We start from the raw sequence: 288,358 nt of genomic DNA on the forward strand, positions 1-288,358 counted from the left end.
TGCACCCAAAATTTGATATGATTTTGCACATACGGAATCTTCACTGCCTGTATATAAGCGATGAGCCAAAACAGTTTTGGAATAGTCTGATGGAACCTCTCTGAAAGATCTCTCCAGGGCTGTAGTACTCAGTCTATAGTTCCCAGTAAGACTTCTGAATAAAACTAACTTTAATTCTTTATAAGCTTTTTTTTTCTCTAGTGGACAGTCATAAAACTCAAAAAGATCATTATCAGAAAAACAGAGTCTCTTTATTGATGAACCCTGTTCCAGGAAAGTAATTGGTATACTGATGGGGAAGAACTTGCTCTGCTGCCCGGTGGTACTGCCCTTAAACCATGGCAGATGAGGGGAAATATGTGCCCTTCTAGAGGTCTCACTCTTAGCCACTGGCAACCCTAGTTTCACCCACTTGGTTGCTTCCTTCCTTATTGAACCTTGCACATGTCTTGGTTATATTTTTGTCACATTATTTTATTGTTTTTCCCACTAACCTATATTTTTTTCAAGGTCTGAGACCCTCTGATTTTTCCTGGAATCCCCAGGAGTTAGTAAAATGTGTGCAGCAGCCATTGCATCTTCTAGCAAGTAAGAGGATAGGCTTTTGTTTCTGATAAATCTTTATACTCCAAATCTTAGCTGAGTGTTCTTAACTTTAAGCTCTCTAAGCCTCAGATTCCTTATTTATTACATAGATATAATAATAGTGTTTCCCTTATAGATTTTTTTTAAGAATAAATGTGATAATACCTGTAAAATGCTTTGCGGCACTTGTTACACTGCATTTCACTAATATTATCAATTATTATTTTTAAATTATTTGTTAATACATTTAATGTTATCAACTATTACTTTTTAATCTTTATTTTTAATACACTTAAAAATAATGTTATCTTGTTATTTTAAATAATTTAATAAATTATTTTTAATGTTATCAATTATTTCTAAATGAGTATTTTTTAATAAAGCCTTTTTGGAACACCTCTGGAAAATCGCTGTAGTATACACTTAAAACTCTTCAAAGTTTATCGATATGAAGGGAACTTGTAAAATCTCCATATTCAGATTGTGATGTATTCTTTAGGTTTATCTTTTAAGGTAATAATATTACTGAAAGTCACAATTATAAAACTGGAATTGTAAGGACTTGTAGCTTTGATTATTCCCAGTTGTTGCCATGCAAATCTTTTTGGACAGAAAAGTTTCTACCAAAGACTCTTTCCAGTATCAACATATGAAGAAGAAGAAAGAAACTGGATGTTACCCATCTCACAGTCTTTCTGATGGACAAAAGGTGAGGACGTTCAGTGAGTATTTATCAAGGAGAGGTAATAGATTATCCATAGAGTACTACTCTGAATATAGTTTGTAAAAGCTTTAAAATTTGTAAGTTTTATAAGCTACCAGGTAATTTTTCATTGCTATTACTTTTCTTCCTGGAGATGTAAAGATTTTATCAAAAATATGCACCGAAAGAAAAAAAGAAATCTACACTGAGCTTACAGGTTAAGGGAAGAACGGGTGTAAAATGTGTTAGTGGCTTCCACTTAGAAGCCATTATAGAATACTGTCCCTACTCCTATGCCAACCCTTTCAAATCCTCAATTTAAGACAAACTGATTTGCAAATGATGTTTATATTACAGTAGGAAATGTTTTAATCTATATAAATGGACACACATAAATGCTGTCACTTCTATAGGAGGAGAGAAAAACCCAGGAAAAGCTCACATTTCCTAGTTATTGAGGTCGGTCACACTTTGCTATATCTAGACGATGCTATAACATCCCAGAATTGTACACTGAAATCAATCAAAGAAAATAGAACCATAGTTCCGCACTCCTCTGAGGTCCCTCTGTGTTCCTTCTTCATTGAAGAATGAAGATTCTGGGCACAGTGTTTTCCTGAAATAAAATCACAATATGAAACTACAGATATAAGTTGAATCAAAAGTGAAATCTATTTTCCATTTACGAACTTTTGACAAAATACTTTGTGATGGCCCTACAGAAAATGACATGGAATGTGTATAACTTCAAGTGTCCGAGACCTTGTTTTAAAGCAGCTGGTGCCCCCACTCTCGGGCCAAGTTGTTACTTATGAGGAGTGTCCATGGTGAGTATAGTAAATAAGGACCTGTACACTTCAAAACTGCTGAGTACATTTCAGATATTCTCACCACAAAAACAAGTATTTGAGATGATGAATATGTTCACTAGCTTGATTTAACCACTCCATATTGTATTCATAAATTGTAACATCACTTTTTACCCCATAAATATGTACAACTATAATTTGTGAATTACAATGAATAAAAATTTTAAAGTGAGACTTTAGATGGTAATTTTAGCTTAAAAAAAAAAGTACCTCCGAAACAGACTTTCCCATAAATGCAATGAAGATATTACATAAAAATCCTAACTACGGATAAAAGCAGACTCGGGGGCTCCTTCATTCACAGAACTGACATTCAGCCAGTCTTCACTGATTTGTTTTCATAGGGCCACTTCTTTTGTGTAGCATGTGTTTAGATTGGTTGGTTGACCCTTACAAGATTGCTAAATATTTTAAATACATGCTTTACTTACAGTCAGGTAGCACAATGGGATATTTATTATAGTTGCAAAACTTAAAACTGGTTAAATAAAATGGTCAAAACTTCAACCTTTGTTTTGTTAACTCAGGTGATTTTCCTCTAAGTAGTGAGTCTATGGTAGTTACATTGGCAACTTGGTTAAAAGTTTCTATAGGGATGAGTACTGGGTTCATCACTCAATTTAGACTTCTAAATTAGTTGTGACATTTGATTATTTCAACTTTTCATTTTTGCAGCTCACTGTGAAGCACTGTGTGATCTTCACTTGAAATATTCAGTCTAGGCGATCTACAGTTAAAGACTTCAAATAATTTTATGGGATGTGAAACACTTTCTAGGATTTCTGTTCAATTGTCTTCTCTAGCAAGAAGCCCAAAACTGTTCTATCAACTACACTGCTAGCTGGGTTCCTTCCAAATAACATAATTATGTTTGATTACAATGAAGTATTTATGTGAATAAATACTGGATAAATCACTTGTTCTTTGGTAAGTGCTATGATGGATACAAATAAATACTTTAGATCCTAACATAAATTATTATTCAAATTAGGCTACATTATTGTATTAAAAATAATGGCACATTTATACAAGAATTGTGTTAATTGTACTTTTATGAAAATAAAAACACACAGAGCATTCAGGTAAGTTTCACTAAGTGTCAGCTTAGAGAATGCTGAGCTGTTCAGTTTTATCCTAACAGGTTTTGGACTAGATAATGCCTGTGGGGTAATGCAATGAGAAAAAATTTTAAAAACAAACTCTGCAATTCTACAAATTAAGAAAGCGTTTTGTAAATATGTTAGTAGAAAAAAATAGTGGAACAAAAAAGCATCATCATTGTAGTGAAAATAATGTAATTAACATAGAACTATCCATCCTTTACTGGCTTACCTGAATAAATTTGACTTTTAATATTATTATTAAGTTTGGTTTTTGGAGGAGGAAAAAGCATTTTTTTCTTTCCTACGAAAGTAAATATCCTCTTTCGCCATCTGGTGGCTAAACACAACATCTTCTGTGTAGGTGAAAAACAGGAGATTTAATAGCCAACTGTGTTTATGCTTTGATTCATCTTACTGAAAAGATATGCATATTTCTTTAACCTATGTAAATATAACTGAGGCAATTTTGTTTTAATGGCTCACAGTCTAGCTACAATATTTCATGTAGGATTTTAAAAAATTAACCAAAGCAATTCTTTTAAGAGATCATTTTCTGAATTATTCATTTTGAAAGTTAAAAATACATGTGATGGTAACAATTTGTTTACCTGAATGCTTTTTGGTATAAAAAATTAAGATCTTAATGAAAACAAAGTCCAAATATAGTCTTAAATGATAAGCATAACTGCTACAATTTCTGAAGTTTCAGTTTTAGCTTTTCCTGTTTTAACCATAGTTATAACCATATGTTGACAAGTCACCATTACCAAAAAGCAGCGTGGGTAATTTAACAGTATATGGTTTAAGTTGTCCCTATAAATTTTAAATAGAATTTCCAATTATTAGTACATTTAACATATATAAATTACTTCATTTCATTAAAAAATTAAAAATGACAATTACTTCATGTTTAATTTCTTTATTTTCTCCAGAATATCTTAATATTGAAACCCAAGTTGTTACTTTGAGAAAGGGAAAGACAGAGAAACATGAAGAGACAAACATTTCATTTCATTTAACTTATGGTATTGTGAGCAGTCACTTTTGTAGGCAACACTTGTTTTCTTTGTAGAAAAGAAATAAAAAACAAACAGCACCATTAAAGAATGCATGATCCCTGAATTCTAAACAAAACACTGTCTAAAAATTTTTGTAAATGCTTGTTGCACTCAGTCACATTTAGTCAGGTATCAAAGCAAGCGTAACAGTATTAAATTGTTGCAGTCTTACTGAATCAACTGCTCCCCCTTCTGAGGATTTTACACACCTTTTCTGAGTTTTTCCTGTGGGAATAATATATTCTTTGGTAGAGGACTGAAGGAGGATTTTACTTTTCTGTATGCTGATATAAAATGTCTATGTAGGTTCAGGGCCTTCGCCCCCAATCTGTTTGTCATGCATGTTATGTTTGGGTTGATTTCACATTTTGCTGTTACACTGTAGGAGTAATACCGCCTTTAAAAAAGGCATTAAATGGCTAATGTCAAACAGATGTAAACGTTCAGAATACTGACCAAAAAAAAAAAAAAAAAAATAGTACAAACGAACACACATTAAAAAAAAAAGAAACTACTGAAAATATGTATCATATCAGGTTTCCATGAAGCAGGGGAGGGAGGGGAATACAGCAGTACAAGAAAATTATGGCAACCAAGTAAAGCACTTTCTTTGAAACATTCAAGAACAGTACAAATACAACAAAGTTTTTCTACAGTCTAAATTATTCTGCAACTATCAAATATAGTACAAAGCGAAATAGTATGTGCTATAAAAAAGCAGCTCCTTTAAATTATAGTAAAAATGCTTTTTGTTCGCTTTACAGTGACAAAGCATGAAGACTGAAGACGACAGGAATTTTATATTTAGTAACATTTTGGCTACATAGGCCCCTGACAGTCTGATTGAGAGTTCCTGTTCTAGGACTCTTCACAATTGTTCTCTGGGAACGCAGATGGACAGTGACTCTGGGCTCTGCATGCTCAGGGGGTCATTCCCACTAGGCAGCTACCGCTGTGCTGGGCCTCACCACCATACAGACGATGCTACCCTAAGCTTGGCTTCAGCTTCTAAAACCTGGGACTTCATCATACCACGGAGGAACTGGAAAACCAGAGGCCACGGTAGGTAACTTCCACTTTTGAAATTGTGCGGGGGTTTGTAAAGGAAATGGGGCTACAGCAACGGGTATTCCTACTCTCGAGTGCATTATAAAGCACCATATGCACCAGCTTGTTTTTGTGTGTTTATTTTGAACCAAGTTAAGAATATCCAAGGTCCAGCAGTCAACTAAACTTTCTATATAGCTCATCCCAGAAACACATACCACCCCGAAGTCTTTATAGCAACCAGGCTCAACCTCATAGGTTTGTTTTCAAGTTTTTTTTTTTCTTCAAACTAGACCTTCGCAGTGAAATATTATATAACTATGGTGCTCAGTTCACCAAAATTTCTGCTATTCTCACTTTGGGGAAGAAAAACATATTTTCATTTTGAAAATGAATTTGCATCACAATGCTCTTATTAACATGCCCATTAACTAACCTAAATGTCTTTATACACCTCAGGCATATGCATATCTTATAGGAGGAGGATTAGGGAATAGCAGTTTTCTTCCTTCCCCTGCTCCAAAAGTGCTACTTAGGGAAATACATCCTTTGTGATTAAAAAAAAAAAAAATTGTATGGTACATGTGCAAGTTCTATTCCATGTGCAAGAATAAAACTCTGTCCAGTAATCAGGATAATGCACACGATAACATTTGCACACTACACCACAATAACCATGTAGTAAATAACATACTCCATTTGCACATAGCAGACACATGTAGAAATCAGAAAACTAAGAACCTACTCAGTCAATTCAAATATACTGGATTTTGTGTGTATATATATTAAATGGAAACCTATAAAATATCTGACCCACATTTTACATCTAAATTTCTCTTTTTCCTTTCCCTTATATTTTAGCTTAAAGATATTAATTTTTCAGTAATATAAACCATATGAGAACACTAGGAATTTGAACTGGAGCAAAAAAAAAAAAAAAGGGCGCAGAAAAATTATGCTAATCGGACGTGGATGATAGAATCCATGCACTATCAATAATTGATTCTCCAAGCCTGTTATGTGAAAAATCAAAACATACAGAAGGACACTTTTCCTTATTCCCAATAAGCAACTTGCAGGCAGTATTCAACAATGAAGGAACTGATAATGAGCTCAGTATCTCATCAGCCTCAATTGTACCTCACATACTGAGTGCAAACGTTCTGTAGACTGGAGTTTCTTCCAACACCATGTCAGTTACTGATGTGATGGGTTTCAATTTGCTGGTGTAGACAGTATCTGACACTGGTATAGCAGTGACTGAATTTGGAAGGAGTTGGCATGCAAGTGTCTGTATTATAGGGGTGCCCCGCTGTGAGACTAAGAGCATGATCTTCGAAATCAGGGTATCAGAGCCAGGCAGACAAAGACACCACTGATAAGGATGCCACCCCAACACAACCTGGCATGCAGTGAAGAGAAAACTAAGGATCCGCTGGAACTTACGCTGCTTTCCTCGGGAAAGGCTGGTTAAGTGCATTGCTAACTTTTTCAGTCATTAGTTTTGCCAATTTTACTGTGAGAAACAGAAATGACAGTACTGAAGCACCAACATCATGGCTACAGCAGCAGGCCTTTCTTTGCTTTCTTTCTAAGATAAAGTACCTCTCACTATCAGCAATTTGTTATTCGAAATGATGTCTGTATCACCTAAAGAATTGGCAACATCACAATATGGAGAAAAAAACATATCATATAGTTGGTTATTATAAAAAAATCACAAGTGCTCTTGTTTTCAGGAATGTAATTTCTGCTCATTCCAGTCAACTTTTAAGACGTGTTTTACGGGAATGTCAAAAAGTTTACAGTGATTAGGATGATCCCATGTGAAAATACTGGTCATTCTTACCCTGGATACAGATGATTCCCCACCCCCCCATGTTTGCTTTTTAAATTCTACAGCCACAATCAATCAATGGGTTAATGGCACTCCACATTTTGTGCTCTGTAATCTGAAGTGAAATGGGCATGGTTGGTTTTTGTTTTCTTTCATCTTCCCTCAATGTGCGTGTGCTTTTGAACTTGCTTTTGAAAACAGAGCCTCCTGAACTACGGCTGTCCTCTGGTATGAGGGTGGCCAAAGCATATGGAATGTAGCTCAAATACTTAACACGCAGACTTATACTGGATGCACACTGAAGATAACTGTTAAGATGCAGTATCCCTTTTTCAAAAGCAGTTCCCCCAAATATGAAGAATGTATTGAATATACCTGAGGGAAAAAACAAAACGTGCCATACCTAGAACAGTTTTTTTTCAAAATAAGGGTTATTTCAAAGTTGAATTATATAGGTTGTAAATAATGAGAAAAGCGATTGTTCTGAAAAATGTTGACACTTTAGCCTCGGGTAGTCCCTTTTATCATCAATGACACTTTTACAAAGATACGGCCAACCTCTGCAAGGTCTGAAGCCAGAATGCATGGGTGTCATCAATAAAGGGCTACAATGATTTCCATCCCCCACTTTTAATATCTAGTAATTCATTAGAGTGAATAGGATATTTACATTATCAACACATTTATGTGTGCATATACAGCATCTTATTTCCTTGCTTTGAAGTTTAGGGTCTTTTTTTTTTTTTTTTTTTTTCAAACCTGCTCTTAAGTTTAGGGTCTTTTTTTTTTTTTTTTCAAACCTGCTCTTAAAAGCCACACATGAAGCTCTAAAATCCTCTGGGCTTATGGCTATTGGCTGGCCAATTGCTGTCATATGATCAGGTGTCAAAGGGCTAGAACCAGATTGCTGGGCATGAGTCCCATGCAATTTCAGATGCAGGACACATTTCACTACCATATGTGTACAAATTCCAAGGAAGATCCAGATATTCTGCCATAGTCTCTGAGAAAGTAAAACAGGAGGAAAGATAATACTCAGGACAGTGGATTTCATTAATGGCATACCTCCTTTAATACATCTTTTGTGATAGGAGTAAATACAAGGAATCACACATTTAAATCAGATTCCCCTTTCTAAATAGGATTTAATCACTGTGGTAAAGCTAGGTCCAGAAAAGTCAACTGTAAAATTCCTTTCTGTAATGGCTCATCTATAGAAAAATGCATAACCACTTTAAATCATTCCTCTCATTCTCCTTACACATCTGCACTTCTGGTTATTAAGTAACGAAAAATATCCTTTTCCTATCTACACCTCGGTTAAAAGAAAAACAAAAATGGGGCATTGACTTGTATACACATGGACAGAAAGAAACTTTCCAAAGCTAGGAATGGCAACTGAACACATAAAAGACATGCCAGTGAGCCATTCAGTTGGGATGCATCCTCCCCTTTATGAGAAATGCAAGAAAATAATGCCATAGAGAAAAGGTACCTGCTCCAAAGCAAAATAAATTAGCATGATAGAAACCACTGCATTATTCGATTTGTTGTTGCTGATGCTATTTGGCTTTTCCGTGTGGAAAAGGGATACTGCATCTTTCACTCAGCTCTTATCGTACAACCAGGCATGCTACACAGAGTTTTGAAGGACCTATGCAGTCGTCATGGCAGAAGGCCCCACAGCCTTTGCACACAATCATGGCTTTCAGCCGGCAAGAGCATTTCAGTTCCAATTCATCTGCATTGCTGCTGTCGGCAAAGTTCTGAACGGGCATCTGAGCGTTCTGACCAGACAAGCCCGTGGCAGGATTGGAGCCACTTCCCAAAATCCCAATGGACTTTTCAATTGCAGATGCTGCCCTTTTGAAACTCGTGCTACCAAAGTGTATCGTTGGATAATTTCCACAGAGCTGCTGTTGTTGCTGCACCTGCATTTTCTGAGCAGCTAATTGGGTAAAAGGCTTTTGTGGCTCAGAAAGCAAATAGGAAGAGAAATCTGCATTTTTTAGCGCAAATGCTTTTAACTGTTCTTTCATTTCATTCTGGTCATAGGAAACTTGTTTCATGCCCAGTTCACAGCTGCTGCTTAAACCTTCCTCAAAAGAAAGAGGTTCCGATTTTATATTGCTACATATGCCCGTGGACTGTGGCCAACTAAGTCTCTTAGTGGTTTCCATGGTAACTGGAGGTTGTTTTTGATCGGATGGGACTTCTGCATTAGGGAGAGGTGGAGGTAGTGGAGGTGGTGGGGGGGGAGGCGGGGGCAAAGCCAAGGGGGGAGGGGGAGGGGGAGGGGGAGGCGGCGGCGGCGGCGGATGTACTAGTGCTTTGTTTGGCATTGCGTGTGCAGTGCCTCCCACCTCATCACCTTCTTTCATGGGCATATTGGGCGATAACATGTTGGCTAACCTTAGCTGGTGAGGGGCTGAGGAAAGACTAACCTCTCCCAATCCCTTCTGTTCAAGATGCCTGTTGAAGGCAAATGCATTACACCCAACTGGGGTCTTGGAAGAGGCCTGTAATAGAGCTGCAGTAGGAATGGGGCCCCTGGCAGCCATAGGCATTTGGTAAAACTGCTGTCTGTGTGAGGTACCAGCGTCAGGGTGGAAGCCGCCATTCTTGTCAACATGAAATAGGTTCTGCTGGAAGCTACACGAGGGGAGCAGCCGCTTTTGCTGTTTGACCTCAGGGCTGTGAACAATTCTGTTCTGCATGGAGTGCTTGTTTAGCCATTCTTGCTTAAATGGCTGGCTGTGTCCTAGCTGACTCATGCCGGAATTGATGACACAAGGCACCCCTTTAACATCTGGCTCCACCAACAATTTTCCTGGTTCACATTTAACTTGAGTGTGTTCTCCTACAGTCCTAGCTACTCTCTTTTTGGGGTGGTTTTCTCGCTTTTTCATTTGGAGTGGTGCCAGAGTCCCCGCCAAGTAGCCCTTACCATCTGGATTTGGAGAGCTGGGCGGAATTTCAACGTTTCTCTCTGGTGCTGTTTTACCCACTGAGGTAGTTTGAAGAGGCAATGGAAGCCTGTTGATTTCGAGCTTGGCTCCCAGTCTGGGCTGTGGCAACACTTTTTCCAAAGGCAGGTTGCCCTGTAGTAACTGTGTCACCAGTGGATTGTTAGCCTCCACAGAGGACAGACGACAGCTTGAGCTCCCTGCACCAGGGACTCTTTTCAGGGTGTCGGTAGCCAAGGAAATAGCCTCTTCCATGGGACTCGAGGTGGAAGCTTTTGCGTTCTGTGTTTGTTGTACACTAGAGGCTCCCTCTGCAGCCGGGGGAGGCAGCTCGGGGGCGGGGAAGTCTTCAGTGTCCATTCTAAAGCCCTTGTCTGCTTCGTGAAGTTCAGATTTCACAGGAAGAGCAACATTTGTTATGAGATTCCTGGGATGAAGTTCTGACACGTTCAAGTAGCTGGCATGTTCAGTTTTGATAGCCTTTGGACAGCTTTGCTCTAGATATTCTTTCTGTTTACTTGAACCCGAGTGAGTAACCAGAGGCTGTCCTGTGCTCCTCATCCCATCATCATTCCAGCAAATCTGGTTACTTGGGTTATACTGATTGCTACAGGTTGTGTCTGCTTCACTTTTGAAAGGAGCTGGGCCACGTGCCTGCTCAGCAAAGTTATGACTGGGAGCAGTCGGCTCATTTAATTTATCTGGAACAAGGGGTAATTCTCGGAGACTTGTGCAGGTGGCCTGCAATGTTTTACTGTCTTGTTTTGCTGCCGAAGCAGCAATGAAAGTGGAACTGTGATCTACACCTTCATTGGCAACTGGCTCAGGCCTGCTAATCACAGACACCTGAGGACACGCCATGGGCTGTACGGATGCCTCTGTCCTCAATGGCCTGCCCTGCAGGTCCAAGCTGGCTTCTGAGCTTTCAACGGAGACAGTCAGAGACAAACTGGAGGTCAGCGTGGTGCTGTGGTCAACGATGACTTTACACGGAATTGATCGGTTTATGGCTGCTGGTGCAAAGCCCCCTGGTGGTTGCTGAGGTTTTCCAGAATTATCTGCCCTGTTTCGAGGCCCTGAATTTTTGTCCAAGCTTTCAGCACTTAATTTGGGAGGACTATCATAAGAGTTTATTGTCAGCATGTTTCCAGTAAACATTGCAACGGTCGGGTGTGCAACCGGAGAGTCTGTGACCGCTACGGAATCACTGCAGCTGAAGGCTGCTCTCACAGTGGTACCCATGGATACAGTGGCCTGTTCTTCACTCCCAGGTATGGCTATCTTCTCAGAAGGAAATCTGTTGTTAATTCCCGTTGGGGGAATCAAGACAGAGCTAGTGGAGAGGTGGTTTGGCAAATTGTTTCCGATGGATGGAGTTGGCACAGAGGTGTACTGAGTGGAGACTAAGTTACTAGCACTGCTGCTTGATATTAGTAACTGCTTATCATCCATGGAGCTTGATATGCTGGAGCCCTCTGTAGTGGCTGAAATGGGAGTGCTTTCAATACATTTTGGTATAATGGCTACGCATGGAGTGTCAGTTCCCTGGATGGTTTTTAACATGCTTATATTACAAGTAGAAATTGTAGTGTTTGCACTGTCAACAGACATTAGGACAGAGGATTTATCAACAGAACTCACAAAGGGATGTTCTTTAATTGCTCCCGATATAGCAGTGCTGCAAACAGATACAGGGACAGAATTTTTATTAAAAAGCATGGGCACACTGCTATTTTCAGAAGAGGTAGATGCAACAATTTTCTCAGATAAATGTGACACAGGTATGTTTTCATCAGAACTATGCACAGATAAGTCAGTGGCAGTTTCTGGAAGTTTACTTGGGTTAAGAGACTGCTGTAGTACAGTGGTGGTCTCCCGGAGGTGGGCAGACTTGTTGCTAGGAGATCTACAGTTTGGATTGACAATAATGACACCAGTCGAACCTTCCATTTTTGTTTCAGGGGTAGAAGAGACTTCTAAGTTTGGAGGCCCTTCCTTTGAGCTGAGTGGAGGCAATCGGGTCTCTTTAGAGGTCTGGAAGAGATGGGCTCGAGCTTGATGCTTTGCAAAGAGCTTAGCCTTTGTCTGCTCTTTGATGTGTGCCAGAGTTCTCGCCTTTCCACCCTCTCCTGGACTTCCCATGGCTCCAGAGACAATGCTCGCTGCAGCAGCCACAGCAGCAGCTGCAGCAGCCTCTCGCTGGGCCCGAGCTTGTTGGGCCCGGGCCTTGATATCTGCGAGGGTCCTGGCTCCTGTGTTCCTCCCGCCACTGACAGATGTGCTAGTGGATGCTCGAGACTCAGGTTTGGAGACTGGTTGGCTCTTGATTATAAAAGGTGGCCCAATTTTGGAAAGCTGAATCTAAAAGGAGGAGAGAAAAAAAAATATAATGTGCTTCATACATGATCACAGAGGAGGCACGTAGAATGTGATAATGCAAGGGAAAAGACTAGCTGCATTCTCTCATAATATGCCATGAACTACACCTAAATCCCTGGATGCACCTTTAGGGCATAAAGAAACAAGAAACCTAGTATGAATAGAAAAAATTAAGTTTTTAATCTGTTTTTTAATCTACAAAAACATCCATTATAACTTCATTTGGTATGGAAATGAAGCATCTTCTTAATGCATCATACAAATGGATACAAAATTCATGCTTCTAGAAGTGAGGTAGGCTAAAAAGACTTCGAGATATTTAATTTTAAAATATCTTTTTTAGTGGCATAAAAAAGTGGAACTTCAACTCTATTTGAGTTTGTCTGTCTTAATTTGACCCAAAGCAAAAAGCCCTGACCGAGATGTTGACAACTAGAATTCTCATTTTGACTTTACACAAAGGAACTTTGTGATCCTAGGCTAATCACTGTGTACCTCACTTTCTCCAATAACCTCTCTGAGCCAAGAACGCTATGATTTTTATGCACTCCCATGCTACCTTGCATGCTGCTTTATACATATATGATAAGAGCACAAGAGAAGTTTGTAAACTCAGTTGTAAAATGAGACTAGTTATTTCTGGTCTATTTCCTTCAAAGAGCTGTTTTAAAGATGGAATGAGACTACATTTGTCAGAGTGTTCTGTTTTCCAAAGGGACTGTATTATCATTACATTTGCATAAAGGCAAGGGAAACTCTGATTTTCTGTCTCTAAAGGATTTATGCATTGGACAGTTTCTTTTGATATTGGTAATCCATAATCTGCTCAATTTTGTAAACGTCCCAACCCATACTGTTTACCAATTCTTGGTAATTAAGAGACTCACAGAGTCATCACCAAATGCATGAGGCACAAGGTCTAACAGCCAGCATTCCATAGCAAGGCTGTGTCGCTCTAGTCACTAAAAGCATTCTTAGTCATGGCTGTGTAGAGCTGGAAGGACTCTAGTTGACGTCCCTCATTTCACAGTTGAGGAAACTGAGGCTGTGCAGGTAAAGTAGTTTGCCTTGGGATCAGATAACTAGTGAGTGACTAGAGCCTTTGGACTTTCCATTCGGTGTTGTTTCCATGTATTCTGTTTCCTTTTTCTCCAGATTATACATATCAATTTAGAATTATACTTTGGAACTTTGATAGATGAAATTGTCTTCCTGAGCTATCTTGTTTCTCATTTTCAAACTGCTTGTGAAGTCCCTCTTCTATTCCAAAGGCCAAAAAAAGAAAAAATAGTTTTGAGGAGAAGATTCAATTTGCTCTTTTAGTATTTCTCCTATGTAAAAAATTAAACATATTTTAAATAAACTTAAATATCCTTAAGCAAGAGCTCTTAAGACCAAACATCAAATATTCTTGTAGTATTTACCTTTTTTCAAATCAGTGCTTAATTTATTAATTAATGTGCTCAATAATATGGCAAGATAGTAACATCTTGCAAGATTCTGACATATCACAACCAGGATACTGACATTGATACAATTAAGATACAGAACATTTCCATGACTACAAATTTCCCTCATGTTGTTATCTATCTATCTTTACATAAAGTCCATATGACTTTGAAAATAAGCTTTTGACAGACTGGCATGTTTAAAAATATCTCCTATGAAAAGTTTATATTATTATTTCTATTGCTTCAGAAATTAAAATGCATAATAAGTTTTTAATTGAACTTAATGCTCATCTTTTACACCTCTAGAATCTTGCTTACTAGAGACCGCTTTATTAAAAAGAGTAAGTACAACCATAATTTTAAAGTCAGCCTGTGGAGAACCTGAGTCATATATAAAATGAAAATTTTGTGGATTTTATATCTACATATACAGCATAATATTTTTAATTTAAAAAGCTTGAGATGTTTATAATTCTAGACCAATGCTATGATGGAATAATCCACTTTACTGTACAACAGTATAAATGCACTTAGATAAAAGCATCAAGTCAGTATAAATGACAGAGGGCAGAAACTTAGAAAAAATTACACTGGGTTTATGGTGTAAGTTCCCTAAAGAACTTTTATAGAAAACTAAATTATCTTTCACATTTTCCCAGGTTTACATAGGTCTCTGTCCTACACCTTGAAATCCCCTTAAACCCAGGTGTCCCAGTGGCCTGGAGACATTTCCAGGCCCTATTCTCTCTCAATTCTTTTTCCTTTAATGCTGGGTCTAAACATATGCATGTATCTAAACTGCTTTTATGAATTCAATACACAGTCATAAAGAGGATCATTTACTATTAGAGGATTAGATTATAAATTGCTGCATAAAACCTAGAAGGAAGAAACTCTAATTATTCTTGAAAAATTAGGCTTCTAAATAGGAAAAGCCTATCTATGGAATTGCCTTTTGTTTATTTAATACCATACCTTGAGAGGGGGAACCCTTGGTTCCTCTCTTGGAGGCTGTTCTTTCTCAGGTGGGCTGCTAGATGATATGTTCCGGGTTGACTGATCATCTTCTATCCTAGCTCTCTTTTCCTTACAGATTCCAAAGCTGTGTTGCTCTGCAGTTTTCCTCTTTGATATCTCTGAATCTCTACTTTCATTTCTTATCCCATCAGGTGACTTGGAGGGCTCTGATGACTTGGAAGTATGTAAGGTTTCTAACCGACTCTGTGTACTCCCTTGCTTATGTGTTTTATTTCTAGAGCCTTCTGAAAATGAAGCCTTATCCACTGATGAGATATATTGCTTGTCCTGTAATTTAGCAGATGGAAGCTCATTTCCCTTATTATCTGTCCCTTCAGAAAAGACAGATAATTCCAATGGTGAAGGTAACACTTTTTTTTCTGTTCTTTGCAGGACGCTATGATTTTTAACTTTTATCATTTCAGTAGAAGCAAGTTCTGGAATCAAAGCAGGATAGGGCTTCTCAGTGTCAACATGTGATTTACAAGTTTGCTGACTCAGGGTCTTATTGTGCAAATCTTCAGATGGAAATGCTTCAGGAGCAATGGAAGAAGAACTCATCATGATGGGTTCGGGAGTATTAGATAGACTCTTCTGCTGGGAGGTAAGGTTGTCTCCCAGAGGTTTGGCAGTGGCGGAAGACTCATCTTTCTGTGGGGAGAGCGGCTCTTCAGATACAGAAGGTGACTTTCTTTGCTGATGTGCCATTCTCTCATTTATGGAAGAGTTGGAAATTGGAGATGTTTCTGAAGGAAGTGGCAAACTGGATACAAAAGTGGTCTCAGAGGTAAGAAGCATGGAAGACACTGAAGAAGTTTCTGATGTTAAAGGTAAGTCAGACATTGGTGAGGTTTCTGATGTTAAAGGTAAGTTGGATACTGGTGATGCTTCCGATGTTAATGGTAAGCTGGACATAAGAGATGCTTCTGATATTTCAGGTGAAGTGGATATTGGAGATATTTCTGACATCAAAGATGCATGAAAGTTTTCATCAGTGGAATTTCTCTGGTTGTATTTGTCTGTATTTTCAGTGCTAGATACCTCAGAACAAAATGTTGTCTCAAGGGAGGCTGGAGTACATGATTCTTCTGATGTGGACTGTGTTTCCCCTCCTGGAGAAGGCAGGCTGGTACAGGCTCCCTCTGGGCTCTCAGAAGTAAAGGACGTTTCAGAGATGCAGGCGTTTTCTGAAAGCTGTTCTTCAGGGTCACTCTGTAGCTCCATATCTATAGCAATTCCTTCATTTGGAAACTGGCCTTCTAGAGAAGATGACCCTGTTTTTATTTTGGGGGTACTGGTCTCTACTGCAGTTTCTGACTCCTTATGTTCTGTGTCACTGACATGAGTCACAGATGAAGTGGAAGGAACAAGAGAGTCACAGACTTCTAACTGATCGATAACAACTGTCATTTCTTCCTGGGGTGATTCTGACTTCTCTTCTATCTTAATTTCAATATGAGGCAAAGTTTCTAAAACATCATTCATCATAACACAGGATTCCAAGTTATCTTCAGGAGGTGCTATTTGGGGTTCTTCATGAGAATTGGTCAGACTTTCAGCCTCCTTAGAAAATTCAGGTATTGTCTTATGATTTTCATCCTGGCATTCACAGATACTAGTCTCTACCTCTTCTGCAATTTCCTCCTGAATTATAGATTCTTCGGGGATCAAGATATCCTCTGACTCTGATTCTGCCATTATATCTTTAGCTGGAATTTCTACCATAGGGCAAAGAGTAGCACAGAAACCAGGCTCTGGAGAAGCTGGGCTTTTCATGCTTTTTGGCTGTTGTTCTGCCAAGGGTGTCTGTGCAGAAACTGGAAGGCCAGAAGTCCCACATGAAGAACTACTTTGAGCTCCAGCATTGTTTGGTCCAGTAGTGAGCTTCACAGATTCCTCTCTTGACATGCCCAGCCTGTACAGAAATTAGAGATAAATTATTGCTCAACCACAAAACATAAAAGGTACAACTGGGATCTCTCATGAATGTAGCATTCAATAGAAGTAAATGCATCAAATTACATTTATAATCATTAACATGTTTAATTTATGTAAACCAGTTTATAATGATGATGTTTCTTTGCTGCTTTTATAATCCCAACTAATACTCTGCTTTTGGTTAAGAACAGTCTAGATTTTTATTTTGTAAAGCAAGGAGATATGAGCCTTACCAAGTGTTAGTAAAGCAATATGAAAATTACATACAACAAAGTATTAGAAAATATTTATAATCACTAACATGCTTAATTTATGTAAACCAGTTTATAATGATGATGCTTCTTTGCTGCTTTTATAATCTCAACTAAAACTCTACTGCTGGTTAAGAACAGTCTAGATTTTTATTTTGTAAAGTAAGGAGATACGAGCCTTACCAAGTGTTAATAAAGGAATAAGAAAATTACACACAACAAAGTATTAGAAAATATGAGCAGAAAAGCAAAATAACATATAAAATATATATTTTTTAATTCCGCAAGTAGAAAGATGCTCTTATAATAGAAAATTATATAGTTTTCGGAGGATACAAGAGAATCAAGAAATTAAGATCAACGGAAGATGAATGAAATTCATCAAATTCTGAAATTGAAATGAGTTCCAAAGATTGGTTTTCTTAAACTAATCTATCTAAGAAGTATTACTCAATCACCTTATTTTGGCATCTAACTATCTAACCTAAGACAACATGCAAATTTCATTAAAGAATAACAACATATTTGGGGTTATCAAAGTTATTCCACCAGCTTACATTTCTGTGAAGCAAGACTTTTAAATTCTTTTATGCAGATCTCTTACTGTAAAGATATTCCATACATGATAGGTATAGAAAATCAAGAAATAATTGAGCATGATGTTCAGGTCTTAAGGCAAATCTAATCAGAGTTACAATCAAGGGTACTGTAAATCACTGTTTTCTATCAGATAATTTACATTGTCAGCATCAGATGGTAGAGAAATATGCTGCTCTAAATGAAGTTAAATTAGGGTACAGGCAATGAGAAAGATAAGCAGGAGAGAGAACATTTCCAGAGGAAAAAGCACATTTAAGTGAAGAAATATAGTCATGGTAACATTGATGCAAACAATACCTCAGTGAAAACCACTTTAACCTTTGCTTTTTAAAAATCCTCAATGTGAAAGGGAAATAACGCCGAATACGGTTTTTGGGTATTTGGCCATTGCCTTCTTTATTTAAATTCAGAAATCTCTGAAAAGGCAGAAAATACTGCCTTCATAAATATTCTCTTTCCTTTCAATGTTCTCTAAGATGAATTCAAACTAAGCTACAATCTATAACTATACTATACTGAGAGTATCAGAAAAACAACATTACAGATAAATTTAAAGCAGAATAATCTGCAAGAAATAAGGTTCCTTGGGACTAGCTCAAGCAGAGGTACCATTGATACTAGAATAAGTATGTAACATTCAGAAATCTATCCACTGGCAGCCAAATTTCTGCTAGTTGGTTAATAATATTATTAAATGTACATATAGGTAAGTGTATATGTACAACAGCACTGTATAAAATATGCCCATGTCAACATTTTCTTATTTTCATGGAAAAATAGATTTAAGATTGCATAAGGCATAGGAGGAAGATGTTCACAGTTCCCCATACTACGCAAAGGAAAACCCTGGCCTCCAGAAATCTACACACAAGTTCACAAGCCAAGCCCTGTAATAGTTAGCATTTATACAAGTGATGTAAACCAAATATAGAATAATATTATATTACAAAGAGATTAGGCAAGTGAGAATCATAATAAATATCTAAAAAAATTGGAAACTAAATCAGACAGATCTTAACTGGACATTAGTATGAACGTTTAGACACATTTTTGAAAAAGCTTAGAGCAATGAAAAGGCACGTGGTGTCAGTCAACTAAAAACTGTCTGGTGGTAGGGGAATAAAGGTAACCTGGGAGCAACAAAATGAGAAGGGCAGTCAATGAAATATTTAAAATATATCTGCCATGCAATATGTAATGAAAGATAAAAAAGATCAAGAGACAAGTCCAGTGATGTGAGAGGACAAAAGCTACTGATAAACCACCGCAAAAAAAGGGCTAAGTAGAAGCATGTTTTGTATTCAGAGCTTGGTGATGGCAATGAGGGGGTCATGTTTATTAATAATATCATAGCTGTCACCTTCTAGGGAAGGGGCCCTAGATCTGATATCCAAGGGAATCCGGAAAGCCCCTAAATTTCATGCAAAAATTGTGCATGTGTGTGAATTTTTCTGAGAAGGATTTGCAGGATTAAGACCCCAAGCAAGTTACTTAACCTCACTGTTATAAACCTGGGAAAATTATTTAGCTTCACTTTCCCTCAGCTTCCTAATTAAAAAAAAAATTATGAATAATGGTATCCATCTTATGGAATTATTGGGAGGATTAAATGAAATATTTGCAAAGCTCTTAGAAACATATCAGAGCCAGTGTATACTCAATGATTATTTGTTGCATGAAAGAAAGCTCTCTGTAATTTAGGACCCTTGAACTGAGGCTCTCTGGGGCAGAGCTTAGGTAGTCCTACAAACAATTGCATCCCTGGCATCCAGGAGAGTGTCTGGCACAGAGGAGATGTTAGATAAATACATTAAATTAATAAAAGAATGGGTCTATCACTAAAAAATTAAGAACCAATGCTTTGGAGGTACTATCTCAGTTATGCTTCTGCCGTTACCAAAAAGAGAGCTCCCAGCATTTTCTTTCACAGGCAAATGGAGAGGGAAGAAGGCTCCTAAGTGGTCTTTAATCTTATTCTCCAGGGTTCTTAATCCTGCTGGGGATCAGCTTGACCTGGAAAGCTTCTAAAACACAGACTCCTGGGCTCAACTCCTAGATTTTGATGCAAGCAGGCTTGAGTGATATTGTTGGTGACTTCATGTGAAGACATATAACTAGCTTGTCACATTTTTAATGTTTGAGAAAAGACATTAATTATCTCTATTTGGCTTTGCTTAAAAATATATATATATATACCCTGGCACAGCAATTGAAAACAGGCCTTCCTACTCAAGGGGACTGCCATTTAGGACAATTCATGGAGGCTAGCATATTCTGAGCACCCTACTCCAAGCGGTCTGTTTGTTAAGTATCTGATTTCTTTACATAAAGAGCTCTCACATGAGACTCCTTCTGGCATGTCTTTCTTTTCCCCATTTACAAGTGTAATTTTGTGAAATGAGATCACATGACATAGGTCGTGTTACCTGCAACCACCTATGTCCTTTACACAAAATAAAAACTTTCAAGTATTGATTTGTATGTGGGAGCTGGAGCATAAGTTCCTCTAAGGGGGATCTGAAGTGACTGTCAATAGTAAGTTCTTAAACCCCTCCTTTTTTAGGGATCTCATTGTCTGAGACACTAATATTGCCCAAGCAGAATGTGCCTCTGTTAAACATGAGGCAAAGGTGAAACTGCTTTCAGGGTTAGTTCATTTGCTACCATGCTATGATGTAAACGCTCATGTTACTTAAAAAAAGAAGCACACATACACATAATAAATTAAGGACAGATTACATTTGAAGAGGAAGATAAAGCAAAAGATAACATCTCAGGGTCTCCCCAAAACAAGGACTAAACAAAGATTAAAATGCATTAGACACAGTCAATAATTTTAGAAAAGTGTGAGAATTAAATACATGCCTAAAATTATTTATCTATAAAGCATTAATTCATGAACATACTTGAAAACAGGAGAATTTTACTCATATCTATTAAGAAATTCAAAAGTGACTACTTTAAGATTTTATGTGCTATTTTCAGCCCAAAATAAAATTTCACGAACAAGTTATAAACCCTTGAAAATGCATTTTTTAAAAATTTAGGTGCTGATATCCCACTATAATTTCATCTGCAATTTCTTACACTGAGGGACTATTGCCTTTTATCACAGGTTTATTAAGTTTTACAGCATATGAGTGTGCTATGTGATGCAGAGAATTACATTTTCATTTCCTTCTCAGAGAAATGAGAAAAAATACTCTAGTACTTACTTTTCTCCATAAAACCTCTCAAAGAATTTTTCTTTCCAAGGTTCTGTTTTCTTTTCCTTCTCAATTTCTTGCCTTATCCGCAACTGCATTTCTGGGGTAAACTCTCCTAAAAAGAAAATGCTAATGTATTGAATAAATGTGGTCACATCTTTTGCCAATTAATAAAGAAAACATGTAATTCATCTGAGTAAACTTTTATGGATCTTGAAAAGTACAAGGACAAATAATGATAACATTTCTACATATTCTCTTTTCATGAACATCACTCAAGATGTTCATAAAAATGCTAAAGCTAAATGCTTTAGAAGAACGCTAAAGCATTTAGCAAATGTATTACCTGCTAGGGGCTACAAATAAAAGAGTGTATATTCAGTGTCCTTAAGGAAATCAGTCTGCTGGAAATAGACTATAATACAATGTATAAAGCCCTGGATAGGTCATAATAATAAATGTGGTGAAATATAGAAAGTAAAGCGCTTAATGCTGCCTAGGTCGATTAAGGAGGACCACATATAGGAGCTGACTCTTGAGTTAGATTTTGAAGGTTGCTCAGGCTTTTATAAAGTAATTAAGTCACAAGGCACAGAGATACAAATCCATATATTTATGATCTTTTGAGTGGCCAATTGTGAGTAAAACATAGGAAGAAATAAAATGGGAAATAAAAGCTGAGGCCAATTACCCAACAGATGTTCTAAAGAAAGTTCTTCATTTTTCTATGAGAGACAGAGGGAGGTTCCGGTGGCATTCAGTGTGGAGGGAATATGGCCAAATAAGCTGCGTAGAAAAACAGGTCTGACAACAGAGTGAAGAAATTGGAGGACTGCAGCTATAGGACTACTGAATACCACACAGGAAAGGTGGAGATTACAGCTGGGCCAGTAGCAACAGGAATGTTGAAGAGGGAGGAGCCAAGTACAAGTAACAGTTCATGACCAGATAGGTGTGGAGAAAAGGAAGAGGGTCAAAGTCATCAGTAAGGTTTTAAACTGAGCAACTATGAGGACAGTTGTGACATTACAGAAATAGAGGAAACAGAAGAAGGAGTAGAGAGGGAAGAGAAGCTCGTGAATTTAATATTGGGCATCTTGGTTTAAAGTGCCTGTTATTAGCTAGTGAGATCTGCTAAGCATTTGAAAATAAAACACTGGGGAATGAGTGGGGGGATTAGGCAAGGGGGTGGAAGCCAGATTTGAAAATTCTTGGCACGCTGGCAATAGCTAAAACCAAGGTGGTGAATGACGCAGCTTAGGGAATACTATGATTAGAAAAGAAAATGCTGGAGGCATCAGATAGACGAATAGGAGATCCTGATGAAAGCTGAGCAAGGGCTGGCAGAAACGTAGCCCCAGAAAAATAATTTAAAATCTGTTTTTAAAATCTAAAGTAGATGGTTTCAAGTCAGATGGAGTGAAAAAACAAATGAGATATTGATGAAGGAACTTGAAATGTAAGGACTGAGAACAGGAAATTGGAATTTGCCATTAGTAATTTTTTTTTTTTTTTTTTTTTTTTTTTTTTTTGAGACACGGTGTCACTCTGTTGCCTTGGCTAGAGTGCAGTAGCATGATCAGTAGGTCAATCACTGCAGCCTTCACCTCCTGAGCCCAGGTGATCCATCCACTTTAGACTCCCTAGTTGCTGAAGACTGTAGGTATGTACCACCATGCCTGGCTGATTTTTGTATTTTTTGTAGAGATGGAGTTTCACCATGTTGCTTAGGCTGCTGGTCACTCCTGAGCTCAAGCGATCTGCCTGCCTAGGCCTCCCAGGGTCCTGCGATAACAGGCGTGAGCCACCACGCCTGGCTAGTATTCTTCTCTAGGAGGAATATTTCAGTTGTGTAGAGTGGGCCCACCCCTGACTATAAAGTTTGAGTGTGTAAAGAGGAAAAATACAGTAGCATTGGGCATTTTGTAGTCTTTCAAGAAACTTGGTGATTAAAGGAAGGATAAGGTGAAGCAGTAACTTCCGGGGAAGAGAGCATTAAAAGAAGTTTCTTTAGGTGCCAGGATGCTTAAGAGAATGCATAATGGATCAAACAATGTCATTAAAATTACCATCCCCAAGAAAATGTTGCTGCATCAAAAATTTTATGATGTCCAAGATAAAATAATGCTTTCTTCAAAAATATCTGACCTCAATAATATCAAGCATAACAAAATAATTAGTGAACTCATTTGGAAAGGGATATGAGTTATTTTACTAAATTAAAGTGTACTGTGGCGGGGAAAAGACTGAGAAATCAGAGAAAGGTACAAAGCTCAGTACCGTATGTGTACTCCAATATGTCACATAATAATAGAAAATACAAATTTACCTTCTGCCAGTCGCTGTTTCCACCCTTGTGCTGCATATGCAAAGAATTCATTATTTAGAGCTGAAGTACTGAGGCGTAAAATTCCATCACTTCCCATCTAGGAAAATAAGTCGACAAAAAGAAGGTTCCATCAGGAATAACTCAAAGCAAAAGTATGCAGGAAAGAAGCAAAAACTGAGTGGTGTTGGGCAGTGTATGTGTGAGGAGGAGGAAGGGGGAAGGAGACAGAGAAAGGAGAAGGGAGAGAGAGCAGGAGCTCCAGTGAGAGCATGTGCAGGGTTGGAGGAGGAGAGGAAAGGGACCCAACAAAAGATTGGTCTCCTGGGATGAATACTAGGAGATTAGATATATGCATTCTGCTTGCTGATGTGTAAGAGACAGAAATAATTAGTGTTGTCCTTGGCTGGCTTCTTATGTAGTTGGTAAGTAAATTTAAAACACATAACAAGTTAAACAATGTCAAGCATTAGGTGAGTGAGAATTAAGTTCAAAATGTAAAAGCTCGGAGAATCTATGTATGTGGACATGAGAGTGTAGGAAGAACCTGATGCAGCCTCATGAGAGTCTAAGAGGATCTGGACAGAATGGTTAGAGATAAAAGCATAAGGTATACTGTCAACGAGCATGAGCATTACTGTAGAAGCAGAACATAATGAACTATCAGTAACTGGGGCATTTATGAAGGTGTGAAGATGCTTTCACCTGGTACTAAAAGGCCTGGCAAACTGTAACCCCAACTAGATCTTCAAAGATTTCCTGTTACTTCCACATATAGAATTCATATATCCTAAGCACTAATTATAATTACCTGAAAACACATTTGGAGATTTCTTATCCTCATTTTTTGGTTTGTTTTTGATCTTCTCTACACTCCATTTTCACCTATTGAAATACTATCATTCTTTTAAAATTTAACTCAAATAATGCCTTCATGAATGTTTCAGTTCAATCATCATTCAGGAGCAAAGGAGAATATTGAACATAAAAAGTAAGTATATTATCTTAAGCTGGATAATGTCTAATCAAAGCCAGCAAAGAGAGGCACTGAGAACAAATGCAAGATATGCTTATTGTTGACGCTGTGACATCTATAGGGAGGCCACAGATTCGAGATCATGAGGGTCTTCATTTAAGATGGCACTGGTAACCACACTAAAATATTCAATACATTTGAAAATTTTCAGGCAAGATTTCATTTAGTAATTGATTTATTGTTTACTCATGCTCAATTATTTCATCCTATTCAACAGATACTTGTTAAGCCACTCATATGAACCTATGTGCAGGGCACTTGTATGGGTGCTGGAAATTCACTGGCAATAAAGAAAAATCCCCTGTATTTATATTCTGAATATATTCTACATAGAACAGATACTTTTGGTCCTTGTACGCCCTTTTCACCCACCTGAGTTCAGCATGACTGATGTACAGTTACATCACCATGCCAATGTCCCACCTCATAGGTTTACCAAAACCCTGATATATGAATGAATGTCTCAGCTTCCCCATCCTTTGACTGGATAACTCTAGGACACTATCCTCTGCAGTGTGGTTTATGCACTCAACCAAATGGATGCTGTTTGGTGCTATGTTCCCAATGGTTAGATTACATGGATCTGGGAACTAAGGGGCAGAATGAAAGAACCTTTGCACTACCATTCCCAAACAACCACTTGCAGACTGCATGCATTCTGTCCCCATAGCTCTAGTCTCTGAGGGATTAGAAGTCCAGATTCCCAACGGTGAATCACTTCAATTAGAGCAGGGTTTCTCAAGATTGGCACTATTGTCATTTGGGGCCAGATAATTCTTTTTAGTGGGGGCATGTCCTGTGTAATGTCGGATGTTTGGCACCATCCCTGAACTCTACCCAGTAGATCCCAGGAGCAACTCCCTATCGATGTGACAACAAAAAACATCTCCAAACATGGCCAAATGTCCTTTGGGGGCAAAATCATCCCTAGTTGAGAACAACTGCACTAGTGGACAATGTTAGGGCCCCATTGTAGCCAAAGCTTTGTCTGGTTACTTTGTATTACTCATTCTGTTGGACCAGTAGGCAAACAAAGGAGACAGATAGGATAATCAATCAGCCCTAACCATCATGAGGAAATAAGACTGCTGCAATAGGGAAGGCATGGACAGAAGGGTGTTAGGAACGCTGGGGATTCCCTGGGACATCTCTTGGTGTTATTCGTGCCTGGTGATTGACATCCTGACAGGGCAATCAGGGATGGTGGTCTGGGCCACTTCTAGTAGAAGTGCCAACTAAGAGTGAAAATCAGAAATGAGTAACGAAGGAGGGAGATGATGAGCTACAACCACATCCTCAAAACCAGCTTGAGACTGGCACAGCCTATAGCTGATCCACTAAGCCTCTGGTCATAAGTCTTGTTATTTTCATTTTTTTTCTTCTTTCCAATATATTAGTATTATGACCAGTTACTTTTTAAAGAGTTAAAGACTATAAATCATGCTGCTATAAAGACACATGCACACGTATGTTTATTGCGGCACTATTCACAATAGCAAAGAGTTGGAACCAACCCAAATGTCCAACAACGATAGACTGGATTAAGAAAATGTGGCACATATACACCATGGAATACTACGCAGCCATAAAAAATGATGAGTTCATGTCCTTTGTAGGGACATGGATTAAACTGGAAAACATCATTCTCAGTAAACTATCGCAAGGACAAGAAACCAAACACTGCATGTTCTCACTCATAGGTGGGAATTGAACAATGAGAACTCATGGACACAGGAAGGGGAACATCACACTCCGGGGACTGTTGTGGGGTTGTGGGGGGGGGAGGGACAGCATTAGGAGATATACCTAATGCTAAATGACGAGTTAATGGGTGCAGGAAATCAACATGGCACATGGATACATATGTAACAAACCTGCACATTGTGCACATGTACCCTAAAACCTAAAGTATAATTAAAAAAAAATAAAAAAATAATAAATGCTTGGATAGAAAAAAAAGAGTTAAAGACGGAGCTTAACGTGAAGCACAAGATCTGAGTAGTACAAGAGGAAGGCTACACCAAACATTTCTGATACTCCACTTTATATCATCTTGGCTACATGAGTACAGAGCAAACAGTAAACAGTTCAATTCACTTAGGTCCAACATAAGTCTATAACACTCTAAGACTTTCTCTGAAGCAAAAAGAGCTTCAAGTTCCCCTGCAGGTACCCCTGGAGATGCAGAGTTTGTCCCTGGGCGCAACTCCCAATTCATGAGAGACAACAGACTGTAGAAAAATGTTTCACTCTCCTGCTGTCCTCCTGTGAAACAGTTCTGTGGCTCATTCTACACATTTTCTCCAATAAATAAGCGACAGTTGTCCAAAGGGCTTCTCTCCTCCCTGTCTCACCCTATTTAACCCTTGGCTTTGGCTTTAAAATTACCTGTCCTCCAGTTCTTCTTCCAGGCCCTGTTTCGGGAGGAAAGAGCTGAGGAGGTTCCTAAGTAAGACACCAAACCTAAAGAGCTTGGGCTTCATGCTCTACATGGGAGCAGCCCAGGAAATGTACCATAGGCCCCAGGTTAATGGCCTCCAGGTCCAAGTTTCCCCCCCAGTTTACTCATGCATATTTATTACCTTGTTCAATATAAGCCATGATGGTGGAAAGTTGTGAAGCACCACTCTAGGTAGTGGGAAACGTATCAAATTTTTGAAGCCAAGGAAAATATCTAAAAGGTATGTGTTTAAAAAGATGACTTTGGTAGCTGTGTAACAGAAGAGAGAAGGAAAAATGAAACTGAGACATTGCTAGAAAGAGTATCGGAGTATTTCAGTAAAAGGCTATAAAAGAAAGACAAATCTGAGATATATTTATGACTGGGTGAAGGTCTTCAGGAATAAGAAGGTAAAGTCATTGGGAGAACATTTCAGGAGACATTAAAGTTGCTCAGGATGATTCTGGGAGATGGGGTGGATTAAATGATGGCTAACCTTGAGTACAAGTCTTCAAGAATGTTATTAAGTTTTAGTAAAGACAATAAGGATGAGGACAAGACAGTCATATAAATGATATGCCTCTATGAAGTCTGAAATTTTTCTACAAATATTAACTTTGAATAGATGTCCTTGTGATTCCAGCACCTTGAGAAAATGGCAACTCAATTTAGAAAGATTAAAAGGGAAAAGGTATTCATATTGTACAGATAGATTTCAATTAGGACTAATAGGTGGAAGGCAAGTTCTCTGAAGAGGTAGAGAGAGATACTCATTGTGGAGCACATGTATAGAAGGCACAGTGGATTAGAATTATTCTACATTTGAGGACTTAGATTTTGCCTTATAAACTTTTATAGTCAGTGTAACACTTAGCATCTTGCAGATAGTAAATAAAAGTTTATTGTACTGCCCTTGCTTTGAGTAGTGGAGGATTTAAAATTTAACTCCAGTAGCTGATATACAGAAGTTTAGTTTCATATATTCTACCAAGCCAGGGGCATGATTAGTTAGTAATTATAATTGCAGCATAATTTTAAGACACAAATAAATACCAGATCCAGATTAGCTCTGACAGATTCTCGAGATCTCAGCACATGGAAATGCAAGGCAGTGTGACATAAACACATTCAAGAATATGAAAGCCAGCCCTGGAGGAAAATATTTTTATTTTAAACAGAAAAATAATTTTAACTGCCAGATCCCCAGGCTGTAACAGACAGTACAATTAAATACTAGTGCTGAATTTGATTTAGGAAATAAATGCCAATAAAATATTTTAAATACACTATTAATTTTATGGGTTTTAAGAAATATTGTCCAAAAGATATATTTGAATGAACTGGAACAATAAACATTTCTGAAAGATTTATTTATTCCTAAGTTACAATGTGTTTTCCTGATTAGCCAAAATAGAAATGTTCATTCCCAAAATCACCTGTCTCATAATGAAGTATCTAACTATTGATAACTTATAGTTCATATTTCATTAGGAGGAGAAAATCTCTGATAATAATCTTTGTTCCAAAGGAAAATAGACACTAATAAAGAAAACTTACTCACATAGAGATACTTTTATAAAGGTTTATACTCTTTCTTGGTAAGTATATCATTTGTCTTTGGTATGGATACTATTAACATACATTTTAAGGAATGGGTGCCAACTGGAATTCAAAGGGTTAAATAAACTTTCCTCCTTGCATATTATACAATGTTTGAAGAAGAATGAATGTTAATTCAGTGCAAGAACATATTTACATTTAATAATAATCCTTTAAAGTTCTATTTTCTAAACCACTTTTTTCTTATTTTGTGTTTTTTACAAGTGATTCTAACTGCATGGTATGAGAGTTGCTGAGAACAGTGAGTGATGGAGTTAGAAAGTGGCTAAATAATAACGGTACACCAAGAAATACTAAGCAATCTGGATTTCATTCTACAGACAACGAGGAGTCATTCAAAGTAAAGCCAAAACATGAAGAAAATATTCACATTAAGTATGTGCAGGGAAGATGATTGCGGCTCTAGATAGGGTATCAGGATGAGCCGTTCTAATAGAATTAATAAGAGACATTTGAGCAGAAAGAAATGCAAAAGCAAGCCACACAGCTAGATGGGGAAGAGTTAGCCAAGAGAAGGGAATATAAATGCGAAGGCCCTCAGGTGGGGCTTGCAAGGAGCCCCTTGGAGCTAGAGAGCAGAAAGTGGAAGGAAGAGGAGCAGAGGGGACAGGATCACACTGGGCCTCGTCACCCACTATACAGACTGCCTTCTCTCTTGGCGCTGGAAAGCCTTTGGAGGGTGTTGGTCCAAAGAACGATAAGATCTGACATTTCCAAAGGGTAGCTCTGACTGCTGTGTTTAGAAAAATATTTAGAGTACTGCTGTCTAATAGCAATATAAAGGTGAGTCACATATGTGATTTCAATTTTTCTACTAATCACGTTGGAAAAAATAAACGTAATTAATTTCAATAATGCATTTTCTTAATCCAAACTATCGAAAATATTATTTCAACATATATTCAATATAAAATACTGTTAGAGATATTTTACATTCTCTTTGAATACGAATTCTTCAATATCCAGTGGATCTTTTTAATAGCACATCTCACTTCATATTCTAGTGAGCCATATTTCTAGTGTTCAAAAGCCTCAAGTGGCTAGTGGCTATTGTACTAGACAGCATAGCTTTAGCAAATAAAGATCTACCAAGAACACTAGTATATAGGGTTTTCAATAATCCAGGAAAAAAATGATAGTAGCTTGGACTGGGGTAATAGCACTGGAGGCAGCGTTAAACGGTTAGGTTCTGATTACATCCCGAAGGTTGAGCCAGCATAATTTGATGATAGATTAAATGTGTGATATGAAAGAGGGCAGGCAAGGTTGATATCAAGAATTTTTTGACTTAGGCATGAAATGTAGAAAACTGCTAATTAGTTTTTAAAAGACAAGACTATAGGCAAAGGAGGTGTGTTTTAGCACTACATCAGGTTGAGATGCTGATTATAATTCCCAGTAGATGTTACTCCTACTACAGTGTAGAGGGTGCCCTGGACAAAGGCAAGACTAAGACAGGGATTTCTGTTAACTAGCATCAAGAGCAAGTGGAACCAATGATGAAAAGTCTTAAGATTGTTCAGGTAGTGGAAACAGAGAGGAAGGAGAATATTCAGGATAAGTATACAAACCAGAATTGATGGCACTGAGTGATCACTGGGGCTGAGAAAGATGAGACAAGGATGTGGAAGATGATTCCCAGGAATAAGGCTTGCTAACTGGGTAGATGCTGGCACCAAACATCAGGACAGGAAAAGGCACAAGGGGGAAACAGTATTTAGAAATAAGAAATGAAGGCTTTGGATATGTTGATGTAAGGATATCTTGATGGCATCCAAATAAAGATGTCTAGTCAGTAACTGAGAATAGGGCAAGATGCTCAATGGTAAATATTGTTTTCAAATAGGATTGAGTAGCAAATAAAGTGTAGTTGGAAACATGGGTATAGATGAGAACATTCGAAGAATATTTACCAAAAGAGAAGGTGGCTTAAAGCAGAGTCCTGAGGAATACTAATGTAACAGGAATGAGGAGGTAAAGTAGATCCTGTTAGGAAGACTAAGCAAAAGTAGAAAGAGGTAGGAAGAAAATCGGAACAAGTGGCATCATATTGATAGGTGTAAGGGAAGAGTGTGTTTGCAGAAGGTGATCTGTATTGTAGATGTGCTAATATCTATCAAGCCTTTTAGCATTACTAAGGTAAACAGTGTGTGCAGTACAGTACATTAGCTGTTGTGTCCAATACAAAAATCAATAGGATCTGTAGAGCAAAGACAACCCAGACAGTGAGACACTAATCAGGAGTCTAATACAATATAAAAGAGTAATGAGCATATGAACTATCATATGCTGTTATCATTGAGCCACTTATACCCTGCATGATCAAGCACCCAGTGCTCTTGTAGTCTATATTCCAGTACGAATAAAAGCCAGAGTATTGACTCTCTTTAAAAGGTAAATTTTAATTTTTTCCTCACCACTAAGTATAATTTAGATGGCCCAGAAGACTCTATAGACATGCTCAAGATTTATCCACAAGGGAAAATATTATTCTTTATAATAACATAAAGATAGGCATAAAAATGAAAGAAGGCTGTTAAGAGGGATGGATTCCCTAAAGGAGATAGATCAACAATATGCCAAAGACAATTTTGCAAATAACTTTTCGAAGCTATTTCCAAAATTGCAGTAAGACAATATTACCAAAATTGTGTTTTGCAAAATAGGTATTTTAATAGGTAAATCCATCTAAAAGAAATGCATTCTTCTATACAATAAATAAAGCCTGACTGTACTAAATATGGTTAAGTAGTTTCATTTACTGTATTATCTAATATGCTAAAATTTACTTTAAATCCTGAAGAATAAATTATACGGTATTTCCCAAACTTTTAAACTTTATAATCCTCTCACAGAACAACCATCAGGATCTCACAGAACAACTATTCCCCAGAATATAGTTTGGGAACTGATGCATTAAGAGTTGTAAAAGTATCACTGACAGAAACAGCCAAATGTGATAAACATGAGACAATGAATTTCCCCATGCTAGAGACTATATCCCTCTTTAACAAATGAATATAAGTTTCTAAGATCTGAAAATGGGACAATTTTGAGAATATTGTGAGAACCAAGTATTCAGAATAAATAGTGAAAAAATATTAAAGATGATGTAATAAACTTTAACCTACAAGCTTGAACAACCTCAAGTTCAAAGCCACTGAAGGAAACAATTCTTTGCAACTACTGTCAAAAAAATCCTAATATATGTAATAATTTTTTAAATATTGTGATTATAATGCTGTAATCAAGACTGTATCTAGTCATATGAGGACTAAATAAAAAATGTCATACAGGCATACCACAAAGACATTGCAAATTCAGTTCCAAACTACGGCAATAAAGTGAATGTTGCAAAAAAGTAAGTCACGTAAATGGTTTTTTTTTTTTTTTTTTTTTTTTTTGAGACGGAGTCTCACTCTGTCACCCAGGCTGGAGTGCAGTGGCACAATCTCGGCTCACTGCAAGCTCTGCCTCCCGGGTTCACGCCATTCTCCTGCCTCAGCCTCTCCGAGTAGCTGGGACTACAGGCACCCGCCACCACGCCCGGTTAATTTTTTGTATTTTTAGTAGAGACGGGGTTTCACCGTGGTCTCGATCTCCTGACCTCGTGATCTGCCCGCCTTGGCCTCCCAAAGTGCTGGGATTACAAGCGTGAGCCACCGCGCCCAGCCACATAAATGTTTTGGTTTCCCAGTACATATAAAAGCTACCACTATACTGTAGTCTATTAACTGTATAATAGCATTATGCTAAAAATCAATTTATATACCTTAATTAAAAATACATTATTACTTAAAATGCTAACAATAATCTGAGCTTTCAGCGAGTCATAATCTTTTTGCTGACGGAGGATCTTACATGGATGTTGATGGCTGCTGACTGATCAGGGTGGTTGGTGGCTGCTGAAGGCTGGAATGGCTATGGTTAATTGCTTAAAATAAGCTGACAATAAAATTTGCTGCAGTAGTTGACTCTTCCTTTCCCAAAAAACTTATCTGTAGTATGTAGTGCTGTTTGATAGCATTTTGCCCATAGCAGAAGGTCTTTCAAAATTGGAGTCAATCCTCTTAAACCCTGCTGCTGCTTTATCAACTAAGTTTATGGAATATTCGAAGTCCTTTGTTTTTACTTCAACGATGTTCACAGCATCTTAACCCAGAGTCAATTTCATCTCAAGAAACCACTTTCTTTGCACATAAGAAGCAACTCCAGCCGGGCGCGGTGGCTCACGCTTGTAATCCCAGCACTTTGGGAGGCCGAGGTGGGCGGATCACGAGGTCAGGAGATCGAGACCACGGTGAAACCCCGACTCTACTAAAAATACAAAAAATTAGCCGGGCGTGGTGGCGGGCGCCTGTAGTCCCAGCTACTCGGAGAGGCTGAGGCAGGAGAATGGCGTGAACCGGGGAGGCGGAGCTTGCAGTGAGTTGAGATTGCGCCACTGCACTCCAGCCTGGGTGACAGAGCGAGACTCCGTCTCAAAAAAAAAAAAAAAAAAAAAGAAGCAACTCCTCACTTGTGAAAGTTTTATCATCTCAACAACTCAGTCACATCTTCAGGCTCTACTTCTAATTCTAGTTCTCTTGCTATTTGCACCACATCTGCAGTGACTTCCTCCACTAAAGTCTTGAACTCCTCAATGTCATCTATGAATATCAGAATCAACTTTTTTCAAAGTCCTGTTAATGTTGCTATTTTGACCTCCTCCCGTGAATCACAAATGTTCTTAATGGCATCCAGAATGGTGAATTCTTTCCAAAAGGCTTTCAATTCACCTTGCTCAGAACCATCAGAGGAATCACTACCTATGGCAGCCACAGCCTTAGAAAATGCATTTCTTAAATAATAAGACTTGAAAGTCGAAATTACTCCTTGATCCATATGCTGCAGAATAGGTATTGCATTAGTAATATGAAAACAACATTAATCTCTTTTTACATCTGTCAGCTTCTTCAATGACCCATTGCATTGTCAATGAGCAGTAATATTTTGAAAAGAATATTTTTTCTGAGCAGTAAGTCTCAACAGAGGACTTAAAATATTCAGTAAGCATGTTGTAAACAGATGTTCTGTCACTCAGGCTTTATTGTTCCATTTACAGAGCAAAGGCAGAATAGATTTAGCATAATTCTTAAGGGCTGTAGGATTTTTGGAATGGCAAATGAGCACTGGTTTCCACTTAAAGCCACCAGCTGCATTAGCACCTAACAGAAGGGTAAGCCTATCCTTTCAAGCCAGGCAATGACTTCTCCTCTCTAGCTATAAAAGTCTGATGGCATCTTTTTCCAATTTCATCTACAGTGAAAACCTGTTGTTTAACATAGCCACCTTCATCAATAATCTTAGCTAGGTCTTCTGAATAACTTGCTGCGGCTTCTACATCAGCCATTGCTGTTTCACCTTGCACTTTTAGGTTATAGAGATGGCTTCTTTCCTTAAACCTCATGAGCTAATCTCTCTGTTAGCTTCCAAGTTCCCTTCTAGCACATCTTCACCTCTCCAAGCTTTCAGAGAATGAAAAAGAGTTAGGGGCTTGCTCTATAGTAGGCTCTGGCTTAAAGAAATATTGTGGCTGATTTGATCTTCTATCCAGACCACTAAAACTTCCTCCATATCAACAATAAAGGTGTTTCACTTTCTCATCATTTGTGTGTTCAGTGGAGTAGCACTTTTAATTCCCCTCAAGAACTTTTCCTTTCCATTCACAACTCGGCTAATTATTTGGTGCAAGAGGCCTAGCTTTTGGTCTATCTCAGCTTTCTACATGCCTTCCTCACTAAATGTAATCATTTCTAGTTTTTGATTGAAAAGTGAGACATATGCAACTTTTCCTTTCACTTTAACTCTTAGAGGCCATTGTAGGGTTATTAATTGGCCTAATTTTAATACTGCTCTGTCTTAGGAAATAGGGAGGCCTGAAGAAAGGGAGAGAAATAGGACACAGCTGGTCAGTGAACAGTCAGAACACATTTATGGATTAAGTTCACTGTCTTATGAGGGCACAGTTTGTGGTACCCCAAAACAAATACAATAGTAAAAAAGATCATTGGTCATATATCACCATATATATAATAATACATTATCATATTTTAACAATGAAATATATAATTATAATAAAAATGCTTGAAATATTATGAGAATTACCAAAATGTGACACAGACACACAAAATGAACACATGCTGTTGGAAAAATGGAATGGTGCCCATAGACTTGCTCAGTGCAGGGTTGCCTCCAACTTTCAATTTATTAAAAAACAGTATTTGTGAAGTGCAATAAAGCAAAGTAAATTAAAACAAGGTAAGCCTGTATAGCTTTCATCCTTCCTCCAAATAAGTTTTAAAAGTATGCATGGAATCAAGCAAAAGTGAACACAAAGTAAATTTTAGAGAGAAAATGTTATCGAACAAAGCAGCACTTAGATGGAAATGTGGAAGGCTTTTTGTCACTATTGTTATGATGGAGTTTTAAAGTAGATGTCATAATAAAAGCCTCTCTTCTTCTGAGCTGTCTTTTTCTACTTACTGCTTTTGTGATATGTGTATATATGTACATCTCTATATCCATCTAAACATATATATACACATGTACTTTAATATACACATACATGGAACATGCATACACATTTATGCAATTATCTATATACACACATACATATATATATATGTGTGTACGTATAATTTTTTTCTTTTTCCTTTGCAAATATAATTTTTAGCCAATCCAACCACTTGGCGAAAATAATGGTCTCCTTTTAAATGGAACCTTTTGCTGTTATCAAGAGAACGAGAACTATCCTCCCGATCCCACCACATGACCTGTCTAAATTTCCAAATCAGCAGAGGAGATAATCAATCAGATGTTGGGGAGGCTATTCCTTAGAATAAGACTGCTGGAAAGCAATTTCTTAGGCTCCAATTAATGAAAGAAAACAATTCTATTGTTCTAAGAGAAAAAGGTTTCCTTATCATTGCTTCTAAGGATTTCAGAATATATAATCAGGAAAGCCGTATTTCAGGGATGTACGCAATGTTAAAAGCAAATGAAACAAGGAGAATATTAATATTGATTATTGAAAGGTTTCAGGTATTCAGTTTCAACTATTGTGCTTACATGGGATTTCCCTTAAGTTTTCATTCAATATTAGTTAAAACAAAAATCATTTTCCAATGATATTATTCTACAGTTTAAAATTCTGACACCTTTTCTAAGAATCAATCCGTTTTCAAATTCCAAAAACAGGAATTGCTCTGAAGAGATGTAGCCTGTGGCAGAATCAGTAAAAACAACTGAAATAAAGACATCTAAAGGCAAAAATAAAGCCTTTGACAGATCACACTTTCACCAGCTTCTCCACAATTAGAGAAGGGTTTGATGTTCACAGTATATCTACTTCATGACAAACTTGTGGAGGACCTTTGGCCACATCTTGGGGCATTCTGCTGGGCCTCGATGAGAAGTGATGTTTTCAAAATTGGAACAAGTTGTAGCAAATATGAGAATGTGTATGTTTTAAAAGACAACCTTTTATAATTGTATTTTCTTTAATGTTCCCTCTGTGTGTAGCAGAGGGGGAAAAACTTCCAATGTACCCAACCAGGAATACTAATGTTTTATTTAGTGAAACTCAAGCTCATGTTCTTGTATAGATAAAATAAGGTTATGTTATAATGTAGTGGGAATCAATGAATCACTGTTTCCATTTGTAATACACTGAACAGCTGTGTTTAAGTGACTATCTATTAGTCATTCCTTTCTTTAACAAACATTTCACAGCATCTACTATGTGCCAGGAACTGTGAAACAGATAGACAGCTTCTGCTGCTCCAAGATCCTTGCACCTACACTGGTAAAGGGTAAAATGTCTTTTTTAATAGCGTGCGGCGTGCCTAGAGAAGAAAGGATGCTAGGAGAGCCCCCAAGTCTGGGTATCTAACGTATCTTTAATTCCCCCTTGTAGCCTGGTAATATCTATGCCCAAAGGTAACTGTCTTATCCTCTCCTCCCCTTTAACAATGGCCCTGATCTACTACTTCTTCCATAAAAACGATAACTAACAACAATAATAATAGACTGAGTGCCTTCAACAACCCTGAAGATGGGTGCCTTAGTCTGTCTGGTCTGCAATAACAAAGTACCATAGACTGGGCAGCTTATAAACAACAAAAGTTTATTCCTCACTCCTCCGGAGGCCAGAAAATCCAAGACTAAGGTACTAGCAGATTCAGTGTCTGGGGAGGGCCTGTTTCTTGGTTCACAGATGATGTCTTCTTGCTGTTGTCTCCATGGTGGAAGGGACTAGCTGGATTTCTGGGGTTTCTTATAAGAGAACTAATCCCATTCATGAAGACTCTGTCCTCATGATCTAATCATCTTCCAAAGCTCCACCTTCTAATAACATCACTATGGGAGTTAGGATTTCAACATATAAATTATGAGGAAACACAAACCTTCAGACCCTAGCAGTAGGTAAGCAGCAAAGTAGGATTTGACTCCCTAAAATGATACCTTTTTCCATTATACCGCATGACTTTCTTTAGTTAACATGCAGGCATTCATTCTTCCACTGAAAAAGTTTATGTGCTAGATGCTGGAAATACAACAATGAACAAAGAAAGGCATGGTCCCCGTTTGATCAAGTTGTAACTATAAATTGTGTTAAGGCCTCTGAAGAAAACAGAAGTACAAGAAGGGAAAATTCTGGGTGCATGCGTGTGGAGATAGGACTCTCCAAGGCATTTATTTCTAAGCAGAGATGTATGTGAAGGAAGGGCAGGAAAGAGCCCTAGAGTAAGGGCAGAAGGAAAAGCAACCACGGCTCTGAAAAGGGAGCTAAGGAACTTTGTTATGAAGGGAAATGATGCAAGAGCATGGTAGCTGAAGGACTGTGTGGCATCAAGATTGTTGCTGTTGTTTTCTCCTGTTTATTTTTTGGATGGATATTCTTAGCTAATAAGAATCCACTCTCCATGGTTCAGTTTCATTTCTAAACTATGAATAACAAACTACTTAACTTCCTAGAGTTTTTTTGTGAGGATTAAATGAATAAACGTACAATATGTTGAATAGTGCTGCTTACACAAAGTTCTCAATAAGCTGAGATATAGTATTTATTATTTGGTAGGAGACATACTCTAGGAGCCCCTGATGAGTCACACACTTGTAGAATTCTCTTTCATTGTTTATGGAAAGGACCTATAACTTGCTTATAGCCAATAGAAAATGGAGGAGGTAATGGGCTATTACTCCCTTGATTTTTTAATATTATATAAAATGTCATCTTAGCCAAAAGGGGCAGAAATATTCTCCTGCTGGCCTTGAAGCAGCAAAAAAAAAAAAAAAAAAAAAAAAGATTGTAAACTGCCTAAGGGGATAACCTTTAAGAGCTGGGGTCTTCAGCCTCACCACTGTAAGAAAATGAATTCTGCCAGCAACTTGCATGAGCTAGGAAGAGGACCCCATGCTGCAGTTAAGAATAGAGATGTCAGTGCGCTGATTTCACCATGTTAAGACCCAGAGCAGAAGAATCAGCAAAGCTGTGCCCAGACTCCTGACCATGAAAACTAACCTAGCTCACTCCCAACCCATGGAGATAATAACCGTATGCTACTTTAAGCTGATAGATTTGTGGTAATTTGTTACACAGCACAGAAAACTAATACAGGGAAGGTGAGAACAACTCACTTGGTTGGTGCTCCTTTATCAGTTAAGAGACAAAATTATATGTGTACATGAGCTGGGTGTGTTTGAGTGTGTGGGATATGGGTCTATGGGATACGTAATAAGGGACTTCCCACAGTACCAAATGCCAAAGACGACGGACTAGAAAGAGCAGACTATAATCTACATGAAGGCAGGGATTTGCATAGCATGACAGAGCAGGAACTTAATTAATGCTGAAGGAACTCGTTTTGCCATGATTTAGTTGTATCACTATTTGATGCCTCTACTTAACTCTACCCAGTTTTGTGATACTTTTGTTAGGGTGTATAAACAACAGATTTTATAAGGAACATATAGGTAGTAGAAGCTACTTTTAATCTTTGATGTAAAGTAACAAAGAGAGAAAGAAGACAACAGATTTTAGCTTTTGCCTAGGGGTTATCAATACTACAGTTATGTTACTGTTACACAACCTTCCAAAGTGCAGACAATTTATGGCTTCTTATTAAATGAATTAGCTGTGCACAAACCAGAAAATGGGAGGTAAATTCCTTTCATTTAATTTGGTATTATTTTAATTTCTGTATATCCTGGTTCCTCTATCATCCTCTAAGGCCAAAAAAATTAAACCAAAACAAAACAAAACAAAAACAACAAACCAATGCCCAGCCTCTCCCAACCCACAAAGCATCCTTCTGATGTATTCAAGACATTCCATGGTAGTCTCCTTAAGTAACCCAGCAAGTCACAATGGAAAGACAGCTTGATTTAAAGTTAGAAAATTGGTCTACTAAGCCCAGCTCTGTATCTTCACAGCTGTCTGAAGATGCTCCAATTTCTTAACAGCTTTGAATGGCAGTTTGTCTCATTATTCAAATGAGGAAGTAAGCATACTTGCAATGCTGTTATATGAATAGAAATAATAAATGCAAATAACCTAATACACTACCTAACATATGAGTAAACATTTAAAAAATTAATATATAATACGACTAAGTGCTTAGCTTGTGATCCTTTAAATCATAGCATTCTCAAATATGCCCTTAAAATGGAACACAGATATCATGATATTTAAGGAGCAACAATCAGAAGTGACTCTCTACTTTGAAACTAGGTATCACAACTGGAGAGTTGAATGCTTTGTTGCTCTAGTGCTGGCTGGTCACTCGACCTCTACTGTCACTATTATTCTACTGAGAAATCGGCTCTTTAGCCTTGAGCAAAATCAGTCCTATTACTCAGGCTATAGCTGATTGACCTAGAGATCAGAGTTGGAGCCAAAGCTGTACCAGAGACATATTACATGACTTAATTAATTAATCACCTCCTTGATGTATAGGGAACGAGAATCTGGGATACTAGAAGAGACACTGTGAGATGAACAGATATCCTACAAATATATAACAAAAGAACAGAGGTAAATATAAACGTATGTTTAACATCACCTCCCCACTCACTTTTTTTTTTTTTTTTTTTTTAACCAGCAAATCTCCACTTCTTGCAATCTGAGCAAGGCCAAAGTAACACAACCAGAAAGTATTACACTGAGTAATCTATTATACATTTTCCACCTTGAAAACAGTACACAGTTCATTGAAGAAAGAAATTCCATTTGCAAAGAAAGCCTAAGACCATGAAAAAAGTTGGACTGCAAAGTAATTACAAGCCAACAGTTCACTTTATAGAACACTATAAGGGTAGGGTTTCATAAAGACTGCAAACCAACCTTTAAATTTTCCTAACAAAATGCCAAACATGCCACCTAAATTACACCAATCCCAAACACCTAGACAAAAATCCTAAAACATACAACTCTCCTATTTCATTAGTAATAGAGAAAGCCTGTCATCTGACTTTCGAAACACCTATGCCACAATTAGCAACATGTCAAACCTTCATGCTTTTACTTCCTTGTTTCTCAAAACAGATTCTATTATAGCAACTGATGAGAAGTTCCTAAGGAAATAAAGGATTTTAAGATCAACTAACTTTGGGAAACACTATTTACACAAAGTTTAAATGTTTTCTTCACTGCAGAGCTCTGGGACTTTTACTATGCAAATGAATATAGCATTTCCCAAACTCATGAAAGCTGAGAACACTGCTGTCTATATTCCATGGGTCTGCTTTTCTACAGATTGTGTTCACTGTAAGAAATGTTGCTGTACAGTATCTATAGGTCAGAGCACTGGAGAATTATAAACCTAGAATCTACTTTTGCACTCTATCTCTGAATTGACACATCTGGCTAAACTTCAGTTTAATGAACTCTCAACTTACCGTTAAAGGCCAGCATAAGAATTGGCCTTTATGAACAAGGTCTTTGCCCTTTTAACAAAATTGCCATTGAGACTTTATTCAAATGCTGCTTGGCATGACTGACACTCAACCCAATGATTCCTTTTACTAAAAAATGAGGTCTATGTGACTTACTGTGTTTGTCTTTTGCCTTTGCTGTCTGGAATCTCTGAAATAAGTGTGTGTTCACATCCAGGGCCCTCACTCAAGAGCATTTCTGACATAATGGCTACATTCTATCCCCCTTCTCTTTATTACCTACCACTCGTCTCTTTACCTATGTCTCAAAAATTTTATTTTTTATATGTACCCCCTCAATTTTTAAATGTAAAGAGATCATAAGTAATAAAAGCAAATTTTAATACCCTCAGGTTTTCTGTAGATATTTGATTTAGAACATTATCCTTCCCAAAACTAAAGATAAAAATTAGAAACATTATTGTTAGTAACAAAAATATTAGTCACACAAATATGATGTTTTAGAGAGTAATCACATTGAGTTTTTCAATAATTACAAATCAGCATTGGGCCTACTTTCTACAGCAAAATCACCCTTCCTTCCAGTTACTGTGGCTTGATGGATAACAGAAGGCTAAGCTGGATGTGTATAATGTGTAAGTGACATTTTAAAAGGATAATGTGAAAAGCAAAGTGACAATACGGGGCAGAATGTGTAGCCTACTACTTTTTAATATGCTAACATATATAGTAGATCTGTATATGACAGATTGGCTTTAGAGTGTAAAGAATGAATCTGCTGAATTTTTAGACAACTTGCTAGTTTGAAAGCAGGTAAATGAACAAAATTCTCGAAGGAACAGCGAATTTGGGAAGTTTCAATAAGGTCAAGTAAACTCAAGATAAATTAACACACCCACACATGCACAACCTAGTCATAATATTCAGCCCCAGAGTGTGGACACAATGACACTTTGAGAAGCAAGAATAAGGTAAAATATAAAGGAAAACACAGAGGCCTCAGGTGACCTTCATGTCCATTGTCCTGAGTCAGTTACTGAAGGGGGTGTACTGAGGGAGGAGTGGGGCCTTCTACCAGCTAGAAGAACTCTACACCTTTGTTCACTCTCACTGTGATTTGAAGCTTTGCAATCAGCTATCCTTAGTTAGGTAACTTTACCAATTACAAATTGAATTAAACCAGTCCACATGAAAAAGTGGACAAGGGGTATGAAAAGGTTCCTACCCCAAAATGGATTCAAGATAACACTAATAAGCCAATTTAAGCAAAAAGAAATAGAGGAGAGCAGGCACAGGTCCTTCCCCTAGTACGAATTCATGTGTGTCACATGGAGAGAAAGACTGGGGGAGGAGAATGGGGGAAGAGTTGGGGGCCTGGTGGAACATGTACCCCACAGGTCTAGAGAATGCCATCAACTCAAGAAAGGAGTGGTAGTCTAAAGCTGAGCTGGGGAAAACTTGGAAAGAATGAAAAGGGAGCTTGCTTCTTATGGGAAATACGAGAGCAATAAGAAATACCCATGGCCTGTTTTAGAGTTAGAATGAACCATGTGTTTTGGGGCAAGTTACTGTTAATGTGAAAGTGATTAAAATAGAGGATCTCTTCATGTTCCTTCAAGATCTAAAGTTCTATGGCATAGGTAGAGCATAGGAAAAAATGACAATAACTAGGTTCAAAGAAGCAGCAGTTAATGGAAAGAGGGTGAAATGGGGTTAGGAAGGACCTAAGTGCTGCTGGATGAGTGGTGATTCCATGATTCCAGGACCTGCCTATATTGAATTCAATTTCAGCCCTTGGCAATGTGCTGTGCTGAAATGTAACAGAGAGACATTGTTGAGATGCAAAGCAACACAAAGTATGAACACACAGTTTAAATGTTTTCTTCAATGCAGAAAAAGCAAAAGACAGTGATGACTTCCAGGAGAAAAACTTTATAAAAATAAGAAATACCACTTGAAATGTGTCTGGGGGGGGGGGGGCAGTTTCCACAATGAAGGTGGATTGCTGGCCTTTTGTGGGCAAAAAGGGAAGATACAGAGGCCTTGTCATGTACACACACTCACCCACCAGCAGGAATTGCCAGCATCTCTTATGCCATACAAATGACCCCAGGGACACACATGCAAGTCAAACACCCACTATGATGACTTGAGACCAGCACGTAACACTGAAGTTTTGCATGGGTTTTAACACATACAGAATTTTCTTTCTAGGAATGTACCTAACCTGAATTTTGGGAGAACATTGCACTTTGCTGTGTTAGAACTTTTCTAACTGTTGTTCATGGAAAATTATGTTATGGAAGTTACCACTTATTGTATTTCCATCAATATTCTACCATATGTGTATCGGTCTCTAACTGCAGCTCTTGCAATCATGGTCAGGTGATGTATACATGCAGTTATCCAGATGGCCTACTCCCCGTTATGTCAACATAGATGCTCAAGCCTGACTGCTGACATCCTAGAACACATAAGATTTGAATATTAAACATTTCCTTTTACATAATATATGACATATATTTGGTGAAGACAATGAATGAAAGCTCAGGCCGGGCATGGTGGCTCACGCCTGTAATCCCAACACTTTGGGAGGCTGAGTGGGGGTGGACCACTTGAGGTCAGGAGTTCAAGAGGAGCCTGGCCAACATGGTCCATCTCCATTAAGAATACAAAAAATTAGCCAGGCATGGTGGCGGGTGCCTGTAATCTCAGCTACTCAGGAGGCTGAGGCAGGAGAATCACTTGAACCCGGGGGGATGCAGGTTGCAGTGAGCCAAGATTGTGCCACTGCACTCCAGCCTGGGAGACAGTAAGACTCTGTCTCAAAAAAAAGAAACAAACAAACAATAAAAACAGAAACCCTTGATGTGGTAGATTGCTAACTGCCTCTCTGTATTCTCCCCCTCATTCTTGTATAGTAAAAAACCCTGATTTTGTATAGCAACAAACCCTGATTTTGAGCCGCACTAGAGATGATCTTTCCAGACTCCCTTGAGGTTACTGGTGGCTGTGTCCAACATCTCAACAAAGGAATGTGAGCACATGTGATGTATGCAACTTGTGCACTCCTAGTGTATCCCCAGTCATTTAGCTAGAACGTGGATGAGGCAGCTTCAACCACTGGGAAGGAGTGCAATAGCCTGGCAGCAGATGGGACAAAAAGAAGAAACAGAAGTACTGCACAACTTGAAGGAGCCAAACTGCCAAAATCCCGTGGATGCACTGCCTACTTGCAGACTGTTATTTGAGAGAAAAACCACTATCATGTCTAAGTCACTATTTTCTGGGACTCTTTCTTACAGCAACATAGCTTCTACCTTGACTAACACACCCTGAAAACCAACTAACAAATGCACACATACACACAAACATATAGACATACATACATGCAAAATATTGCAGAAAGTTTGAGGAGTATCCTGGATCCTTGAAGTCTTTCTTGGTATTCTGAGCTAAATATTTTATAGTAATGGGGGTAGCTAAAAAGTATCTTAGGAAAACTAGCTTCAAAATCATCAGAGGAGATTTTGTTTCAGAACAACCACAAGAACACTCATCAGCCAGTATTGTAAACTACAGGTGAAATAAGAGAGCAGTTTGAAATATGAAACAAATTAAATGACTGGCTCCTTCCCCAATAATCTAAATTCTTTCATATCTCATCTTTATTTTCAGGCCTGCAAGCAAGCAATCTCAATGAATGTCAAAATCTATTTAAGTGTGTCAATGTTAATGCCAGGAGCAACAATCACTTAGACTCTAAAAGTACAGTACAATTCTTTTTTAAATGACAGAAAGCATTAAAATACCATCACTCATATTCTCTGTCAGCAATGAAAGCTGAAATTTTAAAACAAATATATTCTACAATAAATAAATAAATATATCAGGTGGAAAACAAACAGCCAAAATCATACTTTATGATTAACTACTATAAACAAATATAAAAGAATTTTTGCAAAATAATAGTAACTGGAGGATCAAAAACAGTTCTCAAATTTTTGCCAATATATTATCTAGTTTCCCTTTAATCCTGTATCTCATCTTAAACAAATAACACCTAAAATATAACCTATTGTCTGTAAACCAGAAATTGGAGGAGTACATGGAACTATTTTCATATAGCATGAACATTTAAGAAATAAAGGTTGCATATTTTATGACATTATCACCATTTTTTCCAGCAACTGCAGGAATGTCTAAAATTTTAATCTTTTTGACACAGTTTTTTATTGCTGAGTGATATATAAGTGATCAGACCAAAAATGTAAGAGTGTGAGCCCTGAGATCAATTAGCAGGGAGGCAACTGCTATGACAATACAGCCCTGGCTCTGCAAGGGATCCCCATAGTCTCTCCCAGACACAGAGTGATCTAATCACACCATATGGTCTCACCCACAGGACTCATAGGATCTATGCACAAACAACCAACCATCTAATTTATTCAAATGATAAAGGGAAGGAATGGCTTTTAAAATTCCAAGCTGTTTAAAAATCAGTTACCAGTGACACAATTCATTATCATAACTGAAAAATGTTTCCATTTAGTTAAATAATAACCATACACTGACAAGTTAACAATTAGTCATTTGGGAATTCAGATTTTCCATAATATGATTCTTACCTCATAAAAAGGAATAAAATGCAGTTAATATAAATGTTGTAAAAATCTGGACAAGAGGAGTCCAAACAAATTTTGGAAGAAGATCACATATATTTTGAAAGCAAGTTTAAGGCATATTGCACAAAATCAAATATAAAATTAAATGAGAAGAATATTCATCAAATTTGCATACAAACGCATAAAAAAGAGAAAGCAAATGTGAATTCCATGGGCGTTAAAAATAAAAAATTGTCTGTTTCCCCAAAAGGAAGAGAGAAATTATGACAATAAAACAAATACAAACATCTGTTTACAAAGGAAGATGTAATTTGGTTATTTAGAAATCAATGCAAGAATAACCATGATCTCTACATTCATTCTAAAATGACAAAATTGGACTCTGGGGCTAAAATATAGGAAACTAAATAGAAAATCAAAATGAAATAATTTATCTGGCAAAATAAAAAAATGAGAACATTTTAAAATCAACCTTAGAGAACAGAATATAATTATATTCGTAAGGCAACAGCATTTTGTATGCAAATTTATTTTATCATAACATTTTTCAGGCATTTTATAAAATAAAGGCTTTGTTTTCCCCCCAAACAAAAACCTACAAAAATTCAGTAAAGAAATAAAATTAGAAGTTTAATATGATCAAGTGAAATGAAAGTGCATATATTTTAACTATATGTTTAAAGATGATAGTTGATGTACACTTCTTTCTTGTTTGAAAGAAGTAAAAGAGCAAGTGAAAACTGTTAACCTTCACCAATAGACCTACATCTAAATAAGCAGGAAATTCTAAATTAGATCATTAAGGACAAAAATTCAAGAAAATACTGATATTGGCTGGAATTGATCCTATTTAAAAGAGTGCCTAGAAAGATAATATGTCTTTAATAAGATAAAAAGAAATGGTCTAATTTTTATGTCTTTGAGCATATTCAGAAGCACACATTCAGAAGAACATGTTCAGAAAACATTCCTTTACGTGAACTATGACCCACTGAAAGAGAAAACTCAAATGGAAAAACGAAGTTAATTATGGACAATTCTTTCTAGCCCACACATTCTGCTGTCATAGTTTCTTAAACTAAAATGATTGCCAATAAGTTTCCTAGCTAGCCTCAGTGAAGTGCCAAACAAACAAGGTACAAGTAGGGGAAAAATAACACATTGATCAATGACCACCAGTCAGTTTTGTTTTGTTTTTTTGAGACGGAGTTTTGCTCTTGTTGCCTAGGCTGGAGTGCAGTGGTGCAATCTCGGCTCACTGCAACCTCCACCTCCTGGGTTCAAGCAATTCTCCTGCCTCAGCCTCCTGAGTAGCTGGGATTACAGGCATGCACCACCACGCCCGACTAATTTTTGCATTTTTAGTAGAGTCAGGGTTTCTCCATGTTGGTCAGGCTGGTCTCAAACTCCTAACCTCAGGTGATCCACCCGCCTCAGCCTCCCAAAGTGCTGGGATTACAGGTGTGAGCCACCACGCCCGGCCCATCAGTCAGATTTTAAGTCAGACTTACTGTACATCCTGACAAGGAGTTAGGGGTCATGGTGGGAGTGGAAGTGATTAGGAAGCAGTGGTCAGAGTGGGGAGAAACCTAACTCCAGTTGCATGTGTGACAGAACAGACTGTTCACTGCAGAGCCAAACAAGTTAGGATGGAAGAATAGTCATTTTCTTTAATTTTTGCACATGTGACATATTTTCCTTGAAGTGTAACATATATAGAAAGTGAATGAATCATAAGCACGGCTCGAATCACTTTTACAAAATGCATACTTTTTTTGTTATCAGCAACCAGATTAAGAAGCAGAACATCAACGGCACTCGGAAGTGCTCCCTCCCAGGTACTAATCCCTAAGAGTAATCTAACACCACAGATTAGTTTTGTTTTTTTTGACCTTCATAAAAATGGAATTACACAGTACATGCACTTTTGTATTGGGCGGTTATGCTCAACACTGTATTTGTGAGATTCATCCATGGTGTTGCATGTAGATGTCGTTTGTTCATTCTCATTGTAAATTCAAACACTGGAATACTATACAGCAATTTATTGATCCACTATGCTGTTGATAGGTATTTTGGTAGTTTCCAGGTTTTGGCCATTGTGAACACTATAGCTATAATTTTTCTGCTCATGTTTTTTTTTTTTTGGTTTTTTTTTGGTAAACATATCAATGATTTCTATTAGGTATAAACCTAGGGAAGAGTTTAAATGCTAGGTCAACTTTAATAAATACTGTCAAACCATTTTTCAAAGAAGCAGTTCACTCCCACCAATAGAGTTCTATTTGCTTCACTTCCTCACCAACATTTGTTATTGTCAATATTTGCTTTTTATATTTATGTATGTTTGTTTTTCATCCTCCTGGTCAAGCAGCTGTATTACACTGTGGTTTCACTTATGTTTAGTTGATGACTAATGAAACTGGGCAAATTTTCATGTTTATCGGCCATTTAGATATTATATCAAGAGCTACCTCATGTATGTTTTCCTAATTGATAGAAATTATTAGCATTAATGAGTGACTGTAGCAAAATTGTTCAATCATAATATCACGGATTGATTAAAGTCAATGTCATTGCTGAATGTTAGCACCAAATATAAAATTAAATTTTGGAAAATTATATATAACCACATGAAAAATACCTTGGAATAAATAAATTCAAACGAAAGATGTGTGACATCTCTACGTAAGTGGTTCTTCAATCTCTTAGCCTTGGGGAATTTGTCCTCCTGGAACCATTTGGCAATTTCTAGAGAATACTTTTGATTGTTAGGGACTGGAGGCAGGGGATGCTAGTTATGTCTAGTAGGTAGAGGCCAGGTATGCTGGTAAATATCCTATAAGGACAGGCAGCCATCCCTAAGTCCATCCCCCACCACAGAGGATTATCCAGTACAAAATCAGAAGATGGGAGAGGGTGTTATATAGTACTTATGGACTGGAAGACTCAATATTGTATACATGTCAGAGTGTACAAAGAAATTCTCTGGAGTGAAAGATATGTTCATTATTTTGATTTTGATAATGGTTCCATGAGTGTGTTTATATGTCAAAGTTTATCAACGTGTACACATTCAATATGCATGCTATTTTACATCAATAGAGCTGTTAATTTTTTCATTCCCAGAAACAATTTATGAAAACTGAGACAATAGAAAAGTTCTACAACTATTAAAGAAATTGAGTCTGTAATTAAAAGTTTTCCCAAAAAGATTTCTAGTTTGGCTAACTTTACAAGTATAGTTTTCCAAACATGTTGAAAAGATATAATATAAATCTTACACAAACTTTGGCATCATATAGAATATTTACTAGCTAATTTTAAGAAAGCATCATTACTCGTATTACCAAAAACCATCAAGGACATTTTAAAAAACGAATATTACAGGCCAATCTCCACTTGATCAAAACTGTAAAAATTTACAACAAAATATTAGCAAACTGCATTTACATGTGCATGCATGGGCATGTGTATATAAGTTCATTCTAGAAATAAAAGGATCATTTAATATCTAAAACAATTGTTCATTTATCACATTAATATAATAAAGAAGAAATCATCTTAATAGATACAGAAAGTACTGTTTGTGATTAAAACTGAGAAAACTAGGAATGGAAGGAAATTTCCTTAATATAACAAAAAGCATCTATAAAATATATCTGCTTTAAGCATCCTGCATAAAGATGAAATAATAAAATCTTTAAACCGAAGTTTAAAAACAAGATATAGATGCCACCTATCACCACTTCTCTTCAACACTACACCAAAGATATTATCCAGTGAAATAAGGCAAGAAAGGTACAAGCATTTAAAAATAATACATAAAACTGTAATTATTATAAACAACATAACTCTGTGTATTGACTGACAGGATAAAAAACCATACACTATTAAAATTAATAAGTAAATTAGCACATTCACTGGAAAAAATCAATATATAAAAATTGATTTGTATATCAACAAAAATAGCAACAATTTATAATACTAGCAAAAATCAGCAAAGACACAGGAACAAATTGATCAAATGATGTACTACCTTTCCTAAGGGAACTATGAAATATTGAGAGAAATTAAGGAAGACCTAAATAAATGGAAAGACAAGTTATGGTCAGGGATTGGAAGATTCAATTTGGCAAAAGTTTCAATTCTTCCCTAAGTTGTTCTATATATTAGATGCAATACATAACCAAAATTCCTGTGCTTTCAGGAACATTGATATTATTATTCTAAAATTTCTATGAAAATACAAAGGGCTTCTAATCAAAGAAAAAGAACAAAGATAGTGAGCTACCTCTACAAGATATCAAGCTACCAATAATCAAGATAACATGGTTTTGGTGTAAGGATAGACAAAAAGACCAATGCAAAGGAACAGTATCTATAAATAGATGCTCACATATAAGGTCAATTGTTATGACAAATGTAACATTACACTGTGGGGGTGGGGGGGAAGGATGGCCTTTTAAATAAGATATGTTTGGTCAACTGGATATGCGTCTAAAACAAATTAATCTATATCTCATGTCATACTCAGGTGGTTTGTAAATCTAAATCTAAATGTAGCATAAGTACATCTCTTCACATGATGCAAATAGACAATATATTAAGACAAATAAGCAAATTGGAGTATATTAAAATTAAGAACTTCTCTTCATCAAATGACAACACTAAGAGAATCAAAAGACAAACCACAATGTAAGAAGATATCAACAATATATTTGACAAAGGACTTATACTCTGAATTTATAAGAACTGACACAAATCAACAAGAAAAAGATGACCCAATAAAAAAAAATACACTAAAGACTGGAACTGGTAATATACAAATGGAGATATCCAAGTATCCAAAAATGTGTCAAGTGTTGCTTAACCTCATTAGTCATCAGATATATGCAAACTAAAACCACTATGAACAATTGTAAAGTTTGATAATATCCAGTCCTGGTAAGGATGCTGAATACCATGAATGTTCACATATCACTGGTGGCAATATGAACTGGTATAATTATTTTGAAAGTATTTAAGATAGTTTAATACTATCTTCAAAAGCTGAATCTATGCATACTCTATGACCCAACAATTAGACTTGCAGGCATATATCTCAAAAAATTTTGTATTTAGGTGGACCAAAATCATAGCTACTAAAATGTCCATAGAAGCAAAATCATAGATACCAAAATGTCCATGTTATCTTGATTATTGGTAGCTTGGTATCTTGTTGAGGTAGCTCTTTGATCTTTTTCCTTGGTTATTAGAAGCCCTTTGTATTTTCACAGAAATTTTAGAATAATAATATCAATGTTCCTAAAAGTACAGCTACAGCTACTAAAAGTACTCCAAAACGAAAAAAAAAAAAAAAAAAAAAAAACAAATGTCCATCAAGAGAATAAGGAATTATGACGTCACTCAATGGAAATACTACACAGCAATGAGAACTGTTGCTACACACAACAAAATTAGCGAAATGCAACAGAGTACATACTGAACGATTCCAGTATATAAAGTTCAAAAACAGACAAAACTAGTTGATGGTAAAAAAAAGTCAGGATAGTAGGTTCTTTTGTGTGGGTATTAACTAAAAGGGCAACAGGAGTTTCCAAAATGCTACAGTATGTTCTCTCTTTTTAAAAAATCTGGATGCCAGTTATAAGGATATGCTCCCTTTTTAGAAAAAAATCATTAAGCTGTACAGCTATCAGGTGAGCACTTATCTGTGTGCATGCTGCATTCCAATAAAACTTTCACACAAAAATAAATGAATGATTATTTTTTCCTTCCACAATTTCTTCACTTTTATGAATAACTGATCTGTAGAACAACAAAGATAAATACAGTAGTTGCGGAACATTTGGCATTCATAATATCAGAAACGGACAGGGAAAATTTGGAGCTTGTTGAATATAATGTGGGTCTTATATTTTTCTGCAATTACCTGTAGTTTGGCATATATTAAAAAATAAAATATATATATATATATATACTTGATTTTGCTGCTGAAAATGGCTCATTTGATATAAATTAGAAGTTTGTAGCAGTTAACTGATCATGCTTTAAAATTTAATAAATTGTCACACACATTTGATATAAGGAAAATATTTTCAGTTAAATTAAAAAAAAAAAATCACATTTTCCAAACACTTGTTTGGGAAATGGGTCTATATAAAGTTGGTGGGATGGTATCCCAATACTTATTCTTCCCCAGTGAAATAAATATGTAGTAGATATTAAAAACATAATAAATGGTAGCTTCATTGTTATCTTATGTTATCTTCTGTATTATAAATTTTATGCATGCATATTTTAAGATAAATATTCATCTCTTAAGAATCAACTGTATATTGAAGTATTAAAATATATTAATATGATAAATATACCTAAGCTACTAAACATGTCAAATAATATCTGAATATTAATAATAGCTTATTTAATCTTGTTTAACCAATTTTTCTTGGCTTTTTTCCTTTCCTGTCAATAGAATTTCTGAATGGATAAAACATTAAAAGAAAAATTTAACTAAGAACACAGATGACAGAAAGTAACACTCTGGAAACTATCCTAAAAGGAGATTAAAGAAACTGGGTAAACTGAACCACTTAAAACATTTCCTCAACCCTCCATCAAAACAGCCTTTCCACACTCACCATTTATTTAATGACACTTCTAATGTATAAAATACAATATTTAAACAATCAGGATTTTGGTACTAAAATATTAATGAATAAAAACGAATCTGTAAAGGCTTAATACAACATTACTCTAGGTGAGAAAATCATATTCTAAATAACATCTTTGACTTCACACATTATCAACGGCAATGCTTGTGTTTTAAAATACTGTACCATTTTCTAAGTTTGCATATCTGACTGCTTCTAGATTATAAAATGTTGAGCACAGGCATTATATCTACTCATTAATGTTAATCCCCAATGGCTGTCAAAGAAATGGGACACTTATGAGTAGCAAAATGCAATTTATATTATTGTGACCACTGAAAACCTACCATAATAAATAATGATAAAATAAAGGTAAAAATCAAAAGAAATGGTCGTCTTCGAGGAAACAGTACTTTCAACAATTACTCATTAAAATAGGTATTTATAATGGAAACTGTCAACCTCCCTGTGTTAATGACAATCTATACTTTAATATAATTCTTTCTTCAGAGGCATCTGTAATATCAAAAATCTTGACAAACTGCAACTTTTCTTGAACGTGAAATGTAACTTAATAGGAAAGAATATAAAGGAGTTTTTGTGAGGTGTTTTTAGTCATAGAAATAAGATGTTAATATGAATTTCATTAAAAAATAGTTATTGAGTACCTACTACATTATAGCACATATTGAAATATGCATACACTACTAATATGTCACTTTTTGGAAAAGAGCAGTTTATTTAACAAATGCCTTTGGCATACTTGGAAATCTGGCAGAGGAAAACAAATTGAAACCAAAATTTATTACCATATAAAAAAGTTACACAAAAAATCTAAAGGTAGTAGAGTTATTCTTCCAGAATGGTGGTGTGGGGAGCTCTGTCGAACTGTTCCTCGGAGAATCAATCATAATGGTAAAATATATTTTTAAAATTACCCAGTTAGAGTATCTGGAACTTGCCCTAAGGGCATATAATAAATGAAGAAACAGTTATTCAAAAATTCTGCTAAATCTTGGAAACTACTGCAAGAATCTGTGTCACTTAAGTTCTGACCCATCCATTCCGTCCAATAGATTCATGTGAGGGAAGCTCCTCTCCAGGCAATTTTGGCCAAAAAGTGAGGAGAGGGATGGGGGTGGAGGTTGGGGGGGAGTGATTTATCCTCCCTCAATTCCCAGTCAGTTGACACAGTAATTCAATGGGAGAGGCAGAGGCAGGTCCGCAGCATTTCTCATCCCTTCCAACTTCGAGTTCCAAAGGCTAAATACCTGGCAAGTACAACCAAGAGATCAAGGGCTCCTTTCTTTTGGGCAGTGGGCCACTCTAGGGTGGTGGCTCCACCCCATGAGTGACAGGCCAAGAATACTAGGGCCTTTGCCCCAGCTCATTCATAGGGTGGATGTTTTATTCCAGGAGAGGTAAGCTGAGCACCCCCACCCAATGCTCTGGTACTTAAGCAAAAAGATTACTTCTGTCCCCATCCGAAGCAGTTACTCTAGATTTTGTCCAGGCAGAGAGGAAGACCATAAGGACAGATTTCTACGGTCTCCCTAAAGCAACTATTTAATATAGAGTACAGGTATAGGGAAGTTTGTGCCTAAGAGTGATCTTGAAACCAATGGAGATTTTGGTCATGAGCAATTAAGAGGAGACTGGTAGCTTTATGAATGTAACAAGCTAAAAAGTAAATCAACTCACGTAACAGAGAGAACCAGGGAAAGAGATAACCAAGAAGAGCTCCCTTGGGACCTGAATCACCTCAAAAACTGGCCTAAAAAATACTCTGCAAAGGAACTGAAATTTAATTTTATCAGGCTATGGAGCAATTTATGCCCAGCGCATTGTTGAAAACAATAAAGCAATCAGGCAGCAATTAATGGACCTAAGGTCTGGGTGTGATATCAAAGCAGATTATAAAATCTTGAGCAGTGATTATTAGCTCCCTAATAATTTTATCCCCATTGCTTATCAAGGAAATAGTATAATTAGAAACAGGTTCACAATGGCAAATGTAATTTTACTATGAATGGCAAATGTAATTTTGCTGTGACCATTGAAAAACCTAATATAATTTATGAATGGCAAATGTAATTTTACTGTGACCACTGAAAACCTAATATAAATTAATTTATGAATGGCAAATGTAATTTTACTGTGACCACTGAAAACCAATATAAATTAATTATCCCATTCCCCAAACCAAATATAAACAGACTCCTAAAAATTATGGTATATGATAAAATAAAGGTACAATTAAAAGAAATACTCTCCGTCTCTGAGGAAAATACACTTTAAGTAATTACTCCATTTCACTTAGCCATTCATAATAATTTAACAGAGAGATCAGGGAAAAGGGGAGTTCCATGGTGACTGTGCTCATGGCCAAGGCTGTGCCCCTTCATGCTGCAGAGAAAGTAGCTTCACTAAAATAATACAGTCAAATCTCTAACCAAGTTAGTAAAAAGACAACAGTAAAAACAATTCCTGAAGGAAAGAGTAGTAGTATATATGGATGCTATGAGATATAACCTGCAATATCCACTTGCAAAAAAAAAAAAAAAAGCATAAGAGAGAGAGAGATACGGATATGCAAAGAAACTGGAAAGAACTACTCAGTCTAGAAAAGAATCAGACAAGAAAATCTTCTATGAAATGCTTGATGTTGGATTTAACAGAAAAAGTTTTTGAAGGAGGCATTTTAAATATCTTTAAATATCTAAGTAAACCATATTTACATAAATTAAGGAAGGTATAATGACAGTGTCTCACCAAATACGGAACATCAATAAAGAGAGAGTGACAATGAAAAAAAGTGAGATGGAAATTCTGGGTTGAAAGGTAAAATAACGAAAATGAAAATTTCATTAAGAGGGGCACAACAGTAAATTTGAACTAGCAGATGAAGGTATCAGCAAACTTGAAGATACAGTGATAGAGATTACGCACTCTAAAGAAGACAGGAAATAATTTAAATGAGGAACAGACATCATAGATGTGTGGCGTACAAGTACTACTATGGGTAGTAGAAGTGATAAGAGAGAGGGAAAGGAGAAGAAAATTATCAAAAAATAATGTTTAACTTTCTAAATTTGATGAAAAACCACCTACAAATTGAAGAAGTTCAACAAACGTTAAGTAGGATAAATGCAAAGTGATTCATACCCAGACACATTGTGGTAAAAATGCTGAAAGCCAAAGAGAAAATTCTGAAAACAGCAAGAGAAAAAGGACTTGTCATGTACAAGAGAACTAGAATAATATTAACAGCTGGCTTCTCATCAACCCAAAAATCAGTGAAGAAAAAAACTCATATACAATAACATTAAAAGAACAAAATAGTGAGGAATAAATTTAATAAAAATGTAACACTTATACGCTGAAAACTAAAAAGCATTGTTGAAAGAAGTTAAAGATCTAAATAAGTGGAAATTCATCCTCTGTGGACAGATCTGAGGACTTGGTATTGTTAAGCAATGACAACACTCCCAAAAGTGATTTATAGATTGAAGGCAATTCCTATCAAAATTCCATCTGGCTTCTTCATAGAAATTGGCACACTTACGTTAAAATTCTTATGGAAATACAGTGACCCAGAATAGACAAAACCATCTTGAAAAAGAAAAGCCAAATTGCAGAACTCACACTTCTAAAAATCTAAAGGGAAAAAAAAATTTAAATATAAAAAGATTAGAATACTTCGGAGGACATTCATTTATTATTAATGTAGGGAATATATTCTTTAACTAGACTGAAAAACCCAAATCGTAAAGAAAAAGCTCACAATTTTTTTATATAGCTGCTAATAACTTTAAAAATAGACAAAAGACAACAGATCTTTTGGAAAATCCTCAGTAAAATGCCCCAAACTGCTTTATTACTGTAAGTTTTAACCCCTATCGTGCTCTTCTCTCTGACCTCACTAGCATGTTAACTTCCTCCTACCATGACCATTCTTGAACTTGTGACCCGCTGTATCTACTCATCCCTTTACTTTTACCCAGTCCATTGTTCTTTCTTCATTCCCCTAGTTTTCAAGTTCAGCTTTTCTGGTCTATCACGTCAACAAGATTCTTGCCCTTCCTGTCTTTTGGATATACCCATATGGCTGAAGCTCAATCTATAGTGGATGGTTCCATTCTACAGCCAACACTTTTGGAAAAATTTAAGCAGAGAGGTTTGTTAATAAAGCCTTCAAATTCAGGGCCCTTATCGCTCTCTAAGGTAGCCTGATGTGCTGCTTTCAGTGAACTCGCTTTCTCAGTTTTCAGTTGCTATTTCAAACTTCATTCTCTTTTCAGTTGCTATTTCAAACTTTATTCTTTTCTGCTCAAGCTTCTTACCTTGCTCCCTACCCTCATCCTACCTATCACTACCAGTACATGAGCCTGACATCTACTTTCCTGGGGGGAAAAAAAAAAGAACCTGTGGTGATCGGGCAGGAATGCCCTAGATTTTCCACTAGGAAACTTCAAATACATTGTATTTACCCACTTTCTTCCTCTCTTCCAGTTTCTCTGGAAGCAGCCCTCCGTCTCCTTTCTATGAAACAGTATCTCCACCAGTGCCTCAATAACCACCTATTCCACCCCTGCCTTCAGGGATCATTACAGTAAGCCACCGATTTCTATTTTTATCTTGATTATTTAATTGCCCCCTCTCAAAGGGAACTCTATCACTTTGATCTCTAAACATATTAAATCCTCTGCCACATGAAAAAATAAACCAAACAAAACCCCATCTCTCTCCTTAACATGCTGTTCCAGTTACCCCTATGCCTGCTCCACTTTCAGGCAAATTTACTAAAAGACAAGTCTGCATTCTCAACTTCTTTCTTCTCTAACTTACATCTTATTTAACTCCAATCTGGATTTCTCCTGAACAAATAAATGAAATGGTTCTCAAAAAGTATGCTAATTATAAAGGAGATAAAATTATCATTCTTATAAGTGATATATTTATCTGAAAAAATAATATAAACAAAAAATAATTTATAATTATCAAAAATTGAGTAAAACGGTCTAAGAAAAAAATAGCTTTCACATACACAAAACACAACTATATTATGAAATAAAATACCCCATGTATTATAGCAATTTTAAAAAGAACAGTGGCCTCAAAATACTCAGCAAGAAATTCGAAGATCTAATATTCCATTTTGTTGTTCCATTTCACACATTCCATTTTCATATTCTTTGTAGGGGAACGTGAAAGAGTTCTATGCAAATATTCTCCTTCCAGTCTCTTCTGAAACCACTCCAAACTAGTTTTTCACCCCAAGAATGCTACCAAAATTGTGTCTGTCAAGATCACCAGTGAACCACATAGGTGAAATTGATGGTAAACTCTCAATCATCACCTTACTCAATACATGAGTAATACTCAATAATCTCTATCACTCCATCTTCAAATTTGCCTATTCTTTCATTTGCCAGTTCAAATTTATTACTGTGCCCCTCTAATGAAATTTTCATTTTATTCTACTCTTCAACCAATAATTTCAATTTGATTCTTTCTCATTGTCACTATTTCTTTATAGATGATGTGTATTTGGTGTGACACTGTCATTATACATTCCTTAATTAATGTAAGCATGGTTTCTTTTAGATATCTGAAGATACTTACAATGCCTGCTTTGAAGCCTTTTTCTGTTCAATCTAACATCAGAGCATTTCATAGAAGATTTTCTTGTCTGTTTTCTAGACTCTTGAGTCATTCTTTCCTATTTCTTGGCCTATATATGTATCTCTCCCTCTCTGTGCCTCTCTTTTGAAAAGTGGATATCTTAGACTATATTTTGTAGCATTTCTATATACTGTTACCTTCCCCTGCCTTCTTCAAGTCTTAGTTTTATTGTTGTCTTTTTATTAACTTGGTTAGAGATTTGGCTGTATTATTTTAGTGAAGCAACTTTCCCTATAGCACTAAGGGGCACAGCCTTGGCCATGAGCACAGTCACCCTGGAACTCCCCTTTTCCCTGATCTCTCTGTTAAACTATTATGAATAGCAAAGTGAAATGTAGTAATTAATTAACACATATTTTCCCCAGAGACAGTGTTCCTATCCCCTCCTAAAAAATAAATCATGGCCTCCTTCCTAAATATTCACTTTCTAAATATCATTGGAAGTGTATTCAATGATACAATTCTGGTTTTATGCTACCCCACTTCACTGAAGATTACTTTTCTGTCTCCTCTGTAAGCTCATTCTCTTTTATTCAGCCATTAAAATTTGGAAATCTCAGACTTTCATCTTAAGCCCTCTTCTAAATCTATTCTATAGCCCTTTGTGTTTATATTCATGGTTTTAATTAACAGGCATACATCAGTGGTTCCCAATTCCTTTTAACTCCACCTTAGAAGTTTAACTTCCAGACGTGTATAGCCAATTACTTATTCACTACTTCCACATAGATTTCTCAAATGCACCTCAGATCCAACATGTCCAAAATGGAAAACATGCTGTCTTCTCCATTTGTGCTGCTAAAACAAAACACTCAAGACTGAGTAATTTATAGAGAACAGAAATGTATTTTCTCACAGTTCTAGGGCCTGTGAGATCCAAGATCAAGGTACCAGTAGAGTTGATCTCTGGTAAAGGATATCCTATGCTTCCAAAATGGCACCACGTTGCTGTGTCCTCACTTGGCGTAAGAGAAAGAAAGTCCAGGCAGGTCTCTGAAATCTCTTTTATGAGGGTTTAATCCCATTCACAAGGGCAAAGTCCTCATGACTTAATCACTTCTCAAAAGGCCCCACACCTCTTAATAACATCAGCTTGTAGTTCAAGTTCCAACATTTAAATCCTGGAGGGATACCTACATTCAAACCATAGTACAAATTCTTCCAGCTTTACCTATCTCAGTTAATGGCACCACTATCCATCTAGTGGGCTAGCAATACACTGAAGCTGAGTCAGGGAAAACAATGTAGTTATAGTTCACAGGAAGAGAATAGGAGAAGATAGAGTACCACAGAAATAAAATTCTGGAGTTCTTCAGCTGAATGTTTTTTAAAATTATTATGATGTTTTTGAGAGACAGAGTCTCATTATGTTGCCCAGGCTGCCCTCAAACTATGGGGCTCAAGTCCTCCTTTCCCCTTGGCCTCCCAAAGTGCTAGGATTACAGGCATGAGTCACTGTGCTGGGCCATCAGCTGAATGTTGATCAGCTGTGTGAGAAAATGACCAGAGGTTGGGCAATAACCACCTGAAATGTATAGAGGTAACAGTGTCCTGTGCTCATACAGGGCCAGGAACAGTGCATGTTCTCACTAGTCAGATTGGAAAATCATATGCCTTAGTGGTTAGGAAGACTTCTCTATAAACTGAGCACAAATCTGGTTCACTACTTCTAATGTTGTTTCTCTTGCTAGACTATAAGCTCAATGAAGGCAGGACTCATGACAATCTCATGCAACATAGTATTTCCAATGTCTAGAACCTTGCATAGCCCACCAAAAAATTTCAATTGATATTTGTAAAATAAGTACATTCTTTTGAATCAACTCAACTTTATTAACAGATACTGTTCAGATCATTTTCATCCTATTTCAGTAACACATAAAGGGTCTTGTTTTCTGAATTGTCACATGGGGTCTCTTTATTTAAACTGCCAAATCTTTCCTATGTCTAGTTATTGATTTCTGTCCTTTCCTTCTAAGAGGGTGAGGTCAGTAGGTGTTAGATCAGTCATAGATATTGAGATGGTTTCCATCAGAAACTCTGTTGGACCCTGTACAAATATTTCATCTGCAAATAAACAATCAGGAAAAAGTATATGTTTATGTTTACTCTAGCTGATGTTTGTCCAAGTTGAGGTTTGGCACTTGTGAGGAGCAGAGATTGATTCTTTAACAAATAACATTTTACCCATATGTTTGGTGATACATCATTGAGGCTGAGCCTTCCTTTGGCTAGCAGGTCAGTTAGGCTTTGGATAGAACACAGGACAACTCCATAGCAAGCACAGCCTGGAAACATTTTCTGCAATCGGATCTTGCTGTTATAGAGACTAAATCCTGATGAACACTCCCAGAAAGCAAGAATGACACTGAGATGTGCTCCTCCTGACTGCTCCACCCTTGCCTCCAGCCCCCATCACTCAGAGCTAGTTCTGGACAGGACAAATCAGCAGTCCCTTCCAGTCACATCCCACAGAGTTTCCTCCTGAGGCAGTCACTCCCACCCATTATCCCTCTGGTTAATTTAATCTCACTTTCATTATCTCCTGCAGAAACTCCTCACAATTTTTGGCATCTGGATGGCATTCTTCCCCTAGGTTCCGTGACTGATAAAGAAATATATTAATGGGGAAAAGCCAATGTTACTTTAATAAGGAATTAGAAGTGGTGAGGGGAATTAAATATGCGTATTTATACTAACACTTTAATCCAGAAGTTCAAACGTCATTACGCTGTTGATTTCCTTAGAATTGATTCTTTTATTCCTTTACAATGAACTTTAACAAATTTTACAACTGGAATCAAAGTATTTTCTTGGGCAACTATATTTTTTAATAGGGTTTAATAACTACTAGGAGTTGTAAAAATGACTTTATAAGTGAAATCAGTTTTCTTCTCTCTAACTTTGACCCTAATTTAGGGGAGACTCACTGTATGACACCTGTTCATAATGGTCAGTGGTGACCTTGGCCTTAGAATGCTCCTTACTAAAAGAACAGGCGCTGATGTGTAATCTACCACACGCATGATTCTCCCCCTCAAACTGTCTCTTTTTCATATTTAGGACAAAGCTAATGTTAAGTCATTTATCATTCCTGCATAAACTGGCAGCTAAGAATTACACATACATATATTATTAAGTAAATTATGTAAGTGAACAAAAAGAGAATTATGTAAATATTAGGGGGCAATATTAAGTATTTAGTAATCCAATATGCTAGTGGTAGTGGATTATACATGGACAAAGATACCCTTCCAGGCTATGAAGCTGCCACTTAGTAGCCTGTACAAAAGAGAAAGAAAGTGGCTTAATGCACAGAATAGCATGTTATTCAGGTTAAGTGATTTTGTGTTTCTCTATTAACTGCCTTATGCATGGACTAGAATCAGCTCTGTACGTTGGATTGCCTATTAGGTGTAATTACTTGAAAATCTGTAATTTAATTGAGTCTTTAGTTATTTTACATACACTGAAGCAGATACCGATGAACAGGATTTGATGTTAAATATCAGTTAGCTAAGAAATGAATAATATATAGGTAAATTACTTTCCTCCATAAAGAATTTCCATCTTATTAAATAAATTATATATACCTCCATACCCACCATAAAGCCCAAATGGTGAGAATGAAAATATCCAAGCATGATTGACCAGAATATCTCTGGCTATGTATGATTTACTATCACCAGTAAGTGACTTAGGCAAGAAGAAATAATGGATCTTCTAAGTACTTTAAGATATGCTTTCAGACTCAGCGAAAAAGCCAAAGTGTCAGTTCCATTAAAATAATTACATTTCAAACACACACTTACTTTTACCTAAAGGCTTAAGATACTAGTATTTTTCATATATTTAATACTTTTGAATTTTATAATCTTTTAAGTAAATTGACATTTCATTATATACACTATTTGTAGAATAAAATAACAGTATAATTTTTAAATCAATATATACAGTACATAGAGCAATCTCTAAGAGGAGCCTGAGTTATCGAAAATGTATGAGCTATTTCCACGGAGGGAAAAGATGGAAAGCCCTTTCGCATTTGCATTTATAAAGGCTGCGTGACTTCTTTAAATATATACACTGATGCCAACAGAGCCATCAGAAATCAATAAATCACATTCTCCTGTGCTGTAAAATGTCTGACAGACACATCCATTTTCCTAGTCCAAAATTCTCTGCAAAAGGGACTGTGTAAACGTTCCATTTTAGTTTAATGACATTCTCCACAGTTAAAATTATGTGCATTATTGCCAGTGAGTGCAGAACTGAAGGAACACAAAGCCAGATAGGATTTTAAAGAGCCTACACAGTACCTACTCTTCAGTGACTATTTAACAGACCACAGACAACACAGATATAAATGCAAAAAAATTGAGAGTTTAGTAAAAATTGACTAAAATGCTGCAATTACCATTTGGACAAACAAAATATTAGGCATAACTTATTTAGAAGCAGTTGGGGGATGGTCTTATAAATATTTGCAGAGATACCCCTTATGTTTATTGTTAGCCCTGATAGCACCAAATAGAAGGAGTCAGAGAAGAACATCAAGTAAAAATGATATTGATGACAGAAATGACAACAACCTACTCATCAGTGAGGTTCAATTTGAAAGTGTAATAAGAACTTTAATAGGACTCCACTTTAGTTGACATTTATTCCACCAGCTGCCATATATTTTTAAAAGGTCACAAAATTGTTTTATGTAGACACATTTTATAAAGTACAAATTCTTAAAGAAAGGAGAGATCCGCTATGTATAATCAACGAGGTTCTAAAAATTCTCCAAGCACATCTTGCAGAGAGCTATGCGCAAAGGCATGTCTGGCTACAAACCCAAGCAGTGAATTTATTAAGCCAATATTCCCATATGGGGGACTGAGGGAAGAACTAGTTATAATTCTACCTATCTGCTACCACTGACCAATCCTGCTCTGACTTCTTGGTTTCTCTGTATTTCATCTCTGAACCAAAATGCTGTGGTCAAGAAGATGACTTTGATCCATGGGTTTGCCTAAACCTGATCATATCCAAAGTGTGTTACTTTAGGACCCCATAACACTTCATTTATCAACATACTTTCCTTCCTTCCAACCTATATTTTCCTTTCCGCTCAATCAGCCCAGCTCCTCCAACCTTACTTTCTTTCCTGTGCTGCCTGAACCTCATAATCAACCACATCTAATCAGTCAACATGAACCTTACAAATCTCCTAAAATCCGTCAACTCCTTCAAATTTGAGCCTTTGTAAATCTCTGACTTTTGAAAATCTAAGTTCTGGCACATGTGTTACCAAGATAAATGCATAAATATTTAGCATTGCTGGGGTGAAAAACACATAAATAGACCAACTGTGTCCACTGCCATCTCTTCTCAAATGTGCCCTCAATGATTCTCAGCAACCACTTTTTTCTGCAGGATGAATCTCTGAAAATCCACCAAGCCACTTTTCACGACCTTTTTACTCTCCTGAAATCCCTGATCCTCTAGTCTCTTAGCAGACACTTACATACACTACCATCCAGGGGAAAACTCTCACTTTCTACTGCATTTTTCATATTTACTTATTTTTTACTCTTTCTTTCCTGCTTCCCTATGATCTCAGAAATCAATACTTTTTTTCTTTGTTTTTCTAAATAAGCTTTGTCTCCAATTTAAGTCAATTCTTTCTTATGTATTCTAAAACTTTTGTCAGTAAATCAAATCCTCTCTCTTCCATCTTAAATTTCTCCAATTAACTGCCTCAATTTTAAGCCAAAAGGATGTTTAAGTCTACCCTAGCATTAAAAACTTACCAATCTTTTGCTATTCTCAAATGCACAGTAAACATAATGCCAAAAACATGTATTCAGCACCTCCTTCTCCCCTAAATCCAACTACCAGGTTCGGATGACTACTTCCAAAATGTTCAATATGGACTGAATTGTGCCTCCACAAAATTCACATATTGAAGCCTTAACCCCAACATGATTTTCTTCGGAGATAAGGCTCTTAAAGAGGTAATTAAGGTTAAATGAGGTCATAATAGCAAGGCCCTAAACCAACAGGCCAAGGAGAGAGGCCTCAGGAGAATCCCACCATGCTGGCACCTTTATCTTAAACTTCAAGCCTCAAGAACTGTGAGAAAATAAACTTCTGTTGTAAGCCACCCGGGCTGCAGAATTTTGCAATGGCAGCGTGAGTAGACTAATACAAAGTTCTTTTCCATTCTCTAGTATCTGTGGCTGAGGCTTTTACGTTCATTAGACAAGTTAAATTACCTTGCTAAGTCATTTCCCAGTCTATGTTCACTCAATCACTCATTTGGGAAACGTTTACTGAGCACCTACTATGTGCTAGGCAAAATGAGGAGGAGAAACAAAGGACTGTCCTGAGGCCATTATTCCAATGAGGAAAACAAATACATGAATAAATCAATCAGAGACTATAGTGAGTGTCAGGGAGGAAACAAACAGAAAAATAAGACAAGAAACAACTAAAAAAGGTGCTTTAGATGGGAGGGGAGGCAAGAAAAGCTTTTGTGAGGAGGTAACTTTGAGCCCTGATGGATGAGAGGGAGCTGGTCTTCCCCAAAAAAGCATCCCTGTCAGGAAAGCATCCCTGCAGAGCTAGTAGGAAGCACAGAAGCTGAGACACAGAAAAGGCTTGGGTTTGAGGAACAGAAAGGAGGGTATGGCTAACCCCCAGCAAGGTGGAGAGTCTGGGACTACTCCTCCTCTGTTCTATGCTTCAGTCCCTCATCACAGCTCTTTTTTTAAAACATAATTAGAAGTATGTCATGCTCCAATGCAAAATCCTGGTATGCTCTACATAGCTTACTGACATTTGAAGCCTTTTAAAAAAATGCTTGTTCTAAGCTACCTTTGCAGCCTCGATTTACTCACATTATATCCCAGCCATTTCAAATTATGTGTTGACAGACAAAATGTACTTTTCTGCCTTTGCATCTTGGGGACAAGGAACATCATGTGGAGAAAAAGCATGAGCTTGGAGCTGGACAAACCTGTGTTTCCATTCTCACTCCCATGGTTTTACTTAGAAAAAGTTGGGTTAGACCTTTTTCCTCCCTGACCCTCAGCTTCTACATATAGAAAGTGGGGTTGATAATATTGTTTAGAGCATTATGGTAAGAATTGCTGATAATATATGTAGAAGACCTAGCATTATACATAATCATTATTACTGGCACATATTGTTTCCTCTATTGGAATGCCCTCCACATTTCTTTACCTGATAACCTTCCTGTATCTTTCCAGACCCAGCCCAAACGACATCTCCTCTTTCAAGCCTTCTCTAAATCTTACAGACAATGTAATTATCTCCTCTATGTTCCCATAGCATGACACATATACTACAGTCAGAGCACTGTTCTGTAATTATAGGCTTTTACATCTCTCTCTCCCCTCTAGAACAATTCTGTCTTTCAGGATAGGAACTGTAACTTATTAGCAGTTACGTCATCAGAGCTAGCAGCGTCTGGTGAATTGTAGGCATTAAATATGCTTTGGTTGAATAAATGAATGAAATATACATCCCATTCCTACCCCAAACCAGTATAATTTTCTTACACTTCTATTACTCAACTTCCTCACAAGTTCTGCCAGTCGGGAGTCCCAGCAGGCACAAACAGATCCTTCAAGTTAGGATCATTTGAGGAGAGTAAAGTGATGACTTAAAAAGGTATGGCCTAAGTGCTGCAACACCACAGACAATAGTGCAGTAAACTAGAACTAATAACGGGAGTTAGTGTGTGACCTGAAGTGTGAGAGGAGGCAGAGCTTATCAGACCACGGGCAGAGAGGGGACTGTATGGAGAGGACATCCTGATAGGAGCCGGCCAATGAATGAAGCCTGTGCTGTCACCGCAGGGAGGATATGATGCTCAATCTCACTTTTCTTTCTCCATTCAATCCATTGCTGTGAGTCCCCAACAGCTGAACCTAATCAGAATCCAGACAGCCTTTTCTTCCCTCTTCTGAACATTTAGGTATGAGGCTTAAAGCACTGTAAGTGTGTAGAGAGGCGGAGAGGGGTACAGCCATGATCATGACAGTCCAGGAGGGAATCACAGAGCCAAGTGGGGTGAGGTAGCATGGAGAGGTGGCCTGGAGAGGAGTTTTAGAGTCCAACCATGGTGAGGAGGACACCTGCACTGAGGAGTAGCCTGATGTGCAGTGTTAGAAGTCTAACAGGAAGAGGAAAATGCAAGGTGGGTGACCTGTCATCAAGAGTCACAGCCTGTGTGCAATGAGGAGACCATCCACATGGGGGAGGTATGGTGGCCAAGATGGAAGACTGGCTACCTACAAGGCAATAATCAAATATCTAGATATATTAAGAGTAAGAGGAGCTGGTTTCTCACTGTCAGAGAAGAGACATCTATGGAAAGAGAGAAAACTAGAATGGACCATGGGGTAGTAGATTAGCATTGGGGTTAGTAGATTAGGACTGCAGGTGAACTCATGGCTTACAAGATAGAGATATCTAGAAATAAATGTAGATCTAAATTGTGTTATGTTTATACATTATGTAAATAGGTTCACGCACTTTCTTCTACATGATGTTCCTTGTCTCCAAGACAGGGAAGTTAAGGAAGCATTCACACACACATACACAGGTGCATGTACATGGGTATTCATACATATACATAAGTGTAGTTTTCTGAGATCTCTCTTAGATCTAGGAACAGCAACATCCTAATAAAAAGGGGCACACCTTTCATGACATCTTGATTTCATGACATCCTCCACTAATGGGAACCATGGCTTCTTGAAGAAAGGGTTCATTCCTGGACTGGGGCAGAGAAAGTATACTATAAGATCAGAACACTTTAACGTGCTTCAAAATAAGGAAGTGATCAAAGAATGACTGAGGTTGAGCATGGTGGCTCACCCCTGTAATTCCAGTGCTTTGGGAGGTGAAGTTGGCGGGTGGGGACCACAGGAGGACAGGAGTTCAAGACCACCCTGGGCAACACAGTGAGACTCTATCTCTTAAAAAAAATAAATTATAAGGGAGACATGTCAGAGGGCACAGCAGCCAGCTTTAATGGGCTCTTGTGGACCAAATGTGGGACAATTTAAGCATAATAGCCTAGTGAAAAGAAGGAAATAATGAAGGCATACATATAGATGCACACACCCATGTGTGTCTGTGTGTGTTTGTACATGAATTAATACATTGAAAATTTGAAGAGGAACAGGATATTTACACAGTTTAAAAGAACTTCCTCACAAAATACTACTTAATTACAAAAGGGAAAGGAGCAAGTTTACACCAGAAAAGCTTGGCAAATACACTTTAATACAATGATCAAGTGAACAGCATCAGTATTGAGCCAAATCAAAGTTGTGTGCCACCTAACAGGATGCAAGAAGAATGCAACATCATTTATCATATTTCTCCCAAAGGTACATAATCTGAATCTGAGTAGAAGACATTATGCAAACTCAAATTGGTTTATAACATTCAAAAGCGTCAAGGTCATGAACATCATGGAAAGACTAAAGAACTGATCCAAATGAAGGAGACTACAGAGATATGACAACTGAATGCAGTGACAGATTTAGTACTGGATGCTGTTGCTAAACGTGACATTACTGGGACAACTGGCTAAATTTGGATAGAATCTAAGAATTACATGATAATCATCACTGTTAATTTCCTGATTTTCACTGGTTACACTGTGCTTATGTAAGACAACACGTCCTTGTTTATAGAAAATACACCTTTCGGCTGAGCGCGGTGGCTAATGCCTGTAATCCCAGCACTTTGGAAGGCCAAGGCAGGTGGATCACCTGAGGTCAGGAGTTCAAAACCAGTCTGGCCAACAATGGTGAAACCCCATCTCTACTAAAAATATAAAAAATTAGCCAGGTGTGGTGGCAGGCAGCCATAGTCTAGCTACTCGGGAGGCTGAGGCAGGAGGATCGCTTGAACCCGGGAGGCGGATGTTGCAGTGAGCGGAGATCACACCACTGCACTCCAGCCTGGGTGAAAGGGTAAGACTCCGTCAGACAAAGAAGATAAAAAGAAAATACACCTTCCAAGTCATCATATATTGGGGGAGAAAGTGACACTGGATCATCTGGCTGCAAACTTATTCTCAAATATGCCTTCTCATTTTCTAAAAGTTTATGATTATTTCAATACTTTTTTCAAAAGATGATGGAAGGCACAGGCCCTCCTGATGCAGTAGTCCACATGCAGGCTAGACTTCTGGAGGAAAGCAGCACAAAGAAGACTGAAGTGTGGGTGTGAAGGGATAAATGAAAGATATCTTACTTAGTCTCCAGTGACTTCCTATTGTACATTTGACACTATTGCCTATATATGATCCGCACATTGATGATCTCACATGGATCTGTTATTTTCTATCTATTTTCTGGCTCTTTCCCATCCTTTTTTTTATCCACACTCTCCACAAATGCATGTACTTCTCTGTGATGACTATGCTATCTCCCAATCTCATCAAATCCCATAGCAGACACAATAATCTATGTATATGTTATCGTTAACTCCATCTTCTACTGTCTTAAAACCTGCATATATAATGACTTTCTGGACATTTCAAATAGTGGAAGAATTTCAATCCAATATGTTAAAAATAAAACTTAATTTCGACTCCTCTTCAACCGGTGCTGTTAATTGCCTACCAAGCATCTACCCCAACCTGTGTATCCCCTGGTAAAACTTCTAAAAAACAGATTTCTACAGTATCTCTGACCTCTACACCACGAGTGCACCATTTTACTTCGGGAGATGATGAACACACTCTCTAAGCTCCAAGGACAGGCATATTGGGTTTAGGCCAATTTGTATATTCCATTCCCTTGGCTACAGTCATTGTTTAAGAAATGCTCATGTGATCTAATCAGTACCATTAGTGTGAATCTTAGGTCTTTTGCTTGAACCATTAGTGTGAATCTTAGGTCTTTTGCTTGAAATACTAGTATTCTCCCCATGCACTGAGGCAAGTGCTCACATCTTGATTCGGGTAGCCATCCTACACAAAGGGTTTCAGGTTTAGAAAATATCAACAAGGCAGAAGATTTTATGAATTATTTACTTAAATAATTAAATGGGCCTTCAATAATAACTGAGACCTAGGACCAAGAACAAGAAGCCCACTCAAACTTCTATCTTCTAATCAACTGAGCCAATAAATGTCCTTTCATGACTTAAAAATCTTTGAGTTGGACTTTCTTTTGCTTGCAGTATAATGTGTGAAGAATAAACAAGTATAAAACTAGATGCAGCAATGTGATAAAACAACTAGGGGTAAATTAAAAATATAATCTAAGATAAACAGAACTCTAAAAAACAGAATGAGAAGTACAAATATAGGAAAACAAAACACCCAGAAAGACTGCCTTAACAGCTGGCATTGTCAAGATAAATGCGAAACTCAGCTCCGATATTTTGAAGATGTAATACTGGAATGAACCCGTTTCATTTGGGTCCAGAGTAGGAGGCCCTTTTAGGACTACTTCATGCTAGAAAGCAGCAGAAACTTGGGGTAGTCAAAGGAGGAAAACAAGAAAGATTCAGATTTTGTAAAATATGTGAAGACATAATTGAAATTTTAGGTATTTCACATAATTGCAGGATCTTCCACTGGCTCAAATAAATCTATGTAATCAAATTCACATTTCCATGCCACCGCCACTCATTATGGCCACAAAATAGTGGTGTTCATCTTCATTTGGACATTTGCAATAAGCTAGAATAAAACAGCAGCAGTTTTGCTAGTTTGTTGCACCAAGTCACCTGTCCCTTTCTGCTAGAAAAGAGGGTTGAGCCCACCTTGAGCAGAAAGAGAGCATACTAGCTCTAAATTTCTTGCTATAAAATGTTGACAGGCCCACAGAGCTACTCTTTCTTATATTACTCCAGAAAAGAATCTCTAGTTGCCTTCTAGACCTTTAACAATACCATTTCATAGCTGTCACTTATTCCTATTCATCCTTGGTAGAAAATATGTCTGGAATTCATTCCTTCCATTTCCAACTCCACTACCAAGGTCAAACATTTATCTCATATCTCAACCACTGCAACTGTCTCCTAACCATCCTCTCTATGTCTTATCTTTCTGCTATCCAATCCGTCATTCACAGAGATACCTGCTCCCAAAAAAGAAAATAAGGACTGCATTTTATTTATCCTTTGGATTCTCTTCCCTTCTCCTATGCCCAGGCACGAAAACATGTGTTTAAACTATTTCTTGCATGTCATTTCCCATCCGACAAGTTTTTGATGGTACCTACTGGTTTCAGAAAAAGTTCAAAGAGTTTAGCCTATAATCAGGCCATCAAGATTGTAGACCATATTCCCCTTCAGCAGAATAGCCCACCATTTTCTCCTTTAGGTGGCTCCAGTCACACAGAGACACTAAATCTTCTGGAACATATAAGCAATATGTTTTTGTAAATGGCATGCCTTTCCTTTGTAAAATTCACTTTTCTTTGGCTCTACTTAAGAAACACCTACCAGTCCTTTAAGGTTCAACTTAAGCATCTTCTCTACTAGAAAAATCTTCTCCAATACTGCATTCAGATTAAACTTCTTCATCTTCAACATCTTCAAATGACTATCTTTATACTTCTATTATGACATTTATGTGATTCTAACTGGTTTTATACTAAACTTGGTAAAACACTTATCCATTTATTAAACTTCTTTGCTAGTAGTGAGCACAGAGTATTACACTTCCGTATGAAGTTGTTTTTCTCCCTTCTGTTATTCTTCCACAAGATTCATTCTTGTATCCTCCACAAGATCCATTCTTGCATATAGCACAGAATACATGCTCAGTAAATATTTTTTGAATAAAAAAAGTTTCTCAATGGACTGTTATTCAAGGATGAGCACTGTGCCTTATTCAGTTATATTTCTCACAGTGACTAGAAAAAAACTGAGTAACACAAACTACTAGAGGTTGAAGAAAATATTGGGCTTAGATTCTGGCCATCAATATTTGACTAAAACTAGGACAATCTGTTATTTCTTCATTACAAAAATATTTATTGAGTACATTGTTGATATGTTTTGGGGGTTTTGTCCCCTCCAAACCTCATGTTGAAATGTGACCTCCAGTACTGGGGGTGGGCCTAGTGGGAGGTGTTTGGCTCATGGGGGCAGATCTCTCATGAATGTCTTGGTGCTGCTCTCATAGCAGTAAGTGAGTTCTCCCTCTGTGAGTTCAAGACAGATCTGGTTGTTTACAAGAGTCTGGCACTTCCTTCCTCTCTCTCTCTTGCTCCCTCCCCTGCCATGTGACATGACTTCACCTTCTACCAAGAGTATAAGCTTCCTGAGGCCCTCATCAGAAGCAAATGCCAACAGTACGCTTTGTGTATAGCCTGAAAAACCATGAGCCAAATAAATTTCTTTTCTTTATAAGTTACCCAGCCTCAGGCACTTCTTTATAGCAATGCAAATGGACTAATGCAGTTGTAAATGTCAAACCTTATTTCTGAAGCTGGAGACAGATTTGTAAACAAGATAAACTACACCTGTGTTGAAGTGGAAGAAATTGTTGTATAAGCTAATAAATCAGATCTTTCCCCTAAAAGTTTCTAACACCTAAATTCTAAGTCACACAAGCTTGTAACTGAAGAATCATCAGTGGCTCCTCCCTATACCTGCTTCAAGTGTTATTTGACAAAATGTAAAATTGTGACTACTGGAGAACGAGGTGGTGAAGGAGAATGAGGATAAGGATGATGACGGCTGCATTTTTCTTCTCCTCTTTAATTTCAATTCAATCCTCTAAAATCAAACCCTCATTATGCCTTTAGGGAAAAACTAAAATTCCTTTCTAACTATTCTTTCTACTTTCATGTTTCCCATGCCTATCATTCTCTTTCAGTACTGTCAGAATAATTTCCTTAAAAAGTAATGGTCTTATTACATGATAGCTCCATTCAAAATCCCTCAATGGCTTTGTATTACAGACACAGGGAGAACACCATTCAGACTCCTCAGCTTCACATTCAAGGAATCTTCCAGTCAACTTCCAGTCTGTCCTTCCACAATCATTTGCACCATTCTTCCTACAATCCAGACTTCCACCACATTAGCTTTTGATTTTGTACCGCCGGACTCTCACTTGGCACTTTTCCATTCATTTTATTCAAATTCTACCTCTATATCTCAAGGCCCAATTCAAGAATTTTAAATTTGACTCTGATATTTCCCTTCTGCACATAAAAGTACAACATACTTTGTACTTTTCCCCTCAAGCTTACCTGTTTCTAAATCATATTTTGGTTATTTACATATACAGTTTATGTATCCAACTACAGTGCATTTAATCACTCATTCAATAAGCATTCACTGTCTTGCTATTACTCCAAAGCACCCAGAACATATCATATTCAGGGTAAATATTAAGTAAATGTTATTGAAAGAGAAAAAACTCCTATTGAAATGAAAATGCACCCAAAATCAAAATCATCTCCTTCTAAATATGAACAATAATCACCACCAAAGAGATACATATAAATAGTAGCCAAATGTTGCTTATCATATTTAAATATGTATGAAAGAAGATGGGTAAGTCAATAGAAAACAAATCAAATAAAAAGCTAAGAAAACTTATTCAAAGTAATATGGAAATATTGAATGAATTTTGTCCACTTCAATTCATGGATGTACCTATCATCTCAAGACACAAATTCATAAATATACACGCATTAAGTCCATCAATTGAAAATGATGCACAGTTTCAGAATATACTGAAATAAGAATCATAAGGGAATGTTTCCTAGACAGCACTTAATAAATTTTGTGAAATTTAATAAAAGTTTATGTGATGAAATTTTTTTCCTTTTCTTTCCTAAGCAAACAGCCTTAAAAGATGATTGATGCCTGCCATTATGGGTCTATATTTGTATTTCCTTATTTTAGAAGCTTTTCAAAAATATAAAAATACACTTAAAGCATTTCCAGATATATTTTAAAAATGGTAAAAGGTGATTATTTATAGGCAATCATAGTTATACTGATAGACTCTCAGAGAGCAATTGCAAACATAAATTTTAAATGCCTTTTGGAAATAGTTGAGGATGAAAACATTTACATAATTTCTTAGAAACCCTGGCTTTTTATTGCTGCATTTCAATATTCCCTCTGGGCAAAGGAGCAGCTACTCTAAAGATTTATTTGATAATGGAATGCTTGATTTCTTTGTTTTCCCTTTCCAATGTAAGTTTATAGTTTTCACTCTAACACAATGTAACGTATTTTAAAATTTGAATTGGCTCACTATTAAGAATAAAAATGGTTCTGTTTTAGTGGATTAAATAAGCTAATGACAGCAATAAATAGATACACATAAATTACAGAAATACACTATATCCGGATATAAGTCATCTTTGATAATAGACCTTCCACTTCATCATAATGTAACTAGTGGCTGGTATCAAATGTCTAAAACTTCTACTTACCTGCCTATCCACTTCTGGGAGCAAAAGCAGGAGGTATTGTTGAAAATGCTGAGGTAAGGAAGCAAATGTATGTTTATTTATTAATGCCCTCAAGTTAGTGTTGACAAGAATAGATCCTGGGGTTTCTATGTCAATGTCCTCAGCTTTGGTCCATTTCAAGTGCCCTGTGATGAACAAGCAAGAGGTATGAATTTACTACAGGTAGAGGGAAATGTGTATGTACGTACATACAAACACAGCCACATATATCTAGTGAACATGTATATTCAATTATATGTTTACTTCTACCCCTTTTACAAATGGTATTTCAGAAAAGAAATTCCCAAAGCTTCTTCCATTATGTGTCTGTCTGTCTTCAGTTATCTTTAGTTTTCATAATGTATACTTCACTCAATATCTTCTCTATTTTTAGCTCAAAGTAGCACCAGGTTCCAATAAAAAAGTTTTAATTGTGAGCTTCCAATTAATCAGAATTTTCAAAAACTCCGAATGCCTGAACAATAACAACTACAATTTATGTAAGTTCTATAAGACCTAGGGTTAATGATAACAGAAACAACAATACTGTTAATTTTAATAAAAATACTGATAGCAAAAATAGCTGTGTGTTCCTCATGTGTCAGGCAGTGAACTAAGCACTGGATTATTTCAGAAGATTCCTATTCAGGGCATTTCTGAGGGTGATAATTTAAAAAGCATTGTTTTAAAAAAACATTAGGTTGGGCACAGTGGCTCATGCTTGTAATCCCATCACTTTCAGAGGCTGAGGCAGAAGGACTGCTTGACCTGAGGAGTTTAAGGCCCATTTGGGCAACATGGTGAGACCACATCTCCACAAAAAAAAATTTTTTTTTAATTAGGTAGGTGTGGTGGTATGCACTTGTGTTCCCAGCTGCCCCAGAGTCTGAGGTGGGAGGATCGCTTAAGCCCCGGAGGTAGGGGTACAGAGAGCCATGACTGTGCCACTACACTCAGCCTCAGCGACGGAGTGAAACTCTGTCTCAAAAAATACAAAATACAAATAAATTAGCCACTAGGTCTGAAATGCAAATATGCTCTGCAGGATAATTCCACAACTCAAGGCACACTGACCACCAACAGAAGGCTGTATGTAGAGTTCACATCTCAAAATCATGAGACCCAAGAAAATAACATACCATAAGGGACAGTCAACTGATGCATCAAACACAGACAGAAGAATTACCATTCTGTTACTTGAGCTATGATAACCATTTGAATGTGATTTTATATAAAGAGTATGTTTTAAATCAGAGGTCAGAAAATTATGGCTCATGATTTATATCTGGTCCAATGCCTATTTTAGCAAATAAAGTTTTACTAGAACACCATCATGTCCAATTGTTTATATGTTGTGTATGTCTGCTTTTGCACTACAGTGTGGAGCTGAAGAGTTGTTACAGATGTCATCTGGCCTGTAAAGCCTATAGTATTTACTCGCTGACCCTTGATAGAAACAGTCTGCCAATCCTTGTTTTAAATAACTAAAGACAAAAGAGTGATTTTTTTAATTATGAAAAAATAGGATACTATGATAAAAGAACAGTCAAATTTTAAAGAGAACCAGATAATACTTCTAGAAATACAAATTAAGAAATTTAAAATTTTTTCAGTGGACATAGCAGGGAAAAAATTATTGAGTAAGATACAAACTTAAGGAAAATATATAGAGGGCAGTGTAAAAATGATGAGTCAAAATGTGATAGGGAATAAATACAAAGAATGTAATAAGAAGTCAAAATGCATATTTATAGAAGTTTCTGAATTAAAAAAAAAAAAGATTGCAGAGAGGCAATATTTGAATAGCTAATGACTGAAATATTTTTCAGAACTTAAATAATGATTAAAGTTCTTAAATAAAGCTACATACCAAATCTCAAGAAAGACACCCATTCCTCCATCTAGTGTGTTGAAATCTCCAAACATCAATAATAAAAGGAGTATCTTAAAAACATTTTTAACAAAAAATCGATCTCCAAGAAATTACAATGAGATGGATAGAAATATTATCAATAAATCAATAAAGACAGTGACATCTCTTCAAAAGGGCAAGAGAAACTGTGTCATTAGAAGAATGTTTTTGGTATCCTAAATTGAAACTCTATCCCTTAGAGAATCTTGCTGAAATAACCACTAGTGTATGTTCTTAACTAATAAAGCCATTATATCAAAGAAGAAATGCAATGGTTGCAGAAGCAATGATAAGCAAAGTGACTAATGATAGACATGAGTAAATCCAAACAAACATTCATTGTAAAAAATAATACTAATGACCTACGGAGGAATCAAAGTGGAAATAAAATAATTCACAATAACTGTATGCAACATGGTAAGATGTAATTGAAATGAGAGCACTATAAAACTCTGGTATGCTTTGGGAACAGGAGAGATATGAACTAGTTCTTTATTTCGTTAAAATTCTGTAAGTAGCTATTGGAAGAAAAAAAAGAATTATAATTTCCAAATAAATGGATAGATGGAAAAATGGAAGGCAGAAAAGGAGGAAAAAAATTAAAATAAAATTAAGCACAAAACAATCACAATAAAGGTAACTGGATTTTCATATTAGATTTTAAAAGTAACAACATCCATTTACTTGCTGCTTAGAAGAAATACACGTAAAATAAAAATCATATGGAAAGAATAAAAATTTAGAAAATGAACAATAAACTAAAAACTACTAATCAGAAATTCAAAACAACAAAAAAGCCGTACTGCAATATTAACATCAGACCAGATAAACAAAGGTAAAAAAAATATATTATTAGGGATGAGAAAGATCATTCCTTAAGTGTATAAGGAATAATTTACTGGGAATATATAATGACCTTGAACCTACATTCATTTAAATAGCACAGCCTCAAAATGTCAAATTTAGGTAATAAAAAAGAAATCGACATCACATAATGTTACCAGAAAGTCTTAACATATATTACCAAAACCTGATAGATTGGATCAAAATAATTGTCTTAAGGCTACAGAGGACTTTTACAACTCAATAATCAATCTTGAACCAACAACTTTAACACAGGGCATTGTACTGAACCATTAGAGAAAGCATGTTTTTCCCCCAGTGTTCAAAAGCAGCAAGAAAACAAAACACAACACAACTGTCCAGTGAGTCTCAACAGATACTGAAGAATAATAATACAGCCTCATCTTTCTGCCCCAAATTAAATACAGTACCATATTAGAAAGGTATCAATTATCTAATACCGTACATATCCATTATATGTTTAGATGTTCAAAAGCACACTTGCATGTGCTTTACATGCTACAGAAAAAAAATTGTAATGGAAATTATAAAGTATTTGAATATTTAATGATACCAAAATTTTTAAAGTGCCACTCAATTGGTTTTAAAGGGAAACTGCATATATTAGAGGGTAGAAAAAAATTGAAAATTAAAGGCTTACGTGTAAAAATAATGAAATTAATAAATGAACTAAAGAATAATAAGAAGGAAAGATGAAAAGAAAAAAGCAGACATTCATTAAACAGAAAAGAATAATGAAAACCATCAACAATAAAAAAGTATTTTTTATTAAGCTATCTCTGTCCTGAGATGGTATAAGCAAATGTGAAGAGGAATGAAAGGTAAGGACACAATACTTGACAGAGTACATATCTAAAGGCAGATGTAATTATAATTAAAAGTAGATTTAAAAAAGCATAATATTATGACTTTTTGCAATGTCATTGAAGACAAATATTTTAAGCTTTATACATTTCCAAATTTAACCCGAAAAGAGAAAGAGAAATGTGTAAAAACTTTTTAAAAAATGAATCAGTACGCAATGCCCTCTTTCCCACATACACACAAAGCACAAATTACAAATGGCTCTAAAGATAAATTTTATGTGCAGTGGGAGACTTACTTTCTTGACCTAGTCTCTGGAACTCCCTATTTCATTATACACATATTTCAGAAAAATAGAAAAAACTTCTTCAATTGACTTCATAAAAATAATACAATCTTTATTACAAAAGAAAGAGAAGCAAGACAATATGAGACTGTATTAGCCAATCTCACTTATAAATACATAAAATTTTACAAGTTGTTTCTATTTAAAAAATCTAATATTTGTTGAGTTGAGACGTTGGGTATGTAGGTGTCTGTTCTACTAGCATCTGTATTTTTTCATATGTTTGAAATATTTCACAATAAAAAACTTAGACCAGAATTAGGAAGAAGCTTCTTTTCTCAGAAGTAGAGGCAAAGGCCAAACTAGAGGCAAAAATGTTAAAAATATATATATAGAGAGAAAAAAATTTGCTTAATTCTTATTATATGGCATAAATATTCTCATCTAACAGAGTTGAGGTCATTTATTGAGAGTAATTCTGATTGAAGGAAATGTTAGAAAACTGAGAAAAATGTAAAATGTTTTATTTTCTACTTCTGAAACCTGTTATGAGCAATGTGAGAAATAGGAACTTATACTGCTATTATTTAGCATGGTTCAAAATGTTTAAGAATATCATAGAATAAAGATGCTTCAGAGAGGCACACAGTCTTTTATGACAAAGTCAAAAGAAGATCTATTTCAAAGATGTCCACCTAAGCAAAAATATGTTTTATGATTTTGGAACAAAGACAGAAAGATGAACTAAATTTGTTGCCACAGAGGATGTTTAATTCCATTTTAACTATCCTTACACGTGTACTCTTAATTGGCTTAAGAACAATCCAATTATATATGATTGTCTTATCTCATTAAAGTTGGTACCTCATATCTCCCTACAGTACCCAGAGAAGGCAAAAAGATGTAGTCATTTTAGTTTTTAATTCCCAGACACTTAGGCTAGAGGGTCTGCGGTAGGGCAAAGGGGAAAAGAACCAACAATTGCTATGTTGCCACAGTCTATGCTATACAAGAAGACATCTGACTGATCTCATGATAAAATCATAGGGAATATGTTCCACTAGGGTCAGGGGAATTCTCTATTATCCTGGCCACAGGGAGTTCGAAGACCACCAACTTATGAAAGTTGCAGGCTCCAGAACACTTGTTGATCACTGGGTAGTCTGCTGGCTTCAGGGCTCACATTTCCCAGAAGGGAACCCATACAAGGATTATGCATGAAGTGTGCACACACAGAGACACAGACACACTCACATAGAGAAGCACACACAAAAGGCAGACCAGGCAGACAAGAAGCACTGCTCAAACAAACACAGAGTTCAAAAACAAAGAGTTTCTCATGATCTCAAGAAACTAATGAGGAATGATTCTGAAAAACAGCTCTGCTAGGTTTGGTGGCTCACTCCTGTAATCTCAGCTACTCAAAAATCTGAGGTGGGGACTGTTTGAGGCCAGGAGATCCAGACGAGCCTGGAAAACAGCAAGATCCTGTACCCAAAATAAATAAATAAATAAATAAATAAATAAATAAATAAATAATAAAATTAACATCAGCATAATGGCGCATGCCTGTAGTCCCAGTTACTTGGGAAGATGAGGCAGAAGGATTTCTTGAGCTCACGCGTTTGAGGCTGCAGTGAGCTATGATGGCGTCACTGCACTTCAGCTTGCACATCAGAGCAAGACTATGTCTCTAAAATGAAATTAAATTAAATGGCGCTCAGAGAAGAAAAACTGGCTTTCAAAGAATAACGTCTAATGGGAAAAATGTCTATCAGAGGGCTAAACCTAATCAATATACAACATGAATCAATGTAGTCTTCATAAATGAAGAAATTGTGTAAAAAGTCTACATGGAGCACTGAGCCCATTAAAATATAGTACCAGGGTTAATGAACTATAGGAATTATGGTTAAACAATAGAACATAAATGTTATCAACTTCAACATTCAAAAAATATTGTAACAAAAACATGCAGGGAGGAAGGTCTGTAGTGTAATTATTTCCCTATCTTTTTATAATATATTGTCCAAAGTTGAAATGAGTAGTTAAAAAGGTAATCACTCATATTTCAGTTTCTCATATTTGTAATAACTCTGGAGAAAACTTTTAGATATAAATATATCTTGTGGCAATATTTCACAATTTTGTTTTTTTAGTTTTACTTTTTTATTATTTAATCTAAAATTAATTAAATTTTGTACTTTTAATTAAAATGGTATAATACAGGTTTTCTAATATCTCTGGCTATAGATACACAGAAAGAAATGTCAAATAATGTTTATAATGCACTGGAGATGATTATTTTGTATGAAAAGATGTGGGGTTATTATTCAAACTTTATTTTTATATTTATGCTTTGATTTATTTAAAGAGTATGTACCATTTTACAAAACCAACAAAGATATAATTCTTCACTCCAAAAACATTAAATCAAATAAAATACATTGGAATGAATCCCAGAAGTTAAGCCCACCAAGGACATTTACTAAAACCCCCTCGGAGACATCCATTAGAAGCTTAGATTAGTTTAGCAAGCACTTTTTAAACTCTTACTATGTGACTGGGTAGGAAGAAGTATAATTAAAACTAGTTTAGGTCAATGACCTTGAATTCAAGGAACTTACATTTTAGTTAGAGAAAATTGTAAGATATCAAGATGTAGAAAACAAGTGGTAAGAGTATATTACTAAAGAATTTTTAAAGCATTCACAAATCTATGTTCTAAGTGCCATGAAGACAGTGAGATGACAATGTATTAGGGTTGTCTCAGAAAACTTCATGAGGGAGGGTTTTAAGTGGTTTATCCTTTGCTAAGACAAGGAGAGAGGGTATTATTAAAACAACTGATTAGGCAAGAAAAACATATGCTTCAAACCGCATTTGCAGCAGGCACCTACCCTTCATCCCAGCAGACAAAGTTTCTACTGCCTGGTTATTTGGTAGTCTAACATTTACTGTTATAGTAATTTTCAAGGTCTATAATAAAGGAGTCCTTGTAGACATTGTTAGCATTTGTTTTATGCATATCGGAACAGTGTTTTCTATTGTACTTGATTAAGAAATAGGAAAGGGACCACCAAAGTTTTGTTTTGTTTCATCATAACCTCATCAGACAAATACATACCATTTTAGAAGCACTGTATTTTTCAACTGCACTCACCCCGTGACCAAGTCCATTCAATCAGTGGGCTACTCAGAGAAATATCATCATAGTTTTCATACATAACCCTGGCCATGGGCAAACAAACAGAACAAAACAAAAGACCTACATCAACAGTCGTAGCTTCCCAAGCTGGGTGGTATATTTCTCAGGAGAACTTCGAGATTACCATCAGATTTAGAATGACTGAAGAATTTTTTTTTTTTTTTTTTTTTTTTTTTTTGAGATGGAGTCTCGCTGGTTGCCCAGGCTGGAGTGCAGTGGCACCATCTCAGCTCACTGCAAGCTCCACCCCGGGTTCACGCCATTCTCCTGCCTCACCCTCCCGAGTAGCTGGGACTACAGGCGCCCGCCACAATACCCGGCTAATTTTTTGTATTTTTAGTAGAGACGGGGTTTCACTGTGTTAGCCAGGATGGTCTCTATCTCCTGACCTCATGGTCCGCCCACCTTGGCCTCCCAAAGTGCTGGGATTACAGGCGTGAGCCGCCACACCCAGCCGACTGAGGAATTTTTTTCTTTTATTTTCAACTTAAGATTTAAAATTGAGATTGAGGAATTTTGAAGGTTCTTCTTATTATTGCTGTTTTATTGTGTGCTTTAACCCTCTCTAGGGAAGCTGAACATGAAAGGGTCTGAGGGTGTCCATGGTGCCTCCTGTACTGAAGAGTGTTGAGAGAACATACTGGGGTCCATTGTCTCTTGGGCTACACTCCTTAGATGCTAAGGCCCAAGTGAAACTCAGGCCTTGCACAAGGTGAATATCTTGCAATCTGATAAAGCAACTAATTGCTAGAAATCAAGAGGAAGCACTTAGGGGACAATCAGAAGAACTTTCTATCCTTTTAGGAAAATATCACAATGAGAAAAAAGTTGTAGACTAACACCCTGAACTCTGGTTTTCACTGGATTTTGTTTCAGAATTATTAACTTAAATTAGAACAGACTTGGCTGGGCATGGTGGCTCAAGCCTGTAATCCCAGCACTTTGGGAGGCTGAGGCGGGTGGATCACAAGGTCAGGAGATCGAGACCATCCTGGCTAACACGGTGAAACCCTGTCTCTACTAAAAATACAAAAAAATTAGCCAGGCATGGTGGCGGGCGCCTGTAGTCCCAGCTACTCGGGAGGCTGAGGCAGGAGAATGGCATGAACCTGGGAGGCGGAGCTTGCAGTGAGCCAAGATGGCGCCACTGCATTCCAGCCTGGGCGACAGAGCAAGACTCCATCTCAAAAACAAAAACAAACAAAAAAAAAAACAGACTTACAGCATTTGTTTTAATTCAGCATGGTTTCAACAGGTTAGGACTTACACATACCTACCACTACCCAGAGAAGGCAAGGAAAGTAAAAAACCTCATTTCCAAGACCATATGAATTAGATGTCTAACTCAGGTGGAAAAAAGAGAATAGGGAATACAGGCTGTCTCTATCTGGCTGGCTAAAGGATATGAGGTGGGATCACTCCTTTGCATTGATTCTGCTACACGCTGGTACGCAAAGAATGACCTTCTCTACAAACACAGGATCATTTTTATTCAAGAAGATAGGAGGAGCTTCACTATGCTGGACCCCCTAGGATGTGTCATTCATTCATCCAAACTTCTAGGCCATTCAGTTAATTAGAATCAGTCATTCATTCCAAACTCATTGAGAACCTACTAAACAGAAGGGCTATGATGATTGTAGTAAGGACTACAGATGTAGACAGAAAGGCCACTGTTCCAAGGAGTTAACAACTTAATGGCAAAGAGCAGAATGTATGTAAATATGACTTACAGAGTATTAAATATCAGTCTGATTCTAACAGGGCATTAAAAACATCATTGTCTAAAAAAGACATGGGTGGCTGGGCATGGTGGCTCACGCCTGTAATCCCAGCACTTTGGGAGGCTGAGGCAGGGGGATCATGAGGTCAGGAGATCGAGACCATCCTGGCTAACATGGTGAAACCCCGTTTCTACTAAAAATACAAAAAATTAGCCGGGTGTGGTGGTGGGTGCCTGTAGTCCCAGCTACTCAGGGGGTTGAGGCAGGAGAATGGGGTAAACCCGAGAGGCAGAGCTTGCAGTGGGCCAAGATCGCACCACTGCACTCCAGTCTGGAGTGACAGAGCGAGACTCTGTCTCAAAAAAAAAGACATTGGTTACTTTCTGGAGATGGTTACATTTAAGGCCCGTCCTTTCATTCCATGTTTTTTCATTTTCTACTGCTGGGCATATATTGGAAACTTTGAAAGTACTACTGACTTCATTTGCACAAAGTAAGCCATTCCATTCAGCTGCTTGATAGGTTAGTCAGCCAGTCACAGATCCTACCCAGTAAACACTTGCAGTTTATTTTTGACAGAATTGTACTTCAACTGGCTTATTTTAAATCTCATCTTCTTCCTCCTTGTGTTTGATACAGGATGGAGTGAGAAATCTTACAATTGCTAGCTCTCCTTCCATGTGTAGTTAGACCTGCACTTTAACACCTATGGTAGTCTCACCATGTCATTTCTCGGATTTCCCTCACTGGTACCTACAGGTCTAAAACATAGGCTAGATGATCTGACATTCAGATTCTATACAAAATGAATGGCTTAGACTTTGGAGTTAGATATGCCTTGGCTTGTATCACTTAGCTGTGTCATTTTCATGTAACCTCCTTCACCCTTCAGGATCTCAGCTCCTTCAGCTGTAAAACAGATGTCATTCTACTGTACAAAATTGAAGTAAAATTAAAAGACATAACTCATGTCAAAATACCTAGACCATTCCATTATATATGGCCAGTGAATGTGACTTCACTTCTCCATTCCTCCATTAAAGTAGTTTCATTATCTCCATTACTTTGTAGTCTAGAACAAAGCAGGTTTGAAAGATCAGGGGGTGCTCTTTCATTATCTTTTAATTTGCTAACAAGTCAGCCGAAATACTTCAGCAACATGGTATTTAACACATAAGGTATTTAGTGGCATGCAGGATTTCCTAAGAGCAGGCTTGTATATCGGTCTTTATATCTTTCAGTTGACTTTCAGTATTAAAACAAATTCTGATTCTCTAATTCATTGAGCATGGACTTCAAGGTACAAAAATCAGAATACAAGAGATCCTGGGCCAGGCATGGTGGCCCACTGCAATCCCAGCACTTTGGGAGGCAAAGGCAGGCGGATCACCTGAGGTCAGGAGTTTGAAACCAGCCTGGCCAACATGGTAAAACTCTGTCTCTACTAAAAATACAAAAATTAGCTGGCCATGGTGGCAGTGCCTCAGCTACTCAGGAGGCTGAGGCAGGAGAATCACTTGAACCCGGGGGCAGAGGTTGCAGTGAGCTGAGATGGCACCACTGTACTCCAGCCTGGGCAACAAGAGCGAAACCCTGTCTCAAAAAAAAAAAAAAAAAAAAAAAATGACTGAAGATCCCAGCGCCTGAGAGGATACTGATAATGGTATACCTTAGTAACTTTCGCTCCTGAAGTTACTAAGGAAATAAATGGGGATGCCCCTGTGCCTTAAATTTTCTTACACTCATTACATGGCACTAACTTTACAGAGGTTGGTAGCTGTTTTTAACTAAAGGTCACAGATGTTTAAATCCCTTAGTGTATGATAATGTGGTACTGTTTTGGATTTTTAGTATATTCTTTATCTATCATTCTCCCACTATAGTTTTCTATTTCAGAAGCTACTTATATTAAAATACTTACAACACCCAGAGTATCAGGAAAGAATACGTCCATGTATAGGTAAGTATGGTTATACACAAACATACATTTTGGGCTACAGAATAACTAAAATTATTTAGCCTTGAAAATAATGCAAAACAAAGAAGTATGCTATATTTAAAGACTTTAAATAAAGAAGAGATTCTGCTTCCCTAAAGGTCTCTTATTTAAATATAAATAAATCCTATTTAAAATCTTTTTATTAGAAGTACATCCCAAGATTTAGCAAAATGTCTGTCATATAGTAGCAACTGACAAAACTTTACCAAAAATAAATCAGATAAAATCTTGAATTTTATAAACAAATACACTCTGTAAATAAGAATTATCTCAAGTTGCCAAGAAAGTAAGTGGCAGAACAGGTAATAAAGTTTACGTCAATAAATTTGCACTTTCTGCCAAACATTTTACAAAATATTATAATGATCCAGGTTATTATCATGATCCTATTCACAGGAAAAACAACTCAGAGAAATGAAGCCATCAAGGATCTAGGTGCAGCAACAAGCCAGTGGCAGTTGAGAATTCTAATGTTCAAACCAGGATATGTTTATTTTTGTCTTTCTAATTCTCATGCTCTTTTCTCCCTGAATGCTGTTGGGGGTTCCTAACGAAAAGTTATCAGGAAAGAAGTATGTCGAAGAAAACCTGGTGCTGATTTGAAAGACCCGTGGCCTGTGTCTCCAACATTTCTCAGCAATTTTACGTTATTTTTTCAGACAGGCACTACTAAATATTTTAAGAAGCATAGACAAAAAGCAAGGAAGAGCAATTTTACTGCAGCAGACCCCACTGACAATGTACTCTCCAGTTCAGTGAACCCTTTAAAAAGATTGCATTTTTTTCTTCCAATACAGCATATTCCAATAAAGTGAAACCTAGTTGCACAGACAAAACACTGCACATTAGATAGTATCATGATCCGGCAGATAATTATTTTACATGTATCATTTTAAGTCTCTTATCTTTACCCTCTGCTTCATCCAATATTATCATTCACAAATTTAGTAATAGGCTTAAGACCATTCAGTTGTAACTACGTTTCCTTATTTAGCATCCTTTTTGGTTTTGATAAATGGAGGGAAATTTTAATTTCCTTGTTTAATCATTAAAAAAATGTTCTGAGAATTTTAGATAATTTATTTGAAAAAATACAAATTTCTAAAATGTGAAATGGCATAGTCTATTAAACACTCACCTAAACCAGACTTTTTTAATCGTTTTAAGTGCTGACTTGTTTGTTTTCCAGTGGGAGATTTTTGCCCATGTTTCATTTCTTTATCTGAACTGTCTGCTTCACCATTTTTAGATTCGGATCCTAAAAAAGGAAATAGTTATTATGTCATTATCTTCTCTAGCTGTCCTTGAAAAGAAAAATCTAAAATTGTTTGAGGAACTGTAGATATAATCTCCTTTTCTAAGAGTTAATACACTACCTTTGGCCACAATCTGATTCCCCTACTGGATATAAAAAGAGAAGCCCAATAAATCAATCAAACAGAACAAAAAGCAAGAACAGATGGCCTAATAGTGGAGTCAAAACTACGTTCACTGATCTGATGGCTTTTAAAAGAAATAGAGTCAGGTCTTTTGTAAAATACACGAATAAGCTTGAACAATACTATGCCATTCTGAGACAATACAAGACAGAGACAGAAAGATGAAAAAGAAAGGAATCTTGAAGAGAGGGAGAGATTATACCTTTATAAATAACTTTATGTTGAAGTATGAACAGAAAATACAAACATTAATCTACAATAAATAGAATAGTACATAGCCGATAAAGTGACAGAAGGTAAATTAGAAGAAAATGTCAGGGCTGCACTGGGGTGAGAAGAATGCTGCCAGAGCACAAAAACTAATAAAAGGATTTCTGATTTTGCAGCATAGGACAGAAAAACAAATTCACACTCACAGAGAACTGCTTTTGATGGTATTATACATCAGCATGTGGTCCATCCTTAAAGTTCAACATTCAAACGAAAGCCAAAGCAACAACAACAACAAAATTCACCTACACATTTTCTTACACCTACTGTCATTAGCAAATGAAGACATTTGCTGATGACGGGCAAGCAAGCTGGTACCCCTTTCTTTTCTAAACTGGAAATAGTCTATATTTTTGAATCACTGAGTCAAAGGTATAAAGAAATTAAACCAAACCTCAAGTGGAAGTATTATGCAGTTTCAGAAAAAAATCATGACATCTCTTTCAGTGAGGAAGTCTCCTCCAGGAAGAAACTGGCCAAGCATACGATATTTCAGCTCTTTACCTGAAGGCGAATCCGACTGCTCATCAGACACCTTTAATGGTGTCAAAACAACACGAGGAACAGTCTTGTTTACCATCATTGAGACTCCATTTCTTCTTTTCTGCTGCTGCCTCAAAGCCTACAAAACATAATAAAAAGATATAACATAAAAATACAGCCAAAATAATTTCTCATAATTGAATTAAATGACTCATTTGTCCATCATTAGATAGAACCTCTTAAGAGACTTAAATTCCACAGAGCCCCTAATTTCTCAGGATTCTTAATAGTTACCTTCATGTCATTTTCCCTCAAAAGCATAAAATCAGGCTTTGGCAAAGGGTATAAGCCCGAGACCATTTTCGGTATAATTCTAACAACAAAGCAGCACTTAATGGTTTCTTCTACCTTAGCACTGTGGCTTGAGAGTCCATGGAATTTGAAACTATGACTCCCAAGTCAAATGAATGTAAAATAAATGTTTTGAAACCAGAATAAAAATATATGTGTCTGCACTTCTCTCGCAGGTGCGTCCTCTCCAGCGCACCGCTCAGTCAATCAAGTTAACACTGAGTGTCATCAGTATGTACAGCATGTAAGGACTACAGTATTGATGCATTCACTCAGCCGTGGGGAGCACTGCACAAAATCACTGAACATGGCAGGAATCATTTATTTCTGTGAAGGGAATCAGTCCTAATCTTGGAAACCTTGCAGCACTTGGCTTCTGTCTGCTTGACTTTGGGCATTAACCTTCAGAACACGAACATGACAGGTTCTAGCAAATCCAAGAAAAAATGAATATAAGAATAAATCTCTCCAAATGCGAGCACTTTGTGTTTCATAAATGAATCGACCACGGTGATGATAATGTAACAAAAGACATTTAAAAGTTTTCAAATACAGCTTATCTAGTTGATCACTTTATACAGAAAATTACCTGTAATAAAAAGGGTCTTAAGCACATGAAACTGAAGAGCCATTAAATTCATAGCCACGGGAATGCTAAAACTCCTCAAAAGGTTAAAAGGCTGGCTTCACACTGTCTCAATCCTTTTTATTCCTAGTTTCTGTGTAATTTCTACCAATTTTACAACATCCCAGTTACTTGATTAATGTTCTTTGACTGAGAGTTGTCAGAATCTCCTGAAAGACTGCCTCGACTGTATTTCCCCTTGCTGTCAAAAAACGATGTCCTTTTATTTGCAAAGGGTATTAGCTGATGTCCAACTTGTCAACCATAAGATTTAGCAATCAAATAATTGCAGAAGTGAAAATTAAATACCATTTAAATGAGAGAAAGCATTTAAATTATGCAGACAACTTATTCAGATAAGATTTAAAGCCTGATGAGAAAGTAAAGGCTTGGGAAATCCATTACAAATGATATGGTTGCTAATGATAACATGACATATTTTCTTTGATTCTTACATTTATTAAGTTTTCATAAAGTACACAGGTACTATATATGGGAGAGGGGCAAAATATACAAAGATTAATAAGATGCCATCCTTCTCACCTTTAGCCTGCTGTTAATAATATATTTAATGAGGACATATGTATTATAAAATATTTAAGACATTTACTCTTTCTTCAAGGTGTATACATAATTGCACTTAAATTTTGCACATAATTGAATCAATCTGTCTAGCATTGTATAAGGATTCAAAGTACTTTATAGAAATTAACCTATCAATCCAATAATAAAACAGAACACAGCAACATAGCATAGCAATTTAAATTACAATTAAGTCCATCTTTGCCCATTATGTAAGACTTCACAAAACAATTAAGCCTGCACAAAGAATGATCAATTTTTAGGAGTCTTTATATCATATATTTAAACTACTTCTCATGGAAAAAAAAATAGACATTTTAAAAATAGTTTGTGTGTGTGTGTGTGTGCGTGTGTGGTGTGTGTGTGTGTGGTTAGTGAGTTTATTTTAGAAAATATTTAGGGAAAAAAAGATGAACTAACTAGAAGCTGGAATCACAAAGTCAACGCTGGCATGTCTTTTTAGAGCATTTGTGGTAAATAATAATTAAAGCAACGAAAATTTTGACCTCAATTTCTAGAGCTGAGAGGACTCTGCTATAGAAAAATTACTAATCAGACAGAAGAAAACCATAATAAAAATAATATAAGAATAAAAACCCATAGCAATTTTTAATTTTAAAAACACAAGGTATAGTCAAGGCAAGGATAAAGGAAGGTGACCAGTATTGAGCCTGTTTGTATGATGTTTTTTGAATATATGTCTCCTGATCAGACAACCTGACTATTTCTTAGTACAATATTTTTAAAAGCACTGACACACACTATGTGTCTGTAGGCAAACAAAACTAAATGCCTACTATATAAAAAGATTTTCTTTTTCCTATTATTTTTTTTTTTTTTTGAGATGGAGTCTCGCTCTGATGCCCAGGCTGGAGTGCAGTGGTGCAATCTCGGCTCACTGCAAGCTCCACCTCCTGAGTTCAAGCAATCCTCCCACCTCATCCTCCTAAATAGCTAGGATAGCAGGTGTGCACTACCACCCCTGGCTAGTAATTTTGTTTTTAGTAGAGACAGGGTTTCACTATGTTGGCCAGACAAGTCTTGAACTCCTGACCTCAAGTGATCTCCCTGCCTCAGCCTCCCAAAGTACTTGGATTACAGAAGACTTTTATAGAATTTCAGAATTTTCTGAAAAATTGGCAGTGCGATGCAGTGGTTAAGGAGTTGTAGAGAAAGATTTAACTAACTAGCTGCTGGGTAAACGACTTGGGTCAATGTCCTACAAAACAGAGGCAGTAGTGCCGGCAAGATGCTTTAAACAGAAAATCTGCACAACAGTGGTTAGCAGAGTTTACCTTACATAGTAAATACTCAACAATTGTCATTTTTTGTTATTTATATAACTTATCCTTTCTGCAACCAATGCATTTTTGAGACCTTATTCAGTTGTATGATAGCATAAGTGCTGCTGATTTATAATGGTGAATAGGATAGTAGTTTTAATTATTCCACATTTTAGTGAAGGATTGACAAGGAAATACATGAAATAACATAAGTGTTTCACTCACACACAAGTGCTAAGAAAATTATGCCAGAAAGACGAAGTAGAGTAACTTGGGCGGGGAGAACCAATTTAGAGTGGGATGTCAGATATGGCCTCTCTGGAGGCAACAAAGGAAGTAAGACATAAATGACAAGAAGAAACTGGTTGTGTGAAAATTGTGGAGTCTCCAATAAGTAAAAAAATAGTATCACATCCACTAGCAGGGATAACTTTTGATTATTCGAGAAATTAAAAAACAAAAAAAAATGGAGTAGATGGAAAAAAGGAGTAGGGAGTTTACAGAGAAAGCAAAGAACTCCAAAATGGTTGCCAAGGCTTTATAAATTAGATCGGAGGACTTATATTCAGGATGAAAAACATGAGGTCAAATATAAAGCTTCCTTTCTACCCTCCCCAGACCATGCCTATGTCTCAAATCAGAAATTTCACTGGGAAAGGGTTTCCTGATTTTGTTATTCCTCTGTTTCCTCTTTCTTTTCTTCTGAGATCCCCAGGATTAGGATTGAGAATAGGAGTGAGAAGACTAGAGGAAAGTTATCTTAACCAGTGTTGTCATAGCCATGGCATCATAACCTTCTGGGAGGCAGAAGGCCAACTGCTAGATTTTTATGGCCTGCATTAGTGGATACATAGGAGGCTTTTGCTGGGAGGCCTCTGAAACTACATTCAACACTGACATAAACCACGCTCTCTCTAGCTGACCTCCGCACTTCCCCTCAGTGCAGGCTCTATATACAGGGCTCCTCTCACCTAAGTAGGCAGCTTTCCTAGGCAAGATCTTTATGAATTCCCCATGCTTGACTAGCTGTTCAGCACCTGCTCAGGCCACAAGCACAGTCAGCATCCTTGTCCCACTGTACGACGTGTAGCCTAGCCATTATGGCCAGCCCTCTGATTTAACAAATCTCATAATCCTTCCAAATACAAGGTTTGGAACACACACCCCCCAAATCTTGAGTTATTTTTTATACATCTGTTGGGGATTGTTCGATCGACCATCTGGCCTCCTCTTAGTCCTTTGCGGCTATGTCTAACACCTCTCTTCCAAACAGGGTTACTGGTATCATACTGTCTGCAGCTTTGAGCTTTGCTGAAATTCTAAGAAAACAAGAAAATTCCTATTTTACATTATGGTACATATATAATAGAAATTACCTGCAAATTAACTTGTGATTATCTATATTTGGGTATCTCACAGCCTGGATATTATAAATTCATGGAATAGATTAAGAAAATAGGATTAAGAAGATCACTTTAGATAGTCAGGGATGCTGTGTCCTGTACAGGGGTACCCTAAAAGAGGGGATGTTATATTTTGTTGTGACAACTTGGAAGGGGCAGCTTTTTCTATTACACATCAGAGTCTTAATTAGCTAGTGGTGGCCCTGTTGATTTATCTGTAATGTGATTTATTTTGACAGATATTACATAATCAGACTATTTTAGTCTAGATTCATTTTAGGGGGGGATATAAATGAGACACCTCCAACTGTCTCAAGCCTTAGCTGTACTGTGGAATGCTAATGGACTATCTTGTAGAACAATTTTAAATTCTGTCATTTCAAATCCAGAAAGAAGCAATATCAGAATAAAAATAAACCAGCAGATGGTGAGTGTAAATGCAGTCTACTATGAAGGAATGTACCTTCAAGCCGGTCACATGTATAATGTTCCACTGTCCAAACCACACAGGGTACAATTTCAATGTCGATGGTGTTATGAGAAGGAGTATAATTGGATTTCAAGTTTAATGCTTCCAGGTATTATTCAATATGAAAGAAATTTACACGCTTAACCCTGGAAATAAATGTACTTTTTAAAGGAAACACACACAACATAGCTAACTCAGTCCAGGAAAAGTAAAGATCATATCACACTCACATCAATTCAATTCTGGCTCTAAGTGCAAGGAAAGAAATCAAAAGATGCTGACTGTGCATGCTTTTCTCCAGTGACATATTGCAATACTTTCTTGCAAAAAGAGAAAAAAAAAAACCTTTAAATAAACATTTGATTTTTCAGACAGAAAGCCTGTTAGATAGTTCTAAAAATATGGATTGGTTCATTCCTATCCTAATGGAAAAATAAAATAAAACTTCAAATCAGAGGCTTTTGTGTTAACTTGGAATTTTAAGCAAGTAATGCCTGCTTTATTTTAACAACGAAAAAACACAAGCAATGTAGCCTAAGAATGCATCGAATGCAGTAACTCTTCACTGACAATCTGAAAATATCACATGCTGTGAATGCTAAAAGTCAAATAATTAGAAATACACATAGAAAACAGCAGGCTGTTTCAGGCACCAACAACTTGCACTGCCGCTAGTGTGATAAATGTCAATGCCCATGTTCAGAAACTACTATCATGCAATATAACCTTTGGAATTTCACAGTATTGGTCAAACATATAAAGCTAAAGCAAAATACCAAGAATAGATCTGCTTTGCAATATCAAAAAGAAAATGCATCTGCAACTTTATGAATAAACTCTACCACACTAAATAAACAATGAAGGAAGTCAAATAAACCAACACAAACAACATAGAAAGGTTATGTTCACTACCATGTCACTTGTTGTAACAGAACTCATCCTCCTTTAACCTTTAATTATCTTGTGCCTGTTTAAAGTTTCCAAAATTTAATCTTTCTGAATTATATTTTAAAATTTAAAATCTAATCTTTTTACACTTTTTAGGATCACAACTAAAATACCCAGGCAGAAAGAAGACAGGGAACAAGGTAATAATCGGCAATCTGCTGCTCTCCAGAGGCTTCTGAATATGCTTATGCAGAAAAAAAAAGACAACTACTGAAATAACAATATGTTATTCATGCAATTATGCCCAACGTATGATGTTAACTAACGTTTTGAGGATTAGAAAGTAAAAGGGACTTAAATGTTTGGGAGCAATAAAAATATTCCATGTCAATAGTCAAGGGACATTATAGCTTCCAGATTGTCCAGCTTACAATTACACTGCAATCAACAGTGCTATGACATCAAAGAGCCCTGTAAACATGTAGCCCTCTCTGTAGCAACATGCTTTAGACAGGGGTAAAAAGTGTGGGCCTTCAGACTTGAGAAATTATGCCTGGCATATTTTGTAAGACAGTTTGTTTTAAATTATTTTTTTTTACTCCACTTATGATTATAAAGCTATTTGGTTTTAGGAATTTTTTAAATCTACTTCTTTCTAAGAGTCTACACTGGTTATGTACAGACTACTAAAGTCCTACTGAATCACAACATATTTCTAATAAAATAATAATGACATATATTTGAGTGCGTGTTATCAATATGGGCTGGTACTGAACATAAGCAGCCTGTGTTCAGAAATGCTATTTTTAATAACTATGCTGTATTGCTTTCCATATGCTATATAACAACTCAAGTATGTAGATTTTCTTGGATAGTATCAAAAATTCGTCTATACTATTACATAGCATGTGCTGAAAGGCAGTATTTGTGAAGAGGGCAGAATCTGAAATTACGGTTCTGGATTCAAACGTCATCTCTAAGATTTACTTGCTGGGTGATCTTGGGCAAGTTACCTGACTTGGGTCTTAGTTTTTTCCTTTGAAAAATGGGGATATAAGTACATACTTCAAAGCATTTGCATGAGAATTAAATAATATATGCCACGTAAAATGGAGAGTACAGTGTCTAGAAACCATAACATTAATTATCAGCTAATGTAATTATTTTTAAGATCATTCTGCTGGCCCTAGGTTCATATGATTATGATTGTCCATGTATACATACACATGAAACATATATTCACAAACACAGATCACATGTATATGGAAAAAAATATATATGTATATAATACACTTACAGAAAATTCTACATGGTCATAGCCATTCAGCTATCCAAAAGAAAAGAGCCGTAGATTTGCTGAGGTTGCTACAGTTTAAAATGCTGCACGTTCAGTCAATTTTTGCAATGCTGTCTTAAGAAATTCAGCAATTATATGGAATCTGGGCAAAATTCGGCAAGAATAGCTTTTCTTCTAAATATATTTCCAATCTGAATTTGATTATTAATCAAATATTAGCATATTTGCTACATATTGAGCCATATTCTCTTGGTTACTAATTTGCTATAGGTTATAAAATAGAAGTTTTAAGAAATGAATTAATAACTCTTTCAGGACATTAAGAAGCTTTCAGGACAGGATTCTTAAAACAAAGCTAAGACTCTAGGCAAGCAGTGGCAGTTCTCATGAATATATGCTCCACAAAAAACACAAAAACAAAAAAATCACTTAAAATTGTGTAATGTTCTGGTAATTGTAAAAAATGTTCAAATAATACAAAACCAAAATGATGAAAGTACAAATTAATGATATAGAACAATACAGAGAGTTGTACCTTTGTATTTCCATTCATATACCGGAAGATTTCATGGTGTGCACATTTTCCAAGTCACTGAACCTCAGAAGTATGACTTTCATTTATGATCCCATTTATGTTTCTTAAATGCCACAGCCACAAGTGTCCATTTTTGCATCTTTTGTTCTATTCTGGTTAGTATTTTATTACCTGCATCTTATTTGCTGCCTGAATGAGTAGTCCAGGCTTTGCTACCTACATCCATTTTTTATTTCATCAATTAAAAAGGGATCTCAACACCAATTTCAGTTTTGTTCTCTGGCATCTAAAACATTTCAAATGCAGTAAGTGGCAAGCTTTCCAAAGGGTACTTGACCTATGCAGGGTGAAATACTGTTACTACCTTCAATATAATAACCAATGAATGGCAATGCTGCAATGTCAATAATATGAAATAGGAAGGTAACATAATTCAGCACAAACATGTTAAGTTTCTTTCCTATGTTTTCTTGTCTGAGGTACAGGAGAAGATAGGTAGAGATGTTCTAAGTCTACAAGTTTGGATGTGCATATTAAGAAGCTTTAGTGGTTGGTGGAACTTAAAAAAAACTCTATTTTAGAAAACATAATTTTTCTTTTCCTTGTGATAAATATATCACTAGAATGATACCTCTAATCCTGGATCTGGTAAAGGTTAGCAATGGGTGGCTGAAGGGCCAGTTGTTATAGAAGGATCAAAATAGATGATTGTATAATAGGAAAGCACTTAAACAAGGAGAAACTATGAATTCAGGATTAAATACATGAGCCTTCCATCTACTGACACTCTTTGTGTTATCATCATATGATGGCTCCATCTAACCATAACATCTCCTCCTTTTCTTCTCTGCACAGTTTAGCATTTGCCAGTATGACAGAAGTCACTATTATTTCTATGAGCCACTCACTCTACCATGTGCTTTCATCCTATTACCTCAGCTAATTCTCAGATCAATCCCAGGAGCAAGATACTATTATTTCCCACATTTTCTAGATAATGAATTTATGATTCAGAGAAGAGAAGTGGCTTGCCTAGAGACAGCAAGTGAGTAGCAAGAATTCAAACCAGGGCATGTCTGTGCCCAGAGCCCAACCTTGCGACTATCCCCTCCCTGCACCAGCTCAGTGCAAGGCCACAAAGGCCCATACTGCCTCTGTGATGGCAGAATAATACGGCAACTTTAACTGCCATTCAGCACCAAACAACACTCATAAATGAATATTCCAGATATAAGTAAGCAACGCTCACTATTTTTCTTATTTGTAACTTAATATATCTCAGTAACAAGAAATAAATTATCATTTATTTTTATACTATCAGATAAGCACAAAAAACATAGAGATGTTATTTTTTTAAATAGGCAATGCATTTATGAACCCAACAGATTTACTACTATAAATCACACAGACACACAAAATGTTAACACAAATTTTTATATATTTTCAGTGGGTGCATATTCCTTCTTCTATTTTACATCAAAGTTCTCAGTCAAGCCTCTCCTAGTTTTTTTATCATAGGTTAAAATTATTGAACCGAATATCATGGATGGGGTTGAATTCAGGAAAATTCTGCTTTCTGATTGCTAGGTTCTTATTTACTTGATCAGCAAAACACACATTACCTTAAGTATGTAGAACTGAAGGACAAAGAATAAATGGCAGCTATCTTACCTGTTTAAGAGCCTTTTTGGTGTGCTGCTGGAAGGAAGACACTAACTTGCTTTGCACTGCTGTGTTAGTAAGGCTTGAATCTCGAGTGGAAGATGCTTCATCAGTTACCTGCTTCGAACAAACTAGAAACAGAGAGAGATAATGATATTACTAATTTGAATTCCTTTTTTTATATCCACTGTAATTACACACTTGGAGCTTTTCTCCAATTGAAAATGGATACCTAAAATAAAGCAAAATAGCGCAGTAAAAAGAAGAGTGTCTACATATGAAGAAAAGGAATCATTTAATAACTGTGTGGCCGCAATTCCATTTAACCTTTTTAAGCCTTCCTGTCCTAACCCGCAAATTGATGATAATTTCTATGTCATTGAGCTATTTTATGGACACAAAAAATAGACAATATCTGCCTCAGGAGTTGGGAGTCAGTAGGTACTATTTGAATTTGAATATGGAGATTGTGCAATGCATAGTATTCTGAAAAAAAAAAATCTAAATTAATGCAATTGTTTTAAATCTACCCAGCCTCACAGGTATTATGATTCTTCTACTTAACAGCCTTACTACTATACAATATGTGACCTATGGGACATGTTTATTTTCTCCTATGGGCTGAATCATAAAGCATGGATAAGGAAAAAAGAAATCTGAGATGCTTGTTATCAATTCAAGATAATTATTTTGAGGAAAATGGTGCTCTCACAGATTACAATACAACTGCCCATTTTTATCAGAGTCAGGCTTGCATGTTGTCTATTCTATAGAAGACATTTTCTTCCAAAAGACCGCTTTTTAGGAGAATCAACGTCTCACTGACTTGGGTGACCAAGTAGAGCCCACAGGCAGTGTCTGCTCTCTGAAACCTATGTTTGAGCCAGAACTCTACCTTTAGTTCTCCTCAAACGGAGAGACTTCTGAGTCCTCATTTGACTCCTCCTCAAACTGAGAGACTTTAACACTGAAATGGTTTGAGTAGGAGCACAGATGCAGGCCCTTTTCTGTATACACTGGGGGAGAAGGAGTTTGGAAAATTAAAACGAGGAAGTACTATGATTAGCGACAGAATGGAGGCATATGTCAAAGGCAGGAGGCAAGAGGAAGTCAGAAGAAAATAACTTGAGAACATATTGTAAAAAAGCTCAAAACATGACTTTTTAAGGGCACCAGGGTTAATGCTAATTCAAGAAAACTTTCCAAGTCATGGTAACTTGAGAGAGTTCTGACCTGAGTTTTAAAAGAAGGTGAAGAAGTAAAAATTATTGTAGTAACAAAGGAAGCACAGGCATATGCACCTTGAGAACACTCAAGTGGCTTTTGATAGACTCAAGCACACCTTGCCTAGAAATAATCACGCAGCCCGTGAGAGACAATTTTGGGGAAAAAAAATCAAATTTTTTGTTAATACAGAAAGTAATCAGAAAGACAAATGAACAAATTTAGGAAAATAAAATAACAGTTATTAATGCCAGATACTTCTGACATGTGATCTGATTTAATCCTTGCAGCTTTCTTGTAACACAATAAAGTATATATTTCTACAATGGAGGAAGAAAACTAGGACTCAAAAAGGTGAAATAACTTGCCCATGGTCATAGGGCCAATGAAACTGCAGAGACGGGATTCAAGGCCAGCCTAGTCTAGCTCCAGAACCCATGATTTTTCCACTTAGAATATTTGGTTTCAAAAGTCAAGATCTGATACAGAAAATACCATATCTAAAGAAGCATAATTCAGCTGCATGATACTGAAACTAGAAGTTAATAAAGGCAGGGGGAAACAAGTCACTCAGCCCCCGACAAGGAAAAATTTAGAATGGTAAGTGGTGGGTCTAGGAAATACTATGGTTGAAGTAGCAAAAAGATTTGCGGATGAATATAGTGACAAAAGTCATTGAATTAAAGATCATATGACTTTTTTTACTTAATATGATTGTTTTTCTTAAGACAGTCTAAATGTTCTAGTTAAGAAACAGTTTATTACATTGATCACATAAACTATGGTTCCTAGGCTTCTCTCCTTTAAATAATCACTAGAATAATTTTAACACCTTGCCAAAGCTTATTTATCAAGAAATATTAGAAATAATCAGTTTATAGTCTAAACATAAATTTATGGTATTTACTGATAATACAGATAGCCTTTTCAATGTTCTGAAGTCTCTAAGAAATGTGACCAACTGAGGAGGTGACAGAGAGATGGCAGATAAAATATATCATCCCAAATGAACAGATCTCATGTATGCCCAGCCAAAAGTAAAGTGTGAATTAGCAAATATGTTTTACTACTTTCACATTCTTATAATGGCATTTACACCTAGAAAACTGGAAACTTACAGGTTAGTTCGTTTAAAGGAGAACTAAATGCAGTCCATAGATATTAAGGAACTTAGGGAAAATATGAGAATGTTTCTGCATACTGGCCGTCTAAATGTACTTCCAATTTGTTTAGAAAATGCTATTATTCCTATGTCTTTCAAAGGTAAACTTCACTTCAGCAGGATTAAATAATAACAAATTCTGTACATAAGTACATGTAACTGAGGCCTCGCATCCCTCCTATTTTCTGAATAAGAAAATAAGCAGTATGCAATCATCTGTCCTTCCTAAGAGTAACTGTTACATAGCTCACCAGTTGCTCTATTTCTGACCTAGGAAACCATCAGACATTGGGATACCTATTTCATTATCAGCATATACACTGTACATTTTGGGTTAAATTTATTATGGCACTATGTTGATAGTGACTGACATCTATTTATATATGTTGTCAAAAGAACATATATATGTTTCTTTCCAAAAGAAAGATTCTATTCAATTTAGAGCCCAGAACTTCAGAGGGAGGGCAGGACAACAGTTGAAACTGCACTAAGGAATACCATGCAGTTTGTTCTAAAAACGATTCATTTTCCTTAACCCAACTTTATTTGCTTTATCTTACACTCCATTCTAGACTCAAGGAAAACATCACGAATACCTGTCCTAGGTAGTCAATTTTCTCCCTAATCCCTCCTTCTGGAAGTTGTTCCTGCCTTTATTTCTCCGGATCAAACCATATTTCCCTAATTTACTTCCCTAATTATTTACTGATACAATAACTATAGAACCTTAAAGAAAAGCAAAATGTAACAGAAAAAAAATTGTGATTGTTCCTTTGGGTTAAATAACTTATTTTTAAGAAAAAAAATCAGGAAAGAAAAAATGGGTAGGACATATTTGCAAATCACCCATAGTCTTCAATCAGTGTGCTCATAAACATTTTTAAATTACTGATAAATATGGACCTTTTTTCATGGGTATTTGACTTGCTTTATTCATTCTTTTTCCATGCGTATGACGTGAGAATAGCTGAATCTAAAAACACTAATTCACTGAGTACTGTTGGCTTATGCATGTTCATGCAGATTCATATTCTGACAAAATGCAAGGTTTTCACTTTTACTTATTCTTGCAGCTTTCTTAATAATAGATATGATAAATAAATAATGAAGGACTCATTTTAAACAGTTGCCTGAATATTTATCTAAGAGATGGACTTTGGCCTCTGAAATACAAGCCAAAGGAAAATTAATGTTAAAGAAAGGATCAGGGAAAATCCCTTGCCTGTAAAATTATAACAGGAGCCAGGAAACTGAAGAATTAGGACAGATGTTTTATCCAATAAATATCAAACACTGACATGCAGCTTAGAAAGTGATATCTTCTTGGCATTCGGAACAGAACAGGAGCTATCTTTTCTAACTATGTACTCGCATGATCACAAAACTGATGCCAGGACCTTATATCTTGAAATCCCACAATACAACCTGTCTTTTTCAAACTGAAGATGAGGAAACAAAATGAGACTAGTTCTCCCTAGAACTTTTATCATTCCACATTTTTAAAAGGTATAAAAATACTATTTCTGTCTACATTTTGCTTGCCTGCCAAAAATAGGCAAGCCAAAAGCATAGTTAAAAGCTAATCTGCTGATTTTAAATTTGCCTCTCAATACCTCTACTCTCACTCCCCAAACCCTCCCTCAAAATACTCTATTTAGAAGATCTGGGAGCAAAAGGAGGTGGGAGATTATAGGTAACTGTGAGACAGCCTTGAAGGCTAGAGAACTGGTGACTGCTCCAGCAAAACTGCGGACTTCAGTGTCTCCAAGTTGTCTGTGTCTCCTTTTAGTTTACCATTCAACTTGAAAATACTATTGAACTAGAAAATGTAAACTAGAGTTCCTATTTTTAAAGCTGCATGCTAGGGAGGGGATATGGTTGGTATTCCCTCCTAATGTAATTACTAATCCATTGACAGGTGTACAAGAGGACATCCACAATTGTAACTGTGACTTACAACCCAGGATATACAGAAAGGAGCAATCAGAATGCAAACTTGATTTGTCTCTCTTGTCTCACATCCTGCCTGCCTCCCAATTCTCAGCCTCTATAATCCAGCCAATCTGGAGACTCTTCAGTGTCTTCTGAACGCATCTACTTGCTGTGTTTGTTGTACTTGGCCTGATTGTCCCTCCTCCAAATATCCTTTCCCAGCACTCTGCCTGGCAAACTCATCTTGGCAGTCCAAATTCTGAACAGCTTCCCCCAAAGCTTCTCTGACTGTCCCAGCTTCTGAGGTACACTTGCTCCTCCCCTAGCCATGCTTTCTTGGAATTTAGTGTACAAATTCATGACAGTCCCTGCAATTCTGGTGCTGTCATCTGCCTCAGCAGCCACAGGCTTAGAAACTCAGGGACTTACATGCGAAGATGGGCACAGATCAGTCGATCTATTAATGTCCATTGAATTTTTTAAAAATCAAATTTTAAAATAACAAATTCGAAAATTTTGTTTAAAGTATTTTTGAAGTTAACTTTCAACTATGATTTTTAATAAGAATTCATGAAAGTGGAGGTCAGCAAAGCTATTTTTTATGACAAAGTATGTATAAAATGAATTGTTGTAAACTTGAAAATAGAAGCCTTCTTAAATTATTTTCTCAAATTATTCTAAAGTCAATTCGGGATAATATGAAAGCCAAATGACAGAATTTCCTTTGCAAGACAGTAGGAAGTTGCACGACCTGCCACTAATTATAGATAGATTTCTCTTTGCCATCTTTACTCATTGTCTTATTTAACGAGTAAAGTCACAGTTTTGTGCTTTTGCATGGGGAAATAAAAATAAAATTTAAAATTCAAAATTAGAAATCACAATGCTTACATAAAATGGCAGAAGATGTGTGGGTGCAGAACCACAACACAGACCAGATCTGTACATTATATAGTCGCTGCAACACCGATATTGTGCTATTAATTGCTCTCTGTCCCACTGAGCCACCCAATAAGTAACAAGCTATCTGAGGAAACTGGTGCTCAAAGACCTAATAAAGACAAGGAGGGGAGCAGCCTTTTACCAATTTCATTTCTGTAAGTTCTCTTTCCAAACACTCCCTTTCATTCGTCTGAATAATCAGACTAGATGTTCTCAAATCACAACAGTTTTCTGTATGAATGATCTTGACATACATTATAGGTTGGTATTCCCTCCTAATGTAATTTTAAAAAGTTATATGAATAAAAAATTTAACTCAAAGGATACATAGTGTATTAGGAATAACACTGTGGTACACTTTTAGAAGTCAATAAAATCTGAATAGAGGGCTGGGTCTTAGAGGAAGTTTATTGGTTTATTGATTAATCATTCATTCAGTTGCACAACTTTTATTGAGTACTTTCCCTCATGCCAATCACTGTATGAGATGCTGGGGGAAAAACAGTGAAAAAGATTGAATACCTGAGTTGGAGGCCATAAGAATTTTTAAAAAATGTTTTCAAAGAACAATGGTCTAGATATAGACCATTAATTCTACCTGAGGAAAACTACCGATGAAAACTTAACAATAATAAATTTGTTTTGAAAGATCAACAAGCAGACAATTCGGAAGTATCCACGAATGGCAAATAATCACAAAAGTTTATGTTTGGGTTATAATTTGTTTTAGGTACAGTATTTACATTTGAAATTGTGTATATCAGATATTTTGGATATATACAGCAGAAAATACATGCTACAAATTGTTAAAAAGACTTGAACAGGGAAAACCATCTGACCCCAGTTAAATCATTCCTGAACTCCATTTTTAAAATCCTTTTTGCATTCAGCCTAAGCAGAACTGCCTTTTCTAAAAACATTTGTTCCAAGATAGGTATAGGTATTTGGGTTTAAGCAAATTTCCTTGTTACATTAAAAGAAAATCCAAAGGATATGAGTTGCCAAGAAAAGTCAGTAATTAAATAGATTAATAGATTGCTAGTAATACTAGCAATAAAATAATGGAAACAGCAAATTTTTCCTAAGACCCTTTCAAAAGACATGGAGTCTAAAAATTATAAGCACTGATTCTCTTGATAACATTTAAAACAATATCTTCTATAATGAAACATACCTAATATAACTGGAATGATTACTATATTTTATAACCTGCTTCATTAGCCCAATGAAGCCTCTTCTTATTCAGAAGAGATTTTCAGAAAAAAAAGGAAAATAAACCAAAACGAATGTTGAATCAGATAATAATTATACCAACCATATATCAGTGAGAAAATGCTGCTGCAAAACGTCATCATGCCAGAGACCTTAGTGATTTGGGTGGCTGATATCATATGATGCAAATGTCATTCACCTGCCACAGTAATGGATATGCCACCACCTCATTACAATGGCTACAAATGGTTCACAAACATTTTGGTTAGAACACTGAAGCTCCAAAGGTAACTAGGAAGACCACTGTATACACTAAAGACGTAGCTATAAAAATCTCTCCTACAGTTTATCAGCCAGGCCGATTTAGTTATACTATTATCTCTGGATATTCATAAAAATATCTCCTTAAACACAGAAGAGAGAAACCTCAAACCAAAAATAAATATATTTAGTAGGAAAAGCATATATTGTAATTACCAGTCTTTAGCCACCTAACCTCCTCCTACCATAGAACCAACAAGGATTTCGCTCACAGGGTAATGGAGAGTAATAATACTATATGCTGTTTGTGTGGGAAAAATAACATCAGAGGCTATTTATTTTATACTGGTACAACCCCTGTGATCTTCCACACTGCATCAGGTTTCTGAAACATCTGCACAGAAATAAAGCAATCAGCCTAGAAAATGAGAAACAGAAAAAAGTGGACAGGAAGGAGATCAGCACAAGGTTGGCACGGGTCAAGGTTAAGTGTTTCATTCATGGGCATCACTACTAATTACTTCATACTTTACCATATAAACTATAAACTCCAATGTACGATAAAGGGGAATCAGGTTAGCTATCCAGATGGCAGTTTGAGAAATGGTTATACAATATAACTGTAAAGAAAAGTGAGAACGAATTATCTGGCATCAATGAAAGAGTACTTTTTTTAAAGAACATGAGTGTTTTGTTCATATCTACAGTTATAGATTATATAAATCAAACAGAAAATTGGCTAGTTAAGATGTGTAATTGAGGGAATACCTTCAATTCTGTTTTTGAGAAGTAGTTTGTTGTTTTATGAGATCATATTCTGTTCTCGATCTTTATATTATGAAATATTTATCTCACAATTCAAGAAGAAAGATGAAAGTATGCTTAAATGGGTCACTTTATCCCATTTAAAAAGAAAACTTTTTCCTACATGACTCTGGACTGTTAAAATTGACCAAAATCCATTTAGACAAGAATGAAGTTCACAGTTCAAGAGGAAATATGTAAGAAAAAGAGGTCTCTAAAAGATAAAAGAAATGAAAAGTGTCTGTAAGTAATGTTTGAAAGAGTTGGGATAAGTCGTTTGGAGAAGTTAAGATGAAGGGGTTGACCATCTGTTGTTTATCATCAGAGCACAGAAAAAAAAAAGGAGGAAATTAGCTTAATTAAAAGCACAAAAGATTTCAACATAAAGAAAAAAATCTACTCTATAAAAGTTATCAAGAACACGGGGAGAACTATAAGGGGGGGACTGTGCGATTTCTATCCCCCTGATCATATACTATTAGAATATTGTCTACTTCAATTGACTGGTTTAAGAAAAACACTGGCAGGAGAGAGGAACCAGGGCTTCATGATCTTTTGAAATTCCTCACGCTTCTCGTGAACTGTATAATCTGGGGGCTGGGATAAAAGAAAGGAGAAGGAGAAAGAGTGGGCAGTGGAAGTTCTATATCCTGCCAATGGTCATTTCTGACTGTGAAGAGTATTCGCTTTCCTCTGTGTTTTCTTCAATGTGTAACTAAAACAACATAATTTTCACATACTTAAGTTTTTCTAGGCCACCAATGTAGAGCAGGTGTCTCCATGAGCAAACAAAGTTCTTGCCTAAAATGCAGAGCTGTTGGATGAAAGACAAATTAGCTTAACCTCCCAAAATTAGGGGACCTGGTTCAGGCATAGAAGGAATATCCTTCCTGTCACCAGCAAGATTCTTAGGAATGGCTGCCGGGTAGTTGGTCACGCTGTGTTGTCTTTCTCCACAATCATGTAGAAGCCTGTTGACACTCTCCTACCCCCACCCTCCTGAACACAAAGATGCAGACACACAACATCCAATGTAAAACTACACTGGAGCATTCACAGGCAAGTTACTGTAAAACCTCCAGCAAAACAAGACCAGGAATACCAACCGACACTGGGTAGGTGGGCAACATCTTCCAAAGTTACTCAAAACACTCCCATCACAACTCCACGGTCACCCTCATTTTCCTTTTTTGTAGCCTTGTATAAAATTGCCTCATGAGCTGTCAGTGTAACTACTCCCCAGGGTGTCCGGACCTTTTAAATGTATGCCCCAATTTCTCCATGAAGCTTCTCATCTGCATGTAACTGATGTCTCAATTGAGATTATATTCACACACTTCAGGCCTCCTTAACACACTTTTCACTTTTGATAAAAGACCTCTCAAACTGTAGCCTCTGAGCCAATGAAAACAAAGAGTGAGCTGAGTAATGTTTCATTAAGTTAACACAACTCTGCCAAGAATCACACAATCAGAAACCCACTTATAAAAGTGGCCATAAAGAATAATGAAAAAGGACTCCACAAAATTCTTCAAATGTTGGAATCATTATTTGCCCTGGGATCTAAGGTGTAAAACATAAGATTCATGTTCTTTTTTTTTTTTTTTCGCCCCAACAGAAACTTTTAAAATACGAATTCCCTTGCTAGAGTGCTGCTTCCTCCCTGAAAGCCATTAGGGTTAATAGCAAGCAGAACCTTTTTTGATCTCTGTGGATGAAATGTGTACAATCTCTAGTTTCCTCATTTAAAAAGAAATATATAGGATGGTTGCTGTTGATTTTAAGCACGAACTATATTAGGGCCACAAAAAGAGATACTTAATTTTTCTCGTTAATAACAATTTATAGATAGAGGATGAAGAGAGCGAAGACTGTCTACTGATGGTATCATCTCATATAAAATATGTATGAGTTCTGCAGACCAGCAGCGCATTGTGAGTCAACTTAATATGTGTTAGGAAACTCATGATATATCAATGTATTATGCTCAGAAAACAACTCAGACACAAACATACCCATACATCTCTGACTAAAATAGACCATAAAATTTATAATATTTTATTTGGGTGGCACAGATTTATACTTACATAGGCATAAATCGTCATGGGTTGTCAACACAGATATATCAAGTAATTCACCTAAATCATTCTTTGATCTCTAAAGCTTAGCTTGTAAAATGTAAACAGCTTACATTCTCAAGTCTAATTATTATTAACTTGAGAAACTCTTCAGAAGTCAAACACATAACCATAGTCCTGTGTCTTGTAAATTCCACAATTAAAAATATACCACTTTTCCTACACTGTAAAAATTTTCAACAAAACTTTATAACAAAGTACCTTGGCAACACATCTCCCATTTTAAAAGAATGTTTCCCTGCCCAGTTGATCCCAAGAAGAGGACTAAAGTATTATAATCATTACCTTAACTCTGCCTAAGGACTCAAGTGTTAATGACTGGAATCGGACTGCTAAGATTTCTTATCTGTTTTTACAAAATACTTTCTTCTGAAATACTTCTCTGCTTATCCCCTAAATGGTACAGCAAATGTCAATAAATAGTTGTCAATCTGATATAACACTATGGTAGCAGCGGCTTATTCTTTCAACGCATCAAGGGTATGTTACAAATTGATGGTTAATATTCTTCTCAATACTCCCCAGTCTTTCATCCCAAAGGATGAATATAAGAAAGATGGATGAATAAAATAGCAAAACAGATGGTGTACTCATCCCCCACTCCCTCTCTCCTTCCTTTCCAACTTTTCTCTCCCACACCCCTCTCTCTTGCTCCCTCACACACACACATCCACTCATATACCCAACCTTCTCTCTCTGATCACATTTTCAAAGTATATTTGTACAGCTGTAGGAAGTGTGGAAAGTATATCCATTCTAACTTTTGGTTCAAATATATATTAGAAACAGAGTAAGCAAGGAAATCACCTAAAGCAGTTCAGTTTCCTGAAATCTATTACTGAATTGTAAGAAATCATGTGGTATCCCACTATTTTATTGGGATAAGCCAAGGGTTCCTCTTTGTCAAAGTCTTAAGTTTAGGATCATAATGGATGTGAACTAGCATTGGAAAGGCAAACGGTACCAATGATGACTGGCTACTAAGTGTTCCCTGTGGTTCCAGGCAAGGTATCAGAGTAATGACAGTCTGGCCTTTGGTGTCACACCTGGGCTTGCAATTTGGATGGGACATTTAACCTAAGTTTGTTCCCTCAGAGGTAAAAATAAAACAAAATAACAAAGTACTCAATACATTTTCAATATCTAGGTTTGAAAATGTGTCCTGAGGCTAGATTAATAAGCTATACATAGAGGTACAGGGTACTTACATGGAGATGCAATTGTGGTTTGCAATAAGATGCAAAAGTGAGCAAGTCAAGGAATACTCAGGGAAATAAGCTATTTACTATTCTTTCAGTGATTTCCTAAAGTAATTTCCCGAATGCAACTTCAAAGGAGAGGTCAGGAAATCTAATTTTTGTCACATTAGCTGGATATGTTTGGGTATGTGTTATTTGGTGAAGTGCCTATTCATATTTTACATTAGGGAAGTTTGCTTATCCCTGCTTTGGTTTCACTATTGGCCGAGTGCTCTCATGCTATCTGTCACCCTTTCTCAGCTACTAAACTCCCAAGATTTCCTCTGGAATTTAGGATGTCATTATCAAAATCTCCCGCAGCCTCCATATTTTCTCTGAAAACTCCCTTTATGTCTTAATATACAAAATCTGGCTGTCTTCCCAGTCAGGACACTGGTTCCTCTGGAATGCTCTCAGGTGGTAGCCTTTTTCTTTTCTATACCTCTTGTACCACTGGGCCTGGAAATGGAATAAGTGACCTATATTCCCCTCACTCTTCCCTCCAAACCATTCTCCCTCCCTGGTTCCTATGATGCCTCCAGCATTGTATCTCATGTCATCGGACTATATTACTAACTATTCAACCTACTGTACTTATCTGCCAACTCTTGGTTACTCTCCTTCATTTTTTGAATATATTAGCTGCTAATATGACATCTTGTCAATGTTAGTTCTACTATAATTGTCTGTTTCAATATCCATGCTGATGATTCTTTAATATCTTATGCAAGGGCCACCACCAGCCTTTAAAACATCTTTGTGCAAAAAAGAAAAGGAAATCTTTTTTCCAGGTGGACCCAGTCCCATTCCACAGCACTAGGTTGGGCAAATGGAGGGGTGCTGAATTTCAGCCACTGATGCCACCTCATCCAGGCAACTCTTGAGTGTACACATGGCCTAAGCACTCTTGATAGCCTGAAACCTAGCCCCCTTCTTTCTTATCAGCTCTGAAAATACATCCCCAATAGTATCCTAAATTCAATCCATGCATTCCACTCTCACATCACTTATACTTCCAACTCATTTCCTTCAGAACACCAAATCAAACAACATTTTCACACCAATGAGACTTCCTTCTTCACACAATCCTTCACTCACCTCTACATCACAGCTTAAATTCTGTGGACATTTGCCTTCATTACTCCACTTCATATACCCTTAACTCCTTTCTTCCTCTCTTGCTTCATCATTTACATTTGGCAAAACCCCAGCTTCAGTCACTATACACATCTTCTGTGCTTGTAGAGTGGTCCTGCACATGACTGGAGAAAAATGGACAACCATGTAGGTTGGTCTCCCAGTAAATTCAGGATGACTAACCTTAAGAATGTCCTTAATGCTGTCAGACTCTCTCAGACAAATATTTTATATCTTCTCCGTAAGTCTACAAAACTACCTCCCCTATTCTCACCCTTAACTGATGGACTACTTTTCTATTTTGCTGAGAAAAATAACACACACACAAGCAAACTTCTATGAGCCCCTTCCACAAGTACTTGCCTACCTTCACTTCTACTGAAACACCCTCGCTTTTCCTACTGCCTCCTTTAGAGCACTTGTCTACATCTCTTGCTAAGACCAATCTCTCCATTTGCGGAATAGGTCCCATTCTCCCTCATCTAACCAAAGCATGACAACAGAACACCCCTGCCACATTACCAATTTTCCTCAACGGAAATGTTCCCATTAGTGAATAATTTGCTAATAATTGTTTCCCATTTTTTTAAACTGTCTCTTGATTCTTTCCTTTCCAGCCATTTTCCCATTCCATTCCTTCCCCTGACCTCAAAATTCCTTGAAAGAATTGTCTACACTTGTGGTCTCTAATTCCTCTCCTCCCATTCTCTTGAACCCACCTTATTCAGGCTATGGTCTTACCATTCCACAAAAATTACCATTGCCAAATTCATCAATACACTCATAAAGGTAAATCCAGTGGTAATTTCCTAATCTTCATCATGAATTCACATTATCAAAAGCATTGACACATTTGAGTCGCTTCACCCTCAAAAACACTTTCTTCATCTGGTTTCCAGGACAGAAAATCTTACCATGTCCATTTACCTTCAGTCTCACTGTTTTCTACACTCTCTCTAAGCTCTTAAAATTCAAGTGCTCCTGAGCTCAGTCTTTGGGTCTTTTTTCTTTTCTATTTACCTTCAGTTCCTTGGAAATGTCATCCAGTTTCCTGTCTTTAACTACCATCTATAAACTGGCCACTTCCAAATCAGTATCTCCAACAAGGATCTTTCCCATAATTTTCAGAGAGATAAAATCAGTTATTTAACACATCCTCCTAGATCTTGAAAAAGAATCTCATGTCCAGAACTGAGCTCCTGATCAACAACGCCCCTCCCCTTAACTGGTTCCCTTGAAGATTCTTCCATCTAAACTAAGGACGATGCTATTGTTCAACTTGCTCACACACTCAAACTCTGGAGTTACCCCCGACTCCTTTCTCTGTCTCACACTCACATTTATCTGCCAGCAGCTTCTGTTGGATCTACCAGAATCCAATCACTTTGCATCCCATCCACTGCTAGTACTTTCCTTCAAATCAACAACACCTCTCCTCTAGATTATGACGATAGCTTTCTAATGGGTCTCCCTGCTTTTTTCCTTGTTCTCCTATCTTTTTTGTAGTTAGTGATCCTGCTAAAGCCTACATGTGACCATTGCCTTTCTAGCTCCAAACTCTACAATGGCTTAATATCTCACTCAAAACAAAAGCCAGCATCAAGGCACTATATAACCTGGCCCCCATAACTTCCCTGGCTTTGTTTCTTACCATACTCTCCCTTGTTCACTTTGGCTTCACAGCCACACCAGCCTCTTCCTATCTCTGGAATATTCCAGGAACTCTCCTGTCTCAATGCCTTTGTAACTGCTGTTCCCTCTACCTGGAGTTCTCTGCCCTGAATGCCTGTTCTCTCATGCTCCTCAGGTCTTTCCTAAATGTAACCCTCTCCCCTACTCCCTCACTCCCTTATTTATTTTGCCCCATATCACTTGTCACCACTGAATAACCTATACATTTTAGATATTTATTTGCTGATTTTCTGTCTCTCAAAGAAAATAAGCTTCATGAGAGATTTGCTTTTGTTTTTCACTGCTGTAACTGCAATGTGAAGAATAGTACTTGGCACATGAAGGAAGCTCAGTATATATGTTGGGAGAGCACATGAGCACTCACCCAGGCAAGAGCGCCACACTAGGAGCAACTGCAGTTAAGATTCTCCTTCACCCTCCTAAAAGGGAAAAGTATGCCCCACCCACCTCCCCTTTTAGAAAGCCAGAAATTACTGTGATTCTCTGCCTTTTCCCCTCTCTAATCACAAAGACCAGCCAGGGTTCACACCATTACCACAACAATTGGGGGGATGCTCAAAAAGCCTGGGAATAGGGACAACAAGTCATATGAAAAGTAAAACATCCATAAAGCAGTCTGCAGCCATTCTTGTAATTTCCTTAGGACAATAAACTGTGTTTTTCCTATATTAAATTCACAACCTTTGCTACAGATCAGAGAGGAACGGAAGCAGTATCAGTCTTACAGGGTCTATCAGCACACAAGTTTAAAGAGAGCATTCAGTGAGCATGCAGAGGACAAACAAAGGGACTCCATGGCCATTAATAAAATGAATGACTTTGGGTTATTACTGAAATACAATATTTCTGCAAGCATCCTTTAAGGTTTGTTTGTTTAAAGGTAATTTACTGATTCCTATGAGTCTACTGACAGAGACTTTAATTACACAGTTTTCTCTCAAATCATGATCTGGGTCCCTTTGTGGAACCAGTGGGTAGAGTAGAAGAGAGCACTGCAGCTATTGTGGGACAAAGATTTGCCAAAATTGCAGCGCAGAATTACATACACCAAAAGAATCACAATATAATTGTCTTGAAGAAGACAAAAATAAGTTCACGTATAAAATTCAGAGGATAAAATTCAGAGGTGAAAAATGCACCCCCCCCACCCCCCTTAAAATTCTGGAAGGGTCACTGACTTCTCAAAAGTGTCTAACAAGAAAATATCTTATTTGGCCCTCTTTTCTCTGTGAGGAATGATAACACTGAGCTTCATTTGCAAAAGACAAACCAAGGAACAAAGCTGTTATAAAACTACTTGTGATTACAGGAAAAATCAGCAAAATCAGAAATAAAACATTAGCATTCTCAATCCTCCCACAGGAATGAAACCACTAGATGCCCCCAGTAACCCTCTCACTTTGCAGGAGAAATATATTGATACTTAAAGAAGTATTTAAGAAAATTATTCAGGGAAATATGTACTGTTAAAAAACAACAAAAGCAAAGAACTATATATTTCTTTTAGATTTCATCATTTTTGAATCAAAACACCTTGATAATAAATCTCGGGTAAAAATTTAGAAGAAAACTGTATTGATAATGGTGGGAAATTCAATTAATGAATCACTGGCATTCTATATAACTTTTAAGAGAACAAGGGATTATATTTTGGAATTCATCACACTTACCTCCATTTTCTTCTCCATGGGCATTTGCCTCGGCCATATCTGTACCATCCAATTCAGATTCACAGACTAAATCCAACGTGCCATCTGCTGGGCATGACGACTCCTCTTTCTATATTATTTTGAAAAGTGATGATTTATGGAGAAGATGTATTAGCAACTAAAAACATTCAAAATACTTGCAGAATCCTACAGTATGATCACTTATTTGTGACTTAACATTTCAATAATGATTTACTTTTTAATGTAAAATCATTCTTCAGTTAAAAAAAAAAACTGGGTAAGGCCCATTGCTAGTGTTGATTTTTTTTGGATAAACTTCTAAAATCTATACCCAAAAAAAGTTTCCTTTTGACATATGTTGTTTCCATTTTTTTTCAATTCTACATTTTTCCTCATGTAAAGAAATGGCTTACCAACTCAGAATTTTAATCAGTTACTTAAATACCCAACTTGCTACAAAAAGCAATGGAAAAATTACAAGTCTTTCTGATTAACCTGTGTTATTTTCTGAAACACACACAGTAGACCACAGCCTGATGCTTAGTAGCTAAAGAAGAATCTTTGCTTTGTTGTCTAACTTTTGACATTAAAAAAAAAAACTTATATGTAGTTAATGAACTTTAAATATAATCCATGACTTATTAAAGCAGAGACTTCTTTTTAATTTCTAAGAAATAACAAAATGAATTTACTTATTCCAAGTTACACAACCATTTGTAGATTATAAGCTTTTGTCTTCTGGAATTTTGCATTTCAGGTGGCATTTCCCCTAGATAAAAATGGGAATGCCTTTAAAATAATTATACTAAAATAATTCAGACTCAGTTATCTGAAGCTTTTATTTCTCTCTTCTTCTCATACAAGTGTGCATTAGTAAAACTTCCTTGAGATCACCATTTGTTTTAAAATTGAATACTAGATTTAATTCAATGTTTTCAAGCAGAATGAATAAATGTCTTATTTTTATAAAAGACAAGGGCATACAGGTGTGAAGCCTGTATATCAACTGATGGTCATTAAGTCGAAGAGTTTATGGTAACTCTGATCATCTTAAACTCCTGGCCAATGACCCATGACACTCCTCCCCATAAATTTTAAGGAATCAAGAATTTTAAGGAAGCTACAACTATTCTCCATTACCATATGTCATGGAGTGAAACCACAGATATGCTTTCCTTAAAGAAAAATGTCATTGTTTATTCTTAATATGAAATCATTTTTAAGACATCTGTAAACATTTAAAAGGCATAGGAGTCGTTCTTCTACTCTTCAAATCTAATTTTGTTTACCTTCACGTCTGAAAAAATGCATGATAATAGTAATAACAATATGCAGAACAATGCAACTTACTTTGAGAGCATAGAGGCCTGACTTGCCAGGGATTTTGAAGAATGTTCCATCCCCTATTCGAGTGTTAGTGTGAAGCATTGCATTCAGACAGGCTAATGGAGAGGTTCCACTAGAAAATAAAAGTGTGCAAAAATGAAGCAGTCTGAGGTACAGCTTCTATTGCAAAACTGTTCTCTGAGTCTCACTCGCTCTCTCTCAAAAAAAAAAAAAAAAAAAAAAAAAAAGACCTCTTTGCAATCCTTTTAAAAATACCCTCTCAACCCTGAAAACATCTACATTACAATAAAGGGCCAGTCCAGTTTCACCAAAGTTAATCAGATGCATCTGTCTTATAAGGCTTCAGGCAAAAGTCTCTTGAATTGAAATTATGCTTTTATTCATAGAGTAACCAACACTGTATTTTACAGAAACCAAAGCCCAAATACTTATGTGGTATTATTTTACAAATAACACCATGAAGCCTTAGCTTTTAAATATTACAGACAACTTGATGGTTGCACTTGAATGATCAAAAAAAAAAAAAAAAACCACCAAGTTCAAGAGCAGCTCCATCCCATAGGTTTAAACGCAACAAAAGAATAATAAACCAGGGAAGAACTGATTTGAAATTATAAGTATTTAAGTTACTCACAGGACTGCACTTCTCGCATGGCAAAATAAGAATGTACATATGTGTTTCTATCTCTGATACAGCCTCTACAATGACATCCTTTTCTCAGTTAGATATGTCAAAGACATATGTGTTGGGAAATTCTGTCCAGCTAACAGAATTCTGTAGTAAACATGCAAGTGATTGGAATGTAAGATCACTTTTTAAAGAAATCAAACAGCATTAAACTAACATTTAAAATATCAAAGTACATATGTATAAACATTATTAGAATGAGTTCATATACTTGAATGATGTTTATAAAATATAAAGTACGTATATATTTCCTGGAGTAGATTTTAGAACAAATTTTGTGTTTTGATTGCAAACTAATATTTAGAAGCTAAAATTCAGAGCTACAATTATTGCCTTTTAAAATTATACATCCATATACATTTTACTTCCTAATATGCCAAAATATCAATATCTGGTCAAACCAATTTTAGTTAAAAGCCCTACCCCCACTACACTCACATGCTTCTTAGGAATTATGGGTATTTAATTCACATTCTGAGACAATACAGCCTTTAGGATATGAAGCTTTCAAACTTCGAATTCATAAGTTCAGAATTCTAACTTTAAATTTTGAGGATAAAGACATAATTTGTGCTCCTAATTAAAAGTTTTCTAAAGATCAAGACTATCAAATCTCTTACTTATAATGAAAACTCACCAGTAAAATGGAAAAGTCAAATATGCTGAATTGCCAGAACACACTTAATAGCAAGGCAGCATATATATACAACATAGTCATAAGGATTTATAAGTATTATCATCCTACAAAGACAATTATTTTAGGAAGCAGCTTCTCTGTGCCAACATATAAATATGACTCCATTGAATTTGACAGGAAACAAGAATCTTAATATAAATTTGGTCACAGAACAATGCAGTTGTAACATTAAAGTACACATGGAAATAATGTTGTGTTTAGGTAATATCTTTCCACATGAAGCTCCTACAAGTTTGCAGACCTCATTTCATTATTTTCTCTCACAAAAGATTTTTCCCGTATTTAGAGTGGGCCCAGGCATATCTATAAAGTAAAATATATTCATCTCCCCAGAAATGTCTTTCCATGAATAAATTCCAAATAAATTATGCAATACATGTTATACTGAACATTGCAAATACATATTTTTACATTATAGTCTTCAGACAAAAGCATAGAAAATTTGAAGCTAAGAATGATTATGCCAGATTTTTGGAGTTTTAATTTAGTAGAACTGTCAGAAATACAGACTTTCCGTAGGGACTTGGCAAGAAGATGTTAACACGACAAGTAAAATAGAATCCAATACATAAAAATGACACAATGTAGAATTTTAAAAATATAACTTAATAAAATTGTTCACCTAATATGAAACCTCACAATGCTGTTTCTTCTCTTTATTCCTAAGGCCCTAATGCACATGATTCCAAGAACTCAGATTCAGCACGTTAAATAATAATACAGATTTAAAGGCAACGACTAAGTACTAAACAAATGTAACATTACTATAATTTACATTTCCTTTCTAAGGTATAGCAAGCTAAAGATAATTGTAGAAGATAAATTGGCTATTAAATAGCAATTTAATGCTGTGCTTGCTGCAAACATGTGATAAGCACCCAGTTTTCTACAGATAATAAGCTCTATTAAGCATGAATATATTATTAAATTGTACTGTTTAGTAACTCAATAAACACAAGATTTACTATGGAAAAATTTTAAAATATGTAATTCACAATCACAACATCTCCAAAGTCTCAATAACGATTGCAATTTCTATAAATCTTTCCCAAAAGAAACTTGTTTTATTTCAAAACTATACAACATTTGCATTAGAAAATAATTTGCAACCAAATGCAAATTTTACAACTAAAATCACTCACTGATTAGTCACTTAGTTTTAAGCACACAAGTTTCATTCATTTATGGAGGAAAAACTAGTTATTCTGGTCCATTTTTTTAAAAAAACAATGAAAAATAGGCATCAAAAGAGCTAAATGCTTATTAAAAGGTAACTGATTCATCCAATGCAAAATATACACAAGAAATTGTATTTCAAAAACATTTCACACCATTTCCTTATTGCTGTTATCCTCATCAATTTCATAAACTACAGAAAATTTAGACTACATTTTCTGCAGAAATATCTTAATTGCTATTGAATAGAAATAAATAGAAGTCTTATGTAATTTTATTATTTTTATATTCAGAAAAAAATAGAATTGGCATGTATACTATATATTGTATATACATATATATGTTAAACATAATAATTAACTGTGAATAAAAAATGAGGCAGATGTACATGCTTTAAAAGTCTGTACTCTTAGATAGAATTGATTGCCTTCTATGTAATGGTTCTTATTTTTAATTTATTCAATAAAATTTTCTTCACAGTTAATGCAAAAGCTCATCACCTCAGTCGGAATTTAGAAGTTTGAAATCCTGTAACTATATGTGTGTGTATATGAAATAATAAAACATCCAAGTTTTAATTTAAAAGTCTCTGAAATTTCAAATTTACTTACTTTCTAACAAGATGAATTGGAAAAACCACGATATCCCGATTTATAGATGGAAAACAAAAAGAAAGGAAGAAAACAAAGTTAGTTTTCCAACTTAAAACACGATTCTTCATCTTACCATTTCAACAAATAGGACAATGCACAGGAAACCCACCAAAGCCAAATTTGGCTGCCTATGGGGAGGCTGGGAAGAAAAAACTGGGGCACTGGGCTAAAAGGTGGCTTTGATATTTTTTTCCCTAATACTTCTATGATGTTTTCATTTTGTTCACAAAGCTCATGTATTTCTATATAATAGATATAACTAGAAATAAATAAGCAGGACAATATTTGTCCCCAATTCTTTTCTTTCTCCAATCCCCTACAGTTGGGCCCTTTCCTATACACCTGCCAGGGTAGATATATAGCTTATTCTACTTGTTTGTTTTTCCCCCTGGACTGTAAGGCTGTGGACCCTTCTGGTTTGTTTTCATTTCCCACAACCCCTGAAGCAGAACAGGGGTGGAATCTGGAGGCAAGGGAGCAGGCATAATTTAAACTGTCTAGACATCAAAGAACCCCTAGAGATGCTTTACAGAGCCCCAGTGCTGTGTGAAATACAGAAAAACTATTGCTTTACATTATCAAATTGCTGATGGAACACACACAATTTTACCAATAGTGAATACTTAGTGAAAGGAATGAAAGGCCTATCTATTAAATACTTTTAAAAGTATCCCCAGACAGAATACCTGGGGAATGCAATTGGAAGAATATTTGCAGGCATGACAAAGAAAATATAATTGTGAGCCACTATTCCTTTATATATAACATAATGATTTATAATATTTAAGTTATACAAATATTAAACTATTTTATTATATTAATGTTATGTCTTAATAAAAATTTCAGATGTAATCTATTTCCTGCTAACATTTCTTTTAGCCTCATTTTCTAAATATGGGAATGTAAAAAAATTAATTCTATACAACAAAAGCATAAAAACTCAACAAATTCAAGCAGTTATTAAACATCATAATTAGTTACTGTGCTAAGTGCTATTAATATAAACAATTATATGCTCATTCTTTCAAAAAATAATTGCTTCTTTCAAGCATTTCAAATGTTAGCTTTGAGAAAATATAAAGAATATATTTTAAGAGTAAGTTAGGTGGGTCTTGGGTGCAGGTAATATTTTAATTCTTGATACAGTATCTGTGTTCACTTTGTGAAAATTGTTTAGAATTTGTGGACTAAACTCTGTATATACTTCACAAAAATGATTTTTAGATGTTAAAAAATTAATAATGCAACCTTAGATTTATTTATTTAATGGGCATGTCCCTACTAGTGGAGAAGAATGAGGATGGCTCCTAAACACACATAGTAACCCAGTGTACATCAGTTGACAACTCAGTAACCTAGATGATTACAAACTACCCTAGAAAAACCAAGGCCAAATGAACTTATTACTCTTGGGAAATATTACTGTCATAAGAAACTCTCTAAAATGACTGAAAATAAGATCTTAAAATTTAGAGTCCTTTATATATGTTATCTGAATGATATATATATATGTATGTAATATATGTGTATAGTTATATAAGTTATCTGAATAATTCCAATAAAAAATGATCTATATTAAGCCTCAAATTTGATAGTGAAGAAACAGTGTCCCAGACTTCATGGTCTCTCTACAATCACTAGTGAAAGGTTTTATTGTGTACTAACATAAGAGGAATAAGAAAGATTTAGAAAATATAAACATAAATGGAAATAATCCATCAAATAAGAGACGGGTCACATTTCAAAGGAAGATATTTTGTGATTTTCTATGTGAGGATATGTGGTTTTTGATATGCAATGCGTCTCTAAAGTAATGTTAAAATGCAGTATTGGTACTCTTTTTATCAGGAGCGATTAAGACAAAAGACAGTTATCAAATAATATATGTTGTACACTTTAATTCTTAAATTTAGAGAAAGAACTTCGAACTCCAGACCTCGATGTGTATCTCTGTTTGTACAACAAGTAGAGACAGACATTTGAATTTAGAACTCTTAAAAAGATATCATTAGATAGACTATAGCGATTCGTACAGCCACACTCACTAAATGGACCTATTGTTTTAGGAATCAAAAATTCCAAAACATTAATACAGGGACAAAAGTTTGCTTAGTATTATTTTAAAACAGGATCTACAGGGAAATTAAGGAATAGCCCTATATAAGTATAAACCAAAATATATGATCTGTATCATAATTTTCGAAGACCCTCAACTAAAATAGGAGGTGAGGTGGTTATCTTTAATTATAGACATCTAGTAAAGAACATGCCACATATACACCTAGACACTGATAATTGTTCCTCTACAACTACACATGTCATGACATGCTATATTACCATCCCTATGCTGGGGAAGGTGGTGGCGAACAACGAGGAAGACTGTCGGCTCTGGAGCCAGTCAGCCTGAGTTCAACAAGGTCGGGACCATTTAGGAGCTGTGTCATGTTGGACTTCACTTCTCTAGGTCACAGGTCCCTCGACTCTAAAATGTGGATAATAAAACTCACTATGTCCTAGAGAACTAATCCGAAGACTAAATGCGTTAAAACATATAAAGCACTTAGAACTGTGTCTGGTACGTGGTAAGTGTTCAAAAATTGTGACTTATTTTATTAATACTGCTACTACTAACCATAGTAAGCAACATCTAAATGTAAAAAGAATGATAAATGGAAAGAAATTAATATTTCACAGCTTGCTTAAAGAATTGGCTCAGGTAGTATTTTAATTTTTAAAAAGATTTTAATTTCTAATTTCATTTTCATCTCAGTATCAAAAATAAGTGAAGACCTGGGCATGTGCACACAGCTCGTCCACAGTCTCTCACATGTGGATAGTATTAAAAATAACTGATAACATAGTAAGGGGACAGGGAGAAGAATGATAGCAACACATCTATTACTATAGCTACCATTTATTGAGCATCTATAATGTGCCTGGGCTTTCATGACTATTATCTATATGCCTCATGGCCACTCCAAAATGTAAGCATGATTCCCAGTTTTACAGACATGACTGAGATTCAGAGATGAGGAATCTTACTGAAGTCAGATAACAACTAAGTGATACAGCTGAAATCTAAATTCTAATCTGATTCCAAAGCCTGTGCTCTTTCCACTATCTCACATTCTCTCTCCATAGAACTGCCTCCTCTATTTAATCTAACTTGAACACTTAAGCAAATATTTAGCACTTCAAGGAAATACACTTTTAAAGCCAGATGCTGCTAAATACGGTGACCTGCTTCATTCTCAATTCTGACTTCCCCAGAGTAGATTTCAAATATAAAGAACTAGGCTGCAGAAGATGACATTGTTGGTTATCTTCCTCTGGTAATGTCACCAATGAAAACAAAGGAAGAAGAAACTTAAAGAAAATATGACAGAGGCCAGGCATGGTGGCTGATGCCCGTAATCCCAACATTTTGTGCGGCAGAGGCAAAAGAATGGCTTGAGATCAGGAATTCGAGACTAGTCTGAGCACCACAGTGAGACCCTATCTCTACAAATATATATATTTGTGTATTTGATATATATATATATATATATATATCATAAATGAGATACATATACACATAAGATATATATACTATACATATGCACATATATACATATATGTGTGGTAGAGAATTCAGATCCATAATTGAGATGCCTCTTTATTAAACTGGATCATTAAGAAAAAACACAATCCTTTCATTGAACAAACATTTATTGAGCACGCTATGTATGTATGTCAAGCTAATCTTGAAATAAACTTGTACTCCAACAGTGTTTTGCACGTAATAGAAATGTAGGCTGAGCTGAACTAAATTTTCTGAATACATATGAAATGACAGGGGACTCAGGTAGCCTTGAGGCATGTTGCAAACAAGAGAAAACCATTTGGAATTTAAATGTTATCCTTAGTTTATTCCAAGATGACTGAGATGTGATCATGTACAAATATATCATGTCATTGACTCCTATGCAGAGGCAGTCAACCCATGGCCATAGGTGGCTCTTCAGGACTTTTATCCTATTTCCCCACCCCTGCAAGCTCAAAAACATTATTTCCAATTAGGTCAAAAACTGTATCTTACAAAATAAAATAGTAAATTTTATATATTAAAAGAACAGACACTGTAATTATATCTGGTATGAGTTAGTTTCATACTAAAATGTAAATTTCTATATTCAACCTGTAGCTACTCATTCTCTCCCATCATATCAGCAATGGTCAATACTCCACCATTTCCAGAATCTGTTCTGTGGGATATCTGTCCCAAGTGTTGCTCAAAAACATTCTCAGATGTGTTTGAGAAATGTATGTTGCATTCTCCTTTTGCACACTCACCAAATACATTAATATGTTTTATTGAAGTCTCTGAAAAATCCTGTTTAACTCTGTGTTTCCTGATCATATATAATGAAAGAATCCTCTCCACCATAATATTTAGCAACAACTCCTATCATGGCATGCCAAAAAATATACTTAGAGAAATGTTACACTATATTTATATGATTAGCATAACTAGGAATAAAACACCTAGCAGTCAGCACTCCCAGGAATGTTTAATTTTATTAAGCAAATGTTAAAAGATTACTTCAAAAATGAGCAAAAGCTCTCTTTTTCTCTGAAAAATACAGTGTGATGATTATTTTCCCTCTATAAATTTATAAAATTGAAAAACACATCCAGGAAGTGTAAATAGCATTGAAAATTTACAAACAGTATCTCTATGTACTTAAAAATACTATGTATTTGCAATACAGGTTGAGTAGCCCAAATCTGAAAATTTGAAAAGCTCCAGAATCTGAAACTTTTTGAGCACCGACATGACGCTCAAAGGAAACACTCATGGGACCTTTTAGGATTTCAAATTTTTAGATTTGGGATGCTCAACTGGTATAACACAAATATTCAAAAATTTAAAAAAAAATCCAAAATCCAAGACACTTCTGGTCCCAAACATTCTGAATAAGGGAAACTCAACCTGCATTATATTATCCAACAGATGCCACACCCGACATGAAACGCTTCTCCTCAGAGCAGATCTTCCTCCTGATCCCCGACTAGCCTCACTCAACCGTGGGCATAATCTTCCTCCTCCAGTACCCATGACTGATGCAGCACAAAGCCCCAACTACGTTCACCTGAAACCTTACATTTTTACTTCATTACATTCTATTTCAAAAAATCTTTACCTCATTCACAAGACAATTCTATAATCTCTAACTGGTCTCCCTACTTCAACTCCCAGGTCCAATTCATCCTACGCATTGGTGCCAGATAATTTTCTTATTTAAAAACAACGACAACAGAAACACTGCTCAGACTGCTTCTTAGCCATGCCATTCACTGTTGTTGTTGTTGTTGTTGTTGAATGAGTGGTTTTCACTGCCCACCGAAGGAGGCACAAAGTCCTCCAGCCAGCATTAGGGTCATCTACAACACAGTTGGCATCTACCTCATCTTCATCTTCTCCAACTCTCAGACCACTCTCCTATAATCCAATCCAACTCAGTAAATCACCAAGCTTCTATGGTTTCCCATGTCTGCTCTGGCTACCATCCATATGGGGAAGCCTTTTATGACCTAGGATATCCCCATTCCTTTAGAACAATCACAATACTTTGCATATCTCTCATGGTTTATTTTCTTTGAAAATTGTTTACACCTTTAACTTGCCTGCCCTTACTACTTCCAACAAGTTTGGAAATTCCACAGGAGATAGACATATTTATTTTTATATTGCCTGACAAGCAATACCAATGTACTCAAAAGTTGTTTGTTGAAATACATTTAATCACTAAAATAAAAGCTGTTACCATCATGGATGTGTAGACATAAAACACATGCAATGAACATCACCAAAATTCTTTTTAAATTCATGGCTGCAATCATGTCTGTGAAGGCCTCTATATACCAAAACGCTGCAGTGGCCATCTTATATTTGCATACCCTGCATTCTTTTCTTTTAGGGACTCTCCCTTTCATAACAATGTGATTCCAGTGTATGCATCGATAAAACAGGATTGATTTCCCCACCAGTAAGGCTAGCCAGATTAAACTATCTACTTGGTCACAGAAATTGGTAAGCTGGTGGAATTTTGAGTATCTTTTCAAAAACAAATACAGAAATAAAAGGAAAGAGTATAAATTATCTTTCAGTAATAACATTAGCTATAAAGACACAAAAGAGAATAGCTGGTGCCTATCTCTGCCTCCACAAGACCAGGGCCTGCAGGGGATAAAGCTAACCAGAGGAAAGCACAGTAAAGCATGGAAAGAAAGGGGAGAAAAGATCATGGGAACTCCTGCATCGCCTGGTCACACTGAAGATCAACCTGATGAATGTCCAAGTTAAATAAGCCAATAAGTCTCTAACTAGTTTTATTTTGGATGCCAAAGAGAGAGCTTATATGACTTGTACAAGCTGACTATTTTTCTAGGCCTCATTTACTTAGCCATAAAATAGTGAGTTTAAAATACATGTGTTTTGAGGTTCTATTAATCCATTTCTGGTTAAGGTTTTAAGGGCAATTAGTAATAGTTTGACTATTAGCTTTCTAAAGTCCATTCCAATCAGGCTGCCTCTCAGCATGTTTCTCTCTTCCTCAATGCCCACTGCTCTCCTCTCTTCCTACTCATTTGTCAAGATCCCTTCACCTTCACCTCCTAAAAGCTACTAATCACCTCTGTAGTCCACAATGATGTTCTCTGCACTTCCAAAGGCATTACAGCCTATGCTATTATTGTAGCATTTAGTTCTGTGCAGTCTACCACCACACTGCTTGATAGCAACTAGCTCCTTGAGGACCCTGACTTTAATAAAGATTCTTGGTGTTCACCTCATAGTGCCTTGCCAGGTTTGAGTGCTCAGAACACATTCAGGGGCTTGTTGATAAGCTAACATTTTACCATTTACAGAAAACAAAATTTCAAGCCTGACAATCCCATGTGTTGGCTGAGGACATCCAGAAATGGGAAATATTAAATACTCCAGTGAGAGCATAAACTGATATAATCAATTTGGAAAGGCATTTGGCAAGATCCAGTTTTTTAAACAACTGTGCTTGCTCTGCAGATCAGCAATCCACTTTTTGGTACAGACCCTAGAAAAACACATACTTCCACAAAAAGACATTATTGTTATAGGAAAAATAAACGGTAAATAACTTAAATGTTCAATAGGTTATAGCTATAGATTTAGATATATTTCCCCTATAGATTCATAATAAAAGTACAAATTCTGAACTACGACAATACCCAACAAATCTGTGACATCATTGCTTCTGAGGAGAAAGAAGAGGAAATCAAAGCAACTTCAGCTTTTTCTGTTAGACTTTATTAAAAATAAAATGAAGCAACTATGCCACGTCCACAACTGTTAATTCCAGCTGTTTATTGGAACGTGGGTACTCTGCTGTATTTTCAAAGCAGAAAAAAATTGTTTATTATTTTCTTCCTCACAATGTGACTTTTCTCTAATTCTATCAGATTCTTTCCTTGATTCAATTAATGTTTTCATGCAAGCAAATATAATTACATGGAAAGTGCAAAAGTACATCATTATACCCAGTTAAAAGTCCTCCTCAACTCCCCTCAATCCCATCCACTGCCTCAGAATGAATAACTATTAAAGGTCAACCATGATTTCTTCCAGATCTTTTTGTATTTACATTCATATATATATGCATATATTCAACTTTATGGTTTAGATTTTTACATTTATTTTCAATACAAATGAAAACATTTTTTGCTCTTAATATTCTATAGAATTTTTAATGCCTTAACATTTTACTTTATTAATTGTTACTTGATTTTTTTTTTTTGAGATGGAGTCTTGCTGTCTCGCTAGGCTGGAATGCAGTGGCCTGATCTTGGCTCACTGCAACCTCCGCCTCCCGGGTTCAAGTGATTCCCCTGCCTCAGCCTCCCTAGTAGCCAGGACTACAGGCACGCGCCATCACACTCAGCTAATTTTTTTTTTTGTATTTTAGTAGAGACGGGGTTTTGCCATGTTGGCCAGGATGGTCTCAATCTCCCGACGTCATGATCCAACCCCCTTGGCCTCTCAAAGTGCTGAGATTACAGGCATGAGCCACCACACCATGCATGAATTTTTTTACAAGTGTATATTCTGCTTACAAATAGCGGAAAATTGAAAAGATGTATAAGGCATGAATGTAACTTGACATTACCAAAAAGTAACATATCAAAAATGCAAATTAGTTTAATTATAAGATTTTGAATGTTTTTAATATTCATGTAATGTTCTTAAGAGTCTATAAAATATATGTACTGTATCATAATTCGTTTAAGTATTTCCTTATTACAGAACACTTAGTTTGCATTTAATTTCATCCATGAAAAAAGTGCTACAATAAAGAGTTTTCCATAGTGTTCTCTTTGTTTATGTACAACTATCTTCCTACAATAAAGATTGTATTTCCAGTTGGAAGTGTGCTTTGTGAATTTTAATAGCTACTTCCAAATTACCTTCTAATGAGAGTAACTAGTTAATGATGGATAGTATCAATCTTTAAATTTTTGCTAATTCACTCGAGGGGTGGAGATGAAGAGGCCACACCACGTGGGAGGAGCAGCATAAGGGAAGCACAAATGGACAGAACTGAATGTGGTGTGCAGGAACACGATTCCAGAGCAAGGAGTAGAATAGCGAATAGGATAGGAATCAGATTCCAGAGGGAAGGTCCACACCACTTCATGGCGCATGACATTTAGTTCCACAGTTTAAATGCCATGGCAAGGAGCTTATACTTCATGCAAGAGATGATAGAGAGCCACAGAGGACTTTAACAAGGAAAGTGCTCTTGTCCATTTATTAGCACAAAGATAGATTTAAGCTGAGATACACCTAGAAGACAGACCAGTTAGAAGCCTGCAGGACTGGCCTGCAGGGAAGATAGAGCAAGCTTCGCCAGAGAACTAATGGTAGGCAGCAATGTGGAGAGAGTTAAGAAATACATGCAAAGACAAAAAACAAAACAAAACAGTAGGCTGGTTTTTTCTTGTTGTTTTTTGGACAATGACACTGACAAAATGTGTGAGATAAAGGAGAAGAAGGAGTTTAGGACTGGGAACTAGAGAAGAATGGTGGTATAATTAAGATGGACAATACAGAAAAGATTAGTTTGACAATATGATGAATTTAGTTCTGGACTCAGTGATTTAAAAGTATGTACCCAAAATTCAGATATGTACATGCATCAGAGAGTTAATGGTGGTGTTCAGGATAAACACCGGGGCAGCTACCAGTATACAGACAGTATTTAGAAAATGGTGACAAGTGATTGACATGGTTGTAGAGTAGTAAGAGAAAAATGACTGATGTGAGTTCATTATATTCCAAACTTCAGAAAACTATATGAGAAAATATTACTAAGATCAAAGAAAGGAAAAAAATCCTATAAGAATTTTATTATAATATGATATATACCCTAGCATCAGCATATAATTGTTTTATAAGCCAGAATAAATCTCTGTACTCATAGGTAGAAATAACCTGTAAGTAGGAAGCTATCTAGGATATCTGGCCAGAAGGAACTATTCCTTTAAATACAGTTTTTTCTTTGTAATACAAGAACATTACTAAATGCAAATTGAAGAAAAGATGAGAAAAATCACTCAAAATACCAACTCCTGAACATAACTCTAAGCACTTTGTAAGCTTTCTTCCAGCCTAATTCTTTCCATCTTAAAGTTATAATTTATTTAAATGCTGAATAGCAATATTTATATCATTTTACATACTACCACAAAACTATCAAAAATATCACATCAAATGGTTTAAAATATTCTGTAAACTTGTTTCAAGTTAGTGGCCTTCAACCTGGCTATATATTCGAATTTTAGGGAAATTAAAAAAATGCAAATTTCAGGGCCAACTTCACACTTATTAAGTAAAAATATCTGGATGGGGCTGAGGTGTCAGTGTTTTCTTAAATCATTCCAAATGATTCAAATGTGCAACCAAGTTTGAGAGTCACTGATAGCAGCAGCGAACATTTAAATTGTCCTTTAATTACAATTAAAATAGCACTGATATGAATATCTTAATGCATATTATATTCCTTTCTTATAATCAAGAATACTTTATATTAGGTTTGTAGAGTGGCATTATTAATTCATGAGATATGGATTATTTAATGACCTTTGTGAATAATGCCAACTGACTTTTCAATGTGTTGTTTTGGTTTATATTCTCACCAGCAGTATATAAGCAAGACGCATCACTTGGAGTCAAGAATGAGATGCAAAGACTGATTAATTTATTAGGTGAACTAAAAAAACAATTATCAAGGGTTGCTTTAACTCGGATTTTTTTTATTATTATACTTTTTTTTATTATTATACTTTAAGTTTTAGGGTAAGACTGAATGCTTATCCACATATTTGTTTATTCCTTAGTTTTATGCATTAGAGCTCCTCTGCTGTTCATGTCCTTTGACCATGATGCTAGAGGGTCATTGGTTTTTCTTGTTGTTTTAATAATCTCTTTATATAATACCTCTAGCATATTAACTAAAAATATTTTCTCCATGGTTTATGACTTAATGTTTTGTTTTTCATATGCAGATATATAAAGTGTTATGTAGCCAATTATCTCCATCTTTTCCTTTGTGGTTTATTTTACAGCTTCTAACTGTGAAAAGTTATTTCCCTGTCAAGGTGGATTTAAATGTTACATTTAAATATTTCTATTTTTTTTCTATTGGTATGACTTTTCATATTTACATTTTCGATTGTGTCTGTATCTTTCTCAACATAAAACACATATTACATGTTGAAGAAAAGCATATTACATGTTGAAGAAAAAAATTATCATTTGTAATTGTTTTCTATGGTTCAGAAAGAAAAACAGCAGAGTTCCCTTGTTCATTATCTAATTTTTGCTTCATCCTCCCGTACCTTTCTCTCCAGAAAATTCTGGTACTACTCATCTGAAATTCCTTGATCAGCAGAATGTCAAAAGAATTCAGCTCAGCGTTTTGCTGGCTATGGGAAAAGTTTTACCTTTAAATGTCTGATAAAGGAAATGTCTAAAAATAACTAACCTAACCACTAGTGTTAAGACTGGCATTCATAACACAAGACAAGTGCCAATTTAATTTAGCTTCTTTCTCCTCTCTCCTCCTCCTTCTTTATCCACCTATATTCTCAAGGTATTTTGTCCACTGGTGGTTTCCATTTTGATTAGAAGTGCTACCATATAAACATATTTTTTAAAACATAGCTTTCTAGAAAAAAAAAGCCATAGGTTTCTGTAGTAAACTGTAAGTTTTGGGAAATTCAAACATCATAGTTATTTAGGATGGTGTGAAATATATATATGTAAAATGCAGATAGAATTATGAAGTAAAAACAAACTTTACAAAAGGACTAATTTCAAAGTAAGTCCTCTTATGGAAACAAGAGGCTTTGGAAAGGAAGTATAACTAGAAAGAGCAGTGAATTTAATCACCCTTCCCTTCCCCAAACTTAGTATGCGACACATAAAAATACATCTTAAGAATCCAGTAGTAGGCCGAAAAGAAATTCAATACACCTAGTTCTTGTTTCAATTTCACCCTCAGGAAATATGATTCATGAGAAACATAAGTTCAGAGCAGGGGGTCGCAGAAATGCTTATGCTTGCTACAAGCCAATATTAATACTCTTCTTCCGTACATTAAAACCAGTAAAATAAAGGTCAAGATGAGTAGGATCAATGTAAATGTTTAAAGAGAATAAATAACAATGTTGCAAGCTAATAGTTTTTAAAATTTATAAAATTATACATACATATTAATAAATTCCACAAGCAATGCTACTAATCAGTTATATAAGTATTACCTTTGTTTTATAGAAATATCTTCCTTAGGAAAAATGTGCGTTTTGATTACCCATGAGGAGAAATGTATCTATAAACAAAATAAGATTTCCTGTGCATTATTTGACAGCAATATCAATGTTCCAACCAGACACACAGAGACTCTCCAGAGAGCAATTCCAACAATGAAAAAGGAGAATATGTAAATGTAATTGGGGTAGAAAAGAGAATTGGAGAGCCAAGGTAATAGTTCAAGAAAAAATTATCTTAAACCTGGGCCCCTATTTAATCAACTAACTAAATGGCAACTGATTAAACCATTGCTAAAATTATAGAGAACTACCTATGTTTATGTAACAAAAGGATAAAAATATTCTTCTGTTTCCCTTCATTTTTCAATCTTCCTAAAAACACAACTTGGGATATCACAGTTTCTGACCATTTGGCAAGCATCTTATTAAGTAAGCACAACTCCAACCAACTCATTTAACTTGAATTAATGTTCTTGGTCTTTTATGTTGCCACTTCAAGCTTTCAGGAAGTAGTTCCTGGATACACCTGCCACCTAATTTCATGAAATCAATATTTCACTTAAGCTAAGTCAGGAAATCTTAAGGTGCTGAATTCAATTACAAATGTTACTTCAGGAGTTGAAGGTAGATAAAATATAGCATTGACATTGAAAATCATTACAGTTAAAGGGCTTTACTTCTTTTGGCGTGTGGGGGGATTGTTTTCTAAGGTACCAGTAACAATCAGTAATGACAACGTGATGTTAGGATAACAGTAACAGCTTTAACCTTTCAAGTGTCAACGTCCATTTATAAGCACAGAAACAACATCCTCTCTGACTATACCTGAAATAAATCTATTGTAATGACGAGAGACAGCGAACATCAACATAAAAATGAAAACTGCTAGTATGAATTCAAACTCCATCCAAAGATGAAAACAACTATTTACTGAAATCCAGACAAGTTACTCTTTAAGTAGAACACAAGAATTCACCACATCTCTGTCATATGTACCATGTTATACTTAAAAGCAGTGGTAAGCCAACGTTCCACATAGAAAAATTTCTGCAGACACATTAAAAACAAAAAAGCTTTTATAAACAGTAAACACTTGATATTTGTCTTCAAATGCTATCTTTCCTCAGATAATTAATTACTAACCACCTGATTGCCTTCCATGCACAGATCCTTAGAGTAAGTTTCTAGGATCCAATGTGCGGTATCTTTACTTCATTTTCAGCATAGAGTGTGAAGAAATGTCAGAACAAAGATAGAAAATCCAAAATTCCAAACCTGTTCATTTGATAATCTTAAAATTGTTCCTTTTATCACTTGGCTTTTCAAACTAAGTGTGAGGAAAACTCTGGAAATTTTCAAAATCAACATTATCCTAATACATTCTTATGTCTCTCATTTCCTCCTTGGTTTGTTCATGTCTCCTAACCATCATTTTCTTCTTCTTTTCAAAATCTTTTCTCTAGGGACCCCACTTCAAGTCTAACGCTTGCCTGTGGCCCACAGTGACGGAAATACTGAGCTTTGGAATGGGTGAGACCCAGGCTCAAATAACAGATCTTTCCATTTATCATTGTGTGAAGTTAGGCAAGATACCTAGCTTCTCTCAGCACCAATTTCCTCATCTGTAAAATGAAGAAACAGCACCCACTTCTCAATGTTACCATCAGGAATAAATCAGCTAAAAAAAATAGAAACTGCTTGGCTCAGTGCCTGACACTGATCAGTTACCACATAAATGTTAGTTTCCTGCCTTTTTGCCAAAATGACATTGAACAGACAGTTCTAATGATATTTACAGACACATACATCTGTGTTTTCTTTTCAGTTCTTTACCTGTATTCTACTCTTAGACCTAATAAACTTCTTTCATGTTCAACACTCAGCAAGTTTTTCATTAGTCTAAAGGAAAATACTGAAATCATATTATATAAATAAATAACCAAGAAGAAGCACCACATTTCTAAGCAACATGTTCAAAATTGGAGAAACTCTAGTATATTCCTTGTAAAAATTTAAAATGCATGAGCAGTTTAAGGCAAAGTAGAGGCAGTATTTATGCTGCAAATTCCTTAAAACTACAACCCAATTTGATTCTTAGGAAAGCAGAATCAGAATAATGAAGTGCTTTCACTGAAGATAAAACAGTCACCGGGAAAAATCAGCCTCAAGAGTATTTATTAATGTCATCATGCTACTTTGCTTAAAAGGGTCCCAAGCAAAAGAGTGAACAAGGAGACTACAACTTCAGCAAGAAAGATCATGGAGATGCAGTCAATGTTCACAGGGAAAAAGGCTCTGGATATATACAAGAAAGGAAAATAAAACATTTCTATCTAATATTACATAGGATTTTCATGTTTAGATAAATTTGTGGTTAAAATATGGCCACAGTTTACACAAACTGTAATTCAGACGGAGAAATTAGAAAGCACACCAGAGCCTCTCGAATTTTCACTTTCCAACAATTCAAACTTTCTCACTTTCCATTCTAGTCTGCACTGTCACACTGACAAAACAGAAATAACATATGTGAGCGACACCAATCTGGGAATCACTCTCATAACCTTCTACCCAGTCATTCAAATCGCACTGCCTGGCCTTCAGTTGTCCATTTGTCCTCTCATGCCCACTAAATGACAGGGGAATGAGGGACTCTTATGGGTTTCCTTACGGGAAGACCCTCAATGTCCATTTTCACCCAACGTCACTAGCTGGTACCTACCCGGAAGGAATGAACGGAACCACTCCAATGCAATCCCAGCCACTCCTGCTAGTTCAAGCATTCGGTTCAGCATCACCTCATGACCAACACGAAAGCAGCTGAGGCTCTAATATAATCATCATGGAAAGTTGTCCCAAATCCTTCATTGGAGGAAGATCCTTCATACACACCAACGCTGTCTCCAAGCCATGCCGGGGTCTGAAACCAGACTGGAAAATATTATATATGTGTATATATAGTAAAACTCCCACAAACCACTCTTCTACTTTGTCATATTTATTTACAGCTGCTTAACCAATCCTATACATATTGCCTTCTCAAGATGAAAATATGAACATTCAAGGAAAGATCCTTTCCATAGCAGAAGGTAAACTCAAAGCATATGAAGACCTGGTGCTGCCTGTTAAGGTAGTTGAGGTGATCCCAAATGGAAAATAGTTTGTCCTGAAGGGAAGAAAGAAAACACAACATTGGTTTCCAAGGCTAATCTTCTAAACAGGGTGGACAGAATCCAGTATTTAAAAGAGCATGAGGAAAAAAAAAAAAAAAAAAGCCTTGACTCAGCAGATAGAATAGCAATGCCAGATTAACCCTTGAAGGCCTATTTGATATTATAAAATGTGCCTTGATTCCTCCTGAATCCCACCACTTTCATAATCCTAACTACCATCACCTTGACAGCATTATCCAACTCCCTCCTGATCAAAGAGCTCTAGACTGATTGCACTTGCTTATAATGGAGCAGGGCCAGGAACCTTGGAACAACAACTTGAAATGGTAAGATTTTTTTTTAAAATGATCAATGGAGCTCCGACAGCTATCATACATAAAAATCAAAAAAGAATTCAAACCAACTAAAAGAATTTCCGTTTTTCTTCTCCTTAATGAATAGGCTTTTTAGAAACGAAGTAATAGACATTACATAGAGTATTTAAAGTTTAACCAGAGAATTCACTGTTTCTTTTCCCTTGGGTCCTTTATTATAAAAAGACTGAGGACTATTTCCTTTCTACTTGCCCCTTTCACCTAAACTACTATAATAGTGACAACTGGAACTTTTAGTCCTACTGCCAAATTTTACCAACTTCCTCTAGTTCCAGAATGCATCTAAAACAAAATTAAGTGGGTTAAATCACTGCAGCATTATTTTCTATGTACTTACCCTAAATTATTTTTGAGTCAAGCTGCTATCTATAAAAATGTTCATCATATATAATTGCATTTAAGGCTAACAGAATTCTGTTTTCTTATCTCCATTTAACTTGCTCTACTATACAGATCCATTCCATCCTTGTCAGTTATTTTCTATCTATATTAAAACAAAGAAAACTTGGAAATATCCATTTGGCGTACTGCCTCCCCTACCTACTTGGTATATACTTTGGTTCCTATGTCAATTATTCTGCTGATGTCAGATACCTAGAAACCTTTTAGATAGATTTGGACCTGAGATAGCAAACATAATACTCATTATGTTTTTCTGGACATCTTCACTAACTTCACTATATCTCATAAAGAATAACATGTCTCTCAGTAAGGATAATGCAAAGAATTGACTCACCTAGGCATAAAACTCAGAAAATATTATTTTGAAAGAGAGAGTTCACTTGATTGCTTAGTAATACGAAGTAGTTTTCTTCCTAAAATTTTAACTTCTCATGTTTGACATACTGACTTCCTGTTGCATAACCTGAGGTTCCAATCACAGTCAAGTACAATAATCTTCTCAAACCATTCCTTATAAAAATATTGGCAAAATATGTGGAAGTAATATATGTTCAGTCAAATAAACATTTGCTGTGATGGCCACTATGATCTAGGAATCATACAGGACGTGCAAACAAGTAAGATATGCTGCTGGCTTTCTTGGAATTCATAGTTTAGTTGAGAGAAAGAGTTATTAAAAAAACAACAATAATGATACACTAGAAATTCCCCCAAGGAATACAAAAGAAGAAACCATATTTCTTGGGGGAAAGTTTCCCAGGAGCACTAACCGTCTGTATCTCAAATGATAAATGAGTATTAAGGTGGCAGTGATCCTAATAACCAACAGAGGCTAAAGCATTAGTGCATGTATGCGCAATTTACGAGAATCTTGGAAACCAGATTACTATTCATAATTAAAATATATTCTATGCTGTATTTAGTTTAATAAGCAGCAAACTATTTCAGTATAATGGAAAAATCCTAGCATACAATGAATGTTCAATAAATATTAAACTGCGGATCTCAAAGACAGAAGCGCACAAATAATGACACAGATTTTCCAAAGAATTATTTCCTACATACATATGCACCTCCTAAGAGACAGCAAATTGGTTGTTTTTCCTAAAGCCTGTTCTCCAAATTTCCATTTTGTGTATATGAAGCTTCATAATCACATTTCAAACAAAATTTGGATGACGGTGCAGACACAGGACTTTAAGACACATCCCTTTTCCCCAAAAACATACCCATCAGATAATGGGCAGAAATACTGTTGGGATACTACTGTTAACACTTATGAGTATGGACAGTGGGAAAGCAAAGGAAATTCTATATCAATATCATACATTCAGAAGGCTGAAGTGACCTAAGTATGAAAATAGCTAAAGAAATAACACCACTGCCCCCACCAAAATACAACAACAACAAAAAATCCCGGAGGACTAATATGTTAAGTGAATTAGAATTTATTGTAAATGAACTGTCATTATACCAAACATGGCAAATTAGGAAATATCGATAGGTATAATTTGCTAAATAAAGTTTTAACGTTACAGTAAAAAAAAAAAAAAATGCTGAGTTACAAATAAGATCCAAATAAAGCATCTCAGTTAATAAAGGATAATTTACTTACAGGTAGAGTGTACATCAGGAAAATCCCAATCCCTGATATTGGAGTCCCAACATTAGTTTTTCTTTTTAATTTTATTTTTGAGACAAGGCCTCACTCTGTCACCTAGGCTGGAGTGCAGTGGCACAATCACAGCTCACTGCAGCCTCCATCTTCTAGGCTCAAGCAATCCTCTCACCTTAGTCTCCCAAGTGGCTAGAACCACAGGTACGCACCATCACACAGCTGGCTGATTTTTTTTATTTTGTTCATAAGGGGTCTTTCTATATTTCTGAGGATAGTCTTAAACTCCTGGCCTCAAACCATCCTCCTGCCATGGCCTCCCAATGTGCTGGGATTACAGGCACGAGCCAGCATACCCAGCCCCAACATTAGTCATTAATATATGTTAAAAACAACTCAGGCTCTGCTTCATTAAGGAACAGTAGCCTTTTATATCTTGTTATGGAATCTGAATAAAGAACACTAACTAGACTCCCTTTTCTAGCTACTGGTGAAATTTTAGATAAAAAACAAATATTAGATATTTTAATATTTCTTATGGAAACATGAAGCATTTGGCACCAGTATGCCAAAATACTGCTGTAAAATATCTTAGAATGCAAATTGGATTTCACTCTATCTTGATTAGCTTTCTCCAAAATTCTAACAATGGCAACAAACTGTGACATCTCATAAACTAAATATCTTACAATTGACAGAACATTTTTCAAGTTTTTGCAAATTATTTAATTTTTATAATAGCAGTTTGATGCAAGAATTATGATTTCCCATTTTACTGGAAAGACAAGAAAAATAGTCTAAGTGACTTATCCAAGATAACACACTACGTTCAAAGAAGAAACAGAGCTAGAATTCAAATTTCCATTCATTCAATCTGAAAATATCATAAGTCCAGTATTAACAAGGACACCATGGGGAAGAGAAGGATCAATGAGAAGTGAACTCTACCAATTAAGGAAACTGCAGTCCTATTACAGGAAAAATTGAGAGAGTTTATTAGATACTGCAACAGAGGAACATATATGTTAAAATGAAATTGCAAAGATAAAGTGATGAATTGAAGCTAAAGGAGTGAAAGAATTCTTCACAAGGAGGTGCTATGTGACATTTGAATTAGGCCTTGAAGGTGGGGGTGGAGAGCAAAAATTGGTGAAGGCCATTATAGGCTCAGCATTGTCAGAGAGACCAAAAATATACGGAGTGCCTGTGTAAACTGTATAGGTAATTTTTTTCAAATGTAAAAAGTGATAATACATCTTTAATATAAATCAAGCCCACATATGGGATTTAATGAAAAAACAGATTTGGCAGAGGCTGGTGGTTGTTCCCCAAGAAGGACCCTTCCTTACAGTTAAGATCTTCCACTTTTTATCTTGGAACACGCCTCCTCAAATAAAGATTTATTCTCTAGCCTCCCTTTCAGCTCAGTGCAAGTGCATGTCTGATGAATGGGACATGAGGAGAACTGTTTACTCAACTTTCAGAGAATGTCTTTAAAGGGACTATGCATGCCCCTTCTTCCAGCTGCAAGCTATCTCAGACCACTGAGATAAGAACAAAATCCTAGAGACAGCAAAGCAACAAGACAGAAGGACCTAGCTTCCTTGATATCCTGGGGTAACACAGCTATCTCATAGGACTACCCACCTTCAGACTGCAACATGCAAAGTGAACTTCTATTTGATTATGTCACTTAAATTTTGGGACTCCATGATACCCATGCAAACTTACACATCAGCTTACAGGATAGATTGTGCTATAAAGTAAAAAGCTAATTTCTTGGATCTTGATTCTCCAAACATAAGAAAAACAATCTGAAAATATTTAAATTAACTGCAAAGGGTTTAATAAAATCAGCAGCATACACTTGTAACAGGCTATCAAATGCATGTTTTAATTTTAGTCTACATAGCAAGCCTAGAAAATAGGAAGGTCAGGGATCAATATCACCATTTTGTATGTGATGAATAAGACAACACATAATGAATTAATTACACAAAGCATTTGATAGCTCTGAATTATATTGGATTTAGCTGCTTTTAATCAGTAAAATAATCATTACATATATTATATACTGCATTTGATACACTAAACATCCATTCATGAAGAAAATTTAAATGTTACTAATGCCAGAAAAAATAATCAGTAAATGAAAACTTGATTTTTACTGTCTCTTCACATTACTTCACAATGTTTTCATTTACTGATTGGACTTTTCAGATCATTATATTTTACTGTGATTATATTTAAATATTTAATTGCTATCCATTTTATTTTTTATAGAGAAACAGAAGGAAAATTCAATCAGAAAACATAAAATATAATGTAAGTAAAGAAACAGAGTGGGTTCTAAGTCCATGGGGAAAATCTAAAAAGAGAATAGCTGTTGACAAATCCTCCTAATCAAACTGTCTACAGACAAATCTATTGGCCCTTGCCTCACATATCCCGTAGTTAAATGCATTCCAAACAAAAACTGGAAAATAATACTCAATTCAATGATTTCTCTCTGTGAGATCGCCATTGGCTCACCATGCCTTACTGAGCTCAATGGCTCTCTCCACCAACCCATGGTGGGAATCTGAGGCAGTCACAGCCCCTTCCTTATTCTTTTCAGTCTTCCTTTGGGCGAGGTCTTGGTGGCAACAAGAAGCCAATGAGACCAGAATCAAAAATTTTAGATCACTATTTGAAGTATAAATTATAGTACAATCTCTCTTGCATCCCTAACTCCCGCCAACAGTTTTGCAACTATTTACTATTAGGTAAGTGCAAAAGTAATTGCGGTTTTTGCCATTCCTTTCAATGGCCAAACCCACTGAATAGTACCTAAGAACTATTTCAATAGTTCCATTTCAATAGTACCTAAGAACAGAACATTGATCCTTCTTTCTTTACACAGGGTTCAGCCTTCACTTACTTTTGAATATACTTTTGTACATTCTTCTTAAATTCTGAAATAACCAGCCTCTTCTAAGCTTAAAGATGAGACAAATATTCACTGACTATCGTTGTGGACAACTCACTTACTTTTTCTAAGCCTTAGTTTATTGATTTGTGAAACAAAAGTCTAAAACTATATGATTTAGAACATCTTTACCAGAAACAAAATATAATTCTCAGATAAACCTCATTCATGTCTTAGTTTGCATCCTAATGTGGTAGGGGCTGTTTTGAATGATCTGTTTTGAAGAGGAAGCTTGCTCTCAGATCAATTCTCACAAGCATGGTTTAAAATTGGGATAGTAATAAACAACAGTAAATGGTCCATGTGGAAGCTAGTCCTGGCCTTCTTTTTACCAAAGGACACAACTCCTTAGCTATCAAAAATTATGTATCCCCCTACTCTCTTATCACAAAGGTACCCTTTTAATAAAGACTAGAAATTGTTGGGGAAACTAGGTGGTTGGAAGTTGGGTACAGGGAAGACTGGATTTAAAAGTTTAAATAATTATCTGCTCCAAGTTACTCAAAATGCTTCAGAGACTATTTCACAATCCCTCATCACCTTCTTATGAGAAAAGGAGAGAAGACTTTACCACTCTACCTATTATAAAAAGTAACTTATAAAACTTTGGGAATTAAGTTATAATTGGATGACTTACTTTTAGTAATACAATAAAAAAGAACGGAATTGAAAAATAATAATTCTCATCTTAGCAATCAAGTTAAAATTTCAAAAAGTTAAATAAAAACAGAGTAAGCTGTAAAAACTTTGGCAATTCCTACTAGTACTTCCTGTATTCTTGTTCAGTACTTTCCTTCTTGTAGTGGGGGAGAGTGGGAGAGGAGGCTTCCAAAGTGAGCCTTGCTAATCCTAACATTTAAGAAATTAAGATCTGAGCTATTCTTTAAACCACCTCACTGACAACAATCTGTTCCAACAAATCTTAATTAATGCCAATTTTCTATTTCTAGCAACCATCAGGTTATCTTCAATGAACACAAATTAAGCTACAAACTGAATAATCATTGTACGAATTGTATCTCTTGCAGACATGCTAGAGAAGAACTACATTATGAATTTAAGATAGCCACAGTGGCCTGAAACATGCCCTGCTTGGCAATTATGCATATGTCTTTTGTAAAAATAAAAAGGAAAGGGTGATGTTTTCAGACTTCCCAGTGGGTGTTAGGAGAGTGGATAAACAAGTGGTCATGATAAAGATTCTGCTTATTCTCTGCTTAAGAACACTTCCTAAAGGATGCAGTAATGCTGCTTCTGAAACTATACTGGGGCATTCATTCAGGCCTCCTTTTCTTTGCCTAGACACGTATCTCAAAAGGAAAAATGATGTTAATAACTTAGCCTCCCTCTCCCTCCCTCTACCTCCCCCTAAACATGGTGGAGGTAGACAATCTCAACTATTTTCATGCAATTGTTTCCACAAGTGTAGAAATTGCCACCTTCTAAAATTACCTTTTGGATTATCTACATTTTGTTAGTAATTATGATTTGACTAGTAACAGTTAGCAAGAAATAAGAATTTCAATCTGTAAGTCTAAGATCAACAATAAAAAATTGAGAGTTTCATGAAGTCTTTAGTTCTCCCATTACCCACAGTATGTTTCCTGCCCTCAGAGCACCATCTTCTAAAAACAAACAATACGAAGTTACATTTAAAATATGTCATGCTGCTGTCCATAAGCCCAAATCTTTACCCAAAATGGTCATCCTCATGTTGGACAAGCAAAACGGTGTGAGGTTTTGCATCCTCCAAATGTAAGTGGGTTGTGGAAATGTCTTTTTTTTTTTTTCACTCTTCAAAACTATTTACAACTAGGGTATAAACTGAAAGAGTTTCAACATACCTGTCTTTGACAAGCCAGACTTTCATTTTGGTGAGTAATCATATAGGATAGCAACAATCAGGCAGAAAAACTGCTAACAGCAATAGAGGAGTGTTTGCTCGATAGAATCTTACAACCAATACTTTTTTAAATCACAGTTTTATTAGACTTAGGCTACAAATGTTTAAAAAGGTTAAGAACAATTGGCTCCAAGTCAGACATCAAATTCCAGGTTTATCATTTTCTAGCTTGATGAACTTTTCAAATTACTCACCCTCATCTGCCTCTGATTCTTTGGCAGTAAAATGGGGAACATAGTATCTACCCATCTCAAATCTTTTGTTTCAAGGTAATTTATGTAAAGTCCTTGGCATTAAGCCTAATATAAAGGATCAATAGATGTTAGGTATTATTTTTATTATCATGTCCCTATTAATTTGCTTGACATACTACATAATAGACAGCATTTCAGCACTATGCCAAGAAAATTAATGGTACAAAGGTATGAGTTCCTTACCTTTAAGAGCTTATATTTGTGTTGGAAAGACAACACTTTTTAACATGTTGGAGTATCATATACATGAATAATTCAAGAGATAATTTAGAAATTATCAACTTTAAAATCAAAAAATAACATCAAGTATGAGGCTTAAGATATGCTTCACAGAGAAGAGGCTGAAAGACCTCATTAAATAACACAGAAAATGGTCTGAAATACTCAAAGGCAGAAATGGTATTTTATTCATCTATTAACCCCCACAACTTCTACAGTCTCAAGAACACAGAATGTGCTGAATAAATGTTAATGGAATGAACATATGCCTTAAAACTTCCAAAAAGTTATCAGGATCTTACACAGTGAACACTGAGTAGGCACTTAGTAGGTATTTAATTAACTTAACGGTAATATCTACATCTCCACAACTTTATCTTAATTTCTCTGAGGTCCTCTAATTTCTGTGATGTTCCTCTAATTTGACAACTAATTACCCTGCATATATATACCTGTGTACTAAGAACAGGCCCAGGAGATGATTACTAGCAGACTACAGAGAATCCAGAGATCATATAGACATCTTGCACTGCACCGGCACAGGCCTTAACTTTTTAATAAAAAAGAAACTCAACAGAAAAACGACCTGAGTTCCAGTCAACAATTATCAATTTCATTTTTGCTTGGGTGTGTAAGAAGACAAAGGATAAATAGTCTTTTCATTGTCCTAAAAGAACTAAGACTTATTTTTAAGAATTATGTGCTATTACTTTTAGAAAACCTGGCTCAACAAAAATATAATTTTTATTCCTTCTGAAAACAAATCAACTATAAAAAGAAGTCCCTATGTGAGCATATCAACTGTTTTGCATTTGAATTATGTTGTCAAGTTCAAAACAATGAAGCAAAACTAAAATCATTTAGGCATGTGGCAATTAAGAGCACAAGCAATGAAATAAGAGATGAAGAGAAGAGCTCCACTTAGAAAAAAATATTAAATAAAATCATCTCAGTTAAATGCCTGTTTCTCCTCAAAGATTTTCACCTGCATAGGATACTTGGAAAGACTCACACACAATGTAATTTTACATCCATTTTGGGTCCTATTTCTGCACTGAAATATTTATAGAGTGTTCAGTGTCTCTGGAGTAAATTATACCTAGATCTTGATAAAGCTAAAATCACTGAAATTACCTTTTTCTGCTCAATTATTTGGAAGAATGGAGAAAGAAAGCTTGACAGCATAAAAAGATATATTAAGAAATGGCCATTTCATAGCTATAATTGCATAGCTTAGTGGTTATTGATGCCTTAAGGCATCAATATATATGCAGTCACCACAGCTATTTTTACCAAAGGCTTCAAATAAAATCCAAGTGAGTTTATGTTATGTGAACATACACATTATATTTGTTTTGTTTTGTTTGAGATGGCGTCTCGCTCTGTTGTCCAGGCTGGAGTGCAGTGGCATGATCTCACCTCAATGCAACCTCTGACTCCCAGGTTCAAGCAATTCTCCTGCCTCAGCCTCCCAAGTAGCTGGGATTACAGGTGCAGGCCACCACTTCATGCAAATTTTTGTATTTTTAGTAGAGATGGGTTTCACCATGTTAGCCAGGCTGGTCTTGAACGCCTGACCTTAGGCAATATGCCCACCCCAGCCTCCCAAAGTACTGGGATTACAGGCGTGAGCCACTGCATTCAGCCAATATTTGAATATAAAACTTCTTAATTTTATTGGTTTATATGTTAGGAATAACATATGAAAACACATATGAGCAGTAGGCAAAAATGGAAGCATGGTACTGTGTTAGGCATGTTGTTATAAGTAACTTCCAAAATGAATCAGATACAAAAAAATTCTAGAAATATTCTTATGTTATACTATGAATTCTATAAATCTTCCAAATTCTGAATCACGGTTATGGACTGAATGTGTTTGTACTTTCAAAATTCATACGTTGAAACCTTAACCCTCAGTGTATCTGCATTTGAAGATGGGCCCGCTAGCAAAGTGATTAAGGATAAATGAGGTCCTAAGGATGGGGCCCTGATCCAAAAGGATTGGTGTCCTTATAAGAAGAGACAGTAGACAGCTTGCTGTGTCTCTGTGCAGACATATGGAAGAAAGGCCAATGTGATGACACAGCAAGAAGGCAGCCAGCTACAAGCCAGGAAGAAAACCCTTACCAGAAACAGACACTGCCAGCCTTAATCTGGGCTTTCTGTCTTCCAGAACTGTGAGAAAATACATTTCTGTTATTTAAGCCACCCACTCTATGATATTTTCTTATGGCAGTTTAAGCTGACTAAGACAATCACGATTAAGTCTGGGAGGACTTAATAGTAATTAAGAGTCCTCTTCCATACTTACTGCATTACTGTGAGGCATTCTGTATAAAAAGTATTTCCTTCCCATTCAGCAATCCAATCTTACATCAACAATGTGATAACTACCAGAAATGTGAGTGCCTATACATGCACGTGTACACACACACACACACACACACACACAGGCACACACAACAGTCTGAATTTCTTGTGGGGCTCGGCTTCTACTTTTCAAATCATGAAAAAAATAACAGCGGACATTTCACAATGAACCACAAATACTCAACTATGGCTGCAATATCAGATGCTTGACTATAAAGGCTTTACAGTTACCCAAGCCCAAGTCGATTAGGATTGTGCTGAACACTTGAAACCTGATCTTGCTGGGTAACATTTCACAAAATGATTTTCTACTCAGAAAATGCTGCCACAGTAATATATAATCTTATAATCCTCCTCAAGAATTACTTTATTTTGTCCCTACATTTAAAAATAGTTTAAGTTAAAAGAAGCTTAACTTATTAGAGATTACACAGTTATTTTAAACAATTAGTGATATTCATGTGCAGACTATGACTTCTTATTTTATCAATGTTATACCATTTAACTCAAAACTAATTAAATATGTACAGAAAACATACAATGCCCCAAAACATCTTAAGTGACTTATTTTGGGTAAAATCAAATGTATATAAAAATGACCAGATTAGAAATTCAAAATTTTATCTAAATCTAAGGTGGAATGTAGGCTTTATCATTGATATATAAGCCCTATAGTATCAGAGTATTATATAACAGATTTATCCAGATACCATCTAACTAGAAAAAAGTACCATATTCAATTTAATCAAACAATCATCAAACATACAAAAGACTATAGCTTTTGATTAATCACATTAAGTGATTAATATGTGCGATACAGTCTCTGGAATTTAGGGATATCTCATGTTTTGTGTGTTTCGCTTTATTATGCTTCGCAGATACTGCATTTTTTTACAAATTGTAAGTTTGAGGCAACCCTGCATCAAGCAAGTCTACTGGTGCTATTTTTCCAACAGCATGTGCTCATTTCCTGTCTGTGTCATAGTTTGGTAATTCACACAATATTTGAAACTTTGTCATTATTATTATATCTGTTATGGTGTTCTGTAATCAGTTATTTCCGATGTTACTACTGTAATTGTTTGGGGTGTCATGAACAGTGCCCATATAAAATGGTAAACTTAGTCAAAATTCTATGAAGGCTAGGAGAGGTAAGGAAGCTGCAGAAGAAAAGTTAGAAGCTAGCAAAGTTTGGTTCATGAGGCTTAAGGAAAGAAGCCATCTCCATAACATAAAAGTGCAAAGTGAAGCAGCAATTACTAATGTAGAAGCCTCAGCAAGTTATCCAAAATATCTCACTAAGATCGTTGACGAAGGTGCCTCTATGAAATAGACTTTCCATGTAGACAAAACAGCCTTCTACTGAAAGAAAATGCCATCTAGAACTTTCATAGGTGAAGAGGTGCAGTCAAGGTTTGCTTTCAATGCTTCAAAAAACAGGCTCACTCTCCCGTTTGGGGCTAATGTAGCTGACGACTTTAAGTTGAAGCCAATGATCATTTAGCATTTCGGAAATCCCGGAACACTTAAACATTATGTTGCATCTGCTATACCTGTACTCTATAAATGGAAAAACAAAGCATGCATGCACCACATCTGTTTACAGCATGGTTTACTGAATATTTTAAGCTGTTAAGACTTACTGCTCAGAAAAAAAAAAAAAAAAAAAGATTCCTTTCAAAATACTACTGTTCACTGACAATGCATCTAGCCACCCAAGAGATGAGGGAGATGTACAAAGAGACTAATGTTGCTTTCATACCTGCTAAGACAACATCTATTCTGCAGTCCATAAATCAAGGAATAATTTTGATTTTCAAGTCTTCTTATTTAAGAAATATATTTCCTAAGACTGTAACAGCCATAGATAGCAATTCCTCTGATGGATCTGAGGAAAGTGAATTGAAAATCTTCAGAGAAGAGTTCACCCTTCTAGATGCCATTGAGAACATTCATGATTCACAGGAGGTGGTCACAATAGCAACATTAACAAGAGTATGGAAGAAGTGGATTCTGATCCACTTCAACACTTCAGTGGAGGAAGTAACTGCAGATGTGGCAGAAACAGCAAGAGAACTAGAATTCGAAGTGGAGCCTAAAGTTGTGACTGAATTGTTTCAATCTCCTGATAAAACTTTCACAGGTCAGGAGGTGCTTCTTATAGATATGAAGGTAGTTTCTTGAGACAAAATCCTCTTCTGGTGAAGATACTGTGAACATTGTTGAAATACAAATAAATGATTTGGAATATTACATTAACTTAGTTGATAAAAAGCAACAGCATGGTTTGAGAGGGCTGACTCCAGTTCAACTAAGTTCTACTATGGGTAAAACGTTATCAGATAGCATTGCATGCCACAAAAATCTTTCAAGAAAGGAAGTGTCAATCAATACAGAACACTTCATTGTTGTCGTGCTTTAAGCAATTGCCACAGCCATTCCATCCTTCAGCAACCACTATCCTGATCAGTCAGCAGGCATCAACATCAAGACAAGACTCTCTCTACCAGCAAAGTGATTATGACTTGCTGAAGGTTCAGATTATTGTTATCATTGTTTTTCAGACAGGGTCTCACTCAGTCACCCAGGTTGGAGTGGAGTGGCACCATCTCAGCTCACTACAGCCTTGACCACAATGGCTCAAGTGATTCTCCTGCTTCAGCCCCCCTAATTAATATCTGGAGCTATAGGCATGTACCACCAAGTCTGGCAAATATTTTATTTTATGTAGAAACAGGGTCTGTTTCTATTGTTGTCCAGGCTGGTCTTTAACTCATGTGCTCAAGTAATCCTCCTTCCTTGACCTCCCAAAGTGCTGGGATTATAGGCGTGAGCCGCCATGTCCAGCATAAAGTATTTTTTTAAATTAAGGTATGCACAGTGTTTTTCAGACATAATGCTACTGCACACCCAACAGACTACAGTATACAAATACGACTTTTTTTTAATTTTATTATTATTGTACTTTAAGTTTTAGGGTACATGTGCACAATGTGCAGGTTTGTTACATATGCATACATGTGCCATGTTGGTGTGCTGCACCCATTAACTCGTCATTTGGCATTAGGTATATCTCTAATGCTATCCCTCCCCCCTCCCCGCACCCCACAACAGTCCCCGGTGTGTGATGTTCCCCTTCCTGTGTCCATGTGTTCTCATTGTTCAATTCCCACCTATGAGTGAGAACATACGGTGTTTGGTTTTTTGTCCTTGCGATAGTTTGCTGAGAATGATGGTTTCCAGCTTCATCTAGGTCCCTACAAAGGACATGAACGCATCACTTTTTATGGCAGCATAGTATTCTATGGTGTATATGTGCCACATTTTCTTAATCCAGTCTATCGTTGTTGGACATTTAGGTTGGTTCCAAGTCTTTGCTATTGTGAATAGTGCCGCTATAAACATACATGTGCATGTGTCTTTACAGCAGCATGATTTATAATCCTTTGGGTATATACCCAGTAATGGGATGGCTGGGTCAAATTGTATTTCTAGTTCTAGATCTCTAAGGAATCGCCACACTGACTTCCACAATGGTTGAACTAGTTTACAGTCCCACTTTTACATGCACCGGGAAACCAAATAATTTAGGTGACTCCCTTTTTTGCAATATTCCCCTTATTGGGATGGTCTGGAATCAAACTTGCAATATCTTCAACGTATGCCTGGATTATGGATTCCTTATTAAGAAATGCTACTATAAACTGCAGTCAGTTTTGAGGAAAAAAAATAGATTTGTAAAGGGAGATGAAGACTTTGGATAAGATAACCAGATAAGAAGATAGTGCAATAATCCAGGTAAGGTAAGAAATAAGTAACTGAAGCATTGCAAAAAGTATGGTACACAGAAAGAAAGACGTGTTTGGAAGATAAAACTAACACTACCCAGAACCATCTGGCCATGACGATATAGGAGAAGGGAGTTAAGAATGGCACTGATTGAGATTTCTAATCTGAGTAATGATGACAAGTAAAATTTTATGTCAACTAAGACTTGATTATTCTCGAAGCTTGCTTATACACATGTACACACACAAATATATGCAAATTGCCCTATGTTTCTGTTTAATAACACCATTGTCTCATACATCCCTCTCTAAGTAGCTGACTGTGCACACCATTTACACAATGAGAGAATTAGATGTTAACAAATGGCAGGGATGACACTGTGAGCTAACACTGTAATTCTAAAATGCCCAACACAAACAAACTAGACCACCATTTCAGTATTAAAGGAAGGGCGCCAACATGGAGTCTGCAGATAAGAATTGATTTTGCAGTAGAAATTACTTGCGTTTATTTCTTATCTCTAGGCAAAACATGGCAGCGACAAGAAAGAATCATCTCCTAAAGCACTAATTAGCAACGTAAATCTCACCAAGAGCATTGCCAAGAAATTTAATTGTTTGTCACTATACATGGTAATAGAATTTCTGACACGTTATCCCCCTAAAGAAATGCAACATATTTAATAAACCACAGAACAAAGTGGAGATTCTAATTTCAGCATATCATAACAGAGATTGCAAAATAGAAAACTTAAAAGTCTTAAACAAAACGAGGTAAAAATAAATTCCAGAATTATCAGTGGAATAAAGAATTCTCATTGATACTAGAATAATGACAAAATCTGGGATGTCAATGCATGTTCTACATCATGAAATCTAAAATATGTCCATTATTCTGAGGAACGCTAAAAACAATAGATACTGTTTATACAACTTTTTAAAATGTCCCTACTGGAATATATAATTATAGTCTGCTTCTCTGTAAACAGTTGATGAAATTTAACATAGTTTTTAAATCTAAAGTATGGCATCTCTAATATTGTTAAAATGTACCTCATAAATATTGTCTTGCTCTCAACCCAACAGAGGTTTTCTTAATTGATTTGTGTGGTTTGTTTATATGTATATGTTTAATTTTATGACCACTTCACCCTCATTATAAACTATTTGCCTATTACCAAATAATATAAAAACTAAATCACAGTTCATGCTACATTAATGACAGGTATCTTGTAATGATAATGCCCAGCACATAAAAAAATTATTCCTCACTGATGAATGGCTGTTTTGCTCTCACTATGTAAGTCATGCAAGCCTTACTCCATGACCTTGCAGCCCCTGGATATGTTACTATAACAGAGCACACATTTCTTTGGAAGCACCACTTTAAAAATTACGTAAGACATGGCATCAAAAAACACATCCTCAGGCATCAAGAACCCCATAGTCCTCTTGGTAAAGGAATGATAACTTCTGAATGAGCAAATCAAAAACAGAAAATCAGAATTGGGATGACCCCCAAAATCATCCAAAGCTGTAACTAGACTTACTCCTCTTTTCTAAATAAATATTTTCACTTACTGCAGACAAGAACATATTCCACAGCAGCACCCTAAGTCCCCAAGGAAGAAAGTGGGGATGTTTATCTAAGAAGTCCAAAGAGGGATATCAAATATCCACCCACAAACGCAGCAGACTGGAATATTCACATTTTAATCCCGTCTATAGAAGCAGCATGGCCATTGGATTATATGATTCCAATCATCTGAAAAGCCTTCCAATAACTTTGATTGATCAACTGTTGACAATCGATAAACATAAAGGAGCAGAAGCCCTAAAAATACTCAGAATCAGTGAAGCAAGCACACAGAGGGACCAGAATAAAATGACATTAATAAAATCTTCTATCCTATTATACAGAGGGAGAGTAAAAATTACCAAGAGTATTTTCATAAGAAAGAAAACCAGGTCTTAAAAAGTCATTCTATTACTTTTTTTCAACAAAACCACATGTCCTTCTGCCAATTTATTATATTCATATTTCTTTTTTACCCACATGGAAGGTACTTATTTCATTCTGGCTTTTCCAAATAGAATTTAATCCTACTCTACCCATTTCATCAATAATATGAAGATGAGACACAGAACGTGATGTAAAAAAGTTGTCCTATCTTTATCATGTCTACATGAAAATTATATGATTTAAAGTGTCAGTTGTAAAGAGGAAAATATAGCATACAATGTCAAATTTCACCTTAGTCAAATAACAATAACATATATACTGAACACATTCAAATATCCTCATTAGTTTTGCCAAAATTATTAATGTAGTTTTTCTATTATAAGTTACAAGTTTAAACTAGTGGCTTTCACAGTGTTTGAAAACAAACAACAGCACCATAACTTTAGTTGTTCACAGATAATCTGCTGGAAACTATCAGCATACATATATTTAATGGGATTTCCACAAACGTGTTAAGTTTCTTCTGATGTTAAAAATAACTACTATTAAATATCGTAAAAATACAACATGTAATGTTAAAAAGAAGCTTCTAACTCTGAATGCAAGCCAAAGTCGTTACTAAGCACCAGCAAATTAACATCTTGAGAATAAAGATTATTGACTAAACAACAGTTTATTGAATATCTGCCGAGAGCCAGGAGCGTTAGGTACCCTGCCCTTAAGGAGCTCACACACAGGCAGGGAAGACATACAAAGACAAAATTACAGTACAGCGAGGTAAGTGCTATCAGAGACCTGCCTGGCACACATAGAATGAAGGACCCTCATAGTACTTGAAACAAATGGCCTTGCTTTGAGTACAGATTGGAATGATGATGGCTGAAGACCTTATCTTCTATTGTCTAGAAATGCTAGGTACAGTGGAGGACTGTTTGGGGGAGGACCACTAAAACGTTACCTCTCATCCATAAAAGAGACCACCAGACGGTTACGGCCATATTAGTAACTTCACAAGCACTTCCCTGTATTTAATCAGGCATATTACCAATGTGCATTTCTTGAAACACATCATTAGTAAATACCTAGAAATCAATCAGCTATGTTTGACCTCATGAAGGTAGAACTTCTAAACTTTACTAAAGAAAAATACATACAGTTACACTTCATTTACTCAACTACCTTAAATATTTGGAAAACATTTAAGAACTTGGAAAGTAGCAAAACAGTACATTAAGCAGGCAAAATAAATGTCAGTATCTGCTCCTTGAAACATACATACATACATACAGGACAGTCCTAAACATACTCAAAAGCTAGGTACGTACATTTTAGAGGTGACTCAAATAAGCAAATGAGAACTAGAAAAAAAGGGAACAGTGAGCAGAGATGCATGAGCCATAAGTAATGGATTACCATTGACAAGAAGGGGGAAATTTAAAGAAATAGAATGAAAAAAAAAAAAACGGGAGCACAAAATGCATAGTCTGAGGCCACTTGATGCAGAGCAGATTTTACAGAAGAAAACTTTAACTGTGTTCTCTATCTTTGCCTTTCCCTTCCCTGTTCAAACTGGTACTTGTGTGCAAGTACTTTCACTAATACTATACTGGTTCATGAGTGTTTGTAACAAAGGACTTTTTTTTCCTTACAGAAGGACAAATAGTGATGTAGTGGGTGAAGTGGGGAGAGGGATTCAATTTAGAGGACTAGGGAGTTATGTTTCCCATTTCAATGTTCTTTAATTACTCTTTGAAGAAGTTGGTTTTTAAAATTTGTTTGTATTTGTTAACTATGCATGCTGAAAGCCCTCTTATATAACATTCTGGGAGGACCAGCATTTTGAAAAATTTGAAATAATGCTATAATGATAACAAGTGTAATTAAAATGTTGTTGTGAGCCACGGTACAGGGATTTTTATATCTGAAGCTTCATAACAACTGGTAACAGCAGAGTCATTCCTGTGGAGAAGAATATCTTAATGAACGAATTTCAAATGTCTGCTTTTAGGAGGTGCTTTTTATGTCCACGTTGGCAGATTCCTCTGGCAACAAAGCCCACATAAGACAGTTGACATCCTTAGATTTTTAGCCCCTCTTTTCTTCTGACAGGTGGCAAGAAGAAAATTAATCTCCTGTTTTCCTGATTTTGTTCCCTAACTCCTTAAACTGATATCTGGGTTAAAATATGATCTCCTTTAACAGAGTTTTTAGGTACTGTTAGCAACTAATCTACCCACTGCTGCCTCCACTTCATGGGGGAACAATTAGCGCAAACACAATGTGGTTATATTATCTTAGGCTATTTCTCCAGAGTAGGCAGAAAAAAAGTCTCCAAAATAGAAAATGAAAATTTGAGTATAGGTGTCCTGTACCCCAGTAAATTGTGATGTCCATGGACCTACCTTGCAAAATATACATTTTAAACAGCTAGAGGCTGATGTTACCCACACATTAAAGTTATAGGAGTTACAGGTGAAACCTATTTTTCACAAAAAGTCAGCCTCAGAAGGATATTTATCTTAGCAGTTTCTATATCCACATCAATGAAACATTCAAAAGGTAGTTCAGTAGGTTTAATTTCATCAAGGTGTGACTACCCTACGCTCAATGGCTTACAGATGGACAACTCATGTACACAAATCTATTCTATGTAACATGGCTGATTACATACACATATGACAACATCATAGGTGTTTTATCCTATAGTAAACCTATGTGGCCCTAACCTGCTATCTAAAGCCAAAACCATACCTAAGAATAAAGAATCATCAGTGAAATATTACCTGGCAACCAAAAGGAATGAATTCCTGATACATGCTACAACATGAGGAAACCCTGAAAACATTATATGCTAAGTCAAATAAGACTTTCACAAAACGCTACATATTAGATGATTCCACTTACACTAAATATCTACAATAGCAAGTCCATAGAGACAGAAAGTGGACTAGCAGTTGCCAGAGGCAAGAGTAGTTGGGACATGGAGTGATCACTAATGGGCACAGGGTTTCATTTTAGGGTGATGAAAATGTTCTAAAGTTTGATAATGTTGATGATGCAGAACTTTGTGAATATAACATAATCCACTAAACTGTACATTTTAAAAGGATAAATATTAGGCTCAACAGCTATGACAGGATGCACCAAGTAGAGTTCTTAAATATAAAAGGACTAGATTTTCAACCACATTTACTGGCACTGAATTTTATCAAAGTGAGCTCATCTTTATATTCTAGGATCTACCTATTAAACCTGTAGAAGTGTTTATCTTTCACCACTTGGTTTCAGAAACACAATCTCCTCTTACCAGAAAAAGAAACAGGAATAACTTCAATGAGGGGCTAAGTCACACAGTGCTGTTCTTTGCTAAGAAAGTACCTCCTGTATCAATCCATCTAACGTAATGTATTAAGGTAACAGGCAAGTCCAAGGAAATCTTAAATCATCCAACTATTTCTCAATTAGAAAAGAATTTGTGGGGAGTTACTTAATTCACAATCAACTACAATATCAAAATCTAGATACACCTATTGTTTAGCAACAAGTGGCAATTATTATTTAATGAAAACAGAAAATGTTTTAAATATGGATACTGACCTTGTTTCTTTTAACCCTTCTTTCTGAATGACTTCCAATATCTGCTTTGCTGTCATTGGTGAGTTGGGGTGTTTTTCTAGTGCCTAAAATATAAACATAAGATTCCTAGATTATTGCATGGCAGCATACAAAATGAAAATGTATGTGAATCATGCATTCTCTGCTTATTTTATTAGAGGGGAAGGGGCTTTTACATCAAAGTAACAGTCCATCATACAGATCAGGTGCCCAAAGGAAGAATGTAATTTTTTTGGACATTTAAATCGGAAATTTCTGCAACAAAAAGGGGCCATCCTTCAAACATGTCACAAAGGAGTACACACCAAAAAAGAAATGTGAACCCTAAAGAAAACAAGTTAACAAATGTATACAATTTCCTTTATTTAAAAAGTTTCTAATATTTTATAGTGAAAGTCATGTTTTCAGGCTGTTAAAATGTTTCCTAAGATTCCAGGTCCTTGGAAACACGGAGCCTGAATACTACCAATAGAAGAGAACAGAGTGCTGGTCACAAACAGCCTCACTGGATTCATGGCCAAAATGTCGAAAGAAGCACACAGGAACCCAAGTAACTCATCACAGTGTGTTTTCCAGTTCAGCTCAGTTTCCTTTCCTTTGCCTTTTCCAATTAATTTCAAGTAAGCCCTTTTCTCTTCCCATTTAGCCTATCTCAGTCATATGAACTCAGTCCCATTCTCTTTCTCTCCTCTTCTGCCCCACTTATCTTTTGTGAAAGGGTTCTTTTAAACAAAGGGTGTGGAATACACGGGACATAGCTGATTATTTCCACAGGTCTTAGACCATCAGCCCTGGAAAACAGGTTCCTTTATTTTTCCAGGGACTTAACCCCATGTGGTGGAAACAATAAGCAGCAGTGCCCCTATTGTGCACCAACATGAACTACAGGGACCACATCTGGGTACAAGAAACAAGTTACACACATCTTCACAATGACCTACTCCAAGGGTAGACGACACCTAATTAAAGATGCTATGCAGGAGCTTCATGCTCAAGCCATGGCCTCTTGTAACTTAGAGACACTAAAGTTCTAATCTATCATTATTAGAAGAATCATAATTATTAAGAATTAACAGGGTCATTCTGAAAATGTAAACTTGAAAAGGCTTCCAAATCTGTTTAAAAAGGCTCTGTGATCTCTTATACTGTCAATAACCAAATTTCAACTGATTCACAAGTGAAGGCTCTGTTCATCAAGGTCCTTCAGTGTGTTGCACACAGCCTGCCCGTCCTCACCTTTCAGACACTTTCCTATTCTCTCTTTCTAGTTCCCAGGAAATTTCCTTCTTTTTCCCAATCCTGATCAGCCCCTTCCTTACTCATAGTTGTAAATCACTTAAAGAATACAGAAATATGAGCCACACTACAACAAGGGTATGGCAACAAGTATGTGAACGGCAAAGAAGGAAAATGGTCCTTGCAGAGGAGGACACTGTAGAGGTGAACTGCACACTGGAAAAGGAGAAACAGAAACATAGGCAAAGTTGTTTAGGGAAGAGGAGTATAAATATATTGGAAAAAAGGCAACAAGGAAACTGCATAATAGAGCTGTAAAGGGGGAAAGAGTAGGGCACAGGGAAAAGAGGAAGAAGCTGATATGAAAACAAAAAGCTGACAGAAGTTTTAAAATAAGAACTGTAAGTAGAACAGTACATAATTATGAATTACTGAAAGGAGATGCTGTGTTCACATGGACTATATATAGGGACGGCACTGCCTCAAATGAAAGGCAATGGGTCTCTCATAAAAGATATGGGCAGGAGGTCAATAGACACAGACACACAGGAAGCAAGCAAGGAATAGGGCAACTGGAGGGAAAGACATACGATGGGGAAAGAGGAGACAGATAGGAGGAGGGTGAGAAAGGAGGAAAATTGAGCTGAACTGGGAATGTCTAAAGGCAAACTGATTAAATCTAGAAAGGGCCAAAGAAGAAACTCCAGTGTACTGGACAATGTTTAAACGGAAATTTGGGCGCACTTGAAATTGGGGTTACTCACTGTGGAGGACTCCCTGTTTCTCTTCCTGAGTACAGGCCCCTCAGCACACCTGGGCAGCTCCTCCCAGCAATTGAGAGAATTTGGATAGCCCTGTCCCCTTCTCTATGACATCACATCCTACTCTACAAAGGAAGTAAAAGTGCCAAGAATTACATCATGAAGTGGATGAGAGGCAGGAAGGAAATGATGAAGCCACACAAAACACCAGAAGCCACCCTCAATTCCTGCAAGACAGAGAACAGAGACAGAGAAGGAGAGGTTCCTGGGTGTGAACAAGCTTTATTGATTGAGCTGTGTAAACATTAATAGAACAAAAAATAAGGAGAAATTATCTTCACAGAACAAAACATTGATGCCATCAAAATAATGTGACACATGGCAGAGACATGAATCAGACTCACAGACAGCCATACTCTAATACACTGAGTGGGGCAAGCCACAGTCAGAGCACAAAGGCATCTTAAGCTACCAGACCCAAACCTTAGACTAACTGTCCATTGCCCGAACAATCTCTTGACCATAAGGCACTACCTGGTCTTGTTGTTGCTTACGTTTTGGATGTTTTGGCGGGAGATCTGTTTTATTTATTGTTACACAAGCAACTATTCATCAGGCTTTTCCATTAACTTCTACTACTTTAATGTTTAGAAATTCCTTTTATCCAGAGAGCATGCAAATACCTACAAGCGTTTCTTTCAAGTACTTCTTTTTTAATTCATCTGGAATTTATATTTTTTGCTAAGGTGAAATATTAACATCTGCCCCTTCCTCCCCATAGTAAGCCTCATTTCCCCAACATAATTTGTTTCATATGCCACACACTGGCTAGTGAGGCATCCTCTACCATATGTTAGTAGTAGGGCAATAAAAACTTTTCAAAATGTGAAACCTAAATATAAATGTGGGACCCCAATATATAAAACACACAAATGTAGAGCTGTTCATGTTGAGCTGGAGATGAGAGAGCTCGGACCCCCACACTTACTCCCTCTAATGGCTAACAGCACTTCTGGGAATTTTAAGAGTCTCCAGAAGAAACCGCATAACGCTGTCCTTGGGGGGCTTTGTCCAGGGGTCCCACTAGGTCCCACTGATCTTTCCATCAATTGCTGAGCCAACACTACACTGTTTTAATTGCTGTAATATTATATTTCACTCTCTGAACAGGACACTGCTCTCATTACTCCTTCTTAAGTTTCTAATTATTCACTTTATTTTTTCCAGATGAAATTGAGATTGGAATTCAACGAAACATCTAATTAAATTCTGAGGAATTTTATACATCATTCCACTTAAGATTTATTTTGTAACCTGTAATAAGCTTTCTATTATTTTATATTTTCAGTTGCAACTTTGAATATACTTTTTTCATGTAATATTCCCACATTCTATTGCTAATACATATAAAAGCCACTAAATCAGGGTAATTATTATCTATATGAAGTTAATTGAGTTATTAGTTTTAATAGCACAGAGTATACAATCATGTTTTCTACAAATATTATGAATTGCTTCTCCTTTATAATAGCTGTATGCTTTATTTATCTTTCCTACATTATTTATATTGGCTAACAACTAATCTTTCTTAGTCCATTTCAAAAAAATTTTTCCTGAAAATTTGAGCACTTTACAATTCATTTCCTCAAAAACAGTCCCCTAAAACTGCTGAGTTTCGCTAAGAATATCTGTAGCTAGAATTATTGGAACTAGCACTGCCAGGAAGATTGTAATTACAAACCACTGGCCACATATCACTGTCTCTTCACAAATCAGATTCTGTCACATTGCTCAATCTTTACATAAAATGTCCTTTCTTTCTTTGTAAAACAAATTGTTCTCTTGTGTTAAAACTATATTTGTGATCTTACTTCACTCAATCTCTGAGATGTCTTGCATCTCTCATATACTGAAGTCTTTTCATTTCCCAGCTGCTTTCTTTTTTCTTCACTTCTGCTCCAGGAAAGGTTTCAAATTCAACATTGTCTCCACAAACGGGACTCTCCACGGCTGGTGCACAAAGCGTACACACAACTAGCTGTCTTCCTAGTGGTGGATCTATTTTTCACAGGAGGTAAAAAGACGTACAGAGCTGGCAAATATACCATTACATTCCACCTTCTTATCTAACTAACTCTATCAGGGCCTATCTCAAAGACATATACATTCATATGGTTTTGAGGCAAGATAGTCTCATTCCAGAAATTTCCTCCCCTAGACTTCTACACGTCCTAGTATAGGGAGAAAAAAAAATGCAAAAAATGACCTGTAATACCAGCAACATAATTAAAGGAAAGAGAGAGACGATTTGCCAAATCATTTAGGGCCAAGTTAAGAATGCAATTTTCTATGTGTTAGGTTTGGTCTTTAAGTACCTTTCTGGTCCAGGAACACTGGCTCAAGCATATTAAGGCTTACTCAAGAATTCCTTGGTGTCTCTCAAAGAGAAAACTCATTCTAAGTATCTCTAAGATAAACACATTAGACCAGTGTTCATTTAAAGGTTAAAATTTTGGCCCTTCTGCCCTAAATAAAACTTTCTGAGAGAGCTTACTTATTTGACGGCAAAATAAAAAATAATCCCTACCATTTAAGTACCATTTCAATGATAGATGTTTACATTTGTGGAATTCTAAGTGTGTATCAATGACCAGGATTTCTCCCTTTTTCTAACATTAATGTGTCATCTTCCCATAATCAATACTGGCAGTTCATTAAAGCATTTAGATGTTTAGGGCCTCATGTCCAAGGTAAACGATTTTGGGGTTATAACAACAATAAACCATTATATACCTCTTTACAATTACAGACGACTTTTATACAACATATTTTATTTCATTTGCTTCACACAATATATATTATTTTATTTGATCCTAAAAACAACTCAGTGAGATGCACAGAGAAGTATTATTAACATTCTTTGAGATGTACAAAGCTGAATTGGCTCAAGGCCATAAAGCTAGTGAGTAGATGATCAGGACCTGTATGCATTATGATGCTGATGACAATGTTTAAGTATAATAAGAGCAGCTAATATTTATTAGACAACTCCTATGTGCTAAGTCCTCTCTGGGGGCTTTCCATTATTACAAAAGACTTAGAATTAATATATTTAACATTCCCTATTTCTACTACTCTTGAAAACGTCAAAAGTCCATGTCATTTTGATGAAACATGAACTTGGATTACTGATAGCCTTCAGATGAGAAAATAAATTACATCAAAAGTGACAGCACCTCAGCAAATGCCCAGTATTCACAGCTCAATTAGGTTGTTATTCACTCCCAGCATATGTGGCTGCTAGATGAAGGGTTAAAGATGATACTAACAATTTTCTATTCTATTTAAATGTACTTTGTGCTAAAATTATATGCTATTGTATAGCAGTCCCCTACCTTTTTGGCACCAGGGACCGGTTTCATGGAAGACAATTTTTCCACAGAACAGCAGGGGAGAATAGTTTCTGGATGAAACTCTTCCACCTCAGATAATCAGGCATTAGTTAGATTATCATAAGTCAAGGTATCATCGCTCTCACAAACCCCAGTTCAGCAATTTCACACTTAAGAACAATCATCCCAGACGTGGTGGCTCATGCCTGTGATCTCAACAATTTGGGAGGCTCAGGTATGCAGATCGTTTGAGCCCAGGAGTTCGAGACTAACCTGGGCAACATAGCGAGACCCTGTCTCTAAAAAAATAGAAATAAATAAATAACAATAAGCAAGGCATAGTGGTGTGTGCCTATAGTCCCAGCTACTTGGTAGGCTGAGGCAGAAGGATTGCTTCAGCCTAGGAAATTGAGGCTGCAGTGAGCAGTGATTGCAACACTGCATTCCAGCCTGGATGACAGTGCAACACCCTGTCTCAAAACAAACAAACTACATATATATATAAACAATCAGATATTTACTTAAATTCTCAGATAATGGTTTACACTATACATTCCCTTGGTATAGCACCTGTCAAAATTGTCATTTATTAGTGTTATCTTGTTTAATAATATTTTTCCTGCTCACTGTAAGCCTCATGTAATCCCGGGCCTTGGTCCTCATTCACATCTATATCTCCAGATTGTAGCACTACTAAATAGGCTCCAATAAACAAAGACCAAGTTAATTTGGGGAAATGTTTTGAGTCATTCTATATTTGGAACTTTTTATGGAATAATAATGAAGGTTGTGAGCTCTGGAATCAGATGAACCAGGAACCCCTACTCACTAGCTGTCTGATGTTAGATAAGACATCAGAAATCTCTGAGTCATAATTTCTTCTCTTCCTTACTCACAAAAATATTGTGAGGACTAAATGAGATAATGAATATAAAGCACTTATTATTCCAATGAACCAAATGACTGCCTACAGCAATGAGTGTTAATAAACAGTAGCTAATATTATTGGCGGAAAAAAAAGCTGGCCCCTTTGAACACAGCCTAGAAACACAGATTTTTTTCAATACAAAGAAGAGAGCTACCAGAAAATCATAGGAATTAAATGTGGTCTCTCTGAGATTTCCTAAGTAAACTTCACTAGTTACTACAAATCAGACTAGCCACATATTCTCATCCCTCCTTGCCTGACCAATTCCAAACGTATTCCACCAATGAGGCACAAGAAAGCCTGCACCATACTGTGCCTGGTTTCCTCATGGCATGCTTTTAGATACTGTTCAGATGACCAGGAAGAAGAGCATACTAAAGGACCAGTTATCTTGTTATGCTTGTTACAAATCAGAAATATAGAATATCAACAGTAACAACTTACTTCCAACAACATATACTGAAACTTTCAAGCAATTATGATATATGGTATCATAGAATATTCATGAGAAGGAAATTCTGTTTTATAGCAACATACTTCAGTTGCCCAGGGTCATACAACCTGAGCACAGCTGAAAGAAATGATTTTTGGAGTTTCAAACAAAGTGGTCATTCCCTGAATTTGCAGATGAAATTCTAAGCAATTGAGAAATGAATTCGAATTTCCTGCAGGATTTTGGCAACTTTTTTGGATCTCAGTAAGTTTCTAATCATCTAAAAGGCTTCGCATTCCTTTTTCACACAGAAAGAAAACAAAGTGGCAGACACTTAGAATTTACACAATGTTCTAAGAAAAAGTAAGAAAATAATTGTTTAAATAATGATACATAAAGCTTGTTTTACAAAGTAAAACTTCTCTTAACAAAAAATGGGGAAATCTTCCTACTATAGAAATTTGCAGTCTATTCTCTTAAGAGCTTAGTAACTATTAAAAAAAGTTTTTTCAGTATTTCAAGTAAACATTATGCTTTCCTTTCATTTCCATCAAGTAATCCTAGTTTTTGCCTTTGATTATAACAATAATTATTTAATGTTAAATTACAAACACTGTTTCATCATGTAAAGTCAAAAGGCAATTGTGTTATATAAGTTTACAATTATGGGATTCAATAAGTTATACACAAAATACGTTGCCACATATTTTTAAACAGTATTCAGACCAAGTCTCCCTTTGTTTCCAGACTAATAGATCCTTAGTTTCTTCATCAATCTTCATATAAAATAGTTTGCAAACACAATCACCCAACTCATCCTTCTCTGAACATTCTTGAGTTTTCCAGTGTCGCTTTTAAAATACTTTTAAGAATTATACTCATTAAAATAAATGAGTTAAAAATTGATAACTATTTTAACTGCAGCTTGATCCAAATAGAATATGGGGAAATCATTTTTTTCTATCTGCAGTAACTACATTAACCTAATATGACACGTGCTCTTTTTCAGCAGCCACCTCACAATGTCACTCAACTAAAAGTTCCGAATCTTTCAATATTTGCTTCTGAAGTTGCATGTACAGCTCTGTGGTGTGTTTTCCAAACTTGCCAGACATAAGCATATCTTTGTTTTAATGCACTAGTGTTTGTTTAAATCAAGTTATTTAGGCTCTGAAATCTTATTAGTGCCAAATAGCTGATTATTGAAAGTAACAGCTAAACTCATCCCAGAAATCTCCTCCACTGGATTTCTACATGCCCCAAAAAAACCTGCTGCAAAAAAGGACACTGATCTCAAGTAAATTTTATCTTTTAGTTACACATTATTTTCTCAAGCTTACAAAGTTCTTTTGTAATCCCCATTGTTTTCCAATTGCTCGGTTTCCCTTATTTTATTGGCCACTTATTTGACAAGCATGATTTTGACGTATTCCTCCAAGTTATTCATGACAGAGCTAAACAAAGCAATGGAAAACAAACTGTTGTGGCTGCCACTGGGATCTCTTTTCAGACTGATACTGATTACTCAATCTATATACTTTATCTATACATGTTCAATCCACTACAAATTCATTTAATTATACTACCACCCAGTTTATAAGTGTCCATCACTTATGAATGAGTTTTACGATAAACAGACATATCAAATGACTGGCTGAAATTTAGCTCTAACATATGCATCTTCCTGATGTATAAGTCTAATAATCCTATCAAAAATAAATTTAGTTTGACATGAATTAGAGAATCCATAATGCCTTCCAGGGATATGATCTTCCGCTTCTATATGCTCACGGTCATCTGTTTAACAATACACTCTTGTATTTTACTAAAGGTTGAGATGAAGCTCAACAATCTATAATTAAAAATTTTTATCTTCTTTTTTGAAATGCAGTTACTCTGCATTAAGCATTACTCTAACATGCATATGCGTTCATTTAATACTTTTAACAACTCTATCACATAGGGCCTATTGTCCCCCTCATTTTATAGATGATAGATGAATTAATGAAGATACAAAGGAGTTAATTTAATTTGCCCAGTGATACACAGCTAGAAAGTGGGAGAATGAAGATCTGAACCCAGGCCTTTGGACAACTGCTCTCCTGTTCTCTGTGATTATTCCCATCGTTATTCACAACACTTCCTGGTCACACCTGCAGATTCTTACAGTGTCTTGTCATCGAGGTTCATATGTCATCATTTCTTATCCCATATAACTTCTCTCATGTAACTTTTCTTATCACATCTCCTTGAAAGAAACTTGCACTAGTTTAAAAGAGACTAATCCAGTGAAATGTTTCAAAAATGAGAAATCATGCCCGATGATAAAGTTGCTGTGACTTTGATCTTGAACATTGTCCCAATTTTATGGCAGTTAAAATGTAGAGGGAGACATTAGTTAACTCTCATTAGCTGAATGAAAGAAACATGAGCTTGTCAGAGCAGATAAACGCTTTCTTATTTCTAAACTAAGAGGAGTGTCTCACATAGACATTTTTATACAGAGGCACTGAGGGGCAATGGACAATATTTACAAGGTCTAAGTAAAAGCAAACATGGGACATACAATAAGTTTTGTTATAGAACCTCCCATAAAAATCTAAACATAACACAAAAATATAAATGAGAATATTAGATGAAATAATTAAAGTAGACCATCTTCCCAAGATCTAATATGATTAAATCAAGATTATATACTCTAACAATTTGGGGTTTATATTTTACTACTACTAGTACAGATATATATATAACAACTCTGAAAACAATATTTGCAGATGCAGGATTAATACAATATTATGAAAATTAAGGTGCTTAATGTATATTTTTGCCTACATATGAATACTAAACCCCTGTCCTTATGGAAACAGACAACAGGGATATCCAGAATTCCCTGCAGGATAACGTGAAAAGCAGCAATCAGTCAAGACCCTAAAGTTTTAAATCTTGGGAATCCGTATAAGACGCTGGTGTTAATAAGAGCAGCTAATACATAATGCTAGAAAGCATTTCATAATCAAAATAAGCTACGAATTTTTCTAAGAACTTATGTTAAGACATTTAATTTCACAATCACTCAGGTAGATTTGTTCTGTTTGTTTTTTGGTTGTTTTTTCTTTTTGTAGATAAGAGAACTGAGACACCAATACATTAATTCACTTTTAATTCACTTATACCAGGTTATTCCCAGGTAAGAAGCAGAACTGGGATTCAAATCCATGCCTCTTTGTCCAAGTGTTTCACCACCACAATACACTGCCTTGTATCAAATGGTAAAATCTCACTTGGAGGGTAATTTAACAGTACTATTAAAATGTAAAAGGCAGGCAGTCTCACTTATTGAACTTCATCTACCTTTAGGTATTTTTCTTACAAAAATCCACAGCCTATCCTGCATGTACAATGAAACATTATATGAGATTATGACTCCAAAATAATGAGACGTAGTCTAAGAGGGAGATGGTTAAATAAATGAAGGTACATACATACCATAAAATAATAGAAAGAATAAGGTAAGGAATAAGAAAATATGTACTGACATGGGAGGATGTCCATGAGAAAGTGGTAAGTAAAAATAAACATGTTGAAGAACAATACATAGAGAGGACGCATATATTCCAGTGTCTGTGGTGTACATATACATGGACCCATAAAGTCCCACCCACATCCCCGCCATATAAAAATATTAGCGTTAATAATTGTAACCCTGGAGACTCTATATATTATGTAATTTATATGACTTATGCATGTATTATATAAGTTATATAGTTGTTAACAGCTGATTTAAAAGTCAGCTCAAGGCTAGGCGCAGTGGCTCACGTCTGTAATCCCAGCACATTGGGAGGCCAAGGCGGGCAGATTGCTTGAGCTCAGGAGTTCGAGACCAGCCTGGTCAACATGGTGAAACGCTGGTCTCTACAAAAAGATACAAAAATTAGCCAGGCGTGGTGGCACGTGCTAGTCCTAGCTACTTAGGAGGCTAAGGTGGAAGGATCTCTTGAGTCTGAGAGGTGGAGATTGCAGCGAGCCAAGATCATGCCACTGCACTCCAGCCTGGGTAACAGAGCCAGACCTTGTCTCAAAATGAGTAAATGAATGAAAGAATGAAACAGAGAGAGAAAGAAGGTCAGCTCAAAAACAAAACAAATATGAATACTCAACCAATAACAGAAACAGTTATATGCCTTATACTGTAATCATAGTGAAGAAAATAAAATACAGGAAGACTGAAATTTTTCCAAAGCAAACATTACTCATCATTCAATCTGAGTCAGAAAAATTATTCAATGTTATTCCCACAAACTAGTCTGAAATGACACAGCATCCAGATGTATCGCCAGAAGAAATTAGTTGTAAAATATATCTTTAGATAATCGTATAAAATGACTTTGTTATATGAAATTATTTGATTCTGCCCACTTAAATGTTGAATAACAATGTTTATTTTGTCACAGTTAATAGTAATTCTTTTCTCCTGACTATAGATGGACAACACCACCACCACCTCAATAATCCATTCAGTTAACAAATATTTACCAAGCACACACATACACTAAAATGAAATACAATAAAATTTGCCATTACAATCGCTGGAGACATTTACTCTCTGGCTTACTACAGTCGGGGAAGGGAGGGTGGCAAGCATCTAATTTACTTAGAAATAGATTTAAAATGAAAAGAAGGAACTAAGCTATATGTCTTCTTTCATATTCATTCAAAATGCTAATCTACTCTACATAGAAATGACCCCTGCCTACCCTGTTTCTAGTGGTGGTTTTATAATTCAGATTCTATGGAATTGTTATCATCTTGATATGTGTTTGCTGCTATATTTCCAGTAACTAGCACATGGTAGGTGTGTAATACTTGCCTATGAAAAAAAAAAAAAAGAAGACAACGAATTGACAAGAAGAATTGATGTACTCAGTTTATTATTCCCTACTTCCTTCTTCCAAAGAATGCCCTTTTTCATTTTGATTTGAATGGAAGCTGTTACATTCCTGAAGCTGACATATTCCTGTCATATTCCTTCAGGAATAAGCAATTCCTGAAGAGCTGCCTATTCAGGATGGGAAGGAGGGATGGCTGGAGTTGGGGACACAGGGAGAGCCAATCAGTAATCTTCCCCAGGATGTACAACCCTAAAACTCAAGAAAACACATCTTGATTACTTTCTGGTAATGATACCATGTGAGGAGAGCCTGAGATTTGCTGGAAGCTATGTTCGTAGGCATGTGAGCCAGGCTCAGCAAATAAGCATACTGTGCAGAGAGAGGATGGGAGAGTCCTAGCTACTTTCATTCTTACTTTCCAAGTATTACCTAGAACCTCCCATTTTGCCACAATGGCTTCTAACTTATGAGTCTTCCAATAAATTCTCCTTTTCATTAAATTGGTTAGATGACCAAAGTTTCATGACCAATGTGTTCATTATACTAATTATTGAGCCCATAGCTGATTCCTTTCAAAGGATATTTTAAAAAGATACAGGATATATAATAAATGCTTTTAAGTCAGATGCTAACTTATCTGCTTCCTTTAGATTAACAGAAACATAGCAATTCCTAAATCTCATCACTGGGAAGGCAAACTCTTAATAAAAAAAAATTCTGAGAAGCAGGGTGTATTTCTTTGTTAAATATGCACTTGATCCATCCAGAAGTAATATCTAAAAAATTAAACATTTTACAACAATGGGAGTCCACGGGCAAAGTTACAAATAATTCTAGTGGTAAAAGTTATTTACCTAGAACTCTGATGAGTAATAGGTGAAGAAATTCCTGATTCCAAGGCTTCAACAATAGGACTAACATTTTAAAAATATGAAGCAGGTATCCTAAGAGTTTAGAGTTTAGACCGCAGGCTTTCTACAGACCAGTAGACTTAAGCAAAATGTGTGTTCCTGTTTCCAATTTGAGTCATGCATAAATATTTACCATAATGGTTTATACCACAAACCAACTCAAAGAACTCCCACCCTGATTTACTATACTCAATTATGATGTAATTAAAATATCTGCATCAAGATTTGTGCTAAATAGGCCGGGCATGGTGGTTCATGCCTGTAATCCCAGCACTTTGGGAGGCCAAGATGGGAGGATCACTTGAGGTCAGGAGTTTGAGAGACCGGCCTGGTCAACATAGTGAGACCCCATTTATAGATATATATATATATATAAATATTTTTATAAATATATTATATATAAATATATATATAATATATTGTTTACACATATATATATATAAGATTTATGCTAAACGAATTCAGGGCAAATATTTCTACATGCTTCTTGATATACTAACTACCTTAATATTAGCCAAGTTTTCCAGCCCTCCCCAGTTTACTCCTCATTTCTGGTCTTGCTTCTTAAACTATGTGCTAGAGGAATTAAGGTATATTTATAAGCAAGCAGGACTGGTTTCAATCAGCCAATATTTGTTGGTATGAAATAGGGGTTGGATTTCTTTGAGAAGTCAATGGAATATTAAAACTTGCCTTTGCCAACAAAAGATTCTGCATGAAATCAGATAGTCCCTATTGCTTCCTAGCCTTCCTTAGTCCTGATTTTACAAGCTGATTTCTGCTTACAACCAGGTTGGGAGCTCATTATACCGTAATATCACATTTTGATGACAGAAGGAAGAAAAATTATTAACTTTCATGTGATCAAAATACCCATCCCTTTGAAAAAAGAAATACAAAGTAAGAGTTACCTTTAGCCAACTCTAAATTGGGACTCACATCAAGTCTTACTTAGATTTTTCCCAGAGGTTGCCATTCAGCATTATTAAATTTTGCCTAAAGATAAATTAGGCCAGATGTTGTTCTCTTATATTCGCTCAACCACAGACAGTAGGATTTAAGCCCACAAGGAATCCGTCTTGTCAATGCAAGCTATCTATAGAAAAAGTTGTGAGAGTGTTGTTAATTACCCTTGCATTCAGGTTTAAAAGATAACTATGCCTGCCATCAGGTATGGAGGACATATAATAATACAAACATCTGGATAATCTGTAGGTGTTCCAGTAATAGGGGATATAAATGTAAAATATCTATTATTTTATGGGAAATTAAAACAAAAAGATGGGAGATTTTGTTTTGTGACCTTGGCAATTCAGAGATACCCTCACCTATAATAATATTTCAGTGGCTGCATACCCATATATAGGCTGAAAATGTTAAAGACAAAGGAATTTGCTGTGAAAATCAATGTCTCCTGCAGATAAATTATGACATAAATAAAATTACAATTTAATATGTAAGGGACTGTGTATTTATAACTTACTCCCTGTTTGTGAGAAGGATTGGGAAAAACCTCCTGGTTTTGAGGTTTTAATTTACAGCATGAAACAGATATGGCTGAATATCAGTAAGTTGAAGGACTGGACAAACATCGCTCATCTGGTTTAAGATGCATGTGGTCAACACATTCCTTGTGGTATGAAAGTCGGCGGGCTTTCAAGACCAGTTTTCTTCATTTTTCCCCCTTTTACTACATGAAGGGGTTGGGCTCAATGGGGAATCTGTGAGCTGCCAGGAGTTTCTGCATGGGATATCTAAGGAAGAGTGGAAACTGGTGGGAAACAGCCCGAGGGTAACTGAGCCCTCAATGGATGGGAAACATAGACTGGAATCTCTGAGACAGACAGGCTGGGAAACATAATCTGCTGGTGGGGGTACTTCTCTCCCAGCACTCCCCTAGGCCAAAAAAAAAAAAAAAAAAAGTGGGCGTAGGGGGAGAAAGGAAAGAAAAGAAAGGAAGAAAGAAAGAAGTATTGTTACAGTGTCTGCTTTCCCCTTCTCAGTGGTGTGGAAATCTGGCTGTACCTTTTCAGTGAAACACAATTTGTCTCAACTTGGGAACTTGAACTCATTTAAAATGTCCAGGTGCCCTTTCTCTATCTTTTCAACAATCTTGGAATTCAATTCCTTGTTAACAACGATTGTTCTACTCTCTCTGGTTAAAAAACTTTCCTCCTCAGTAGACAAATGGGAGAAAAAGCAGTTATTTTATAAGGCAAAAATATAAACAAGATTATCTTAAGACGGAATACAAAAAGATTTCCCTTGTAATGAAAAATTTTTTACTGGTTTTACAAGTTTAAAATAACAAAACATAAATACTGGAAAGGGAGATTTTACAAATCAATTTAATGTAATGGAGAAGGAAGAAAAAACAAAGGAACTTAACCTCATTTTCCTAACAGATCTCTGAAGCATGTAATTATGTATTTTAGTGCCCCATAAACAAAAGTAAAGGGTGGCCTGGAATAAAAACACCTGTTTTTTCTTATAAAGATTGACTCTGTCAGGATAGGCAGAGATATGCAACAGTAAAAATCAACCCCAAAATCTCAGCAGATTGAAACAAATGCTTATTTCTCACTGACATCAACATTTTCAGCCAAGAGCCAAGTTAACTGAAATTCCATCTTGTCACTGGCTTCTGCAATCAATACAACCAGAAAAGAAATAAAGAGAATAAAATAGTGACCCTTAAAAGCTGCAGGTGAGCGGTAACAAAACAAAAATGGTTATGCCTAATAAAAGGCAGGAAAGAAGTGTGATGCCACCACATGTCCCTAAGGAGGAAAAATGAAAAAACTGTCCATCAACCTAATGCTTATAAGGTAATATCTACTTGCTCATGTATTAAAGACAGAGAAAGATTTTTATTTAAATAACTTAGTAGAAGACTTTTCTTTGTAGATTCTATTTAATATAAACATGTACGTACAAACACACATGAAAAAACTCCAAACACTGTTTTATTACAGTCCTATTATTTGTTTCCCCATCACCCATTTCTCTAGATGATACCTTTCATGTGCTTAGATTTGCTTTCCCCATCTGAACTGCCTACCACTAGCATCTAGCACCAAGAAGATAAAAGATAAAATTTCATACAAATATAGGAGAGGGTAGACTCCCCTGATTAAGGGCTTCATTCTCCACTAAAGCTTTTAACCAAAGGAAAAATGTGTTTAACTTTCATGAGTTCATTTCCTACTATGAAGCTGAGCTCAGAAAATAGTGAATTCCAAAAAAAAAAAAAAAGTAAGTAGCGTCGCCTGTAATCCCAGCACTTTGGGAGGCTGAGGCAGGCGGATCACGAGGTCAGGAGATCGAGACCATCCTGGCTAACATGGTGAAACCCCATCTCTACTAAAAATACAAAAAAGTAGCCAGGCATGGTGGTGGGCACCTGTAGTCCCAGCTACTAGGGAGGCTGAGGCAAGAGAATGGTGTGAACCCAGGAGGCAGAGCTTGCAGTGAGCAGAGATCGCGCCACTGCACTCCAGCCTGGGCGACAGAGCGACACTTCATTTAAAAAAAGAAAAAAAAAAAAAAAGTAGTGTCATTAGAAGATTGAAAGGAAATGCAATATCTAGATTTATGTATTCATTTTTCTTTTTCCTGCTAACAGTCCACCTATTCCTATTTAGTTACTGGAACTTGATTTGTAAACAGAGCATTATCAAAAAATGACAAAGAAATAAAAATTTGAGAAAGGATAAGAATACGAGATAATATTTTTGTTTATATTTAATAGCGTGTTTCTTTTTCTCATTCGCTCACTAAAGATCCTGGTGGATCCAGACTAAATGTGTATTCTCTTTACATAGTAGCAACTCTGCCCAGGACAGAGCATGAAAAACATTAATTCTCAGAACTATCCACTTTCCAAGCTGAAAAGGTAGGGATACATTTCCACAAAGCTAAGTAAAATGTGTTAAAAAGAGGGAGGAGAGAAAAAAATTTTCTGAAACACTATATTTGATTCATTTGGGCTCTAGGGAAGGAGAAATGTTGTCAAATGAATAAACAGAAAATGGCAGCAATAAGACTGTGATGTCCATAAATTCCTACATGAAATAAGGAATCATTATCTGAAGCTGACCTAATCTCAATGTTCAGAAAATGAGTGAAGATTCATTCCATGGAGAAGAAACATTTGTTTTCTTTGGTAAGTTAATATCATCTAAGGATTATGATCAATAAAGGTTCTTCTTGGGCATTTTAGACAGTGAATAAAAATATTTACTTGCATCCAGAAGGTACCTGGAAGCTTCACGAAGAAATGTATATTTTAGTGTGTTGAGATCTAAATAGTACTTGGATCCTAAATTGTGTCAAACTATATTATAAATATTATATATAGACTATTCCTATATAACCATAAAGAAACTAGTCTGTGGGGAAAAATAGAACAGAAATCATCCATGGTAACTTCTAGCTTCTAAATCAGGAAAGTAGGTTTCAGTAGAAACAGACCAAAGAGATATTTAGGTTCTCTGTAATGGATGCCTGAGTTTTAATATATATTTAGTGTAAAATAAATATCATAAAAATAATACCAGAAGTAATGAATGAAGAGTACCTACATTAGAATACTTAAGGTCCAAAGTCGGGCAGACCTAGATTGGAATCGTTCCTCCACAACTTACTAGCTAAGCAAGTTAATTCACCGTCTATACAGTAAAGGCAATGTCATTTATAATTTGTTTTTCCAGCATACTTTCCATATGCCTTTTATTGGTGCTTTTTTCTAATTTTCCCCTTCTCTACATGATCCTTGAGTAGCAATCAATCATGATACCTGATCTTGGCCATTGCTGTTGGTGCAGGAATGGGCATATCAGCCAAGCAAGGATAAAGTAAAATCTTCTTTGGCATTGGCATTTAAAAAATAAGAGAGATATGGGCTGGGGAGGGGAAAAGAGACTGAGATTGTCTTTAGGCTGTCGTGGCTAAGGTTGGACAACACACATAGGTGGCTCCAGTGGCCATCTTATCTTGTCCAATACCTGAATAGAATCCTGCCTACACCATGAAAGAAAAAAACAAAGCAAAACACACACACACACACACACACACACACACACACACAGAAAGCAAATACCTTGACGACATTCTTTAAGTCCCTACCTCACCTATAACTGAAGTTCATTCCTGGATTTCTCAGCTATGTGAGCCTTTTTCCTTAAACTAATTTGAGTTAAATTTGTTTCACTTGTAACTGGGAGAAACTCAACTAATACACACTCTAAATCTCAATTTCTTCATTTGAAAAATGTGAATAATATTATAAAATGTCTCCTAAGTTTACTCATAGGACTAAGCAATATAATGCATATAACAAGTTTAGTTCAGCATGAAGCACATAAGTACCCAATCATTATTAGTTCTTATTGCTATTTTTATTAGTGATAAAGGAATTACTGTCCTTTAGTAATAACTTTATTATGATTGATATACTAAGGTTATTCCATCATATAAAATTGCTATACTCTTAAAAGGAGGCTATGACACTAAGTTTAAGAATAGTTTACTAGCACATAGAAAGGAGATTATTTACTTTGCAAACATTTCCAATCTGTGTTGTAATCAATGTACTAGACAATAGTCATCTTGATTTGAAAGTCAGAGCAAGCCTTTTTTCTCTTACTATATCCTGTTCTTTTCTTTTACTGTGCTCTTTCTTCAATCACTCCTTCAAGGTAATGCCGTCTATTTCCTACAGTACTTAGACTCAAAGCAGGTACCATGAACCAGTTTCACTTTTAAATAAGTGATTATAAATGCAAAAAGAATCATTCTCAGTGAAGGCATGTCTAGAGTCAGTGAAACAAATTACAAAGTTGTTGCAGGAACTTCCTAAGATGGAAGCTACCATATACTAACATTAACTGGCATCTTATAATGTCAGACACAAAACTACACTACACACATTATCTTATTTAAATATTCCAACCACTCTTTAAGGTAGATATTATTATTCCTTTATTAGACAATAGAAATAAAATTAAGAGATGTTATGTAACTTTCTCAAGGTCAAACACATAGTAAGTGGCAGAATTTGGACTCAAACTCAAATCTGCCTGACTCTTAGGACCATCATTAATCTACACGGTCTCCACAACCCATATAACAGCCTGAATTAAGGTAAATGACAGTGGAAATGGATATATAACTGTACTATTTAAAAACAAGGATCTGAAGAGTAGAAGAAAAAAGATGAAGGTGGCAGAAGTCAGTGATTTACTGGGTATAAGAAAAAAATATAAGAATGTATAACACTGACAAGAGGGTTTGTGGATTGAACAAATGTGGAAATGGTGGTGGCTTTACTGGGAAATGAAAGAAAGGAGGAGACGACTTGATGGGAGTGGGAAAGAGATAAGGCATTCAGCTTTAATGCTGTGGACTTCATTGTTGCTATGAAAATGCAAATAGAGATATTTCACTACAGGAGTTGAAGGGGCCATACATATTTTATCATCACTCTCTAGCACCTAAGGTACAGACATGGGACCTAGAGTCTGCCAGTTTGATTCTCCTGAATGTGTATTTTAATCTTCAACATGGGGTGCAAAGACAGCAAATTACGAGACTATTCACGACACATTGGGAACAATGGCAGTATCTCATGCAATAAGCATGGAGTCATGGTGGTGACTATTATTGACGATATTAGTGCCCACAGCAATATTCCAACTAGGCTATTCTTGAAGCATGACCTTGTCTGTGTGTCTTTTACTGCCCAGCCTCTATTGATCCCTATTTATCAGGCCTCATTCTCCAGATCCTTTTTGATTATATGAAATACTTTATGACCTCCAAAAAAAAAAAAAATGCTCCTTTTCTAATTAAATCAGGAGGAGTTGTGTTCTGTTGCTTGCAGTCCACAATTCTGAATAACAAAACCAATACATTCATCACTGTATCATGTACAGGATTAAGGGAGTCCTTTCCCCATTGTTCCTGTATCATCCCCAACCCATAAGCTAGATAACGATCTGCTAGATGTTAAGGGGAATCTTAAAATACTTCAAATAATTCATAGACTAACAGTGATAAAATGCAATCAATAGGTTATAAACCACAACATGATCCACATTTTAAAGCAAATATATATATATACACACACAGACGTGCATGTGTACATACACACACACACACACACACACTAAGTAGAATAAAGATAAGTCCACCCATAAACATTAAGACAGAGTATTAAAACTGTACAACTTCAAAAATAAAGAGAACATGTAGCAACTATCAGATACAAAATGTATATTATACCTCTTTAAGAAGAACAATTTAACTCATGGACATGACAAATGAACATTTCCAAAGTACTAAGGATAAAAAATAATCAGCCAACTTTTATAACTAGCTAAATTATCATTCAAAGGTGAAGGTAATCTGAGATCTTTTTGTTTTTTCCTACTAAGTTTCTCCTCTTTTTTTTTTTTTAATTGTAATCCACAAATTCAGGGGATAATGCTTCAAAAGGGTGGCTTTTAACTATTTTTGTACCCAATCTTGACTGTATTCAGATTCAATTTTTTGAGGATAGGAAGGATTTCAGGAAAGAGTAAGAATGACAGGGAGAAGATATGTGACCATCTATTCATCCTTTTATTTTCTAACTTTTACAACTTCATGTGAGTTTGTATCTCAAAGTTAAAAACTTTAATTAAAAAATATTTTTAAAGGTGAAGGCAAAACAAAAACATTTCACCATACAAAAACTAAGAATATTTGCTGCCCAAAGACGTTCACATAAAAATTATAAAGCTGTTAAAAGCAATTTAGAAAGAGGGAGTGTGATATAAGAAAGTTGAACAGAGAAGCTGATTAAATAAGCTGATAAATGTAATCAATTAGCTAATGTTAAAAATAACTAGTTTGATGTGTTTTAAAAGAATATAACATAAATCTAAGGCTGTAGAAATTGCTACAAGATGGCAGGGTTGTGTGGTATATAACAAATAAAACATGCTAAATTCTGCATATTATTAGAAAATTCAATAATTTATCACTTTAAAACAGTGTTGTCAGTTTTGAAAAGGGCTTCTTACGGCCTGGGGTACTTTTGGTTAAAGGTAATCACAAACGTTTTAAACAGGAATGATTCAGTAAAATTATATCTGTTCTTGAAAAATAACTACAGTTTCAGTAAGATTTGGAAAAGAGATTAGAGACACAACTATTTGGAAGGTCAGAACTAAGTAAGATGTAGTGAATGAATAGAGGAGGAGTTAAATGCGAGCTATACTCGGAAGACAGACTCTACCACTTTCTCTGGACACCATGTGCTTAGGGACATATAGATAACCCCCTAATAGACAGGAATGCTGTCACATTCTTCTTTGCCCAATGCATGACACAACTGTTGAAAGTATCCAATAAATGTTTAAATGAACTGGATAAATTTCATTTGAAATATCCACAATACATGAAGACAGACAAAAGGAATTATTAACAAAATCCTAAAATTCAGGGGAAAGATCAGGGCTGACATCCTCATCAGAGAAGACTTGACATTGGGCCAGGCAAGCTGGCCAAAGGTGGGGCAATGAGAATAAAGAGGAGGGGGAGGAAACATCCTGAAATATACCAACACTAAAGGGGCAACTGAGAGAAGGGGACACTTTAGTGAGCAGGAAAGAGTTAAAAGTGATGGAAAGAGAACAATGAAGCTATCAAGAAATCTGATTTTTAAAAATTAATTAAATCTCTAAGATTTACAAATGAGAGGGACGAGAAATGAAAAGAAAAATATTACAACAATTTCTAACTGCAAGGTTTTGAAGACATAATACTTTAAAAAAAAAAGGAAGGCAATTTTCTTATATATACTTGTTAAAATAAGGGTTTATTTGTTGTGTGCACATTTGGGGTGGTGGAGGGAGTGGAGGGTCACAAAGAGTCCTGATGTTCCAGACAGTAACTTAGTTCTGGTGCTATGTCAACAAGGATTTGATGTATGTGCAATTTTTGACATTAAAAAAATGAAGAATAAACAACAGCCTCACTGTATCACGACTCTCTATGACTGAGCTGGAAAACAAACCCAAAGATCCAATTTCAGTTTCTATTTCCTGAAATTTATTAAAATAGGTTCTAATACATTATGGTTAATAGTATCTTAGAAATGCCATTCACCTTCTGAATAAAGGATGGTCCATCCTATTCCCTTCCATAAGTCATAAATAATTATGATGATTGACTTTGATTTTTTTTAAATCAACAGATGCACAAAGAAAAATGGAATACATGTACTTGCCAAAAATACCAATTGTGCAATTGTTTTAAAAAACCATAATCTAGTTTTCTCTGGACTAATTTATGCTACATATATGCAAAATAAAGCAATAATAATTGTATCATAAATTATACATGCATATGTTTAGGAAAATCTTACAATTCCTAAGCCTGTCCACTGAATCTAAATTGCACTGCCTTGGAGAATTCCTCAGATTCTAAAAGTTTCACCAAAGCTAAGATTTTGGATGTCACTTAAGTTATATATTTCAGCTATTAAAGGCAATGTTCTGACAAGCCCTTTGGCGCTAACCCCAGGGCATAAATTTGCCTTAAAACTACATAAGAATGTGTCAGAGGGCTATATGTCAATCAACCAGGAGAAGTGCCTATTCCCAATTTAGTGTTGTCAGTTGCTGACATTAAAACCAGCAACAGTTAATTGTTACTACTTCAAGTGGGAATACTGAGGGAAGAGGAGAGGTAGGTGTCTAAGTTCAGATTGATAAAGCTGTTAATTGCTACCCCTTTATGTAGATTTGTTTAATAATGAAAACAATGTGCCTAATCATATAATGTTTCTATTTGTTCCCCAAGGGCTCTTCAGGGAAAGTTTCCGTCAGGGCTAGATTTTGGCAGCTACCAACTGTGCGGGGACAAAAGCAGAACAATCAAGGCACTCAGTGCTGGCAAATAGCTGAAAGTGGTTGTATACAGATGCCCCTCCTCCTGGCCCTATCAGGAAGGAGCCAGGATCTGCCACTGATGAGCTTTAAAGGAAAAGTTTAAAATGTAAAAGAAGATAATAATTTCAAGCAGAATGTCAGAAGGAAAAGAGGGAAGGAAGGAGGAAGAGAAAGTGAGAGGAAGGGACTGAGGGAGAATACATATGTAGGCAACCCAAAAGGCAGGGAATAAGTATGACATAGGCTTGGGCCCTCCCTACACTTCCATGCAGCAGATCAATTAAATTCACATCACTTTAAACACCCGTATTGTTTTTTTAAAAAATGACAGGTTACATAGAAAAAAAAAATATGTATACATATACACATACAGACACACATACACACACACACATATACACACACATATAAATATAAAATGTGTATGTGTATGTGTGTGCATGCACAGACACACATATATATATTGTCCCAGCCTTGCTTTTATAGACAAGATGATGATATTGGGTGTATCATTAAACCACTCTCGGAGACAGTTACTGGGATAGTCCTAGCTACTGACTAATCTCAAGAGGGTATTTTAGGGAACAAACAGAGTGCTCTATGTAAGTCTTATACAAATGTAACGTATACAATTTACTGATTTATTTTTCACTTTGCCTTATTTGGTAAAGGACATGAGACAGAATTAAATTGTATCATTTAATTTTGTTTTCATATTCTTTAGTATCAAGTAATGAAAACATTCAGAAACAGCCTCAGACCACTGGTGCACCCCCCAATCACTGTACAAATATATATCCTAAGACTTATGACATAAGTGATAGTCATTTTGTTTTGTGCTTCTTTGTGTGTGCGGGGGGAATGGGGGTGAGTCTTTAATTCCCTATTACCACCTAACTACAACAGCCCCATAGTAAAACTCACTGAATATTAAAATGGCTTTAAATCCCTCCCCAATCTGATCGCAATTACATTTTCAATTCTGTACCAGTGCCTATGCCCCCAAGTCTTCTGGTATTTCTAGATTCCTCCACTCATCACCCCCTGAACCTATCCTCTTGCCTGCACCTCACCTCTGTCCGTGTTGTTCTCTCTTCTTAGAATGCTCTCTCTTCACCTGCTTAAACTTACTCATATTTCAAGGCCAAACCAAGTTTCACCTAATCCATTGAGCATTCCACAATCACCACATACCACGTAGCTTTTCCCTTCTGTAAATCTGTAAATGAGCAACTGCTTGATCATTCATGTGTCACCTACAGATGGTGTCAGCTCAGTCATCCTCCACTTTTTCTTGTTCCTCTACCAAACTTTATACTGCTTAAGGATATATCTTTGTATCCTCAACAGTATCTGAATCATATATGTAGGAGCCTACAAAGTGTTTAGGGGCCATATTTCACTTTTCCAGTGCATTTCATTGAAGTTTAAAAATTATTACATTATTAAATGTTGAATTCAATTCCTCTATCAGTTAACTTTTCTGTCAAGTCTAAAAGCCACAGTACACCAAGAAAATAGTTCATTTCTGGCATCTAAGAAATCATCTGTTACCCAGGAATTTGTCAAAAAAATAGAAAAACTTAATGTCGGCAGGAAATAAAAAATTAACAACCTAAACACCAGGTCTGAGTTCACATTACTCATTCTTTCAAGTACATTTTTATCCAGCTTGAAACTCATTTTCTTTCTAAATAGGCATAGAGATCGTTAAACTCTTTTTTGTCTTTCAAACTGTAAAACAGAAATTTAGGTCCCATGTTTGAAAGAAAAGATGATGAGATATAGATATAAAGAAATGATGCTATGTGCAGACCACAGAAAACAGCTGAATCAAACCAACTGAAATTTTAGTGATAAAAATAAAACTACATTTGCAAAACTGTATTAGCCAGGCTCATGATCCAACTGCATTGTGAATTATGCTCTTGTGTACCTTTGGGGTGACCCAAATCACACGTCAAAAATTCTTCAACTCTTAAGAATACCTGATTATAACCTAAAATCAAAGTACCATTAACACAGTGAGAAAATGTCAAAGGCAGTACACACCCTCTCCCCTATCACCATGCTTATCACTCCTAAAAAATTATATTTATTTCCCAAATACAAAGACAAAAGGCAAGGCAACCAGTAAATCACACAATTATGAACTGCTTTTTAAAAATTTTAACAGCTACCAATACCATTCAGCTTTATTTTATAGAAATCCTAACAGTTTATTTAGAATGTAATGTAATGCATAAATAAACCCTAACAGTTTATTTAGAATGTAATGCATAATATTTCCTCTATTAATTAAAGGAAATCTCTGTGAATCTTTTGTACAGTGTAGATTAATTTTTAACACAATATGATTTACCAAATTTTAATTTACTTAAAACCTTCAGTAACCCTGCTGTGTCATAAAAGGTTATGTGCCTGTTTTCTTCCAACAATGAGGTGAATTTGTCACTAAAAAATTTTTAGCCAAAGGTCACCTTGAACTACCAAGAAACACACACACACACACACACACACACACACACAGGAAAAAACCAACCAACAAACTGATGTTCATTATCTGTGTGAATGTATCTAAACTACAAGTAAATAAATCAGCCACGTTACCAAGCACAAAGCTATTGAAATAGTTAAGATTTATTTTCAGGTGTCACTGAGACTAAACAAAGATTGTAAGGAATAAAACAAATAAAAGGAAACTCAGGGACCAAATTAATACTTTAAACTATTATCTTCAAAGCAGCATTCCCTATAGAACAAAGTGATGAAGATATCAAAAAGCACTTCTCAAAGCAATATTTTTGCATGTCAAAAAAAGAATTAACCTAGAATAAATATATAAATAACAGTATGTTCTGTGTTAAGCCAGTAACAAAGAAACCCCTTAGTGCTGTAAAACAAAGTCCTGTCAAATCCCCATTTTTTACAAAGAAGCATGAAGATCGTTTCACAATGGTTTAAACTGTATTTATAGTAACAGAGTGAAGACTTGAGATAAAAGTCAAAAGGATTAAAGTCAAAGCCCCAGCTCGACATGAGTTATGGTTTTGATTTTTATTCTTATTGTGGTCTACAAATATTAAGACAGAAGATACTTCCATGTGATTGTGGTATCCTCTGAGACTCTACAATCTTAGAAGAGCAGATAAAACAGATGAAAATGCATCTGGTTTGGGAGCAGACTCCATATTAAATGGCAATGCGCAAAGTAACAACTACAACTGCAGAAGGCTGTGGGGGAGGGGAGGAGGCTAAAGGCTGAAATTTCTGCAACTGATGCAGGGCAGAAGAAAAAAGAAGGGGAAAAAAAAGATGTGGTATTACTGTTTTAAAATGGCAGCCTGTTAATAATCACTGCATTCCTGAAAACACAGGCAAATTGTACCACCATTCCTTCTTTCATACACTAAGCAAGCCTAACACATACAAGCATTACATACTTCTTTGAGGAAAATGATACAGCTTGATAGCTGCATCTATATCTAAAACAAAATCCCAAAAGTTGCCATTCAAGAGTTTACAAATTTGGAGACCATATACTTTTTCTCACAAAGAAAGAAAATAGAAATTCTGTCGTGACCTGGAAAGTCTTAGTTACACTAGAAAGAAAGATTCTTCTTCCACATATATTTTTCTTTAAGTGGAGGCAAAGCTACATTTACACATAAGCTTTTGGTCATGGTTCAAAATATCTATTTTGCATTTCCTCTCCCCTGATGTCCTATCTTTCAAGAAAATCACACACACACACACACACACACACTCCAGCAAGAGAGATATATACAACATATTCTGCATGAATTGGAAGATCATTCTTAATGCTAATTTGAGTACTCTCTCTTTAGTTCATTTATTGCAAAAACCACATATTGAGTTATATATTTTCTATCCATCTGAATCTTTACTTTTAAAATCAGGAACCTCATTTAACATTTGATGAAGAAAAGGCTAAAAGTCCCTAACAACAACAGCAAAATCATCAGGAGCATTGTGAAACACGAAATGATAGTATCTATATCACAGAAATGCTTAAAATATCTTTTTTAAATTGAGTGTAAAGAAATACTATCAATTATAAAAAATATTTTATCATGCAAGTTTAGAAGAGAGTTCAAGTCCATATGCATTCACGTAATCATAAAGAAAATATGAAAATTAACCAAATATTAATTTGGTTAATGGTGACCAGTTATCACCATTAACCAAACGGATCAATTTCTCCTTTCTTCACAAAATAAGAATTAAGATGTCACTTATATAAATCACAAATTTCTGAAAATGATATTTCCAGTACGATTCCTTGCAATTTTATTCAGTATTTGATTTTAACTGTCACATTTTGAACACATATACATTTATACAACTACCAGGGGAAAAATAACTTGAACCAAATTGAAAAATTACCATAACTACTAGTTCAATATGTCTGGTTAAAATAGAGACATCTGGTCTAGGTTCTTTTGTGTTGATGACTCCTAGTGTGTCTTTTTCCATCAATGAACTTTTCGAGAGGAAAATCCAACTTTTAACAAAAACCTGTGACTTAGAAATCTCTTTCAAATTATATCAATACAGATATATCATTATTAGATCAAATAAAACACAGTAACTTCAAGAATAGTAACATATACTGATTGAATACAAATGGCTAGCTTTAAATTCCATCAGAGTAATGTTATTTATTAAATAATTCTCTGCAGGCAGATATGGCTAATTCATGACTCATTATTTTTAAATATTTATAAATCAACTCATTGTTCACTTGCTTAAAATATACACTGAAGCTCTCTAATAGTACTTGATTGCCACTCCACGGAACCTGAATAATGCATTTTCAGAAGCCTTGCACATCCCCACACAACTCTGAATTAATGGCCGAGCAAACAATAAGTAATGTACTACGCTCCAGAAAAAACTCAGTGATAACATCAATCTGGCATCTACTTAACACTTACTGCTTACTTCTCACATATTCCCCACAACTTAAGTTTCCTCTTCCAGATGCAGTTCATTAAAGAATCACTATCACCTGCCCATTCATCCACAGAGTGAGAGATTTAGCGATTAACACAATCACAGATAAGTGGAGAAATAACATACAACACTACAAAATTAAGAGATTAAGTAAAGCGACCTGGGCACTCCAGCTACCAATAACTAGATTGCAATTAAAAAGGACTTTGTCACTTCTTCGCTGGGCAATAGGGCCAATTATCTAAAACCCTTTGCTAGAATCCAGATACATACCAGAGCAAGGCCCTTCAACCAAACTCAGATAATTACTTTTGACAAATGTTCTCCTTGAGCATAATGTAGTTACTCAAATGCTTTTCAAAATGACTACAGTTACAGTAAAACAATCTTTACAAAGTCAACCCAATAACACGTCCTGCTCCCCCCTCCCAAAACCCCCGCTGCATGCAGTCTGCTTTCTTTTGGCCAATTTATAACAGATAGTAAGTTGGTGAATAAATGTTTAATTTATGCAGCCAAAACCCTGAAAGGCTTAGCTTCAAATGTAATGCCTGGCATTCCCGAGACACACTGTACAGAAATATGCTTTTGAAAAATCCTTTTACAGCTGTCCTTTAAAAGAAGAAGATGGGGAGAAAAAAGAAAGAAAGAAAAGAAAAACCCACACATATACATGCATCAAACCAAAGACGCCGACGCCCCTCTGCCAACCGGCATTTCTATAGAGACATTCTTTCGATGATTAAAACGTAAGCTCCGAAAGGTTAAAGAAAAGGAAAAGCAGCCAAGTAACACCGCCCAGGAAGCCAGCAGTAAAATACACCTAGCTGTACACTCTTAATAACCTCCCACTACAAACGACACTGACCCAACTTCGCCAAACACACACACACCCCGAAACGCACTCACAAATTGCACACACGTGCACACAATGTACACACAAACATCGAGCAGAGCACAATACCTACAAACACAAACGAACTGGAGCCACACAAAACATGCACGTATCAGTCTGCACACATAATGCACATGACACGGCACACAGACACGCAACCACCTAGCCCACATGCACACGCCCCACAAGTCCTTGTCGGACACACACCGTGCATGCACGTGTAAAATGTCTGAACTCACAAACGCCGAACATACACACAGACAGTGCACAGAGTTATTGATGAAATTCCGGGGGGTGGAGGGGCCGGGAGGGAGTGGTAATTGCCACACAAAGGTCTCCGGAGCGGCAGAGAGGGAAGTCGAGCCGCGCCGAGCGCTCGGAAATTCACCCGTGGAGAAGGCACAGCAGAGCCCCGAGAGCGAAGTACGGGGAGAAGTGTCCCGGGCGGTCCCGGACGCCGGGCTCCCGGAGAGAATCGCTGAGCCCCTCCGCGCGCGCACGCACACACACAGGGGCCCCCGGGCGAGCCCACTCCCGCAGAATAACAAAGAGCAGGAGCCCGGCGAGCGGGCGGCGGCTCGGGCTCGAAGTGGCCGTCTCCGCCGCCGCGGACGGCGCGGGACGAGCGGCGGGGCCGGCGGGAGGCGCGGGCGGCGGGTGGGGGGCGGTACGTACCAGGCGGGCAGCCTCGGCCCAGGTGCGGTCCTTCTTCTTCCTCTTGTCTTTCATGTTTGCATCTCATTGATGGTTCTGATGATGACGTGGGGGATTCCACGGGGTGCTCGGGGTTCGGGAGCGGAGACAATGACCCAGTGACCCGGTGACCCGCACTCGCTCCGCGGGGGGAGGCGCGCGGGCGGCGGCGGCGGCGGCGGCGGCGGCGGCGGGTGGGAGGGATGGAGCGAGGGGGTGGGGTGGAGTGGGTGGGGGCGCGCGACGGCGGCGCGCGGCGGGCGGGCCGGGGGCGGGGGCGGGGGCGGGGGCGGCGGCGGCAGCAGCGGGGCCCGGGCCAGGGGCGGGGGCGGCGCCGGCCGGGCTCGCTCTTGCGGGGCTCGCGCTGCGCCACCGCCGCGGCCGCCGCGGTGACAGCTCCGGGGATGCTCCGCTCGGCCCGGCTCACAACAATACACTCTGACGTCACGGGGAATGGCGACGCGGCTGCACACTCGCCGCGCTCACACTCGCCGCGCTCACACTCGCCCTCTCGCGCGCGCACACCCGTGCACACTCGCCGCGCGCCCCCTACTCCAGCCACGCCCTGAAACCCTCGCGAGACCCCTCTCCCTCCAACCCAGCCCCCAAATTCCCGGGGCGCTGCCCACTCCGTGCAGGCCGTTCCAGCCGCTTCCCCCTGTCCCGCTCGGGCCGAAAGCCGCGGACACGGTGGCCTTTGGAACTTGTGTAGGAGTCTGCCCTGCACCTCGACGCCTCTGTCCTGTGCGCTCACGCTTGCACACTCACTCACACACACTCCGCACTACTCTCCTCTGTTGGACTCCCTTAACCGTGTCTCTGCTTGGCTGGGGGAACTCCCAGAGCCTTGTTGAAAGGGTACAGAGCCAGTGTCTTCGGATACAGAACTAATAATGTACGTGCAACTTAACACAATGTTGAACCACCTACAGCATCTCAAACAATGCAGGACCAAAGAGCCGTGACCGTGGATCCACGCGATGCCATACCGTAGGGCTAATTATATTTAAACAGCGTGTAGTCAACATTCTGTAGAGTAAAACGTGATGCACATGGAAGAAGCTGAAAAGCTAACGCTTGTGTATTTTTTAAACTATTTATAATTTTCAGGTCTGGGATACATGAAGTGTTGGATTGTTATCCTTATTAGCGAACTACCAAAAAATATGTTGAGACTTAAAAGTTTATGGTAATCTTTCCAACTTCATACATCTCCAGTGAATTGTTTGGGTCAGTAGCGTTATTGTTAAGCAAAAAAAGAAATGACACTGTGACCCACACAGTAATTATGTGTATTTGTCTTGAGTATCTGAAAACAAAAAGGTCACTTCTACTGGATTATTTTTCTGAAGTTATTTCCTAAATAGGATATTAATGGTATATAAATAGTACTTTGTGTTTTTTCATACACATTATCACATTTGATCCACAAAACAGCTCAGTTAAACATATATTTTCCCCTCTACTGTACAAATGAGGAAATGAAACTCAAAAACATGACAATGTATCCAAGATCTCTTGCTAAATCATTTTTAAGAACTGAAGTCTTTTGACCCTAATCTCATGTTGTTTATTCAGTTCCATACTGCCCATTTAAAAATACTCGTGTCTAAAAAATGAACACTTACATCTAATGAAGAGATTTATGTCTCAGAATGAGAACAATTATAGTAAGGTGATTCCTTTGAGAGCACTGTCAAATGAAGTAATAAAAATGTTTGATTACCAAAAATTAAGCAGAGACAGTTCATAATCATAAAGAGCTGCATAGGATAATTCTTTTAGAATATTTGTTTTATTCATTAGACTGAGAAAAGGCTATGCATCAGTTTTAGAAAATATCAAAAGATTATCTGCACTTTTTCTTTTTTTAAAATGGAGTTAGAGAACACGCCGAAGTTATCCCTAGGGGAAAATTTTATCCATGCAATTTGAATAATTCTATACAGGTGTATTATATTTTTACTTTACATTTCAAATATATTGAATTTGAATCACGTTCACATCTGCTTTTATTTTCCAGAATTCTCTTTATGGCTAAAGTAATTGATGTATTTTCAAAGTATTTTCATTCTAATGTTTTTTCTTCTACTCAGAAATACCTATTTTAAGCAATCAGACATAACATATAATTTGTTATTTTCTGTGAAATAGTGCTTAATAAGGAGTTTTGGAGCCAGCTAAAGGAAAACATCCATATTCAGTTATTTCACAGGAAGGCCAATTTCTGGTTATTAAAGAAGAGAAAATATATTGTCCTACTTAAGCAGATGTAAATTGATGGTTTAAAAAAAAGCTATTGTTTATGCATTCATTCTCTGACAGAGAGCTGAGTATAAATAACCAATATTATGAACTCAGTCTTAGATTCTACCTCACCGTTTGGGTACTTGAATATAAATAGTCCATAGCAGGTAAGTCTGGTAAAGACTTGGTGAATAGTCTACGTCAAATTAACATATTTTACAGAGCACCAGAAGAGGAGTAGACCACCATTTCCAAGAGACCATTGTTAGACTTCTTTCTTCTACATTTACTTTGTGTCAGGGGGCAGGAAATAGATTAATCAATTACAGATGTTTTATAATTTGGTAAATTATATGAATAGCTTTTCAACGTAAAGTGAAATACATTATAAGAAATGTACAAGTAAAGTTCTGTGAAAATTAATGGGAGAAATAACTCTGCTGGGGAGATTAAAGCTTTAGTAAAGAGAAGTTTTCAGGTGGGATTTGAGGAATGGGTAGGATTTGAATATTCACACTTGTAGGAATGGAGAAAAGCTTTTTCAAACACAAATGCAGTGAAGGTCAGTCAGGACAATTGAAAACTAGGAAAATATTAAATTAGATAGATGACATCTACCAAGCACTGCTTACATTCAATTAAATTCATATCAGATCACATATATTTCAAGAATTTTTTTAAATGAGTAGAGAGGAGTAACTCAGAGAACAGGCTCCAGTTAGAATTGCCTGTAAATCCTCCCTTTTCTGAATCCCCATCCCAATTATACAGTAATGGAGATCCCTCCAGAGTTCAGTTGGCATGTAACAGCACCTTCTCTGCATTCCACTGCTTTCTTCATTTCCATTCCTACTAATGGTTCTGAATTCAACAACTTAAACATTTGTGCATATCTCCTCTCATCAATTCCAGCAGATTTTTTTCATTTCCTGTAATGTTTATTGCAACGTGCTTAACAATCAATAAATGATAGTTATATAACCCAAAAAATAAGAAATATTAATTTACATATGACAAAATAGAGGTGTTGGAAAATGGTTTACCGGACTAAACGGAGGTTTACTGGAACATGGGCTAAGTTAATGTGAGACTCCAAGAGCAAGAGAAGAGACACCTAAGGATTTGAGGACAGAAGTTGTGTGTTCATTTCTGTGGTCCCTCAGGAAATACAAGCTTTCGCCATGGATCCTAATCAAAGAGTTCACAAAATACGGGAAACTTTAGGTGTTTCAGGCAGGGATGGGGGCTGGGATTCCTTCGGATCCAGACTCCTTGTGTACCTGGCTACCATCCACATGCCTGTTGAATGAAGTCTGGATTAAATAGAAATATCTTCCATTCCTCTCCAACAAAATCCCACCAGCAGGCACACCACAGAACAGGAGGTGGAGTGGGGAAGGAGTAATAAAAGATGAGGGGAGAGAATGGAAGCCAGGGTTGCAGGGGAGATGGAAGAGATCTTTGCTGGTCTGATGGCCATGCCCCATGGGTTTTATTTTTGAAGTAAGTTTGTTTATTATGCATAGCTTATAATCTCTGAATTTTCAAATAATAACATTTAATAATTTCAATTTTTCTAAACATCTTTTGTTAATGATCATTTAGAATCTAACTGGTCTGGAAAATCCATGAAGGTGATCCCGTTGTCCTTTTGTCCACTGCTCAATTCACTAAATTTCAAGCACTAAGCAAATTCCCTGTCATACTCTAAGGTGCAATAAATATTTACTGAATAAAAAATAAACCACTGGAAATAAAGGAAAATGATCCCTTTTGTTTTTAATACAATAAACGTCCAGCAAATCAAGATATAGTTTTATCATTTCACTCTTAGTATCATTTTTTTCCTGTCCTATTTAATAGTCCACTGAACAGTTTAGGAGATGTAAAGTAAAATAAAGCCAAGTATCACTATTATTCATTATGTGTAGTCAAGTATTACTGAGTGATACTCCTAAAGGCAAATGAATTTTGACCTTGCCTATTTATTATTTATTTATTTATTTATTTATTTATTTATTTATTTATTTTGAGATGGAGTCTCACTCTGTTGCCCAGGTTGGAGGCAGTGGCGCGATCTCGGCTCATTGCAAGCTCTGGGTCCGGGTTCACGCCATTCTCTCACCTCAGCCTCCCAAGTAGCTGGGACTACAGGTGCCCGCCACCACGCCCGGCTAATTTTTTGTATTTTTAGTAGAGACGGGGGTTTCACTGTGTTAGCCAGGATGGTCTCGATCTCCTGACCTCGTGATCCGCCTGCCTTGGCTTCCCAAAGTGCTGGGATTACAGGCGTGAGCCACCGCGCCTGGCCTGACCTTGTCTCTTTTATTCTACTCCTACATATCCTTAACTTTTTGAGTCCCTCATTGTACCTATTTAAAGTCAGTTTATCCCATGAATATAAACAAATTGGCTTCACTTCAGGAACATATAGAAGTCTTAAAAATATTATCTGAAAGTAAGTTTATCTAAACTTGGGACGATTCTTCCACTACGACATGAGTAGGATAACTGTGATCATTTTGTTTTTACTTGCAATCTATAACAGTTTAATACTTTAAGATTTCAGCATATTTTAATTATGAAGATATGTGTAGCTATGAAGACAATTAAATTTTCATTTTCTTCAAAAATTTTCTTTTGGTGATTTTCTTTATATTGTCAAAGGATATCATTAAAAAGATAAATTAGAGCTATTTTGAGACTCATTTTTAATTCTCTGGCCAATTTGTATTGTTTGTATATTTCAGTGCACTAGTTGAAACATAAAATTTTTCATCATATATTGAGACCGCTTAGCAGCTAAAGTGTTCTTGAATCTGAGGAAAAATAGAATAAAGTAGCTAAAAATATTTCCATAGTTTTCTTTTTCACTTTCTTAAGTTGCTCTTTTTTCTGCTTTATCTCTCTCCTTTCTTTGTGCAATAACAAACTATCCTGAGTAGAGCCCTTCATTCAAGAATTTACCTTTTTCTCCTTTAAACCCTTAATTAGCCATAGAGAACACAGTCTGATTTATGGCCTAGCGTTTAACAGGACTCACACTTAATCCATTACACAAAGAGGGATACACATATTCCCTAACAGCACCACTCATTAGTTTATACAAGATGAAAAAAAAAAAAAAAAAAAAAACACTTAGCAAATGTAAATAAAGCGTTGCGTGATACTATCTTCTTATGCATGTATAATGTGATCAGAATTTCAACATTGCAGTCTAACAGCTTTTTGCTTATTTTCAAAACTGCAAATTAGATTTCTCTAGGTAAACTCTAATTCAATCCCACATTTAGTGGATAAGAAGGAAAATTACATGCTGCTAAATTCATCTTTATGTAGAAAGAATTTCTTAGTTCACAAAGAAGACTAGAATTCTGATTATAGCTACTGTCTCAGACATAATGGAATCTTGGTCATTTACTGATATGATGTTTCCCTCTGTTTTCATGTTTACCAAAAGAGTAAATTTTGTGATGGAGACCCCCAAAAAAGAACTTCAGAGGGGTCATTAACAAGTAATCTATTCCAGTAATTTTGTACCTAACTGCTATTTTAAGTTGTACAGTAAAACATATGAAGTACACCCCTTAGATAGTAACCTGATATTGGAACGTCCTCTCCAGTCTATGCATAGCACCAAAAGCTCAAAGGAAGATATAAAGCTATTCTGCAAGTTTTAAAAGGATGGATTGAAGTGATGGGGAGATAGGGCTCCTTTTGTAACTGAAGAATTCTTATTGCTTTCCCATTGAGTTTTATTGCAGAGGACACGGCTGATCATTTTAGCCAACACACTTCCAGTAACCATGGGGTGACATGATTGATTAGCTAAATAGCAGGAATAACTGGAAGATCTCTTAGGAGCCCATTGTGGCCAAGGAAATGTCATCCAATTGTCCATTGGCTTATGTGGGGAAAGAAATAAAGGCGGGGGAGCACAGGAATTGCCAACCCCACTGAGGCCCACCTATTAATGAGTAAAGCAGTAGGACTATATTTAAGAAAAAAGAGAACAATGACTCTGCAGTGGCAGAAATCTGTTCAGCATTTTCATAGCCCCAGTGAGCTTGGGGGTGAGGACAGAGGTAAGCCTATTTATCTTCTGCGTGGGAATAGAGAGATCCAGAAAAAGAGATTCTTGCTCACCCACTCTCCGTGACTTTCTACCACTCTATCACATTTAGGCAAGGTATCCCCAAGGAAAAGGATCAAAGATAGTTATGACATTTAGATGTCAAAATAATGAATCATGCATTTTAACAATATCTGGATTGAGTTGCTGGTAGGAATTTTAATCAATGCGCATTTTTTAGTAGAAAATTCTTTTCTCTGGAGACCCTCCCCTTTTTTAGGCCAAGAGGTGATTAACTCCATAGTAGACTGTCTCGATCACTTTTCTACCTAACCTATAATCATTTAGTTAATTTCTATTTTATAAAACTAATCTCCCCTTTCTATTTGTGGGCTTATTGCTAAGTTCTCTATGTAGTCAAGGAGTGTTTCACTTTAATAAAATTTCTAAAGTTTGGAAAATTTTCTATTCTTTTGTTTTTTACTGGAAGCATAATTAACATAAAGTAAAAGGCATAGGTCTCAAGTATTTGGTCTGATGACTTTTAATAATTGTATAATCCCTAGTAACTATCATCCAAAACAAGATACAGAGCATTTTCATCACCCCAAAATGTTTCCTTATGCCATCTCCAGTCACTCCTCATGCCTACAGAAACAACCACTCTAGGACTTCAATCACCATAGGTAAGTTTGGACTGTTAATAGACTGTTAGTAATTTCCCCTATTGGTAGCTCCATCTATTTATTTTTGTAATGGAGTCAGGTGTATTTGATGAAGTCCAATTTATATTATATATATATATATATATTTTCTTTTATGGTTACGGTTTTTGAGTGTTACCCAAGAAATCTCTGCCTACTCCAAATTTAAGAAGCCATTCTCCTTTCTTTTATTCTGGAAGCTCTATGGTCTAGTTTTTACATTCACATCTATGATCTAACTATAATTAATTTTTGTGTATAGAATGAGACAGGGATCTAATGTTTTTCATATGGCTATCCAGATGTTTCTATACAGTTTATCATTATTACTCTTACTAATTGAATTGACTTGGCACTGTGATCGAATGTTAATTGACCATATATGTATGAGCCTATTTCTGGCCTTTATATTTTATCATATTAACCAGTTTGGTTACACTTATGCCAATAACAAACTGCTTTGATTTCAGTATATTTACAGTGATCTTGAAATCAGATACATAAATCCTAAAATTTTATTGTTCTTTTTCAAGATCATTATGGACTTTCTAGATTCCTGCATTTCTGTACAAAATAAATTTAAAGAATCAGTCATGTTTATATGGATGACATCGAATTCATATACTAATTTAGAAAGACATTCACAATATCAAAATTGGTATATCCATAAAGTTGAATTCATTTTTGAGGGACTTCTTGAATTTGTGTCAGCCATGTTTTAAAATGTTTAATGTAGTACTCTGGGATATGTTTGTTACATTTATTCCCAAGTTTTGATATTTTCTGTGCTATTCGAAATAGTATTTAAATTTGATTCTTGGATTATTAGCTAACAATATATAGAAATAAAACTGATATTTGAATGTCGATCTTGTATACCGTGATGTTAAATTCACTTTTAGTGTTATAGATTCAAGTAGTATTTTTATATGTGTATGTAGAGTAATTATGTTGTCTATGAATAAGGGAAGTTATATTTCTTGATTTAATAAATTTTGTTTATTTTTCTGGCTTTATTGCACTGGCTAGGACTTATGGGACAATTCTGAACACAAGTGGTGAGAGTAAACACGCTTACCCTATTTACATCCTTGAAGTTGGAGTAAAGAGATACATGTTTCACTTAAGTATCATATTAGCTGCATGACTTTTGCAGATACACTTTATCTGATTCAGAAAATTATTTTCCTTTCCTAAAAATCTCACAGTTCCTTCCCTCTTTTCTGAGTAGGTCTCAAATTTTGTCAAAAGCTTTTCTGTATTTTTTTTTTTTTTGAGACGGAGTCTCGCTCTGTTGCCCAGGATGCAGTGCAGTGGCACAATCTCGGCTTACTGCAAGCTCCGTCTCCTGGGTTCATGCCATTCTCCAGCCTCAGCCTCCCAAGTAGCTGGGACTACAGGCTTCCACGACCACGCCCAGCTAGTTTTGTTTTTGCATTTTTAGTAGAGATGGGGTTTCACCATGTTAGCCAGGATGGTCTCAATCTCCTAACCTCATGATCCACCCACCTCGCACTCCCAAAGTGCTGGGATTACAGGCACTTTTCTGTATTTATTGATATAATCATAAGATATTTTTGTTCTGCTGATGTAGTATGTTACATGGATTCATTTTCTCATGTTACACCTTATATTTCTACAATATACCACTCTTGTTCTTTTTAAGTTTACTTTTATATATTGCTGGATTTATTTTTTCTAATATTTTGTTATGATGTCTGTCTTTATGCTCATGAAGAATATTAATCCTTTATTATTGAAATTTATAAATTTATACAACTTGCATACCTTGCATTTAGCCAGTGTAATTGTATAATTTGAGGTTTTTATTTGTGTAAATATGTACCTTTATGCAACCACAACTTTAAACTAATTTTACAACTGTTTGACCATCCCCCCAAAAATGCCTTCATGCCCATTTGAAGTCAAATCCAGTTTCTACTTCCAGGACATGGAATCACACAATGTGCAGCCTTTTAGGTTTGGTTTCTTTCACTTATTTTACATTTATCCATTTTTGTTGCATTTATCAGTAGTTTGTCTCTTTTTTTTTCATAGTACACTACTTTATGGATATGCAACATTTTGTTTATCGATTGACAAACTGAAGTATATTTAGAAGGACTACAGCTCTTGGCAATTATAAATAATAGTGCTATGAACATTTGTGTACAACTATTTTGTGGTCATGTTTTCATTTTTCTTGATAAATGCCTACAAATGGAATTGTTGTTTTTTATGGTAAATATATGAGTAAATTTTCAAATTGCTGTGTCTTATTTTAAGTATATATTTCCAAAGTGACACAATATTTTTGGTGAAATGTGTATTCAAATATTTTATCCATTTTAAAATTGTGTCTTTCATCTACTTATTATTGATTTTCAAGACTTCCTCATATATACTGCATATAAGTATTTTACCATATATGTGATTTATAGCTAGTTTATCCCAGTATATGACTTATCTTTAATTTTCCTAATGGTATCTTTTGAAGAGCAGAAGATCTCAATTTTGATGACACTCAATTAGTCAAATTTGTGTGTATGTGTTTGTGTGTAGAGTATGTTTATAGTATCATATCTAAGAAATCTTTACCAAACCAAAGGTCACATATTTTTTCTCTTGTTTTCTTCTAGAGATTTTTTAGGTTTAGCTAATAAACTTATGCATATGACTTACTTTGAGTTAGGGTGTGGATTTTATGTGTGCTGTGAGCTAAAGGTATCAGTTTATTGTTTTAACATATGAATATCCAATTATTCCAGAACCATTTGTTGAAAAGAAAATCCTTTTTTGATTGATTTATCTTGGCACATTTGTCAAAAACTTGATCGACCATGATTATATGGGTGTTTTTTGGCACTGTTTATTGGGTTACATTCTTATATGTGACTTCATGCCAATATCACATTATTTCAATTAGTATGGTATTATTATAAATATTGAAATCAGGTAGTATAAGATCTTGAGCTTTGTTACTCTTTTTGAAGTTGTTTCAGCTTTTTAGGATTCAATGATTTTTCACATAAATGTCAGAATCAGCTTGCCAATTGATTTCTGCCCAAAAAGGGGGATGGTGAAGCTGCTGGTATATAATCTGTATCAAATCCTTCCACTATCTTCTCACTTGCATTATTTACGATGAAAAATCTGTAGTCATCCTCATCTTTGCCCTTTGTTCCTAACAAGCCATTTTTCTCCCTGGCTGCTTTTAAGATTTTTGATTTATCAGTGGTTTTGAGCAATTTTATTTTAAAATCTTTGGTATAGTTTGCTTTCTGTTTCTTTTACTTGCAGTTCATTGAGGTTCTTGCATCTGTGAATTTATAATTCTCACCAAATTTGGAAATGTTTCAGACATTATTTCTTCAAGTGTCTTTTCTTTTTAGTAGTTAATCCTCACCATCCTTCCCAGTAACTAGATACATTCTAAGAAAAGGAATTATGTCTTTATTGCAGCACTGTAACACCATGATTTTTTTTTTTTTTTTTTTTTTTTTTTTTTTTTTTTTTTTTTTTTTTTTGAGACAGAGTCTCGCTCTGTCGCCCAGGCTAGAGTGCAGTGGCGCAATCTCGGCTCACTGCAAGCTCCGCCTCCCGGGTTCATGCCATTCTCCTGCCTCAGCCTCTCCGAGTAGCTGGGACTACAGGCGCCTGCCACCACGCCTGGCTAATTTTTTGTATTTTTAGTATTTTTAGTAGAGACGGGGTTTCACCGTGGTCTTGATCTTTTGACCTCGTGATCCGACTGCCTCGGCCTCTCGAAGTGCTGGGATTACAAGCGTGAGCCACCGCGCCCGGCTACACCATGATTAACCCAGGGCCTAGTACATATGACTTGTTGACCATTATCTGAATAAACTAATATATGCGTTTCCAAGTAATAAAGATACCATTTGTTTTACTCACTCATTTTGCTTAGGCAGTGTGTATCTGAATATTACTATCTTTGGTTAGACACAATTAAGTGATTATATGTCACCAGTTTGGATTAATATAATTATCAGTCTTTCCCAAATTACCTCCAACCATCTCAGTCCAGGACACTACAACATAACTTCTCCATTTATCCTTGTATTTCTTTAAAGTCATTGTCACTCCTGTATATAAAAGGATAATGGCAGAAAAAGGAAAAAGTGAGAGAAAAAGAAGTAAGGAGAGAGGAGAAGAGGCGAGATTCAGTTGGACTCTTCAATGCTCTTATGATCAATATAAAATTTTCTGACTTTCACATTCACAATGCTAAACTTAGAGAAATTTTATTAACATTTTTATATATCAAAATAGTCAAATATTTGTTCATGTTAAGGACAATACACATGTAGAAATAGATGCTTCTTGGAAATGTGCCGGTTATATTAATAACACTAGCTAACATTTGTTGATCACTTATACCATTGGCATGGTAACAAGTACTTGATTTAGTTATTACTTGCAACAATATTATAAATTATGTACTCTTGAGACAGCCAAATGCCTTGGCAGACAAAAAGGGGTCCCCAGAGAATCTCCAACCCACCCTGCATGTGTTAACATCAGGTGATTTTGTGTACATGAGGGAACCTGCCCAGGGCCTTGTCTGAGCATGCCCACATGTGCACTGGGGTGGCGTGCACCCATTGGGGTGTAGGCACAAGCTGGGAGAGGAGCCTGGCCTCTTCAGTTCCTGTGTGGTGGCCTGGAATAAATCTGTGAGGTGGGGGACCTAGCAGCAGGATTCCATCTTGCTTTGCTGAGGTATTATTTTTTTTTTCTTTTTTTTGCCCAGTAAAATCCTGTTCTACTCACCCTTCAATGTGTCTATGTGTCTACATTTACTGGTCATGTGACAAGAACCTGATTTTAGCTGAACTAAGGAGCAAAATTTTGCAACATTTTGGCACCCAACGTGGGGTTTGAGAAAGGGTGAATAAGATGTGAACCAAACTATCTTTTGCTTTTTTGCTTCTGAGCCTTTTTGTCCTCTGACTTCTTCTGAGGGTAGAAGAAACTGTGCACCACCCCACCCTACCCCAATGACTGCAGGCACCAGCAGCTCCCCCACCACCCTCCCAGCTGGGGTTGGGAACCCATTTGTACAAGTACAAGAGGTATCGCCCCCAGGCTCAAAACTGCACTTTAAACTTTTTTCTACCTTTCCTCTAACCCTGAAAGCAGTTAGCACAGTCCTGCACTTAAGCTTTTCTTTTTTCCTATATCAGGTCAGGAGTTAACTTTTTTTTTTTCTTTTGAGATGGAGTCTTGCTCTGTCGCCAGGCTGGAGTGCAGTGGCACAATCTCGGCTCACTGCAACCTCCACCTCCTGGGTTCAAATGATTCTCCTGCCTCAGCCTCCCTAGTAGCTGGGATTACAGGTGCGTGCCACCACGCCCAGATAGTTTTTCTATTTTTAGTAGAGATGGGTTTTCACCCTGTTAGCCAGGCTGGTCTTGATCTCCTGACCTCGTGATCCACCCACCTCAGCCTCCCAAAGTGCTAGGATTACAGGCGTGAGCCACTACGCCCAGCCAGGAGTTAACTTTTAAGAGAGAGGTTTTTTTTTTTTCTTTTTAGAAGATGTTTTACTAGGCTAGGAAAGATAAGAATCACTGTTTATATCCTCTGTAGTTTTAATTATGAAAACGGATTTGTGAGGTTGGTCTTAAGCTGTAGCCAATCTGATGTGCTTTGCATAACTTTCTGTATGGTCAGTAGGAAGCTTTGCTGCAGGCTTCCATCTAGTTTTATGTTCGTGGAAATGTGACCCGTTAACCATGTGGCAATGTTTTGTTTAGCCTCCATCTTTTTACATTGGCGGCCAAGTTCAATCCTGGCTTCGGGAATGAGTCCTTTCTGGTTTGATATCTGCGTAACTTCTGCTGTTTATTCTCTTCCCCTCCATGAACCACCTTGTATTTTCCTTTCTCTGAGGACCTGGGGGTCACCTTTGGTAAAGCCAAAAATATTGTCCACTTGGTGCGGCTAATGTCAAGTAACAAGGGATTTAAAAGGATTTTCTTAAAGAGCACGCAGCCTAATTAAAAGTGGATATCCAAGTTATAGGTATATTTAAAAGGCCTTTATGTTTTATTTTCTTGAATCTTGTTTTGCTGGCAAAAGGGTTTTTTCTCAGTCAACTGAATTCTTTTTCTCCATTTTGTCTTGCCACTCTTAATGCATGCACGAGAAGCCAACAATCCAATCAGGAGATTGGCAGATGAAAAATCTTATGGCTACCGGTTTTTTCCTGCCTGTTTGGGTAGTTATATATGTGTTGTGTGTGTGATGTCTATAAAAAGAACTCTAGTTAATTGGCCTAAAGGAAGACAAGTGCTTGGATCAAATATTTTTAAAGGGAGGATAATAGCTGTGGTACCTTTCAGTTCCTGTGACTTTAATCTTTGAAAAATAAAAACAACCTTAAAGATTATTGGTAAAATGCAGATGTCACCAAAATGTAAATAGGTAGACTAAATTATGTAGGTCAGATACTAGGTTTGATAAATTGTTTAAGGTTAGAAACTGCTTTTTTTGGTTTTTGAGAACTGTTCGATTTGCCTGCTTAACAATTGGTAAGGCCTGGGACATACGGAATTAACCACACCCTTAAGTGTTCTGGAAGGAGTCAAACTTTGGCTGCACCTTATACATAATTAAAACACCTTACCAGGTTTTACATTAAAGTTAAAAATTGCTAGGAGTTACCATTATAACATGTAATTGAGAGTACTGGAAATAGATTTACATATGAAGTGTGCAAGAACAGTAAGATGTATATTTAGTAAAGATTGTAAGAAGGTGGGGAGATGTAAATTCTTGCCTAGAGTTGGTTGAAAGATTGTTTTGAATTAGATAAGATAAAGCTGAAGGTTTAAACAAGTGACGGAAGGATTGTAAAAATCAATCTTGCAAAAATTCCCTGTGTGAATATATTGACTACATTCAAAAGGGTATAATATGGGTTTTCTGTAAATTGAGCATTGAAAGAAAAGCACAACTAGGTACTTTTAAGGTGCTAATCTGCTCTTTAGCAAAATTTGTAAAGGGTTTCATTTTTTGCTTTTTAAAATTTCTGAATCATCATTTTGGCAAGATAAATAATTTATAGTTATCTCAAATTCTATTTCATAGCATCAAGTGTCTTAAACCTCTAACAAATTTAACAGACTTCTCAATATCAACCTTCAGTTTCAAAATTGTCTTTCCTAATGCCTGGCTTTGGGATGCTACAGAGCACCCCTGGAGTTTCCAAAAGAGAGGTAGACAGGAGTATTTGACATGTTTAGTTACATGGGATTGCCAAAATGTGTTCAATCTTATTTAGGTTACATTTTGAATGCATAATAATAATACATGTTCCAAAATTTAATGACATTTCTAAAATTCTAATGTCTGAGTATATGCTATCAATCGCAAGGTTGTTATGTTAAGTTATTGTGTACCATAGAGATAACCAAATTTATTTGCCAATTGTTATTCTGACTATAACCACCCTGGACATTTTGTGCTTCAGAGATAATTGTTGCCTTGTTTTGACCCTCTTCAAAGCATGGTTTATAATCAACTATAGAACTTTGACAGATGCTCTCAAATGCAGATTTCTGATAATTTTGGAGACTGTAACACTAGAATAAAGGAAAAATGTACAGGACTCAACTCATGAAGAGCTGAAATGTTCACAAATATCAAGCAAAATAAGAATTAACTGAGTGGACTGAACTAATAGAAAACTGACTTAATCTTTTTGACTTTTCCTTGGAATATTGCTGATCCTTGTTTTGTTTTTCAGTAAGTCAAGGAAACTTAATTTGGGCTATTTATAGCCTTTAATAATTAAGAAAGCTATACTCCTGTCTAAACAAAATTTGGAGCATGTTTGTTTCTCTCTGTCTGGTTCCTCTAGAATGTGGAAACTATCTGTGAGTATTTTTAACTTATGGCAATATAGTTGTTTGCCTCAGTGTAATAAGAAAGCATTTTCTTTTGCAACAGGGCACATTTGGAGAAACTGGTTGTTTTACCAAGGCTTTGACTGGAAGAGTATATTTCCCTTTAAGGAGACAAGCTCAACTTTCAGAGCTGATAAGAGCCCATTGGAAAAACTGGCCTCCTACCCTTGTTTACACAATCCCTGTACAGGGTTCCTAACTTGCTATGAGTAAAGATTGTCACTTTTCAACAGGCCCAGGAACCACATGCTCTTGGAACCTCAAAAAGAGAGGAGTTTACACAACTTACAGGTATTTGCGGATACAAACCCATGGCTGGGCTAGGCTTTAAAAGGTCTTATCTAAGATTCCTTGTGGAACAGAACAAAGCCAATCTAAAAGACCTACGTAGAAATAATTATTCTTGCTGCACATTGTGTAAATAAAAAGGCCAAGTATAAGACTAAAGTATATTTTGCAAAACAACACAGTCCTATCATGATCTGTTTTTAACAGAAATGAGGACTAGAGAGAGAGACAAATTATGTTGCACAACTTATCATACATTTGTCATTAAATTCTAGACTCAGTTGTTTTTTAAATTTTTGCCTACATTTTAAACCAATTGTTCTTATTCCTGTAAACCAACCAGCAATTTGCAGCTGCAGCTCAAAAGGAACAAGAGGGATTGTTAATATAAAAATCTGGATCAATATTCTAGTTCTGAGCAACTATCCCGCAAATCTTGCCAGTTTATGGAAATAAATAGGGTGCACATTACCTGGAGGTTTCCTTTTTGGGAAAGTAATACCAAAGGAGCTAACCAAAGTCAAGCCCCACGCATGCAAATCTTAACAACATGACTATAGCCACCAGCTATCTGGGCATGTCACAAGAGATCCTTTTCTCTCCCTTGTTGAGGAAAGACTCAATTCCACAGCTTCACCTTAGCATTTGGCTTATGAGAAGAAGTCCACACAACACCCCCAAAACACATTTTTGTCCCAAACTCAATTCCAAGCTTCAGGTGAAAGCCCAAGAAAGAGAACTAGATCTGAGGGATCCAGAGGCAGATGATAATGGAAGTTAAAAGGCATAGAGCAGGTGAGCATGACTAATCCCTGCCGATTAAGCCAAGCTTTCTGTTCCACGGATAAAGGTCATGCTAGTATCCATGGCATAAATGAGGTCTAGGGAATTCAGAGGCTACTGACAGCAGGGGAGATGGGGTGTATGTGGGTAAGAGCAGGTATTCTCACCCTTGTACCTCCTGTTAACATGGGTGAAATCTGCTTTGACACCCTGGGTGGCACCCTGTTGTGGTCGCCAGGGCTCGGGGATACAAGGATGTAGGAAAGGAAGAAGATTACCTAGTTTTCTCTCCCTCAAGTACCCTGGGTATTTGCTAGGAAGAGAAAGAAACCAGAGATGCCTGCTCCCCACTTTCTAGATAAATAGCCATTCATCTTCAGTCTGTACCACTTTCAAATGTATCCTGAACACCTGAGACTCCTCTGAAAAAAATTTCTTCTTTTTTCCTTTTTCCTCCTCTGTCCCCTCTTCACTAATAAGTAATTGTGTCTCTGTACTATGGGAAACTTCCCTCAGATGCATCCTCCAAATTGGGAAGAGTTAATTTCCCAAACCTTACACTGGTTGGCTTAGGATTGGGCTCAGGAGAATGGAACCCAGAAGCCTGACATGCCAGCAAAAGGGTAAATGGTGTTGTTTTGTTTTGTTTTGTTTTGTTTCTACCAGTTATGCTTTTGGCCTCCATTTCCCTGTGCAAACTGGTAAAAGGCATCAGGATTTTTCAGCTGTACTTACCCCACATTTATTTTGATACATGTTTTCTAATAACCCAGTTTGTCTTGTCACATTCAGGCCATCAAACTCCAAACAGTCATGCAACCGGAGCCTCAGACGATGGCCCCTTCTGCTGGGGACCCTTAGATAGGCCTCTCAGGGAGCTCTAACTGCTGTTTTCCCAAAACAGAACCCCCTGTTGGCAGGGAGCTGTTAAGATCAGTCTTTATCCTTACCCTTACCCTTACCCTTACCCTTACCCTTACCCTTACCCTTATCCTTATCCTTATCCTTATCCTTATCCTAACAGCAGTTAGATGTACATCTTTCAAGCAGAGAATGAGACAGCCAAATGCCTAGGCAGATAAAAAGAGATTCCTGGAGAATCTCTGACCCACCCCGCAAGTGTTTACATCAGATGATTTTGTGCAGATGAAGGAACTGCCCAGGGACTTGTCTGAGCATGCCACATGCACACTGGGGATAGAGGTGGAGCCATAGGCATGGGGAGGAGCCTGGCCTCTTCAGTTCCTGTGGTGTGGCCTGGAATCTGTCTGTGAGGTGGAGGACCTGTAAGCAGAACCCCATCTCACTTTGCTGAGTTTTTTTCTTTTTTCCCCTTTTTGCCCAATAAAATTCTGCTCCACTCACCCTTCGATGTGTCTGTGTGCCTACATTTTCCTGATTCTGTGACAAAAACCCAGTTTTAGCTGAATTAAGGAGCAAAATTCTGCAACACTATTATTATTCCTGTTTTAGGGAGGAGGAAGCTAAGCTGCAAATAAGTAAATTGCAGAAGGTCATACAACTTGCAAATGACAGAGCTGAGATAAAACTTGATGTGATCCAAGTCCAAGTTTGTTACTTGCACCTATTCTGAGAAACTACACCTTTACACAACAGAATACAATTTTCTACTATAAAATATTTCTTTATTTTCTTAAAAGGTGAAAACAAGGATACATATTATTATATCCCGGATTCTGTTGAAATATATATGCCACAAAGAGATTCTGAGTCAGTTATTGACATATTTTATTCACATATATTTGTAAAGAAGATTTATTTTCTTATTCTTTTTATGTATATATGTTTATTTAGTAAAGCATGCTCAAGATGTACTTGATTTCCTTAAAAACTTTTATATCCATTTTAGAAATAAACTTTGTATTCTAGAACTGTTTTAGATTTATAGAAAAATTACAAAAGTATACAGAGTGTTTCCCTATACATCAGTCAAGAGTCCCAATATTATTATACTATTATGGTATGTTTGTCACAGTTGATTAATTTATATTATCAATATCTACTTCATATTGTTATAAACTAAAGCTCATACTTTATTCATGCTTCCATCATTTTTTACCTAATGTTCTGTTTCAGGATCCCATAAGGGTACCATATTCATATAGTTATCATATTATCATATCTCCTTTGATTCATTTTGGCTGTAACAGTTTCTCAAACTTTTCTTGGTTTTGATGACCTTAACAGTTTTGAGGACTACTGGTCAGGTATATTTTCAGATCTGTGATAGGATGCCCTCCTATTGGAATTGGTCTGATGTTTTTCTCATAAGTAGAATGAGATTACCTTTTTTAAAGGAAGGCCAGAAAGCTTAAGTGTCATTTTAATCACATCATACCAAGAGTACGTACTATCAACATGATTTATTACTTTTGATGTTGACCTTGGCTCCATTGCTGAAGTAGTGTTTGTCAGGATTCTCTGTAGTAAAGTTCTTGTACCCACCTTCCTTTTCATGCTGTACATTTTGGAAGGAAGTCACTATGTGCAGTTACATTTAAGAAGGAGTGAAGTGTCTACATAAATTATTTGTATTCTTCTGCATAAGAAATTTGTTTATTTTTCCTATTTATTCAGTATTAATATCATTTATTTATTACTAATATCACAGTGAGGTAATTGATATTTATTTTATAGTTTGAGTTATTTTCTTTCGTTTTTTTTTTTCTGAGATGGAGTTTCGCTCTTGTTGCCCAGGCTGGAGTGCAATGGCACAACCTCGGCTCAGTGCAATCTCTGCCTCCTGGGTTCAAGTGATTCTCCTACCTCAGCCTCCTGAGTAGCTGGGATTACAGGCATGCACCACCACACCTGGCTAATTTTGTATTTTTAGTAGAGACGGGATTTCATCACGTTGATCAGACTGGTCCAAACTCCTGACCTCAGGTGATCCGCCTGCCTTGGCCTCCTAAAGTGTTGGGATTACAGGCGTGAGCCATCACCCTCGGTCTGAGTTATTTTCTAATACACCTGTATTTATTTTGGTGCACAAAAAGTTCCAGGTTTGGTGATTCAGAATTCTTTCAGATGGTTCCTGTGTCCTTTTCACATACACCCATCACTATTTTTTTTGAGCACTTCCTTATTTGCTGGCACTTAGAAGATGCTCCAGTGAATCTTGTATATTGCCTGTCCCAGTCCTAGGATCCTCATTTCCTGAGGAGTCCTGGTTCTTTTGTTGGAGAGGAGTATTAGAAACCAAGCTTGTAGTGCGAGGTGCACTTGTTGCTACTGAAGTGTTATTTTTAGCTCCTCTCAGCTGAGAGTTCAAAAAAATACATGTATATATACTAACTGATATATAGTCATGACTCACTTAATGACAGGGATACATTCTGAGGAATGTGTCATTAAGCAATTTTCTCATTGTGTGAACATCATAGAGTGCACTTACACAAACCTAGATTGTATAGTCTACTACATACCTATGCTATATAGTACAGTATATAGTATGTTTATATAGTATGTAAACCTATACAGCATGTTACTATACTATTTCCTATAGGAATTTGTAACACAATGGTAAGCATTTATGTATGTTAACATATCCAGCCATAGAAAAGTTACAGTAATAATATGATATAAAAGACTACAAAAGATACAGTAGTATAGGAAACTTACCATGAATGGAGCTTGCAGGACTGGAAATTGTTCTGTGTGAGTCAGTGAGTGAGAGGTGAGTGAACATGAAGGCTGAGGACATTACTGTACACTACTGTAGTAGACTTATAAACACTGTACACTTAGACTACATTAAATTAATTAAAAATATTTTTTATTCAACAATAAGTTAACCTTAGCTCACTGTTGTTTTTATTTTATAAACTTTTTAATTTTTTAAAACTTTCTGACTCTTTTGTAATAAACTTTAGCTTAAAACACAAACACATTGTACAGCTGTACAAAAATATTTCTTTATATCCTTATTCTATAAGCTTTCTATTTAAAATTTTTTATTTTTATTTTTTATATTTTAAACCTTTTGTTAAAAACTAATACTGAAACACACGCATTAGCCTAGGCCTACACAGGGTCAGGATCATCAATCCACAACTTGTTTCACTGGGAGTCTTCAGAGGCAATAATATGCATAGATCTGTCATCTCCTATGATAGCAATGCCTTCTTCTGGGTACTCCCTGAAGGACATGCGTGAGCCTGTTTTACAGTAAACTTTTAAAAATAAGTGTGAGTGCACTATAAAATACCAGTAATAAGTATAACATAGTAAACACATAAACCAGTAACACAGTCATTTATTGGTATTATCAAGTATTATATACTGTACATAATTATATGTGCAATATACTTTTATACAACTGGCAGTGTAGTAGGTTTGTTTATACCAGCAGCACCAAAACATGTGAGTAATTCACTGCTCTTCGATGTTATAACAGCAACAATGTCACTGGGCAATAGAAATTTTTCAGCTCCATTATGATCTTATGGGACCATCCATATTATAATATATGCAGTCTGTCATTGACCAAAACACTATTATGCAGTACCTGACTTATATCCAGATATCTGTAAACATTTTTGGGTGCAACAATCTGTATCTATATTAAGGCAAACATGAGTTCATATTGATGTCTCCAACTCTTAATTCATTTCCACATGGATCATCCTATCCTTCTCTTCTTACTTATTTATGACCTTCCACTACAACAATGAGAAGCTTGGTTCCCACCATCTGTCATCTATTTACTTGAATTGTTCAATTCTAGTATACACGCATAGCTATATCAGATATTATTTCAGCTATCTTATGGCTCCCAACAATTAGGAGTTGGCCTCTTGTCCTAAACTTTGTGACTACAGCAACTTATGCTACTATGCTACCCACCCCTCGGTGAATAACAGTACTTATGATCATCCTCAGGCATTGTTTTCTTTCTTTTCCTCCTCATAAGAAACACTATGCCCTGAAATTCCTGCAGCAATAAAGAATATTGAACCACAAACTCCTAATGGCAAAACAACAAAAACCTATCCACATTCATTATACAAAATAAGTCACTTCTACTTATAGGCATGTAAAAACAGAACCACCTCAGACTCTGCCCTGCCCCACACTTTTGAAATACATTGATCATGAAGAGGTTATGACTATGTCTGTCTCTGAAAGTGTTGGCTCTCTTCATTAAGTACACAATTAACACAAATGTAATAGTAGGCACATGCATAATTGAGTTCAAAAACCTGTTTGGAGTCCAGATGGATGCCACCAAATTTCTCTCCTGTGTGATGTACTTCTTTATAATTTTGTTAGCATGTCAGATGTTTTATTAATATTTTATAACAGAAATTAAATGTCTTGAGATTTCAAAATCATCACAAACTGCTCCACCTCCACTCTGTTGGTTATTATAATGTCATCAAAATCCTTTCATATATGTGTAGAAACCTCCTTACTGGAACTAGTTTTAGTTCCCAGTTTCTACATATACAGAAAGGGGAAACCCTGTGAATTCAATTTTAATGACATTGAAGATTTGGAAGGGCATTTTGGAAATCTGTGTACATTTTTGTCTTCTGGGTGGTTCCCATGAAGAATATTCAGCACCTTTTTTGTTTGTTTGTTTAAGGAATCAAACCTCCTGAGTTTTTTTTTTTTTTTTATCTGGCCTCCTCTTTAAAAATTGAGAAGGAAAAGATTACAATAGAATGAATATCAATAGCAGCTATAGAATACATTCTGCCAAGAATAAATCCTGTGTTAGAATAGTTTATATATTAAAGCTGCTTTATAGAAAAAAACACTTTTCTTTGCCACTTCTTACTCAGTGAAGATCCCACTCTCTCTTTCATTGAAACTAGGAACTGTATACATATGAACAGACAGAAATGGGAAATTAAGGCATATATCAAAAAAATCCTTTCAAATGAAAGTCTTTATATAACAGCAGCCCAATAATTACTGTTGAATAGAAGAATGTTTAGGAAATATATTAATAAAGTTATTTTTTATACTAGCTACATGGATAAAGAGTTTTATTCTTCAAGCTTTTCACCCTAAAAATATTTAAACAAAACTAAAAGCTAAGGAATAAACACATATATTTTCCACCTAGATTCAATCATTATTGGTAATGTATTGTTAATTTAGCACTTGTCCTGCATGTGTGTATTTATGTATTTGTGTGTAAATAGCTTTAGCTATAAGTTTGCAAGTTTGTGGTGAAGAGGTCTTTTATTGTCCCCATTTCACTGTGGCGTGGAGTTCGAGGGTGTAGTTAGCCTCAGAGAGGATTTAGAAGACAGCTGTAACATCAGAGGCAGTGTTCTTGCAACTTATTTTTCTAAGCATATAACCCAAAGAGTTAAAATGATATATAAAAGATATATCAAGACATGTGCTACTACTATACAACTGTGTACTATATTAGTACAGTAGCAAACTTATATATTATCAAACATAAATAAAATACAAATTATAAAGTTCTAAAGATTAACTAAGATGCTGGGTGTGTTGGCTCACACCTGTAATCCCAGCACTTTGGGAGGCCGAGGCAGTTGGGTCACCTGAGGTCAGGAGTTCGAGATCAGCCTGGCTAATATGGTGAAACTCTGTCTCTACTAAAAATACAAAATTAGCTGGGTGTGGTGGCACGTGCCTGTAATCCCAGCTACTCAGGAGGCTGAGGCAGGAGAATCCCTTGAACCTGGAAGGCAGAGAGAGGTTGCAGTGAGCCGGGATCACACCACTGCACTCCAGCCTGGGCGACAGTGACACTCCGTCTAAAAAAAAAAAAAAAAAAGATTAAGACATCTTTATTTCAGTTAATTTATTAACAATAGCAAGTATCTCTGTTCTCATTAAAATATCAAATAATCAATATTAGTTTTTAGTGAAAGCACTGTAATTAAAATTAGCTTATTTTTAAAAGCTCATTTAATTCTAAATTAACTAATTAACTAAATAAGAACTAGAGCTACTTTTGTTCTAAATTAAACTGACTTCAAGTCCAGTTTCTAATGGTTTTAGAGCTGAAAAGGTACTTCACAAAGATACATATAACTAATGTGAAAGGTTTCATTGGATAAATTGTGATAGACATATTTCAACCATATTTGCCAGTGATGTGAAGAGTTTTGTAGAAGTTCAGCTAATATTTCCATCTTCTCCAGTGCCAACCAGTTGCTTTAGCAAACTACTTGCCAAGTGGAAGATGTTAGATTTTAATAATTTTAGCAAATTGGTTAAAAAGACATTTCTGAAATTTTCATTTGGAAGATAAGAGGTTGGAAATACTGTTTCCACTTTTTTTAATTGGCCATGTATGGCAATCTTTTTACCAGAGTTGAAGTAATTATCATTTCAAAAACAGAATTGCATAATAATAGTAACATTTTAAACATGTTCGTTTATACTATGAGATTCTTAGACTCTTTTGAAAAAGAAGTTATTTTTCTCAATTATTGTTAAAATGTATCTGTCCCATTTAGTTAAATAAGTAACTAGGTACATATATTTTTATTTCTTCAAATATCTGTAGACAACATACTGCTGACAGTGTTACCATAAAAAAGACCTATAAAATTGAAACAAATGTATTTTTATTTAAAAAAGAAGCATATAACTCATCTTTAAGCTCAATGACTTTTTAAAGTACTTCACTATTGGATCTTCAAACTGCTGTATGGTACAAAAGGTTTTCAGTGTTACCTCTGATATCTTTACAAAGTGTTATAAGGATTCTACCACTTAAAACAGTATATTCCATGAAGCCAGTACACTCAATAACTTGAATCAATGAGTTAGAGGACCACTATCAGGGCTTTTATGTTGTATAACTTATTTTCTTCTCTTCCCCAGGATACTTCACATTGTCTCTGTGTATATATACCAGCATCACTCTAGATATTAAATAATGAGGAAGTATCCTTTTTTCCATCTTCCTTTTTTATTAAAAAACCTATAAATATGAAAAATCTAATATTTATTTGCAGCTCCTCAACACATGATCTTATGTGTTCCCTGGGATATGTGCATCTTTTTGTTGGCAACCATGATGTAAAAGATATTTGCAAAAGATATTTCAAACTTGGGTGTAATTCAAGCAGTCTCCAATAGCAGAGACAATATGCCTTGAAGAACATCTATGTCAGGAAGGCTCACCCTGCAACGGTGCTCAGGAAGATCTTTCCAGGAGATCTGCCCAGGAAGAGCAGACATGCAGCAGATTCAATACTGTGGGAAGATTGCTCTGTCAAGAAAGAGCAAGGATAGCCATTCACAGGATTGCACCATGAGGCTCATGGATTAGAAATTAAGATGATAGCAATCAGATCAAGAGTGTTAAAAGCAGGAGCAGAGTGTACTCGTGGGGCTCTCCTGCAATATCTAATTAGGCGTTAGCTCACAGTGGAGAAGTCTGATGGGAGAGGAGTGCAGAGGAATGAAGGAATATAATATCCATGATGGGCTTTGGATCCCAAGTATGACTCTGTTGCAAGACCCATTGGAAGTTATAATAGAGGTTGTGCTACATACTTCTTCCATCAGTCTGGATTGGCTCTGAATTGAAGATAATTATTCCTGCAGTATGTAGAGAAAGAGCCAAGAAAGAGATTGATTACAAATGGAAGATAATTGCGTTAACATTTTGTGAGATATTATTTAAAATGTTTGTCAATCACAAAAGGTAGTATGGTGAAATCTGCCAACTCAGTTAAGCTTCATATTTCAGTGTAACTGTCAAGTTAGCTTATATGCTGATCTTTATCTATTAGATTATTTACTAGTATCTGGGTATCTACTAGATTTCCTAAAGGCAGTGAATCACAGGGGCTTCCAAATAAAAAATACTTCAGATTATGACCTGGATTTGAGACAAAATTCCACCATTCACTATTTGTGTGAACTAAGGAAGTTGTTTATTTATTGTGAACCAAAGTTTCTCTTTCTTTCTTTTTTTTCTTTTTGACAGAATCTTGCTTTCTTACCCAGGCTGGAGTGCAGTGATGTGATCTCAGCTCACTGCAACCTGTGCCTATCTGCCTCCTGGGCTCAAGTGATTCTCATGCCTCAGCCTACCCAGTAGCTGGGATTACAGGTGTGTAGGTGTGTGCCACCACACCTGGCTATTTTTTGTATTTTCAGTACAGATGGAGTTTTGCCATGTTGGCCAGGCTGGTCTCGAACTCCTGGCCTCAAGTGATCTGCCTGTCTTGAGCTCCCAAAGTGCGTGGATTACAGGTGTGAGCCACCCAACTCAGCTCCCTCAGTTTCTTTAAGTGTGAGGTGAAGATAATAATCTGTATCTCATAGGTTTCCTCTGAAGATTAACTATATTATTTTAAAAGATTTTTAACACAGTGTTTGACATACACTAAGTGCTTAATAACTGATAGCTATTATTAATATTATTTTTAAAGCCTCAATATTATATGACTGAAAGAACAAATATATCTAATCTCAAATGTTTATATTTTGAAAACTATCTAGGCTTACACTGATCTTATTCATGCAGTAAAGAGGGTAGTTCTGGAGACTGCACATTCAGGGAAGACAGAATGAGTTTGATGTACTTTCCTATTCCTCCTGATAAGTCCAGTTAAAAATCCTGGACATCTTATATACACAAAAATATAAAAATGTTGAAAAGTGAAAAGGAAGAAGTAAATTGGCTTGAGAATTTGGGGACCCAAGGGACAGTACATAAATGAGTTCCCTGGATTTTGTATTTTGGTTTTTGTCTCATATATCCTAGGCAGGGTATTAAAGAAGCAACTACCAAGAGATGCCAAGGTGCAGAAAAAAAGCACCAGCAAAGATCTACTGTCTCTAAACAAAGGACCAGGAAAGGGACAGCCAAGCAAGACACAACACTTACTGTGCTATGCCAGCCAAATACCCCAAGAACAAACCCATGGCTCTATCCCTACTCATGCCAGCAAAGACCATGTGGGCATCCTGGACGCCTACTTTTTTTTTTTTGAGATGGAGTCTCACCCTGTTCCCCAGGCTGAAGTGCAATGGCATGATCTCGGCTCACTGCAACCTCTGCCTCCCGGGTTCAAGCGATTCTCCTGACCCAGCCTCCGGAGTAGCTGGGATTACAGGTGTGTGCCACCATGCACATCACTACTAAATTTTTTGTATCTTTAGTAGAGATGGGGTCCCACCATGTTGGCCAAGCTGGTCTCCAACTCCTGACCTTGTGATCCACCTGCCTTGGCCTCCCAGAGTGCTGGGATTACAGGCGTGAGCCACTGCGCCTGGCCTGGATGTCTATTCTTACCTGACTATGATGAGGTATCCCAAGCCCTCTTACTCCTACACCTCCCAAACCCTTATGCCAGGGTTGTATCAGAAAAAGCTAATTGGCGCCTGAGACTTTCATCCATGCCAGGTGTTGACAAGGTTCCCCTATCCCTGCAGTGTCAGTAGAGACAACATGGGGAGCCTGTACCTTCACCTTCAACTGGTAGTAACAAGGCATCCTTTCTTTTCCCTGCTGGTGTGGTGTTGGAGTAGGCCTAAGGAAGAGCTTAGGCTTTTACCAGGGCTCGGGTATAATAGCCAAATCCTCATGATGGAGGTCACATGGGGGGCCTGAACTTCCAGCCCATGCATTGGTAACAAGGAGTACCCTCCTATCATCCACCCAGGTGTTATAGGAAACTGAATCTAGGCATAACATTGTATATACATAGCTTACCACAGTTTTCTGGTGTTGAAATTTTATCAGTTCAAGTAAAGTGTAGAAACCATATTTTACATCCCTTTCCCCTCCCCATTTATAATAAATTGTTTTAAATAATATCTATTATCTCTGTATATAGTAGAGAGTTATTGAGAGCCACTGTAAGCAGTGTTTATGCTGTGTTTATAGCTGAGACTATGCCTAGACTTCCACCTCATTTGGCAGTAAGGAAGCAGAGTCAATCTTTCCCCCATAGGAGAGGTGTGACAAAGTGTTACTAAAACACAGGATTTAAATAAGAACCAGAGTCTCATAGAATAATATAAAAATGTTGGGGGTATTCATCAAAAGTTATCATACCCAAGAACAAGAACATCTTTACTTACATAAGAAAATGTAATCAACAGATGCCAACACTGAGATGACACAGATGTTGGAATTATCTGCCAAAGATTTTAAAGCAGTCCTCACAAAAAGTGCTTCAACAATCAATTGTAAACATGCTTGGAACAAATGAAAAAAATGGGAAGTCTCAGCAAGAAATAGAAGATATGAATAAGAACCTAAAGGAAATGTTAGAACTAAAACACACAATAACTAAAATTAAAAATTAAATGGATAGGCTCAATAGCAGAATGGAGAAAACAACAAGAAAAAGTGAACTTGAGAATGTAACAATAGAAATCACAATCAGAACAACAAAGAGAAAATAGACTAACAGGAGCTGAACAGGGACCCAGGGTATGTAAGACTTTAACAAAGACATAACCTTCAGCGTTGGCGTTCCAGAAGGACAGAAGAAAAAGAGTGGACTTGAGAAATTATTTAAAGAAATAATGACTGAAAACTTCCCAAATTGGCAGAAGAAGAAAAAAGTCTGCAGATTGAAGGTGTGTGAGCCTCAAACTCAAATAAATCTGTGTTAAAGAACATCAACAGTTAAATTTATGAAAACAAAATACAAAGAAAAAAACTCTTGGAAGTATCAAGAAACTGATACATGACTTACACAGGAACACGAATTTGAATGAACAGCAAATTTCTCATCAAGAACTATGGAGGACAGAGGGAAGTGACACACATTTTTAAGTGCTGAATGAAAAGAACAGTCAACTCAGAATTTTATATCCGGCAAAAATCCGTAAGAATCAAGACATTCTCAGCCAAAGTAAACAGAGAGAATTTGTTGCAGACAGACTTACCCTAAATGAATGGCTAAAGGAAGTTCTCTAAACAGAAATCAAATGATAAAAGAAGAAATATTTAAAGATTAGGAAGGAAGAAATAATACAGTAATTAAAAAGATGGATAAATACGATAAACTTTCCCTCTCTCGAGTTTTCTAAATTATTTCACAGCTCAAACAAAAATTACAACACTGTTTATGGTGGTTCTCAATAATGCTCTACTATATACAGAGATAATAGATATTATTTGAGACAATTTGTTATAAATAGGGGAGGGTAAAGGGATGTAAAGTATGATTTCTACACTTCTCTTAAACTGATAAAATTTCAACACTAGAAGACTGTGATAAGCTATGTATATATAATTTTACACCTAGAGCAACCTACTAAAAAAGTGTGCAGAAAGACACTCAAAACACTATAGATAAATCAAAATGAAATTCCCAAAGCAAAAAATGTTCACATAGCCCCAGGAAGGAAGGCATGTAAAAGATTAAAAAAAACTGTAGACATACACAAATTATTCTAAAATTTACATAGAAAGGCAAAGGTCTTTTCAACAAATGGTTCTGGAGCAATGGGATACCCAGAGGCCAAAGAATGAGCCTTGATTGAAACCTCACACCATTTACAAAATTGTCTAAGAGTTAACTGGAAAAACTTGAGAAGAAGCCTAACGATGAGCATTTAACATAGATAGTTGTAGATAAATACTAAAACAAAGGTGAGGACATGAACAGAAGAATAATATATAAAGGGCGTATGTTTTGACAAAACAGATAAAAGAAAACTAAAAAATAGGAGAAGGAAGAGAGAAAGAAATAACATAAGACATGTTAATTTTTACATAGACAATATGTAAGAATTAAAAGATATCATCACCAACTGATAGAACAGATACTAAAAGATTGTATAAAAATAGAGGACAAAGTGCAAGCAATAGGACAAAAAGCAAGGCTTCCTTAGTAAACATAATAAATTTTAAAAATAAAACAGCAGGGTGGGCACAGTGGCTTTCGCCTGTAATCCCAGCACTTTGGGAGGCCGAGGCAGGCAGATCACCTGAGGTCAGGAGTTTGAGACCAGCCTGGCCAACATGATGAAACCTCATCTCTACTAAAAATACAAAAGAATTAGCTGGGCGTGGTGGTGGGCACTTGTAATCCCAGCTACTTGGGAGGCTGAGGCAGGAGAATCACTTGAACCCAAGAGGCAGAGGTTTCAGTGAGCCGAGATCACACCGTTGCACTTCAGCCTGGACAACAAGAGTGAAACTCCGTCTCAAATAAATAAATAAATAAACAAATAAAACAGCAAAGAAATCAAATCACATAAAAACAAACAGGAAATATAACACAATACATGCAGTTATAAGATAAAATGGCAAAGCTAGTGACTAAGCATAACAATGCAATCAACAGATCAAATTTATTTTTCTACAAATAAGTGAATGAAATTCTTACCTCATAAAGCAAGAACTAACTCTTCCTGTATACAGAGACAATCCAAAAACAGAATGATGTGGAAAAGCTATAAATAAAGCAAAGATGTATTAGACAAATAAAACATGATAAAAGCAGAGTTTGCAATTCTGATATCAAAATAGAATTTAAATTAAAAAGCATTAAGCCATGACAAAAGAGGAAATACTTTACTTGTAAAGGTCCTATTTTATAACATAAATATAACTGGTAATGAATATTTATGCTTCAAATAACAGAGCAACCACCTTTGAAAACAAAAGATGGAAACAGAAAACTTTCTCTTCTGGAAATTTAAAAACCTTCTATTAAACAACTTTTGAGTGAAAGGGGAAATAAAAATAAATATTATCAAATTTTTTTAAAATAATGAAAATTCAACTACTACATAGCAGGCCTCATGGGAAATAGTAAAAATATAACTACAGATCATATAAAAATAAAAAAGAAAGGTTAAAATAAGGGCATTAAATTTCCATTTAAAGATGAACTAGAAAATCAACAGCAAAGTAAACCAAAATACCATATTAAGACGGAAATAATAAATATAAAAGCAGAAATTATTGAGTTAAGCCCAGAAAATTGATAGCTCTAAATAATAAAAAATTTTGTTTGAAAAACAGCAAAATATTCAAATGTCTAGCTAATTTAATGAAGACAATGGAGAAAACACAGACATACAAAGTAATAAATGACACAAATTATTTTGTAAAATATTGAAAAGGGCCACTTTGCAAATCTCTATGCAAATAGATTTGAAAGCCTAGATGAAATTAATAAATCATTTAAAAATGATTGTTAACAAAATTGGCCCCATTAGAGTTAGGAAGTTTAACCACACCAATTTCTGTAGAAGAAATAGAAAAAGCTATTAAGGAACTACTCTACAATTAAGCACCAGGCTCAGTTAGTTTCCCAGAGGAAATCTATCAAATCTCCAAAGAACAGATAATCACAATGCAATGTAAAATGTATCTAGCAGAGTAAATGAAGAAAAATGCCCCAACTTTTACTTTTGAAGTTACTTTAACATCAGGAAGTAAACCAAATAAAGATAGGACAAGAAATAAAGCTGCAAACTCATTAAAATATCAGTAAAGATATACTATAGAACCACATTTAAGTGGTATTTATTTCAGGAATGCAAGATTGATTCTCTCTCCCTACACACGCCCACCCACACATGTATCTGTAAATCAAGAATAAGGCAAATATTCCCAATTCCCCCTCTATTTTTTTAACACTGTACTAGAGGTATTGCCCAAGCTAGTTAAATAAATCAATTAGAAGCATATGAATTAAAAAAGAGAAAGTAAAAAATTCTCTATTAGAGGAAGCTACAATAGTACACCTAGAAAACCTAAGAGAATCAATAATATTGCTAATCAATAAAAATAAGTCAAGTAGCTAGATATACAAATGATATACAAAAATCAATAAGCTTCATCTACATAAATAGCCAATTAGAAAATAAAATGACAGAGAAAACTGTTTTCAATCGCTGCAGAAACAGAGATCATTAGAAATCAATTTAACAGGAAATGAGCGAAATCTATAAGAAGAAAAGTTTAGTCCTAAAAGTCATAAACGTAGGTTTGTACACATTCTTTAACAAGCCAATATCATAAAGATGTCAGTTCTCCTCCAAGTAATTTGTAAATTTTACACAATTCAATAAAGAATCAATGAACTAGTTATATAAAGCCAGAAAACTTGATACAAAATTTAATATGGAAAAATAATAATGCAAGAATAGTGAAAAAAACAATGAAAAAGAGAAACTGTAGGGGACTAGCCTCACAAAATATTAAATACATCAATAGTCTCTCTAACAAAAGCAATATAGTATTGGCCCATAAATAGAAAGACCTGTACAGAATAGGTTTTTCAGAAACAGACCAATGTACATATAAAAATTAAGTGTATAATAATGTCATAAGAAATCACTAGGTTAAAATAGGCTTTTTAATAAATGGTGCAGAGACAGATGGTTAACAATTTTGAAAAAGATTAAGATTCATGTCTCACACTATACATGAGAAAAAGAAATCTCCAAATGAATTAGTGACCTAAATTTAGAAACTACATACAGTTAGTAAAAGGAAACACTTGTAAGTTTCTCGATAACCAGGATGTTGAAAAGGCTTTTTAATGATGACTCAAAATTCAGGTGTAATATTTAAAAATTGGTAAATTCTACTATATTAAAAAAATGCAACACTTTTGCATGGCAAAGACACAGTAAAACACATCTAAAGACAAATGAAAAACTGGAGAAAAAAATTACAATTTACAGCACAGCTAAAGGGCTAGTTTCCCTAATATATAAAGAACTATAGATGGCTTCATAGTGACTGTCTTGAATAGAAGTATTAGAGCAATTATTCAGTTTATTTCTGACACTTCCTTGTCATAATCATAACCATGTCTTTCATATAAGAATCATCCATGTGTAATTTTAAAGAAAACATACACTTCTATTATTTAAATTACATTTGAGTGTAGCTATAAATTCAAAATACTGAGCCTTGGGCAAAATTGTCTTTTGCCAAATTGAACTGAAAATCATTTGATTGCAAAAGTCATATCCACAACTTGATTTTACGCTAATTAGCTAGGTAATTCAGGTTTTAAAAGCAAGTTTCTTTGCCTCGTCCCCTAATCAATTTATTGCTTTGTCTTTGCAGTTCTACTATGTGTTCTGGATAAGTCTATAGGTAAATCCACCACAGTCTCTTTCACTAAACAGATGTTAATGAATACAATATTGAGCTTTTTTTCTTGGCTAAATTACCTCTAACAAGACATTTTAGAGTTGATTTAATGAAGTGCACTAGGAAGTTAAGTAAGTGGCTTATTTCATTAAATGAGACAGGTTGGAAGAAAGTAAACACAATAAATACTGTAAGGTGTAGGCAATTCTATTGTTTACAAAGTATTTTGAAATCTTTCAAGCACTGCAACTTTTTCTATTTTAGGATACTATTTGGACATATTTAGTATTAAGTTTGAATAGCCACATCCATACACTATTATTATACAGTTTAAATAAATTAGTAAAATCATCCTGGACCACAATAACAATACATAAAATAAATTTACCAATCTAATATTCAGTGAGATAAGCTAGAATAAAGTGATTAATGACAGAAGTTTGCATTTTCATTTGAAGGATTTCAAAATACTTTGTAAACATTAGAATTACCTACACCTTACGTATTTATTATGTTTATTTTCTTCCAACGTGTCTCATTTAATGAGACAAGCCACTTACTTAACGTCCTAATGCACTTCATTAAATCAACTCTAAATAACCATTTCTGAGGTTCCATAATTCTTGTCCTTTATCTCCACATAGAGCAATAAATTATGTGGTTGGAATAAAGATTAATTTAGATTTTTCTCTGGAGTTGCTATTTTCACCATGTTTTACTGAAACTAACATTGGAGCAATCTGGTACATTATTTCTAAAATTATAACTCTAACTGTGTAAGCTGGAACTTTTCTACTTAAATTCATAAATCCTCCTTAAATCTAACTCTCCTGCTATGTACATGGATGGTCATGAGTGATGATAAGCCCCGGCAATTACTAATAGTTTTCTGGTGAGGGCCCTACTGTAGGGTCTGGCGAATAAATCTGCTCTAAGAGAATATGCAGTCCTCAACCTCTGAAGGTTGTTTTGCATTGACATATTGGAATATATTTTTCAGTGAGAAGAAACTATTATTCTCTTCTGGTATTGTAGACCTTACTGCCTAGGTGTCTGCCTGAGTTCTTGCACCACCACCACCAAAATGTATAAGACTGGGAACAGGGAAGAACCAAAATTCTGTTAAAATATCTAGGTAAAACTTTTAGAATTTTCATTACAAAATTAACATTGCTTAACAATGTGTATTTCATAGGTCAATGATTTTCAAAGTAAGTTCCTGGCACCAAAGTAGCAGCCCATGGAAACAGATTCTCTGCCCCAACGTCATACCCACCTACTCTATGACCTACCATACCTTAATCTAGTGGTGACGCCCAGGACTCTGTATTTTTTTTTTTTTTTTTTTTTTGAGACGGAGTCTCGCTCTGTCACCCAGGCTGGAGTGCAGTGGGGCAATCTCCACTCACTGCAAGCTCCGCCTCCCGGGTTCCCGCCATTCTCCTGCCTCAGCCGCCCGAGTAGCTGGGACTACAGGCGCCCGCCACCACGCCCGGCTAATTTTTTGTATTTTTTAGTAGAGACGGGGTTTCACCATGTTAGCCAGGATGGCCTCGATCTCCTGACCTCGTGATCCGCCCGTCTCGGCCTCCCAAAGTGCTGGGAGTACAAGCGTGAGCCACCGTGCCCGACCAGGACTCTGTATTTTAATAAGCTTTTCAGGTGACGCTGGTTACAGGTCCAAGTTTTTAAAAATTGCCTTCTTAGAACAATCATCATTAAAGTGGAAGTACTTTTATTCTGTTTTCTCCCCCATTGATTTATTGAATCAAATTTTTCAGAAAGAGCTATAGACATTTTTCTTGGTGTTCTTTCCTTATCTGAGTTATTTTTTCTCATTTTTTTGTCTGTATTAATCAAAATCTTAATTGCTATCAACCTTTTAGCTGTTAACTTCCACGATTGAGTACTTCTGGGGTAAACTCACTCTATTAAGAAAAAGTTACCCGAATGTGCAAAGGCTTTCAAGACACTTTACCCTCAGATAATTCCCACTTTAAACACAACGCAAGTAGATACGAATTCCAAGGATGTAAGAGAGGTGTTTATTTTTTAGCTAATAAAGCCCGAGGGAACCCTTCCAGAAATTTCTGCTTGAGTCCCTGGTCTAACACTTTTATGTGAGGAGTCTCTTTAAGCTAAATTTTAGGTCCTCAGATGAACAGTGAAATCCTTTCTTTCTCCTCCTTTAGTATGTGGTTTAACTTGTAGCTCCCAGATATTCAGGGATGAATTTGGAAGCAATTACTTTGATGCATGTGTGATTGACTGAATTGGGCTCCTCCCGAATATTAGCCGTATCCATTAGAGAGAACCCAGTTTTCCTACTCACAACGTCAGCCAAAATTCAGGTTTACTTGGCCTCTTCTCCTTTGTATCTCCCTAGATACTATACTTCTGCTCTTCTTTTTCTTCCTGCTTGGACTCTTTCCCAAACCACTTCTTTCTATTCTTTCCCAGCTTAATGTTTACTTCTCACCTCCCCTTTTGTTCTAACTCTACCACTTTTCTTTCTCCTAATTTTATCCTGATTCCTTTGTCATGTACCGGCTGGTTTCAATTAAGGAAACCTTATGTTTACTCTTTTAAGATTCACACTTGAAAACAGGCTCTGTCATAAATAAGTATACTTATTGTTAAATGTACTAATCCTATTCAGAGATACAACAGTATTAACAATAATGAGATTATTGGTTGTGGTTTCAGATGAACCGGAAAATAAAAATCTTGCCCAAAATCTTGATCTGCTAGGCTTCCCCTGCCCCCATTTTCCTTGCTCAATGGTTTATTACTTTTTGAAGGTAAGCTCTCAAATCCAGAAAGCTTTAAAACCATCCTCTAATGAGCCCTACCCATTCCTTATCATTCTTTACAAAGTGCAGACTCTGTTTTTTTCCTCTTGCTTTTCTAACAGACAGCATTCAGATTATTTTGAAGGGCTTAGCATCTAGGAAATACTATAAACTTGCTGTGCTGCTCTAATACCCCAATGCCTTGAACAAGATCACAATATTTCTCTTTATCTTTTCTTAGACAATGGAAATGCCACATATCCCTGGAGATTCTTTAGTGCCATACTTTAATAAGTTCGCAGAATTCAACTTCACTCTTCCTTTGGCTGAGTAATTACAAAAAGGACTGGGCTGATACATATTAAAGTCTGCCAGTAAACGCTGCAATCTCACTCATTGGTGATATGCAATGCTTCTAAATGTTCTTAACTTGGAGTTTTCCGATTATGTTAAACAAACCAGTGTCCTCAACTATCAGTTCTCTAAGTTTGAAATGCTGTAAAAATATGAAATACTTATTTATCAAATCACTAATTCTTTGTTCCTTCAGTTCTGAGGTATTCATCCAATGTGCAAGTACGTGGAAGATTATCCCACAGCTCCTCTCCCATGTCAGTGTAGTTGAGAACTCTAAAACACTTTCTTGGCATTCTTTAGATTTTGTATCCCCAGATTACACTTAATTCTCACCAATTTGGTTGAAGGAAGTTCTGTGCCACATTAAATGAAATAAGAGACAGTTTGTTTATTTTAGTTTATCGTGTCACTTGCATGACCAGAAAATAATAGTTTCAACAAATACACAACAATCTAGTTATAGACAATATGATTAACTTGTTTAGATTACTAAGTGCTTATACCTACTTTGAAGAATATAAGTACTTAAGCATACTTATAAATCAGATATATACATATATTTTTTTGAGACGGAATTTAGCTCTGTCACCCAGGCTGGAGTGCAATGGCACAATCTTGGCTCACTGCAACCTCCACCTCCCAGGTTCAAGCAATTCTCCTGCCTCAGCCTCCTGAGTAGCTGGGATTACAAGCATATGCCACCATGCCTGGCTAATTTTTGTATTTTTAGTAGAAACAGGGTTTCACCGTGTTGACCAGGCTGATCTCGAACTCCTGACTTCAGGTGATCTGCCCGCCTCGGCCTCCCAACGTGCTGGGATTACAGGCATGAGCCACCACGCCTGGCCTAAATCAGATATTTTCTAAAAATTATTTTTAAAAAAAATTAAAAAAGAAAAGTACACAGAAATTGTATAAACAACTGTATGTACATACTGAAATTTATAAGCACTTACATTTTATCTTATTTGCTTTGTAAATTATAATAAAAGAAAAATTATAGGTACAGTTATAAATTGTTATAACTTCTATGATCAAAACACCAAAAAAAATGTGTATTGTCCACTATACCCATCACTTCTATTCTTCACTGTGATGAATTTGATATAGGTTCTATCAGTTCTTAGTGTATATTTTCACACACACACATATATATATGCATTTATGATTAAAATACAATTTGCAGGTGGTGTTTTAACATTTTTATTTACATGGTATCATACTATTTAGTCATTCTGTAACTGACTTATAAAAATTTGTACTTTCCAATGTGTAAACCTGGTTTATATAAAATAATTTTCTACTGTATACTATTATTCTGCTAATCTACATTCTTAAATCGACTTCCATATTGATAGCTAGTTTTTTGCTGTTACAATTTTACAGTAAGCAACTTTGTATATATTACTTTTTATGACCATATGGGGGTGTTTTTTCATTAGGGAAGATATCTTTAAAATTGTTAGATCATAGGTATTCATATTTTTAATTTTGCTAGATTTCATTAATGTGTTGAACAAAGTTGTTATACCAATGTATACTCCCACCAGTTTCAGCTTCTTCACTTATTAGCCGATACATAATGTCAAACATTTAACAATTGTCAACATAATGAGTGACAGATTTCATTATGGTGTTAGTTGCACTTTTTCTGATACTCAGACTTCCTCTTTTGTGAATTTCCTATTCATATCCTTTGTTCGTTATTTTTGGATCTTTTGTCCTTTTCTCACTTGTCTGCAAGAATTGTTTTATATATTCTAGATACAATATCTTTGTTTACTATACTGCAAATATCTTTTAGTGTGTTGCTTATCTTTTAACATTGATTATGGTGTTTTATACATACACCTTGTTTTTAATTATTATGAATTTAGATTATAATGTTTGTTCTGATTGACCATGACAGTATAATAATAATTCTTGTTCCACTTCTTCTTGCCATATAATTCCAACTTGACATTCAGGTTGAGAAGTAATATTTTAATTTTTAGGTAAAATGTGTTTCAAACAAAGTCCTTATTGAGAATACATTATAATTATTATTATGCTTCTTTGGTAAATAACATTAGTAAGCTTTGAATTCATAAGGGACATAGAACTATATGTTACTGATAAAAGACTAGTTTTACAAAGTTTCTACATCCTAGGGCAGAAAAGGCCCTTAGAGATAGCCTTTTCCTCCCTTTACACACAGTAGAAATAAAATCCAAGAAATGTTGGGACAAAAGGCCACTGATCATGGGGAACATGCAGCTAGAATTGGCCTCTATTTATTCCTAGTTCAGAGCACTTTCTATTGAGCCACAATCTAAGTATCTCTAAGAACAAATGGATGTTTTCACTTTTCAGATTTAAAGTTAGTGTTATTCCTAAATGGCCTATTTCCTTTCCTTCCAGGAGAGTGACAACAGACTCAGTACTCAGATTTTTAGGTAACACCAGCTTCCTTCATGATGGGAGAAGGTAAGAACACATCAATTAACCTAGGTTGTCTAAACCAGTGAGTTAAGGAGAAGGGCAAGCGTACACATTAACCACACATGCTGCTTTTCCTGTGGGCTCCGCTCTGCAGGTGGCAGGGAAACCAAACGGAAATGAATCTACCAATTTCAACTCCCAGCAAACTGTTCCCACATTCAGAGAAATTCTCTAGTAAAGGCTGAACAAATCCCAGGTTTCCATATACAAAAGTTAATTTTTGGATGTTTTTCATGTTATGAAGAATGTTAACCATGGAATAATTACACTGTAATTATCTTGTTTGAGTTATATGCTTACAACAAATTCCTGTAGCTGGAAAATTACTAAAATTTGTAAATGCTTAATTACTTACTTTTTCCTTTATTATATCCATATTATAGATGCGCATCCATTAGGAACAACAATCCATGTATTCAATTTTGTTGTTACTTTTTCTACAGAAAGAGCTTGTGGTTGATATGGGAATTAAATACATATGACTAAGAAAACAGCTTTGGGTCAGTGTGCAGCCATTTTGAAGGGCAGCTGAAATGCTCTTAAACATAACCTGAGCTTTTTATTCCCTGAGCTGTTTGAAAGTAGGAGTCCTTTCATCTTTCTGTGGCAGTTCACCATTTATTTACATCTTTTAATAGTAGGTTTTCTAGTTCTAACATCAAGGACTATGCCTTCTTTCCAGTTTGTTCGGTTAGCTATCCAAGTAAAACTCAGGGTATTGGAGGGAGAAAGAAAAAAATTATAATTGTCATAACACTGTAGTACTCTCACATAGGAAGGAAATCCACTTCACAAGCGAGTATACATATGCAATTCCTATAGCATAAAGCACTGATTTTTAGAGGTCAGTCCGTGTCCCACATGATATTTTCTAGTTGCCATGGCAATTACTTGTTTTCATTGGGTAACTGAGCAAATGGCCACATCTATTCTTGCTGCGCTCTCTTTCCCCACACCTAACACAGAGCATAGGGAATAGATTCACTTCTCAGTGCACAAAGATTTATATGCATAACTGTCTCCACATCAAGGGAAGGCTGTAAATCTCAGGTCAGAGAGTCACACTTGCCCTTGAATACCCTCCTTTTTTGCGCCTAAATGTTCTTCTATTCTTCTATAAACACAGCTAAGTATGCATTTATTCAGTGGAGAAAGATACATAACATTCCCCTTAGGCAATACATAAATAAATATACATGTATATAGATACATACTGAAGACATGGTAACTTGTGCACTGGTACAATGATATTCTGGAATTCAAAATAAAAGATTCATTTGGATAAACTTAGTTACATCTTTTTTTTCTTTTACATAAATATGTCTTAATTGGCGAGGTCCTTCAGGTAAATAAGTATTCAGATACTTTACTTCTGGTGCTAATTGGAATTAGAAGACCTTTGGCACCTTGTTAAATTTGTACTAGCCTCAGAAATAAATAACAGCTGCATGGAGTCAATTCTTTTTTACTTTTCTGCATCCCCAGAGTGAGACTAGTGGTAACAAATGTGTATAGAGATATTCATGTCAAAATTAGACTCGATAATAGAGTCATGAGGGAGATAACTTCTGGTATTAATTTTATGTCCTTTTTATTTTTGAAAAAAGTATTTTATTTAAATTTAATTTAGTTCAATTTTAAATTTAGGGGTATATATGCAGGTTTGTTACATGGATATATTGCCTAATGCTGAGATTTTGGCTTCTAGTGAACTCATCACCCATAGTGGACATAGAACCCAACAGGTAGTATTTAAACCCTTCCCTGCCTCCCAACCCTCCTCTCTTTCAGAGTCCCCAACGCCTGTTATTTCCATCTTTATGTCCATATGTACCTCTTGTTTGGTTCCCACTTATAAATGAGAACATGTGGTATTTTATTTTCTGTTTCTGAATATTTCGCCTGGGATAATGGCCTCCAGCTCCATCCACGTTGCTGCGAAAGACAGGCTTTCACTGATTTTTATGGCTGTGTAGTATTCCACATATATATGTGTATATGTAAAACATTTCCTTTATTCAATCAACTATTGATTGACACTTAGGTTGATTCCATGACTTTGCTATTGTGAATAGTGCTGTTGCAACAGCACAGGTGGCTTTTCCATAAAATGGTTTCTTTTCCTTTAGGTAGATACTCAGTTGTGAGACTGTCGAGTTGAATAGTAGTTCTATTTTTAGTTCTTTGAGAAATCTCTATATCGTTTTCCATAGTGGCTGAATTAATTTACATTCCCATCAACAGGGTATAAGCATCTTGTTTTCTCTGCATCCTCGCCATCTGTCAACTTTTTACTTTTTAATAATAGTCATTCTGACAGGTGTCAGATGATATCTCAATGGGATTTTAATTAGCATTTCTCTAATTATTAGTGATGTTGAACATTTTTTCAGATGTTTGTTGACTGCTTGTATGTTTTCTTTAGAGAAGTGTCTGCTCATGTCCTTCCCCCACATTTTAATGGGGTTGTTTTTCCTCTTGGTTTAGGTTCCTTACAGATTCTAGATATTAATCTTTTGTCACATGCATACTTTACAAATTTTTCTTACATTCCGTGGGATGTCTGATTACTCTGTTGATTGTTTCTTTTGCTGTGCAGAAGCTCTTAAGTTTAATTAGGTCCTATTTGTCAATTTTGGTTTACAATGCATTTGCTTTTGAGGTGTTAATCATAAATTATTTGCCTTGGCCAGTGTCCAGGAGAGTTTGCCTAGGTTTTCTTCTAGGATTTTTATAGCTTGGGGTCTTAGCTTTCAGTCTGTATCCATCTTGAGTTAATTGTTGTATATGGTAAGAGATAGGGTTCCAGTTTCCTTCTTCTGCATATGGCTAGCCAGTATTCCCACCACCACTTATTGAATAGGGTGTACCTTCCCTATTGTTTATTTTTTGTCATCTTTGTCTAAGATCAGTTGCTTGTAGATATGTGGCTTTATTTCTGGGCCCTCTGTCCAGTTCTCTTGAGCTGTGTGTCTATTTTTGTACCAGTTCCGTGCTGTTTTGGTTATGCCAGCCTTGTAGTGTAGTTTGAGGTGGGATAAAATGATGCCTCTAGCTTCATTCTTTTTGTTTAGGCTTGCTTTGGTTGCTCAGACTTTTTGGTTTCATACAAATTTTAGAATTATTTTGATCTGATGAAATATGACATTATTAATTTAATAGGACTTGCATTAAATCTGTAGATTACTGTGGACAGTATGCTCATGTTAACAATATTGACTCTTCCTATTCATGAACATGAAATGTTTTTCCATTGGTTTGTGTAATCTGTTATTTCATTCATCAGTGTTTTACAGTTTCCTTGGAGAGGTCATTCGCTTCTTCTATAAGTGTATTTTTAAGAATTTCCTTATGGCTCTCGTAAATGAGGTTGAGTTATTGACATGGTTCCCAGCTTTAGTGTTTGTTGTTGGTGTTTAGGACTGCAATTGATTTTTTTTTTTTTTTGCATTAACTTTGTATCTTGAAACATTTCCTGATGTCATTTATCAGGTCTAGAGTCTCATGGAGGAATCTTTAGGGTTTTCTAATTGTAAGATCATGTCATCAGCGAACAGAGATAATTGACTTCCTCTTTGCTACTTTGCTGTTTCTTTCTTTCTTATAGCTAATTGCCTTTGCTAAGACTTCTAGTGTTACGCTGAATAGGAGTGGTTGGGGTGGACATCCTAGTCCTGTTCCAGTTCTTAGGAAAAATGCTTTCGACTTCTCTTTCAGTAAGATGTTGGCTGTGGGTTTGTTATATACAGCCTTTATTACTTTAGCTATGCTCCTTTGATGCCTAGTTTGTTTAGGATTTTTATCATGCAGGGGTGTTGGATTTTATCAGATGCTTTTTTCTGTATCTATTGAGATGATCATATTTTTTTTGTTTTAAATTATGTTTATGTGGTGAATCACATTTATTGATTTGCATATGTTTAACCATCCTTGCATCCCTGGAATAAAATCCACTTGATTGTGATGAATTATCTTTTTGATATGCTGCTGGTAGTATTTTGTTGAGGATTTTTGTGTCTATGTTCATCAGAGATATTAACCTATAGTTTTTATTTTTTTGTTGTGTCCTTGCCAGATTTTGGTACAGAGATGAAAGTGGCCAGGCATAGTAGCTCACAACTGTAATCCCAGCACTTTTGGGTGCCAAGGTCAGAGATGGCTTGAGTTCAAGAATTCAAGCAACATATCCTGGGCAACATAGCAAGACTCCATCTCTACAAAAAAATAAAAATAAATACAAAAGAATGAAACGCTTTCATAGAATGAAGGAGAAATCCCTTATCCTCTATTTTTTTAGAATAGTTTCAGTAAGATTGGTACCAGCTCTTTGTACCTCTGGTAGAAGTCAGCCATGAATCTGTCTGGAGCTGGGCTTGTTTTTTTGGGTTGGGAGTTTTTTAATTGCTTCAATTTTATAATTGATTATTGCTCTCTTCAGGATTTTGCTTTCTTCCTGGTTTAATCTTGACAAGTTTTACGTTTGCAGGAATTTATCCATTTCCTCTAGGTTTTCTAGTTTTTGCACATAGAGACGTTCATAGTCATATCTGAGGATCTCTTGTATTTCAGTGGTATCAGTTATAATGCCACCTTTGTCATTTCTCATTCTGCTTATGTGTCTTCCCTCTTTCTTTTTTTTTTTTGTTTGTTTTTTTGAGACAAAATCTCTTTCTGTCACCCAGGCTGGAGTGCAGTGGCGCGATCTCGGCTCACTGCAACCTCTGCCTCCCAGGTTCAAGTGATTCTCCTGCCTCAGCCTCCTGAGTAGCTGGGATTACCAGTGTGCACCACCATGCCTGGCTAATTTTTGTATTTTTAGTAGAGATGGGGTTTCACCGTGTTGGTCAGGCTGGTCTGGAACTCCTGACCTCGTGATCCGCCCACTTTGGCCTCCCAGCGTGCTGGGATTACAGGCGTGAGCCACTGCGCCTGACCTTCCCTCTTTTTCTCTTGATTAATCTATCTAGCAGTCTGTCAATTTGGTTTATCCTTTCCAAGAACCAACTTTTTGTTTCATTTATTCTTTGAATTTTTTTGGTCTCAATTTCATTTTGTTTAGCTCTAATTTTTGTTATTTCTTTACTTCTTCTAACACTGGTTTGGTTTGTTCTTGTTTTTCTAGTTCCTTGATATGTGATATTAAGTTGTTAATTTGATATCTTTTTAATCTTTCTGATGTAGGATTTTAGTGCTATAAACTTTCCTATTAACAGTGCTTTTGCTATTTGCTGAAATTTTGGTGTGTTGTGTATCTATTTTCACTTGTTTCAAAAATTTTTAAATGTCTTCCTTAATTCTGTTGTTTCCCCAAAAGTCATTCAGGAGCAAGTTATTTAGTTGCCATGTATTTGTGTGGTTTTGAGAATTTTTCTTGATATTAATTTCTAATTTTATTGCAAGAGGTCCAAGAGTATACTTGATATGATACTTGGACCATGTGGACTGTGGTCCATATATACTTGATATGATTTTGAATTTTTTGAATTTATTGAGACTTGGTTTGTGACCAAACATATGGTCACTTTTCAAGAATGTCCCATGCCAGTACCAGCTCTTCTTCTTTCCAAAGCATAGAGATATTCAGGGAAATCTACCTAGTTTTGCTATCAAGGTAGACATCCAGAAATAAGAAATTAGAGAACACCTGTGAAATATTATAAAAGATGAACATCACTAAGGTATATAGTCATGAAACTATCCAAGGTCTGAATGTTGCCCAGTCTGTGTTTCTTGAACTCCTGTGCTCAAGCCATCCTCTCAACTTGGCCTCTGAAAGTGATGGGAGTACAGGCATGAGCCACCAGGCCCAGCTACTCTCATCCCTATACCAAAATCTGGCAAGGACACAACAAAAAAGAAAATTACAGGTCAATATCCCTGATGAAAAGAGGCACAAAAATTCTCAACAAAATACTAGCAACCCAAATCCAGCAGTACATGTCTTATGAGAATGCATATTCTGTGGTTGTTGTGTGGAATGTTCTGTAGATGTCTATTAGGTCCATTTGGTCAAGACTCCAATTTCAGTCCAGATTTCTTTGTTTGTTTTATACCTTGATGATCTGTCCAATGCTATCAATGAGATGTTGAAATAGCCCACTATTATTGTATGGCTATTTCTTACATTCAGTATTGTTATTTTTATAAATCTGGATGCTCAGTGGTGGGTAAATATATATTTATGATCATTAAATCTTTTTGTTGAACTCTTTGTCATATAATGCCCTTCTTTGTATGTATGTATGTATGTATGAATGTGTTTATTTTTTTACTGTGATTGATTTAAGGCCTTTTATTTTTTTCCTGATACAAGAATAGCTGGCCCTACCCTTTTCTGTTTTCCATTTGTGTGATATGTCTTTCTCTATCCCTTTACTTTGAGTCTGGGGTGTTATTACTCATTAGGTGGGTTTCTGAGAGCGAGCAGATGGTTGGGTCTTGTTTTTTGTTGTTGTTTGTTTGTTTTTAAACAATTTGCCAATCTATATCTTTTAAGTGGAGAATTTAGGCCATTTACATTCAAGGTTAATATTAATATGTGAGGTTTCATCCCTGTCATGCTTTTCCTAGCTAGTTGTTTTGAGTCTCAATTGTGTAAATGCATTATAGATCTGAACTTTGTACTTTGTACACATGCTTTTATGACAGCAAGTATTATCCTTTCATTTCCATGTTTAAAACTCCTCTGAGCATTTCTTGTAGGTCTGGTCTGGTGCTTCCCTTAGTGCTTGCTTGTCTGGGAAAGACAATATTTCTCCTTCATTTGTGAAACTTATTTTGGCAGGATATAAAATTCTTGGTAGGCATTTTTTTCAACTTTAAGAAGGCTAAATCTTCTAACTTGTAATGTTTCTGATGAGAAGTCTTCTACTAGTCTGATGAGTTTACCTTTATAGGTGATTTGGCCCTTTCCTCTAGCTGTCTTTACGATAATTTTCTTTAGCATTGACCTTGGATAGTCTGATGAATATATACCTTGGTGATGTTCATCTTTTATAGTATTTCATGGATATTCTCTAATTTCTTGTTTCCACCTCAGTAGCAAAATTAGGAAAATTCTCCTGAATTTTTCCCTCAAATATGTTTTCCAAGTTACTATCTTTTTCTTCTTCTCTCTCAGAAATGCCTGTAAGTTAAACTTTTGGTCACTTTATGTAATACCATATTTTTCAAAGGACTTGTTCATTTTTAAATATATTTTTCTTTTTTTTCCAACTGGATTAATTTGAAAGACTGGTCTTCAGGCTCTAAACTTATTTCTTCTGCTTTGTCTAGTCAATTTTTAAAGCTTTCAACTTTTTGAAATTTATTTGGTCAATTTTTCAATTCCAGAAGTTCTACTTTGTTAAAAATATATCTATATCATCTTTTATATCCTAAGTCTTTTTTTCTTGTGTGTCTGTGTGTATGTGTGTGTGTGTTTTTGTGTGTCTATTGTTTTTCAACTGTCTCTTGGATATCATTGCATTTCTTTGCAATCTATATTTTGAATTATTTATCTGTCATTTCAGAATTTTTATTTTGGTTCAGTTCCACTGCTAAAGAGCTAGTGAAGTTCTTTGTAGGTGTAAAAATACTCTGCCTTTTTGTACTGCCAGGATTCCTGTACTCATTCCTGCTCATCTAAAAAAACTGTGGCTTATTGTTGGTTTTGCTATCATTTGGATGGGAATTTTACATTTTTTATTCTTTTTTTCCTAGATGGTACAACTGTGATGTATATTATGTTTGGTTGGTTGGCTTCGTTTCTGGATGTTTTCAGGAAACCAAGGCTCTATATGTGTTCTTTGCTTGTAGATGACTTTTGTGCAGTGGCTTTCTCAAATGCTGCTTGTTGTAGTGATGTATTGGATGTATGAGCTGACACATTATGTCCTGCAGGGTTGAGAATGCAAAGGTTTCTAGAAGCTTATCTTGAACATTAGCATTGTGCTTTTATGACAGCAGATTTTTTTTTCAACTTCTATTTTAAGTTTAGGGGTACATGTGCAGAAAGTACAGGTTTGTTTCATAGGTAAAGTTGTGCCATGGTGGTTTGCTGCATAGATCATCCCATAACCTAAGCATTAAGCTCAGCATACTTTAGCTATTCTTCCTGATGCTCTCCCTCCCCTCAGCCCCCTCCAACAGGCACCACCAGTGTGTGTTGTTTTTAACCCCATGTATCTGTGTGATCTCGTCATTCAGCTCCCACTTATAATTAAACACAGGCTCTGTTTGGTTTTCTGTTCCCGTGTTAGTTTGCTGAGGATAATGGCTTCCAATTCCATCCATGTCCCTGCAAGAGACACGAACTCATTCCTTTTAATGGCTTCATAGTATTCCACAGTGTACATATATGACATTTTCTTTATCCAGTGTATCATTGATGGGCATTTAGGTTGATTTCATGTCTTCGTTATTGTGAATAGTGCTGTAATGAACATATGTGTACATATATCTTTATGGCAGAAAGATTTATATACCTTTGGTTATATACCCAGTAACGGGATTTAGCAGGTATTTTACTTGGTGGTGCAGTTCAACCTCCCGTCCATGAGGCGGCACTTAGGAGTAAAAGCCTGCTCACTGGGATAGCCTGACGGTGAGTGGAGGCATCTGCCTTGATGGGGAGGCAAGGGAGAGCTCATGTTGGAGTGTGCTGAGGCCTCAGGGATAGAGAAGGGTGGGACTCTGCTCTTTGTCCTCGGCAGGCAGGAATGCCATCCTCTTTCTTATCATGCCCTTGTCAGTTCATAAAAATATCGTTGTTTTTTTTTTTTGCTCCTGGCCATGGCTGAGGACCATGTAAATGCTCCTCTTACCACTCTTACAAGAATAGGCTTAATGCAGAGCCTCTTCCCCCAGTCCAGAGCAGCCAACACCGTGATGTGTCTGCACTCCATTCCTCTGATGGTGACACTGTGTGTAAGAAGGGGTAGATGGGCTCTGCCCTTCATAGAAGCCCATGAGGTGCAGGCTCATCTAAAACGGGAGTGCAGCCACTACTTTAAGCACTGGAAAGGCTTTCTCTATGTGCACACATGCAGGCCTCCAGTAGGGAGAGCCTCTGCTGCATCTGCAACAGTAGGCAGTGGGAGCAGAAGATACCCCTACTTCACGTCTGTTCCCAGCAGCCAATGCCACCTCCCTCAATGATTGGCACCATGCCTGCACTTCATTTCTCCCAAGGAAGTGCTTGGTGGACTGGGACCCCCTTCTCTAGGAGAAGCCTGCTCAGAAGGTTAGATCTCCAGGGAACCCATAGCTCCCTAGGAACCCAGTGGTCTCCTGTGGTTGCCAGAGTCAAAGCTGGTTGTGGGGTGTCTTTGTGAGGGATCTGGTGATGTGACAACTCGGAGGTGTGGTTCTCCAGGCAGGGCAGTAGCCCACAATGGGTACACAACAGTTATTGATGGAGAAGGTTCTGGCACCCCACTATAGGACTATACAAAAGGATTACAACATTTTATTTAGTCATCTCAGAGGGCTTGAAGTCAGCGAGTCCTGAATTTGAATGCCATAGCTCTGCATTTATTAACTGCTTTGGGGCATGTTACCTAATCTTTTTGATCCCCAGTTTCCTTATTTCTAAACCCTGAAAATTTATAGTTATGTGTCTGTGATTTTTAAAATTGAAGTGCCTGGAATCATTTCATGTAGGTGCTCAACTGAGACTTTCCCTCTTTATACCATTCCCTGCTGACTTCTCCAATCATCATTAGGCTATTTTATTTCCAATTCAGTTGATTTTTGTTGTTGTTGCTAATGGAAAAGTACATTATTTAAATACATGATATAAAACTTAGAAGATTTGAGTTATAAAGAGAATTCTGGCAAATAAATTCTGAGTAGAATGCAACAACTGCAGAATGTTCATTCTTTTCATCAGCACTCGGGACATTCTCCAAGGTAGACCATATGATAGGCCATAAAATAAGTCTCAATAAAATTAAGAAAATCTAACTAATATCAAGTATCTTATCAGACTACAGTGGAATAAATCTGGAAATTAACTCCAAAAGGAACCTTCAAAACTATACAAATACCTGGAAATTAAATAATCTACTCTTAGAATGATCTTTGGGTCAACACTAAAATCAAGATGGCAATTAAAAAATTATTTGAACCGAGTGATAATAGTGATACAACTTATCAAAAACTCTGGGATATGGCAAAAGGGGTGCTAGGAAGAAAGCTAAGAGCTTTGTGATGTAGCATTAAGTGCCTACATCACAAAATCTGAAAGAGCACAAATAGACAATCTAAGGTCACACCTCAGGGTACTAGAGAAACAAGAACAAACCAAACCCACACCCAGCAGAAGAAAAGAAATAACAGAGATCAGAGCAGAACTAAATGAAATTGAAACTAAAAAGACCAACAAAAAACAGAAAAAAACAATAAAACAAAAAAGATAAACAAAATTGATAGACTGTTAGTGACATTAACCAAGAAAAGAAGAGAGAAGACTCAAATAAGTTCAGCTGGAAATGAAATGAGAGATATTACAATGATATCACAAAAATACCAGAGATTATTCAAGGCTACTGTGAACACAAACCAGAAAAATCTAGAGGAGATAAATAAATTCCTGAAAATACATTCATACAACCCTCATAGATTATATCAGGAAGAAATAGAAACCCTGTACGGACCAATAAAAAGTAATGAGATTGAAAGAGTAATAAATTGCCAACAATAAAATAAGGCCCAGGACCAGATGGGTTCAAAGCTGAATTCTTTCAGACATTTAAAAAAGAATTGGTACCAATTCTACTGAAACTACTACAAAAGACAGAGAAAGAGGGACTGCTCCGTAAATCATTCTATGAAGCCAGTATCACCCTACTACCAAAACATGGAAAGGACATAACAAAAAAGAAAACTACAGTCTGATACCTATGATGGACATAGATGAAAAATATTCAGCAAAATACTAGCTAGTCCAACAGCATATCAAAAAGATAATATACCATGATCAAATGGGTTTCATACCAAGGATGCAGGGATGGTTTAACATATGCAAGTCAATAAATGTGATACATCACATAGAATTAAAAATGAAAATTATATGATCATCTCAATAGATGCAGAAAAAGCATTTAACAAAGTCCAGTATTGCTTTATGACAAAAACCTTCAGCAAAATTGGCACAGAAGGGACATACCTCAAAGTAATAAGACCCATCTATGACAAACCCACAGCGAGTATTATACTGAATGGGGAAAAGTTGAAAGCATTCCCCTTGAGAACTGGAACAAGACAATGATGCCCAGTTTCACTACTTCTGTTCAACATAGTACTGGAAGTCCTAGCCACAGCAATAAGACAAGAGAAAGAAATAAAAGACATCTAAATTGGAAAAGAGGAAGTCAAATTGTTGCTGTTTGCTGATGATATGATTGTTTACCAAGAAAACCCTAAAGATTCATTGAAAACCTCCTAGATCTGATAAATGAATTCAGTAAAGTTTTAGGATACAGAATCATTATGCCCAAATTAGTAGCACTGCTATACATCAACAATGATCAAGCTGAAAATCAAATCAAGAACTCAATCCCTTTTACAATAGCTGCAAAAAGAAAAACCAAAAGAAAACAAACAAAACAAAGAAATTAGGAATATACCTAATCAAGGAGGTGAAATATTGAAATATCTCTAGAAAGAAAACTATGAAACACTGCTGAAAGAAATCATAGATGACCCAAACAAATGGAAACACATCCCATTCTCATGGATGTGTAGAATCAATATTGTGAAAATGACCATACTGCCAAAAGCAATCCATAGATTCAATGCAATTCCCATCAATATACCATCATAATTCTTCATAGAACTAGAAAAAACAATTCTAAAATTCATATGGAACTAAAAATCAGCCTGCATAGCCAAAGAAAGACTAAGCAAAAAGAACAAATCTGAAGACATCACATTACTCAACTTCAAACTATGCTACAAGGTTATAGTTACCAAAACATCATGGTACTGGTATAAAAATTGGCATGTAGATCAATGGATCAGAATAGAGGACCCAGAAATAAAGCCAAATACTTACAGCCAACTGATCGTTGACAAAGTATACCAAAATATAAAGTGGGGAAGGGACACACTGTTCAACAAATGGTGCTGGGATAATTGGCAAGCATCATGTGGAAGAATGAAACTGGCTGCTCATCTCTCACATTATACAAAAATCAACTCAAGATGGATTGAAGACTTAAATCTAAGACCTGACACCATAAAAATTCTATAAGTTAAGGTCAGAAAAACTCTTCTAGATGGCTCAGGCAAAGAATTCATGGCTAAGACCCCAAAAGCAAATGCAACGAAAACAAAAATTGATGAATGAGATCTAATTAAACTAAAGAGTTTCTGCACAGTAAAAGAAACTATCATCAGCGTGAACAGACAACCTACAGAATGGGAGGAAATTTCTGCAATCTACCTCTCTGACAAAGGTCTAATATCCAGAATTTACAAGGAACTTAAACAAATTCACAAGAAGAAAATAACCCCATCAAAAAGTGGGCAAATGACATGAACAGACACTTCTCAGAAAGCATTTATGTGGTCAACAAATCTATGAAAAAAAGCTCAACATCACTGATCATTAGAGAAATTCAAATCATAACCACAATCAGATACCATCTCACGCCAGTCAGAATGGCAAGTACTAAAATGTCAAGAAACAACAGATGCTGGTGAGGCTGTGGAGAAATAAGAACACTCTCATGCTGTTCATGGGAATGTAAATTAGTTCAACCATTGTGGAAGACATTGTAGTGATTCCTCAAAGATCTAGAACCAGAAATACCATTTGACCCAGCAACTGCATTACTGGGTATATACCCAAAGGAATATAAATCGTCTACTATAAAGATACATGCACACATATGCTTATTGCAGCACTATTCACAATAGCAAAGACATGGAATCAACCCAATGCACATCAATGATAGAATGGATAAAGAAAATGTGGTACATCTTCACCATAGAATACTATGCAGTCATAAAAAGGAATGCAGGGACATGGATGAAGCTGGAAGCCATTATTCTCAGCAAACTAACCCAGCAACAGAAAACCAAACACCACATGTTCTCATTCATAAGTGGGAGCTGAACAATGAGAATACATGGACACAGGGAGGGGAACAACACACACCGGAGCCTATTGGTGGGGCTGGGGGAGGGAGAGCATCAGGACAAATAGCTAATGTCTGTGGGGCTTAATACCTAGGTGATGGGTTGATAGGTGCAGCAAACCACCATGGTGCATGTATATCTGTGTAACAAACCTGCACATTCTGTGCTTGTATCCTGGAACTTAAAATTAAATTAAAAAAAAGTGGGCAAAGGATACAAATAGACAATTCTCAAAAGAAGACACACAAATCACCAAGAAACATATGAAAAAATATTCAACCTCACTAACTATCAGGGAAATGCAAATTAAAGCCACAATGAGATACCACCTTACTCCTCCAAAAATTGTGATAATTAAAAAATCAACATATAATAGATGTTGGTGTGGATGTGGTGAAAGGGAACACTTTCACACTGCTGGTGGGAATGTAAACTAGTAACCATTATGAAAAACAGAATGGAGATTCCTTCAAGAACTAAAAGTAGAACTACCATTCAATCCAGCAGTCTCACTACTGGGTGTCTCCCCAAGGGAAAATAAGTCATTATATAAGAAAGACACTTGCACGTGTATGTTTATAGCAGCACGATTTGCAATTGCAAAAGCACAGAACCAACCTAAATGCCCATCAACTAACAAGTGAAAAAAATGTGTGTGTGTGTGTGTGTATATGTATACACACACACATATATATGTATGTATACACACACCATGGAATACTACTCAGCCATAAAAAGGAATGAAATAATGGCATTGCAGCAATTTGGATGGAGTTGGAGACCATTATTCCAAGTGAAATAATGCAGGAATGGAAAAGCAAATATTGTATGTTCTCACTTATAAGTGGGAGCTGAGATATGAGGATGCAAAGGCATAAGAATGATATAATGGAATTTGGGGACTTCAGGGGAAGGGTTCAAGGCAGGTGAGGGATAAAAGACTACACATTGGGTACAGTGTACACTGCCCTGGTGATGGGTGCACCAAATTCTCAGAAGTCACCGCTAAAGAACTTATCCAAATAACCAAACACCACCTGTTCTCGAAAACTACTGAAATAAATAAATAAATAAATAAATAAATAAATAAATAAATAAATATTCTGGGTAAAATGGATAATTTCAAAGACTACAGTCAGACAAATCAAATAATATGAGCAAATATCTTCAATCAAGAACTGAAAGTCTCAATTCGTTGTTTCAAAGTACACTTGAGTTGTTTCATACATTAGTATTTACACAATAAATATCAAAATGGGGGTTTCAAATGATTTTATTAACATTAATCCATCTTCACAGTCAATAATTTTCCCCCATTTTTAAACATAGAAGCTAGTTAAAATCACAAAAGAAATAAAGCATTCTTCCTTCCTTCTAAGTTTGATGGATTTTTCTGAGGGAAATCTCTGTGGATTATTTAAAACAATTCTTTGGGTGAAATTAAATGTCAATTACCAAATTGCCATGTCATATTTTTGTCATAGATGAATGTATTTCTGCACACAAATTTATAAACTATTAAAACAGCTGTTAGGCATGGTGGCTCACACCTGTAATCCCAGCATTTTGGGAGGCCAAGGTGGGAGGATTGCTTGAGCTTAGGAATTCAAGACCAACTTGGGCAACATAGTGAGACTCCACCTCTATAGCAACAACGACAATGACAACAACAACAACAACAACAACAACAAAATTAGCCTGGCATGGTGGCCCATGCCTGTAGTTCCAGCTACTTGGGAGGCTGAGGTGGGAGAATCACTTGAGCCTGGAGGTCAAGGCTGAGTGAGGTCATACCACTTCACTCCAGCCTGGGTGACAGAGTGAGACCCTGTCTCAAGAAAAATTAAAATAAAGTAAAAAATAAAAAAGAGTAATAGCTTTTGATATAAGTTATTCTTATATAGCACAATAGTTTTCTTTCATATGTCTGAACCAATAAAAAATGAATGAGCTGGCCTTGCGTGGTGGCTCATGCCTATAATCCCCACACTTTGGGAGGCCAAGGCGGGTGAATCACCTGAGGTTGGGAGTTTGAGACTAGCCTTACCAACATGGTGAAACCCCGTCTCTACTAAAAATACAAAAATTAGCCAGGTGTGGTGGTGCACACCTGCAATCCCAGCTACTCAGGAGGCTAGGCAGGAGAATTGCTTGAACCTGGGAGGTGGAGGTTGCAATGAGCCGAGATCATGCCACTGCACTCCAGCCTGGGCAACAAGAAAGAGAGACTCCGTCTCAAAACAAACAAACAAAAAAACAAAAAACCAAAAACAAGAACAAAAAAAGAATGAGCTTTATTCAGTAGTGCATTTTTACATGTATCTTAATTGACTAAAAGTATAACCTGATTCCTTTGCATACTCATCAAAATATTGTGGCAATTACATAGGGAAGGAAATTGTCCCCTTTAAAATGTTGGTAAAAACAAAATTCCCATGAACCAAGCTTTACTACACATGTCAAATAATCATCCCTTTAAAAAACATATTTTCCTTTAAAATGCAAAAAGATACAGTTAATAGCTATAATATTCTGCCTAAATGAACTAATAACAACTATAATAAATATTTCAAGATAAAATTATAATGGAGATCTCTTTATGATATTATCTTTTTGTTTATTTTGATTGTGAATACAAATAATCTAGTTCATGCGACAGGTAAATAAAATACAATTTCTAACCTAAGTCAATGCTAAGTAATGCTTTCACTTGAGATTTTGGATTTTCCTTTTCTGTGAAGATTTAGACTTGAGGTTCAGACTTGAGGCTCAGACATTTCAACTAAGGGAGAAGTACAAATAATAAAGTGCTTTTGACTTAACACTGGTGTATCAGGGATTTTTTTTTTTGGTAGAGTTGAACAGATAGCATCCCCAGGCCAAGCCTGCCCTGTGGCCATATCACATTTCACTATTTGCAGTCCTGAGACATAACTGGGATGTAAAGAGTTTAGGTAAGTGTTTAGTTACTTTGCCTACTCTATTTTTTTTTTTTCTGTCTTCACATAAAGTCAGTTGTGAGTGAAAAGCTGTTTCTTGCAATTTCTTAAATTTAACTCGTTATGTGCTTTCATAAATGACAAAGCCTACTTTTCTTTTAGCTAAAATTGTTCTCTAAAAAAGTATTCTCTCCAGCTGTGAAACTGATTGACGTTTTTAAAACCCCCAAGGAACTTCTGCTGGCAGCTAAAGTTGTAGTTTCAAAGAAGAAAAAGATGTAGTATGTGTTTTTACCTAAAAAAAAAAAAAAAAAAACCCTTGATTTCTATTTGCAGAAGCAGAATCGTTACGCATGAGGTACTGAAAACAATCAATGTAATTAATCAACATTGAAAAATTGAATCTACTTATACCTAAGTATTTTAAAATTTAAATTAAATTACTTAAAATATTGAAATATCTTCAGGCCAATCTAGCATTCTAGTAAGAAGTGAGCTAGCTATAAATTTTTTAAATGCTATATTTATTTTTATGACATTGTTTAGAGTTGGAAAAACCATTAAAAACCTATTTAATGGAAGTTAAGTACATTATAATATTTATATAAATACATTGAGATTCTGAGTTAGTGGTAAGAGACAAGAGAAGGGAGACAAGGGAGAAGAAACAGAAGTAATATTTCTTACTCCTGATTATAAGGAGTTATTGTTTTCAACTGAGTTGACCCAAGCCAGTTTGGCCGTCTGTAATTAGAGCATTCGTCAACTGTCTGAGGCAGGTGAGAGTGGTAAAAAGCCTCCACAAACTTTCTGCTAGGTCATATGTTATAATGAAAGCAATATTCAGGCAAATACTGCCACAATTAAATATTTATTAGCAGGCAAGCATAAAAATACTAAACCAATTATTTTAGCCTTAGGGAAGTCTCACTCCTCCATCCTTAAGGAGTTGTGATAAAAGTACTTTGCATGAAACTTTTATTGCAGGCAGATGCTACAGTATTCTAACATGATCAGATAAATGTCTAGTCAGATGGGAAACAAAATCCTCAGGCCTAAATGAACTAACAGTAACCACCGAAATAAATATTCCAAGATAAAATTATAACGGACATTTTTAAATGAAATTATGTCTGTGCTTATTATGTTTGTAAGTAAAACCAATCTAGTTTAAGTGAAAGGTAAATAAAACACAATTGTAAACTCAGTATAAGACAGAGCAGAAGAGAGTCATAGAAGACTAGCTCTCTTTTCTGAAGAATCTGTAAGTCCCATTCATACAACAGTGCAGAAATGTGGGCAATGTTACTAGTGCTTCAGTTTGAGATTACAAAATTAAAGTCTTAACAATTGATCATTTATTTTCAAAATTTTCTTTAATAAATATGTATTATTAATATAATCAAAAGTAAAATTGAAATGAAGCACATACACAAAGAAATACAAAATTACTATATAGGGGATAAGAAGAACTAAAACGGTATCAATTTCCTGACTACAAACTTCCATATCTATCATGTCCTAAAATCATGTTGATTCTTCTTTCTTACCACTCATTTTCACAGAAAACCATTAGCTGTCCAGAATCTTACTATGGTCCATTGCTTTTGAGAACATCACATCTCAAAAGAACACACATTAACAAAGAAAAAACATAAAATGTTATTTATGGCAAGTAGCCTTTAACTATTAATCAAGGAAATTGGTCTGTAATTTTCCTTTTCTTTTTTTTTTTTTTTTTTTTTTGCAATTTGTTTTCCTGGTTTTGGTGTCAGGGTAATGCCTTCTCATTGAGTTGACACGTTTCCCCTTCCTCTGTTTTTTGAAACATTTTGTATAAGAATGGTATTTTTTCTTAAGAAATGTTGAATATAATTTACCATTGAATTCATCTGGATGTAGTCTTCTCATGTTTTACTTGTAAATTCAATTTTTAAAGGAGATATGGGGCTATTCAGATTTTCTATTTTGTTATTTGAAGTTTGTTTTTGACTTTATGGTACACTTCTAGTAGATTTTCCTTTGGAGCTAATTTAGCTCTCTACTAATGCATGACCCTTCAGGGACCCCTTCTGAAGGCTGCAGGTGTTCTGCACAGATTCTTTATTCTGGCTAATTGAAACACACATGTCCATTTCTTTGTGAGCTCCATAGAATATGCAGTCTAAACTTTCTTTGTCATTCTTTGAATTGACTTGAAGATTTCTGGACCCCTTTTTCTGTGTGGTTCCCTTGCCTTGGTTACCGCGCCTTCCAAATTTCTAAGTACCTCTGCCTCCTAGAACTCTTATATCTGTGCCGTCCACATAATAAGACCCTGCTTTGTTTCCCCTTACCTATGTCACAGATCAGAAATATCTCCAAGCAAAAAGCTGGGAAGATATAGGACATACCTAGTTTTCTATATATTCTTATGGTTTGGTACAATTTTCTAATAGTAGTTTACCTAAACCAGATTCTTTTGGTTCCTATTTGCCTGACAGAATGCTTTCACTTTTTAAATGATTCAGTCTTTACAGGTCTTTATTCTTTATGTCTTTCTCTTGTAAACAGCATATATCTTGATTTTGTTATTTTTAAAGTCCAATCCTAATATGTGTCTTGAATAGTGAGTTTAGAAACTTCACATTTCATCTATTTTTTAAATATATTTTTATCTAATTCTATTAGTTCACTTTATTATATAATTCTTTTTTCTGTTTTAAATCTTATTTTACTTATATTTTCATTTTTATCGATATCTCTCATCTCTAACAAGATGATATATTTACTATACTTTCTCAGCCCTCTTCTACACTCTCCTTTTGTTCTTACTAGTTTGATGTTACCAAGATTTTAATTCTGCAGCAATACACACTTTGTTTTCTCTGATGTTCACTATATTTTAAAAGAAAACAATAAACTTTGCTGACATATTTAATCTGTTCTTCATATGTCTTTTGGAGCACTGCATAGATTTATTTAAATATAAAAATGTTATAAAAAATATATTTAAAACTGTTTCCATGCAAATCTCTTTTGGGGAAAACCTAAGGTTTTAAATTCATGGGAATATATTTCTCATGCCCTAATATTTGAATTATCTTGGCTAGATCTAAGCATCTATGTTAAATTTTTTTCAATGCCTTCAAAATATAATTCCCTCTTTATATTGCTTCCAGTGGTGTTGAAAATGTGTTGATCTGATTATTATCCTTGATCTGCTCCTTCCTTCTGAAGATTTTAGAAATTTCTGTTGTCTCTGATACATTCTTTAATACCCAGGTGTGTTCCTCTACGAATCTCTCCTATTGAATAATTCTCTTGTACTAGAAATTGTTTAGCTGTGGTCTGAATATTTGTGTCCCCCCAAAATTTATATGATGAAGCCTAATCCTCAATATTATAGTATTAAAAGGTGGGGACTTTAGGGGATTTTAGGGTTGTGAGGGTGAAGCCTTCATCGATAGATTTTTTTCTCTTTTTAAAAGAAGCCTGAGGGATCTTGTTTATCCCTTTTCTATAACGTGAGGTCATGGAAGGCGCCATGTGTGAGGAATAAGCTTTCACCAGTGGCTGAATCTGCTGGCGTCTTGGTCCTAGACTTTTTGGTCTACAGAACTGTGAGAAATAAATGTTGTTTATCAGCTACACAGTATTTTTGTTCTAGCAACCAGAAAAGACTAAGATAAATTGTACTGATATTTTTTAATTCCTGAAAAGGATTATTCATTGTTTTTTAAAATATTTCCTCCTCTCAATTTCTGTAACTGTTATCATTGGTGTTTTATTTCTTGTATATATTTTTATTCTACTTTCCATATCTCTTAAATTTAATAAAACTTTTTATTTACATTTTACTTCTTCCTTTCGGATAGTTATTCAAGTGGGTCTTACAATTACAAATTCATTTTTCAGTTATATCAATTCAACATTAACCATTGTACCCTTTCTATCAACCACCTTATTTTTCAACTCATTTTTTCAATGTGTTTTTATTGTAATCCACATTGAAAATATCTTGTTTCTCTTTTAATATATGTTAAATTTGTATTATTGCATTTATTTAAACTTTTTGATTTGTTTGTTCTAATGCTTCAGTATCTGAAAGCCTGTTTTGCAATACGCTTTTTTTCCTCTGGGAATGAATGTTCTCTTCAATATCTTATTATTTCATTCTTGTGGACATTTCCTCCTCAAGTATTAGCTACTCTGTAAAACAACATGTACGAGAGGTCAGATCTCAGTTTATAGAGCCCTGTGGGTTCAAAGAAGGAGAATGGACATGGATTATGATTTGAGAGCTCCAGAGGACAGAAAATCACAAATAATCACTCTTCACTTGGAAAAATTCTCATTAGAGTTTCAAGTTTTGTCTTTTGGTAAAAGCCAAATAAAGAAAAATGACACTTTATTTTCTGTCAGCTATTGGTGAAAGTTCATTAAAATCTTTAATATAATTGTAGATTTATCTATGTCACCATTTAGTATGTCAGTTTTTACTTGATATATTTTCAAATATGTAATTTTGTGCACATAGACTTAAGATTTTTATGTCTATCTGATGGATTGTCTCCTTTATTATTATGAAATGCACCCAACAACTCTGGTAATGCTTCTCATCTCTTTACCTTGAAATATTCTGTGTCATAGAATTTATGATTTATCTCTTCTAATTATCATATCATTAAAAATGAGTCTGGTTCTTATTTTATTGAAATATCTGTTCAATTTAAATTTAATTATCTATATACTTGGGTCAATAGCTACCATCTTGCAATTTGCTTTACATGTGACAGATCTCTTTACGTTCATTATTCTATCACTTCTTGTCTTTCTTTGAGTTAGTAAAATATTTTTAATTATTTTATTTTGTTTTGTTTTTCTGAGATGGCGTCTTGCTCTGTTGCCCAGGCTGGAGTGCAGTGGTGTGATCTTGGCTCACTGCAACCTCAGCCTCCTGGGTTCAAGCAATTGTCCTGCCTCGGCCTCCCAAGTAGCTGGGACTACAGGTGCCCACCACCACGCCAAGCTAATTTTTATATTTTTAATAGAGACGGGGTTTCACCATGTTGGCCAGGATGGTCTCGATCTCTTGACCTCGTGATCCGCCCACCTTGGCCTCCCAAAGTGCTGGAATTACAGGCGTGAGCCACCGTGCCCGGCCAATAATTTTATTTTGCTATCCATAATACATTCTTTCATTATTCTTACGTATATACATTCTTTCATTATTCTTTTTGTGGTGACCTTAGAGATTTCTAGACAGTGGATATATGATTTAATGTATCTCATACAATTTTTGGTCTTTATCACTTTCTTGATAATGCCAGATCCTAGAACATTATAATTCCATGAATTCTATCATCATTTGCCTTACTATTGTCATGCATGTTAATTCTGTAGGATTTTGAATTCCACAACACATTATAGTTAATATTTTGCATATATAATATACTTTTTCTATTTCAGGTTAGTCAAATGAAACTGTAGAATGCACAATATAATTTTATAAATACCTGCCTATTTACTCATTGGTCTTTATTGCTTCCTCCGTTTCAAAGTAACTATTTGGCATCATTTTCATTCTGCCAGTAGAATTTCTTTTTTAGAAATTTTGTTCATGGTTTCACTCTCACTCTCTCTTTCTCCTCCCACTACCACCACTTTTTCTTTAGATAGTCTAATTAGAGGTTTATATATGTTTTATCTTTTCAAAAAGCCAGCTTTTGGTTTCATTAATTCTATGGATTTTATCTTTTCAATTTCATTGATTATCTCTTGTGCTGTGATGTTTTTCTTTTTTCAGGCTTGATTTTGGCTTAAGGTATTTACTGTGGCTTTAATTGCTTGCTTTTCTCTAATTCCCTAAGGTGGAAACTTAGATTATTTGAGATATTTTTCTTTTCTAGTATATGGATTTAATATCATAAATTTCTCCATAAGCATTGATTTTGCTGCATCCCACAAATTTTGATTAGTGGTATTTTATTTTCATTTAGTTCAAAATGTTTTTAAATTTCTCTTGAGACCTCTTTTACCCATGTATTATTTAGAAGTGTTATTTAATCTCATTTATTTATTTCCCAGTTATTTTTCTGTGATTCATATCTAGTTTCATTCCATTGTTGTCTAAGAACATACTTTGTGTAATGTCTATTTATTAATTTTCTAAGTTGTTTTGTGGCTCAGAATGGCGTATCTTGGTGAATATTTCATGTGAGCTTGAGAAGAATGTGTATTCTATTGTTGATGGATGGAGTATTCTATAAATGTCAATTAGATCAAGTTGATTGATGGTGCTGTTCAATTCAACCATATGCTTTATGATATTTTTTCACTGTTGGGATTACTGATAGAGCAATGTTGAAGTCCTCAAGTATAATAGTGAATTTTTCTATTTCTCCTTGCAATTCTATCAGTTTTTGCATTGTGTGTTTTGATGCTTTGTTGTTAGTTGCATATACATTAACAATTGTTATGTCCTTTTGGAGAACTGACTGTTTTGTTGTTAAGTAGTGCCCCTTATTATCCCTAATAATTTTCCTTGTGCTGAAGTCTGCTTTGTATATAGTTAATATAACTATTCTAGTATTCTTTTACTTTTATTATTATTATTTTTGGAGACAGAGTCTCACTCTGTAGCCCAGGCTGGAGTGCAATGGCATGATCTCAGATCACTGCAACCTCTGCCTTTTGGATTCAATCCATGCCTTGGATTCAAGTGATTCTCCTGCTTCAGCATCCCGAGCAGCTGGGATTACAGGCATCCACCACCATGCCAAGCTAATTTTTTTTTTTTTTTTGTATTTTTAGTAGAGACAGGATTTTACCATGTTGGCCAGGCTGGTTTTGAACTCCTGACCTCAAGTGATCTGCCCGCCTTGGCCTCCTAAAGTGCTAGGATTACAGGTGGGAGCCACCACGCCTGGCCTCTAGCATTCTTTTGATTAGTGTTGCCATGGTATATCTTTCTCCATCACTTTACCTTTAACCTAGATGCCTCTTTACACTGAGACCAGTTCAGTCATGGAGACCCTAACCCAGCAGCTCTAGAGAAATTAAAGACACACACAGAAATATACAGTGCGGAGTGGGAATCAGGGGGCTGACAGCCTTCAGAGCTGAGAGCCATGAACAGAGTTTTACCCACATGTTTATTGACAGCAAGCCAGTGATAAGCATCGTTTTTATAGATTATAGATTAACTAAAACAAGAAACAAAGGGATGGTCTCTGGCTAGTTATCTGCTGCAGGAACATGTCCTTAAGGCACAGATCGCTCATGCTGTTGTTTGTGGTTCAGGAATGCCTTAAGTGGTTTTTCTGCCCTGGGTGGGCCAGGTGTTCCTTTCCCTCATTCTGGTAAACCAACAACCTTCAGTGTGGGCGTCATAGCCATCACAAGCATGTCACAGTGCTGCAGAGATTTTGTTTATGGCCAGTTTTGGGGCCTGTCTATGGCCAGATTTGGGGGCCTGTTCCCAACATCTTTATATTAAGGCAGATTTTTGTAGACAACATATAGTTGGCCCTTGTCTTCCCTTCACTATTATGACAGTCTCTGTCTTTTAATTAGAATATTTAGGACACTCACATTTAAAGTTATCATTGGTATAGTTGGATTAATATAAACCATGTTTGCAAGTATTTTATATTAATTGCAGTTGTTCTTTGCTTATCTTCTCCTCATTTTCTTCATTCTCTGGTTTTAATTTAATATTTTATAAGATTCTATTTACTATCTTTCTTAGTATATCAATGAGCTGTGTTTAATGTTTACTGTAGCTATGGGTGCCGGAGGGTTCAATTTCTCTAGTATCCTTGTTTTTTTCCTTTCCTATTATCTTTAAATTTCCCTAAGAATACCTTTTAAAACAGATTCTGTGTCTTGCAGCTCTTTTAGTTGCAATTCAATGTTCTTATACTTTTGCCTTATTGATGTTGTGGTAAGGTGAGGGGGAGAGGAAGCCTTTGATAATCTTTTGATTAAAATCAGTGTTTTAGTGGGCCTGCATCCCTGAGCTGTGACCTTTTAAATGCTTCTCAGTGGCCCGGTGCAGTGGCTCATGCCTGTAATCCCAGCACTTTGGAAGGCCGAGGAGGGCAGATCACAAGGTCAAGAGATGGAGACCATCCTGGCCAACATGGTGAAACCCCATCTCTACTAATAATACAAAAATTAACTGGGTGTGGTGGTGTGCGCCTGTAGTTCCAGCTATTTGGGAGGCTGAGGCAGGAGAATCACTTGAATCTGGGAAGTGTAGATTGCAGTGAGCTGAGATCACACCACTCCAGCCTGTTGACAGAGCAAGACTCAGGCTCAAAAAAAAAAAAAAGAAAAAGAAAAAAAAAAGCTTCTCAGCTTTGTCTATTTCTTCCCTGGGTTAGATAGGAAGGATAGATGGTGCTAGAGTTGGCTAATTGTCTTTTCTGCAGGTCAGATAAGCTCTGATAAAGTCTTTTCCCCTGGAGAGTAGGTCTTTTCTTTATGAAGAATGCTCTGGTGTTTTTCAAAATGGATACTCACCATTCCCCCTGCCAGAATCAGTAGGGCATTTTTATTAGATCTTTTCTTTGAGAACGTGGCAGAGTTCCTAGAGTTAAAATCCGTGAAATGAGGGGGCCCCCAGGCATTTTCACTCTCAAGCTTGTCTACCTATCCTCAGCTTCCAGAAGTTGATGAAAATGGCCATTTATGTGTTTCTAGCAGATTATGGCTCCAACAGCTTCTGCTGTAGGTAAGCAGATCTCAGGTGTGCCTCTGTATTCATGTCTCTTTCCTAATTTTAGTGGTGGTGGTTTGCCCTGTGATTTCAATTCTCTGATAAAGAAAGTCACTGAGTTTTAGTATGTTCAGATTTTGTGTTGTTCTAAGCATTGATGACTTACAAGGTTTTTATATAGCACAGCTCTAGAATTTTAATTGCTTTATATTTTTAGTGCAAGTTTGTAGGCAACACATTCTGGCAGTTTCTGTCTGAAAAACCTCTTTATTTTACCTCCATCAAGGTACAGTGAAAAATACTTGTACTGGTTAAAGAATTCTAGGTTAGCAGCTTTTCCTTTCAGTTCTTTTATTGTATCATTCCATTGTGTTCCATCTTTAGTCTCATTATTCCTCCATTGCAGGTAATGTGGTCTTTTCTCCTCTCTTGTTGCTTTTAGGATTTTTTTCTTTCTTATTGCTGTTCATCAGTTTTACCATGACAAGCCTAGCGTAACCTTGGTTTATCCTTCTAGGAATTCCTAGAGATTTTTGAAGATGCTCAGACATGTCAAATATTGCCTATGGTCCATTCTCTCTCTCTCTCTCTCTCTTTTTCACTGACTCTTATTACACATTTTATAGGTCTTTTTTTGTACATTATTTTGGGTTTCCAGTAATCTGTACCTTAGTTTACTCATGCTGTCTCCTGCCATTTCTAATTTGCTGGTAAACATATTAGTAACTTTCTAGTTTTAGATATTGTATTTTAAGTTCTAGAATCTCAGTTGTGTGTTTTTCTTGTATATTTTAATTCTCTGATGAAACTCAATATTTTCAATAATTTGTTCACTATTTTTCTGAACATATCAATTATAATGATTTTAAAATCTTTGTGTGCTAACTCAAATATGTGTATTATATTTGATTATTTTATTAAAATCTAGTTATTTCCTGTTGGCTTTGGTCATGTCATCTCTTGGCATACCGAATAATATTTTATTGAATATTTCTGATGATATTATTATGCTCTGAGATTATTTCCCCCTTTTCATGCTAAGTAAATATCCTTTTGCATATGGATATCCAGTTTTCCCAGCACCATTTATCACAGAGATTGTCCTTTCCCCAATGTATATTCTTGGAACCTTGCCCAAAATGAGTTCATTGTAGATATATGGATTTATCCCTGGGTTCTCTATTCTGTTCCACTGATCTATGTGTCTGTTTTTATGCCAGTATCATACCGTTTTGGTTACTACAGCTCTGTAGTATTAATTTAAAGTCAAGTAATGTGATTCCTCCTTTTTTTTGTTTTGCTTACATTAGATTGGGTTTTTCTGGGTCTTGTGTGGTTCCATATCATTTTAGGACTTTTTTCTATTTCTGTGAAGAAATCTGCTGTAATCATTGGGTTTGGTTTGCTTTTGCTGTTCTAGTTCTTTAAGATGCATTGTTAGGTGGTTTATTTGAAGTTTTTCTTATTTTTTGATGTAAGCATTTATAGCGATAAATTTATAGCTATAGTACTATAGCTGTTGGTACTGATTTTGCTGTTTCCCTTATGTTTTGGTATGTTGTATTTCCATTATCATTTGTTTCAAAATATTTCTAAATTTTCCATAATTTCTTTATTCTAATTTTTTTTTTTTTGAGACAGAGTCTTTTTCTGTTGCCCAGGCTGGAATGCAGTGGTGTGATCTCGGCTCACTGCAACCTCCACCTCCCAGGTTCAAGTGATTCTCTTGCCTCAGCCTCCTGAGTAGCTGGGACTCATGTGTCACCATGCCTGGCTCATTTTTGTATTTTTTTTTTTTAGTAGAGACAGGGTTTCACCATGATGGCCTGGCTGGTCTCTATTCTAATTTATTTATTGATCCACTGATCATTCAGGACCATATTGTTTAATTTCCATGTATTTATATAGTTTCCAAAATTCCTCTTGTTATTGATTTTCAGTTTTATTCCATTGTAGTCAGAGAAAATGCTTGATACTATTTCAGATTTTTTTTAATGTTTTAATACTTTTTTATGAAATAACATATGGTCTATCCTTGAGAATGATCCATGTGCTGACAAAAAGAGTGTGTATTCTGCAGCCATTGGATGAAATGTTCTGTAAATATCTATCAGGTCCATGTGTTCTATAGTGCACATAAATTTTGATGTTTCTTTATTCATTTTCTGTCTGGAAGATCTGTTCAATGCTGAAAGTGGGATGTTGAAGTCTCTGGCTATTATTGTATTAAGGTCTATCTCTCTTTAGTGCTAATAATTTGCTTTATATATCTAGGTGCTCCAGTATTGAGTACATTCATATTTATAAATCTTATATAATCTGGCTGAATTGCCCCCTTTTATCATTATATAGTGACCTTCTTTGTCTCTTATAGTTTTGTCTTGAAATCTGCTCTGTCTGATATTCATATAACCATTCCCGCACTTTTTGGTTTTAGTTGGCATGGAATATCTTTTTCCATCCTTTTATTTTCAGTGTATGTGTGTCTTTATAGGTGAAGTGTATTTTTTGTAGGCAACAGATCATTGGATCTTCTTTTTTCATACATTCAGCCATTCTATGACTTTTGACTGGAGAGTTTAGACCATTTACATTCAATGTTATTCTTGATAAGTAAGGACTTATGAATACCATTTTTCTGGTTTGTCTTTTGGCCTTCTCTTCTTTCTTTACTCCATTCTTGTCTTCTTTTTAGTAAAGGTAATTTTCTCTGGTGATATGATTTAATTTCTTGCTTTTTATTTTTTCTGTATCCATTATGTATTTTTGATTTGAGGTTATCATGAGGCTTGCAAATACTATCTTACACCCCATTATTTTAAGCTGATAACAATTTAGCACTGTTTGCATAAACAATCAAGAAAAAAGAAAACTAATAAAAATTCTATTTTTAACTTCATCTCCCTGCTTTTTAACTTCTTGCTGTTTCTATTTATGTCTTATTTTACTGTCTGTGTCTTGAAAAGTTGTAGTTATTATTTTGGATTGGTTCATCTTTTAGTTTTTCTATTTAAGATAAGAATGGTTTACACACCACAGTTACAGTGTTATAATATCTGTGTTTTCTGTGCACTTACTATTACCAGTGAGTTTTGTACCTTCAGGTTATTTTTTGTTGCTCATTAATTTTCTTTCTGACTGAAGTTCTCATTTTATAATTTCGGGAGGTCTGGTGTTAATGAAATCCCTCAGCTTTTGTTTGTCTAGGAAGATCTTTATTTCTCCTACATATTTGAAGAATATGTTCACTAATATACTATTCTAGGCTGAACTTTTTTTTCCTTCAGCATTTCAAATATGTCATGCCAGGCCAGGCACGGTGCCTCATGCCTGTAATCCGAGCACTCTGGGAGGCAAAGGCAGTTGAATTACCTGAGGTCAGGAGTTTGAGACCAGCCTGACTGCTATGGTGAAACCCTGTCTTTACTAAAAATACAAAAATTAGCCGGGAGTGGTGGTGGGTGCCTGTAATTCCAGCTACTTGGGAGGCTAGGAGAATCGCTTGAACCTGAGAGGCAGAGGTTGCAGTGAGCCGAGATCTTGCCACTGCACTCCAGCCTGGGCAACAGAGCGAGACTCCATCTCAAATAAACAAACAAACAAACAAACAAAAATATATATATATGTATGTCATGCCACTATCTCCTGGCCTATAAGGTTTCCACTGAAAAGTTTGCTGCCAGACATATTGGAGCTCCATTGTATGTTATTTGTTTCTTTTCTCTTGATGTTTTTAGGATCCTTTCTTCATCCTTAACCTTTAGGAGTTTGGTTATTAAATGCCTTGAGGAAGCCAGCCTTCTTTGGGTTAAATCTGCTTGGTGTTCTATAACCTCCCTGCACTTGGATATTGATATATTTCTCGAGGTTTGAGAAATTCTGTTATTACTCCTTCAAATGAACTTTCTAATCTCATCTCTATCTCTACCTCCTCTCTAAGGCCAATAACTCCTAGATTTGCCTTTTTGAGGCTATTTTCTAGATCCTGTGGGCATGCTTCAATTATTTTTTATTCCTTTTTCTGTTGTCTCCTCTGACTGTGTATTTTCAAATAGGCTATATTCAAGCTCACTATTTCTTTCTTCTGCTTGATCAATTATGTTATTAAAATACTCTGATGCATTCTTCAGTAAGCCAATTGCATTTTTCAACTCCGAACTTTGTGCTTAATTCTTCTTAATTATTTCAGTCTCTTTGTTAAATGTACCTGGTAGAACTCTGAATTCCCTCTCTGTGTTATCCTGAATTTTTTTGAGCTTCTTCAAAACAGCTATTTTGAATGCTTTGGCTGAAATGTCACATGTCTTTGTAACTCTGGGATTGGTCTCGGTGCCTTATTTAGTTTGTTTGGTGAGGTCATGTTTTCCTGGATGGTCTTGATGCTTGTGGATGTTTGTCTGTGTCTGTGCATTAAAGGGTTAGGCATTATAATCCTCTCAGTATGAGCTTGTTTGTACTCATCTTTCTTGGGAAGGCTTTCCAGGTATTGGAAAGAATGTGGTGTTGTGATCTAAGCTGTATTGGCCTTAGGGGAAACCCTAAGCCCACTAATGCTGTGGTTCTTGTAGACTTGTAGAGGTACCATCTTGGTGGTCATGGGTAAGAATTCTCTGCATTACCAGGCAGAGACTCTTATGCTTGTCCCTTAGTTTTTTCCAAACAAATGGAGTCTCTCTGTCTCTGCTCTGAGCCATCTAGAGCTAGGGGTGGAGTGACACACAAATACCCTTGTGGCTACCATCACTGGGAGTGTATTAGTTCAGACCTGAAGGCTGCACATCACTGGGTCTCACCCATGGCCCACTGTAACCAGTACCCGGCTATAGCCTATGTTTGTTCAAGGCTCTGGGGCTCTACAATCAGCAGGCTATGAAGCCAGCCTGGCTTAGTGTCCTTCCTTTCAGGGTGGTGAGTTTCCCTAGGTCCTGGGCAGGTTGTGAGGTGCTGTCCAGGAGCCAGAAACTGGAGTTAAAAACCTCAGAAGTCTACCTGGTATTCTCTTGTATTGTGGCTGAGCTGGCACTCAAATCACAAGATGCAGTCATTCCCACTCTTCCTTTCCCTTTCCACGGTCAGAGAAGCCTCACTCCATAGCCACTACCACCACAGGCCCAGACTACTGCTGATGTTCACTCAACGTATAAGGGCTCTTCATTAAGCTTGTGGGAAATGCTGTCTGGCCAGGGACTCAACCTTTAAAACTGAGCTCCCCTTTGGCCCAGGGCACATCCAGAAATTCCACCCAAGAGCCAAGGCATGAAACTGGGGACCCAAAGACCCTACTTGTTGCTCTATCCTTCTGTGGCTGAGCAGGGACCTAAGGTGAAAGAGAAAGTTCCCTCTACTTTTTCCTCCACTTTTCTCAGGCAGAAGGAGTTTCTTGCTGTATTGTCCACAAGTGAGAATGTGCTGAGACTCACCTAAAGCCAGCAAGTCTCAGAGTCTCATGCAAGGCCTATGGAATACTACCTGAGTTTTGCTGCTGATTGTTCGGAGACAAAGGCTCTTTAGTCAGCAGGTGGGGGTCCTGCCAGGACTGGGTCCTTCTGTTTAAGGTATGGATTCCCTTCTAGTTCAGGGAGTGTCTAGAAATGTTATCCAGGAGCTAGAGCCTGGAATAGGGGCCTCACAACTGCACCCAATGACCTATCCTACTGTGACTGAGCTGGCATCCAAGATGCAAGATACAGTACTCTTACTCTTTCTTCTCCTGTCCTCAAGTGAAAGAAAGGTGTTTCTTGTAGCCATGAATGTGCAGGTTGAGATGAGGGGAGGGGTGAGACAGCCTTCCCTTAGCCACCCCAGCTGGTGTCTCAATAGGCTGCATGCCTCTCAAGTCCACTGTCTCTTAGCCCAGTTCAGCATAAGGAACTTCGCTAGCAGTTGCAGTCCTTGTGTGTAGAATGGCTATTAAATTTATTTAGGACTTCTGTACAGGTTAGCCTGTGGTGGCGAGGCTTGCCGAAACTCAAGTTCTGGCCATTGGCATGGGCAATTTTCCTCTGGCTAGGACTACTCCAAATGTTCCCTCTGTGGGCAAGCATCAGCTGACTTCAGCCTGGTTTTGCTTTCTGTTGTGACAGGGCAGCACTGAGTTCAATGTAATATCTCACAATTGCTGCACTCTCCCTCTCCCAAGTTCACAGATTCTCTCTGTGCCATGGGGCCACTGCCTGGGGATGGGGTAGAGATGGCATTGGCAATTCAGAAATGTGTTTCCTACCTGCTTCAGTGCCTCTTTCAGCAATATATAGTTAAAACCAGGTACTGTGAGGGCTCACCTGATTTTTGGTTGTTATGAAGATGCTTTTTTGTGTAGGTAGTTGTTAAATTTGGTGACCCTGAAAGGGAGATGATCAGTGGAGCCTCCTATTTGGCCATGGTGCTCCACCCCTCCTCCCTATCTAGTTTTTCTATTGTTACTCTTGGAGGAGGGAGACAACCATCATACCTTTCTAACATCTTACTAGAAAACCAATCCAGAATTCTTCTTAATTATGTTAATTTATTTTGTAATAATTTCATTACTTTGTAGATTTACTCATATTACTTTCTACGGCTAACTAAATCTTATTACCTAAAAACAAAATCACTATTTTAAAATAATATAAAGTAATGAAAATAACTGAATCCTAACTCACACTGGATAACATGACAATTCTTAGTTTTTATCTATGTTTTACCTTTTGATTCATATGCTTGAAGTGCTATCTATCCATTCAATAACTTGTAACAGAATGACCAGAATGACTGTGTGTATACGGGAGCAGGGGGATGGAATTGTTAAATCCAGATTCCCGGACCCTTTTCACAAGTAAGGAATTTAAATTTGGGTTGAGGAGTAAGGCCCAATAATTTACATTTTTAACAAGCCTCTTCTCCCCCGAAGATTTTGATTCATGTTTCATTTTGAGAACCACTCTTCTAAAAGCTCTGATACACACATATTTATTTTCTAAAATGTTCATGCAATGCAAATGCAAAAAATGTTATTAATATCATTGTCATGATTAATTTAAAATTATTAATAAGGCTGGGTACAGTGACTCATGTCTGTAATCCCAGCAGTTTGGGAGGCTGAGGTGGGTGGATAACTTGAGACCGGGAGTTTGAGACCAGCCTGGACAACATGGTGAAACCTTGTCTCTATTAAAAATACAAATATTAGTTAGCCGGGCATGGTGGTGCAGGCCTGTAATCCCAGCTGCTCAGGAGGCTTAGGCATGAGAATAGCTTGAACTCAGGAGGTGAAGTCTGCAGTGAGCTGAGATTGTGCCACTGCACTCCAGGCTACGTGACAAAGCGAGACTTTGTCTCAAAAAAAAAAATTAATGAATTTGATTTTAGTTTTCTTCAGTTGATTATTTGTTAATTACACTAGTTTAATCAATTCTTCATGTCAACAAATGTATGATTTCTGTTTTCACTGCTTTTCATATTTCTATCCAGAAGGCAAGCCTTTTATCAATGCAAGGTATGGCCCACGTGTCACCATTGCATATTGCATTGACTTGCTAATGTAATACTTTTGAAATGATGCTATATTCAATTCTGTTTTCAGCCTTTTGTTTGGTAGTTTTTAAGGCTAACCATTTCCAAAGGACTTATACCGAGTAAGTTTTGCTTAGGGTGTGCATAAGCATTATCTCCACTTGTGAAAAAGGACAATCTCAGTAATACAGATAAACACACATTTGTTATGGGAGAGGGGGTAGAGAGTGTAGAATTATATATGTACTTTAACATTTTTCTCTGGGGAATCCACTTCTTGGAAGTTAGACAGCTTTTTGTTTTCATCCCTTAGAACAAAAAGTCTAATTACCTTAACTTTTCCCAGACAACTGCATTGAACAGTTCATTCCTTCTAGGGTCCCTAAACTCATTCGTTAGGAAGGGGAAGGGCTTTCTTTAGTGATTCTATTATGGTTTTGGTATCTCTTTTGGTGGAAAAAAGTTTTAAAAGCCTAAACGTTTCATCTCTCATGTAGCCTCCTAATACAAATTTGTTTATTTATGTACTTAAAAGTCTTTGTGTAATATCTGTTTTGTTCACCTTTGTACAACAACAATCCCTGGACCACAGGGAGGTATTCAGTTCAGATATCTTGTATCTCTGAGTTTGGGGTTAGAATTTCAGGAACTTTTCACTATCATTCTCATATACAATCTACAGGCAAGATATATTTTCCTTGAAACATATTCCTGCTCAATTTTAAATATGTAGCAAGTATTATCTTCACCCAGAAACTTGTGTGCAAAACAAACTAGTGACTAATTTTCTTTCCTTCTTTTCAATCACCATAGTTTTGGCTCCAAGTCTCTTTCCCTCTGGGTTCATGGGAAATTTCCCTTGTATCTCACTGTCATTTTTACTGGGTCAGAAACCAGAGTATGAATTCAGCAAAGCATTGGGAACTGAAATCCAGAGTTGGAAAAGAGAAATTTTAAAAGCCTAAGTGATTGCTGACATATGAATAAAATGTATCTCCCCAAAAAGTTCAGTGAAGCATGACCTTACATATCTGAGAAAGACATCTGGCTTCAAGATGGCAAGCTAAGTACATGAGAGAGACTGAGAACAGATTAAATCTAAATGCTGTTAAAAATCGTATCCTGCATGAGTATTAAAAGTTTAAAGGAAATCACTATTCTTGAAAGAAACTTTAAAACTTCTATATTTATAGGTAAGTAACTGGAACAAAGACAAATAATAGATGGAATTTTTTTAAAAAAAGAGAAAGAGTATCATATATATAGAACACCATATTAGATGGCAGGACTAATTTCAAATAAATAAACAATAATAATAAATTAATTTTTGTTAAATTATCTTAGCTCTTTATAGTTAAAATCAAGCTGCATTTTATTTACTAGACCCATGCCTAGAACAAAGTGACACCAGATTATGAAAAATAAAGAAATAGAAAAAAAAAAGATTCTAGCAAATGCTAACGAAAAGAAAATAACTAAATTCTATTAACAATGATATTATGATCAGAATTCAAGGCATAACAATAAAAAAGATTGTCTTTAAAAGTGTCACATTTCCAAAAGTGATTACATTCAAAATGCAGGTGTGTAAGTTGGGTGTCAGAAACATAACGGGAGAAACTCATGCAACTAAAGCTAAGGAATAGCATCAGCTCAACTTGACTGAAAGAAGAATTTGAATACTCAGTCCAATTTAAATAATTAAAGGACTTGTAATCTTCAAGAGGGAAAAAACATACAAAGTCTGACACATCAATACCCATTGTTCTTGTGTACATGATGTATGAAATAAAACAAAAATTTATGAGACATGCAAAGATGCATATTTTCCTTTAGTTCTTCAGATGTGGTTTCCTTTTGTTCTTTGAGCATATTTAGGACAGTTCACTTAAAGTCTTTGTCCAGTAAATCCAATGCCAGGATATGGTCAGGGAAAGTTTCTGTGAATTGCTTTTTTCCCCCTGAGTATGAGCTATACTTTCTTATTTCTCTATGTATCTCATGTTTTTTAAAAAACTGGACATTTAAAATAGGCTTGTTATTGCTGTTCATTACTAGTGTTTGTGTTATTACTATTTCTTGTTAAATACTTTTAAATCTGTGGCTACAGATGTCTGCTCAGTTAGGTTAATGGTTAGCTAATGAATGACAGAAATTTCTTTAAATGCCTAAACAAGTCTAACAGATTTTGCCAAAAGTCTCTGTGTGATTTATGGGAATTGCTTCATTGTCCAGGCAGACAGTTTAAAAGTCCACCTTCACCTTTACTTCTTGTTTGTGCAGACCTTCAATTTCACACAGAAGTGAGAGGTTAGGGTTGTCTTCCATCTTTTATGGCTATGCTTACAGCCCTACATGTGCACATGTCCTTCCAGATTCCTAGGAATATATCAGAGCTTTTCAGCCACCTATGTATATCTCGTTCCCAAGCTTTTCCTTTAACGGTTTTGGATCTGCTTGTTTGTCCTAATAGTTATTGCCACATGAGATATTAAATAATTGTGGCTGATTGTTTTTGACAAACGGCTTCAGAGAAAAAGCTATTTACACTGGGTCAGTTCAATGTCAGATCAAATAAAGACAAGCTTTGCTAGTGGGATTGGTCAGAAAGCCCCAGAAAGGTCAAATAATGATAGTTTTCTTGAAATTAGAATTTTGAGAAGATCCAACCCTACTCTTTGCCCTTTACAGGCCCCTAGGCTGTTGGTTTTCACTGTGATTTTGGAGCGATTGCTTTTCAAGGCTACCAACACGCTAGTACAAAGGTCATGGAACTAGGAAAGTTAAAATAGTACAAACCTCTCGATTCTTACCAGGATTCAGCCAATATTCTTGAATAGACACTACCAGGTTGTTGAATACCTTTGGTTAATTTCCAGTGTTCTGAAAACATTGATTTTGACAAATTTTTGCCAGTATTACAACTGCTTTTATGGAGAAGTTTGTTGGAGGTCTTTACTGAGCCATTCTTGCTGACATCCAGCAGAGTTCTTAGATTTGACACCAAAAAGCATGAGCCATAAAATAAAATTTAAAAATAGATAAATTAGGCCTTATGAAAATTAAATCTTTTCGCGTTGGAAGACTCTATTAAGAGAATGACAAGACAGGTCAAACAGTGAGGGGTGGGGGATATTTGCACATCACATGTCTGTCAAAGAACCTGTACCTAGAATACATGCAGAACTCTCAAACTTCAACATTAAAAAACAAACAATACCAGTAGATGGTGGACAAAAAACTTGAACTGATATTTTACCAAAGAGGATATGTAGATGAAAAATAATCACATGCAGATATGTTCTACGTTGTTAGCTATTAGATAAATGAAAATTAAAACCACAGTGGGATATCACCACACAACTATCAGAATGCTCAAATAAAAAATAGTGATAATAACAAAAGTCAGTGAAAACATGGACAATTAGAGCTCTTATAGATCACCGGTGGGAATATAAAATGTTACAGGCACTCTGGAAAATAGTCTGGTGGTTTTCTTTAAGAATAAAAATGGACTTAACATATGACCTAGCAATTGTATTATTGTGCAAATAGGGCAAAGAAATGAAAACTTATTTTTGTACAGAAACTTGTACATAAATGTTTCTAGCAGCTTTATAATAGTAGCTAAATCCTAGAAAATATCCAAACGTCCTTCAGTAGGTGATATGGTTTGGATTTGTGTCCCTGCCCAAATCTCATGTTGAATTGTAACCCCCAAAGCTGGAGGAGGGGCTTGGTGGGAGGTGATTGGAACATGGGGACGAATTTCCCCCTTACTGTTCTCATGATAGTGAGTTCTCATGAGATTTGGTTGTTTAAAAGTGTGTAGCACCTCCCAGTTTGCTCTGTTTGTCCTGCTCTGGCCATGTGAGACGTGCCTGCTTCACTTGCTGCCATGATTGAAAGTTTCCTGAGGTCTCTCCAACCATGCTTCCTGTACAGCCTGCAGAACCATGTGACAATTAAGCCTCTTTTTTTTAAAATAAATTAGCCAGTTTCAGGTATTTCTTTATAGCCGTGCAAGAATGAACTAATACAATGGATTGTGGTTAATGAAACACTACATCCATGCTATGGAATGCTATTCAGGAATAAAAAGAAGGAAACTATTAAAACATGCACTAACTCACTTTAACCTAAAAGAAATTATACTGAGTGAAAAAGCCAATCTGAAAAGAATATATACTGCATGATTCCATCATATAACATTTGTGAAATAACATAATTACAGAGCGGAAAGACAAATTAATGATTGCTGGTAATTAGGATATGGAAGCAGGAGTTAATATGGCTATTAAGCAGTAGAATGGAGGAGTCTTGTGGTGATGGCACAAGAAGTCTTGTGGTGATGGTATCTTGGCTGTGGTGGTGGTTACCTAAAGCTATGGATGTTACAGAATTGCATAGAGTTATACCCCTGTCTCTGCCACACACAACTAAGTGCACATATAACTGTTGAAATCTGAATAAGCACTATTCATTGTACCAATGGTGATGAAAAATTACAAATAAAGTTTCAGCCATTCAAAGCAAGCAATGTGTTAACAGAACAATGTATTATGACTGTGTTGAAGGCCATTTGATACCTACTAAATATTCATTTCTCTTCTTCTCAAGTAACCAAAACTCTGATTTTAATTCAGTCGCTAGTCTGGCCAACTTAAAATATATATATATTCTTCTAAATTTTTTGGAGGTTGAGTGGCTAATGAAATGCAAAAAGAAATAGTGGATTGTAACTTCTGGGAAAACTATTGTTTCCCTACTATTCACTTTTTCATTTTTCTGGCCTCTGCTGAAGATGTGAGTGCCGGATCTCTGGTGGTAATCTTGGAATTACAAGGAAAAACCAAGAGAAAACAGAAGTCTTCTTTTTTTATATACTCGAATTGCTGAATCAATGTCAGCAATTGCTTTACTCCAGACTTCTGATTATTTCAGAAATATAAGCCTTTGTGTATTTAATCAACTATAGCCCTGTTTCTCTTATTAGTAGCTCAATGCAATTCCTAACTGAAACACTGACCAAAAAATTTATTCATGTATTGCAACAATGGATTATGAGAAATTATATCAAGACAATTACCTTTGTTAATACACTAAAGAAGAAAAGTTATATAATTATTTCAATGGCTGCTGATACATAATTTGATAAAATCTAATATCCTTTCATGATAATAACTCTTAAATAATGAGAAATAGAAAAATACTTTCTTAATGTATTAAAAATCACCTGATAAAAACCTAGGCAAACATATTTAATAATGAAATATTAGAAACATGTCCTGTAATGTCAGAAATAAGTACAGAATATCTACTGTCATTACTATTATTGAACAATAAGTTAGCGATTTAAGTTAAATTAGGAAAAGAAAAATTGACTTAAAGATTGAGAAGAGATGATCTGATAGTCTTCCTAGAACATTTCAGAGAATCAGTTCATAAACAATGGAACTAGTAAAAGAACTTAGCAATTTGCCTGGATAAAATTCCCCATGCAGAAATCAAATTTTTAAAATTATTCATCAGTAAAAAAGAAAAAATAAGAACCTGTTTACAGTAGCCTGGTTAAGAACAACAACAACAACAACAAACTAAAAAATTCAAGATGTGTATAAAGAAGGACATAACAATTCAATGCAATGCTATAAATAGATCTAAATACACAGAACTATGCTACATTTATGAATGAAAATATTCAATATTATAAAAACATTCACAGAATCAGAATGAGCAAAGTTATGGGGAGCAATGGAATTGCTTTGATTGTGGTGGTATCATTTACTTACACTTGTATTTAGATACAAGCATATTTACTTACACTTGTATCTAAATACACAAAACTATGCTACATTTATAAATGAAAATATTCAATATTATAAAAACATTCATAGAGTCAGAATGAGTGAAGTTTTGGGGAGCAATGGAATTGCTTTGATTGTGGTGGTATCATTTACTTACACTTGTACTACAAGTGTATGTGTTTGTCAAAATTCAGAAGGATACACAAAAAGAGATTAATTTCCCTGTAAGTAAATGATACCCCAACATAACTTTTTAAAACTTAAGTGGGAAATATGCATCAATATCTGCCAATAAAAATTATTGCAATTGATTCAACTATAAAAAACTGTCTTTCTCAAATTAGTCTAATCAAGAGAATATTTGTAAAACAAAAAAAAAGTGATTTTTTTAACACTCAGCAAAAGTAAAAACAAACAAACCTGACAATAAAAAATGTCAGTATGTGGAGAGCAAGACTTTTTCTAAGTTATCTTTAGGCTATGAATACTGTGTATGGATTTGCTCACTTTAGGCAGCAATTTGGAAATACAATTAAAAATAAATGTCTTGAGCCTATGACCGTGCAATTCTACTTCTAGATATGCATACTTTTGGGCAAAATAAAGTTCACTACAGCATTATTTGGATAATCAAAACATCGAAAACAAACAATGTCTTTCGCAAAGGTTTAAATCAAACATGGAATGTATATTTTATGAAATATTGTCTGTGAATTAAAATACACAATCCATAGGCATTAACACAGATACTTAAAAATCACATATTGTTGGCCGGGCGCAGTGGCTCAAGCCTGTAATCCCAGCACTTTGGGAGGCCGAGGCGGGTGGATCACAAGGTCAGGAGATCGAGACCATCCTGGCTAACACGGTGAAACCCCGTCTCTACTAAAAAAAATACAAAAAATTAGCCGGGTGCGGTGGCGGGTGCCTGTAGTCCCAGCTACTTGGGAGGCTGAGGCAGGAGAATGGCGTGAACCCGGGAGGCAGAGCTTGCAGTGAGCCGAGATCGCGCCACTGCACTCCAGCCTGGGGGAGAGAGCAAGACTCCGTCTCAAAAAAAAAAAAAAAAAAAAAAATCACATATTGTTTACTACATAGAATATGGTACCACCAAAATAAAAACACACTCAAGAAAAAATTTATAGCAGCACACATACACATTAAATAAAGGTAAAAAAATGGAAATATGAAGAAAGGACATAATAGTAATTACTTTGGGGGAATGAAAGAGAATACTGGGATTGAGGATGGAGACAAAAGGTAATTTTAGATTTGGTTGTAACTTACTTGAAAAAATGTAATAGAAAATTAGCATTATGTATAGGTTGTGCAGATAAAAATGAATTAAAAGGGTCTGGTAAGTATTTCTGTAAGTGAGTTTTGATAGTGGTGCACTATTAAAGGGCAAAAACCAATTTTGAATCATACTGGATTAATACTGAATTAATATAGATAACTTCTCAGAGATTCTATATAGGATACATTGGGGGACACCTAATAAAGAAGAAGTTCATTATTTCCTTCTTAGGAGATATGAGGAGGCAAATTTGAGTTTTGAATTTGAAGGGAAAATTGGAATTTGCAAGTGAAGTGGGCCAGAGTGAGTAGAATGACCACAGGCAAGCACACTGGCAAAGGGAGCAGTGTGTACAAAGGCCTCGAGTCCTGAATGGGGGTTAAAGCACAGTGTGACTGAAAAAACATGAGGATTTAGAAGCTGTAAAAAGAACAGAGGCTGGACATAAAAATCTGGGGTGGAATGTGGGCCTTTTATTCAGTAGAAATGCATATGTTGTTTTCCTGGTCATTAAACTTTTCTCAAACATTTCTACCTGTACTTCTTAAATTGCTAGTTTAATTTAGTCCTACTCTTAAATTGCTAGTTCAAAGCCCATGGTGCCTTCCTCAACTACCTGATTTATTTTGAGCTTTCTTTTTCAGAATGCTTTTAGCACGTACAATCTGTATCCATCATTTTGATACTTAAGTGCCTACATTCTGGAAGGTTTTTATATTGCTTCGGGTGTCTTTACTGTCCAATAAACAAATAAAACAAAACACAAAAAAGAAACAAAAGAAACATACACACACACACACACACACACACACACACAATAATTACACTGGGTTATATATTATTCTTGTATCCTGAAATGACTGAATAGGATGTAAAGAACATGATGGATGCCCATATTTTGTAAGTTGAACTGAGAAGAGATAAAGTAATAGTTTCCAGGCGCTCCAATAAAAAATTAATCATCAATATAAGCAACAGAGTTACATAGAGTGGGGACACCAGGAGTAATTTATTTTGGTCCTCATTTTGTTTATTAGCTCTGGTTCTCAGAAAGGCAGTTTTGCTTCTTTGTGACTTTCATCATCTATAAAGTAGGGGTGATAAAACATTTTCTGTATGTTAGAAAAATTGCTAAGTTTTTTTAAACACATGTAACAGGTACAAATTTCACCATGACACCTACATAAAATAATGGATAGATTTCTTTAGATTTCTAAATCAAATCAGATCTGCCTTAATCTCCTCCACCTGGCAGGGTTTATGAAAAGACATTCTCAAGATTCCCCCACTCCACAATTCTTGGGATTGATATGAGGTTTACACAAGCTAGGTTTACACAATCTGGGAAAGTTGGATTTGACTTAATCTGTATGGGAATCATTTTGTAAGTGTATTTTTCAATTTTAGAGCCTCATCCAATGCCAAGTGGCTTAGCAGCTCCTGATATTTATGCCCCTTCATTCTTTCAATGACAAATTCAGTATCTAGCACTTTGCTGTATGCCACTAGTTCTCAATGGGAATATGGAGGATTTTGTCCTCCTAGAGACATTTGGCAATAATGGAGACAATTTTGGTTGTTGCAACTAAGAAGGGGGGTGCTAATGGCATCTAGTGGGTAGAGGCCAGGGATGCTGCGAAACATCCTACGACGCATAGAACAGCTCCCACAAAAAAGAATTATGTGGCACAATACATCAGTAGGGTCAAGACGAGAAATTGCTCTCAGCTGCAGACTCATGAAAATTGTGCTGATTACTAAGAACTAAGGAGTATGACCAAAACTCCGCTGATCCTAGTACTCCTCCACCTGTTTCAGATGCAAGACTCCAACTATGTCTTCTGTCTTCCTCAAAATGCACCAGCTGCCCTCCATTCACCCAACTTGGCAGAAATTGCAGTTTTCTTTCAAACAGCAGTTTGGTTCTTTCAAAGACTCTTTTGAGGTTTTTCTTAGGATTGATCTTGAAACCCAAAGAAATTGATTATTTCTGGAGCAGAAAAGCCAAGTAAACATCAGACTGGCTGTCCATACTACTACAAGAAAAACAAGGTAGGAATTAATATCTCATTAAATGATTCTGTAACATTTTCCAAAATAGAAAACTGAGCCTTGGGAGAGATAAAGCCATTTATCTAAGAATACTCAGTTTATCAAAGAGCTAGAGCCATAATTGAAACCTAATCTTAGCAGTCTGGTGCTATCTTTTCTGTGATAAGTAAAGATCATATTTGACTATGAAGTTGATAGATGCTTTAAATCACTTTCAAAGTCACTTTATCCAGGAAAACTTAAAACAGATGGAAGATAATGCCTGTTCCCCTGTAGCACATGTTTTATTTTAAAATATTTTAGTGAAATATAATATACACACTAAAAAGTACACATCATATATGTACAGTTTGATGAATTATGACAAATTGAGTCTACCTATGTAACCAGTAAGCTGATCAAGAAACAGAACCTTACCAGAAGCCCCCTTGAGCTCTCTTGCAGTCTTGAATCCCTCTCCTACATCAGTGTAACATAATTTTTCACATTTAGATCCTCTGAAGGTGTCTCTCAGGAGTTCATTATAATACCAGTAATACCAAATTCTATTTTCTCTATATTTTGTCTTTCCCTTTCTTTCTTTCTCCCTCTCTCCATTCCCCTCTCTTTCACTTCCCCACCTCTTCCCACCGACTTTCCTTCCATTTATCTTCTTAACTACCATGAGTTCACTAAATATTTTCCTTCATCACCTTTAATATATTAGGGCAAATGTAAAGGAGAATAGGCCCTGAAACAGCAGAACTATTGCAGCAAATGGGAAACCCTACAAACTTATGCCACTATCACCGTAATGCTACTTGTTCATCCAAATCCATTACTACTAGGCACCTGGGTCCTAGGGAAGCGGGCATAGTGAATATGACTTTTAGAATAAGATGCCATGTGACTAGAAGAAAACCACATAGGCTGCCAAAAAACAGGAAACAGGAATGGCAGCCAGCATAAAAACAAAAATAAAAACAATCCCTCCTGGATTCTTCTTTCTCCTGTGCAGCTTCTGAGTTTATTTAACATTGAAAATTAACAAATTAGCAATTTCAAATATTCCATGGACCAATTTCCCCCTTGTGTAGTAAGGATTAGTAAATTTTTACAAATTAGCATAATATTTGAATTATAGATTATATGAGCCACTTTTTTTTTTAACAATGCGACTGAGGAATGGAAGAAATAGGAGTAACACCTGTTTTATAAATTAACTACATTGCCACAGAACTTTATGTTAGGCAGCTGTTGTGTTTTACAGGGTGAATTCAATGAGTGGGATATCCAAATCTGGGGAATCATGAGCCATACGAAGTTGGAGTTTTTTTTCTTTCTTTTTTTTTAAAGGCAATTTTATTTCTAAGTACATTCAGTTATTCAAACTAAAGTGAAAAGCCCTGCCGAATGGAAGCCTTGCTGACTCTGCTCCAAGGACTAGAATAAAGGCACATCTGTAATTAGCACATTAATTGCTTTAGCACACATGGTTACTACCACAGTATTTGAAAACAGCTGCAAATAGATTAAACATTCCTAGGATCTTCATCTGTCAATTTGCTCGGGATATCCTTTCTTCATAAATAATGTAAAATCTGAATCTTAGTAAAATTTTCATATATTTGCATTACTGAAGTTCTATCACATGAAATAATTCTATAAAAATCTGGGGAAATGACTATACTTATTAAGGCTGTGCTGAACCATACCAACAAATCAGCTGTTTTCTAGTTGATTTAGTTTATACGTCCATCTTAACATGGCACAATTTACTTAATGAACTGTACTGGGATTGAATGGATCATTAAAATAGCCCAAAACTGCCCAAATTTGAATTTTAGGTCTTCTCTTATTGTAGTGGAAGGCAAAGTTTGTTGTTCACTTTTTTCTGCAAAATTTAAAAATATCTATCATCTTGGAGCACAGTAGTTTTTCTAAATACTTTTACGAAATAGAAATGATTCTACTTTACAATTATTAATCGATCTTATTGAATGTTATTGTATAGTATTTTTGTGTTCTGACTGGAATTTTAATTAGCCACTCAATTGCTGGCTTGATATTGGACAAAATTCAATAGTTACTCCTGTTATTCTTAGAAGAAACAAAATGTTTTTTCATAGCTTATAGGTACTTCATCACTCAATCACTTCTGTTTTTAAATAACAATTTCATTCAAAACAATACTTATTTCCTGAAATAATTTTTTGATTCTCAGCTTGTAATACATATTTCAAGGACAGTTATCAATGTATTATATTTAAAGTAATGTAATTTAAATTCAGGTTTTCAAGGAGATATACTATAGTCTCTAACGAGGTCTTTCTGAGGCCAAAATTGAGATTCTGTATAGGATAGTATTTGAGAGAGTTTAAAATTAATGCTAATGCTCCATATTTGTCCTGTGGCTTTGGCTGCTCTCCCAGCTCAGACTACAATTTAACAAGCATGAGATCTGTCTTTACCACCTCGCAGATGGAATTAATCTTTCCAGTTAACCAGCGAGTGACATAGGAAGACCCTGAGAAAATGGGACAAATATACAATTGCTAGGTTTGGGAAGGGCCATCAGAAAAGCTCCTGAACCTGTGGCCTGGCCTGAGTTGGGAAAGGGAGGAAGAGGCACGTGAATGTGGGTCTCTTAGTAGTTAGAGACGGTACATGTCACATTCTAGTTTAATGCATTTCCTAGTTTTGCCTAAAGATGATGAGAGAAAATGGTTCCCCATGATACACTGTGTGAATACATTGAACAGTACCTAACAAAATATCTTGTCTAGGAATTATTCATAGAATGGGTTTTTAATAAATACTTGATTGAGGAGTGAAGAAAACAAGAGTGTAAAACTCACACACGTTTGGATTTTCCTAAATAAAATGCTTTGAGAAATGTCATTGTTTTGTCCTCTCTTTCATGTTGGATATGTTTGATTTGCATAAATGAGTTATTTTTCGAATGCTTTAAATCAGAGTGAATTAGTTTAGTATATATTCTAATTATTCATCTCTATCCATTTTCCAAATAGCACTGATTTAATTGAAATTTATAGCAGTGTATGTGTGTGAATTCTAACTATCCAATTCCTTAATTCATTCTGTTAACAAATGTGACTATTGCTTGCATTAAATGGTAATAACTCTCTTACATGTCTAGCAGTTTATTGCTTATATTGAAAGGAAAACCCTGAAGGAGTTTCAGTTTTCTTTTTTCTGTTTTTTGGCATTTGTCGGTGTACAAAAATAGCAGCTCTTTCTGTTTTATTTGAATAATAACCTTCTCATTTTGTGTTTCATGAATATTTTTCTCATAATCTTTATTAAACAAATTTCCATGTTAAGATTTAGTTTAGTTATTTTGCTTACATCTCATGGTCTTTTTAAGACTTCTTTTTTGAAAATTCATTTAGCTCAGCAAAGTTAATGAAAGAATGCATTACAGACATTTTCAGAAACATCTGTAAATCATGAGATATGATGAAAATGTTTCACAAATACATATTCATGATTAATTTAATGACATGACAAGCTAGCTCAAATGAAATACCTATGTATTATGAATAATTAACACTGTTACTCTATTAAAAATACAAATTTAACAAAAATAGTTTCTAGCCTGGATTCACGGTGAGTAAATTACTATGCTATAGCAATTTTTGTTGAACTTTAAGCTATTTTTCTGCCTGGACATCTAGGAAGAAATGAAATTTTTATGAGAAAGTTATCCCCAGAATATAAATCTGCCCACTGCCTTTATACCCCTTTACAGCTCTTAAAGTATGCTGTTACCAAAACAACCCAGCCTTGACATAGCTGGAACACAGTGTGAGAGCATCCTCCCCTATGGCATCCAGTAGGATGTTATTGCTGAAATCAAGCAGGTGGTGGCACTCTCCTCCACTAAACTCTCCAATATGACCAATCAGGCTTATTCCAGAAGAATGTTTTGTGAGCAGGAATGGATAGGAAAAGGATTACAGGAAGGGCTGTTTCTTGGCAGGATTTCACTTGAGTTACACTAAAACAAGGATCTGTTATTTTTCTCTTTATTCTGAATCTCTGCTGTAGGATCCTCTTAAAATTCTTTCCTAAGTAATTCACATGCCTCTAGATTGTGATTCTAAACAAATTGGACACGGCATTACCGTGTTCCTTTCTCCCCCTTTCTTCTTTTATGACAGCAAATCTCATCTCTTTTTAAGAACGTGAAGCCCACTTGGTTTTAATAATATGCTGCTCTGTGCTTCAACAAAGAAGATCTGTGTTGCTTTTGCTTTTATACATGTGTTGCAAAAATCTTCTTTATTGTTTCCTCCTCCTCTCTCTTTCTTGTATCTTTCCTTCCTTCCTTTATTCCCCATTTTCTCTTAAAAGCATTTTTGCTGTACGCCGAATAATGACCACCTAAATATTTATACTTCCTAATTCCTAGAACTGTGAATGTTGCCATATATGGCAAAAGGGTCTTTATAGATGTGACTAAATAAAGATTCTTGAGATGGGGAGATAATCCTCGATTGTACCGACGGGCCCATTATAATCAAAACAGTCCTTATAAGAAGCAGGCAGAGGGAGTTGAAGTCATAGGAATAGGTGGTATGATGCTGGAAACAGAGATTGGAGTGAAGTGCTTTGAAGATGGAGGAAGGTGGCCACAAGCCAAGGAACACAGGCAACCACTAGAAGATGAGAAAGGCAAAGAAATGGATTCTGTCCTCAGAGCCTCCAGAAGGAATCAGCTTTGCTGACACCTTCACCGGTGAAATGGATTTTAGACTTCTAATCTCCAGAGCAATATGCAAATGAATTTGTGTTATATTAAACCACTAAGGTTGTAGAAATTTGTTACAGGAGTAGTATTAACTTCATATGACTTTCAAAAAGAAAACTAAGTCTAGGCCAGGCTCAATGGCTCTCACTTGTAATCCCAGCACTTTGGGAGGCCAAGTCAGATGAATCACTTGAGGTTAGGAGTTCGAGACCAGCCTGGCCAACATGTCGAAACCCCATCTCTACTAAAAATACAAAAATTAGCTTGGCGTGGTGGAGGGTGCCTGTAGCCCCAGCTACTTGGGAGGCTGAGGCAGGAGAATCACTTGAACCCAGGAGGCAGAGGGGCGAAGGTTGCAGTGAGCCAAGATCTCATCGTCGCACTCCAGCTTGGGCAAGAGAGCAAGACTCCATATTTAAAAAAAAAAAAAAAGTCTAATCAAGAAAATCAAGAACCTGGTATTATTACACATATTATTTAAAAAACAAAACTATTAGAGACTGAATATTGAGCACTGAGTGAAAAATTTCCTGCCAAGCAGAGAGTTCAACTGGGCACAGAGTCTAGGTCAGCTGTTAGGTGGAGTTCAGTGGAGAACAAGGTAGAATTATAAAGGCAAAATACTGTGAACTGTTTCTGTCCCATGTTAGGAAAGCAACATCTCTGAGTGAGGTTGACTGGCTGTGGGACCATGCAAGCCCTGGACTGGCTAGCAGTGATCTAATGGGACCATGTTGACCTGACTAGTGATGACAGCCTCCAGCTCCCACGTGACATGCTGTTTTAGTCCGTTGAGTGTTGCTAAAGACCTGAGGCTGGGTAATTTACAAATAAAGGAAGTTTATTTTGCTCACAATTTTGGTGGCTTGAAAGTCAAAGATCAGGTGGCCAGATCTGGTTGGCTCCTGATGAGGGCCATGTGTGGCATCACAACATGGCTGAGAAGCAGACAGTCAAACAGGTGTGTGCAAAGAGAACAAACATGAGAGGCAGCCTTGCTTTATAACAACCCACTCTCATGGGAACTAAGAACTCACGCCTGCAAATGCATTAATCTATTCATGAGGGCCCAGCGCCATGATCCAAACACCTCCCACTAGGCCCACCTCCTAGCACTGCTGTAATGGGAATCAAATTTCAACATGACTTTTGATGGGGACAAACTCAAACCATAGTACATGCCCCAACTGGGATTGTGTCATGCACTCAGGTCTGCACTGGGATTAGTAATGTAAGTGGCAGATCGGGGTTTATGGAGAGAGTAGAAAGGAGAACGAGAGCCATATATAAAATGTTAGTAACTGCATTGGAAAGGAAGAGATAAAATAGGTGGAGGGAAGTGAAACTAAAGGTCATAACAAAATGTAACAGCTAACACTTATGAAATACTATCAGCTAGGGATGTTTAAATTTTCAGCATTATTAAATCATTTATTGCTTAAACCCTATAAGCAATAGTAGGGAAGGGGTTACTATAATTATGCTATTTTACACTAGGGGACCTTGGGTCCTGACAGATTTTATAACTTGGTTAAGATTACACGGCCTGTGGCCAAACCAGGTCCAAATTCAGGCCTTCCTAACTCCATACTGAGCTCTTTTTCTGCTACCTGTTGAACAGAACTTTCTTTGAATTTGTGTATTGTCTCAGTTCATTCTATCTTTTTAATTTGCTGAATGTGTGGCATTTACCACTACTGCCATTAAAAATAGCTGTGATCACAGTTCTGTGGGACTTAAATGATTACAAATGAAACTTCATATCAATACTCAGTTCTATTTCCTGTATCACAAGGTTTCCTTCTTAACCTGTCCTATACAAATTGTTGTAAGAATGTAAGCTCAACATAAACATGTTAAGTCTTGCTTCCTTTCTACAGTATTTGTAACATAAAATTCATGAGGCTATATCTATCTTTGGTGCCAAAGCCCAAGGTTAAAAATAACAGAATCCATCATTATTTATCTTTGTTTTTGTCATCAAATCCAAAGTTTATGCATTTGCTTAAAAGGTCATAGTTGTGATGATTTACATTTTTAGTAAGTCTAAGAAATATATTATGTTTTATCTTATCATAAAATATTTTCCAGACAAGCATTGACTGTATTTGATGGATAAGCCACATATATACTTAGGGTACTTAGAGAGTGATACCTTTTTTTTCTGTTTCTTCTTTCCTATATAAGGAAGAGATATTCTGAGATAGATAATGGTAACATCATGTCATTATCAAGACAAAGAAGGAGTTAGAGATATTATTCAGCATGATAATAAAAAAAGATAGACAAGGAGAAGCCCATCTTCATAAGATAAAATGTCTAACTGAATAACAGATGCACTAGTCATAAAACTCAAAGCCTCCCCCATAATGATTGACCACTATAAAAATCACGTTTCCAAATAGGAACAAAGATGATACAGGGAGGCAGAGCTTATAGGATGAAAAGAGAAGAGAAAGGGATTCCCTTGAAGGGAAGTGACTCTAGTGAGAGACACAGCCTATTGGCACAACAAGCATAGGTTGAAGAACCTTCACACTTTGATAAAGTAGGTTATACATTGAAAAGAACAAAAGAGAAATTTCAGACCTTCCAGATACTTCCCCCACTCATAGATTCCATTTATTTTGGAAAATAATGCAAAACTGAAGAGAAGGGATATTTTGTGCATATACTGGACTATCTGTTGGCTTGACTATTAAAGCTTTCTTTTTCTGACTGTATTCACTATATTGTCTTCGTTATTAACAGTGGTTCCTGTGATGATGTGTAGATACAGAGCCAAGGACTTTGTTATGAGAAGAGGTTCAAGACAGCATTGCTCTGATGATTAAAAAAACTCCCACTTTTAGAAGAGCAGCCAAAACAGAATCACAGTTAACCTAAACTAAGATTAAGCCAAGGTTCTGGGATGATTGTGACAACTATTTCTTGTGGCTGATGGCTAGCAGAAAATATGGAAATGATTTAGTAGGCATCTGAGCAGATTCTGGAAACTTTGGAATGTATGTACACATCAGTGACTCCTCCTCTATTTTCTTTTGTAATTGAGCAAAACTGTTTATTAAAGTTAATGCAGCAAGGAGAAAACTGTCTTGGTAATTTTATTAATATCTAAAAAGAACGAAACTATGGAAGGGTATTTACTTATACGGTTTTTAGGGTCATAGTTGGGTAACATTTTTAACTTAACTTTTGCTTTTGAGATGAGTATAGATTCACATACTGTTATAAGATATGATACAAAGATCTGATATATCCTTTACCCAGTTTCCCCCAATGATAATAACTTATAGAATTATAGTATATTATCACAACCAGGAGAGTGGCATTGATACAATGCACAGACGTCCTTCAGACATCTGAAGTTTTACTTGTATTCGTTTGTGTGTTTGTGTTCGTGTATTTATTTCTATGCAGTTTTATCACATGTGTAAGTTTCTATATCTGCCACCAAAGTCAAGATACAGAACATTTCCAACACCACAAGCATACTTCTTGCTGCCTTTTTATAACAACACACACTTTCTCCCTACACCACTTTACCACCACTTGGAGTCAAATGTGGAAAACGTATTCTTATTTAGTTCCCTTTACTTTCTGTACTTTTAAATATCATTATCCTGAATATATCAGATGGTGTTACAGTTTACATTTCCGTAATTACGTATGATTTATAAAACTCATGAGGAGAAGGATCACCTATTGTATAGACCTATATTGTCCCTCTTTCCATTGTTCCTCCTGTTATTCCAAGATTTCTTCTTTTATCATTTCCTTTCTTTTTGAAGATCATCTTTTTGCTATTATTTAAGGATAGTTCTGCAAGTGGCAAATTCTTTTAGTCTTTCTTTATCTGACAATGTCTTTATTTCCTCTTCATTCCTGAAGAGTAGTTTTGCTAAACATGGAACTCTCAGTTAACAGCTCCTTTTTGTCAGTGCTTGATAAATGTAGTGTGACTTCCTTATGGCCTTCCCGTTTCACATGAGAAATTCACCTTTATCGGAAGGGGTGTTCTTTCATAGATAACGTGTCATTTTTATCTGGATACTTCCCAGATTTTTTTCTTTGTTTTTAGCTTTTGGCAAATTTGGTTATGCTTTGTCTCCGTATGGATTTCTTTTGATTCATCATATTTAGAATTTGTTCAGCTTCTCAAATATGTAGGTTTATATCTCCTGGCAAATCTGGGACATTTTCAGCTATTTCCAAAAATATATTCTTTTAACCTCTCTCACCTTTTCCTCTTTTTCTGGGATTCCAATGTTACAAATGTTATGTGTCTTGTTCTTGTCCCTCAGTACCTGAGGCTCTGCTGATTTTGCCTGTGTTGTTTAGACATGATAAATTCTATGGTGCTACCCTCAAATTCACCGATTCTATTTCTGTCATTTTCATTCTACTGTTGAGCCTACCCAGCTAGATTTTTATTGCTGTTATTGTATTTTCCAGTTCTACAATTTTCCTTTTTAGATAATTTTTTTTGTAAAAGTTATCTATTTTTAAAATTTGCTCCAGATAATTTGTAGTTGTTTGTTGAAAGCTTTTTATGATGGCCATTCTAAAAGCCTTGTCAGATAGCATTAACATCTAATTCACCTGACAGTTGACATGAGTTAATTGTATTTCTGATTCAAGTTGTGATTTTTCTGATTCTTGGTAGGACAGCTGATTTTTTATTGTATTCTGGGCATTTTGGCTATTATGTTAGCAGTCTGGCCCATTTAAGTATTTTATTTTGACAACTACTCACTGTTTAGGGTTTGCATGTAGGTCCCGGCTTAACTTGTTGGGCTGTAGACTCAAAAGAAGTTTAATTTCAGAGCCTTTGCAGTGCTATTTTGGTCTGCTTGGTTTATCTGGTGTTGCAGGGGCCCTGATTGTCTGCTTGAGGGTTTAGAAAGAGTTTCCACAGAGTAGGCTGCCTGGTACCTTCCCCCAAAAGATGCACTTCCTGGGTTGGGTGCTTTTTGTGGAGTCTTCCTTGCCTTCACCAGCTCCTACCCCACCCTGCTGCCCCAGTGTGTTTTACTGGGGAGAGGATTCTTGGGCCAATCAGGAAAGACAACCCTTTCTAGGCTAGGCACTTGCTGCTGTGGGACTCCCCTTCCTGTGAGAGATGGAGAGCATGGCCCAAACCTAGTGCTTGCTGTGGCAGGATCCCCTTGCTAGTGCTGCCTGACCGTTCAGCAGCTCTTGGTCAGTGAAGGTAACCTCAGGGCAAGAGCATGATTCTGTCTGCTTATTATCATCACGCCTCTCTATCCATCACCCTTGCCAATGGTATTGGGCTTGCCTGGTGTTGTTGGCTTGATTGGGGAGAGGAATGAGCTTCTCTGGGCCATCTTTTGCTGTAAGGTTGAGCATCAGGAAATGTTGGAATTGGGTTGCCTTTTTCTGTTGGGTAGTGTCTTAGTCTAGTCAGGCTTAAATGAAAGACATTTATTTCTCACAGTTATAGAGGCTAAGTTTGAATTCAGAGGGCCAGCATTGTTGAATTCTGGTGGGGGCTCTTTTCCTGGTTTGGAGATGACCATCTTCTCATTATATCCTCACACTGGGAAGAGGCGTTTCTTCCTTTTGTATAAGACAATCTCATCATAAGGAATCTACCCTTATGACCTAATCTAACCTTGAAAATCTCCCAAGGCTGAACCTCTAAATACCATTGCATTGGGGATTAGAGTTTCAACATATGAATTTGTGGAGGCACAAAGATTCAGTCCATAACAAGTGAGGATTCGTGTGACACCCTTCTGCTGAGTTGTTCTTCAAGTCCAATAGTTCCTAACCAGTTTGTTTTCCTCTTTTCACCTTTCAAAGTTATTTTGTGGTTGCCTTGTGTAATTTTCAGAGTTTTTCATTGTACTAAGCGAAGAAGAACAGAGAAAAACAAATCTATGCCACATCCAATTCCCTCTTTCTTAATCACTCTCTGGAGAAATATCACAACCAGTTCAGGAATCTGGCTTAGTCTATTAGTTTACATGAAGCTGTCAGATCTAGGTGGGAAGGTAGAGGTGGGACTTAGTTTTTCCTGTAACCGGCCTGAGATCAGGAGCCAGTGAAGAGGAAAAACAAATAGGAAAATTTCTTTCCATTCCCTAAAAACCAAATTTTCTTTTATTTGCCTGAAGTTTTCCTATAGCTATAGGATATGCTCAGTCCATTAATCAGGCAAATAGGAAGTACATTTTATTGTGTGTAAATCATACTTCAGTAAAGCTGATTACAAAAAATAGAACCAAGGATAAAATTCGATTAAACTACTTTTAATACATCAGAAACTATTTAAAATCTATCTTTGAAAGATATATCTTTAAAGCTTGTCTTGAGAAGAATTATGGCTATGGTTTTCATTTCATTGAGGGAAATTTAATGTGAAAATAATCTAATACATAGAGAGCCTACAAACCTTTTTAGGAGATTGTACTAGCAAGAAGGCTACCAACTTGGATTAAAATGGACTTTGCTTGCTCAAATTCAAAAAGGTGTCCCTGACCCACAATATTTTACAGTTAAAAGGCAGGCTATGAAAGCTACTTATCTGCAATTGTCCATAGGAAGGAGGGATGTCTCAGAAGACTGAGTAAATAGTAAAGGGTCCAAACTAAGACATAGATAGAACACTAGATAATGGAGCCATTCCTAGGAGCATAACCAGGACTTAATCAAGGCACATTCCAATCTCCAGAGTAAGAGAAACTTGCGACATTTTCCCTGGTGGATTTCAGAATTGTTGTGGGCCAGGGACTGCTTATTATCTCTGATTCCCCATCCCTCCCCACCCCCTTTTGGGGTAGGACTCTTACATTTTTTAATTTTTATTTTTGTTAATTTTTAATTCATACATAATGATTGTATATATTTCTGGGGTACATTCCTCCCTTTTTGAAAGGAGACACTTGTAGCTATCCTGTCCCTATCTTATTATTGCATTTTGGATGTGAATGGGATTTTGTACACTTGTGTGATATTCTCCTTTTCAGTGTAGGCTACACCTAGCAACTTGCTTCTATTTCATTACTATTGCTTCCATTTTATATCCCCTGCTCAGAGAATCCATGAATAGCTTTATAATTAATATATAGATTCAACTTTGACTCTGGGGCCATTTAAAGAGGGCAGTCTCTTTTCCACTGATAATGTTTACAATTTTAACTTCCTTAATTAGCTGCCACCAGGTCTACCCTTATGTCTCATGGTATATGCCTGTCTATATCCACAGGTATATATAAAAAGTCATAATTGTGCCTTACTTTTTGGTTCTGGGAATTCATTAAGACTTTAATTAAGGTCTTCATTAAGACCTATGATCAATGACAAAATTGTTTAAGCACTGGATTTTGGAGGTTCTTCACATTTCTAGTTCAGTAGTTTTCTTCTAATTTACCTTGTTTTCATTTGATATCTTCATTTTGAAAATTCTACATTGTTAGTTATTTGTAAACTTACGAAATAACGTTGCTAATAATTATCTGATGTCCACGCTCTGAAACTGTGATGAATATGTGCCTAAACAGGTGTTTGGCAGAGCCAGGGAAATTGCTTCCTCCATTAGTGGAAAGACATCAGACCTGAGTAACATATGTCATCACAATTCTGGACATATTTGTTCATGTCTTCGATAAATATTTATTGAGTGTTTATTAGGTGACAAACATTGTCCTCGCAGCTAAGATGCTGTAGTGAATGAAAAGGATAAAAATACCTGCTTTCATGGAACTTGAGTAGGGAAAGGCAGACAGTAATCAAAATCCATAAGTGAAATAGATAGACCACTGTACATTTTTAAGATGCCTAGTGAAAAATATGACACAAAAGGATAGGGGGTATCAGGAGATATAACATGGTTGAAATTCCAAATATAGTGGCTATGGGAATCTTAATGATAAGGTGGAATTTGAGCAAAAACTAACCTAAAAAGAGAAATTGATCCATGCATATACCTACAGGGAGAGTGTTCCACACAGAGGGAACAGCCAATGCAAAGGGTCAGAGGTGGGAGCATCCCTGTTGTGCTGGGGAAACAGAAGAACAATATCAACATGGGTTGCTTTGAGAAGCAAAGTGAACAGATGAGTTCAGGAAGACTTGGGAGGATCATATAGGGGACAACAGGCCATTATATGTGATTTTCATAGAGAAAAGACAGAACTAAATTACCATTTAAAATTACTAAAAGTGCTATATTGAGAATCAAATGAAGATGGCCAAAGACAAAACCAGGGAGCAGCCTCAATGAAGAGGCTATTGCCATAAGCCACTTGAGAGAAGATGGTGGCTTGAATGGTAGCAGTAGTAGAGGTGATAACTGGTCAAAATCTGTAGAAGTCTTTAAGGCAGATCTCTCAGGATTTATTGATGGCTTGGATGTGTCACATGAAGGATAGGAATAAAAGACAACCACAAGAATTTTCGCCTGAGAACTGACAAAAAGATTTGGCATTATCTAACATGGGGAAACTGGGAGAAGCAGATTTCAGAGGAAGATTAGAGTTCGATTTTGGACATGGTAAAATTGAAAAATTAATTATACAATTAAATGAAAATGTAAAGTAAGCAGTTGGATGAGCCTGCAGTACAGAAAAGACACTGGGAGATTAAGGATGAGAGGAAATGTTTGAGGTTTGAGGAGAAAGGAAAAGATAAAATAATTGCATAGGAGATTGGGGGAATAAATGCAGTAGAAGAATATGGAATGATTGTAGGTCAGCATTAAAAGCAGATTTGAGGTTAATGATTATAAATTTACTGGGAGACAGCATTATTTAAAACTTTCCTCAAGCAGGTATACATGTAGGAAATAGGTACTAAGCTGGATTTTAGCATGACTGGGTTTTGTCAAGAAAAAAGAAGTTAGAACAAAAGAAAAGAGAATAGATAGTACATGGTTGGGAATGATTACCATAACTGATGATGGAATTAAGCTAGATAAGAGGAAATTAGGGGGTGAGGGGTAGTGAAAATAGATTGTGGATCCCTATACTGTTGAGAAATTACTGGACTTGTGGCTGAAGGAGAGGTAAGCCTGAAAGAAGGCAATGATTATGGAACAGAGCTGTTAGTGTGTAGGTTTTCATGTATTTGTGTTGAGCCCTAGAGTGTGATGAAGGTGATTGTCTTAGGATAGAGACAGGATGTCAAGATTACTGACAGCGAATAGGTCAAGAAGCTCAGAGACCAAGATATTAGAAAGACTGTATGCCTGGGTACTGAATTCACGCAAGAATTATGACAGGACTGTAATGAAGGGTGGGAGAGTGAAGCACAGACAAGGAAGAGCAACTGAAGGCTTGGCTGATGATTGCAACAAGATGGAGTCATAGGTGGTGAAGTTTGGTAAGAAGATATTCAAATTGGCTGATTTTAAGGAGGAGGAAAAAAGAGTAAACTAAAAACTGAAATGAGGAGCAAAGAATACTCTTATTCCACCTCCAGGCCCAGTGGTTTTATGAGTGTGGAAGAGATACCAGCCACCAGTTGAGATGGCCACAAGTGAAGCAGTGTCCTCAGGGAGAACCAGACTTCGCTCAGAGAAAATGGTGAGGAGACTGAGGATGCAGAATTGTTTCTTCCAGAGGGAACATGGAAGGGTTTCATGAGTTAGGAAAGGGGGCAGATCAGAACTCTCAGCCAAATATTAAACAAATCAAGAAAACCCTTCGGATATAAATAATACTCCTTAGAAGAAAATATACCCACACATACCCAGCTCATAGAAAGTGGATTACTTACTTCAGTATTTATAGACTTTCCCACCTTTGCACCACAGAGATAACCACAATTGTTCCTGGCAGAATAATTCTGTTTCAAATCCATGGTACCCAGGTTATCCTTATAAAGTGCATATTCCATTCTATTGATTGAACATTGTTAGAATCTTCAGATGCATTTAAAATATGTGTCACTTCTCTGGCATGCTTCCTATGTTCCAAGAAAGGTAGTGGAACAATTACAGGTGAGGAAGGATGAGAGATGACATCAGAAAATGGAAAGTTTGAAGATGATGGAAGGCCTGGAAATGCTGGGTAAAGGGTCATGTTGAGATTAACCCTGGTGGTTCTGAGGCTGGCAGTGTTGCTGAGCCTGTCACTGTTGGAGGTAAGGCAGGGTTTAGTGTCTTGTGAATGTTCTATAGCTCCCACTTGACACCTCCCATAGCAGCTGCCTCTGAGCTCTCTGGAACCCTGGAATCTTCTTAGTCCTTGCCTGTGAAGTCATGATTCCCAGTAGCAAGCAGGTATTTCTCTGAGTGCAGTTTCCTTCTTGACTCCTGATAATGGAACTTTACAAGTGCACACAAAAAACCAACTCTAAAGGACAGATATGAGGTGAGATAGTTAAATATACATAATTATTAGGGTTTATTATCAGGGTTGTGTGATGATCCCAAGGGGAGTGTATAGGTGTCTTATGCTTAGAATAATTTGGGGGGTATACTATCCACTAACATTTCCCCGTGTGTTACCTCTGAGTAGCCCCTATTCTGTGAAGCCCAGTAGCTCTGATGTGATGCTGCCATGCACACAGGTGTGTTTTCTCAGGTCTGTCACCCCAATGGCTATTTACTATCCTCCCTGGGCTCCCTGAATAGGAAACACTCTTTCTGAAGGCTCTGTCACCTCGCTAGGACTACACAAGAAGACTCCTGGCTAGGCGCAGTGGCTCACGCCTATATTCCCAGCACTTCGGGAGGCCAAGGCGAGCGGATCACAAGGTCAGGAGTTGGAGAACAGCCTGACCAACATGCTGAAACCCTGTCTCTACTAAGAATTCAAAAAATAGCTGGGTGTAGTGGTGGGCACCTGTAATCCCAGATACTTGGGAGGCTGAGGCAGAAGAATCCCTTGAACCCGGGAGGCGGAGCTTGCAGTGACCCAAGATCGCGCCACTGCACTCCAGCCTGGAGACAGAGCAAGACTCCGTCTCAAAAAAAAAGAAGACTCCCTTTTCTCAACCCTCAAGTTTCATCCCTTCACAAGGCTCTCTAGTCTCTATCTTTCAAATACTCTGGCTACCCACTCTGGGTGTCCATCTAACTCTCCTCAATGATGTTAGACATTCATGAACAACGTTTTATCAATGTTTTGTTATCCTCCGGCGTCTTGATTTATCCTTGCAAATGTCCTTGAGCATAGGAAATATAGAGTACAGTTTTGCCTTCTTAATAGGAGAGGTGGTAGAAACGGTCAAAATAGGCCCAAATTAGTATTTTAATGTTATTTTATGATATGCAGAAGAGGAAAACCAGAAAGGATATGACTTGTGTATATGTCTTTCAAATTTTCTTTTTTGATTAAGGTCAAATTTGATTAAGATCAAATTTAAGCCACCTGAAAGGCCACAGGGCTTACGCCTGTAATCCCAATACTTTGGATCACTTGAGCTCCGGAGTTTGAGACCAGTCTGGGCAACATGGCAAAACTCTGTCTCTACAAAAAAAAAAATACAAAAATTGATTGGGCATGTTGGCATGTGCCTGTGGTCCCAGCTACTGGGGAGGCTGAGGCAGGAGGATTACTTGAGCTCGGGAGGTTAAGGCTGCAGTGAGCCGAGATTGCACTACTACACTCCAGCCTGAGTGACAGAGTGAGATGCTGTTTCAAAAAAGAAAAAAAAAAAAAAGAAGAAGAAGAAAAAGAAGAAAAGAAAAAGATCACCCTGGAAAATTTTCTTTTGTCTCAGATCATCAACCTTAAATTTGTAGGAAATCATTGTTTTCATTTCTATAGTTTTAGATTAGTTATGTCTACTTTTTGAACTTCATTTAAATAGAATCATAAGCATAATTTTTGTGTCTGCTTTCTTTCAACTGACAATGTTTTTGAGATTCAACCTTGTTGCGTATATCAGTATTTTCTTTTTAACTTGTTTGAAGAAATTCTATCACATGAATACATACATTAAAAATTTATTCTGCTATCAGTGGCATTTTGGTTGTTTCAAATTTTTGGATTTTATGAACAACATTACTATGAGTTATCTGTAGAAGTGGAAAACACCAACAAGTGGAATTGTTATAGTCAGGTGAATATTTAATTTTATAAGAAACTTCCTATTGAATTGTAGGAATTCTTTTATAACCTGAGTATAAACCCTTCATCAAATATATATTGCAAATACTCTTTTTTGGGAGTGGGAGTTACCTTTTAATTTCTTAAGAGTTTCTTTTGATGAGCTGAAATTTTCAATTTTGATGGCCTCTGATATCGATTTTTTGTGTGTCCTCTTAAAGAAATCTGTCTTCATTTCAACAAATGTGATGGAGACAGTTTATTTTTTCAGAAGCTTTAGAGTATTACCTTTATTTTTAAGTCTCACATTTTGTCTATATAAGCATCAATGTTAATATTATTTTTTTCTTTATATTAAGTTCATTTGTTTCAGCACAATTTATTGAGAAGCCTATTCTTTTTCCCTCATTAAGTTGTCATGGTTCTCTTACTGACAATACATTAAACATATCTATGACTAGACTCTATTCTATTGCAATGACCTATTTGCCTATCTTTACTTCAATATCACATTGTCCTGATCTGTGTTTTAAGTAAATTTTGATATCTGATACTGTATGATCCCCAACTTCTTTCTTTTTCTTTAAATTTCTTTTTACTATTTCAGATTGTTTTCATATGAATTTTAGAATTATCAATTTCTACAAAAAAAGTGTATTTTGGGATTGTGTTGAATTTCTATGTTAACTTGGAGTGAATTGAAATCTTAAATCTATTGAAATTTTCTATTCACAAACAAGCTGTTTCTTTATTTTATTTTATTGATTTTTAAGTTTTGGAATGCTATGACACTGTGTTTCTTTTTGGTATCATTTTACAAAATATTAATTGCAATAAAAACACAAATTTTACCATCTTATACCTTTTTACATGTACAGTTTAGTAGTATTAAGTCTATTCATTGTTATGCGGCAGATGTCTAGAACTTTTACATCTTGCAAAACTAAATCTCAGTAGCCCTTAAGCAACAACTGCCCCTTTTACCCTTTCCCTGGCTCTTGACAAATACCATTCTACTTTCTGTTCCTATGAGTTTGACTACTTAAGACAGCTCACATAAATGAAATCATACATTTCACCTCACATAATGTCCTACAGTTTTATGCTTATTTCGGCATGTGACATGATTTTCTTTTTTTAGGTAGAACCATATTCCATTGCATGCATATGCCATATTTTCTTTATCCATTTATCTATCAATTTATTTTGATATTTTGATATTTTCTTTATCTATTTATCTATCTATTACAAGGGTGAGACACCGCACCTGGCCCAAAGTTTTTTGTTGTTGTTGTTGCAGTTGTTAACAGGTATTTAATTTTATCAAAGGATTTGTCAATACCTTTCAAAATGGTGAAAGATGGCTTTCTTTTTTTTCTGTTGAATAAATGAGCAGCATTCTAGGTTTTCTAACACTGAATGAACTTTGCACTCCTGAGGTAAATCCTACCTGATTATGATTTATTATAGAATCTTTTGTTGCTCTATTAAAGTTGCTGGTATTTGTTAAAGTTTTATTTTTTTAATTATACTTTAAGTTTTAGGGTACATGTGCACAATGTGCAGGTTTGTTACATATGTATACATGTGCCATGTTGGTGTGCTGCACCCATTAACTCGTCATTTACATTAGGTTAAAGTTTTTATATCTTTAGAAGATTTATTTGTATACCACTTTATTTATTTTTATTTGCCTGCTTTTGATATCATGTTAATGCTGTGATAAAATGAGTGAATAAATATTCCTGTTTTTCCTATTTTTTCAAGGTATTTGTGCAGAATTGGTATTATTTCTCTTCTAACATTTGGTAGATTCACCAGTGAAATCAGCTAGGTCTGGAATTTATTGGGAGGAATACTTTTTGTTACAAAGTCAACTTTTGAAATAAGTGTAACAGTATTCAGGTTTTCTGTTACATTTTCTGTCACTTTTGGTAAGTTCCTCCAGTCCCCCAGTAATTTGTTCATTTCACCTATGTGGTCAAATTTATTAGCAGAAATTTGCTTATAAATTTTATTATCCTATTAATATCCATAGGATCTCTAATGATATAACCTTTTCAATTTTCATACTGGTATATTGTATTTTTTGTTGTTGTTGATCAGGCTTACTAGTGATCGATAAATTTTATTAAACTTTAATGAGAAAAAATGGGTTTTATTTTATTTCATCTTTATAGTGACTTATTCCCCTTTACAGATAAAGAAATTAAATGTTGCCCAAAGCCCTAAATGTGGACTAGTAAACTGGAGCTGTGGAGATTCAAACACAATTCTTTCTAACTCTAAAGCCCTGTCTCTTCCTTTTGTCTATAGGATTTCCTACTTCTCAAATGGGCTTGATTGCAAAAACTGAATCTCCAAACTTTCAATGTACAGCATAAAAATTGCCAGATACTCTTGTTTTTGGAATCTAAGTTACCCGAGATGAAGAGTCTAGGGTAACTTTGTTTTAATTTACAGAATTCATGTTCAGCACTTCTCATGATAGCTCATCATTCAATGTGAAAATCAAAAAACAGTATGAGAAAAATTATAAAACTATGCTCCAACATCATCTACCATGGATTTCCTTAGAGCCACAAAATAAATAAATCAATAATGATGCACTGGTTATCCTACCTGCTTACATGAAACAATTTAGAATTTCTTTTCTCACCTAGACATGGCTAGGGAAAAAAATGGTTTCAACCAAACAAGGGCATCAGCTCCCTTCAGAAATTTTTAATTGGATGCATCCTGTTAACTCTGTATCTACCAAATCAGAAAATCAAGGAATGGACCTCCAGCATGTATGCTTTGTAAAAGTTACCATAATGAATATAATGTGTCCCTCTGGTAAATAATTTGTGCGCAATTAGTTGAAAAGTTATGCTGTGTATGAAGCAAATTGTATGTGCTACAAGCTGTTGTCATTCATCAGTAATATTTACTCCTTTTGAGTGTCTATAATACAAAGCAGGTGGGCAAGCTAATCTGGATTATTTGTATGTTATATGTAGGGTCATAAAGAACTATTAGTTATTTGGTTAATCTTAATGTGTTCTAATATTATTCTACAAAGCACATGAGGATTGTTGATATTTTGTAACATTATTCTATGTGAATTTTGCTGTAAGAACATCACATTTTCTGTCCGTGCAGAGAAGAAAATCTCCAGGAGCTAGGAGACTGGAGTATGATGATATGAATTGGACTAGATCGAAGATTTAGCAATGGCACAGAATTGACTGGTCTAGCACAGTGGGTCTGATTTAAGATTGCTCTAGGCTATTGATTCCTATTCACCAACAGGCTACTAAACAAAACAGATGAGCTAAACCAACCTTAGAGTGGCCCGGAATGAGCCACAGAATGAACCTATACTTCCCAGCTCCTTCAAATAGAAAACATCCTGAGTGGGACAGAATCCCTAAGGCCACCCTTAAGCTGACTTTATTCCAATGTGAGGATTTTTGAGATCAGTATTACAAAATTTCCTTCAGGCCACGCTTTATTTGATAAGCCGTTGACACTGTTATCCAGCAAAAGCCTTGATGTTAGAGTTGTTGCATATTATTTAGAAAAAAAAAACAGTGTTTGAATGAGTACACAAGTTTGTATTATAATGAATGATACTTTGGTAGACTTCATTGCCATCATTAATGTGAACAATATATTCATTTTTAATTACCTGTAGAATATATCTCATTGTGTTGAAATGGAATTTTTAAATGTTTAATCCCTTACTTTTTGTGGTCATGTAAATTTTAGTTAGTCTTGATGATAAAGACAAATGAAATTGAGGAATAAAAATATAAAGACAATGTATATCAGAATATAATCTTTATGATTCTAAGTATACATATATTACTAAAATAGATTTATGTTTTCTGTTCACACTCTGAAAATAGGGTTGCTAGGCAATATAAATGATACCTATATAAATTTGAATTTCATGTAAATGAGTGATAATTTAATGATTTCCAAAATATTTGATGGGACATACTTATATTAAAATTCTATGTATTTTTATCTAATATTTAAATTTTATTCAGCATCCTGGTTTTTTTCCCCCTAACTCTGGCAACCCCATTTGAAAAAGAAAGTAAAAATGCTTCAGGAGTTAATAAGCATATTTCACAAAGTTTGTTTTTAACTCAAAAGTTTTAGGTAATTTATTTGAATTATATAGCCTTATTTCATAATACATTTCTCTTTAAATATTTTACACTTGTGTTAATATGAAAATTACCGATTAAGAGAAAGAAACTCGACAACACATTTTTTTAAAAAAGATCTAATTCATCAAGATTACGCTCACCTATAAAAGCATTTTCAAGTAATTTAAACAGATGGATAAATGTGCCAGCCACATTCAAAGATTCATCTTGACACGATTTATAGCTTCTGATAAGCTTTTTCTGTGGTTCTTTCTCCATGTGACTTAGTTAAGCCATCATCCAGAGGTTAAACGCCAGGGTTCTCTGACATTTTAAGCCAGTGAAGGATATTTTCTTCCTTTCACTCGTAAAAAAAAACAGTTTCTTTTGGTGCAAATCTAAGCCCATTTGCAATACCTTTGCAATCATCTGTAGAATTTAAGCAAAGAAAACAACAACCTAAAGTAAAAATGCCTCACTGAGGATCCCAATCATTTATTTTCCCCAGTGAAATCTTTCAATAATTAAATTGTTCTATAGCTACCGTCTAAGAACACATTTTAGATTCTACATTTCTTATTTAATATATAAATAGAAAATTTTAAATATTAGACAAGTAATCTGCAAAATATCTTCTATGTTTGTTTTTTTTTTTTTTTTTTTTTTTGAGACGGAGTCTCGCTCTATCACCCAGGCTGGAGTGCAGTGGCGCGATCTCGGCTCACTGCAAGCTCCCCGCCTCCCGGGTTCAGGCCATTCTCCTGCCTCAGCCTCTCCGAGTAGCTGGGACTACAGGCGCCCGCCACCACGCCCGGCTAATTTTTTGTATTTTTAGTAGAGACGGGGTTTCACCGTGGTCTCGATCTCCTGACCTCGTGATCCGCCCGCCTCGGCCTCCCAAAGTGCTGGGATTACAAGCGTGAGCCACCGCGCCCGGCCAATATCTTCTATGTTAAATATAGGAATTTTTCTTGGTAATTCATATAGTGCCTTTGTGATTTGGCTATAAAAACAACATATTTTTCTGGTGATGTGGAGAAGATGACTTCCAGTTCTTTCTTATATTCTCATTAAATACTATCTGAATAAATGGGGATCTTAATTGGAACCAAATAAAAGAATCAACTTTCAAAGTAAAATTAAAGAGCACAATTAACTTACTGCCAGTGTACAAACCTGATAATCATTCCTAAAACTAGGAATCTGTCTAAGACTGAAATATTTTCATGTTTGGACATAATCAAAACTACAAAAGCATAAAGTTCAAAAGTTTTTTATGGACTTATATTGGTCATAAGTTTATGACTAATTTATGACCAATTAGTTTATACTAAGTTAAATACCTAGCTTCAGTACCTATGTTGACAGAAGCTAGAGGGGCTATACAAGAAGCATCTCTCACTCTAAAATGGAATTTTAAAATATTATACATTAGAGCCATTTAACATAAAACCATATTGAAAGTTCCACTTATTGTAATGGACCCTCTCCTAAAAACACTCCCTACCCAGTTTTATAGTTAGGTGCACATACCTCTCCCATTTATCATATGTTATTCCTCTCCATTCTAATTTCTGGTATATGTCTCTATTTTCCATATCAAATCTTAGCTCACTTAAGGAAGTGGCAGTGTCATTTTTCTATTCCAAATTGAAAGAAAAACATACTTGTGAGCCAGTTGCAAATGCCATTAGCTACTTAGTAAGAGCAGCTAATGTGATAAATTCAATGGAATAGGGAAAACAAAAGGAAATAGTAGTGAATATTAAACTAGATTGAAAAACAAAGATAATAGATTCTTAATGTGAGTATAAAAATAACTATGAGGTCATAATTACTGGTAACTATAAAAATAAAATTTGGTAAATGGGAATTGATTTGGGTTTGAATGCAAGACAGGAATTCTAAAATTAAAAAAAATCATATCAAAGGTTGTGATTATATTGAGAAAATTGAGGGAAACAGATGTATTTATACATATATATTTATGTATATTTAATTGTAAAATATTTTTCCCTGTATATATGTGTACATACATATATGATCTGTATATATACATATACATGTATGTGCTGTATATAGATTTACAAAAAGATTCTTTTAAAAATATATCTGTATCTATATATCTATCTCTATATAATGACTTTGACATTTCCACAAATGTATAAAATTTTATACAATTCCTTTAAGAGATATGTTTCAATGGTATTATTTATTCATGGTAGAAAATCCAAAAAGTACAGTAAAAGCAAATAGAATAAAGAATTAATAATACTACTAATAGATGTTTTGGTTTATGTAATTTCAGTAGTACGCTATACGTATACACTATTTTTTACTTATTCAGACTCTTGAAGGAGGCTTATAATTATGAGTCGCTGGGGCAAAAATCATCCACTGGTTAATCCACTACCTTTACAGAGACCCTTTACTCTTATTGTCTTCAAAATATAGACTCTTAAAGCTAATAATGCTTTTCTCGGCCACTGTTTTCGTCAATGAAGTAGAAAAAGAAATATGCTTTGATTTTATGAAAAAATGCCCCTTATTGTTTTTTCTGCCTTGAATATGGATGTGGTATCATGAGATCTGAAATAAAGCAAATGCTATGCATGGTCAGGTAGAAAAATAATACAGCTGGGTTGTTAGTGCTATCATTGAGCAGCTGAAGCAATTGCAGTAAACCTTTATCTCTGGACTTCTTGTTAAGTAAGTAAAGTATTCACTATTTTTATTGGCATCTGTTATTTGGCCATTTTCTTGTTTGTGGTTAGAAGCAATATTTACCTAATGTGAGTCATTACTTGGAAATAGGATGCTACAAATAATAGACCCTAAAATATGTGTTTGACTGATTGAAGGAGATAGAAAAGTGCGCTGAGCAGCCACAGGAATTCGAAGCTCAAAATGGTAGCAAGGAAAAATTTACGGCTGTTTCTAAAGCCTTTCCTCAAGTCTCATTTCTGATTTGACTCTTGGGAAATTCTGTTGTGACATAAACTCAAAGAATTGTTGATAGATCATACAGAGTTGATCCAAGGTATGTGAGAATTCAGTCAAGTTTTATATATTGGAACGAGCCTTTTTTTCTCTTACATTCTCATTGCTATTAATAAAATATAGCTCAGTGGTATTGATGACATAAAGCTGCCCAGAGAACTATGACTAGGGCAGTACAGCTGAGAAGGCTATGTTACCCAATGATCAAGAACAATTTGGGGAATGGTGTGACTGGTCGCCTAAACCTGAGGGACTGCATGACTGGCCAGGATAAAAGTACCTTAGAGCTGATTGCTTCTCTTAGCTTATATTTTTCCACCCACATTCGTCCTTATCTCTCATGGCCATGCATATCTGGAAGGAGTAATGACTAAGAAACTGGAACGTATTTGTATGAGTCCTGAGACTTCTCCGCTTTTGCTGTGAATGCTCTATTTTTTCCTGTTCTTTATCATTTTTAAAGGCAAGTGAAGTTGGTGCTAGGTGAACATTATTATGCCTCATAAGTTTAATTATGGAAAAATCTAAAATGTTGGCAGGTAATACTTACATCTTAATGAAACGTATCAGTGCCCTACAAGAAGTAGATAGACTAGAGGTAGCCTGTCTGAAAGCAAGAAGGGCAGAACATGCAGCTTTTTTGTTCCCTGAAATTGTAAATTGAAACCTTAAGTGTTGAAAAAAACCAACGTTCCTATCCCAGGCTGAAATTGATACTAGCAGAGGCAGCAAATTCCCGGCCTTAGCAGGATATTAGATTGGAGTTCTTATGCAGCATAAAATAGGATTTGGCATAACCTTCCTACTAAATCCCAGACTTTCAAAGAGCATTTAGTTAATGAATACTAAGCAAAAGAAGATGATAGATTGATATAATGGTTTGCAAGCAAAGGACAAGATTTTTTAGGTTTATTGAATGTGACTAGGCTATATCCATGTTTCTGGATACTTAAAAATGACCAGGCACAAATAAAATGGAACTCTGCTAATTTATTGAGAAGATTGTATTGCCAAAAATCACCAGCCCAGGCTTAACAGCCTGTGACTTTTAAAAGTTGTAATTTCCCAAACATAAGTTCAGTTTTGAACAGGAAAAGTTTGAAGACCTTAGATATATCGTAAATATGCATATAACCTGGATTTGCTACTTTTAAGCAGGCTTTAATTTGCTTAAAGATAGAAGTTTGTAAATGTCAAGCAACAGACAGTAGAGTTAAAACCAAGATACTATATATAGTGTAATGAGAGTTCATAGTTTGGAAGGAAAGGCAATGATAGAACAGAAGACATGTAGAAAATTTAAGGGTCAAGTAAAGGAGGCTGTGAAGAAAAAATAATAAAGTGAAAGGCTGAACATATAGGAAAAAGAACTGATCATATTGGATCAAAAAGGACCATAAAGGGTAAACAGTATGTCCTCATTTGTATAAAAAGTTTTTAAATTTCTTGAAGCTTTCAAAGAACTTCTTAGGGATGGGGCACCAAAGATTTAGTGTAAGAAGATTTGTTTTTCCTTGATATTATTTTTGTAGCTTAGTTTTAAAAATTATATAGACATATGTATATTATTTTTCAATAAAAATAAAATGATTTATAAAAATAAAAAATTCAATTGGCGGAATTGATGTAGAATAGGAAGAATATCACATGATCATATAGGAAGAAGGATGGGTCCAACTGTGGGTAATTTTCTGAAAGACCAGTGGTAGTAACTTGAGGGTGTTTGTAGTGAAAATCTCACTTTTGTTTTATAATAAATTAGTAAGGCAGTTAAGGAATTAGAGGCTCTACCAGTACACTTTTGGTGAGTAGTGGTGGTATGAATGAGAGCGGGAGCTAAAAGGAGAGAAATAAAATTGCTGAGTGGCATGGAGTGCTTAGATAACAATGAGCTCCATGACTTGAATTAGTATCAATCCAAATAAGATTTGCTCTTAAACAGATTTCCAATTATTTACATTATTCCAAAAATTAAATGAACATGTAGCTTTTTTTCTATGTGTCATTTTCCTGTCCATCTTCTTTTATTTAGCATAGAACACTAATAATGTACAACTATAATATGAATAATATATATTTCTGGTGAATTAATGTTTTATTATAGATAGAACAACCCTTTTATCCCAGATGGATTTGGCTGGTAATATATTCTTTGTCCTCTAAAATCAAAGTATTTCTGCCAGTGGGCATTGCTGTGACCAGAATAGATTACTAAAAATAAATGAAATTATCTTTTTGTCTCTCTCTTCCACACACACACACACACACGTATAACACACACACATACACACACACACAAACACACAATTTAGAAATATCTTTAATGTTTTTGAGAATTGACAAATAGAAACCAAAGTCTGCCAGGGGCAAAATTTACTATTTACATACCAAACAGGCTACTATTATTTAAGCAACTGCCATTTTATTTTGTAACTAGATTTGTCTACTGTACTTTATTAGTGGCTTACTAACACACAATGCTTTCCTTAACCTCCAGGGCTGTGATGATTCAGGGTTCTTGCAACATTACTGTCCTTACCATATTTAAGATTATAAATTTAGTATATGAGAGTATTTATTTTTCATAGCTCCTCTTCAATTAAAGTAATGTGCACTAGGTGAAGAGTGGTTTGGGAGCAGGAAAATGATGTGGTTAAAGCTATGCTTTGAGGACATTAATCTGTTGGGATTATGGAGTGCAGAATGGGATCTGCATGATTTGGCAATCGATTGGTTGCTGAGCAGGGTAGGATGGGAGATGTTGCAGCACAGTCTTCAAATGTGACTCTAGGTGTTTTGGACTCTGAGTCTTTTAGGAGTGCTCAAATATGACTCCAAAGTCTTGCGTTATAAGTACTGTGAATATTAATTTGTATTAATCACAAAAGGAGGCAAAGGAACATAAGATTTGGAGAAGCTGGTGTGTGTGTGTGTGTGCGCGCGCGTGCGTGTGCGCATGTGTGTGTGTATTTTATTATATCCAATTTAAGATTTTGTGGCAATCTTGAGTATTAGTTTGAATCTGCCTTCAAGAAGAAGACTGGGGATTGGATAGGATAGCTGCTTCATTAAATTTCATAAACTGGTAAATTTTAAACACATTTAATTATAACATGTTGTCTGGATGATTGTTTACAATAAAATAAGTAGGCATAAAGGAAACACTGTAAAATATGAGACAAAAATATTAGTGTCAGACCATGACGTCATGTAGAAAATTTAATACAAGAATGGGACATTTTATGTATTAGCTTTCCCACTAATTAACTGCTGGCATCTCTCCCATGATGGTTACAATTTTTCGTTAAAAGTAGGCATTTTCATTATCTGGAAACTGACTTCCAGTGTCTATCAGAGCTTATTCTTAACTCTCTTGATTTCACACTCTACTTTTTCTAGCTCTTCCCTGGCACATTAGTCTGTTCTCGCATCACCATAAAGAAATGCCTGACCTTGGGTAATTTATAAAGAAAAGAGTTTTAATTGGTTCATGGTTCTGCAGCTTCTGCTTCTGGGGAGGCCTCAGGAAACTTACAGTCACAGCAGAAGGCAAAAAGGCAGCCAGCGCTTTACATGGCCAGAGCAGGAAAAAGGGGGGTGGGGAGGAACTGCCTACTTTGAAACAATCAGATCTTGTGAGAACTCTATCATGAAAATAGCACAAAAGGCATGGTTCTAATCCATTCATAAAGGATCCACCTCCATGATCCAATCGCCTCCCATCAAGTCCCACCTCCAACATTGGGGATTACAATTGAACATGAGATTTGGGAGGGAACACAGATCCAATCAATATCACCTTGCTAAGTCCTTACTGCTTAATGATCATGAGAATGAACTCTGTGAACTCTGAATAATGACTTTTGTGCCTGGCACTGAGTCTTCATGATCTATTACTTTGGGAAATAACTTCTCTTTCTGGATCTTCCCAGTACCTCTATCCTTATCAATGACAGTGGAAGTACAGAGAGTTCTGCCAACTCCATCCAGCTCCCTGTTTTCTGTTACCTTGAACCCCAAATTTAATGCTTCAGCAGCCTTTAACTAGTTCTCATTTCCCAGTTCAGTGAGACTGCCACTACCCTTGGGCCCCAGCTCCCTGTGCCACAGTAGGGGACCATATTCTAGACAGACAACTAGGCAAATGTGCAGCTCAACTCATGTGCAGCTCTTCCTTCTCTCATAGATTAGAATTCTGCTTTTCCTGTTTTCTAATGTCCAAAAAAAGAGAGATGCTTATATATTTTGTCCAATTTATAGTTGATTGTACTGGGTTAAAAAAAGTACTTAAAAAGATATAGGATTATATCTGGAAGCAATGCTTCCTAAGGCTATAAAATTTTCACAAATAATTATAAATGTTTTGGAGTTTAAAACATTTAAGGTAAAAATTGTATATGTTTAAAGGTATACAATATGATATTTTGACATGCATGTGCATGATAAAATGATTGCTACAGTCAAGCAAATTAATATGCCCATCTCTTCACAGTTACCATTTTTTGTATGTGTCATAAGAGCACTGAAACTTACTCTCTTGGGAAACTTACAGTTTATAATACAATATTGTTAACTACAATCATCATGCTGTACATTATCTCTCTAGGCAAATTCACTCTACATAACTGAAATTTTGTACCCTTTGACCAATATCTCCCTATTTTCCCTAACTCCCTGACCCTGGTAGCCACCATTCTACTCTCTACTTCTCTGTATTTAACTTTTTTAGATTTCACATGTAAGTGAGATCATGCATCTCACTGTCTATGTCTGGTTAATTTCACTTAGCCTAATGTCCTCCAGGTTCATCATGTTGTCACAAATGGCAGGATCTCCTTTTTAAAGACTTAATAGACATTCATTCAGGAGTAGTGGTCCCTGAAACCAACTGCAGTTTCAGCAATTCACTAGGAGGACTCACAGGACTCAACATATAGTCATACTTAGGGACCTTGATATATTGACTTATTACAGCACGAAGATGCAAAGCAAAATCATCACATGGAAAAGGCACATGGAGCAAAGTCTGGAAGAAACCCGGCACATGCTCCCAGGAGTCCTCTCCTTAATTCCTCTAACAATGAGTTGTGGCAACATGAGTGAGATATCGTCTGCCAGGGAGGCTTATTAAAAACTCAGTGCCCAGGGATTTTAGATTGAATGCCCTTTGCCTAGCATGTACCAAAATCCCAGACTCCCAGAAGAAAACTAGGTATTTGGCAAGCTACACTGTTTGCACTAATACTGTATGTCCAGTGAGCCACCTTTATCAGTTAGGGAATAGTAAGAACCCTCCTAAAATGTTAGTTCCCAAATGTCAACCAAGCACTAACTAGGGGAGTATCTCAGGATAGCAATGTCAGGCCTATTATGTTAACACTTTTCTGCACAATTTGATAAGTCTAAATGACTCCCCAGAGAGATATGGAACTCAATCTTATATACTTATGAATGATGCCCTCTATCTTATTTTTCTGTCTGAAATTTGTAGCTTATGTTTTCACAAAACCAAATATATCACATTTGTTTTTCATGTAATAGGAAACTATACTGATATCATGAATACAGATAGGTATGTAATTGACCCTCGTTGTTCCCAGATGCGATATTTGTAAATTTGCCTACTCACTAAAATTTATTTGGAACCCTAAAATCCATACTCACAGCTTTTGTAGTCATTTATGGACATACACCAGGTGGTGAGAAATTGAAATAGACACACATTCACAGTTGAGGCAGAACAAGACTATGCTCTGCCTTCTTGCTCAGATCTCATGCACAGATGACCAGAGAGTGGGAATGTTAGGAGCATTCGATGTAGTTCAAGAAGCTCCAGGTCTGGGGTTAGTGGGACTGAATCTGACTCCCAACTCTGACACAACTTTGATATGGCAAGTCACTTAACACTCTGAACCTCATTTTCTTTTCTGCAAAATAAATAAAATAGAATCAACCATGATAAGTTATTTTTAAGATTTAACATTATAATATATGTGATATATATATATATATATCTAGATATAGATGTAGACCTATAGATATAGATATACACTTATAAATTTCTACCAGGAGCAATGGTTCAGAATTCAAAAATTCAGTTTCCAACACCTATATAGAACATTACTGTGAATAATGACAATCAACTATGTATATTTTAATTCCCATTTCTTCATTCTGTGTTGGATTTTCTTCTTGCTGAAGTTTATGGTTTACAGATTTTAGTGTGTGCTCGACAGTGTTAAAATATCGTAATTTTTTTATTATAAAGTAATTTAATTGGGTTACCTTCTAGAATAATTAGTAGGGTATCAGATTTTGGGTTAGGTTGACAACTTTCATATATTATTCAATTTTTCTTGGCATTATTGAGCTGATAAGAAATCTGCTACAGGTTTAATTATTGTTCCCTTGTAAGTCAGCAGTTCTTGTCCTCAGGTGGCTTTTAAAATCTTCTGTCTTTGATATTTTATAGTTATACTATAATGTATCTATGTGTTGATTTATTTTTTTTTACTTCTGCTTTGCTGTCAGAAAGTCCTTTTGAATGGAGTACTAATGAATTTCTTTATTCCTGGAAAATTGTTTACCCTTACCTCTTAATATTGATTTTCCACCAGTTTGTGTTTTTCTTCTAGAAGAGAGATTGGCAAACTAAGAACATTGCCTGTTTTTGTTAACAAACTTTTATTACCCATTTGTTTTTGAATTGTCTATAGATGCTCTGGGATTGTCTGGCTTGCAAAACCTAAAATATTCACTATCTGTCTCTTTAACCCCTGATCTAGAGCTCCTACTAGATGTGTGTTGAAATAATGTTTACATTTTAAAATTCATTCTTCATATTTTTGAATGTTGTTATGTTTCTATATGTGTTCTTGGTTTTCCAATTTATTGATTCTCTTCAAGT

General features: G+C 36.1%; 1 protein-coding gene across 9 annotated transcripts; it reads right to left on the bottom strand.

Annotated features, from left to right (window-relative positions):
* Window positions 1-1,694: 1,694 nt before the first annotated feature.
* ASXL3 (ASXL transcriptional regulator 3) lies at window positions 1,695-178,574 on the bottom strand. 9 transcript variants are annotated; one of them, XM_055234990.2, is made up of 14 exons: window positions 178,395-178,413; window positions 149,342-149,424; window positions 141,756-142,203; window positions 129,435-129,643; window positions 111,655-111,763; window positions 110,305-110,413; window positions 94,902-95,023; window positions 85,819-85,936; window positions 84,744-84,863; window positions 72,791-72,954; window positions 23,340-23,436; window positions 21,020-21,125; window positions 14,974-16,930; window positions 8,036-12,529 (listed from the first exon to the last, which is right to left on the bottom strand). In XM_055234990.2, the coding sequence occupies exons 5-14, from the start codon at window positions 111,730-111,732 to the stop codon at window positions 8,816-8,818; spliced, it is 6,585 nt and encodes a 2,194-aa protein (XP_055090965.2). In that variant the 5' UTR covers window positions 111,733-111,763; window positions 129,435-129,643; window positions 141,756-142,203; window positions 149,342-149,424; window positions 178,395-178,413; the 3' UTR covers window positions 8,036-8,815. The 9 variants fall into 9 exon arrangements, with proteins under 9 accessions (XP_063466321.1, XP_055090965.2, XP_055090957.2 ...); XM_063610251.1 differs by lacking the exons at window positions 129,435-129,643; window positions 141,756-142,203 and adding an exon at window positions 1,695-1,904 and having other exon boundaries at window positions 10,150-12,529; window positions 178,395-178,574; XM_055234982.2 differs by lacking the exons at window positions 129,435-129,643; window positions 141,756-142,203 and having other exon boundaries at window positions 178,395-178,574.
* Window positions 178,575-288,358: the final 109,784 nt, after the last annotated feature.

This window comes from Symphalangus syndactylus, chromosome 1, assembly GCF_028878055.3.
Source record: "Symphalangus syndactylus isolate Jambi chromosome 1, NHGRI_mSymSyn1-v2.1_pri, whole genome shotgun sequence".
NCBI lineage: Eukaryota > Metazoa > Chordata > Mammalia > Primates > Hylobatidae > Symphalangus > Symphalangus syndactylus.

Bases quoted from the DNA above. Each gene is read 5' to 3' on its own strand.
- ASXL3 (XM_055234982.2), bottom strand. From the start codon at position 178,448: ATGAAAGACAAGAGGAAGAAGAAGGACCGCACCTGGGCCGAGGCTGCC. The intron at 111,764-149,341 runs GTCAGTATCCAT...TTTATTTTCTAG, and splicing joins GAAGGGTTAAAAGAAACAAG to TGGAACCTCTCCATTAGCCT. The intron at 12,530-14,973 runs GTATGGTATTAA...TCCTCCTTTTAG, and splicing joins CAAGGGTTCCCCCTCTCAAG to ATTCAGCTTTCCAAAATTGG.